This window comes from Anastrepha ludens, chromosome 3, assembly GCF_028408465.1.
Source record: "Anastrepha ludens isolate Willacy chromosome 3, idAnaLude1.1, whole genome shotgun sequence".
Classification (NCBI taxonomy): domain Eukaryota; kingdom Metazoa; phylum Arthropoda; class Insecta; order Diptera; family Tephritidae; genus Anastrepha; species Anastrepha ludens.
The window spans coordinates 58,740,788-59,029,145 of NC_071499.1; the positions used below are offsets into that span (position 1 = coordinate 58,740,788).

A 288,358-nucleotide genomic window follows, 5' to 3' on the forward strand; every position below is an offset into this window, starting at 1 on the left:
TTATATCCACACACAAGTGTACTTTAAGGAAATAAAATAAGTTTTTGAATAAGAAAAGTTAACCTTGATATACTCGACAAATTTTTTACTGTGAACAGGTCTTGCAATATTCAGTTCATTGTATCCAGACACTACTATACTTTTTAATCGGTCCAGCTCACGTAAGTGTTAATATTTTTCAGATTTATTTTGGCGAAAGTCTTAAAATATAATAAGTTTTATAATGCCGTTGGAAAAGCAGTACCATTTTTTATTGTTTTTAAATGATGAGAGAAGCACCCTAGTATATGTGTATGATAAGGTAAATGTGTGCCAACCAAGCTCACAATTCGTTTGCCTAAATTAAATCTTTTTCGAAAATGTCACTACCAACGACTTAGCTAAAAATAATACTAGATGATAGCTACGCCCATCTTTCATATAACTGTAATTTTACAAAGCAATAAAGATAATATTTCGAGAACTTGTATCGTAACGTTTATAATTTTTAAAAATGGCGTCATACGTCAAGCATATTTGACGCTTGTGCCAGCTGCGGAATATAAAAAGGTCAAATTCAAGATTTCCATCGCTTGAAAAAAAACATGTATCATATTTAGTAAAATAGTTAATTAAAAACCAAATTAGATGTTTCATTTTACGCACATTGTACGACAAAGTTTTTTCATTCATTTAAAAATTGTTTCTTCATACAGGGTTGACCATATTCGACGGACCCATCTGACAACCCTGTATCTTTTAACAGGTACGTCAGATCGCTTAATTACATACCGCGTTGGAGCCGTCAGTCCAAGCAGATTTTTACCATGGAACAGTACACGCCACGCAAGCGCTCCCAAATTGTTGAAATTTACATTCAACATAAGAAGTCAAAAGAAGAAGAAGAAGAACAAAATCATAATGTCCGATGAAGCTCATTTCTTATTGAATGGGACGGTAAACAAGCAAAATTGCCGTATTTACGCCACTGAAAATCCACACGAAATTCAAGAGGTACCTCTTTACGACGAAAAAGTCACTGTTTGGTGCGGCGTTAGTGCGAAAACGATTATTGGGTCGTTTTTCTTCGAAAATTAAGATGGTCAAGCTATTACCGTCCATCAGGAGCGTTATCGCGATATGATAACCACTTTTGTGCTGCCAATTATTCGTCGAAAGCATATGAAGCAGTTCTGGTTTCAACAAGACGGCGCTCCACCACACACAGCTCGCACCACAATCGATTTTTTGAAGAAATTGTTTCCTCGTCGTTTGAGGTCGAAAAATGGCGATTTTGACTGGCCACCGCGTTCGCCCGATTTAACGCCACCTGACTTCTTCTTGTGGGGATATTTAAAATCAAAGGTTTATATTAATAAGCCAAAGACCATAGAAGAGCTCAAGAACAAAATTTGTGAGGAAATAGCCGCTATTCCAGCCGAAATGTTAGCTAATCCTACGGAAAATGCTGCAAAACGGGCACAATACGCCATACAGGCTCAAAGCGGCCATTTGAGAGATATCATATTCAAAAAGTGATGCCAAAAAAATCTACTTGAACCAAATAAAATGACTGGTACGGTGACTGACGGTACTGGATTTATTTTCATTATATGCTGAGTTAAATTCTACAGAATATTTGCACGAGACGAAGGTTTGTACGTTATTGTCGTGCAAAATGCACGAATTATTTTTTCACGATTCCGATTGTTGTAACAGCATACAAAATTCCCCTTAAAATTTGGAAAACGCTGGTGAGGGGACAGTACTTGAGGGGATATGCATAAATCGGAGTGGTTACAGTAAAATTATTTTTGCTACAGCGCGGACAACTCAAGCCAGCCAACAACTAACAGTCTTTATGAACACAGCGTAAATCGAATTCTGTTACTGAATTCTCAACCTGTAATATGTTAGTGTGTGAATAATGTTAATTTCTTAATATAATGGGTATTTTAAAAGTATATTACATACTTGTATGTGTAATAAAATATTTTAGAGATTTTTGCATGTGCCAAGTATTCCTCTTTATGCAAAGGGTGATGAGTCCATCAACTTTAAGGGGGGAAACCGGTTTAGGAGGCCAAAATTTTGGTGTTTTTCGAGAATTTTTTGAACAAAGAAAGAATAATTAGAAAATATTTAAGTTTAGAGGATATTTTATTCATATTTGTTGAGAATGTATATCAAAATGTAAATTCTAACATCATCCAGTGCTAAATATTTGTATTAAAACTATTGATGTATGTAGTTATCAAATCTAGCAACCTTTCATGTAAAGCGTTTTTCAGTAAGAGCGCTTCAACTTTTTTTTTGAATAAAACACAAACGGTTTAATTTTTTTAACTAATTTTTTTTTTTATTATCGAGTTTGAACATATACATTTAAGTATGAAATTCGATTTCTTTTGCATGACCACCGCGTGCACGTTTTACGAAGTCCAATCGTTGAACCCAATTTTCGACCACTCTTTTGCATAAATCGGCCGAAATTCCAGCAATTTCGCGTTCAATATTGGCTCTGAGCTCACAAATCGTCGCCAACTTGTTACTGTAGACCAATGACTTCACATAACCCCAAAGAAAATAGTCTAGAGGCGTCAAATCACACGAGCGTTGCGGCCATTCGACCGGTCCATTTCTGGAAATAATGCGCTCATCGAACTTACTCTTCAACAAATCAATTGTAGCGTGTGCTGTTTGGCTTGTGGCCCCGTCCTGTTGAAACCACATGTCGTCTAAGTCCATACCATTCAATTGCAACCAAAAATAATCGTTTATCATGTCGCGGTATCGATTTCCATTCACAGTAACGTGGCGATCGTTCTCGTCAACGAAAAAATATGGGTCAATTACGCAGCCGGCATGTAAACCACACCAAACAGTGATTTTTTCGGGATGCAACGGTGCCTCATGAATCACGTGTGGATTGCTTTCTGCCCAGTAACGCTTATTTTGCTTGTTGACAAAGCCATTGAGCCAAAAGTGAGCTTCATCACTGAAGATGATTTTTTGGAAAATTTATAAATTTTCATAAAAAATTTGCACAATTATTTTCTTAAAAAATTTGCACGATTTTCAATCGTTGCTCAAGTGTGTAGCGTTCCATGATAAAATGTATACTAATGAAGTTTACAAATGACAAGCGAAAAATAAAAAATATTGTGTCGTTCGCCCTCCCTATCGCAAAAAAGTTGAAGAGCACCTATTGAAAAACGCCTTACTTGTCAAAACCTGAAAATAAATTTTAGGTCATTCGTTGTAAATCCATCCACGTGCGTTTTTCTTTCTTAAAAATATTTTTATGTACACTTTTAAATTTTTTTGAAGCTATTTCCGCGGGAGATAGTGGCGTTAGAGCGTGCTGTCCATGGACGATCGCCATCCGAGTGTCTTGCTGGTGGGAATTCCTGAAGTTGCAGTTTTTCTCATCAACAGGAATTTTTTTTTTGCCGTGATAACGTCTTATAATTTGATTTAGCCGGGTGCGCGCACGAAAAAATGTGTCGATATCTTGCTCAATCGTCGTCATCTTGCTCAATCGTCGTTATCTTGCTCATGCGTCGTTACCTTTCTTGAACTGCAAGCGAAAGCGCGGAACAAACGACAAAGGGCACAATCGGCCCCCGCATTCGACAACGTTCGACATCTGGCTCTCTCTCTGTATATATGTATATGCGTATTTGTATATAAATTCAAATATTTGTATTTGCTTATACCTTCTTCCTGTGTGCATGGTAATGAACCATTTCTCTGTTGAGAATAGGGCGATGATAGGAAAAGTAGGAAATGAAAGGGAGTGTTTCGAGCGTAATGTGTCTTGAAAAAAGGCAAATCGATGATGTTGCCTCTTAGTGTTGTTGACTTATTAACGTCTGATGCAAAATCGAAATTGGGCATATCTTTCATGAATTTGATAAATGTTTCGTCAATTTTCACGTTTGTGTTAATGTAACTTGATCAATTCCATTGCCATTCCATTTACCTCCTTCTCTATATCCATACAAAATATCTATCAAACAAATAAAATTAAAATTTTCTTTTGAAAAATGCAACCATTCCATCAGTATTTTCTTATGACGTTGTCACGTTAAACTATCGTCAGTAAACCGACTTTACAGACAACCTCTTTTTTATTAACAACATATTTCCTAAGAATATGAACCTAATTGTGGTAAAAAAATATTGAAAATTGCATGCTTTTAAGGTGCTTGAACACAAAGTAGTTTTTTATACCATATTTTTTCATCTATTTTGCTTAAAAAACCATATTTTAAATAATGATATAATCCCAGAATTAGGTTCATACATATATATGTAGATTAGAATTGCATAAAGAAAAAATCCCGAAAGATTTTAGAACGATTGGTCGATAACTTTTTAAGCTAAAATGCCTACCAGTTGAAAAAAAAGTAGTTTCGAGAAAAACGTCGTTCTAACTAACGCGCGCTACGGTGCGAAACCGACCCGCAGTCACTTATGTAAGTGCTCATAGAATCGGGAATAATGCGAATTTCGCTTTACAATTTTTACCACAAATTCTTGAGTAGTTATGCTAACGATTTATGCAATAAAAAAATCGATTTTTTATTCGATCTAAACCGGGTTCCCCCCTTAAAGCGCATTTAATATTGTATTTAATGGAATATTTTTTTAATCTACTAAAATGCTAACTCAATTCGTAATATATCGAAAGAAGAAAAATTAATCGTTCACATACATTCACATTCATACCCGACCACGCGTCTCACACACATTGCCTCTGTTCTTATCGGCACTGATAATGGAGTGATTACTTTTCAGTGTTCCACATACATTCACTTTACTTTCATTGTTCTTTACTAAAAACAAAATCGCTGCTGGGGGCCATGGTGTTCATCAGCTTTGCTCTGTGACGCAAATGCCAGCACTAAGCGTGTATGTGTGTGTGTACATACAAGAACATCTGCATGTATGGCAAGTTTCACTCAAAATGACAAATAACTTCATCGCAACCAGTTATGAATCGCGAAAGAAAAATAGTATTAGTTTATACATTTCAAACATTTTTGTACAAATGCGGAATCGTATATTTGAGTGCAATTTATTTAATTGCTTTTATATATGTATGTATAAGTACATACATATTTAATTAAGTCTATGGTGAAATAACTTTACAGACTAGAAGTATTTTTTTAAAAATAAGTCTAACTAAGTTCTTACAAAAAAAAATTGTATTTCATAAGTCCAAATGGATCAATAAAGATTTCAATTTTTTCTTGAATGAAGCGGATTTGGCGCTCAATGATTAATATGTTCGCTGATACATGTATTAAATTGAAAAAAAAAAAACGCAGGAAACGCAGCTTCCAATTGGACGAATAGCAAATTTTACAGTCAACCACGTGATCACGTCGCTGACACTAGAAAAAGTATTTGATAACCTCAAATTCAAATTAAATATTTAATTTATACAGAGCCGATATAAGAAATTGATAATGCCGCCAATTTACGTGTAATAATCGCTTTTGTGGAATTTCATTAAATAAATGAAGAATCAAAAATTAAATGGAAAAGTGACAAAAGTAGAACAGTAAATTATAAAATTTGAATGTCCTTCAATTATGCTCTCTCAAAATTTACCTATTCCCCTTATTAATCTAACCTATTAACCTGACAGACGGCGGCATTAATCCAATTAATAAATTGAAGATTTATTCACTAGTAACAATTTTGATAAAGTTTTTTTAAGGTCAAATATCTTTCTAATTTTTTAGGATTAAACTAAAAAAAAAAAAAATTTTTTTGAGTACAAAATACATTTTATTGGTAAAAATGTTTGGGAAAAATTGTTTAGTTTTGAAAAACAGATTTCAGATTTTTTATCAATAACCTGGACTATGCACAGCAAGTACTGCAAGTTTCAAATACGCGCAGCTGACCAGTACAAAATAGTACGCGGTGGCTTTAATAATAGAGTTAAATATTTTACATATGTACGAGGTGTGTTCAAAAAGTATCGCGAATTTTGTGTTTTTTTTTTAATTATTTATTTATTCATTAATATCTAATTTGCCCCCTTCAAAGTAATCCCCATAAGATATTATGCACTTGTGCCAACGTTTTTCCCAATCTTCGAAGCAAAAAATCATTTTTTTACCTTGTTCAGCTCCTCCTCCGATGCCGTCTTTATCTCGTCAATCGTAGCGTAGCGTCGTCCTTTCATGGGCCTCTTCAGTTGCGGGAACAAGAAAAAGTCACAGGAGGCCAGATCTGGGGAATACGGTGGCTGTGGCATCATTAGTGTGTGGTTTTTGGCCAAAAAATCGCACACAAGCAACGATGTATGAGCAGGGGCGTTATCGTGATGCAAGAGCCACAAATCCGGGCGTTTCTGGCGGATTACTTCGCGCATATTGCGCATAACTTGCAGGTAATATTCCTTATTGACCGTTTTACCCTGTGGCAAGAACTCCGCAATCGAAGGAAACGGTAAGCAAAACTTTTACACTCGACCGAACTTGGCGCCCTTTTTTCGGTCTCGGTTGAGCTTTGGTTTCCACGACACAACCAAAAATCCACGATTCGTCACCAGTTATGACCCTCTGCAGCAAATTCGGGTCGTCGCGGACACAGTCCAACATCTCATTAGCAATGTTCATGCGATGCTGCTTTTGGTCGAAATTGAGCCACCGATAAACGTTGCTTTGGTCCAAAGTAGCTTCTCCGTATGACACAGTCAACATTCGGAATGCATCCGCGCACTTAATTTCGTTTTGCACACAAAATTTGATACAGGTTCTTTGATCCATCTTTTTGAATAGGTAAAAATCGAAGACGAGCCGAAACACGTGCAAGCAAAGCAGCTGTCAACAATTAACTGAACATTCAAAATGGCCGAACTCGTCGGCATGAGTGAGAGACATGAGTACCAACATACCGCCACAAAAAATCGAAATTCGAATATATGTAACCTACGAAAATTCAAAACTCGCGATACGTTTCGAACACACCTCGTATATGCCTATACATACAGTTATGGTTAGAAAAATAGCTCACTTATAGTGTCCTTTATACGAAATGTAGGACTAAAGAACTCATTGAAAACGTCAATAGCTTCGCCTATCTAGGAAGCCCAATGACACTGGATGGTGAGCAAAGGACGATTTTGATCGCAGAACCAAAAAAGCTAAGGCAGCCTTTGCAAACCTAAAAACGATGTGGTTGTTGTTGTTGTTTTAACAGTAATAGAAGCCCCGTCAGTGTAGGGTATATCACCGGTCGTCTTCTCTGGCTCATCTAAAGGTAGGCCCAGGAAATATGCTGGTTCGACGGGTTGGGTCCAGAGCGAGAGGGGTGTTAGATGAGTAGGTTTTAGAGGACATATGTTTGGTATGTCTGGGTCAATTCTGGATGAGTGGGAGTTTAACCGCCTGAAACCTACGGTAGCACCCCAGCAGGAACTGCTTGCTAAGCAGGTTATTGTGCTCCATTATAGGCAGCATCGTTGTGAAGGTGTTGAATAGGGGACGTCAGGAGGCAGCCGGTCGCTGTCCGAATTGCAGTATTTTGGTATGTCTGTAGCTTTATCCACTTCGTGTCACTAGTTCCAGGCGACCAGACAGGCGCAGCATAGTTTAGAACCGGCCGACCAATTGCCTTAAATGTCGATAGCAACAGTTCTTTGTCTTTGCCCCAAGTGCTGCCGGCAAGCGACTTGAGGACCTTGTTGCGATTTTGGACCTTAGTGGCAATTGCGGTTGTATGCGTTGAGAAGGAGAGCAAACTGTCAAAGGTCACACCCAAAATTTTTGGATTGTTTACCATCGGAATTGGTGTGTCATCGACTTTTACCCTGAGGGACAGTTTGACCTCCTTTATCCAGATGGTAAAGAGGGTCGCCGTGGATTTACCAGGGGAAAGTTGGAGGCTCCTCGCAGTGAAAAAGCGAAAAAGGTTGGTGAGGTAGCTGTTCACGTTGGAGCACAGACCATCGATGCCATTGCCCGACGCCATTATCGTGCAGTCGTCAGCGTATGAGACCAGGGAGACTCCCTCTGGCGGTTGGGGGAGTTTCGAGATGTAGAAATTGAACAGCAAGGGTGAAAGGATACCACCCTGCGGCACACCTTGCTTAATCTTCCTCTGCTTTGATATTTGGGCTCCAAAAATCACTGACGAGTGGCGACCGCTTAGGTAGCTTGCGGACCACCTCTTCAGCCCTGGCGGGAGTGTAGACTGATAAATATCATCTAGTAGCGTGGAATGGCTGACTGTATCGAAAGCTTTCTTCAAGTCCAACGCTACTAGGACCGTCCTCTCGCAGGGGCAGTTTATCTGGGCGTTTATGGCGGTGAGTGCAGTGGTAGTGGTGGTGCTATGCACTCGTCAGAAACCGTGCTGATGTGGGGCTGGAGCCAGGTGTTTCGTGAAGAGTGGGAGTAGGAGGGCGTCAAGTGTCTTCATTACTGGGGAAAGAAGAGGTATAGAACGATAAAATTCCCCTTGGTTGGCGGGTTTCACAGGTTTCAGTAGTGGGACCACTCTCGTGATGTGGTCTTCCAAGCCGCTGACAACGCGCATTTTATTTATTTTTTTTTTAATTCGAATGTTAAATTCATCCTAAAAGCAATTGAATCAATATATGTATATTAAAACTATTAATAATTAAAGCATTTAATACCGTATAAAATTTCATCAAAGAGTTTGAGCTTAGTTAAACTCTTTTCTGTTTTTGCCCTGGAAAGTTAAATAATACAATATTACAAGTTCGTCAGCCAGTACTTATTTGAAAACCTCGTTGATGATTTCGTTTCCATCTTTAAAATGATACAAGTACGTTTTTTTTTTTGTAAAAGTGTGAGTCTTTCTTCTTTTATAGCGTTTGCGGGGTGCGTCAAAGCTTCCTTCAAAATGCTCCTCCAAAGCGGTCTATCTTGAGCTGTTGCTTCTTAGTTACATATTCTCAGCTTCTTAAGATCGTGTCCCACTGCGTCTATCCCACGGTTCCTCGGTCTGCCTTTGGCCTTCAGGCCCATTACCTTTCCTGCCAAGGCTTTCTTCACGGTACAGTCAACAGGCATACGGATCACATAACCTAGCCGTATTATGCGCTGCGCTTTAACAAAACGCACAGCTGTCTCGTTCTGAGTTAGATCGTTCAGTTCAGAGTTCAATCGGATTATATAGGTACCGTCATCCATTCTTATTGGGCCAAAGATCTTTCTTAAAATTTTTGTTTCCATGCGAGCAATCTAAGCACAATCATCAACCTTAAGAGTCCATACCTCACAACCATATGTTAGGATTGGTCGAATAAGAGTCTTGTAACTACATAGTGAACTTTGTAGCTTTAGACAAAAGTCGGGGCTTGAACAAGTTAAGGTGGGTGTAATACGATTTGTTGGCGGCGTTGATGCGATCCCTGACGGCGGAAGTTGAATCACCACTACATGCGAACATAATTCCTAGGTACTTAAAATGCGGCACTGCTTCAAAAGTATAGACTCCCACATGGAAACTTGGCATCTGTGCAGGTTGCCTCGATTTTAACAGATATTTGGTTTTGCCCTCGTTTACAATAAGGCCAATATCGTTCGCAATTTTGTTAATTTGCAAGAAAATTTCTTTTAAGTCATTCCTATTTCTTGAAAGAATAGCGATGTCATCTGCATAGGCACTTATTTGGGTTGTTTTAGTTATCAAGGTACCACCTTTGTTGACTTCCCTTACGACAAAGTGCAGCATCAAATTGAATATGACTGTTGATAAGGCATCACCTTGTTTTACACCTGTTTTAATAGGGAACGACTCTGTGACCTTCCCTTGAATGATCACTTTTGCTTGTGTATTTGTGAGCGTTGCGCTAACGAGCCTTATTAGTTTAGCAGGTATTCCAAGAATAAGCAATATGTGCAAGATCCTATCTCTTTTAACACTGTCGAAGGCTTGTTTGAAATCAATGAACAGGCGTGAACATCTAGCCCATATTCATAGTGTTTTTCAAACATTTGGCTGAGAACAAGTGTGAGTACAGCAAATTATATTTTAACTTTGTAATATTTTTCCATATCACTTGTTTTCCAGTTTTTCTTCTACGTCTCTGGTAGCACGTGTGGTGGTCAAATGCAGTTCATCTTCAAGCTCTCCAGTCAAACGAGCCATAGTGCGGTAAAGTTTATGAAACAAAGCTTTACATTCCCTGATAGTTTCATTTTGGGCCATTTGTGTTGACGTGCCCAACTCCTTCAGAAATATGGAAATTAAAAAAAAGAAGTTAAATAGTTAATTAATTACTAATAAGTGATACATATAAGCCTTTTCCAAATTTTTCAAACGAACATCCAATGTCGGCTGATTGGAAGTAATAATTTTTTGATTTTTCAAAATCAAGCGTCGGATTTGTTTGGCTCACTTTCATTGTGCGGACTTGTATGGCTCACTTTCCTGTCTTTATATTTTTTTTCAAATTTTTTGAAGAATGCAACTTATCACTACTCAAAGCATTTCTAATACTTTTAGATAATATATTTTATTAATATTTATTTATTTATTTAATCATTTCTTACAGATTAAAGAGATTAATGCTAAATTATTCAATAAAAAAAATTTTGCTTATGATTTACAATACTTGTTTCATTGTAACAAATGAAAGAAAGTGTAACATATCTTAAAATTAAAGAGAAAGAATATTAGATAATACTTAAAATTAGTTCAACAATTCATTTAGTAAAAATTTAAGCGGTATTTTGTTGAAGAAAAATCTATGCCAATATCTTTTGAAAGCGAATTAAATTCTCCCAAAGTTCTAGAAATCGGAGCAGTGGAAGCATAATTAGTTCTAACTTATTCAGAAATATCATGATTTCTTTAATATCTGACCATAACTTTTTCCTTTCAAATAAGTCTAATAAGTCTATCGGTACTGAACCACTTATGACTTGAACAGCTGGCCCTGATACTGTGCGGTAGGCGAACACAACTCTCAGGGCTGCTTTCGTTGTACCGATGCTAGGAGCTTACACCGGTAATTTTCCCACAGTTCAGCTCCGTATGAGAGAAGTGGGAGCGTGGTAGCCATCAACAGTCTACTGAGTAAGGATGCTCTCTTAACGGTTTTCTCCGTTCGCACGTGCAATGCAGGCATAGTGTCAGCATAATTATTCTTAGCGAGTCGCTTGTAGCGTATGCCACTGTAGCGTTTCGAATCACCAGAGTAGGGTACAAACAATATTCACTGCATAAACTCAATGCAATAGAAAATTTAAAATTATTTTAATACAAGAAACGAAGTGACATACTGACAGATGTAAGCACCTACAAAACAAACTATGGCATTGAACTAATAAATCTAAACACAAATAGCAAAAATGTATTCGCACATTGAGAATGCCAACAAGCCCCCAATGTTAAATTCAGGGGAAAGCAACAAAATGCACCTAGGTAAATAATTCGTATAGTAACACACATACATATGTGTATATACACTCCGACATACACCCATGGAATTGCGGCAGCGAAGTAAATATAAATATTGTATGAAGACTTAGTAAAAAGTAATAAACAAATGAATCATATTAGCAAAAAGAGAGGCCGCGCCAAAGCAATAACAACGAAGTACTCGTAAACATGTGATCGCATACGTATGTTGTTGTGTATTGCACATATACATATATATTTCTATGTACTTATGTATGTATACACGTATAAATATTATTTGTTTACTAATTTATCAAAAGGGGCTCGTTGCTGCTTGAAGGTATGTTGAAGAGCTGCGAAGAGCCGTTTTGAGTGCACGTTGAAAACAACAACTAATCAATTCAACTGAGAAAAACAAGAAAATTCAACGGAATTATGAATGTAAATGCGGCATGTGATGCATAGAAAAAAACAAAAACAAATGACGAAAACTAAAGTTTCCGACGGAATGGAAATCTTAATATTTAAATTACAAAAATGCATTCAGATACATGTTAGCCCCGATTAATTGACGAGACCTTTTTGTCTTTTTGATTTCAGACACCTGTTAGTCCCGGAATCCGTGTCGCCAGTGACATACCTTTTTTGGAAGACCGTTTTTTGAAGGCTGACAATTTTTTGAACGAACCTCGTATGGCCAAAACAAAAAATTTATTTTTTAACAATAGATCAGTAAATAAAATATTGAAAACAAAAATAAATAACCTTTTTTTGTTTCCGTTTTACATGATTTTAAAGGGACAGATACCTGTAAAATTTCGTAAAAAAAATTTTTTTTTCATAAAATGTTAATATAATCCTTTAAGAATATTTTAAGGAATGTTTATGCTGCTACAACAACAACGACAACAGTAAACCAAAACAAAATTAACTAACGTTGACCATTATCATCGTCATCGTATCCTGTATCTTCCATTGGAGCACAGGGTATCATATCCGGATCGCGAATGCAGAGCTGTAAGACAGGAAGGATAACAGGTTACGGATAGTGAAAGGATTTTAGATATGAAAATTGGCTGTGAATAACAATGCAGCAGCCACGAACAGCGTTCAGTGGCTAGGCGGGGAGAGTCTCAAAGAAGTTGTTGTTGTTGTAGCTTACTAAACCCTATGAGTGCGATGTAGCCACCGATTGTTTTCGTCTTAGTCATCTAACGACAGACCCAGAAAACGTGCTGTTTCGTGTTTTTTTTTAAGCATTTTATTCAGCGAATTTTTATTTCCATTTTTGTTTAATTCATATATAAATTATGACATTAATAAACATCAAAACTATTTTTTATTGATAATTTATAATTTTGAGTGATGGAAATTTTCATTATGATCTTTACGCGCTTCATTGCATGTATATTTCTATACTGCAGCTGTTTAATTTACAAGTGTCAAATATGACTCACGACGCCATTTCCAAAAACCATAAATTTCCCGATAGAGTGTTTAATTTTGCGCCACTTTCAATAAACAACTCGAGAAAGCAAAAAACAGTCGCTAATGACAAATTTTATAACACCGAAAAAGCCGTTAATAGTTTCAATAAAATTCGGCAGATGGACCCACTGATGATAGCATTTTTGGTCCAGTCCGCAATAGAGGTGCACGCTTGGTATCAAGAAGAAGACGAGGTGAATAGTTGAAAATGTTTTTTTTTTCCTAATTTAAATTTAAATCTTTATATGTTTTGTACTTATGGATTGAATTTTCACTGCATAGTAATTTAATTTTTTTTTAACAAACATAATTTCTCTTTTATAAATATTTAGTAGAAAGAATTTCATTACTATTTTTTTGCACGGTTTATTTGGGAAAATATTTAGAATTTTTTCATCTTACACGATTTTTTTAAAGTTTTACCAAATGTCGCAGGTGTTTTTTACCTACCTTTTTAACTACCGTATAAAAAAAATATTGTTGGGAGTATTTGATACTTTATCGTACTAGACCTCGTTTATCCAATTTAATGAGCAGAAATATAGCGGTGCACACTTCACACGATATTAACGTGCTAAACTCTTTCATTATCCCAAGTTTTTGCAAAGTGCGACCTGAATTTTCTTCAACCAAATATAGCCTAATTTTTATCATTAGGCACGCGGGACTCCTCTCATTCATAGCTGTTAAGAGATTCATATGTACACATACATACATACACATATGCATATCCAAATACAGAGGGTATTAAAATGAACAGGTGCATAATTATTACATGGTCACTCATTGAAAAGTGATACTTTATGCCACAAAAAGGGGTAATATATTGCTTATTTCTTTACTTTTTACCTCGTTGCTGACGTACCACAACTTGTTTGCGATTGGTTACAATTTCGGGCTTGTCGTAATGGTAATTGTTAGTGTAACATTTTGCAAAATAACGAATGCTAAATTTGCGATCGTCGCCAAACGAGAATGATAGAGCGCTAATCGCTCCACTTGAAGACGTGCGCTCTTTACGCTACTTGAATGTGCATTTTTATGTATGGACATATGTATCTACATATGTGTGCTCCAAAATGTATCGCACACTCGCAAGCAAATATTTCTCCAATTTTCGTGAGGAGTCGCTTGGGCTCACTTATATTTCTACTCTCGAACTGTTTTCTACACGTGTCAATTTCGTTTCTTCTTGATGGTAAGCTGAGTTATATTTTTGAAAAATATTTCATAATAAACTATATGGAATTTTTTTTTGTAATTTATGTGCAGTATGTATGTACACACACATTTGAAAATGCGCATTTTTGAAATGGTTTTTAGTAAAGAAGCATTTACATTCGCTATGGTACTCCATCAATGAACTATGTATGGGTGTGTATGTATATACATATGTACACACATCTATGGCAGAGTAGTATGAACGTTTTTTTGCTCATTTTGGCTCCATAATAGAAAAACGAAAAAATACTGAACCACATTTTTTGTAGCACTCGTATATGCACTTGTATAAATGAGTATATGAAATGAAACTCGTTTTCTTCATTTCTTCTATAAATACACTTCGATAAAATTGTACATTTAAATGCGCAGTAGACATCAGAGCAAATATTTATTATCATTATTAGCACTCATACATTGATACAATTTTTATCCATGACCTATTCCCATATCAAGTGATCCTCATGATGCAAAGAATAATGAGATGACACCTATTGTGGTACCGTTACTTTGCTCTCAGCGAATTTGATACTGAGTTACGTCATATAAGCACCAGTATGGCCAGATTACCATTTTCGTAACTTGATTCAGCATTTTTTTGTATTATTTAGTCTCTGAGTTTTAGTTCGTTCTTCATGCCATTTTCTTTTCCAGCAGGACAAGGCACCATGTCACAAGAGCATTTTGAATATGGCGAAAATCCATGAATTAAAGTTCGAATTGTTGGAGCATCCAACGTATTCACTAGATTTTGCCCCTAGCGACTTCCATCGGTTTCCGGAACTAAAAAATGCATGCGTGGAAACCGTTTTTCATCAAAGGATGAGGTCATAACAGCTGTGGAAGCGTATTTTGCAGCCGCTTCAGATTTTCACTTCAGAGATGTAATTCATTAATTAGAATTTCTTTGGAATAAATGTATTGGTGCTCAGAGGGACTATACTGAAAAATAAAGTTCATTTCAAACCGCAAAATTGTGTTTTCCTTATCGAACCGCAAAACTTATTGAGCAATCAGTACATAATGTTTATCAGATAAAGAGTTTGCCATGGTTGCCTTCGTAGATATAGAAGGTGCCTTCAACAATATAAAAGCGAGCGCTATAGTAGATGCTTTAGAAGACTTTGGAGTTGAACCACACGTTGTTGCCCTGGTAGAAGCAATACTCGGTAGGAAGGTAACGGCAAATTTAGGCAGCACTACCCTAAGCAGACAGGTCTGCAGAGGTACTCTTCATGGTGGTGTCCTCTCCCCTCTCCTCTGGATTTTGGCAGTAAACTCACTATTGCTGACCCTGGAGAGAGGGGGTTGCCATGTCACTGCATACGCAGATGACCTAGCAATTGCTGTTAAAGGCAGATATCCTAACACCTCTCATGGACTTTCTACGCCCTAACATAGCCACGCTTGGGAGCTGGACTAAGAGTAGGGGACTCACTATAAATCCCGCAAAAAATGAAATAATTCTCTTCACAAGGAAACATAGGCTTCCTATAATCTCCCCGCAGGTTTTCAAGGGTGTAGAGATTCCTTAGATAGGAAACTCACATGGAAACCTAATATTGAGGAAAGAGTAAAAAAGGCCAACTTTGCATTATATACTTGCAAAAGAGCGGTCGGTATTAAATGGGGGCTAACACCTCGCGTTACTCATTGGCTATATACTTCAGTAGTTAAACCAATCTTAATATATGGAATACTTGTATGGTGGTCATCTACTCTAAAGGCGAGTTACGCTAAAATCATGAGTAAGGTCCAAAGAACAGCTCTTTTATGCCTCTCTGGTGCTTTAAGGACTACCCCAAACAAAGCGCTAGAAGTGCTAATCAATTTGCCTGCACTAAATCTCATAGGGAAAAACGTGGCCGCTGCCTCGGCGCTTAGACTCAAAAGTATGGCGCTATGGAAAGAACGGCGGTTTGGCCACGCCTGTATTTTGCACACTCTGAACAGTCACAAACAAGAAATAGACTATTCTACTCCTAGACTTACCTTCGACAAGCTCTTCAAGACAAGTATACCGTCAAGAAGGGAGTGGCAAACACCAAAGCCATGGAGAAGGGGGGAATTAAATTTTTGTACAGATGGTTCCAAGCTAGACGATAAAGTTGGCTATGGAGTATTTTCGAAAGAATTAAAACTGGAACTATCCGTTCGACTATCAGACTACTGCAGCGTCTATCAAGCAGAGGTTCTAACCCTAAAAGAAGTGGCTACATACCTAAATATGCATGCCGTAACAAAAACGATTATAAATATATTCTCGGATAGCCAAGCGGCCATTAAATCAATGAATACGATTATACTAAGATCAAAGGTTGCACAGGAATGCCGAGCAGCCCTAAATGATATTAGCGTCGTATTCAAGGTCAGCCTTATTTGGGTTCCGGGACACAGAGATATTGAGGGAAACTGTAAAGCTGATGAGCTAGCCAGGAAAGGTACTGCTCTTCAACTGTTCTGTGATAAAAGTACCATTGGAATACCTTTGGCCACGAGTAAATTAATAATAAAAAACAACATTACCCAAGAGGCCAATAGGTCATGGGAAGAAGAAGATACATGCGTAACAGCCAGGCTAGTATGACCACAAATAAACAAGAAAAGCACAAAGGAATTACTTAGCCTCTCAAGAGAAGATATCTCAATGGTCGTGGCTTGTGTCACCGGCCACTGGCTATTTGGAAGGCATTCCTTGAGACTAACAGTATTCTCCCATGAATATTGTAGAAGCTGTAGAGATGAGGAGCAGGAAGAAACAGTAGAGCACTTCCTTTGCAATTGTCCAGCCTTAGCTAAAATCAGAGCAGGTTGTTTAGGTAAACACTTTTTCAATTCTCTTTATTCAATACTGCGCTTCATAAGAGCCTCAAAATGGTTTCATGAAAGTAAATAAACAAGGTTCCCGTGTCGCACAGTGGTATCACAACGGACATGTGAGGTCTAAGTGAGTTGTGAGACGGTTGGTGAGACTACCACCATAACCTAACCCAACCTATCAGTACATACCGCTACGGTTACGGCTATGACGCTATGATGCGGCTCGTATAATCGTTTATACAGGGTGGGCCATATAGCGATTGCTTTTTGAACCACCTATTTTTTTGAGAATGGTAACACAAATGACATGTCAAATGTGTTCATAATTTACTTAAAGGCTTGACATTTACGAAATGGGACGCTATACGCTTGAACAAAATTGGGAAATATTGAAAACCTATATTTCCAAAGTGGTGAGTCTTTTTCTTCTTTTCTTATTTTCACATCGGTGGCTACGTCAATAAGCAAACTTGTCGGATTTGGGGTTCGGAAAATCCACACGTTACTGTAGAGAAGCAAATGCATCCACAACGAGTCACTGTTTGGTGCGGTTTTTGGTCTGGCGGCATCATCGGGCCATTTTTGTTTTTCGAAAATGAGCGAGGAGCCGCGGTTACAGTAAATGGCGAGCGTTACCGTGACATGCTCAACGAGTTGTTTCCAAAAATTGAAGAGGATGACATAGACGACATTTGGTTTCAACAGGACGGTGCAACTTCTCACACTGCCAAAGTTACACTCGAACTTTTGGCTACCGTTTTTGAAAACCGAATAATCAGTCGAAATTCTGATATCAATTGGCCGCCTCGGAGCTGTGATTTAAGCCCGTTGGACTATTTTTTGTGGAGAGCCGTTAAGGACAAATGCTATGCGAACCATCCAGAGGCGATTGAAACAATCGAAAATGTGCTTAAACATTGGGTTGATCGAATGGCCTACTGTAAAGCCAGTCGAGGCAGTCATTTGAACGATATTATTTTTTATTCATAAATGACAATGTTCAATCTTCAAAATAAAAAAAAAGTTTGAAAAAATATTGATTAGTTTTTTTTTTATAGCCGATTCAAAAAGCAAATTTTACATGACCCACCCTGTAGTACACCCCATATGTTTTGTCAGAACAGCAGATTGCTATGGTTACGGTTATGGCTAAGGCATGGCCCCACTAATGGCAGCGTCTTAAAAAAGACTGAGTCTTACAGATACAACCTCCTTTATCAAAAATAAATAAAATCAGATAAATGAATATGCATAAATATATAATGTTAAATTGAATTTTAAAACAATTCCACGCTAATATGAATTCTCTGCACGCGCACTATTCTACTAGATTTAATCGTAAGGCCAGGGCTTGAGGAAAGCAATTCGGTAGTATACGATAAAATTATTTTTGTGCAATCAAAAATTTCTTCAATATGCGCAAATGCAATTTAAAATTGGTAACTTTCTATAAATAATTTAATTTAAAATAATAATGCGCTTTATATTCAGGCATTTAAGTATATGAACTGATGAGATTATAAATTAATTGATTAGCATCGTTATGAAATTATCATTATCAAATTATTAAACACAAACATGCAAACATCAACAAAACGCGCTCAGCAGGCCAAGTTGAATGTCAATGTTAGGGCCAAACGCGCCGCAGAACCAACAAAATGCACTCAATTGCGAAATGTACACACAGCGCGGCCTTTTTTGTTTATAAAGCTCTAAACAATGCCAACTTTTTTAGGTAATCATAGATTTATGTGGGCGTGTGTCAGCAGGTCTGCATACATATATACAAACATATTTGTGTATGTTTATTATCTTTTCACTTTTTATATCACTTTTAGTATAGCAGATACGGCTACATGTTTCGCCCGGAGAGGGTATATAACTGCATACCATACAAATATAATTTTATATAGCGACGTATGTGTGTGTGTACACATAGTAATACGCGTGGGAAATTAATATAAATTATCAACAACCTTGAGCAGTCAGCAAAATTAAAAAAAAATCTGCAAATCAAGAAGTGGCAGGATTGTGATTACTGACAAACAAACGCAAATGCGTGGGCTATACATATAAGATAAAGCGATGCTTCTGATCTTGGAATACATACAAACATACATATGAGTGTACTTATATACATATGTATATAAATGCCACTGTTTTTCTTTTATTTGAAATTGTGTAGGCAATAAAAGTTTGAAAAGAACAACATCAACATGGCTAAAAGTGCCACATAAACAATGACACAACACAAGCGCTATAAATACAGGGTGCATTCTAGATAGATTCTTGATAGATTTGCTTTCTCCCCTCTTTCCAATCTTGCCTGCTCGAAAAGATAGCCCTAGCACAACCCTCAAAGTACAGTTTGCGGATGGAGAGGTTAGTGGGAATAAAAGAGAAGGAAGGGGACTTGCTTCAAGATGCTACTATGTGCTACAGGAAATTGTCTCCAAAGGCCAATCTCCTTCAACCTAATAGCATTCTGAGCAGCAATGGATTTAACCTGCAGATCCACAGGAAGTAAGTGCAGAATAACGTTGAGCGCAGCAGTGGGACATGTTCTACAAGCACCAGTGATTCCCACACATGCAGTTCTCTGCACTCTCTCTAGTTTAGTGGTGTTGTAGCTCTTCTGAAGAGCTACCCACCAAACTAGGCAACCGTATGTCAAAATTGGCAGAACCACTAAGTTGTACATCCAAAGTATTCCTTTAGGAATATGTCAAACAATTTTTAGAACGTAAATTTAAGTATTTCTTATATTACAGATCGCCAACCGTGACGACTCTATTCTTTGCGTTCGAGGTATAGTTACGTTGCCGATTTTAGACGCGTTTTTCTCAAAACTATATTTTCCGAATTGGCGTACACGATAACTCGAAAAGTTATTGAGCGATCTCCCTGAAATTTTGCACGCATCTTTTTTATGATATTACTTTCGGGAGAGGTACTAAATTCTGCTTTTCAAAATTCTTTTGGATGAAAATTCTGTAAAAATAAAAAAAAAAATTCTGTCCAGCCTAAATTCTTTTGTTTCAATATTCTGTATTTAAAATTCTGTATGATCAAAATGATGGAGAACTGAAATTCTGTATATTAAAATTCTGGAATCAAAATTATTTTCGATCAAAATGCTGTAAAAATATAACCAAATAAGCAGATAACCTGATAAGTATGCTTACCTGAATAGCACATTTATTTTATGAATAATGGAATTCTGATTTTATAGAAACAATGGTATATATGTATACATACGTCAATAGAAGAAAAATTCAAAAATTCATTCAAAACAAAAGTTATTACATTATAATGGCGAAACAATTATTATATTATTAAATTTATAGCAATTCGCTTTAGAAAAGAAACATGTCTTAATATAAGCCTTTTTTGTTATTCTTTTAATTCTGTTGTTTGCTTTTACAGCCTTCTTCGTTTGACTAATTTTGTGACCATTTTGAATTTTAGCTAGTTGTGCTTTCTTTAAATTTGTAATTTCCCCAAACTTGATTTATGCACGTTGGCCAGCCACTATCAATAGAACTAATCGAAACTCTCTTTGTAAACTTATTTGACCTGCTGTAAACGAGAAGCAAAAACAAAAGACCGCTGGGTTTGGTTCTGTCGTTGTCGTATTGTGTTTCTATAAATTTTACAAAAAACAAACGTACAATGAAAGAGTGGGAATTGATTAAAACAGTTAGGTATTTGAACGAAGTATACAGAAAGTATTGCAATTATTCTACAATATTTTTTAGCGCGGTTGATCGAATTTCATTCACATTGTTTCTGAAGCTATAAATACATACAAACATATGTGCATTTGCTTTATGTAAATCTGTTTTGATAATATAGGAAACCATATGGGTCAAGACAAGTCCTGTATTGTCAAAATTCTGCATTGCAAAATTCTATATTGAAAAATCGGAAGAGCATATGGAAAAATAAAGAAAGTGCGCACTTTTTTTATTTATCCATATGCTCTTCCGATTTTTCAATACAGAATTTTGCAATGCAGAATTTCGACAATACATAATTTTGATTTACAAAATTTTAAATTACAGTGTTCCGCAATACAGAATTTTAACATTACAGAATTTTGCATTACAGATTTTTGAATACAGAATATTGAATACAGAATTTTAAATACAGAATTTTGAACCAAAATCATATTGTACCCAACCCATTACTTTCTATGTGTTTGAAGTTTTCGAAAAAATAATTATTTCGAAGCAAAAATAGTAGGAAAATTCGCCCCAAAATTAATTTATTTTTTGAAGCATTTTATTCCGCGATTTTTTGTTTCCAATTTGGTTTAGTTTATATAGAAGTTATGACATTAATAAACAACCAAATTTTTGGTTTTTTGTATTCAGGTCACTGACGCCGATGCTACAATGCCCGCCGATTGAAAAGCCCCGCTGCGACCTTCCTGGAAGAATTGAGTGTACATCCGCCATTTTAAATGATTTAAATAATATAAAAAAAAAAAATTATATCATTTTAATGTATAAATAAACTGTATGCCAATTTTGAAAGAAATTCATTAACTTTTTCATTTTAAATAACACTGTGGAACAAATTCAGGTTAGCAAAAATTAGGTCCATTCTGAGAGTGGCGGGTGAAAATAGAGGCGAAATTAGAAGACCCGTATCGCGCCGTTTTTTTATGTTAGTTCGAATTTTTTTTTTAATCGGCCTTCGAAGTTTGCAGTCAAATGCCGATTTTCAGTATATTGTTTCATAAGTACCACAAAAATTTTCGAAATCAATTTTGTCAAAAATTGTATATTAATTGTTGCACAGGTCTCTAGCAATAATTTTCCTTTTACAGATTGAAAAAATATCAATTAGTCGACGAGTTATAGCCAAAAAACCATATAAACAATTTTGCTCCTATTTCGAACTTCGAAGGCCGATTAAAAAAAAATTCGAACTAACATAAAAAAACGGCGCGATACGGGTCTTCTAATTTCGCCTCTATTTTCACCCGCCACTCTCAGAATGGACCTAATTTTTGCTAACCTGAATTTGTTCCACAGTGTAATACTTCGTACTGGATTTGTGCCCAGTATGTCAGCTTGTTCTCGAGTTTGATGCCCAGATATTTCACCACTTTTGAGGTTGTTTTGTTCTCTGTGTAGACTGGCATTGTCACTTTTACAGATATGCCCGCTCTCGTGAATAGTATCAGTTCTGTTTTTTCCGGAGCTAAGCTAAGGTCTTGCGAATCGAGCCATGTCTTGATTCTTGTCATCGTTTGTGTAAGTTTCCGCCTTACTGCGTCTACATCCCGTAATTACTGCTGCAACATCGTCCGCGTATCCTACTAGGTAGCAATCGTCGGGCATGTCCATGGTGAGGATACCGTCATAACTGACGTTCCAGAGATCGGGGCCTAGTATAGACCCTTGGGCCGCGCCAGAGGTTATCATTTCTGTCCGTTGTCCTCTTCTTGTACCATAAATGAGTACGCGGTCTTTGAGGTAGCTGTGGAACATCTTCATCAGGTGTTGGGGTATTTTGAACCGCTTCTTACGTCTATCATATTTTTCCACTTTGCGCTGTTGAAAGCGTTCTTTACATCGATTGTAGTGAGGAGCACGATTGGTCGGGAAAAATGATTTATGCTCCGTGCTTTTACTACATCCTCAATTGCTCCAATTGTGGACCTTCGCGGTCTAAAGCCGTGTTACCTATCCGAGAGGCCTCCCGATTCGCTTATCGCTGCTGCCATTCGTGGTTTCAGCATTTTTTCTAGCAGCTTCCCTGCCGTGTCGAGCATGCACAGAGGGCGATACGCTGATGGGGTTTCCGGGTCTCCTTTCCCTTTGCTTATGAAGACTAACTTTTGTCTCTTCCATATCTGTCCCCTTAAAGTGAAAACTAATCGCAATAATGCCAGATGTCCGACTTCTTTTTTGACACCAATTTTGCGAATGCTGCATGATAAATTTTTCATAACAAGCAGGTAATGGATTTGTAAATTATTATTACTATTTTTAAAATCCTATTTGAATACCCAATAGAAAAATATATAGAAATAAAAATATTTAGCTTGCACTGCTCTTTATTGAGCCACTGTATATCAAATAATTTCGTTAATATTTTTTATATATAAATACTATGGAGCCACGAGCAATAGAAATTGGAAATATAAACAAACCAAAAATAAATTTTATTCCCCAAAGCTACGTGGGTTCGTGTGCTTCATTTTTTCTTCCCTTTTTAAACTTGACGTCAATGCGAATGTGCATAGTGGGATGGATAAATAAAATTGTATTATTATTCTATGGCTAAACAAACTTAGTCAGCTATTTTTTATTTATTTATTTTTTTTTTTTGTTTTGTTTTTTATTTTTTTTACTTTTTTTATATTTACCTGTGCCGCTAACGCTTGAAAATTACCATTGAATTCCTATATTCAGTTGTTCGTAAAATGCGTATAAAATATTTACGGCTCGATATTATTCTATCTGGATGCAAGGAAGGAACACTTTGAAGCCACTAGCAACATTGCTCTTAGCAGTATTCCTAGCTTTGAAGTGGGCAGCACAACAACCAGCAATAAAATAACAACATCCTGCCCCTGCCTAGCGGCGATTAAGGTTGCAATTAAGAAGCTGAAGCTCAACAAAGCTGCGGGCGAAGATGGCACACAGCCTGAACTAATGACTGCCAACCCACAAATATCAGCGGAAATTCTTCATTCCCACATCACCGCCGACTGGAGCAATGAAAAGCTGCCTCCGTTCTAGACAAAAGGCATCAAAAGTGAAGAATGGCAACTTGCGTAACTGCGGCAACTGGCGAGGAATAACCCTATTTAACACCATCTACAAAATTGTAGCCGCGACCATACAAAGCAGGCTCAAAGATATCGAACGCTTCTTAAGAGACGAACAGGCTGGTTTTTGCCCTCACCGAAGCTGTGTTGACCAAGCTAACACACTTCGAATTATAGTAGAACAATCAGTTGAGTGGCGCTCCCCGCTCTACATGCTATTAGTACATTACTAATGCATAATGTAAAGGGTGGTTAAATTTTACGGGCCGATTTTGAATGTAAACCACACCTAAACGTCAAGTTTTTTCTGCATTTTATTTGGCATTTTTCAATTTCAGACTAATTCAATTTGAATCATGGAAAGATAAACAATCGAGCAACGCGTTAAAGTTATTCAGGTTTATTATGAAAACGGGCGTTGGAAAAAAATCATCTTCAGTGATGAGGCACATTTTCACCTCAGTGGGTTCGTCAATAAGCAGAATTGCCGCATTTGGACGAATGATAATCCAAGAGTGATTGTCGAAAAACCAATGCACCCACAAAGAGGGATTGATTGGTGCGGCTTATGGGCCGGCGGCATCATTGGGCCGTATTTTTTCCAAAATGAGGCCGGTCAGGCAGTTACTGTGAATAGTGTTCGCTATCGTGAGATGATAACGAACTTTTCATGGCCCAAATTGGAAAATATGGATGTGGACGATATATGGACGGTGCCACTTGTCACACAGCTAACGAAACAATGGCTCTTTTGCGCAAAAAAATTTGTTGGCCGATTAATCTCACGTCGCGGCGATGTCAATTGGCCGCCAAGATCAGGTGATTTGGCACCGTTGGACTTCTTTCTTTGGGGTTATTAGAAGGAAAAGGTGTACGTCGATAAGCCAGCAACAATTCAAGAGGTAAAGGATGAGATAATTCGGCACATTAACGGCATAGAACCTCAATTATACCTCAGCGTCATCGAAAATTTGGACCATCGGATGGAGGGGTGCTGCCGAGGACGCGGCGGCCATTTGGCCAATATTTTGTTCCATACGTAATTCAGCCATACCAATATTATCATAAAAAAGAGAAATGACAATAATTTCCTAAAAGAATTGTATTTTTTTCAAAATCAGCACCGGCCCTTGAAACTTAACCACCCTTTACAACGGCAGTAATTTTTGCTACTATACAGCAAGTAATTAAAACATCGCCATGCGAACATTTTTGTGTTTGAATATTAAGCGTCGCTTATACGCAGTCAGCTTTGCGTAATAGACTTGATTAGAATTTTCACTTTTATTCGTGGTCTAGCCACTTTTACATTGCAATGAATAATTGATTAGTGGAGAAAATTAATTATTGGTAAATTTTATGTAACAAGAGTGGAATTTTCCATTTATTTGAACCGAAGCATGCAAAATCATCCTGAGTATATTTGTGAGGCATTAGCAAAATCTTTCTTACTCATTTCAGAAAAGACAGAAATTAGCAAAGGGACAGCAAAGTTATCAATTTGCAGCTGCTACTATTCGCAGTTTCGGTTACATTATTTTCCTTACTCAAATAACGCTAACAATAATAACAGTTGCCGATCTATAGGATTTGATATTCATTTGTCTCCTCAACACAGAAAGACTGTAAATATTTCTATTGCGAAAGCTGGTAATATTTTTTATGAAAAGATTTCCTATTACAGCTGGACAATCGCTGAAGTTTGAGTGATTGGCATCAAAAAGTGACGGCATTACAGCCTAGAATACATACGAGGGGGATTCAATAAGTACTCTTATTAGAAATGAAGAAAAATAGGGTTTGTCGAACTCTCCAAAATACGCCTCGGTCTTGGCGAAGACTTCCTCGTTTGAACTAAATTGTTTTCCCGCGAGCCATTTCTCCATGCTAGGGAACAAGAAAAAGTCGCAGCCTGATCGGGTGAATATGGCGGGTGCAGCCACAATTCATAACGCAATTCGCGCAGTTTCGTGGCGATAACTCCGGAAGAAGTCTCCGATGAAAATGTTGAGAAAGTGAAGAAAATTGTTATGGAGAATCGTCGAATCACAATTAGAGAAGCTGCTGAGGATGCCGGCATATCAGTTGGCTCATGCCATGCAATGTTTTCGAAAATTTGGGCATGAAGCGTGTGGCAACGAAGTTCGTTCCAAAATTGCTGAATTTTGACCAAAAACTACGTCGAATGAGCAACGCTCAAGAATTGTTGAATGACGTCAACGATAATCCAGATTTGCTTAAAAGAATCATAACTGGCGACGAATCATGGGTATATGGCATATATGACATCGAAACCAAAGCCCAATCGTTCCAATGGAAGAGTCCAGGAGAGCCAAGACCAAAACAAGCACGCCAAGTTCGATCAAATGTCAAGGTTTTGCTCACTGTTTTCTTCGATTACCACGGCGCAGTGCATCAGGAGTTCTTACCACAAGGTCTTGCCCCAAATAAGGAGTATTACCTTGAAGTTTTGCGACGTTTGCGTCCGGAATTGTATTGCGCCTGCTCACGCATCTTTGCTTGTGACAGATTATTTGGCCAAAAAGAACACCGTTATCATGCCTCAGCCATCGTGTTCACCAGATTTGGTCCCCTGCGACTTTTTCCTGTTCCCAAGATTGAAGAGAGCAATGAAAGGACGGCGTTTTGCGACGATTGAGGAGATGAAAACCGAATCGCTGAGAGAGCTCAAGGGCATATCAAAAAGTGCATATCAGAACTGCTTCGAGGATTAGAAAAAACGCTGGCACAAGTGTACTATATCTGAGGAGGACTATTTTGAAGGGGAACTACTTGAAATTGATAAATAAATAAATATTTTTTGAGAAAAATGAAAAATCACCTTATTTTTTTAACACACCTCGTATGTGTACTTGAGGATCGAAAAATTGCAATGACCCGCTGCGGCGATTCCCTTGCATCAACTAATTCCAGGGGTATGACGTATTTTATAACTGTATTTGCTTCGTATATGCCCCGATTGAAAAAAACCCAGTAATATTTTGAGGCAAATATTTTCTATTAATCACTATATATGATCTCTGCGTCGATACACAATTTGACACGTTTTCCCCATTCAATGAGGTTATCGGCATGAATCGTTTTAATCGGGGCATGATTTCAGAAATTAATAATAGTCACAGGCTGGCATATCTGGTGGACACGCCGAATGGTGCAATGAAATAATTTGCTTTTTTGTTACAAACTCTCTCATAACTCCCGAACGATCGCGCAATTTTTTAGACACTTTTTTTTCTAGACTTGCGCTAAAAATTAGAGCGAATAGGGAAAGATTCTGCAACCTAGCAATATTTTGCTGGTAAAATTCAAATGATATACTTATGTATGTATATGTATGTAATAGCACAAAACCCCAAAAATGATTACAAAAACCCGCCTTTAAATTAAAATAATATCAATACTATTCCGCATGTTCGCAGAAATAAACGACACTCATTTTTAACACTATTTCCAGACACTATTCACATTAATCATTATCATCGAATTATTCATTGATAATGGCGCTATTGTAGTTCTCATACGCACATATGTATGTATGTATATGTATATGTGTGTGGCAAGCAAACTGTATGGCAATTTATGAATGAACAGCATAAGACGAGTACTCACATACATACACAAGTGCATATATTACATTAGTGTTAGGGTCAATATTAAAACAAATCTCTTTTACAGCGACTTACAGCGATCAATCAACCCACACCTTCCACATTTACAATAAATACTTGTACTCACACATACAAGTTCCCATTTCACTCACACGAATTCTCATTCCGAAGCAACCATGTAAATGTACTCGGCGTCGAGCAGATGAGTCTCTGAATTTCGTATTTAACATTAGCATACGCATTAAAGTGTTTGTTGTATTAAAAATAGGCATGTAAGCTTTTGTAAATGAGGAGACTGCTCTGAGAACTGTTATAATGACCTCAATATTGTTGTATTCACAACCAGACGCTGTGTGTCTCCGTCTCGGAAGGAAGATTTTAATTTCGCAAATGAATACGTAATTTAAAAACACTACGTGACGTAGATAACGAAAAATATGATGCAAAACTATGATGAGCTGTATACATTTGGAGGGGAGCACTTGTTAGGGAAAAACAATAATATTTACTTGTATAAGTAGCAAGCAGATAAAATGAAATTTTCGCATAAATTAAGTAGTATGGTTCTCAAAAATATAACAGTCGCAATTACTTTAAGATAAGAAAATATGTATTAAAAATATATAGTGAGTCACAGTGAAAATCATACAATTCAATTATGTATGTGTATGTATGCAGTATTGAACAAAAACAAAAATGTTCAAGGCAAACAATTTTTTCTGGTATTTTTTATTAATTAATATAGTAAACAAACTCTATGGAGACGAATGGGAAAAATATTCAAGTCAAAACAAGCTGCAAACTGCGAAAATGAATAATGCAAAAACGATAGGCACCAAAATTGAATTTTCCAAATTTATCAGCGGTGTAGGCTTTTGCCTGTGAGCTTTCTATTTACTAATATTTGAATTTAATATTATTTCTCTTTACTCCATAGGGCACTACTGACTTATTAATCAATAAAAAACCTCAAGAAAAAATTTGTGAGAATGTTTTGTATGGCAAAATTTTAGGTGCATGATTTTCACTGTGATTAACTGTATTATTTTCCTAGGCATAAATAGCCTTACTTAAATATTAAATTTAGCTTTAAGCTTTTTATCTTCTTTATTATCTAATCCTGTTATCCCCAGACGGCCGCCGTAGCCGTAGCTTTACTACTATTCGGAAGAGCGTAGGAGCGAATCTCCGTGCATCAAACACCCAAATGATAGAAAATTTGTTTCTAATAGCGGTCGGTCCTCGGCGCGCAATGGCAAACCTACGAGCGTATTTCTGCTCCTCATAAAAATATTATGTTGTATCTACCATTCAGAGTCGGCTCAAAACTTTAGGTCCCTCTATTTGTGGAACAAATAGGAATAGGAACTCGGCCAAACACTCAAAATTGGTATAAGCACACCAATTAAGCTTCCCAAGTATGTCGATTTGGCAACATATTCTGTTTTTAGGTTGGCATAGACGTCTGTGTAAAATTGCATGCCATTACTCTGTCCTAAAATAGTTGATGTAAAAATGTTTATCATATAGACAGTATTTAGCTAACCCCGCACAGTGTTTCGAATTTATGTAGGTGGAAAAGTAAAAGTCAATCGAGCATAATTTTACTTTTCCTCTAATAGCGAATACTACGTAAAATTAGAACTCTTCATTGTTAATCTGCCTACTAATACGCAAAATTCAATACCATCCGCTGGTTGACCACCAACCTTCATTCACTCGCCATCTTTGTAAAGGTGTTTTCATATGCACAAATTTTATCGGAGCTTAGCATAGTAATTTATTAGTTTATTTTGGAATGAATTTAAAGATGGAAGCTTGGGCCTAAGAATGGCCATTTGGTACACTGTAGTGCTCAAGAAGCAGCCAGAAGCTAAGATCCCATAAGAGCTCATTTAATAAATCTGGTTGTTTAGCGGAATAAATCTGGTTGTCGAGCCATCGGTAAAGATGGCAGTAGCTGCAGGATCTACATACCTCCGTAAAGTTCTCCTATTCGCTCTTCTCAGATATTCTTGTTATCAAAGCCCAAATTTTAATTTTAATGCGCCCATATTTTAGGCCTCTCCAACGTTTAAATGCATTCAATCTAGTTGCACTGTAGTTTAGCATAAAATAAAACGACTAGAATGAGATTTAGTAGAAGATATATAGCCTTTCCGGAGGTGGAGACAGGGCATCCACTTTGGAAAATTCTTCAAAGCCAAGCTGCATACTGAATTTGGTGCTTTTTTTTATATACGAAAACAAAGTAGTCAAATAAAATATGTAGGTATTGTCGTACCCGAAGTAAATACGTAATTAAATACCAACCAGTTAAATGAAAGTAGTAAATAAAATTTTTTAATTTTGACGCAATTACTTTGAATTTGAAATACAGTGTTGGTAGAATTAAGCACGTGTATAAAGCACTAGTTTATATAAAACTTTTATTTTTCACTTTTTTTTATTTCAACTATTGTATTTTCTTATACATATGTTTCTGTATGTGCATATTTCCTTGGTACGGTATTTCTACCAAACACATCCCTGTAGGAAAAAGCCAAACTAGTATAGTCGACGGATCAGTGCGTGCCTTCGCTTAGTCCAAGCGGAACTTTCTCCACTCATATTCCATCAAGGGAGGAGTGGACCGGGGGCAACACTTGCGGGCAGGGCCTGATTAACTTGTTCACGGATGGCTCGAAGTTGGACTGTAGAGTTGGAGGAGGAGTATTCAGCGAAGAGCTCCCCATCAAACTCAAATTTACCGGATCACTGCAGTGTGTTCCAAGCAGAGGTGGCCGCAATTAATGAAGCAGCGGACTGGTTACTTACTATACTTGCGTCTTGCGTAATAACTGTTAAGAAGGTAAATATTTACTCCGATAGCCAAGCGGCAATTAGGACCCTAGGCTCTATTATGGTGCATTCGAAACTGGTTAGGGAATACCTGGTCTCTCTGACATTGCTAGAAACTGCGAAGCCGACGAGCTGGCCAGACAAGGGACTTGTGAGGCGGTGTGCCTGCGAAAGGAGAGGATCGGGATCCCCTAGACAACCTTCGCTCTACTCCTGGAAGGATGGACTTTGCACCAACTCAGCGAGCGCTGGTACACGAACGTGTAGGGTCGCGAAGTCCTTCTGGCCACATTTGGATAGGAGGCGATCGAGAGATATTCTGAGGATGACAAAATCCCATCTCTCAAATTTTGTGGGCATCCACATGGGGCACTGCCCGCGGGGTACACATGCCGTGAGACTCGGAATTACTTCGAGTCCTTTCTGCGTCAGCCGTATGGAGGATGAGGTGGAATCATCTCAGCACCTGCTCCTTAGCTGCCCAGCTCTCGCGCGACTAAGATTTAAGCATCTTGGTTCTCACTTCTTCTTTTCTGCGCCTGCTGATATAGCACATCTTGATAACAAAAATCTGATAAACTTCATCAGCAGCATAAAGAGGCTAACACAACCGCAGACTAGTCACCGTTCATAGTCCAGAAACACTCAACCCTCCCCACCCCTTTCCGTTTCGTCCTATCGTCCTTTTCCTTCACCTCTTTTCCCCCTCTTGCAATGGTATCACAAAGGATGATCCAAACTTCTTTCGTCCAAGTGAGCCCACTCTCTGGGCAACCATCACTACCTAATCTATAGCAACATTCTAGTTTAAATACTGATATTTAATAGAACAAATCTTGCTAGTTCAACATTGACTAAATGCTAATGGAATGAACTTTTTTTTATTTTAACTGGTCTAAAATTGGTTATTTTATACACATACTTATTAGACTAGCAAATTTTTACGCTGTTATGAACTGGTATTTTTCTGACATTTCGTAGAACATTGCGGCGCTATAAATACCGCTCGCTAGGATTCAAAAAAAGATAGAGAACACGAACTGTTTGAGCTGAAAAGTGAACTGGTACGAGTAGCATTCAAGTTCAAAACTAGTATTTTTCTCTGCAGGGATGCTGGCGCTTACTACAGAAATGTTTTGATTATTCATGACGGGAATTTCTTAAATACATGAATTTCTTAAATGTATATATACTTTTTGTATTACATACATAAATGAATTTTCCTCATAATATGTTTTCAATCGTTATTGTTGTTTTGAAAAGCTATCTCAACTCACGCAATTGAATTGTTTACCTCACTCGTTGACATAATTGTTGTTTATTTTTGCAGTATTGTAGTTATTTTTTTCTACAAACGTACAAAATAATATTTCTTACCTCTTCTACGACTTGACGGGTTATTGATTATTGTTATTGCAAGCAAGTACTTGAAATATTTACCGCATTCGATTCACCATCCCACTGCTCGTTATTTGTTTTCAGTGATGATTAAGCGACTTTGTTTCTAGCAGTTAGTATACCAGCGATATGCTTGTGGGATAGGGATAATTTTTTATTATTTAAAGTTAAGCCAATGAGTAAAAACCATCAGAACCATTAGAAATTAATTTCTGAATTTCGTCAGAAAAAATTACCTGATCAATTTGAGCTATTATATTAAATGTAACGATTAAAATATTCTATTTACCTACTTCCAACCGGTTTTCATATCCTACATATGTATGCATGTCGAGCCAATAATCGGGGTGAGTTCTTTTAACTTCTGTTAGACAACATTACTAGAAACTGTAAGAGCGCAGTTATCAGTACTTTTTTATTGACATTAACATAACAGCGTCATTAACATTAACATCGCCATTAACAATAACTCCTCTAATGATTTGCTGAGCACCCTTTGCCGAATTGCTTGCGCCATTTATAATGCAGCACGAATCTCTGTTTGTGAAATTTCCCTTATGTCCACCTTTTCTGCGTTGACCATACGAACAGCTTATAAAAGCAGCGAGTAACACCTTCCGAAAGATTAATTTTTCGGAGTATTTCACTGTTATATGAAATTTCTTCATGAAATCCTAATATTTCCACCTTACTTACTTACTTAGGTGGCCATAACAACCATTTACCGAGTTACGGCCGACCTCACTAGCTCTCTCCAGGCGCCTCTGCTCCGCGCGCGCCTTCTCCAATTCTGTACACCAAGCGAGCATAGGGTTTCCTCCACCTGGTCTATTCACCGGAGCAATGGTCTTCCTCTGCGTCGGCTCCCTTGGACTTCGCCTTCGAACACCTTCTTTGCTGGAGCTTCTTCATCCATACGCACGGCATGCCCTAGCCAACGCAGGCGTTCGATGGCGATGCGTTGAACTACGTCAATGTCGGCGTAGAACTCATACAGCTCGTGGTTCATTCTTGAACGGTAGTCTTCGCCAACGCGCACAGGACCGAAGATCTTACGAAGGACTTTTCCCTCGAACACGCCAAGAGCGGCTGCATCGCTTTGTGACACTACCCATGCTTCTGCGCCATAAAGCAACACGGGTATGATGAGCGTCTTGTAAAGTGTCAGTGTGGTCATGCGAGAGAAGGCTCGACTACTCAATTGCTTACTTAGCATATAGTAACACCTATTAGCAAGAGTGATTCTCCGTTTGATCTCCAGGCTGATATCGTTGTTGCTGTTAACGGCGGTGCCAAGATAAATAAATTCTGGCACAACTTCGAAGGTATAGTTGTCCGCAATGGCGTGCGTTCCTACACGCCGTGTGTTCCGCGTTGTAGACAGCATATACTTCGTTTTACCCTCGTTCACCGCCAGACCCACTCGTGATGATTCCCTTTCGATAGCAGAAAACGCAGCGGTGACATCTCGCTTACAGCGGCCGATAATGTCAATGTCATCGGAGTACGTAAGGAGCTGGACACATTTGTAAAAAATAGTGCCTTTACGATGAACACCTGCCTTTCGGAGCACCCCTTCCATCACGAAGTTGAAGAGGCTGCATGACAGTGGATCGCCTTGTCTGAAACCTCGAACGGTATTGAATGGCTCGGAGAGGTTATTTCCTACCTTGACGGAGCTGGTTGTGTTGCTCAACGTCATTCTGCAAAGCCGTATGAGCTTCGCTGGTATACCGAACTCAGACATGGTGGCGTACAGACAATCCCTTATCGGGCTATCGAACGCAGCTTTATAGTCGACAAAGAGATGAAGGGTGTCGACTTGCTTTTCATGGGTCTTTTCAATATTTCCACCTACTCTCAGTAAAATGCTCCTCTTCGGCATTTCAAGGAGATCTTTCAAATAGCCTGAAATCTGTTGAACTGAAATCAGACTTGAATGAGACACATTGGGGTTCATACTCGTATATACATATGTAAATATGTATTAGCCAAAAATTGTCTATTCAAAATTTTTAAATCAAAATCCCAGATTGCGAGGTGTATACAATTCTTATACGGATTTCATATTTTGAAATATTTTATAAATAAAAAAGATGAGTAAATTAATTGAGGACATTTAAAGTCAAATTTCCTGTATGCATCTCAAGTTGTGATATGTTTTGTCATCATTCTTAGAGTCAGTCGGTGTGACTGCCTCGGTCGTATTTCCGAAAAGTTAAAAGTGGCCATTTTGTTATATAAATAATAATAATATTACTGTGTAAAAAGGTTTTTGCCGCGCTTTTTCTCCAGATTATGCAGTCACTCTACACTTTTTTTGTTTTTGTAAATGGTTAGACCTAACCTTTGGGGTCGCCTTCAAACGTCATTCCTGATAAGAATATTTTTCATTACAAAAATGCACTCGGATGTTTGCCATTATCAGCCGAAGGCCGACTGCTGTTTACTGTTTTAGTTGTAACGATTTGACACTCACAGACATGCTGCTCGTACGCAAACGCCAGCACACTTGGTCTACAACATAGAACGTATAGACATACCTAAACTTAGAGTGGGTAAGGTCAGTACTTTAGTGCTGATTTCTTTTTATCATTTCATTCAAATCGTGTATTTATTACTGTGTAGATATCTGCCATTAAAAACAATTTTGCATAAATTTTTACATTTACAGCTCATACATTTTACAGTCAATATACATAAACATGTATATGTGTGTGTATGTGTCTGCATACATTTAATTTGCTGGAATTGGACTGTGACTGTTAGTGAGCATAAGAGAAAGAGAGAGGCAACCATATAGCAAGCGTACTGGTCTTTAATAACTTTACATTTCTGGTGGCTTTTAGTTCTTTAACCTGAAAAAGATTTAGTAGGAGAGAACAAAAATTAGATCTTAAGTGAAAACGGCTTCAAAGTTCTCAATTTACTATGGCTCGCTAAGTAAAAGCAACTTCATATTTTCAACTAATGAAATGCTGTTAATAGGTAGATATCCCTATGAATTTTTTACACAGCATAAAAGAAAGCACTGAGGGCACTTCCGCACATTTATCTGAAAAATTTTTTTTTTCAGTTATGACACTGTTGATATACTATATAAGTAAATGAGCGATATGTACGGAAGACAATTTGATATGTAAAATTTTTATTGACCTTTTTTATATTAAAGCTATTTTTATTCCTTTTAGAAATAACTCAACAGCATATCAAAACTTAGCTATAGTTTTATTTGCTGGCGCGATAGCCGCTTAAGCGATTTGGTTTAACAAAGTGCGCCAGTCGTTTCTTTTTAGTGCTAAGTAATCGTGAGAAAGGCCTGGGGTGGCTACAATTCTTACCCTTCGGGAATATGGGTTTCCGTATTTTTTGCATTTTTCGCTAAGTAGAGGATTTTTCCATTCGTCTGGGCTAGGCTTGGCAATTACTGTTCCCACAAGTCTATACAAGTCTTATTTGAGAATCACTTTACGAAACAAAAGTGACTGGATAGCTGCCACTTCGCTCCCTACTTGGCTTGGCACCCACATCATTTTGATGGCATTGGCCGCCTGCTTGGAGGTATCAAATTGGGAAAGATAGTAAATTATTATCTAATGCATCTTTTATCGCTCGAGTGGTGGACGAGAAGTACATTGTATACACCAGTCTGTATACAATGTACTTCTTCTCGGTACTAAGTGTTTGAAGGAAAGCGTTTACTTCTACACTAAATACTGAACAGAAGAAGTTGGGAAGATGACCGGCAGCAATGGTGTTATGATTCGAGTCTACTAACGCAAAGCAGTGGTAGCTGTCGTTTTTGTCTTCTTGGAGTACTGGAAATTCCATCCATTTGAGTTTCTCGGTAAACTGTTTTTGGAGTGGTACTCTTCTTGTTTGATAGCAGATCTACGATTAAAAGATTATTTGGCTGGGACTATGAAACCGTGCGTTTTCAATCATGCTTCTCTGGCTTCATCGTCAATCCCAGATCATTTGTAACTCTTGTGATAGCTGATGACCGAGACGAAGAACACTTCCTATTGATTAACGAGAGGACCGCAGTATTTCTGCACAGAAGAAGTTTTGGGATTAACTTTAATGTGTTGATAATTTCACTGATAGCCCAGATTGAGTTAGAGCGAAAACGATTGGTGAAGTGTAAGACAAAAGCTTTGGTAGCGTTGATGAGAGCTACTGAATATACAAGGCAGTGCTTTGATGACAAGTATTTTATTATATCTAACCTTTTTTTTGGCCTCAGCGCGCATCAATTCACGTATAATATTAACCCTTTGCTAAAAGCTGATCAAACATACATACATGCAGCGGTTTTTGAAGATCAGTTTCGCATCGAATAAGAGTACAAACCCAGTATCTTTCAAATCTTACAATTCAGTATTTTTACATTATCTTATTGAAAGTTAAATTTAAATACCAATGGTATTCCCACGCAGCTCCGTTAGTATGAAACTACTAAAATTTAAGTCCACGCACGTTAAATTTGGTCTCCTGTTTTTCCTTGTTTTAGCTATTTTGAAAAATCGAATAGTCTCTTCTCCGAAAACTGTTTATTTTTAGGCTATTAATTCGAAAATTAATTTCTGAATCATTTTATGGTATGTGTATATACTTACATACAGACATACATACATACATATATGTCTGGTATGTGTAGTTGTAAGAATTCACTATACTCACTTTGTTGTAGCAGCATTTTCAAAGCCAAAAAGTATGATGCAACACACGTGTTGACGCTGATCATCGACGGCGCTTGGCGTGAAAAATATGATCAGGCTCATCGCAGTCGGCAGTAGTACAGCCTACGGCACAGTCTCCTGCAGTTTTGTCTATGAGCACATTTCGGTTCACATTTTGTGATTGCATAGAAAGGTATTTAGTAAATTGTCAATGAATGGCTGGGCCCAGCTAGGCGTACTTGTGTATGTGCACATGGATATGTAAGTAACCAGTAGTCAAATGCACCATATGTGAACTACCTCATAAGTAGCATGCGTCGCAGACCCAACTAGTCTGGCAACTGTCCTTTTTCCCATAGAAGCAACTGGTATTTTTTACATGGCGATGACCTAGGAGATGTCACTTGTCAGATTTCGATCAAAAATATACCAGTCTCATACTAAATAGTTCAAAATAAAAAAAAACCTGTTCGCGGGCATAGAATTTGCCAAGGCGAATCTACGCAAATGGTGAATGGTGGCATTCGAGCAACAACAATTTTTTTTTAATTAGAAATGTCAAGGGAAAGAGAACAGAAGAATGGAATGAATGACAAATAGATAAAAATAGCTTATCGTGCATTCACGACAAAAACTTTCCATCATTCCTTTTTTACGGGCATTCTAAATTAAAGGCGTATTGAAGAAGAAGAAATCAACTATTCTAATTACATCACCCTTCACATTATACGCCATGGAGTTCGCGTTCCGCGTGTTTTCGCCTCCAGTTTACAGCCTTATTAACGGAACTGCTCATTTTAACAGAATATGAGCGAGAGAGACTCTCAATAACTATGAAACCTTGGCAATAAAAATCAAAACTTACAGGTGGTATTGTTTTTTGTTCTCAAGTTCACATTTGCTTGTAATTAGCCAATTGATTTCTAATTACATACATACATATTTGCTAAGACCGCCAAAAAAGAGGTAAATGTCAACTCATATTCAGTTCAAAGAAACATTCAATTGTATTGGGTGTTTCTCGCGCAGCACCAGTCTTGAGCAATTGGGTAGCTTCAGGTATCGATGTAGAATTCAATCAGAATTTGTTAGCGACAAATCCGTATGTAGCAAATGTGTCAGGCTCAAGGAAGATAGAAACAAGATTGCGCCCACCCACAGAGAGTAGGTGACGTCACATTGGTGCAGTTGCATGAGAGACATTTAAAAATTCGAACAAGAATGCAAGAAGAAGAAGAAGGAATTACACAAACAATATAAGAATAACGACGTCACACACAAACAATTTGGCGTCTGTTAAATTCGCTGAGAGCAAAGTAGCAGTACCACGAACCTGGCTGGTTGGTTCAGGCTACTCAAATTTTGAATTCAGTAAGTGATCTGTTCTGAGAGTGGTGACTCAGTTAAAATTCAACTATTTAACTTTCGGCCCATTCTAAGCGCGAAAAATATATCGAAGACTTAATTTTTATAATGGTAATGCTTCGTAAAGATATTTTTGATCAACGACAATCTTTAAGTTAAATTTTTTGTTATTTATAAGCAAGTTTGGGTATGGCTCCACACACCTTGGCCCACGAACAGCAGTATGTATTAACATAACATAGCAAACCTGATGAGAACATTGCCAGAGGGCAAAAAAAACCGACGTATATGAGCAGTGGTACAACACTGGTTATGGTATTTACCAGAATGTTCTGCACAATCTCAATTATGAAAAAGGCACCAAACGGAGGATGAAGACGAACGGACAGTTAAAACTATGATACATTCGGAAGAACTGAAAAAAGAAAGAAATTATATGAAGCCCTGCGGCTTAAGACTGGTCAATCCCGAAGGCAGAGTCCTCGAAGTGTGCCGTCTTCAAATGGTGAGGTGCCGTCTGCTCTTCACAAAATTTGATTAAAAAGGGGACGTGAAGTATTTGATGCTGTCCATTATACAATAAAAAACCAAACAAGTCTTTCATGACAGCGAGGAGATTGTGGGGGGCAACGGAACCAACTATTCGAGTTTCTTATAACCGCACCATTGTTTAAAGATGCAAAATGGCTATCGCAGTCGGAACTTAATAGTAGGAAGAGTAATAGAGGTAATGGAGGTAAGTACGAGAAATATTTTCGATAGAATTTCACTTGTATATAAGTATGTGTATTTTAACTTACATACTTTTTTCATATTTTTTGTTTTCCCTATTGTATTTGTTTTTCTATTTTCAGGTTTATTTCTCTATTTTCAAGTTTTGTTTGGTCTTCCACAGGTTTCAGATTTTATGGTTACTTTCAGCGCAAGATTATTTGAACACGCTTAAGCCCGTCTAATGAATTGAGTTGAGTTTTAAAGAAATAATGACTTAGTAACATAAAAATAATGACTTAATATTAAGTCGTGAACAAAGAGTTGCAAGCGGAAGACTATTTCAAAACTCGTGTTTATAGAATTTTTTTCTTCATTACTATGTTTTAACTTATTAATAGCACATTCGTGTTTCATTTTCTTTTTATTAGTTAAGTCAAGTATTTTTTTTTTAAATATGAGGGCCGTTTGAGGAGTCCATGCAAAGTCAGATAGATGTCACTACTGGCGGGTATCGAGGTTACGTTTAGTTAGTGGCATTGCTTGGAAGAGCACACATCAAGTTTCAGCCTGACGGATGTTAGGGCATTCGTTTGGGTTGAGGAAGTTGAGTTATTTTTATTTTTCATCACGACAACACGTCTACTCACGCCTCAGCAGCTGTGATCGCAAAATTAATGGAAATAGGGTTTAACATCGTTTCACATCCCCCGTATTCCCAGATTTGGCACTGCCGGATCCCTCGGACTGCTATTAATTCCCCAATTTGAAGAAATTGGAAAAAAGAGGAAAAGATATTATTCAAGCGAGGAGGTGATTGTAGAAACGAATGGCTATCTTTCAAACTTGGACAAATCCTGTTATTCGGAAGGGATTAATAAACTAAATCAAGGATTGGACGAAGTGTATAATCCTAAAAGGAGATTAAGACGAGAAAAAAGGTTTACTCCAAACAATTAAGTAGTTTTTATTGTTACACGGACTTTTCAAACGACCCTCGTAGACATGTATGCATGTACCAGAGAACTGCACCGGCTCAGTGTAAAACATTCATACGCTTCGCTTGAACAAAAAAACAGGCCTTTGCGTTCAAACGATCGAACTTGTTCAAATAAGTTATTGTCATTGTTTATTTCGGCTCAATCAAATCATGTGCTGCGTTTTAGCTCTCCGATGTTATCACCAATCGTCTTCATAGCAGCCGTTTCGGGTATTTGCTCGTTCGGCTGTACATTCATTTTTTTGAGCAAGAATAAAAGGGCTATAGAGCCAAATGAGCCGGTTTGAACACGTATGATCCCGCATGAGTTTTTGCTTGTAACTAACGATAGCAAAGTAAAAGCAAAATTTTAAAGCAAAAACACTATATTTTCATATTTTTTTTTTTCTTAAAACTTATAATAAAACACGAAAGAAAATAATGTAAATAAGGAAACATTGCTGAAACCAACTAATCCTTTCAAATACGAAACGCAATTTACAGCGTGCATTGTACGCCAACGCTCGTTTGCTCGAACATGTGCTATTTACAATAATGACAATTACTTCTTTGAACAAGTTTGATCGTTTGAACGCAAAGGCCGATGCTAATTTCATTCAATGCTGTTTTTTGTTCAATGATTAGATTTGAGCCGAAGATTAGATCATACGTGTTGACTGAGCTGAACTACGCGTTCGCCTGCATGAGCTGACTGCACTTGACCAAATATTTTGGTTCAATTGACTGAATCTGAGCAAGAAATTTAGCGTATGAACAACTCAAGAAAACAGTGAGCCATGCAGGTCTCTGGCATGTACATATGTTTTTGTTGGTATCTATATACTATATGCAGGTATACTTATAAAAATTAATATTGAAATAAAGCCCCTGTTCTTCATTTGTGATCATTTAAATTTTTACATATTTCTTGTAAAAATTTTTGACGGCGCGGCAATGTGAGCGCAAATTAATTTATGTACAAAGGCATGTCAATATGTATGTATGTATGTCAGTGTTTTTAGAAAGAACTTACATATATATTCAAAAACATAAAGTAAATTTAAAAAGCCGTTCGCAATTTTCTTTGGCCAATTGGGATAGCAATATGATATAAGGAAAGTATTCACAATAGATAAGTGTGAGAATTATGTATTGATTTTGAAATAGGAATAGTAAAAGAATAGTTCACACATCGAAATATGTAGCAAATTTGTGAACTTATATTATTTGCAGTTGCACAACTGAAAACCTATGCTAAATGCTAACATCTGAGCCAGAGAAGTTTGCATTTATTATAAAAATAATTCTGCTACTTTTCCTTACTACACTCAGCTCTGTTAACTCACTCTGTTACGCTTCTTCACTGTTAAGCTGGTGACGGCTGGTAACAGTTCGCACTCATCCACATAACTGGATTTTCTCGCATAATCCTCTCGAGTTTTTTACACTCCTTCTCTCTGATATTATCAGCTCGAAAAATAAAGAAACAAAGTAAATATCTTACTTTTACAAAATGCAGAGTCGAAGCACCAAACTGCTACTTACACTGCAGTGAAATGAAAAACTATGTTAGTTAGAACAAATACAAAAATTTCGTGACTGAAATCGAACTAGGCCGAAAAAGACCAGATTTGTACCGATGAGAAACGATTTATTTATGCTTATTTTATTTGACTTGAACCTTTTAATTTACATTTATTTGAGTATGTCGTATACTATTCAAACGAATATGCTCCTATTTTCTATTACATTATTAAGTAAGCAATTGAATGTACAATAGTATATCGTCGCTTCGCCAAAGAAAAACATATTTAACATTATTGGGAAAGATAAAAGAAATCTATATATTAATACGGAGAGCAAAACTTTGTCGTACCTTTTTTTAGTATTTATAGTCAGAGCAAAAAATTGAAACATATATATACCAATGGATAGCATATGTGGAGACACAGAATCACACTATTTTACCTGTATTATAATATATCATGCTATAATATGTATCATGATATTATATATTTGTATCATGATATAAAAGTTGATGAAACAACTGGAAACTTATATATTGTGAATCAATACTATTATAAATTTGATTCAGAAATTATGATGGTCATGCATTAATTAATGATTGTTTTTTATTATGGTTTTTCAAACAAAATAAATTTTTTTTTCCGTAATACATGAAATTAAATTTTTCCAATTCATGAGTTAAGAAAAAATTATGATATTTGAAATACACAAATATAGGGTCCCTTAATACAGGTAAAATGGGATATTTTTCACATTTAATTTTACTACATCTATTCACATATACCGTGTAAAAAGTTTTAACATAAGCTATCCATTTATACAGGGTGACCGATGGGAATCTGACGTTTTTGAAATAGTACACAGTTATTTTAAATGAAATATTTTATTTTAATACACAAAATTCTTTGTCATGACATGCCATTTGAAGATGAATATTATTTGTGAAAAATTACGTCGGGTAAGTGGTGCCCATCCTCTTGAATGCAGTTTTCCAGCCTTCTCCAAAAATTGGTCATCACACGAGTCATCAGTTCCACATCAATTGTAGCCACTTCTTTCCTGATTGCCTCTTTCAGTTCTGCCAATGTGCCTTTCTGTAAAATTGTTCGCAGAGATTCACGGCTCATTCTTAATTCGCGCGCGTGTTTACGTGCAGAGCGCCCAGGGCTACGAGTCAGCGCGGCTCTCACACGCTCGATGTTGTCTGGTGTTCTTGCTGTCTTAGTCGGACCTGGAGGCTTCTTTTTCACAATAGATCCTGTTGTTCGTAGATTATGAACCCAACTGAGAATCGTGTTGCGGCTTGGAACGGATCCACGACGCCCACGATTAAAACGCACACGAAAAAGTCGCTGCACGGTAATAACAGACCCGCCATTCTGCACAAATGCGTCATACGCAAACATGCGATGTTCAACCGTCCACCGCTCCATAGCTACTGAAACGGCATCGAATGGCGAGATTACTGGCTTGCAATTCGCCTCCCTACTCCTCTCACCGGCAGAGTACTAGCCATCCCAAAAACGTCAGATTCCCGTCACCCTGTATATGTTTCAACTTTTTTCTATGACTATACTATAAATACTAAACAAAGGTTTGACTACATTTTGCTGTCCGTATTTATATAACGTCGAATAACGTATGGGCGATCCTAGTATTAATTATTGTTCTTCAAATATTTTATGTACTTTTGATAGCATGTAATGAAAAATACTTTTATTTAATTTTTGGAACGATATCACTTATGATACTCTTATAAGTTAATTTTCCTTTCTATCAATAATTAGAAAATGTACAGCTGCTAAATAACACTGTGTAATATTTTAAATTACGTTTAATAAATAATACCGAATGAAGATAAGATAAGAGTTTATTAAGTAGAAAAACGTTACAATATTTATGTTATCGCACAGTTTACAGAATATGATATAAATCTTAATTCTACATCATTATATTTATATATTTATCACAGGTTTCGGAAATGAATTTATTTTATTTTACAATTAACTTTTCCAATCTCAAATTAGTGTTTTTTTTATTTTGAACTATTTAGTATGAGTCTGGTATATTTTTGATCGAAATCTGACAAGTGACATCTCCTAGGTCATCACCATGTAAAAAATACCAGTTGCTTGTATGGGAAAAAGACAGTTGCCAGACTAGTTGGGTCTGCGACGCATTCTACTTATGAGGTAGTTCACAACTGGTTCATTTGACTACTGGGTACTTACATATCCATGTGCACATACACAAGTACGCCTAGCTGCTCCCAGCCATTCATTGACAATTTACTAAATACCTTTCTATGCAATCACAAAATGTGAACCGAAATGTGCTCATAGACAAAACTGCAGGAGACTGTGCCGTAGGCTGTACTACTGCCGACTGCGATGAGCCTGATCATATTTTTCACGCCAAGCGCCGTCGATGATCAGCGTCAACACGTGTGTTGCATCATACTTTTTGGCTTTGAAAATGCTGCTACAACAAAGTGAGTATAGTGAATTCTTACAACTGTACATACCAGACCTTATATGTATGTATATACACATACCATAAAAATGATTCAGAAATTAATTTTCGATTTAATAGCCTAAAAATAAATAGTTTTCAGAGAAGAGACTATTCGAATTTTCAAAATAGCTAAAACAAGAATAAATAACAGGAAACCAAATTTAACGTGCACGGACTTAAATTTTAGTAGTTTCATACTAACGGAGCTGCGTGGGAATACCATTGGTATTTAAATTTTTTATTATTTATTTTCGTTTATTCAGTCTACAAATAATATTTAACTTTCAATAAAATAATGTAAAAACACCGAATTGTAAGATTTGACCATATTCGATGCGAAACTTACCTTCAAAGACCGCTGCATGTATGTATGTTTGATCAGCTTTAGCAAAGGGTTAATATTATATATGAATTAATGCGCGCTGAGGCCAAAAAAAAAAGTTAGATATAATAAAATACTTGTCATCAAAGCACTGTCTTGTATATTTAGTAGCTCTCATCATCAACGCTACCAAAGCTTTTGTCTTACACTAACTCAATCAGGGCTATCAGTGAAGTTTTCAACACGTTAAAGTTAATCCCAAAACTTCTTCTATACAGAAATTCAATACTATACGATGCGGTCCCCTCGGCAACCAATAGGAAGACTTCTTCGTAGCGACCACCAGCTATCACAAGAGTTACAAGTGATCTGGGATTGTCGATGAAGCCAGATAAACTTGATTGAAAATGCACGGTTTCATAGTTCCAGGCAAATAATCTTTTAATCATTGATCTGCTATCAAACAAGAAAAGTACCACTCCAAAACCAGTTTACCGTGAAACTCAAATGGATGGAATTTCCAGTACACCGAGGAAACAAAACCAACAGCTACCACTGCTGTGTGTTAGTATCATAACACCATCGCTGGCGGTCATCCCAATTTCTGTTCAGTATTTAGTGCCGAAGGAAAAGCTGTCCTTCAAACACTTAGTACCGGGAAGAAATACATTGTACGCACCTATAGTGTCTGTCCACCACTCGGGCGATAAAAGATGCATTAGATAATAATTTACTATCTTTCCCAGCCATCAAAATGATGTGAGCGCCTAGCCATGTAGGGAGCGAAGTGGCAGCTATTCAGTCACTTTAGTTTCGTGAAGTGATTCTCAAATAAGAGTATCATAGATTTCTGGAAACAGTAATTTTCAAGCCTAGCCCAGACGAATGGAAAAATCCACTACTAAGCGAAAAATGCAAAAAATACGGGAACCCATATTCCCTCGATGTGTATAAGTTGTAGCCATTGTAGCCATTCCAGATCTTTCTCACGAATACGAATTGTACATACATTACTGACAGCCAGCCATCTCCTTAAGATCACAAGTCCTCCAGAGTACCCGTTTTGCAATGCCATCAGAGTGTCCGTCGCTCACTTACTACGTCAAAATCTTTGAGCAGTCTTGACTCTGAATCTATCGAAATCAAAAACAAATTCCTTCTGTCTACTGAGCTTAAGAAGTTAATCTAGAGATTATTCTAAAGGGCGATTTTTTAAGAACTATAGGAAAGTTTTTCAAAAAAACACACGTAAGATTCAGAAAAATGCATGAAATTTTTATTTAAATCGATAGTACAGTCCATATAATTTAATGTTTGAAGATTATTTAATGCAAATGTTGACCGCGACTGCGCTTCAAATGGTCCATCCGTTAAAGCGTTATATCGCACGATCTGGATGGCCAATTGACAGGTCTCGCGTCATTGTTACGCGTGCTGTGTGGCATGTGGCACCGTCTTGCTGAAACCACATGTCATGCAAGTCAAGCTCTTGCCTTTTTGGGCAAAAAAAAGTTGGATATCATTTCACGGTAGCGCACACCATTCACAGTTACATTACGATTCGCAGCATCTTTGAAGAAGTACGGTCCAATGATACCTCCAGCAAATAAACCGCACCAAACTGTGACCTTTTCTGGATACATTGGTAGCTCTTGCAATTCTTCTGACTGATCTTCACTCCAAAACCGACAATTCTGCTTATTTACGTACTCATTGATCCAAAAATGAGCTTCGTCGCTGGTGAATCTTTTATTTCGGCCCTTGCTCTTCAAAATGACCCAAAGAGAATAATCCATCGGATTCGCGTCTGATGAATTTGAGAACCATTGTGTGGACGTTATGAAGTTCGAAACGTTGTTTTTTAGCCATTCTTGGTTCACTCGAGCTTTGTGAGACGGTGATGAGTCCTGTTGAAACGTCCATGGTCTGCCCCCAAAATGTTTGTCTACCCACGACTTCAAAGCAACCTCCACACCATTACCTGTGGCGGATGCTGCCTCCTGGGGGCCAATCGATCACTCAAATTCTCGTATGAACGGTCGGTCAAAAAGGGGTTTATTTATTGCGGTAGGAGCTTGCTCAATTTGAAAAATGTTCTCATCACAAAACACAATGTTCGGAAATTGACCGCTTTCGGCCAAGCGATGCAACTCCTTCGCTCTCTCAAGTTTGACTTGTTGCTGCTTTGGTGTGAGATCACGCGCCATTTGGATCTTGTAAGGTTTAACTTTGAGATCATTTTTTAGTATGCGGCGGATGCTACGGTCAGATATTTTCAGTTCTTTCGCCGTTTGATTGGCACTTCGTCAGGGATTTCTCTCAAATCGCTTCTTTACTTTTTGAACCATTTCACGTGACGTTGCAGTCTTTTGATGACCACCTCCATGACGCTTCGCGATGCTACCAGTATTATTGTAACGAGTAATGGTGCGATAAACAAAAACTTTATTTGCTTTAAGGTACTCGAACTCACGAACAGTCACTGGTTGTGATTTTCCAGCCAAATATAATGCAGTCACACTATTACGTTTGCAATCCATTACTGATTATCTTTTTTCGTACATTATGTACAAAAACCCTCAGAACCCCCCTTTATCAGTTTCTGGCTACAGCCCTGAAATATAAGTCATATGTATGCAAATAAAACTCAGACACTCTCTGTCTCACAATTCACAATTTCGCACGTCAGCAAAACGTAAACATGCCAAAAATGATGCAGAGTATTAATACTGAAAATCTAGACGAGAAAAATTTTTTACTAATTTTATATACGCACTAAAATTCATAAATTATGACATATAAGTACATACATATATGTAAAGGGTGATGAGATTGGAGGTACTTTTTCCAATATGGTTTTTTGACAGATCACGCGTGACTGCTGTCAAATTAAACACATACATAATTTTTTCAGTATTCATTGACATTTCATCATGGAAAGACCTACGCCTCAACAACATTTACAAATCGTAAGATTGTATTACGAAAATCTACGCTCTATGAAAAGTGTTTATCGCGCGCTCAGGTCAACTTTTGGTGTATGGCGATGAGGCCCATTTTTGGATGTATGGAAACGAATCGTGAACGAAGATAAAGCTAACCCCGAGCTGTAAAGCTGCACGATGGTGACGATGATGATGACGGTCCTGAAATGTAAGAAACTACTGATTTGTTTCAGAGATATTGTTTGTTGCATTTGGTAGGATGCGCACGTCCAGAGCGTTCGGAACGTTTTAGTCCAGTTCTTGGTTCTAAAAGTCATTGAAATTTTATCGAACTGTGTTATTTTGGAAAAGTATTTGTTTACACCTCGTCAATTAAGATTTTAAATCGGACCATAAAAGCGATTTTTAAAAATATTTCTTACGCTACCGCCATTTGGGAGTAATATTTTCAAGATATAATATAAAATAACCTACAACCTACTATCGCTATTGCTTTAACTATCAGTGAAAGTTCCGTCACATTCGACTTATCTGTTACGCAGATAAGCGTGTTCAAACGAACTAGCAGATAGCCAAAAATTTTAAAGAATATTTTATTACACTCACTGCGTCATCAGCAAACATTTTTTTTTTTTTTCAAAATGACTGTTTTATTAGATTAGATAGCATAGATAGACTTATACATAATATTATAAGTATATTTGTAATTACATACACACATTTGTACACATAAAATCATATAAGAATTTGAACATTAAATATTTGAAATACCCGCATATGTCATATTGATAAAGTAGAGAGGATTTCTACGAAGTTCGAGTTGGCATACGCCGTGATCTGCAGTGCAGAGAATGCCTACATTTTAATAGACTTAGCACAGCTCTCTTGCTACTTTTTTTAGTACACTTTTCTCCATCAATAATTCTTAAGATCCATTGCCAATATCAACGCCTTTTGCTTTGCACAACGCCAATGCCGGTCCTTTTCTTATATTTACACACACTCACCCACATACGTACATGCATTAGAGTATTTAAGTATTCAAGTTCGCGAACATAGCATTAGTACATAGATTTTCAGCAGCGCTCAACAAGTGCTCGAGAGTGCGCAATCAAAATCAACGAACGTAGGGAGCATATTATGAGCGCGAGCTCCACATCACATACCGCCACTGTGGACCAGAGCACTATTTACACATGAATATATGTAGGTGTGCACAAAGCATAAGAGAGTGTGATAGTGATTCCTAGCATTTCTGTCATCCGGTCGGTTAGCGGAGGCGGACGTAAGCGCTGGCACACGCCTATAGATAGAGGTGCTGAGCACTTCACGAACTCAGTTGTTGCAAACACTGCGAAGAGTTAAGATTAAATTTTTTAAATTTTGTGCTAAGAGGAAAATAATAAAAACGCAGCGTAAAATAAAAGTGGAACAAGTGCAAACGATTGAATCACAGGATCAGTACATACTTTTAAAACTGGTTGTGGCAAATTAAATGAAAATATAATTGAATTCAAGGAGTTGTAGAAACAGTGAACTTCATAACGGTATAAGAAAAAACAGTGCTAAATCAATAAATAAACGAAGCTCTCACTACTGACTGTGCCGAGTGGGACAGTGTAAATAAATAAACGTAAACTCGGAGATAACTTGTTGGCGAAAAATAAAATTCAGTTCCTGACAAAATGACTACGAAAATGGCGATTAATGCAAAGGTTTGTATGAAACGACAAGAATTGCATGCTCAGTAATACGATAAGAGCTGAAGAAGGAATGAGGCAAGCAAGTGAAAATGAAAATATTCAAAATTCAATCAAATAAGTAGATATCAAGGAGAAAAAAAAAACTTAGAAGTGCGCATAGGTAATACAAGAAAAAATTAAGTAAATAAAATACCAACAAAAATATTGTGAAATTCATACCAATATGAGCATCGTAAAATGCAATTTAGTGCACTAATGCGATAATCTATTAAATAACTAATAATAAAAATGGTAAATTTTCTAGAAAAGTAGAAAACCTCAATATGAAATATTAATCTAATAATCAAAAGTCTCGTTGAGCAAAATAGTATCCACGTACATGCATTGCAAATATTTACGTACCTTGGTAAAAAATCTGAAATGAATTAATTAATTTTATTTGTGCTAAAAATAAAAGCTCACCCGAAATGTCGTTCGTTTTTTGTGCAGCCTTTATTTCTTTCAGTGAGCGGCAATGTAAGCAAACTGGTCGTCGTTTTGTATAATACGTACATACATGCATATGTGTGTCCACACATACAGATGCATATACATATGTATTTCTCCTTTTTCTCTCGATCATTTCTTTTATTTCTATTTTTTGCCAATTGTTGCTAGCAAGAAACGAGCAATATTATGTCGCTCGTGCGCATAAAATAAATAAAATTATTTACATACATACATGCACATGCATATGTATGTATGGATCTGGTGGCTCTTTTTTATTTCATGTCTTTTGAAGTTTACGGACGCTATTTGAATTATTTTAGCGGTCGCTCAAAGTGTGTGCCTTAAGATTATTGGTTTTTTTTTTGCCCGCATTCATGATAATTTTTATACTTGCCTTCTTGTACATATGCATACACACATACATACATGTGAATGTACGCGCCACTAGTTTCATTTATTCACATACACTCATGAATGGATGCGATAATTAACGTCAACTATCTGATTTGGCTTGAGGCGACTTGCTGTTTTTGATAAAATTTTTGGGAACACGCGACAATGATTTTTACATACATATGTATGTACATACAGCTGTACATACATATGTAAATACTGGCACATGCAGAACTATGATATGTGTGTATGAAGTAACACGCATGCGATAAGTGTTATCAGCGCATATTTTGCGTAAATTAAAATTTAAAATTAAGATTTTTTTTTTTGCTTTTTTTATATAAATTCTTATCTTTATCAATTCCAATGCCCAGCAGCAATTAATTATTTAGAGCTACATATTTACATATATAGGAGCTTAGTCATATGTATAGGGCCTTCCAATGCGGGCGGCTCGAAATGGAATCACACAAGCTGTGTTGGAATATTAACGAAATTCTTTTTTAGTTTCAAGTTCCAAGCATATACATACATATGTATGTATGTATGTATGTATATGTATCATTATATATAGAGCATAAATAAATATCCACCGCGGAGAGGTATAATTTTCATTAACTCTGCTGCAAAGACCCGTCTGAATTTGGGCAATAACTTCGGTTATATGGATTTTGAGAGGCGGCTCATTGGCATAGACCTGTCTAGTCAAGTCGTGGTCAAATCGCACGATCTTTGTAGCCAATTCAAGCATTCTCTGCGAGAAATAAGCGTATATTCAAATCGTTCATAATAAAGTTGCATAATTTGCACGCATGTAAAGAGTGATCAATTTGGAGATATCGGATTTTAAATTGAAATAAAACAACGAAAATTTAAATTGATTGGGAATTTTTATTATTTTTGTGTAGAACCATTCCTCGCTGGAGGAGTTCGATCCGCATCTCGTGAATAACTTTAGCATTGTTGGCTTCCAATGCCTTAGTCGAAGCTGATTTATCCACAAAGCATTTAAACTTTACATACGCCCACAAATAAAAGACCAAAGGAGTGATGTCACACGATTTTGGTGGCCAATCCACTGGTCCGAGACGACAGATAAATGGGTCATCGAGACGACGACGCAATAAATCCAGTGTTTCATGGGCTGTATGGCGAGTAGCGTCGTCTTGTTGAATCAAATTGTTGTGGAGATCACAAACTTCAATTTCCAGCATCAAAAAGTTGTTTATCATGGCACGATAGCGTTCACCATTCACTGTTAAATTGGCGCTAGCCTCGTTTTTGAAGAAATATGGGCCGATGATTCCTCCAGCCCATACGCCGTACCAAGCGGTTGTTTTCAATGGATATAATGGCTGTTCTTGAATGGTTTCGGGTTGCTCTTCAGCTCAAATACGGCAATTTCGCTTATTAGCATAGCCATTAAGACAAAAATGGGCCTCATCGCTGAACACCGTAAGTTGACCTGAGCGCGCAATAAACACTTTTCACAGAACGTCGGTATTCGTAGCACAATCATACGATTTGTAAACGTTGTTGAGGCGTAAGTCTTTGCATGATGAAATTTTAATAAGTATTCAAAAAATTATTTATTTAGTTTGACAGTAGTCAAGCGTGATCTGTCAAAAAATCGCAACTGGAAAAAGTACCTCCAATCTGATCACCCTTTACTACTCAATCCTGTTATTTATCATGGAGAATTGGCACTCCTAAATAACTTGGGGGTTTCCACGACTAAGTTATCAGTTAATTTTCAACCCACAAACATTTTTTTTAACCTCACCCTTTAGTTAATCAACCATCAGCTTTTATAGAATGTTTCCCTCTGTGCGCTAATTTGACAAGCAACTCATTGAGCGAATCAAGAATTTTCAGTTGTTTCCATGTTGTCGGCATCTTGAAAATGAAGACAACAAGCTGATTGCCTATCAAAGTGATTACAGCCTACGTCATAGGCATCACGTGATAAGCAGACAAAATGTAAACTTTTAAATGCACAGTAATAAACAACATGGCCGCCACAACCGCAGTCAACAAGTAAAAGTATGACTATTAGAAAACCCTATCAAAATTACAGTCATCTATCATTTCACTCAGAATCAAGACCCATGAGTCTGGCGTATAGGTAAGATGGTATCGCCAAATTATTTTAGCTATTATAAATAAAACAGTTTTCAATTGTACTATCGGAAGATTTTTTGAAATCAATTAAGTTTTATTACTATGACAATTACTCTGCACATTCGCATTATTAAAAACAAAAAATGTTTTAATATGTAGATTTCATATGTTATCCAAATTTATATGACTCATCTCGGCCACATACCTAGAGTATACCTATGAAACAGCACATGAATGAATTTTCGAACTGCAACAACCACGGCTTTTTTTTTTTTTTTTTGTATTTCATGCCCTAAATTTTTCATGTGCCCAGAAAATACATTATACAGACGATGTTAGTTTTTTTTTTCAATTTTCTAATCTAATAAGAGCTCCTAAAACCAAGTAAAAGTACCTATTAAAAGTCAGCACTAGCGACAAAAATTAATAAAAACTAGCCACCAAAGTAGCCAGGTAGATGAAATGGTTGAAGTAAAACTCTGGCACTCCCCAAGTAGCACCAAAGCGCCGTTTTGCTACCTTTATGAGACCAAAGTAGCCAACACAAATTGATTTTTATTGATGGCAGTGCAGCATAAAATAGTCTTTGCATGGAAGCATTGACCCAAGTAGCGTATTCCCTCGTTTACATTTAAGCAGAAGGGCAGATGGCTTTTTATGAGGATCTTTTTGCTGGCAGAAATATACTCAGAAGTATGCCGGGGACGCCGAAGCACAGCTGGAGAGCAGCCACCGCTATTAGTAAAAACTTTTTCCGACATTTGATGGTTTCATGGCCACTGTTGGTTTCGAATCTGAGACAACCGCTGCTAGCCACGCATAAATCTATTCAACGACGGCGAGCAGCGCAATTAAGAAAAAGCTGGATCCAAAAGAGAATAATTCTTTTGGCTAGGCCTTGAGAAATTATATTAGATACTAAAAAACAAGTGTTTTTAGCAAAGATCTTAGTTCTGGATAAATATTTGGTACTAAAAAATGTGTACATATATCTATACTAATATTATAAAGAGGAAAACTTTGTTTGTTTGTTTGTTTGTTTGGTTGTAATGAATAGGCTCAAAACTACTGGACCGATTTTAAAAATTCTTTCACCATTCGAAAGCTACATTATCCACGAGTAGCATGGATTATATTTTATTTTGAAAATAGGGCTCGAGATATAGGTCAAAACGTGGACCCGGGTAACCTTCGGATGTGTATGTACAATATGGGTATCAAATGGAAGCCGTTGATGAATGCTTTAGTCCAGAGTATTTTTCATGCCGTTCCGTGACTAGGGTCTCGAGATAGAGACCAAAACGTGGACCCTAGAATGTGTTTGTACAATATGGATATCAAATTGAAGCTTTTGGTGAATGCTTTAGTACAGAGTATTTTTCATGCCGCTCCGTGACTGGGGTCTCGAGATATAGGTCAAAACGTGGACCCGGGTAACCTTCGGACGTGTATGTACAATATGGGTATCAAATGAAAGCTGTTGATAAGTGCTTTAATACGGGGTAATTTTCATACCTATTGATGACTAGGGTCTCGAAATATATGCCAAAACGTGGACCCGCCGTGTCTTTGCACCGAATTAAACCAAACTTACGCACATTGTTAAGTAAGTATTGAAAATGGGTTTCGTAAAGTTTGGTTGTAATTCGGAGCACTGGCAACGGGTACAGCGTTCTTTTGAACCAGCCATAATGTCGCTTACTTTTTTAACGCTTGGGGCGGAACTGAATGTCAAATTGACAGTGTGAGTTACAATGTGTCAATATTTCTTTCTGATTTGGATGCCATAAGGAAAAAACGTAAGTGCAACATGTAAAAATTGTTTGTGAATTTTTTTGGAGTGGATTTTGGAACAGTGAATAATTTCTTACGAAGTTTGAGAATTTAATGTGAAATCTGAATGAAATTATGTGTTCGTGGAAAAAAAAATTTTTTTCGTTTTTTTTTTTTTTAAATATAAATGGATAATGATTAAAAAAGCTCGAATGCTTAATAAAACATATAAATTGAAACGAAAAATTCATGGAAGATGGGGAAAAAAGACGATTGTTTATTCATATGCGTTGATTTGAAATTTAAAAACAATCTTCTTTTTTCCTGATTTTCAATTTATATTTTATATTTACTCAAAAACAAATAGAAAAACAAAAAATATTGTTTATGCCAAAGCGCTTGAATAAAGAATAAAGAAATAAATAATATGAAAATCATATATTTTCTGTTCTAAACCATATCTATTCTATTTTAGTGTGACCAGCGAAGGGGGCCAGGTTTGCTAGTTATATAATATTTATTTAAAAATTCCGGTTTCGTAGGTATAAAAATTAAGCAGTTGAATATTAAGAAATCGGTAAGTTCAAGTTCTAATGATACTAATCTTTTTATCCTCAATGCATATATTTACAAGTGTAAAGACCTTCACAAAGTGTTTATTGATGCATTTCTACAAAAATCTTTTTTCGTTTTACATATGTATATATGTATGTACGTATGAACACATTAATATAAATAAGTGGATACATAAGTACACCTGTTTCGAGAAAATTCCAGAAAAAAATTACAAAAAATTTAAAATCAGTGCAATTTAAAAATTTGTGAAACAAAATTCACAAAACTCTCATGCATTTTACATACATACATATGTATGTGTACATGAATATGTTGCTCTTGTAAAAGTAGCAAAATTAATATAAAACTAAAAACAAACACGTACATACATATGTATGTATGTACTGATGTAATCTGACGTCCATACACAACAAAAGAGTTGCGAGATCAACGAACTTGGAATGAATATAACAAAAACAAAACGCCTGTAAAGAAAAAAAAACATTTGTATTTACATAAATATGTATGTATGTTTGTTCATAAGTGACACATTTCACTAGTTTACAATAATAGTTTTATATATGTATGTATGTATGTACATTCATAGTATATATGACTATTTTACCGAAGTAATACGCAGAATACTCGCGAGTACACAACACAACAATTTGATAGAGCTGCTTACTGCGGCAAAGATCATGCATAACGTACTACACACATACATATGTACATATGTGAGAGAAGTATTTAATATCTCAAAAGTTGTAACATTTTTGTTTATCAATTACATACATACAGACATAAATAAACGTAGTAAAAATATTCATTCATAACTTTTTCCATTCTCCTCCACCACCTACCTATCCATTCAGTAAACACTAATGTAAACAAATAGATATGAACATACAGGCACATGGACTCAAACATATACAATACATATTCAATTGCTTAGAAATGGATTTTATACATCCACATGTTCATACATACCTTACCTCGCAATAGATAAACATTTTGAGATAGGTCGTGCCAAATGTAAATGAAAGCAAACGTTTGTTCTCAAATGCAATACAAATACAATGCAATAACAAGTACATATGTAGATAGATACGAGTTTGTATGTTGATTGTGAGAGGAATGTGAGACTGTCGCCTTTAAACCAACAACATAGAAAGTGCATCTCTCCTACCAACTAACTGCATCTCAATGTCAATACAAAAGCATTGCAGTTTCTCACGTGTGCAAAAATGCACACCAACATGCGTACATGCATAAGTGGTGATATTCGTCCCCATTACCAATTATCATTTTCAAATCGGCAAAGCAGGGTTGATTTGCCATGCACTTTTCATGTGCATCTTTTTGAAGTGATGCAAAAAGAAACAATTTGTTGGTTGGTAGGGGTGCGTGTGTGCGTGCGTGTATGTATGTATTTAGGTAGGCATATGCACTCGCATGCTTGTCCTTTTGAATGCATTTACGTATGAATATACGAGCACATGGGTAGAATATTTGGTAATCTATTGGTTTTTTGTGTCTTTCCACTCTTACTGTTTTCTTGTTTTCATTACCGCTGCAAAACTTGTTTTATTTTTCATTGATGTACTCTTAGCCTTTTTGCACTACACTTTACTTCTCAACCATTTCATAAGTTAATAGGATGAAATAGTTATTGGTGGGGAGTGATTATTTAGCTTTGCGCAGAGGCGATATCGTAACCAATGAAGTTCTACTGAGGTGCGATTATTGCTAGTTGAAAACTTTAACCAATACTCCGCCATGGGGACGTGAAATATCGTCCACTACGGCAATTTTTGGAAGCCCGAGAGGGCTCATTATTAAATACATTTCAAATGGTTGATAAAATTTCTTAAGTTTTTTAGGCATAGTAAACTTAAGGTGGCATGTTATTGAGATTTGCATGTAACTGATTAGCAGACGTGGAAGTCTGTTAATCTCTACGCTACGTAAATAGAAGATACTCTCTATCAGTGCGTTCTTCGGTTTTTTTTTTTCAGTTGCCAAATTTGTACTTTTAAGCACTAGATTTAGTACTTTTAATGAATTAAAGTGCCAAGCAAAATTATTTAGTGCCAGTGTCCTTATTTGTGTTTTCTTCTGAACTCAAAGGCGTAGTAAAGGGTACTGTTTAAGGGGTTAGGGGTAGTCAGAGGCCCGAAAAATGATGTTTTTCAATACATATATATTTATTTTTTTTTGCTTGTCAATTACTTTATTTTACAAAAATAAAAACATAGCTTTAATACATCGCTTAAAATTAAAAAAATAATAATAATTATTATAAAAGTTATCGTTGTTTGTGTGGAGCCCAGAAGTCCCTTGCGGTGATCATCACAAGTCCTTGTAGATTCATCTAAAATCAATCGGACAAGAGAAATTAGTTTTATTAATAGATGAGCTTGTGCCTGATCGAAGCTTTTTTTCAAAATTAACAATATGGTAGCCTCAGGAAATATTTATCAGATTTTAGAGAAAAAAACTGGCAATTAATTGGTTAAAAAAATCGAAATTAAAAAAAAATCCTTTGATCAGGCACGAATATTTTATGTTTTTCAAAAGCAGTACAAATTTTATTTAAATCTAACAAGAGGTTTTTAAATTACAGTGATCACCAGTTCAAAAAACATAGTTTTGAGAAAAACGCATTTAAAGTTTTGCTATCGGCTCCGGAGCGGCCGAGCGCCCTTTGTTAATTGTTGAATAACTCGAAAAGTATTTGTCGGATTCACTTCAAATTTTCACACAATATTTTTAAGATTTTATTACTTTAAGAAAATGCAAAAAAAACAAATTACGATTTTTTTGAAAATTCAGACTACCCCTAACCCTTTAAGAGCTGGAGAGCTTAAAATGATAACAAAAATATTGTTGGAATGATTTTTTTGTGTTGTACTCTGGTAGTTAATTTCATGTCATTTATTTTTTGAATATGATATCCGCCACAAAAGGTGATTAACTTAGAGGTATCGGATTTGCAATTGAAATAAAACAACGAAAATTCAAATTGCTAAGGCAATCTTATTATTTTTGTGTTGAACCATTCATGACATTCATTTTTTAAAGATAATCACTTTCAAATGTTGGCCACAACTTCGCCGTAATTCGGTCATCCATAAACACCAATTTTGAATTACTCTCTGGAGGATTTCGGTCGGTATCTCAAGAATAACTTTAGCAATGTTGGCTTCCAATGCCTCAATCGAAGCTGGTTTCTCCACAAAGCACTTAGACCTTACATACATACGTTTTACGTTTATTTCCGCTGAATATGAATATTGAATATCGAGCATCCTTAAAAGAAAGTTGACAACAATTTTTCCTCAATTACAACAATTCATTACAAAATAGCGGCGACTAACATTGCCTTGTGCGAAATTCTTTCGAATCCCATTCCAATTTATGGCTGGAAAACTATTATTGCGTTAAACCGCCCACAGCATATTAATAAAGTATTTTGTTAATCGGAAGCATAAATTTGTATATTAATTATATTAATTATTTTTTTATATATTTTTTAAGTTACCCAGCTAGTTACCGTTTACTGCTATCATTATGGAAATAATATTTACATATGTACATATGCATGTATGTGTGAATATAGTCTGGTGCGTCGATGGCATTGACCGTTGCTTGGCTCTAAGAATACCGAATCATCAAATACTGACCCAATATAAACTCGATCTTACATCAGTTTTTACCAAATAAAAGCTTTCAGAAAACAATATTTTCTGTTGAAGGTTAACAAAACATATACACATACACATAGGTATGCATAAATAACGAACAAAATATATTTATATAAATAGTTAGACAAAGTTTGTTTATTCGCTTGAAAATCGCTCAAAATAGTTGACATGCGAAATCAACAAGTTGCATCAGACTCTAGCGCACAGTTGTGCTTTCTACATACAAACATATTTATAAAAAATGATTGTGCACTAAAAGCGATGATAAGCCATATTAAAAGAAATTTGTTTAATAATACAAATATTCGTTTTAAAATTAATTTCTTTTATTTCCTTTTTAAAATGAGTGCATTTAATGTGAAGTAAAAAATACCTAAACATTGTTTATTTTAGTAAAAAAATGGATATTTTTTATGTTAATTTATAAATAAATTTTAAAATAGCAAAATCTGCTTGTGAATCATAAGGATTTAACAACTTGCTCCGAATAGATTTTTTACTTATACACTCACTTATATGGATGTATGTATGTATGTATATAACACATTCATATATGTATATGCAAGGCATTCCTATCTATCAAAAATTAAAATTGTTATTGTATGTTCTTTGGGTTATCTCTGGGTCGGCGACGTGCACCAATAGGTAGGCGGACAATTGATTAATAGCTGCTCAGCTTCTTGAAATCATTTATGGGAACGACCCATATGCGTACATACATATATATGTACATACAGAGTGGGCCAAATAAGACCTACTAATGACTAAAGACTACTGCCTAGCAGAATGCGCAGTTGCTCCATCTTGTTGAAACCACAAATTAGGACACCGCTCCGGCATTGGCCGCAAAAAGTTTTCAATCAATGTTTTGTAAGAAGCTCCTGAAATCGATTCCCATATAAAACTGGCCTTGAGGACGGTGCTAATATATTTTAGAGCAGCCAGGCATTCCTGAGCAACCTTTGATCTTAATATAACTGCCTCCATTGATTTGATGGCCGCCTGGCTATCGGAAAAGATAATTATCGCAGTTTTTGTTAGGGCGTGTGCGTTACGGTGAACAGCTACATACGTCCTCTATAGCGAAGACCTCTGCCTGGTAGACGCTACGGTAATCCAGAAGTCCGGCAGATAATTGTAACAGAACTTATGGCAGACCTAAATATATGCAAGTCATAACTAAAAAAGTCAAACATTCGTGAAAAACAGCTTCAAGATTTTTAAAAGCATGTCATGCCTCCCTAAGTGAAAGTAATGACACATTTTCAGCTAATGAGATGCTGTTAATAGATCTCGCCAATAATTTTTTAAATAGTATAAAATGTCTGGTCGTGAATCCTGCTTAATTATCTAGAAAAAAAAAACATTTTTTAATGCACGCACACATTTGCAGCAAATGAGTAATTTCCCTGATGCCAGTCCATTTTCACTTCATTTGAATTGTGAATTGCCCCATTACACTATCATTTATTTAAAACGCCATTTCTTAAGTGCCTACACTTTTTAGGTTTGCATCGAAATATTTATTTCCTAAGCTCAAGGTACTCCATTCATTTTGCGTTTCATTGCTGGTTGTGCTTATGCCCGAAAACTTGAAAATTCAACTATTTCACCTTTTAACTACAATTTTTATGCATTTAATTTTTGCACTCGCCGCTTTAACAGTTTTTTGTACCTCACTTCCCTTTTTAAATACATACAAATGTGCATACGTAAGTATGTGCATACAATATAAATAATTATACATACAATAAAGGCATTTCACTCCGCAGGCGCACCTTTGAACTTGAGGCTTCTGCGCTATATTTTAATTTATAAGTAAAAAAAAATGCCTATTTAAACCGGGCAAATGCTTCAATCACATACTCATAAGTATTTAGTGCATTCCCGGCGAATAAATTAATTGCGTAAGGTTTTAAAATTTGTTAACCAACACGCGGACAGTGAAATCCACATTAAGCGCGTAAATGTGGATTTTTAGCTAACAAAGGCAGCCGACGACGACACTTGAAATGAATTAGCTGAACTTAGTTTTACTGCGTAATTTGACTTGTATAATAATTATTAATAATTAATCAACCAATTTTGTTTGTAATAACTACTTTACTAAATATAAAAAAAAATACTTTGAGTGATAGAAATCTATATTTTGATCTTTGTCTCTGTCTACAGGGTGAACGATATGAAGTATTACCTATTCAAAACACCATAACTTTTTTGTGTGAAATTAGTTTTTATTGATTTCAAAGACAAAATTGTTCAAAAATGATTACAATTTTAACATATATTCACTTTAGCTCGATATGACCACCTTTTGCCTTGTCTATAGCCTTCAAACGGTCAAAAAATGAGTTGCATGCTGCACGAATGTGATCTTGAGGTATTTTGGTCCATTCTCGTATAATCGCTTTTTTCAGCGCATCCATACTGGCATATTTTTTAGTCCTCACCTTGCTCTCCAAAATGGACCAGATGGAATAGTCCATCGGATTTGCGTCTGGCGTCTGGCGTCGAAAGCCGTTTTGTGGACGAAATCAAGTGTGGAACATGATTTTTTGACCATTCTTGGCTCACACGAGCTTTATGAGATGGTGGCGAGTCCTGTTGGATCGTCCATGGTCTACGACCGAAATGTTTGCGTGTCCATGACTCTAAAGCAGCTTCTAAAACATTTCCCCGATAGTAAGTGGCATTCACTTTGGCACCAGGCTCGATAAAAACGATTGGAGAGCGTCCATCAGCGGTCACTACGGCCCAAACCATTACTTGCGGTGGGAAATTGCTTCGAGTGGCCATACGTAGGCTGAAATTCTCGTATGAGCGTTCGGTCAAGTAAACACGATCGGTTTGAGTGTTTATGAACTGCTCAATTGGGAAATTTTTTTCATCAGAAAACACAATGTTAGGAAATTCGTCACGTTCGTGCAAGCACAACAACTCCTTTGCTCTTTCGCACCGAATTTTTCTTTGCTGGGGTGAATGACCGTGTGCTTTTTGGAACTTGTAAGCCTTGACCTGGAGCTCATTTTTCAATATGCGTCGAATGCTGTCTTGCGATATTTTCAGTTCTTTGGGCATTTTTCTTCCACTTCGACATGGACTTCGTTCAAGTCGAGCCTTCACTTTCCGAACCATTTCTGGCGTTGTTGCGGTTTTTTTTGGTCCACCTCCACAGCGTTTTGCAATGCTACCAGTATTACTGTAACGTTTTATAGTGCGATACACAAACATTTTATTCACTTTGAGGTGACTGAGCTCACGAACAATGGCTGGTTGTGATTTTCCAGCCAAATATAACGCAATCACACTATTAAGTTTGATTTCCATTACAGAAAAAAAATTCAACAAAACTGAGACGCAAATGCTTTTAATGGCTTATAAACTATATATTGAACTGTCATTAGAACAATTTTGACGTTGATGTCATGAGCTGTTTTACAGATACAAGCAGTGTGAAGTTGGTAACACTGCATATCGTTGACCCTGTAGTTCACAAGTGTGAATTATAAATCTTCCGATAGTATGATTAATTTTGCGCCACCTTGTTTAATACAACTTTTTAATTACTTTGTCATTATTTGTTTCACATTGATTTCTTCTTTTATTTCAGGATATATTCCGCAATCAACATCGACTCATACGTTTCATTGAGCAATCGATTCGTTTGTGTAGCAATCATTCATTAAGAACTGCCCAAAAGCAAGCCAAACAGAAGGCTGAGCCTGACTTTGAGATCACCGCATCGATTTCGGCGGAATACACAGTTGCTCCGGAACCAATCAAGCACGACAAAGATGTTGGCCAACAATTCGCTGCCGCACAATTGGCGGTGCGCTTGGCATCGCCAAAACAATTGCAACCCAAACCGGACAGCGATGAGGCATTAGGCTTTGGCAAAGTATTCACCGATCACATGTTAAAAATCTACTACCACCGGAGTTTGGGTGGCTGGCAACGGCCGGAAATTACGCCGCTCGAAAATCTTGTGGTACATCCCGCGGCAAAAGTATTGCACTATGCTGTTGAGGTGAGTGTTTGTAGAGATTAGATTTATTCTTTTCATATACCAATTTACCATACCATACCCATGTAGACTACTTAAAGGAGGCGTGTTGGCTGTTACTGTTACTGGTATTGTTGTTGTAGCAATAGAAAACAGAAATTTTTTTTGGGAAATTCTGCTGGCATAACAATCCTTGAACGGTTATAAATGGCTTCGACTTGGAGCGGTCCAAAGGCAAGAATTAATTATGTAGTTAGTTTTACAATATCTTTCCAAGTAAAAGGTTCTGAGCGTTCTTTCGCTGTATGGCAGCGTTAAAGTTAACATAGAGTGGATTACTCGATTGAGATTTGAGATGTCGTGTTCAAAGTAATTTCATAACCCCAGTGTGAAGATAAAAAACTTAAACAGCTAATTTTTGGAAAATTGACATTCGTTTGTTATGAGATCTAGACTATAATGTGGATGCCCTCCCGTCAAAGCTCTCGCAGCGTCTTCTTGATGAGCACACAACAGCTTTCCCAATGCTTTCATCTGATCAGTTATGGGTAGTTGAGACCAGAGCAAAACGTTTTGCTCGATGAGAGCAGCTCACGACGAATGATTCCCTTTCAATCACACGAAACTCACAGCATAACTCTTTTGTCCGTTAATGCGTTAATTTGCAAATGGCTATTTAAGGTCTTGAGCAATGGAAAAAGTGCTAGCATGCCGGTCCGGCTCCACAATTTATGTACATGAGTTTATCGTCATTACCGACCATGGCACATCTTCGCCGATGCCAGAGTGGATTATTTAAAATCATAACTTTGAGGCACTATTACAGCAGAGCGATTCCATGTCAAAGGTTTATAAAGAGGGCACATTGTTTGAGTATTGAGGAAAGTGCGCAATTTTCTCGGTTTTAGCTTCGTTTTGGAATGGTGTAACACACAACTGGCTTCTTCAAACGCAAAACTGTCAAATGGGATTTTTTTTAGAGTCTAATATAACCGAGGCACATTTATTAAAGGTGGTGGCACTAGACCAACAACAATATTTTATACGTTTGATTGTCAAAGAAAAGTATAGGCAAATTAGAAAACAAAGAATGAATTCGCCTTATTTCACACTGAGCTGACAGCCAAATGGGCACGGCGAAGGAAAAAAAATAAATCAGCTGATTTACCGATACCACCTTTAATAGATTCGCCTTGGTGTAATATGACCTTTTAATTTTGCCATGGAGTGTGGCCGTAGAGACATTTAGCGGAAAACGCTCAGAACTTTTACTTCACACCTAATATAAATTTTGAATACTGACTGTTATTTAATGCTTTCAAAAAAAATTATATACTTATACATTAGGGTGGGTTAATTTGTATGGAATATAAGATTTTTGAAAAAGTGTATTAAAGCGTAGCTCAAAGCCCAATTTCCTGTCCCACAGATTTTAAAAGGAGGTATCCTTAATTCGGCGGCCGCCGTAGCCGAATGGGTCAGGGTGTGAGTACCAAACGGAAGTGCGCAGGTTCGAATGTTCGTATATGAAATACCAAAATGATAGAAACAAACAGGCGACATTTGCTTTGAGGTGCTTCTTCCGCAAACAATATTTGCTGGATTAAGCTCGTCTTGAAATACCAAAACAACGACGATTGCTGTTTTGTTTCTGGCTCCTATGCATAGATCCGAGATTTATCATCTGTTACCATACGATAAACGTACTTTGACCAACATTTCAAGTATTTCAATATATTTTTTCACCAATCGGCACGAGTCGGTGTCCATTGAGAACAAATGCCCAAGTATGCCTCCATCTTGCGTTATGTCACATGACGATCTTGCTTTGTCAATTGACGCACGGCATCGATAGTTTCTGGTACTACAAGTATAACCACTTTTGGACGATCTTCACGAAATTTATCCTAAAAAACAACGTTGGCCACGTTGGAGCTCGTTGTACCAACATTTCACAGTGACTAAGTGCCAAAAGTCGAAGTAAGTTGTTCAACAGTGTGTGTGGAGTTGCCAGTCTCCCATCGGGCGCGTCCCCGGGTGGTGAATAGGGAAACGCTCGACAGATATGTAGGGTAGGTGAGAAATAAAATACAACCCAAAAACAGGCAAATATCAACTCGGTTGGAGTGTTCGTCATTGAGCTGAAAAACAAAAAATATATCCATTCAGTGTCTGTCTTACAATAAGCGGCTGTTGATCAACGTCTGACTCAGAATGAGCGGCTGTACATTGAAGAAGGAAAACTCTAAACCCTTTAGAAGGGAACGGGAAACCACTAAAGTAAACTCCCACTAAAATCATTTGATAGGGATTTACAAATTTAATGGAATTCAATCTTTCGGGCGAGATTAATTTTTCAACTCACTAAATAAAGAAGAAGTAAAGCTCGCAAGTGAAAACGTTATATGTAATTTTATGCTATAGAAAAGCAAACTTTTCGATGAAAATATCGAATAACAGCGCACCAAACGTAGTGTTGCGAAGGCGTAAAATATAAAAGGCAACCCTGGTACAACTTTTGACGTCTTACGTACGTATAGTAGAAAATAATAAAACAAATTTTCAATAAAAGTTAAATTTCCCGCGATAACCTGTGACAGAGATAGACTTCACCTTTAGACACACAAGTTTACTCATGCAATTAAGGCACTTTATTTTCCAGCATTCGCAATGTTTCCATGCAAAATTTTTTTTTCTTTTTTTTTTTATAAAAATATAGTGCATTGCATAACAAAAACCGTTTCGAGCTTTGTAGAGTATTCAAAAAAAAACAACGAGTTAAAAAATATGTAGTAAAATTTTTAAACTTTTTAATCAGAATTTTGAGAAAACTTATGGCCATGCAGCTTTAATGCCTTTTTAATTTTCGTATCAGAAAGTCTAAGTTTGAAGTCGCTCAAAAATCACGTTGATTATTTTTGTTTTGTCTATTGGGCAGTAAGCGGCTGCTCCGGGTGAAAATGGACCTACATACATATGTAAGTTATGATTTTTGAAACAGCAGAGTTGCCTTTTCGTAGAAGTATTAGGTGGGAAGCAACGTAATCGTATATATGTTTTCCATTGTAATCGTTTCCATCGAGGCTTGAAAACAAAGATCTTTTTATATGTCTGTGTAAACAACTCCGGCCGCCGTAGCCGAATGAATTGGTGCATGGCTACTATTCGGAAGTGCATAGGTGCGAAACCCCGGGCATGAAACACCAATTAATAGAAACCATTTTTTCTAATAGCGATCGCCCCTCGGCAGGCAATGGTAAGCCTACGGGTATATTTCTGCCATGAAAAAGCTTCTAAAGAACTATCTGCGTTCCGAGGGCGGCATAAAACTATAGGTTCCTCCATTTGTGGAACAACATCAAGACGCATACCTCAAAAAAGAGGAGGACCCCGGCCAAACACCCGAAAAGGATCTGAGCGCCAATTATATATATAAAACAGCCCTGAAATATCCAAACGTATGTGTGAAATATGTAATTTGTGAACGGCAATAAATAGTTTTACATTTTTTTTTGTTTTTCATTTAATTCATGATTATCTAACAAATTAAAGCAAAAACTATTTTCTGGTGAATTTCTATTAATTTATATCCCTTGCACTAATTTCAGCTCTTCGAAGGCATGAAAGCGTATCGTGGTGTCGATGGCAAAATCCGTATGTTCCGTCCGAACATGAACATGAATCGCATGAATCACGCCGCCAAACGTTCCGGTCTGCCCACATTCGAAGGCGAGGAGTTCGTCAAATGTCTTTCGCATCTCGTATCCATCGACTCCGAATGGGTGCCACACACCGAAGCTGCCAGTTTATACATCCGCCCAACACTGATCGGTATCGATCCGACGCTCGGTGTTGCTTCCTCAGATTCTGCCCTCCTCTATACAATCCTTAGTCCAGTTGGAAGCTATTTCAAATCCAATAGTGATGGAGCGATCTCACTACTCGCAGATCCTCGCTTCACAAGGTGAATTCGATTAGATCTACAACATTTATTTAGTTATTTTAATTTACGTATTTGCATTTGTAGAGCGTGGCCCGGCGGTGTTGGCAATCGTAAAATGGGCTCCAACTACGCACCCACGATCTATGTACAAAAAGAGGCTGCCGAAAAGGGACTCCAGCAAGTATTGTGGCTGTATGGTGAAGATCATCAACTAACAGAAGTTGGCACAATGAACATTTTCATGTTCTATGCAAATGAAAAAGGAGGTAAGTAGCAAGGATGATAGATACCAGCGTTGCTTGTCAGGTATGGTGAAAGAAAATTTTGTTTTGAGGGGACTTTGGATTCTACGTCATTCGTTTTGGTTTTCACAAAATTTAGCTTTAGCTTAGTGAAGCACAAAACGTATGACGTCGGCATATCTGTCAAATTCGCTCAGAGCCGAATAACGGTCTGCTAGGTAGTACACCTCTAAAAATCTTTTCTCCATGGTATGTAGCACATGGCGAAAATGATAGAGAGAATCCAAGAGAGTATTTTTAGCTGTGACGTAGCAATTGGACAAACGCAAGAGAGAGAGAGAGAGAGAGAGAGAGATAAATTCGTTTACATTGCTTAAGCAAGCTGGTGCAAAATTAATCACCCTATCAGAAGATTTCTAATTTTTGCGAATGGCGTCGTGTGTCAGTCATATTTGACACGTGCGAAGTAGAGAGCTGCAGTATACGAACAGACAAGCAATGGAGCGCGTAAAAATTTCCATCACGCAAAATAATTTTCTTTATTTTGTAACACAAAATTCGATGGTGAACTCTGTGCCACCTTGTATTATGTCAGCAAATCAGGTGACTCGGTAAAATTCACTGAGAACAGGAGAGCGAGAGAGCCTTCGCGGATAGCGCCACCTTCTATATTCCCCCCACTATATGCAGTTTTTTTCTAATTAAATAATATTTTTCTCTTTAAGTTAATGAATGCGCACTTAGAAAGTTAGTATATTCCTACTTAAATATACCCTATGATCGGAAAGTACCGGGAATGTTTAAATAAAACAAAATAGAGTTAAATTTCAGGCAAATTTATTTCATCTCCTTCAAAATATGACCCGTCTGAAGCAACACAAATGTGCTAACGCGTAACCCAGTCCTCCATGCACCTCTGGGATGGGCTTCAGTTCCTTCGTCGCATTCTCTTTGATCTCCCCTATCGACTGAAATCTCCTTCCACGAGGTAGTAACTTCAACTTGGGAAACAAAAAGAAGTCGCACGGGGCCATATCAAGTGAATGCGATGCTTGCACGATGGTATTTAGTTGGTGTTTGGTCAAATAATCCAGCACAATTTGGGATCGGTGCGATGGCGCGTTGTCATCATGCAAAATCCAAGAATGTTTTGCCCACATTTCCGGCTGTTTGCGACGTACAGCATCTAACAAACCCTTCAAAATGGATAAATAGTAGTATTTATTGACTGTCTGGGCCGATAGAAGGTACTCATGGTGCACTACGCCTTGGCAATCGAATAAAACAATCAACATCAATTTCTCGGTACTTTTTGATCATAGGGTATACTTACCCTCCGCCAGACGTCTTTTAAAGTCACTGCTGTATGTTCATTTAACCCTCCGTTGGACACCTTTTTTTAAACCAACGGTTGGGCACCCTGGACTGGCTTTTTTTTGTCCTGCTCGAGGATCCTTTTTAAAAGTTTATATCCATAAATCTACAGAAAATTAAATTTTAGGCAGCTAAATGGCAGCTCAAGTCGTTAGCTATAATAGAAATGTGTAAAATTCACGTCCACAGTCGAAAACCCCCAAGTGCCCAGCGGAGGGTTAAATGAAGTAAAAAGTATTGTAAATAATTTTGTAAGATTTTTGTGAAAAATAAATGCATCCAGTCTAAATCCAAACTAATCTACTTAAATCTGATTATTCATTGCAGAGAAAGTACTCGTCACACCTCCACTCAACGGCCTCATCCTGCCCGGTATCACACGAGACTCAATACTCACGATAGCCAGACAGTGGGGCCAATTTGAGGTGCGTGAAGAAGTGATTACCATGCCAGAAGTCTGCGAACTGCTGAATCAGGGAAGAGTAAGTTTTTCTTTGCATTTATTTGCGCGCGAACCATTCTAATAACGAAGTTGCATTGTTTTTTGCTCTCTTTTTTGTCACAGCTGTTCGAACTGTTTGGCACTGGTACCGCCTGTGTTGTCAGCCCCATCAACCGCATGAACTACATGGGGACGGATCTCTACATTCCTACCATGGAGCAGGAGAAACCCATTTACGAGGCGATACGTGACACGCTAACAGGCATTCAGTATGGTAAAATAGAGCATCCATGGGCGGTGACCATCGATTGAGTACACACACATTCACGCGGTGACGCATCTCCATAGTTTATCAGTCGTAGTTGAGAGATTCTTACCTAAGGAATCTGTATTAATAGTTCTTAGTTTTTGGTCAGAAATAGCTTTACTATGACTATTTACTATTAACTAATTTAAATATTTATGAAGCTTGCGGTATGGATTTCAAGTAGAGATTCAGTTAATGGGTTAATCATATTTTTGGGAGAAGGCAAACCTCGAATTTTATACAAAAATTTTCACACCAAACATTGCATTTGTGTTTTGGACTTTTAGTGCACCAAAGTCAATAGAAAAGTGTTTGTATGTATGCGCTGGACTTTGGTGGGCCATTTACTATTATTTTAAGTGTTTAACGGTAGAAAATGATGTTGGTGAAATCTACAAATGTAGGCAAATCCTTTAATAATTTAAAGACTTAATATTTACCTATTTACTTTATAAGATACTAAAATTATTTATTTAGCGTTTTTAGGTAAGGTAATATAGCTAAACTAACTTATCTAATTATTTTTAAGATATGTTGCAAATCATTTGTGTTTACAAAGAAATTTTACTTTCATTGTGCGCCATTTGATGCACTGAGAAATTGGAAGCCTTGGGAAAATAACACCTCTCAGGCGTGCAACATAGGAACATGTGAATGTATGGAGGCATGAAACTTCCAGCAAACGCAACTGGCAAAAGCATTCATTGCAGTTAATAATTTTACCAAATTATTGGCTAAAAAAACCAACTAAGTACCAGAGTCAAGTGCATTTATTAGTTTAGAAATTGACTTTTTGATGTTAATTCGATATTTTGATTCGAAATTCAAAATTAATGCTTTTCGCCAGCAATCAGAAAGTTTAGGTATGCAAATGTATGCATATAATAATTAATTGAAAATTTTCAAAATGAAAGCAATACCTAAAATCCTCCCTGCAAAGATTCAAGAAGCTGTGAATTTTTTTTTATCAAAATTGTAATTATGTATTCATAGAAGATTTCACTATAGTTTTTTATGTGCTTGTATTGGATTTACTTTATGCTTTATGTACACAAAGAATTGGAAATAAATGAAAAATAGAAATTTTATATTATAAATTTTAAAACACACCACGAAAGAAGAAAAAACTGTATTTTATTTTCGAAAGGCGATTGATTGTAGGATGATGGTTCCATATGTAGAAGTCCACGCAAGTGGAGAAAGTTACTGATCGACATTCACTTGGGAGTGGCCAGGACGATTCTTCTGCATATGGTTCAAGCAGCTCACAACTCCCGGGATTAGCAACCAAGTATCCTCTGGGTAGCTTCCGAACGCCCGTTCGGGAGTGAGCTAAAGTGAGAAGGCGAAACATTCCACGATAGCTGGTTGTGCGCCGGGTTTGGGACCCGCCACTTACTTTCACTCCTGCTCTCAGAGAGTACTGCCCAAGAAACCGGCATGCACGAGCAATGGAGCAACATTTCTCGTACTCTACGTACCGCCGCCGATGAAGAAATCGGATTCCGGCGAGCCCGAAAAAACAGGTACGACGAGGAACGTAATGCTGCTGCCGAAAGAAAAGATGCTGCCTATAGAGACACGCTGCGATCGGGCGCAACACGAGCCATCTGGGATCGCTAAGGAGAGCTAAGAAAGGAAGAGAGACGTATTATCCGAAAGAAGAAACGAGAGGCGCAATACGTGAGTGCGAAGAGTTTGAGATGCTGGTAAATAGGAACAACGCGCGAAAATTCTACCAGAAAGTTCGGCGGCTTACAGAAGGTTTCAAGACCGGAGCGTTTTCCTGTAAGAACAAAGAGGGCGATCTGGTGTCTGACATCCAGAGCAATCTTAAATTATGGAGGGAACACTTCCCGAACCTCTTAAATAGTGTTAGCTGCTCATGTCACAGAGAATGTGAAGATCCCGATGCCCCAATCGTTGACGACGGAATTGTCGTTCCGCTACCCGACCATGACGAGGTGGGAATAGCGATAACACGGCTAAAGAACAACAAAACCGCGGGCGCCGACGGACTGCCGGCTGAGCTATTCAAACATGGCGGCGAGGAGCTGGTAAGGTGCATGCATCAGCTCCTATGCAAAATATGGTCGGGTGAAAGCATGCCTGCCGATTGGAATTTAAGTGCGCTTTGTCCAATCTATAAGAAGGCGATCCTGCAATCTGTGCCAATTACCGCGGGATTAGTCTTCTAAATATCGCCTATAAGGTTCTAGCGAGCGTATTGTGTGAAAGGCTGAAGCCCACCGTCAACCAACTGATTGGACCTTATCAGTGTGGCTTTAGACCTGGGAAGTCTACCATCGACCAAATATTCACATACGCCAAATCTTGGAAAGTCCCATGAGAGGAGAATCGACATACACCATCTTTTCATCGATTTCAAAGCTGCATTCGAGAGTACGAATAGGAGTTCCGCGATGTCTGAATTTGGAATCCACGCAAAACTAATATGGCTATGCAAAATGAAGCTGCTCAATAACAGCAGCGCCGTCAGAATTGGGAAGGACCTGTCCGAGCCGTTTGATGCCGATCCAGATTTCAGACATGTTGACTCTCTGTCGTATGACTTCTTTAACCTGGTGCTAGAAAAGATCTTGCAAGCTGCAAAACTTAATCGCTCCAGCACAGTTTTTTATAAGAGCGTATAATTGTTGGTGTATGGCGATGACATTAACATCATCGGCCGTAACCACCGCGCTGTTAGTTCTGCCTTCTCCAAACTGGATAAAGAGGCAAAGCGAACGGGGCTGGTGGTGAACGAAGACAAAATGAAGACCTCCTGCCATCAAACAAACAGGCGGCGCACTTGAGTATCGGCACCCACGTCACTGTTGACAGTTATGATTTCGTTTATTCAGGAATCAGCATTAACACCGACAACAATGCCAGCCTTGAAATCCAATGGGGAATCTCTCTTTTGCCAACAAGTGCGAGTTTGGACTAAGTAGGCAACTGAGCAGTAAAGTCCTCTCTCGACGAACAAAACTAACACTCTACAAGACTCTCATCATGCCCGTCCTAACGTATGGCGCAGAAGCTGACGATGACAACATCCGATGAAGCGACGCTTGGAGTGTTCGAGAGAAAGATTCTGCGAAAGATTTTTGGACCTTTGCACGTTGGTGACGGCGAGTATCGCAGGCGATGGAATGTTGGGCTGTATGAGCTTTACGAAAACACGGACATAGGGTAGCAAATAAGTCTTACGAAATAAGTGCTACGCTGGCTTAGTCTTGTCTGAATTGAGAAAAACGGTCCGACTCTGAAATTATTCGATGCGATAACTGGTGGTAGCAGGAGCAAAGCAAAAAATATGGTGTAGAAAGAATTGGATTCGCTTTGTGTGTCTAACTGGCGCCGTTAAGACCGAGAGCGCGCTTTGCTAAACTCAGCCAAAAATGCTTAAGCGGTTATTGCGCCAACCAAGCAGCTGAAGAATTAATTTACAAGTTCTGATAAATTTTAAGACAAAATTTTATAGTATTTTCCTATAAAACATATTTTATTTGAAGGATATTTTTTATCTATTTTGTAATTTCATAAAACACTGCCCCCAGCTGCATTTCTGCCATGAGAAAGCTGCTCATAATAACTATCCCTCCCGCCCGAAGCTAAGCCTAGATCAGTTAAAGTTTGTGCATCACTCCTTTATTATAATTATTTGGTATGTGAGGTCTCGACCGCAGTAGTTGATAATCGTTTGAAGCTTAAATATCCATTTTTATCTGAAGTCAAAAATGTCTACGTTCGTCCCGAAACAACAGCATTTGCGGGAAGTCGTGCTTCATTACCACCTTTTAAAGAAAGGTGCAGCTGAAACGTGTCCTATATTGATCAATATTTACGGTAATCACACTCCATCAAATACAACTTGTAAAGAGTGGTTTCGATGCTTCCAATGTGGCAATTTCGACGTGAGTGATAAAGATCGCGAAGGACCATGTAAAAAATTCAAAGATACTCAACTACAGCAAATATTGGATGAAGACGCATGTCGAATCCTTGATGATGTGTCTAAAGAGTTGGATGTTGGGAAATCAACCGTCGATAAACGTTTGGCCGCGACGGGAATGATCCAGAAAGCAGGTAACTGGATGCCACATCAATTGAAGGAGGGGGTTATCGAGAAGCGTTTGGTGACGTGTGAAGTGCTTCTTGAACGATAGAAAATAAAAGGTTTTCTGCATCGCATTGTCACTGGCGATGAAAAATGGATCTATTAAGATAGCCCTAAGCGTCGAAAGAGTTAGAGCCTGCCAGGGGAACCAGGTCCATTAACAGCGAAAAATATATTCATTCTTCAAAGGCTATGTATGCAACTGGTGGGATCAGAAGAGTGTCTTCTCTTATGAACCCCTTGAACCATCTGAAACCATCGTTACCGGCTGCAGCTGCGTTTGCGTTTGAATCGAGCTCTTAAAGAAAAGCGGCCGGAATGGGACGGTAGACATGACAAACTGATATTGCTGCATGACAACCCCTGGCCACATGTAGCTAAATCGGTCCAGAAATATTTAAAGGGCCTGAACTAGGAAATCTTGCTCCACCCCAAACTTTGCGCCTTCGGATTACCATCTGTTCCGATCAATGCAGTCAGACCTTATTCGAGAGCAGTTCACTTCCTACGAGAGCATCGCAAACTCGCTCAATGAATGGATCAAGTTAAAAGAACTCGAATTTTTCGTCAGAGGAATCCGTATGTTGCCTTAAAGATGGATCAAAGTTGTAGCTTCCAATTGAATTGGACCGCAAATTGCGGCCTTTCGATAAATCCTCTGAAGACGGAGCTCGTCTTATTTACGAGGAAATACAAAATACCTAGAGTATTTCTCCCCTCGATAGCGGGCGCTCCATTGGTGCTCTCTGACAAGGTGAAGTACCTAGAACTTAACCTTGACAGAGGTCTTACGTGGAAGCCAAGCTTTGAGGAGAGAGTTAGGAAGGCAACCGTCGCCTTGTATGGTTGCAGGGGCGCTATCGGCAAAAGATGGGGCCTCTCGCCTAAAGTCACTTTTTGGCTTTATAACACGATTATAAAACCAATCTTGCTATACAGAGTCCTTGTCTGGTGGAACTCGCTAGAAAGAATGGTATCTGTTAAGAACCTGGAGAGGGTACAAAGGTCTGCCCTAATTGGAATCAGTGGGGCGCCCCGTACCACTCCTACCATAGCGCTTAACGCTATGCTGAATGTGGCACCCGTGAAAATTGTAGGAAAAAGGGCCAAAAGCTAGACTTAAGTTACGGACACTCTAGCATTCTTCAAAATTTTGATTTCATCCCCATGGTGCTGGATCACTGTACACCCACGCTAGGTCCGAGTGGACCGTTTTCTACTCATATTCCCTCAAGGGATGAGTGAGCGGGGTGCAACATTTGGCGGCAAGGCATGGCAAACATATTCACAGATGGCTCGAAGTAGGACGGAAGGGTAGTATTCTGTAAGGAGCTTCTCATCAAATTTAAATTCAGGCGTCCTGACCACTGTAGTGTTTTCCAAGCTGAGGTATCCGCAATTAAGGATCCAGTGGACTGGTTGCTTACCTCGGTAATTATCGTTAAGGAAGTAAATATTTACTCCGATAGCTAAGCGGCAATTAGGGCCTTGGGCTCGTTGTTTGTGCGCTCGAGATTGGTCGGGGAATGTTTGGCTTCTCTCTTGATTGCATCCGAATACTTCGACATCAGGCTCATTTGGGTTCCCGGTCACAGCGGCATAGGGAGAAAGTGCTGGGCTGTTGAGCTGGCTAGACAGGGAACTTTAGAGACGGTTTCGTCGCAAAATGAGAGGATCGAGGTTCCCTTAAGAACCTGTGGTCTGCTCCTGGGAAGATGGGCCTCGATTCAATTCAGCGAGCACTGGGCTAGTGCGCAAACGTGCAAGGTCGCGAGATCCTTCTGGTCACGGGCAGGTCGGGGACGTTCGAGGGACCTCCTAAGTCTAACGAAGCCCCAGCTCTCGAATTTGGTGAGTACTGGACATTCTCCATTAGGTGTTCATGCGGTGAGACTTGGGATTGCCTCAAGTCCGTTCTGCAGAAGCTGTCTTGAGGACGAGGTGGAATCATCTCAACACCTTCTTCTCAGCTGCCCTGTTCACGTCTGGCAAATATTTAGACATCAGGGCTCTCAATTTTTTCGCTACGCCTGCGGATGTAGCGGGTCTAAATATCATAAATTTGGTAAAGTTCATCAGTAGCTTGTTGCGGCTAATTACGAACGCAAATCAGCCACCGTCAGCGTCATCGGAAAATGCATGGTCATCATCGTCTCTAATCCCAAGGCTCCTTCTTCCTTCCCTTCTCCTTTCTCCTCTTCCATGTACGACATCACAACGGACGAATTTTCAATATTTGTCCAAGTGTGCCCTAAGCTAGGGCAGCCATTTAACCTAACCTGTAGCTTCCAATGGCGCATATATATATATATATATATATATATATATATAATTGGCGTGACACCCTTTTTTGGGTGTTTGGCCGAGCTCCTCCTCCTATTTGGGGTTTGCGTCTTGATGTTGTTCCACAAATGGAGGGACCTACAGTTTCAAGCCGACTCCGAACGGCAGATATTTTTATGAGGAGCTTTTTCATGGCAGAAACACACTCGGAGGTTTGCCATTGCCTGCCGAGGGGCGACCGCTATTAGAAAAATGTTTTTTTTTTTAATTTTGGCGCATACTTCACATAATATCACGTATTATTTAATTGTTGAAATAATTCGTAGCTGTGGCTAAGAAAGGACGCAAACTTATTCCCATACCCAACACTAACATACCTACCAACCATTTTGTATAATAACAATAATAAACAAACATTTAAGTTGTCGAATAAAACAAATATTTTATTAATTTCATTTTAAAACTTTGATTAAATCTCGAATTAAAATGTGCTGTGTGTAGACTTTTCAAAAATGAATTGAACACATTTGTCTTTGGATGCCTTTTGAATAGATTCTAAAACAGTCATATAACAGTAAACTTAATAAATAGTCAATAACAATAATTTGTGGTACATTTCAAACCCTTTTGACAAAGGCAGTTCGGGCGTTTATATTTTCTTTTGAATAAATATTCGCCTGATGATGCATAAAACTCAACAAAAGTGCGGATTTTATTCTGTCACTTTGAAATAAAATGAAAAGTGCCAGAATTACAAAGTTTTTTTTTCTAATAAATGTATCGGATTTGAATGCATTAAAAAACGATTTGTCAATTGTTTAGTTTATACTGCAAATATTTTAATTAACCACTTTTGGTTTATCTTTTAATTTGATCAAGAACAGTTTAGAAAATTTTACTTCTAAATAAAGGGTACTTTTTATCGGGTATGCATATGTAGTTTTCAGATTCTCAGATTGGCTATAACATATTCATTATATTTGTTTTTTTTTAATATATATTTATTAGATTTCATTATATAGATTATATAGTCAAATTTAACATTTCAATGTTTAAAAATTTTTTTATTTTTACTTTCGTTTATTCGTTTTACGTTGTTCTGCATTAGAATTGTGTGTTTAAAAGGTAAAAATGTGTTGCTGCACTCTTGAGCTGGTAATTTGAAGAAAAATCTGTGTGCTTAAAATAAGTATTGTAAATAAATAAAAAAAAATTTCTTATGTATGTAAGTTGGACTAGTCATTTTACACCACACGAAAAATGATAAGACCTACTAGATTTGTTATATTTTTATTATCAGTTTAGGGCTAGCAATTTATGTTTTTAATATTATTGGGTAGTCGAAGAAGTCTTTTTGCATGTCTAATCAAACTTCAACTCATTTTTTTTATATTTGTAATGAACTTTATTAAACCAAATATGTACCATTTTGGTCGACCACCTTTTGCCATTTTTCTTCTAGAGACATTATTCCATCAGTGTAAAACTTTTGTGGTTTCTCGTCGAAAAACTGTAACAAGTAATTTTCACAGGCTTCTCTTGAAGCCAACTTTACTCCATTAAGGGAGTTCTGCATTGACCGAAACAAATGGTAGTCCGATGGTGCAAGGCCAGGGCTATATGGTGGACGCATCAAAACTTCCCAGCCAAGCTCTCCCAGTTTTTGCCGAGTCATCAAAGATGTGTGTGGCCTAGCGTTATCCTGATGGAATACGACGCCCTTTCTGCTGATCAGTTCTGGCCGTTTTTTTTCAATTGCTTGCTTCAATCTTATCAGTTGTTGACAGTAAAGAGTAGAATCAATCGTTCGAGCAGGCTGGAGCAGCTCATAGTGGATGATTCCTTTCCAATCCCACCAAACACAGAGCATAACCTTTCGAGGCCTCAATCCTCGCTTTGCGACCATTTGTTGAGCTTCACCACCCTTGCACCATGATCTTTTTCGCACATTATAGTTGTATTTGATCCACTTTTCGTCTCCTGTTACCATTCGCTTCAGAAATAGTTCGATTTCATTTCGTTTCAGCAAAGAGTCGCAGATGTTAATTCGGTCCATTAAATTTTTCACAGACAATTCATGTGGTACCCAAACATCGAGCTTCTTTTTGTAACCAGCCTTTTCTAAATGGTTAAAAACCGTTTGATGATGAATGTTTAGTGTCTCGGCGATGTCATGGCAGTTTATGTGATGGTCCTGGTCAATCTTTTTCATAATTTCATCGACTTTTTCAAATCGAAATTTTCAGAACGGAAGCGAGCGAACTGATACAGCATCGTCTCCGTAAACTTCACAAATTTCATTGGTGGCTTGCGTGGCATTCTTCCCTTTTTTATTATATACAAAAATTTCAAAATAAAGCGAATTTCTTCATTATTTTCACTCATTTTTGAACAGCTATAACTTTTTTTTAAACTTCTCCGAATTAAATTTTTTTTTGGTTAAATGAAGCTTAAAATGTCACCTTTCTAACACCATATGATATGACACAATGTGATTGGTAGCGCTAGAGGTATGTAGATGACTCCTTGATTTTGACTTTTTCGACTACCCAATATTTAATGGCAAATGTTTTAAAAACATTCAGCAATAAGCACACATTTCACAAAACTTAAATTAATTATTAAGGAAAGAAACATCTTTAAAACGAAAAGAGTATAAGAGCAAGACCTAGATCTAATCTCTTCTGCAAATACTCAGCGGCCTTCTCCGCTTTAAGGGGGTATTCTGGTCTAGAAATTTGAAAAAAATCGATTTTTGTTTTGCATATTTTCAAAGTTTAGAAGGTAATATTGAAGGGCATATTTTTCCAAATTCGATTTATTTTCGGAGATACAGCGGATTTTGTGACATGGCATCTAAGCCGGCCGAGTGGAGCGAAACGCGCAATGAACGGCAGATGTTACCGGACGACTTGAGGACTCGTTCTTTCCACAAAATCTTTTGTATACCACACAACCTTTATTTATTCTATACATAAAGGTTGTCAAAAAAGTCTTGCGGTATTTTTATTGAATTTTCAATTGTTCATAAAATTGGTTATAATAATGCGATTTAAGTCAAATATGCGCCGTTTTGTTCGATGACGAGTTCCCAACGAGATGCCAACTTCATAATGCCCCTCTTATAGAAGCTCGCTTCCCTATTGTCAAAAAACTCGGAGAGCCATTTTTCACAGGACTCTCTTGTGGACAACTTCCGACTACCAAGCTCGTTCGCCATGAACAGAAATAGGTCGTAATCACTTGGTGCGAGATCCGGACTATACGGTGGATGCAAAAGAACCTTCCATTCGAGCTCCCGGAGCTTCTGGCGTGTCACCAAAGATGTGTGTGGCCTGGCGTTGTTCTGATGGAAGACAATTCGGCCTCTGTTGATCAAAGATGGCCTCTTCTGCATGAGTGCTGCATTCAAGCGGTCCAGTTGTTAGTAGTACAGGTCCGAATTGAGCGTTTGGCCATAGGGGAGCAGCTCATAGTGGATGATTCCCTGCCAATCCCACCAAACACACAGAAGAACCTTCCTGGCCGTCAATCCAGGCTTGGCCACCGTCTGGGCAGCTTCACCGCTTTTCGACCACGACCGTTTGCGCTTCACGTTGTCGTAAGTGACCCACTTTTCATCGCCAGTCACCATCCGCTTCGTGTGGCACCCATACATCGAGCTTCTTTTTGAATCCAAGCTTCTTCAAATGGTTTATAACGGTTTGATGACTCATGCCCAGCTCTTGGCCGATGCTACGGCTGCTACTATGCCGGTCTCTTTCGATCAATTCAGCGATTTTATCGCAGTTTTCGACGACAGACCTTCCGGACCGTGGCGCATCTTCGATCACCTCTGCACCAGAACGAAAACGTTGAAACCATCGTTGTGCGGTGGAAATGGAAACTGTATCGGGTCCATAAACTGCACAAATTTTATTGGCAGCATGAGATGCATTTTTACCTTTATCGTAGTAGTACTGTAAAATATGCCGTATTTTCTCTTTATTTTGCTCCATGTTTGCGACGCTATAACTCACGAACGACTAAGAGCTTTCCAAAAAGCTCTAGCGTGAACCGATGCGACGAATACAACTAGAACTACGCGCTTGCAAAGACAAGCTTGCGGAAATACCGCAAGACTTTTTTGACAACCTTATATATAACGGTGTAGAACTAATTAATTTCGTATTTGTTACAAACCTCATATATTATGTAGTCAATATTTTGACAGTGGCAGCTATTTTATGTTAAAGCACGCCAAAAAATCAAGTAAATTTGATATGTCACAGTGAATATTAGTAAACACACAATTTTTTTTTTTGTATTACAGTCAAAATGTCAAATTACGTTCCAACAAAACAGCATTTGCGGGGAGGTTTGCTTTTTTTCTTCAATTTTAAGCAAAGTGCAACAGAAGCACATCGTTTACTCTCAGAAGTTTATCCTGAATAAACTCCAGAGGTTAGAGCATGTCAGCCGTGGTTTGCACGATTTAAAAGTGGTGATTTTGACACAGAAGACAAAGAGCGACCAGGTCCATCAAAAAAGTTTGACAAAAAGAAAGACGAACAATTGGAGGCATTACTCGATCAAGATCCATGTAAAACTCAAAAAGAACTTGGAAAAACATTGGAAGTCACTCAACAAGCCATTTCTAAGCGTTTAAAAGCAGCCGGATACATGCACAAAACAAGGAATTGAAGCCGGAAGAGGCGTTGAGAGACGATTTTGCATGTCTGAAATGCTGTTTAATCGCCACAAAAAGAAATCGTTTTTGCATCGTATTGTCACTGGCGATGAAAAGTGGATTCACTACGACAACCCAAAGCGTAAAAGATCATATGTGCCCAGCCAAATCGACAGCAAAGCCGAATATTCATGGTTTGAAGGTATTGTGCTCTGTATTTGGTGGGATCAGAAGGGTGTGCTGTACTATGAGCTATTTAAATCGGGCCAGACGATCACGGGAGAGCTATACAGGCAACAATTGATACGTTTGAAGCAAGCAATAGCCGAAAAACGGCCAAAATAGGCGACCAGACACGAGAAATTGATTTCCCATCATGACAATGATCGGCCACATGTTGCAGTATCGGTCAAAAATTATTTGGAAAATGCCGGATGGGAAATTCTACCTCACCCGCCTTATAGCCCAGACATAGCTCCTTCTGATTACCACTTGTTTCGGTCGATGCAGAATCACCTTTCTGGAATACGGTTCACCAATGTTGAAGGTATTAAAAAAATGGCTTGATGACTTTCTCGGCGCAAAAGATGAGAAATTTTTTTGGGATGGAATCCATAAATTGCCTGAAAGATGGGAAAAAGTTAAATAAATGGTACTTTTAACAAAAAAAATACGTTGTACAGCATTCGATTCGATCGAGATAACATAGACATGATATAGTCGATTACTAATTTTCTTTAATTAAGTCTTATTTGAGTCTTATTTCTCTTAAAATTCAAGAAATATCAAGAAAGATATGTGACTAAACTCACTGTCTCCAGGGTTAAGTGGGTTAGCCTGCTTGCGGTATGGTAGGGGTGGTTTCTAGGGGTTAGGGCTGTGTGTGACTCGGTACCCGTGGGTTAGATAGTGTAGGGGTTTGGTGAGTTAGCACACTTATGGTGTGAGACAAAATTTTAAGAAAAATAAGACTCAATTCAAGAAAATTAGTAATCGACTATATCATGTCTATGTTATCTTAATCGATTTTCAGGTGTAGGAAAATTTCGAAACATGAAAATTTCAAAATGCGATATCTCTGCGAAAAAAAATGATATTTGAGCAAACAAAACGCCATTTGAAAGAAGAAGACTTGTACTTAAAGATGCCAGCCTATTTTTTTGGTGAAAGAAAACATCTGCAAGGCTATATAACCTCAAATATGGGCAAAAACGGTGTTTTGGCACTTTTAGGTTAGGATATCTCGAAAACCAGAGTTGATAGAGCAATTCTGAGGCCAGATTTGGATTCAGCGCATCATAAACCTTCGGAAATATATAGTCTGGTTTCTGGGTCTGAGATGCTGTCGGCCTGTGTTATTTATTCTACATCTGTCTATCGCGCCTGCCTCGGATTTTGAAAAATTTAAGTTTGAAGTATTTTTAAAAAATTTGAAAAGGTAAAAACAAGAGGCTAAAAAAAAATTTTTTTTTTCAAGTTGACGCCATTTTGTGAATTCTTTTTCTTTGATTTGGCGTAATCCGATAGCAACATCCTAACTAATGAACAGTTTTTTTAATTTGTTTGTTTTAGATCACTTCAAGAATTGGAATCATGGCAACCATGGAGCACCGTTTTTTATGTAGCCCCCACTCCGCCGGCCTGTAATTCCACGATTTTTTTATTTTTATTTTTTTATTATTATTTTTTTATACTTTTCCAATATTAATAAAAACCATAAAAACAAATGAATAGTAAAAATGTGTTTCTTTTTTTATCTTAGTTTTAAAAATGCCTTAAATTAAGGCGTCTCACAGTGCGGCCGATTCCCGAAAAGCTGGCCAAAGCTCAAAAAATTAAGTAATTGATTCAAAATTGTTTACTCGGGGGTTGTCGGGGTCGCTGATTACGAATTTGATCTTAAAATTTTGAAAATCCACCCCCATCCACCCCTATTGGTCACCCCCTCACGTGAAATAGCGTATTTTCAAGAACATTATCAAGATGCATGTTAATTTATATGTTTTCGGGGTCGTAAGGTAGCAAGTGGTAGCAGCTGAATCTTGTTTTATTCAGTAACCATTACTTTTTTGAGTAACCTTTAATAGGTTTCAAAGCAGCATATGACGGCATTGTATTACTATACAGTTTGAAAACTCAAATTTTATAAAAAAAATTGCAAAAAATGTATCTACGTATTGCTGCAGCTAAAAATTTTGTGTCGCTGTATTGATATGTACTAAAGATTTCTCGTATTTTACTAACCTTCCAAAGATGATTCCATTTGGTTTTGTTCAATTTACTCCATTACAAAATCTTTCAAATGTGTACAACTTTCACTATTCATCGACAGTAATACGATGCTCAAACGAAGACCACGTTGCGACTGAAAATACAGAGGATACTTAAGGTACAGAACGTTGCTATGAACGGTTTTCACTACTCAAGGCATTACTGTAGCCAACCCAAAGACAAAAAAAAACTCTATCTAGAAACTTTTTTTTCGACTTTTGGCCAGCTTTTTGGGAATCGGCCGCACTTTGCGTCTAGACCAGAATACCCCCTTAAGGCTGAGAGCGAGCTCACAATGGAAGCCTGTGATTGTGACTATCACCCTCCCATTCTCTGCTTCGAAAGGAATTTCTTAATCAAAATCCCTTCTAGACAGGAATGGCTTGAAGAAGATCCATCACCCAACACACCCGTTAAGATCCACATGGACGGATCTAAAATGGACACCGGTTAGGATCAGGGCACCGCAATATAACGCGAAGAGCTTTCTATCAGTGAATCCTTTAAACTAACGGATCACTGCGGTGTTTTTCAAGCTGAAATAAGCGCTATTCATGAAGCCTTAAAATGGTTAGAGATAAACAGAATATCATCAACAGATATCTGCGTTCTATCAGACAGCCAAGCTGCCCTGCGGGCCCTGGATGCATTCCAAATAACATCAAGGAGTGTCTTACGTTGCCGCCAATCTCTAAAGGAGATGGCCAAGCAATATCGTATAATCTTATGCTGGGTTCCAGGCCACAGGCAAGAGAAGGTACCTGTATGCCAAACATTAGTATTTTTATGGGGGTACCTCTCGCAACTTGTAATCTTCTTATTAAGGACGCACTAATCAGTTCTGTAAAGCAAAGATGGATCAGTGTTTATACCTGTGAAATTGCTAGGCAAACAGGGCCAAGACTAAATCTACGTCTGTCCAAGAATATTATAAAATTGTGTAGACTTCAAATTAGGACCTTAGTAGGGGCCCTCGAAGACATTGTCTCATAGGAAATCATGCAAGGAGAATGCATGATTTCTGTCGTAGCTCCAGGAATGAAAAGGAGTTGGAAACAATGCAACACCTTTTTTGCACATGTCCGGCTCTAGCCAGAAGCAGGAACCGATATTTAAGATCCTCCTTAATGAATATAGATAATCTATAGATAATCTAATAATCAGGATGGTTCAATATGGAAAGGGAAATGTGGCCCAGCCCCTGCCGCGCACAACGGACCCATTTCGTGGTCTAAGTTGCATCACTGTCTCTATGTGCTAAGGTTGAAATTGAAATTTGAAAAGATCGAGCCAAGGAGCACCAGGAGATTTGGTGGCTCCTAAAACACTCAAGCTAAAAAGTCCATTGTATTTAAAGCTCTGGAAAGGGGGTAGATAGTTAAGGAGCGAAGGAGAAAAGTATCAGAGAAAGAGATAGGAAAGAATAGAGGCACAGATAGGGTATATTCAGAAACGCATTATAAATGCGCAGTAATTGCAGCGCTGGCAGCACTGCCAATGTGACAAGTGTTGCAATTGATAGATTGGCAGTATTAAAATTTTTCCTGCAAATAATGCGCGATGTTTGATACAAAAATGGCGTTTTGGAACGCGATGCATTTGCAGTACTGCCATATTTGCATTTCTGAACGCATTGCCAACACTGCAAAAGTACGTTGCGCATTATAATGCGTTATTGAATATACCCATAGAGATAGTTAGTCCAGTGAGAATTTTCCAGATTCTTTGGTGATCACTGTAACTTAAAGTCCGCTTGGTAAATTTCAATAAAAAAATCTGCCTCTAAAAAACATAAAAAACTCGTGCCTGATCGAAAGATTTTTTTTTTTTAATTTCGATTTTTTTTTAAACAATTAATTGTTGGTTCTTTCTCGAAAATCTGAAAAATATTTCCTGAGGCCGCCCTATTGTTAATTTTGAAAACCAAAAAGCGTCGATCAGACACAAGATATCGATCTATTAATAAAACCAATTTCACCACAAGGGACTTCTGGAGAAATGGGCTTCACACAAACAGCGATAACTTTTACAATTATAAATTTTTTGTTTTTTGAAATTTTTCTAAAGTCAAGTCGAAACATGATGTATTAATGCTATGTTTTTATTTTTGTAAAATAAAGCAATTGACTAGCAAAAAAAAAATTATTGAAAATCATCATTTTTTCGGGCCTCTGACTACCCCTAACCCCTTTAACTAAACGATATTGGGGCATTTTTCTTTTGTCGCTTTAGTAGATATCATCAAAATCACTTGGTCTCATAATTTTTTCGTGTAGTGTAGTTATTGTTATATAAACTAAGAAACTGATAAAAAAATAATAATGCATTAAAAAATTTTGAAAATTATGTTTAAAGTGCGCTTTCAAAAAGTAAAGCTCGTAACACTTCATATCAATTGTAAACTTAAACATAAACCGGATTGCTCGAGAGCAATTCGCATTCTTTCAAACATGTCTGTATACATATAAGTATTTTGATTATAAACAAAACCCTTTGAGTTCTTTAGTGCATTTGCACTCTGTGCTCATTTTTCTGGAACAACCATTTTACCTTCCGACTGAGTGCGTGCTTACACTAATGTTTTATAAATATTAAATATTCTCACATTTTCTAATGTTTCAGGTATAATTTCCAATATTGCAAACACTTTCAATATTTCCTTTATACTAATTACTTAATGTCATATTTGTTAAGTTGTTCCATTGCATGCACATACACATGAGTGTATGTGTTAATGGCATAACTGTTGAATACAGAAGCGCATCTTTCATTTCCATTTAGACCATTTTTTTATGTACTTAAAATTCTAAATTAAAGTCTAAATATACAACTACATCTATATACATACATACATATATATATGTATATATAAATGTATAACTTAAAATATGCTTCACTAAAATGAGTAATTTTTGGTATTTTATTATTATTAATATTAAATGTAAATTAAAGCAAAATGACCCAAAATAAATACAAAAGATATGCAATTGATAAATGCGCACAGGATGATTAATATCTGCATTGAATTTTGCCATCACAAATTAACAAACAAACAAAAATATATACCTATAAAAACAAAAACAAAAAATATTTACGAGTAAAGAAATTACTGCGATACTTGAAATTTACTACTATTATTTGCTCAGTCATCAAATCGCATCTCTTCTCTACCTCACATAAATGCTATTTAAGCCTTGAATAACTGCGGAAATTCGTTGGCAATCTCACGCACCAACTGCTGATCCGATGCGCTACATTCGGTCTCCTCACAAAAGATGCGTGTAAATATTTTCATAAAATCTTGCTTGCGGTGCTGATGTTCAGGATAATTGGTATTTCGTAGTATGCGACGGCATAATTCTAAATAGCAACGACGCATCTGAAATGTGAAATGAAATAGGAAATGAGATATAAAAATTCAGCATATAGAATATACAATTTTTATTTTTAATATTCGTTTGGCGAAAAAGAAATACAATATTTTCTCGGCAGATGGCTGTAATGAGCGGCATCTTGTGAAGTATCAATCAAACAATTTAAAGTTAATCCTCCTTGCTGTTTCTGGTTTGTTCCATTCAGTTGTGAGTTGCAGGGTGTTAACAAGGGAACTTAAGGGGTTATATACAGTTAGAAGACCGAAAAAAAGTGAATTTTTCATAATTTTTTCTGAGAAAACTTTTAAATTTATTGATCCAAAAATTTGTACACAGCTGTATTTAGCTGTATTTTTAGCCTTAGTATTAGTAAGACAATGGCAAATCTCTAAGTGTTTTTCTGCTATGAAAAAGCTCCTCATAAAAAATATCTACCGTTCGGAGCCGGCTTGAAGCTGTAGGTCCCTTCATTTGAGGAACAACATTAAGACGCACACCACAAATAGGAGGAGGAGCTCGGCCAAACACCCAGAAAGGGTGTACTCGTCAATTATATATGTACAGGGGGATCGATATGAAGTGTTATCTATTCAAAACACCATAACTTTTTTGTGTGAAATTAGCTTTTTTTTGATTTCAAGTACAAAATTGTTCAAAAATGATTACAATTTTAACATATATTTACTTTAGCTCGATATGACCCCCTTTTGCCTTGAATATAGCCTTCAAACGGTCAAAAAATGAGTTGCATGCTGCACGAATGTGATCTTGAGGTATTTTGGCCCATTCTCGTATAATCGCTTTTTTCAGCGCATCCATACTGGCATATTTTTTAGTCCTCACCTTGCTCTCCAAAATGGACCAGATGGAATAGTCCATCGGATTTGCGTCTGGCGAATTCGAAAGCCATTGTGTGGACGAAATCAAGTGTGGAACATGACTTTTTAACCATTCTTGGTTCACAGGAGCTTTATGAGACGGTGCCGAGTCCTGTTGGAACGTCCATGGTCTACGACCGAAATGTTTGCGTGTCCACGGCTCTAAAGCAGCTTCTAAAACATTTTCCCGATAATAAGTCGCATCCACTTTGACACCAGGCTCGAGAAAAACGATTGGAGAGCGTCCATCAGCGGTCACTACGGCCCAAACCAATACTTACGATGGGAAATTGCTTCGAGTAGCCATACGTAGGCTCAAATTCTCGTATGAGCGTTCGGTCAAGTAAACACGATCGCTTTGAGTGTTTATGAACTGCTCAATTGGGAATTTTTTCATCAGAAAACACAATGTTAGGAAATTCGTCACTTTCGTGCAAGCGCAACAACTCCTTTGCTCTTTCGCACCGAACTTTTTTTTCCGGGGATGAAAGATCGTGTGCATTTGGAACTTGTAACCCTTGAGCTCATTTTTCAATATGCGTCGAATGCTGTGTTGCGATATTTTCAGTTCTTTGGCCATTTTTCTACCACTTCGACGTGGATTTCGTTCAAGTCGAGCTTTAACTTTCCGAACCATTTCTGGCGTTGTTGCGGTTTTTTTTTATCCATCTCCATAGCGTTTTGCAATGCTTCCAGTATCATTGTAACGTTTTATAATGCGATACACAAACATTTTAATCACTTTGAGGTGACTGAGCTCACGAACAATGGCTGGTTGTGATTTTCCAGCCAAATATAACGCAATCACACTAATACGTTTGAATTCCATCACAGAAAAAAAAATTCAACAAAACTGAGACGCAAATGCTTTTGATGGCTTATAAAAAATATATTGAACTGTCATTAGAACAATTTTGACGTTGATGTCATGAGCTGTTTTACAGATACAGGCAGTGTGAAGTTGGTAACACTTCATATCGTTCACCCTGTATATTAATAAAAATATTTATTTGGAAAGGAGCTACAGCTGGTCTCCGGGAGCTCCTCTCAAAAAAGACTTTTTGCGGTGACGACTATATCTCTGAACTGGATCCTCTGAAATTCAAAAACCAAAACGACTCCGTTAAAGCAATGTTAAATCTAGTAACTAATCGAAGTAATAAGCGAAATATGCAAATTCAAGGAAAATTCTTACTGTATATGACCCCTTAACAAAGAGAAAATTCGATACAATTTACAGTTTTTCTTTGATAAAAACGAAATTGCAAGCCTGGTCGCTGAAATTGTGAATGGTGTTTATTGTGCCGATACCGTCTTCTTCTTCTTCAGGTCCTTAATCCCTCGAGGGGCATAGGGCCGATACTGTAACAGCCAATTACGTGCAATTTTGGTTTCGTCGATCTCATTCAGGCATTTTTGATGTTAAAGAAAATGTCGAAAAAATCATCGAAATAATCGAAGTTGACCGGCAAGTTAGTAGACGCAGCATCGCCCAGGAGCTAAAGATCGACCATAAAACAGTTTTAAACAGTTTCCACCAAAATTTTACTCAAAAATAAAGGATTTCTTTTTCGCCAAACTAATATGCATAAGAGCTTACCGGATTACCCGCGCACAAATCGGACAATTGCCGCACTAGGATATCAATGAGCACTTTGTTGTCGTTTGTATAAAACATGCCAGCGGTATCTGGATTGCTAAAGATATCAATGAACATTTTGAGTACTGAATTCATAGTTTCAGTTGAATGCTTCAACACACGAATTGGATCCTCTGTAGTGAACGAGTGGACATTAGTGAAATATGAAAATATGCCAGGGAATTCAAACTCACCTTCTCTATTTAATAGCAATAGAATTTTCTCTGTGAAAATTTTCGCACTCGGCAAGCTTTGCATGGCTTCGACCACAACATTTTGCGAGAAGTCAGTAAATTGCAGGTTAAATGCCAGTATTAATGATATAACCATATCGACTAGGCTCTCAGGATTATTACCCTCGACGATTTCCAAAAGAAAACTCGCAAAATGTACGCCAAGATAGTCTGAAAGGAAAAAGTTAAAACAAAAATATTTAATTAAAGGCAATTTTGTTTTTGAATAACTTTTTTACTAAATGATTACAAAAAATGATTTGGAGTAGAGGAAATCTTCATGTTGACCTTTACACTCTCTATTGATTGTCTGTAACTGCAGCTGTCTAGTTCACGAGTGTCAAATAGAATTGGCGTACAGCGCCATTTGCAATAGTATAAATTTTTCTATAGGATGATTAATTTTGCACCACCTTGTATTTACTAGGTTGTTCAACAAGTTGATGTTCGATAAATGGTTTGACACAATTTTATGGTTTCAAGTACACTTTATTATTCAATATAGTCTCTTGAACATCAATACACTTGTTCCAACGAAATTCCAATTAAGAATCTGAAAGGGCTGCAAAATACACAGCTGTTATGACACCTTTTGTTAAAAAAAGCTTTTCACGCATGAATTGTTTTAGGTCTGGAAACAGATGGAAGTCGCTAGGGGCAAAATCTAGTGAATATAGTGGATGCTCCAACAATTCGACCTTTACTTCATGGATTTTCGCCATTGTCAAAATGCTCTTATGACACGGTAGACTGGCCCTGATGAAAAAGAGTTTATTCTTTTGCAAACTGGGTCTTTTTTCACGAATTTTTTCCTTCAGCTTGTCAAAAAAGATTACAATAAAATTTTTTCTTTGACAATCTGAGCTCTTTTGCACGAATTTTTTTCCTTCAGCTAGTCTAAAGGTTACAATAATATTCAGAATTTACTGCTTTACCAGTTTACAAGTAATCCACAAGTGAAATTCCTTTCGTATCCCAAAAAACTGATGCTAGCACCTTCTTGGCCGATTTTTGGACAAAAACTCATTTCGGAGCCGAAGAACCCGGTTCACACCACTCTTTAGCCTCTTGTTTTGATTTGGGATCATGATAATAGACCCCAGACTCACCCATAGTGATGAATCGACGCACAAAATACAGTTTATCTTTTTGAAAACGCTCTAAATGTTTCTGAGATAGTCGCATTCGAATGAGCTTTTGTTCCATTGTTAGCGAAAGCGGCACCCGTCGTACACACAGCTCTCTGAAGTTCAATACTTCAGTCAAAATATTACTTACACTGCCCAATGAGCCCACTGAGATGTCTAGGGTTTCTACTAAATCTCTTTCAGTCACTCAACGATTTTCCAATACGACATCCTGCATTTTTTCTGAAATTGTTGGCGTTGTTGCTGTTATTGGGCGTCCTTGACGTGAATCATTTTGAAGGATTGTACGACCACCTTTAAATTCAGCATCTTTCCACTGTACTGATTGATGGCGAAAAGTTCTTATACACTTTTAACATTCGATCATAAATTTCCTTTGCTTTTAGTGGGTGTTCTTAATTTCGATAAATTTATGCGTTTATTAATCCTACTCGCTAACTCAGGGATTCGTTTTTGTTGTAACAGCTTAATTAATTTCCCACAAAATTTTTGGAGAATGCTAATGAAATGACTGTCCGTGGCCGGATATAAGTCAAGGTCATTCCGACAACGTAGAACCGACCGTCTGGCGCCCAGGTATCAGTAATCGATTTTAATTAGAAGTTATCGAAAACTAAACCTGATTATTTAAGCAACAACAAGTTTTTTTTAATAGCAGCCGACCTTCGGCAGGCAATGGCAAACCTCCGAGTGTATTTCTGCCATGAAAAAGCTCCTCATAAAAACCATTTGCCGTTCGGAGTTGCATTAAAACTGTAGGTCCCTCCATTTGTGGAACAACATCAAGACGCACACCACAAATAGGAGGAGGAGCTCGGCCAACGACCTAACAGAAGTGTATGCGCCAATTATTTATTTTATTTAATGTTCTTTTCCAACTCACGTACAAAAGAATACGTCCAGTATTAACTAGTATCTTAGGTCTTTTCGACATTATCGCGATTTATTCAACTGCCGGTTTCAAGTAAATTCGTTAGTGGTACTACATTTGGAGGACAACAAAGGTACAAAAACTGAAGTTCAATAGAATAGGCGCGCAACGAATGGCTAAGTTTTAACCCTTTTTTTTATATTTATTTTTCTTTTTATCTTCTTATAAAAGTAAAGCGCATTCTACAACAATCAAAGCTCCAAGCTTTGCACAAAATTAACAAAAATTGATCATAATATTTGAATGGAATAAATTTACTCACCTTGATGATTAACTGGCATTGGCTGGCCTAATGAAAATATAATTGTTAACATTTTGACAAGTTTCTTAAATTTATCTAGGTTGGCAAAATTGGTTTTCATATCTTCTACCTGTAATGTAATTAACAATAACAGTTAGCAAAAGTAATTATTGTACAAAAAAAAAGAACAAATTGCTTAATGGGGGAACCTGGTTTATGAGGTCTAAAAATTGCATCTCTTTGCGATTTTTTGTTTTTTTTAAGGAAAAAATTAATTTAGCACTGCAAAGTTTTTTCTGTCTTTTAATGAACATTTAAAAAGTATAAAAAATGTTTGTACTGGTTAAAATAAGTTGAAAAAAATGTTTAACATAGAAATTAGTAGAGCGCTGCAACGCTGGAGTTTCCAATTGGCGTACAAGATACAGCTCGTAATTATTATCTAAAGCAAACAATTCAAATGGATTTCTAATTATCATGATTTTTTATTCTAGATGAACTAAGAAAACTGAGAGAAACTCCAAAATTTCAACTTTTTGGAGGTTTTAAAGAAAAAAATGCCTTTCTATAAAAAAAAATCCACTTCAAATTGGTATAAAAATCTTGAAAAAAATTTTTTATATCTATTTTGTTAGTTCAAATAGAAGAGAATTTAATACTGAAGGGAACAAGCTATGATTCATTTCAAAAGGTTCATTAGTTTTTTTCATTCATGTACGCCAATTCAAAGAAATCATAAAAATGAAAAGTCGAGAAAAGAAGATAAAGTTTGTACTATAGCTGTCCGGTCACAGCGTAACTATCTAACACTCGCCTACCTTTGGCTTTGTATCTACGGAAATATTGAGAATTAGGCTCTGTAACTTTGTGTGAATATTCTGAAATATATTAGGAATCGCTTAAAACGAAAAACAAAAATTGATTTTTTTGACCTTATAAACCAGGCTCCCCCCCTTAAGGGGTTACGGGTAGTCAGAATTTTCAAAAGATTGGATTTTTGTTTTTTTTTTGCATTTTCTTTAAGTATAATATCTTAAAAATATTGTGTGAAAATTTGAGGTGAGTCCGACAAATACTTTTCGAGTTATTCAACAATTAACAAAGGGAGTTCGGGCGTTCTCGAGCGTTCGCAAAACTTTAAATGCGTTTTTCTCAAAACTATGTTTTTTGAACTGGTGATCACTGCAACTTAAAAACCGCTTGTTAGATTTCAGTAAAATTTATACTACTTTTGAAAAACATAAAAAACTCGTGCCTGATCGCAGGATTTTTTTTTCAAAATTTCGATTTTTTTCAACAACACAGTCCTGCGAGGGTGAGTTTCTAGAATGGCTGTACTTGTTTCTTGTAGGTTTTTATGCGCTGAAAACGAATCTGACCTTCAAAATGCTCCATCACGTCAGGATTTTTGGTAAATGAAGCCTAAAAGGTCAAAAAATGGCCATTTTAGCCATTTATGATAATTTTTTTTGGGATAGAAAATTTTTTTTTCCAATTTTCGACGAAAAGGCCGCATAGTACAACTCTTTAGCTTTAAAACCCATTTTTTTAAATTATTGTACGATTTAAAAAAAAAAAGTTATGACATTTTGAAATTAACAGTTTCAGTTCAGAATCGTTGGGTATAACGTCTATTGGTGTTTTCGTCGAAAATTGAAAAAAAAAAAATTTCTATCCCAAAAAAAATTATCAAAAATGGCTAAAATGGCCATTTTTTTACCTTTTAGGCTTCATTTACCAAAAATCCTGACGTGATGGAGCATTTTGAAGGTCAGATTCGTTTTCAGCGCATAAAAAACTACAAGAAACAAGTACAGCCATTCTAGAAACTGAAAAAAGTTAAATTTCGCAGGCCTGTGCAATTAATTGTCGGTTTTTTTCTCGAAAATCTGATAAATATTTCCTGAGGCCGCCATATTGTTAATTTTGAAAAAAAAACTCCGATCAGGCACAAGATCATCTATTCATAAAACTAATTTATCTTGTCCGATTGATTTTAGATGAATCTACAAGGTCATCGCACGGGATCCTGGAGAAACGGTCTCCATACAAACAGCGATAACTTTTACAATTATTAATTTTTTTTTTTAATTTTCCTACAGTCAAGTCGAAACATGATGTATTAATGCTATGTTTTCATTTTTATAAAATAAAGCAATTGACTAGCAAAACAAAATTATTGAAAATCATCATTTTTTCGGGCCTCTGACTACCCCTAAACATTTAAGGGCCACATTTGAATTTCTCTTAAAAACTTACAATTTCTAATGGCAATACAGATGTGAGTAAAATATCGACTATGATGTGATCTAAATGGCAAGCAGCGGTAAAAGTCTTCAGCAAAAGCTGTTTAATTGGCCAGCGTGTTTCCATTTGATAATACTGAACTAGATTTATAAGCACCTGGTATTGATCACAGGACATTTCATAACAACTAATATTTTCATCAGCATTGTTCTAGAAGTGAATATTTCAATACACATTAATAAATAACTATACAAAATGGGTATCCCATCGTTTCGCGAGTTTTCTTTTATTACCAGTATTTCCACTAGCTCCTCCAGGAATTGCATAATATCATCCTCATCTTCATACAACATCCATGAACGTTGTTCAGTGTCGTTTTTGCAATCCGCCAGCTGCGAAAATATATACTGCAAGCGTTTCGAATCATGCGTCATACCCAGCAACGCTTTGGGTGTCTCCACCTTATCGGTCACATGTATCGCCACCGCCTCTAGGTATGGATTTATGGCACCGTTGTACAATTGCTCTAGACTAGTTAAGACGACACGTAATGCCTCGCATGACAAATCAAAACTTAGATTCGTATTGCGTCGTATTATATCAACAATTTGATAAACATCAGAGGATTCAACTTTCAAATTTGCGCGAGTCACTCCATACATGGCAGCATTCACAGTAGATGTAGGAGTGGCAATGTCACCTGTTTGCAGTCCCTGCTGCACAGCGCTATCCTCACTATCCAGCGCTTGACTATTTTCAACGCTGTTAGTAAAATCACCACGACCATCGTTAGCCAACGTGGTGCCATCGCGGTCATCACTTATCGGTTCGCTACCTTCAGATTTTTCGGCCACCTTTTCATCATTGAAATGTTCACTAGCATCTGTTAAAGTATTGGTCCCGCCGCCAGTTGCACCGTTTCCACCTAAAACACCACTACCATTAAAGCTGTTGTTGCCACCACCGCCACCACCAACATCCTCTGCCTCGCACTGTCGGTCATTACCATTGTGCTTTGAATAGTTCTGTAGCGAAGACTCACGTTGACTTGACTCTTTGAATGTGGTCACTACATCTTCGCTGGTTGTCGTTGTAGTTGTAGTGGTTTCTGAAGGCTCCGATGTGATACTGTTGTCCTGTGTGATATCACTGCCTTTATTATTAGACTGTGATTGTTGCGATTGCTGCTGTTGTTGTTGTTGCTGTTGCTGCTGTAGTTGTGATTGCTGTGTCTGTATCTGCACAGTGCCCATGCTAGTGGATTCTTGCATAATTTGAGGCATTACAACACCTACAGCGGGGCTAGACATTGATTTTTTATTACTATCCAAGCGATTGGAACGTGGAGGACTTTGTGGGCTGTGTGGGGTTTGTTGAGCTGATGCGGATGTGGCGCGATTGCTGTGTGATTTGGAGTAGTTTTTCTCGCTAATGCTTTGAGAGAAAGACAACGAAGAGTCGCAATCACGTTCTGAGTAGTCCTGGGAAATATGCGTACAAATGAAATGAGAGATTTTAGGTAACTAATTTCATGTCTGTGAAATATTAGACTTACCAAGTAAAGTTTTTCCATGGACATTTTTTTCTCACGCAACCGTTCGAGCAATTCCTCTTTTGGCATAATTCCATTGATTTCTGTTTCTTTGGACTTCTCTAGAGACTCAATTGAGGAGTTGAGAAAACTAATGAGAAAATCCGGCTCCACCTTGAAATCGCAAATAAGAAAATATTTCCTTTGAATTTTTATCTTAAATTTTAATTCAAATTTTTATTATAATAATATAATTAGAAAAACAAAAACAATTTAATTTAAAAATGTTACTGCTTAAATATAGTATATGGGTATTTCCAAACTGGCGTGACGTGACATTTGTATGACTAAATGTCAAAAAAAAAAATGCTTTATTTAACAATTTGAAACATTTTATATGAATAGTTGCATTGTAATAAAGGGGACTTTATTTTAGTAAAGAAGTTACCGAAATTTATTAACAACACTAAATAATATAAGCTAATATATAGGCTGGCGTGACGTTACAAAAAACGGAAGTCCCCCTTATCTTGAATTTTGAAAAAGCATAATTCTTCGAATTTTGTAGAACTATTCGAGTGAAACTTTTTGTCAGGATATTTAAATATTTAAGGTTCACATTCCAATTTCCTATGTTAAAAAAATGGTTTCGGTTTTTTTTTTTTACCACACAAAGTCTCTGGCGTGACGTTACCTGGCGTTATGTTACTGAAATTTATATAAATTATTTTTTTTGTTGATATACCAATTTTTACATTTTTTGTAGAAATTTCAAATAGAGGGGGTGTATGTAGATATTCAATTCGGGTTAGCGCTGTGATTTTGATGTTTTGAGAAAATAAACGAAATAAATAGGCACATAACTTTTGACGTTTAAAAATAAAACATGAATTTTATTTCAAAAATACGATTTTGTTTATTTAAATATTCCAACTTAATTTTATTATTATACAACACTTTTATGTGAAAACGCAGTCTCGGCTGCTTTTATTTGCCGGTCTTCGCTGCTTGATAAATGATGAATTTTATGTATTCCAGAAATTTTCGGCAACTCATTCCACTTTTCTATTAGCAAAACAGAAAACTCTTCTATTTGCTGTGTGGGAATGTAAACTAAGTTAACTCCAAATATATGATTTCGAGCACATTGGTAAAAAGAAACTGCAGTATCCAAAATTATATTTTTCGTTTTTGTTACCTGCCAAACTTTTCGTTTTATCGTTGCTCCTACGCCATCGACCGCATCTTTACCATGAGAAGTTGCAAAATAATTCCACTCTAAAACTTAGCAACCAAATTCAAAAACAAAATCTGGCAGGCTTCGCGCAATATACTTATTTTTAAACTGAGAGCTACTTCCATCCGAAAAAATATAAATATTTTGAAATTGCCCATGCTCTTTTTTGATTATGTCTACAAGTTTTGTTAAAAAACAGCACACATCGAATTTATTGTGAGTGAGTTTGTCACTGATTATAGAGTACGATTTTACTTCGCCAACCAGCCAAGCAACGCAAGTGAAAATGGTAACTTGACGGTAGCTAAAATGTGCGCTTTGCACCTCATTTTGACAAATTAACCTAATATATAATTCTCTGCGAAGTCAATTTGAAGAATTAGATCGTCGGAGCTAATGTCATTTTTTTTGCTTTCGAAATAGTTTTGTTGGGAACGTTTAATAAAAAAGTGGCGTTTAAACAAAGGTAACTGGGCATCTAGTTCGTACAAAAGATCAGACAAAGATCCTTCGGTGTATGTCAAAGCAATGCGGTCTTCAACTTTGCGCCAATGTTTCCATTTAACAGATTCATCCATCAATGGCCAATATTTTAAGGGCACTAATTCATTTCTTACATCCTGAACACCATGTTTGCACTTGTTCATCATACACTTTTCGTTTTTAATGTTGCAACAAGCAGATTCGAGAAATTTTTCAAAGTTGGATGAAAAAGATTTTATAAAATCTGCACTGCTTTCCAAAACAAGTGCAAAATTGGCGTGATGCTTACAAACACACATATTATGTGGTATCTTGCACGATAGTTGCACATGTTTTGGTCGCAATTCGTAAAATGCAGACTTGCTAACGAAGTTAGTAGTTTTCTCCAATTTGTAGAGTTCGTACGACTCAGCAACAGACAGCACCATAAAACGCTTGGCCACTACTTCCCCATCGACAATCAATGTGTCCTTTCTACCTGCGGCTTGGACACTAATATCATCTCTTGAGTAAAAGTCTACGACAAACTGTTTTTTTTTCTTGTATTGCCGATATAGATTCTTTCTTCAATGATAATGTACAATATTTTTTGTATAACAAATCAAATTCGTTTCTGTGGGTCGGCCGGCAAAGCAGTTTTGGCTTTTTTTAATGCCTTTCCTATTGTTTGCCTGCATTTAAAGGGCTGATTGGCTTCTGGGCTATATTCTTTGGCACATTCATTTTTCTTTCTCAGGCGAAATGCTTGTTGTCTTTTACAATTTTGTTTTCTTATTGCATCACTTTTATGCTCGCTGGATTCTAACCTTTTTCTGTACTTTGATGCCCTCTCTTTTGCTTTTAAACGGCTTCTCTCCAGCCTCAGTGGGTCAGTTTTTAGTTTTTCCCTATAGCACTTTGAGTAGTTTTTACAGTTACTCGAAGAATCCATCTACATAAGACATGATTGAATTATAATTCAGAAAAAGCCATCACGTATCGAGAAAATTACTTACAATATGGCGTGACGTTACGAAACTTTGAAGCTCAATACGACAGAAATTCCTTGCTTAAATGGCGTAATTTTTAATTTAATTTGTAAATTTTATCAACTTTTATTAAAATACCAAATTATTTGCATCTACAATCGCCAGCGCAGTTATAATAAGACTAAATAGCATTTGTATGGCGTGACGTTATTGATGAATATCTTTTAAAAGTAAATGCAAAATTTACCGTTAATTGAAGCGTCACTGCTCTTTTACATTGGTTTTACGCCTAGTTGTTGTTATTGCCAAATTGTAGCTATTAGAGTTGAATTGTAGAGTTACTCTTAGAAATTTAAACAGCAAAGAGAAAACGCTCTTGTAAATAAAAAAACTGATCACCAAGTGAACATGAAATTTGTGTTCCGATAACTCAAGAACGCATTTAAGGAAAATTTTGAAAATATTACTTTTATGATATTTGAATAGTTTTCTTTAATAAATCAAGCAATTTTTTTTGTTTAACCATAGTCTAGGTTTTCGGTTAAGGTAAACTTTTCTGTGGAAGTTCCCATATCGGCCTGTATAGAAGGTGGCGCAAAATTTATTAATATTATGTAAGCGTAACTTTTTTACTAAATAAAAATGTTTTGAGCGATGGAACTCTATATCTTGACCTTTCTAGTTGACGAGTATCAAATACGATTGAAACACGACGCCATTTGCAAAAATTATAAATCTTCCGATGGGATGATTAATTGTGCGCCACCTTGTAAAGGGTTTTCCAAAAACATGAGTTATTTTGAATAGCCCGCTATTTCGGTAAATGTCACTTTTGAAGCTGTCATTTTTTGATATTTGACTAGTGAAACTACGCCATTAATAAAAATGGAACGATACACGCTTAAACAACGCATTGAAATTATTAAAATTCACTATAAAAATGGTGAAAATTTGGCAGAGACGCTTCGTAAAACTCGAACATTTCAGGGTCATCGTGAAGCACCTAGTCAGACCGCAATACAGAAATTGGTGAAAAAATTCGCGCTGTCCCGTGCACGTCGCTCAAGAACAGCCGAAATCATTGCTGTTGTAGCCGAGAGTGTTGAAGAAAGCCCAGGTTTGTCCATTCCTCGTCGTTCTTTGGAATTAGGCATCCCACAAACGTCATTACACCGTATTTTCCATAAAGATTTGGGTCTTAAGGCTTATAAAGTCCAGTTAATACAAGAACTCAGGCCGACAACGTCGTGTCTTTGAGGATTGGGTCGTTGAAATGCATGAAAATGATCCGGAATTCCATCGAAAAATCATCTTGAGTGATGAGGCCCATTTCCAACTCGGTGGCTTCGTCAACAAGCAAAAATGTCAGATCTGAGGCCCAGAAAATCCAAGAGTTATTGTTGAAAGGCCTCTCTATCCTCAACGTGTAACTGTTTGGTGCGGTTTATGGTTCGGCGGAGTCATTGCATCTTACTTTTTCGAAAATGAAGCTGGAGCAACAGTTACGGTGAATGGATTGCGCTATCGAGAGATGATTAACGATTTTTTATGGCCGGAATTGGATGGTATTGATCTGGACAACGTTTATTTTCCACAAGACAGCGCTACGTGCCACACAAGCAACGAAACCATTGATCTTTTACGGGAAAAGATCTCCAATAACACCTCCTATTGGAAAATACTTTTTTATAACAGTCTTTATAAGAGAAGCTTATTTCATGTGCAATGATTAAACTCGTTTAAAATTTTCTTTCTTTCAAATCAAAATAATAAGGGCTACTCCCTTTAAGGCATAAAAAACATTTTGAACTATGGCTTATCTTAAGATGATTGCCTATCGTCTCATTTTAATCAAATTCCGCAATAAAAGCTAGTAATGAGCGTACACCTCACCATATGGATTCCCATAGGCAGTGCTCCATTTGAGCTCCTATCTCTATTTAAGGAGGTGATTTTTATTATTGAGCGCACTGAAGTGGCCAAAAACCATATAAATCCACATTACAGACTTTGTGGAATTAAAAACAAAAAAATTCAACAAATTTTCCCCAAAATTTCAAACCTTTTAAACAGAGTTTTTAGAAAAATTTCGAATATGCAGTTTTGTGGCCCATTGAATTTCGGCATAATAAAGTCAAAGTTTGGGGTAGCTCAAAACACGAAGTATATGGCGCAAAAAAAAAAATCAAATGCGTGAGTGCCCAAACGCCTATTGGAAGTTGGGTAAAATAATCATAAATCAAGGACATCAGTCACTAGTCATCCACCATCATTTGTATGCACTCAATAGGAGAATCGGCTATTATATTAAACTGATGACCCTCTAGGAAATATTTACATATATGTAATACTAAAAGTACATGAAAGCAGCAAAATATATAGACCTTTACAAATTTACTAGGTTGTTCAATCATTTTTGCGGTTCGATAAGAGAAACAATTTTAAGGTTTGAAATACACTTTATTATTCAGCAGAAATACTTCAAAATCAATAAACTTGTTTCAACGAGATTTTAATTTATGAATTCCATCCCTGAGTTACGACCTCATATTTAATGAAAGACGCATTCATTTTTTTTTAATATCTGGAAAGATATGGAAGTCAATAGAGCTCAAATCTGGTGGATACGGTGGATGCTCCAACAATTCGACCTTAATTCATGGATTTTAGCAATCGTCAAAATGCTCTTGCGAACGGTGCTTTGTCCTGATGGAAAATAATTTTTTTCTTTTGAAATCTGAGTCTTTTTGCACGATTTTTTTCCTTCAGCTGGTCTAAAAAGTTACACTCATTTTTATTCTTTTCCAAACTGGGTCTTTTTTCACGAATTTTTTTTTTCAGCTAATCTAAAAGATTACAATAATATTCAGAATTTACTGCTTTACCAGTTTGCAATAACCGAAATTCTTTTCGCATCCCAAAAAACTGATGCTAGCACCTTCTTGGCAGATATCTGGACACGAAGTCGTTTCGGAGCCGAAGAACCAGGGTCACACCACTCTTTAGCTTCTTCTTTTGATTTAGGATCCTATTGATTAGGCCCAAGTCTCATCCATAGTGATGAATCGACGCACGAAATCCCCTTTATCCTTTCGAAAACACTCAAAAAGTCGCATTGTAATGTTTTTTTGTTTCACTGTTAGCAAATGCAGCTTTCTGAAACCCAATACTTCAGTCAAAATATTGCTTACAGTGCCCAATAAGATATTCTGTATTTTTTCTACGATTTCTGGAGTTATTGCTGTTTTTGGACGTCCTTGACGTGGATCGTCCTCAAGGCTTGCACGTTCACGTTTAAATTCAGCAGACCATCTTTTTACTGTACGAAAAGTTTTGTATACTTTCATCATTCATAAATTCCTTTGGTCTTAAATCTCCCAACAATGAGAATTCAATCACTGCCCGATACTTGATTTTTTCCGCTGCAGTAAATACTGTGACGCGTGGATACTAAATGGCTTGTAAACAAAGAACTAATTGACAGATTGAAATGAAACTTCACATACGTTCACATGAAGAGTATACCAACAAAAAAAAATTAGGCTAGTAGCAACGCCCTCTCTTATCGAACCGCAATACTTATCATAAGGAGTCTTAATTATTCCCCGTTGCAAGTTTTCGGTTATTTATTTATTTACTTCATAAAAAATAACTTACATATATATATTTTAGGAAAAATAATAGATTATAGTTAAAAAAGAGTTAATTATGTAATTTAATCCCATTAAGAGCTTTTTTCAGCTGATGATCTAGTCGCAAACGCCTAATTTTCAAAAATAACATTACAAGACATGCGAATATTCTATTCTTCGAACCAGCGCTGGAGGAGTTTTTTTGTTAGCTTCAGAAGCTGCAAGTACTGAGCTCACCAGTGGCACAAGCTGCACGTGCGTTGACAACTTCAACAGCCTCCATTCGTGTTCATAGGTTTCAACTTACATTACACTTAGCACTTTTCTGAGGAAACAAAACAACATCTTTAATTTGAATAAAAGCCATGGCCAAGAATGATAGAAACAAGATTGCGCCCATCGAAGAGTACGTGACGTCGCATTAGCTGAGTTGTCTCGTTACTACATAGCCACACCTCGTACTTACGGATGAACTGAAATTGTTTCTTATTAGTTAAGAGTTTTCCTGCAGAGGTAAGTATTCTGTGCGCGTTGATTACAAATTATATTTTTATTGAACAGAGTCTATGTGTATGTTGCATAAAAGAACTATTATTCAATAAGGCCACCCAAGCAACAACGCCAGTGAGAATATTATGAAAACAACAAATCATAAGTGTATTACTCGAAATATGTCAGCAACGGAGAATAGCAGATAATCAAAGCACCCTTCCACTTGATAGGCTGCAAAAATAGCGGAAAATGCAGCTGCTTCCATCAATTTGACGCCCAGCAGTACTGTAAACAACAACAAACTAATATTTGTGCTTGTATCAAAAACGTAGGCCAAAGCATAAACAGCTGAAAGCACAGGCGTATACAGTGACTCGAGCAATTAATCGTAATCACTCTTCAATGTTGAAATAGAATTTCGGAACTGCAAATTCATTTTGTTTGGAAGAAAGCATGTTTTTCTTTTAATTATTAGTGTACTCAATCCAATCAAAGCTTCCTTCAGCTCGTTTATGTTATGAAAAACAATTTTTGTTTATTTTCTGGACGATTCCTTCCAAGAGTCACTTGTATATCTTCTACTATAGTTATATATTATACGGTAGAATGAGTTCTGTTTATTAAACTGCAGATTTCTCTAAAGTTTTCCTCCTTCATGCAATTGAACTATCAGCCGATTCAATTCTCTTGAGATCAGACCAACATTCCGAAATTCATAACGTCCACACAATAGTTCTTAAATTTATCAGACGCGAATCCGATGGATTATTCTCTGTGGGCCATTTTGGAGTACAAGGTCCGAACTAAGAGATTCACCAATCTCGAGGCGCTGAAAAAAGCCATTGACGGCGAGTGGGCCAAAATACCTGCAAGTCACATTCGTGCAGCTTGCGATTCGTTTCTGGTCCGTCTCAAGGCTATATTCAAGGCAAAAGGTGGTCATATCGAGCAAAACTAAATTGATTCTTAATTTTGCATTATTTTCACACAGTTTTTACTTTGAATTGAATAAAAGTAATTTTCCAAACTATTTTTTTTTAATTGGTTACGCTTCGAGTTATATATTCAGTGGCAAATTTCATGCGAGCTCTCTTGTTTTTCGAACTGACAAATGGCTTCATTCGCGCAGTACGCCCGTGGTAGTAATGTTTTTCCAACACATTTGGAACTGTTTCGTCATAAGTCAACTTTATTAGTATTTTCCCTAAACAATTTATGAAGTTCTGCGGCTGATTTTTTTAACTTCGTTTAAACGATGCGTTCTTCGCGATAATTAAGTTTCTTCCCGTGGCCTAAGCGGCTTTTATTTGCAATTGAAGATTCAGTTTTGTATCTTCTAAATATGAATTGCACTGCAGAAAGGAGCTTTATTCATTAAATTGCAGATTTCTCTAATAATTTTTCCCTCTTCATGCAATTTAACAATCCTCTTTAGTTGTCTGTTTGGCTGATGGAGCCATATTGCTAAGCTATGAAACTTGAAGCAAACTAAAAACTGTGGCGCTTTTTATGAATTTAATGCGCATATTGAGCGCGCTTGAAATATAAAGGATTCCTGTCGCATTCTATTTATGTACGAGGTGTGTTCAAAAAGTATCGCGAATTTTGTGTTTTTTTCAAAAATTATTTATTTATTCATTAATATCTATTTTGTCCCCTCAACGTTTTTTCCAATCCTAGAAGCTCTTTAAAAAATTATTTTTTTATCTGTTCAGCTCCTCCTTGGATGCCGTCTTTATTTCGTCAATCGCAGCGTAGTGTCGTCCTTTCTTGAGCCTCTTCAGTTTCGGGAGCAAAAAGTCACAGGGGGCCAGAATCCGCATGCTGTGGCATCATTAGTGTATTATTTTGGCCAAAAAGTCGCGCACAAGCAACGATGTGTGAGCAGGGGCGTTATCGTGATGCAAGAGCCAATTTTTGTTCTTCCACAAATCCGGGCAGTTCTTCGCGCAAATCGCGCATAACTTTCAGGTAATATTCCTTATTGACCGTTTTACTCTGTGGCAAGAACTCATGATACAGAACGTCCCTGCAATCGAAGGAAACGGTAAGCAAAACTTTTACACTCGACCGAACTTGGGGCCCTTTTTTCGGTCTTGGTTCGAGCGGCAGCTTCCATTGAGGTGATTGTGCTTTGATTTCCACGTCATAATCATAAACACACGATTCGTCACCAGTTATGACTCTTTGGTGCAAATCGGGGTCGTCGCGGACAGAGTCCAACATCTCATTAGCAATGTTCATGCGATGCTGCTTTTGGTCGAAATTGAGCAGTTTTGGTACGAATTTTGCGGCGACCCGTCTCATGCCCAAATCATTGAAAAAAATCGAATGGCACGAACCAACCGATATGTCTAGGTCCTCATCAACTTCTCCAACGGTGATTCGACGATTGGCCATTACCATTTTGTTCACTTCATCAATTTGTTCGTCTGTTGTTGAAGTGCTCGGGCCGATAAACGTTGCTTTGGTCCTAAGTAGCTTCTCCGTATGACACAGTCAACATTCGGAATGCATCCCCGCACTTAATTTCGTTTTTCACACTAAATTTGATACAGGTTCTTTGATCCATGTTTTTGAACAACAATTAACTGAACATTCAAAATGGCCGAACTCGTCGGCATGAGTGAGAGACATGAGTACCAACATATCGCCACAAAAAAATCGAAATTCGAATATATGTACGTAACCGGTGAAAATTCAAAATTCGATTCACACCTCGTACGATTATGCATTTTGACATGGATTCTCCAACTTTGTTTATTTTTATTTTCCGGTACAAAAATATTGAACGCAAATAATATGTTTTATATGGAATTAAATTGAGTAGACTGTAAATAAATGAAAAACATGCTTTTTCAAAATAAATTTAAATTACCCTTTCGAAAATATGTTTCAAAAATGAGAAAGTCAGATTAGACGTTTGATTCACTGTATACATATACGTGGATGTATTTGTATTTTATTTTGTGTATTTTCTTAAAAGATTAGGTGCTGACACCTTGCTGCGAAAAATATAAAAATGCGTATAGTGAGTGCATACCTACATTAAGGGGGAGCTGATAAGTTTGGAAAAATCATGTTATTAAATTTTTTTTGTTTGCGAAACAGTTAGTGTTAGTTTATTCAGTCAATCATATTATAAATAATGCAATGTAATTTAAACGATTTTTTCCTAAATTTGCATTACAAACATTGCAATATATTGAGAATCGAGCGAGTGACAGTCAATCTCCGGATGGTATTCGCAACAGAATCCTCTAAAACAAAAGAATCAAAATGCACTTTTTAAAGGTGAGGTTTCTCGAGGTACTCCTTGAAGAATTTTTTAATTTTTCTTAGTAACTGGGAGGCAAAAAACCGATTTCCGCTAAAATCGAAAATGCTATTTTTGTTATTGTAACATTAATAATTATAAAAAAAAGAACAAAAAAGCACCCAGACATACCTGATGATTTATTTGAAGATGTGATGTACAAAATTTCGAAACAACTGGTTCAGTCATTTTTGTGCTATGAGGTATGTTTTAAAGTAGAGCTGGTAAAGAATAACCAGCCTAGAGCAACGGATGCTCAAATACTAAATTTTGCTCCGATAGACTTGAAATTTTGACACAATATTCTTGAGATCTATGCATTCATTTACCTCACTCGGCTAATTTCGTTCGTTGTAAATTGATAGCTTTATGCTAATACTGGCTTCTAAGTGCTTACGGAGCTTTTATAGCACTTTCAGACAAATTTTAGCTAAATAGAAGTAACTCAGCAAAAAGTGAGATTAAATTTTAAACGACACGCAAATTCCATTCAAAAAATTGTCTCCACTATCAGTTGTGAAAAATGGCAAGATAACATTTTTTGAATAAAATATTTTTTAAATTTGGATGAGGTATACATTTTCTAAAGCTGGATTCAGGTCATTCATTCTAAATCTGATTAATTGTTTTTATTGATATAGTTCAAATTTTCAAGACTAATTCTATGAGCCTACTTTTCATTGAAGAGAATTCAAAATCATATTTCCTAACGTAGCGCATTTTGATCTCGATAGCTATGTGAACAAGCATCTGGAGATCGGAAACCCGCACGTAATCGTCGTGAAGCCAATGCTTGCGCAGGGAGTGACAGTTTTGTGTGGTGGCAACATTGGCTCGTTTTTCTTTGAAAATGTTGCTAGAAACGCCATTTCGGTCAACGGTGAGCACTACTGAGCCAAGATAAATGATTTTTTCTGGACGAAAATTGAAGACACGGACTTAGACGATCTTTGGTGTCAATATAATGGACACCATGTCACCCAGCCCATGCAATGTTTGGTAATCGAGTAATCAGGCGTCTCGGCGATGTAAATTGGCTTTGATTAGACGCCGCTATTTCTTTTTTTATGGGATACAGTGAAAGGCCGTTTTTTATGCGAAGAATCCATTGACGATTCAGTACCTTAAGCGAATATCAAGCAAACCATTTGTGAGATTGAGCTAGAAGCCGTCAACAAGGAAAAAAAAATTCAAAACTGTGTTAACAGGATGCGCTTATGCGAAATCAGATGGGGAGTATTTGATCTTTCGAAGCAACCGAAAAAAATTTGCTTTACACGATTTTTATTTTTTTGAATTATTATAAAGAAACCATTATATGGGCCACCCCGTTTACATTATTTTTTATGAGAATATTCAACAAACAAAAAATAGAGAAATACTTCATTATGTAGCACTAATGTTATCACAAAACACCTCAAAGAAAGCTGGACGAAAGCATATGCAATTTAAAGATAAAATATGAAAAATATAACTGCCGAAGACCTTGTAGCCAGTGTTGTGTCAACTTCACAAGTAATAAAAAAAAAAATAATAAAAAAATTGATTACCATTTGATGGCAAAACCAGGACTGCCTATTGTGTGATCGACTTAATTAAAAGTTGTACCTCTTTTGTAGTTTACTGAGAAAAAAAAAATTATAAAAAATATAAACATTTTTTTTCATACGTCATGTCCAACTTCGGTCATGGCCTTTTGCGCTTCCTCAGCCCTCTTCCTTCATGGGCGATATTTGACAATTTGCAATCAAGTTTTTCATCAAGTTCTCAATGGTTTTTTTTTTTTAAGATAAACGCAGAAATAAGCTTTGCGCACAAGAAACGTGGAAAGCGTAGTCGGAGTTGAACTCATAGGATAATTTTTTTTTTCCGCAATCCGCCGGAATGAAGCTTCACGGTTATTATACAAATTGTTTTCCTTTTTTTGGTATTTGGTGTTATTGCTTTTTTATTTACTATACTTTTTTACTGTAACTTTGTTTGACAATCTATAAAATTACTGAGGTCCTGTAAAAAATAATTGCAACGCGCTTAAGTTTTACAGCACAATTATCCTATTCATCCTCAACTCAGTACATAATGGACATCTTTTATGAGTTAAAAACTTTAAAATCCTAATAAAATAACAAGGCCACCCTGATGTGGAATGAAAACAAGAAGATGCATACATATCTACATCGATAAGAAATAAATACAACAAAATTGGAGAATATGCTCGATCTATAAACACCTCTCAAGGATGTACGCGCAGGCATACATACGTACACTAGCGCTCATATAATTAAGTCACTTCACGCGTACACTTCTGTAAGTGTTTGGCCGAGCTCCTCCTCCTATTTGTGGTGTGCGTCTTGATGTTGTTCCTCAGATGAAGGAACCTAAAGTTATAAACCGACTCCGAATGGCAGACGCATATTTTTTATGAGGAGCTTTTTCATGGCAGAAATACACTCGGAGGTTTGCCATTGCCTGCCGATGGGCGACCGCTATTAGAAAAAACTTTGTCTATCATTTTGCTGTCTCATGCACGGAGATTCGAACCTACACACTTCTGAATGACCGTCCCGCATCACCGCATTCCGCTACGGCGGTCGTTTATTTAAGTTTAAAAGCCAGACGTCACAATTTTCAGTACCTTGAAACTTAATGGGTTATAAAACTCCATCCACAGAATTTCCTTAAAATTCTGAATTAAAAATTAGCAATTTTTTTTATTTTATATTCAGAAGTCAAAAATTTGAGTCCCTTGAAATTTAAGGATTTTAAAACACATTTCCAGAGTTTTTCTTAAAATTGTGAATACAAAATTGGGCAAATTTTAATGCTTTTTTTTAATTCGGAAGTTCAGAAGTCAGAATTTGGAGCCCCTTCAAACTTAAGAACTATAAAACTACATCCCCAGGATTTTCATAAAATTCTGAATAAAAGGTAGGCAAATTTTGATGTATTTTTTTTTTTGTTTTAAAATTCGGAAATTTTAAAAGTCAAAAATTTGAGTCCCTTGAAACTTAAGGATTATAAAACTACATCCCCCGAATTAAAATTGAAATTTTCTTAAAATTCTGAATAAAAATGCCCCTTAATGGATTAATAAAACTACATTTCCAGAATTTTTTTAAAAATTCTGGAATAAAAGTAGGCAAATTTTGGAGTATTTTTTTTTTTTTTGAAATTCGGAAGTTCAAATTTCAGAATATGAAATCAGAATGGATTATAAAACTACATTTGCAGAAAATTTTTTAAAATTCTGAATAAAAAGGTAGGCAAATTTTGATGCATTTTTTTGTTTTGTTTTTTGAAATTTGGAAGTTTAGAAGACAGAATTTCAGAATTATAAAATTACATTTCTTAAAATTCTGAGTAAAAGGTTGGAAAATGTAGATGCATTTTTTTCTTTTTAATTTGTTCTTATTAAACTATGGTAAAACGATAAAGTGACTTAATTATATGAACACTACTGTAAGTATAAATGTGCGCACATCCTTGAAAGGTGTTTACAGACCGAGCCGCATTTCTAATTTTTGCTCTACGCTTTGCTGTTTGGCTAAAAATGAAGGTCTCTCGCTCCTCCAAATAACAAATAATTTCTATAGTACGCACACAAATACAATATGTACATAAAAGCCCTAAGGAATTATTAGCTCAGTCAGATCAATTCTATACGAATAATTTCATAACTCTTTTCCAATAAGGTGACTCGAATCTAGATGAGTTCTCTAGTGCTAGCTAATGCGAGTCTCTGAAACAAAATAATCCAACTAAACAAATTTAACAAATCCCACTCAAGTCTATTTTTATAAGTTCGTGTGTATTTTCTGTTGATTTGGCGAAAAAAGTACGAAAATTATTTGAGTAGGAACTAGACCCTGCTTGTCAATTATGAAGTAAGCAAATGCTACGTATTTAACGGGTATAAGAAAAAACCCAAACTAGTCATAGTTCCAAATACAATAGATCCACACAAGTTCAGTGCAAATGGAGAGTATGTATTGTAAATATATGTATGTATGTATGCATAAACGTGTGCATGCTTGAATGAATGCACACAGTAGCGCATTTGCAATGTTTTTCGAAAGATTTTCGCCCGAAAATTGGGTCAATAACCCTCAAGTTGCATTTTATCCACTTACTTTGCTGATGCTATCGCCGGCAGTTGCAGCTCGGGGAGACAAGCAAATCCGTAAAATAGGCAATCTTCATGGGTAATTATAGGTTGAGTACACACACAGATACCACTGAAGCATTGAAGTGCAAACGGAAGTCTCAAATGGGGCGAAGTGGAAAATGAAGAGTAAGTATGTAATCATGTACTTATATAATTAAAGAATTAATCAATATATGATGCATCAACAGGGTGGCAGCAGAGAAGGATGGGTGTTAGGATTAAGTATGCATATCAGGAGGTGTCGCATCATGCGAACAGATATTGACTATGTGTGGCTCAATTTTGGATTTTTTTAGGTAGAGTTCAAAATGCTTTCGCACTTACAGCGACCGACTTCAACTGCGTCGAATGGTGAGGCCACTAAAACAATCACTCCTCCTGTTCTGGAGAGACGCCCTTCCCGGAACCACTTTATGCCTTACTTTGGGAGGACCCAGAATGGCGTCCATGAAATGGACCAATACTATTCACCCACGTCTGGGCCCACCATATTTGTTGCCAGTTTCATGATATCTATAGGCTCGTCATCTAAGATCTCTGTCTGTTATTTGGGTAAATCCAATCCAGAGTATTGCTTACAAGCGCGCGGAAGCATTTTTCCGAGAGTAAACGAGAAAAAGAAAATCAGTAATGGATTTCAAACGTAATAGTGTGATTGCAATATATTTGGCTGGAAAATCACAACCAGAGATTGTTGGTGGGCTCGAGCACCTTAAAGTAAATAAAGTTTTTGTTTATCGCACCATTACTCGTTATAATGATACTGGTAGCATCGCGAAACGTCATGGAGGTGGTCATCAAAAGACTGCAACTTCACGTGAAATGGTTCAAAAAATAAAGATTCAACTTGAGCGAAATCCCCGACGAAACGCCAATGAAATGGCGAAAGAACTGAAAAATTATCTAAAAGTCAAGCCTTATAAGATCCAAAAGGCGCATGATCTCACACCAAAGCAGCAAAAGGTCAAACATGAGAGAGCGAAGGAGTTTCTTCGCTTGGCCGAAATCGGTCAATTTTCGAACATTGTGTTTTCTGACGATGCTCAAACTGAGCAATTCGTAATCTCTCTCCGTATTTGACCGACCGTTCATACGAGAATTTGAGTAATCTCTTTGCCACCAGGAGGCAGCACACGCCACAGGTAATGGTTTGACCGCTGAGCCCACAGATAGGCGCTCTCCAATCGTGTTCATCGAGCCTGACGTCAAGGTATGGCTAAAAAACAACAATCTTCATAACGTCCACACAATGGCTCTCAAATTCATCAGACGCGAATCAGATGGATTATTGTCTTTGGGCCAAGGTCCGAACTAAAAGATTCACCAACTCGAGACGCTGAAAAAAAAGCCATTATCCGCGAGTGGGCCAAAATACCTCCAAGTAACATTCGGCAGCTTGCGATTCGTTTCTGGACCGTCTCAAGGCTATAGTCAAGGCAAAAGGTGGCCATATCGAGAAAAAGTAAATTGATTCTTAATTTTGTATTATTTTTAACTTTTAATGGAATAAAAGTAACGAACCCTGTATATGTTGTGAGTTCCAATAGGTGTTGCATGTATGTACGGATCTCGTCAGTTAGATGATGGAGATGCCTCCTAGCATGCCTAAGAGGTGGCGCAGCCTGCAGCAAGGTAGTTTCTACGATACCACTCCAGCAGTATCTGCTTACTGAGCTTAGTGTTATGTTTTCTGACAGGAAGCTTACATAACTTGTTGTGAAGATGTTTTACATGGAGCATCGGAAGGTATCCCATTTTGGGATTTGATCTTAAAATATCACTGACGATTATCGACTACACAAATAATTTACGGCCTACCTCTTCAGCTCCTATGTGAGAGTGGATTGTTCAATGTCAATTAGTAGCGTTGTATGGCTAACTGTGTCGAAAGCCTTAAACAAATCTAACGATACCATGGTTATTCTTTCGCATGGACGATTTCGGTTAAGTTGACGGTTTATTTGCGCGTCTATGGCATTAGGGAGGAGGAAGAGCTCGGCTAAACACCTAACAGAAATGTACGCTCCAATTATTTATTTATTTTATGGCATTAAGTGCTGTGGCGGTATTGTGCACTTTACGGAAACCTTATTGGTGTGTAGCTAAAGGCAGATGTTTCGCAAGTCCGGGAGCAGAAGGGTTTCAAGTATCTCCTCAACTGAGGAAAGGAGAGACATCGGACGATAAGACTCTGCTACTGCTCGTTCCCACGACAGTCGGTTCTACGTAACCGGAACGACCCGGATTTATTTCGGGCCAAGGACTGTCACTTCAGCGGCCATTCCTCTGTTTATGATGCTACAACAACAACAACAACAAAAACAACTCTGCTAGTGCTACAACAACAACTCTCCTTGGTTGGCGAGTCTCCTAGGTTTCAGTAGTAAAACAACTCTTCCTGCTTTCCACTTGCCAGGGATTATAAGAGGGGCAATACACAAAATGGAGACCTTTGCACGATATGGTATTCCCGTTGGACCTATGTTTGTTTGTCAGCCTCAACATATTAAATCCTTCGGGTCCAATGGTTTTGGAAGCTTTTACCTCCTTTATGACCACCTGAACTTCATAGCTGGTGAAAACTAGTGGCGGACTCTTTTTTGGTCCGTTGTTGTTGTTATAGGTAATCGTCGCATATCTCATGTAACTTTGGTTTGGCAGTCTGCATGACGTCTGGGTCTTTCCACCAGAGGATGCAGTCGACATGAGCTGTCGTCTAAAAAGGCTCGCGTATCTTTTCGAGTCTGACGAAACGCAATCAACGAACGTATTTGGCACTTGCCTTGTGCTTCGGCGGGTTGGACAGGAATCTAACGATGAACCAAAGGTAAAGTTGCAGCTGAGAGAAAGGAGAAGAGATGCTGCTCTGGTGAGATTCGGAGTAAATTGAAGACGTGATGGGTGAGGACGCTTATTGCCAAGAGCAGCATGGCATCCTGAACAGATCGTACACCAATTGAACCTAACCGAAGTTCAGTTTGGATGGAGCTTCCTGCACAAAGATGCTCCAGTGACGATAGACGAGAGGCGGAATAGGGAAATATGGTTGAGAGAATCACGAGTCATTTCGGTACGTAGAACCAGTTGCCTTGGCAATGAGCTGCTCCAACAATTGACATAGCAATTGCGTCTATGAATATCCCCTTTGGGTAAAATTCCATAGTTTATTGTCGTTCTTCTCGCATCCATCAAAATACGGAACCGCGAACAAGTCCCCAAACCGCCAGTGCGCATTTATAAGCAAAGGACCTCTTGGCACAAACAACTTATAGCCCCTCTCCTTTGATTTGATATCATTGTCGGTATAAACAAACGCTCCAAGATTTAATAAGCTGCTAACATACATATTTAGTCGATGACATCTAATGGTAGCACTAGGAAACGAGCTGTTCTAACGGCCCTATAGTATATCAACAGGTCTTAAACAACATTCATCGAGAATCTATCACACGTTCCCACGACAGTCTGTTCTACGTTACCGGAACGACCCGGATTTATATCCATCCTAGGACTGTCACTTCAGCAGAATTCCCCATATATGTATGGGAAATGTTTATGCTGCTACAACAACAACAACAACAACAAGAGTCCATCACTACCTTCACCTTTCACTGATTTGGGTTCCAGCACATAGGATCAAGGAGGGAAATGAGATTGCTGATGACCTTGCCAAGAAGGGAACTGAATTGGTCTCAGAGACCTCCTACCCGGTCATCGGCACCCCCCTGACTGTTGTTAAACGCTAATTGCACAACTCTTTTCTCAGGAAAGCGCAGAAAAGATGAAGCCCTATTTTTTCAGCTATGGAGCTATTTCGAAAGCCCTTTGGCCCCAGTATAATATAAGGAGAACTCAGAAAGTCCTGGAAGCTCCACGCCATTCAATTTCCTGACAGTCTTAGCTGTCATTGGATGATCGGCACCCGCGTGAAAAAGCTAAGGTTACCATTTAATCCCCATTGTAGAAGCTGTGAGGACCTTTCAGAGAAGGAGACAGCTGAACACTTTCGCTGTAAATGTCCAAATTTAGCAGCTAGACGATTAAGGTCACTGGGAACTCTTTTCTTTGGCAGCTTGGGGCAGTGCGCCCACCTAAATCCCATCAATCTTCTACATTACCTTAACAGCTCTGGCTGACTGTAGATTTTTGCCTGTTACAGGTCTCATAATGGTATCAAAACGGTGCTATTGGGGGAGTGCCAGAGTGCTACTTCAACAATTTCCAGGTCCCTTCTCCCAAGCACACTCATCTAACACCCCTTTCCCTCTGGACCCAACCTGTCGAAACAGCAAGTTTCCTGGGTCTACCGTTACATGAGCTAGGTAAAGATGACCGGTGATTTATACTACACTGACAGGGCAAAGTTAACTGCAACAACAATAACAACAACAACCTGCCTCCCTTTACCAACTCTCGTACTACGAACGTCCTTATCTGAGGCCAATTACCGAAGAGCTTCACCTGCAGGTAAAATTGATGACTATCCAAAATTGACCGTGACTGATTCAACGACCCACGACAACCGACAGGCTTATTGTCCTAGGCAGCATTTTTGATAAGCTGCAATGCCACCATATCAACCTTCTGTTCTTCAAGATTTCATATCAATTCATTATATTTTTACTGCTGAGTTATTTATATTTATAGTCTCTTTTTCCGCTTTCTTAAAAAGTTAGTAAATCAAATCTTATACAGCCAGAAACTGTAAATCTAAATAGTCACCCTCTTGCGCATTTCCAATTGTTTGCACTATGAACTAAAAAACAAAAATAAATGAATAACAAATTTTTATTCAAAGAACACAAAAACAAAAAGCTGATTGGTTCTTATTGATAAATCGAGTAGAGCTAAAATTTATATATCAAATCATGCAATATCTTAATCTTATCCTCATCTTATCAACTTATTTCTGTTTTTAAATAAACGACAAATTTCAAATGTACTTAAAATTATGAATTTTATTTTCCCCGACCTACGTCACTAAGAACAGTGTTAGTTGTGCAATTTTTATAAAAAAAAAACGTTACGCATTTTGTTGACCGCACCCCTTTTCCGTTACAAAAATCACACTACTAAACGATTTTTAGAAACAACAATCAATGGTCACGGCAGTGGATCTTAGATAAACATTTCATTTTGTGCCGTGTTCAAAATCCCAACAAATTTGTCATGGACAACATTGAAATAATCAAAATATTTTTGTGCTTACCTTGATTTTCATTACGTAATTAGATGGCACAAAACCAATATTGCCTTTCATGCTAACTACTTGCCACCAGTTTCGTTGACGAGCTGAAGTCTGGTACAATATAAAGTATTCGCCTTCATCGAAACTTATCGTTTTGGGGTAGACCGCCTGGAAGTCGTAAAGTGCTTTCAGCATTTCGATGTTTTCTGCATAGTTCAACACGCGAATTGCCAAGAAACGGAAGCAACGGAAAAAGAAAAACAGGATCACATTAAATTGAGTAAGTAAACTAATTATTTAGGTTAATATTTATGAACACACAAAAGGCAAAGGTATGTAGCAGGCGATGTGAATATGAAAACAACGCAATCGAAATAACAAAAGCACGTCTGCAGCAGAAGCTGCGCCCCAAGGCACTAAACTCAATTGTCCCAAATTGAAGCTTCAAATATTTGTATGCGAGCTGCAAGCAGGAAGAGTGGAGAGTGCATCCACCCAGGCAACGGAAAGTGTGAAACTGCCAAAAATTCGGATAATACAATTGTCACCATCACAATCACATTCACTGTCAGCGCACTTTTCCGACCCTTGGTTCGGTACTTATACGTTTCCTTCACCAATATTATTAGCTGCGCTTTCATGCATTTTGTCGTTTCCTTATTTATTTATCACTTACCCATTTTCTAGCCAAGGACGTTAATTGGATTTTTTGTTTTTATTTCTCTTTTACATTGACGCTGTGTGTACTCTTTAAGGAGCGATGTAGGGATTGCTAGGCGTCAACTCATGCGAACACAAAATAGAAAAAAAAAAGTTTTCCAAATCAGGAATAAATGCGAGCTTTTTCTAAAATGTTTCCAATTTTGTTTACAACTAATACGAATTTGACTGCTGCGCCGAAAGTATTTAACAGACGTTTTTCACTCAGTTTGAAAATAATCCTTTTTCTAGATTTTCGAACAAACTAACTTTTCCAAATAGCACACATAAACTTATACGAAGGCAAACACAGAATGCAATAAAATTTACCCACCCATTTCCTATAGGTTCTGGATAAAAAGGATACTCAAATGAAAGCTGGGAATCAAAATAGAGAAATACAAAACAAAATAAAATGTCAAACTCGAATCTGTTCAGCCGGAGTGGCAGTGTAGAATTTTTAAAGTACTGGAAATACATATAATACTACGTTTATATAGGTATCCTAAAACCTCCAACTCAAAAAGAAATTAAAAGTACGTTCACATATGTATAAATTACCAATAAATCCAAAAAATTAATCTACCCGTTCACATATGGCAGATTATCTGCAAAATTGACAATCAGCTGTCAATACTGTTGTGTGTTTCTTTATAGAAATTATTTTGGTGGAATTTTGGTTGATTATTACTAACAATAGCTAATTTAGAAGTCGACCGTCGTAGCCGAATGAGTTGGTGCGTCAGTACCATTCGCAATTCAGAGAGAACGTAGGTTCGAATCTCGGGGAAAACCCAAATATGAAGAAAACGTTTTTTCTAATAGCGTTCGCCTTTCGGCAGGCACTAGTAAACCTCCGAGTGTATTTCTGCCATGAAAACGCTCCTCATAAAAAACATCTGCGTTCGGAGTCGGCTTGAAACCGTAGGTCCCTCCATTTGTGAAACAACATCAAGACGCACACCATAAATAGGAGGAGGCGCTCGGCCAAACACCCAAAAAGGATGTACGCGCCAATTAGATATACATATATATATATAATTTGGAAGGTGGAGGATTAGCTAATTTAATTGCGACATTGACTGGTAATAATAAACAGTTGGAGGCACTCCGTAAACGACGTTTACTAAGGTATCAAAAAATTATGGCAGCAATACGCATTCGAAATTCGATACTAGATTTTATAATAAGTAATATGAGGACACACGTTTATGGGCAAACGCTATTTCTGTTATATGAATGCATAGTTAATAATACCTAACAAACATTAGAATTAAGTCTACAAACCTGTTTTGTTTGCCGGCATCCATTTTATTCAGTTTTACTTTGACGTTTTTCTTTGCACGCGTAAAAACAATGATCTATTACCCAGAAAACACAGAATTGCATGTCAAAAAGTATGGTTATTTTTTAATCTCAGATTTAAGGAGAGAAATTTTGTATGAGAAATCTCGCTTTTTAATTACTAATTGGGAGTTATAATACGTTCACATATAAGTACATAGATCTATTTTTTCGTGCTTATAATTATAGCTAGTGGTAAAGAAGTTGAAGTTGGAGAAGGTATTAAAAGAAGAAGAAAGATAAAAATAGTAGAAGTAGGGCTTGAATGGAATTGATTGAAATTATGAGAAATCATTTGAATACAATCAGCAATATTCGGCAAGATAACAATGCAATTTATGCTTGAGGCAGACATTTAATTTTTCGGGGTAAGTTATTCCAAATACGGACAGAGAACACAAAGTATTGACATTCAGTCACCAAACAATTGTTTTTCATTGGAACTAAGCTTAACGAACGGCAAGATTTTGAAAATATAAGTTGATCTTTGATGTACCTCGGTTCCTGAATATTTATGATCTGCTGGAGTAACATTAAACATTTAAACTTCAGCAATTCGTCAAAAAATACAAACCAATTTGCGCAAATGGCTTAAAACTGTTTTATGGTCGACCTTTGGCTCCAGGGCGTTGCTGCGATTACTAGCGTGCCGATCAACTTTGTTTATTTCTGTGATTTTATCTACATTTTTGGCATTATAGCCATTTTCTTTAACATCAAAAATGCCTGAACGGAATCAACGAAACCAAAATTGCATATTTTTCGCCTACGTACTCTCTTAGGTATATAGTTTTATTCTGCATCCGAACATTGATGGATTTGAAGAAAAATACTTGTTTGTCTACCTAGAAGCAACCTATAGTAACAAAGAAAACTTTTTGTACAATATAATATTTCATGTTAGCAGCTGACTTTGAAGTCGGGACAGCCAAATGTTACGTAATAAATTATATTTTCATGATAATTTAAAGCCATTCAAAATATATTTTCAAAAAACAACAAAAAATAATTGTTTTGACATATACCTTTCTGATAATTGCATACTGGAGCGAGCGAGGGCGGAAGCCTAACCGTGTGTCTTGCCATTAACGCCAAGAACCATTAATAAAAGTTAATTATGGAGCAATCAAAACTTGTAGGTAAATTGAAGCAGATGGAAAATGTTGAATTTTCGACTTATATATAATGCATAAAGAAGCCTTAAGGCATACTCTTTAACAGCAATTGGCTATACCATACTCATTATGTTTCAAACTGTGTGATGTTAGCATTTTAGTATATTTTTATCAACCAAAAGAAAATCATTTTGAACCAATCATGATGAAAAATTGCGAAGATGTGCTAAACAGAAGGAACTGTGTTTCGATTGCAGTTTCAATAAAATGCATGTTTTTAATGTCAATTACAAGAATAAAGATAAATTATGAGAGTTCTCCTCATAGCAGTTTAAATTTACAGAATGTGTGAAAATAAATACTTAATTACAAATACGTAACACATTCTTTAAACTTACGTTTTCTCTCAATACTAACAAGAATAAATATAACCCGACTAAACACAGCTTGCACATGAGAACTTTTGTTTACTAAACGTCAGAGATAAAGAAGATCAAGAAATACATTCCTTGTCGTTTGTGGAAGGAAGCAGATTATTTAAAATTAGTTGTTATTCGTGGATTTGTAAGTTAATTATTATAGAATGCCGAAAATTGTGGAGTTGCGTTCAGACCGTAGTCTTTTACAAAACAATTTCGATGGTTATAAATTGTCTTTAGATCCAGTGCCTTTATTGCGTGAGGAATTGCCATCGGCCCCATATAAAGCGGAACCAAATGAGGAGCAGTATGTAGAAGCTTTATTACACTGTATAAGTATTTTAATTTAATGTTTTTTAAGATACTCTTTACTGCATGCAGAACTATTCTCCATGCAAAATTTGCTTCAAGTGGATCCATGGGCTCGCACGAGTTCTTACTACGTGACATGTCTTGGTGAAGTTATGCGAACCGCTTACAATGAAACTTCTGGGCGCGCAGAATCAATACGAGTTGTATATCGAGTAAAACAACACTCACCACGTGTCAAAGGAGATTACAATTATTCCATGCGCTTTATATCTGAAAAATATTGCGTGCTATGCGATGGTATTCAACATATTTATTTGCTAGATACAAACGATCGTCTTAAGGCTGCAGAATGGAAACTGATTGCAGAAACCCGCATATGTGAGGATGCTTCTGACGCGACATCTCCTGAGCGTAATTTCTGTTTGTATGACTGTCGATTGGATATTGTACAGGAAGAAAAGCAAATTAGTTTGGCTTTAGGTAGGGTTAAAAGAATTGACGCTGACTGTGTCAGTGGCTCTTGCCACTTTATGCAATTACATTGGGCCAAATGGGTACAAAATAAAGAATGGCTGTTCTCGATAATTGACACGCTCGAAAGTAAAGGCTCGCTATATTACTGTGCATTTGAGCCGCGTGCCGATTCTCTGATTATTTGCTCAAACCATGAATACGTTTTTCGTTCTCAAAAAACCGCGGCAACTAATGAAGTAAATGGTGAAAAAACACAATTACACGATGAAAGCTCGAAAGTTGGAGATTTTACGTGGACGCAAACAGACGACGATATAACCATAAAATTTAATGTGAAAGAAGGAAAGGAAAGGACAGATTACAATATAAAGTACGTAGCTGATAAACTGACAGTGAAATGTTGTGAGGAAGTGCTTCTAGAGACTGAGCTCTTCGCAAAGGTTGATCCAGATTTGACAACATGGACAATTGTGAGTAAATTAACACAATCTAATAATAATAAAATATTTATGTGTGTGCTTATTAGGAAAATAATTACTTGCAAATAACGCTTGTTAAACGCACCTCATCTTTGTATTGGCCATCACTACTCTCTAACAACGCGGGCCCTAAAGAAACTTTAGACAACGACCGACAATCAGATTTTCCAGCTGATCAAAGACCTATTGCCAACTTGGAAGCACCTATTGAGGACTGCGACTTTCCTATAGGCGGTATTGAAGAAGAAATACAAATTGGTAAATATATTAAAATTTCAATGTCATTTGAAGAATGTCAATATTGAAAATAATTTTAGGTCGTTATCATTTGCCCACTAAATCAGTTACACACGTTGTACTACTGGGTTCATCGCCACCTCTTTTTTCCACTAATTTACGCCCGGGTTTTCCTAACGCTTTGGCTATACGTCAAGATGTTGATGCAGGGCTTTGGTTACAACAATACAATCCAAACAAACCTGAAGATTGGTCGCTGCGACATGAAGGCAATTTAAACGCCTTCGGCTATGTTCAAGCTTCTAAGCAACAACGAAAATTCGTTGATTGTTCACCAGATTTTAATTATGCGCTCATCTGTGAATCCCATCGCCACATTTTTCTTTACAAATCAAATTACGATGGTGCAGGTGGTTTGCGAAATCGTAACGGACCGCAAGTTAGAATAGGAAAGCAACACTTAATAACCCTGGAAGATACTGGAGAAGTGCTAGGCTTGGCGACAGCTGAAAATGTAGTGACTATATTGTCCGAACGCTGTGTTCTTCATTTGCAATTAAGTTAACTAAAATATTTGTATCGTTTGCAAATAACGCCAAATAAATTCATATTCAATCATGAATAGAAAATATTAATTTTTATCAATATCAACAGCATATTTTGAAAACAGAATTAAATAAAATAGCCGAACCTCTTCTAACTGATTTTTAAAGTTATTCGAAAGTGAATGATTAACTGGTTCAGATTAGAGCAAGTGTAAATAAGATGGAGTTCTAAGTTACAGGAACGATTTACATTCAGCAAAGGACTGGCAGTCTAGGAACATTCCCCAAATATTTAAGGGGGATCTTTATGTTAATACAACAACAAAGTGAAATTTTAAACTCAGTTTAACTCTGAAAGTTTGGATATGTGGAATTCTTTTCGCTCTGTAACATTGGCTCTAAGTGTAAAATAAAATCTATAAAATATCATAAAGATAACATATATTTAATTTAACTTTAATCTATAGTAACTTATATTTTATTTAACATTTAGCTCAAAGCTTTGTTGGAACATTAAAACGAGTAGTAAAGATCTTCTCAAAAATATTTGCTTGTTGTCTACTTTTAATTAAAATAAAATAGCCTTAATTTATTCCCCAACGTGGCAGCACTATGAGAATGTCAATAACAAAACAAAATGCCAGAAAATTTATTATTTCGGCAGCGGCTGCAGTCGGCGGAAGTTTCAACGACGACTTGCATGCGGTGAAATTAAAAATATATAAAACCTTTGCAGTGGGCATCGCACAATTGCATAAATAGAGAAGCAATCGAACAACGTGCTTCATAAACTTGAGAATTTGAAAGAATTGTGAAGTGCGGAAATCGGATAGTGTAAAATCATACACGCGATAAATGAGAATCTAAGGCGAAAAAAGCAATCCAAATAAAATAGGGAGTGGAAAAATTGCAGTGGGAATGTAATACTTATACGTAATTATAAAATCTATTTGAAAAAGGGCATCAGAGACTACTAGCGCCGTCATTCAGTCAAATCACTGTGTTCATGTGTATTTGAATAATTCTTTTGGATTTGTTGTGGACAATCGGCTATTCTAGTTGTCACGAACCATCCCCTTCTGTGGAGCCGACAACAAAAGTTTCGGTTGATAAATTTCTGTACAGTGATAGCCACCCAAGAGAAATACTCCTGTCTACGTACTGAAGAGTGAATGAGGTCATACAGTGGATATCTATAAACGTATGATTCCTGCATAGAAAATTAATGCGAGTATTGAAATAGCACTAATGATAATATAATTACAAATCTATAGTCGCGTATATAAATAAGAAAAACGTATTAAAAGGCAATCATTCATTTACGATCTTGAAAGATTTTTTGGAGAAACATAGAAAACGAAACGGAAGCACGTATCTAGTGAAAACAAACACGGGTAGATTCACTAAAGTTCCCTAAGAATTAAAAAGAGGCGAATTGTTTATACATTACAAGAGTCGACCACATATAGAAGTAAAGCACGAAAACTGCCTTCCAGTCTGTCAAATCGGGAAAACAATTAATTACACAATAAGCGCTTGCTGCTTCGAGTTGGCCTGCAGTTGAGAGTTTTGTGACAATAAAATTTACAAGTACTACACACACGTGCGTGATAACTGGATATATCATATATCAGATCACTGGATATATCATAATTTGTTACAAGTGTACAGCAGTGGGTGAAAATATTGCGGCCTAAGTAATTTGAACAGAAATTATCGGCACTTACAAATTGAAAGGTATGTGAAAATATTTGTATTGGAAGGATGAGGTGATGGATAACACATTCATACATACATATACATGTGCCTTTAATAATTCAGTTATATGTGTAGATACATTCATGTAAATATGAATATTTAAAGTTGCAAAGCCAAACGTTATTGCTTAGATATGTCTGTGTGTACGTGCATATGCACTTTGCATGTCAACATTTCAAATGGTATAGAAAAATCAATACTAGGTACTTAGACTTATTAAAAAGCTTATTTTTACTAGTGCGTTAAATTATTAAAATCGTGCCCCGTTTTCAGTGCCTATTTACTTAAAAGTACATACATATCCACATATATCAACTATGTAATTGGTATGAAATACGTAATTATTGCCTACATGCCGGTATTCCCATGAAAAGTGACTATAAATACGTTTGCGGCATTCGTCATCTGGCGTTGGTCAAGTATTGAATGTACCAGCGTCGAATCGAGTAAATCAGCTTAACCTTGACATTCGTTTTGATTTCAATTTCTTCTTATTTTGTTGTGTGCATGCTACTGAAAATTTCTATGTGCACATACATACATACATGCATACGTATGTATGCATATACATATGTATATTTGTAGACATTTGGCAAAACAACTTAAGTCGGCTGAGCGCATTCTACTTGTAAATGCAATACATATTTAATGATTTATAGTCTGAGCTTAAGCATACGTTTTAATAATGTTGAAAAAAAAAAACAAATTGGGTGACTGTGTTGAAATCTACCATACAGGTATAGGCCAACCCCCCACGAAGTACTTTCGTTCACTCCAAGTACATCGAGCACCTTACCACGATCCGCATCAGAACGAGATTCTCCAACACCTCTCTCATTTATGAAAGTGATGGAAGACGCGATTAAAATATGTTGTTGTTATTGTAGCAACATAAATATTCCACTACATACATATACGGGGAATGCTGTTGAGGTGACATCCTTGTTCGGTTATAAATCCGGTTACGTAGAACCGACTGTCGTGGGAACGCTACTGAGTTTGATGGTCACACATATGGTACATATAGAAGTCAAAATCAAGTCAAATCCTTGATCTCCTAGTGTTTGTGACTTGATTTTTAAGTTATTAAATATAACCCCTTATTTAATTCGCATTTTATTCAAACATATTGTTCACCTCTTAAATTTTTCTAAATTTGTTTTTCTGAATTTGTTTGAAAACCTTCATAGCTTAAGTTCTTTTTTCCGACCAGTTTTCCAGGTTTTGTTGTTACATATCACCCAAAGCCTAATTTTTTTTTCACCAGTTTTTCGGATTGTGTTGCTGTTTTGTAGCTTTCACCTGAGGGAAATTATTTGTAGGTGTGTGGTCATGTTGTTGGTAGTTTATTGGTGGTGTCAGTAATATATTGTATGTATTAACTTATAATTCAGCAACTTACATTTAGCGTGATTTGGTTTGGGAAAAATTTCGAAAATGAAAAGTAAAATGGAGAAAACCCATTTATTTAAAAACGTATTTTATTATCTTCAATCAATTAATCTTTTTTTGAAGGTTAGTTGCAGCTGTGTTCTTCCGCAGCCCAATGTGCTTCTCCGCTCGCTCTTCCAAAAAGTCGGGTCCAACGACTTCATCCCCGACTTCACTTGCCATCAGAGTCTCTTCCTGTTGGGATTTGGTGCTATAGAGAGTTTCATTTTCAAACGAAACTGATTATTTTATTTTTATTTTATTTTATAAACGTTTACATAACAAAAAAATTATTATACAAACTGAAAGTAGTGCAGCGCTAGCATCGGAGGCTTTCGGCTGGCAGGCTGATTATGGCTCGATTAGATCCGACGAAGTAGATCAGTATCTTTGAAATAGTTATATAATATAATATAGATATATTGGCTTCGGTTGGATTTTTTAATATTTCAAGAGGGTCAATGTTGCGAAAGTAATGATGTTTAGTCGATGCAAGGTTGGGGCATGAAGACAGGATGTGATTTATACTCAGAGTGGAGTTGTAAAACGGGCATAGATTGATTATTAAAACATCATTGAAAATTCATTGCTTTATATATTCTCTATTTGGTTTTAATACCATTTCGTTTTTTTTTTGTTCTTTATTTATTTTGTTCTTTTCTAATGCTTTGTTTCGTTCACACGGGCATATAGAATCTGACAAAAATTTAATGCCAATAAATATTGAATTTGTGTACGGTAAATTGAATAAAAATTAAGGCGTTAATTGCTGAAATCTTCTGAACGCTCCGTTGGGCACCCGGGTCTGGCCAGACTTTTCGACTTTGGACGTGCTTTTAACATATTTCTATTTCATATTCTAACGAGTTAAGCGCCAAGGTAGCTTCCTAAAATTTAATTTTCTTTTGAAAAGGAACTTCGAATTTAAAGCATCTGATTCCAAACGAAGTTTGAAATATGACGATCCCGTAAAGCACATGTTCGAATAAATGGGATGTTTTATATAGAACAAAATGTTCAAAACCTCAGCGAAAAAAAAAGTTAAAAATCAACTGTAATCAACCACTTAAAATTTGCACTTTTTATACTAAAATTAGATAGGCTATAAAACTGCATACTCAGAATTTTTCTGAAAATTTATGTTTGTAATTTGTCTGAATTGTGTACAAAGTTTGCAGCTTTGAGTTTTATAGTTTTTGTTGTAGGTTTTATATAAAAGCTTAAAAAAATAAATTAAATATAAAAAAATAGTTTAAATTAAAAAAAAGGAAATATAAAAAATAGTTAAAATTAAAAAAAAAGTTAAATATAAAAAAATATATTAAATAAATATAAAACAAAAAAAAAAGTTAAATATAAAAAAATAGTTAAATATTATATAAAACAATTCATAAATATAAAAAAATAGTTAAAATTAAAAAAAGTTAAATTAGAAAAAATAGTTAAAATTAAAAAAAAAGTTAAAATTAAAAAAAAAAAAAATTTTAAATAGTAATTCGCCACTCTCCTATTATGTATGTTGAACACTGGTGGACATCCATACATATAAAATATAGGAATAACTTTTACCCTACGAAAAAAGTGATAATGCAAATCAAATAAGAAATGCGTTTTATATTTTTATTAAATATTCCTACATTTTATTTTCAGCTTTAAATATTTTCGAAGGTATAAACACAACCTTTCTCCTTTTTTTTGATTATCACATATTTGATAAGTTTTAAAATATAAATTAAAATTAACCTGATCTTTCTGGAGAGATACTTATATAATCTTTTTACACGAATTTAATTTAACTCGAGTTAAAAATAAAAAAAAATCTTTTTTTTACACGAATTGTTTTGTTTTAAAAAAAAATTATTTTTTTTTACACGAATTGTTTTGTTTTAACACGATTTTCAATATTTTATGAGCAAAATGAGTAAGATTTTACGAGGCACGTACGAAGCGTTTAAATTAGAAACAAATTCTTTAGTGAATTATAAATAACTCTTTTTATACGATTTCGTTTTTTTACAAGAATACGCTAGTTTCATACTCGAGTACGCGTTAAAATAAAAATTTATTTCCACATATAGGAGAAGCCCGATAAGTACAATTGGAAAATTTCAGCAATGATTGCACTTAGCGAAAAATTGCACTTTTGCGAATTTCTCCTGTGGATCGAGGAATACCTAGGGAAAAATATTTTAACTCTATTCAATGCAATTAATGATCTCAAAAGGTCGATATTCAAGAAAAATGAACATATATTTATTGAAATTAATACAAAGAGATCAATGCGGATGGACATATGAGTGTGTGCTCCAAAGTTCTATTATTTTTTTTTTGATAAACTTTGTTATTTTCGATTGCGTTTTCTCGTAACACTTTTCAAGTGCTTTTGATCGGCTGTCATGCAAACAAGCGATCTGATTGAATGACAGTACATCGTTCTGTTCCCCCCATTTCAAAATTGTATTGACACAACCAAAAATTGATTCATGCTGGACTTTTTCGGTTGTTTCTTCTTGAGTAGTATCTTCGGGTTCATTTGCTTCACTATCACCTTCATCTATTCCTAATTCCAAAACCCAATTGCGGATTTCATCTGTGTCTGCTTCACCCACATAGTTTTCGCCCATCTCATTTAACCGTTCTAATCCTCCAACAAGAAGGGGGTCGTCAATTTCGATATCCAAAGGCATATCGTCTGGATTAGATTCAATAATCGCGACAACTGTTGGGCTTGTACCCAATACGCCTTTCCAGCATTTAGCGATCGTTTCAGGGAGCAATTTCCCCCATGCTTGGCTCAACATGAACCCGGCGGTTTTCAAATCAATTTTCTTCAATAGTTCATGTAATGAAGAATCTTTTTCACTAATTATGGTTTCCATTAGCAATGTTTTGTATTGAATTTTTGTCAAGTTAATAACACCTTGATTCATTGGCTGTAAAATCGCTGTGCAATTGGCCGGAAAATACATCACTTCGATCTCACCACAAACTAATTCTTCTTCGGGCGGATGAGATGGGGCTTGATCCAGCAAGAGTAATGCTTTGGGTGGAACATCATTTTCTTTGGCGAATTTTTTCACTTCTGCGACAAAATTATCAAAGAGCCACTTTTTGAAAATATCTCGCGTCATCCAAGCAGTCTTGTTGCTAGCATAATTCACCGGTAGACGAAAATTTTTAAAACAACGCGGATTCATAGATTTGAAGATCGTTAATGGTTTTATTTTGTGACTGCCATCACCATTTGCATACAAAAGAACACTGATTCGATCTTTTGAAACTTTGTTGCCTGGAGCACTCTTTTCATCTTTCGAAACGTAGGTTTTATTTGGCAAAAGTTTCCAAAAGAGCCCCGTTTCATCAGCATTATATATTTGTGATGTTACATATCCTTTTTCAGCGATTTTCGCCGTAAATTTTTCCTTAAATGACTCAATGGCTTCTGGATCACAAGATAATGATTCACCAGTCACAGTCAAATAGCGAAGTCCGAAGCGTTTCTTGAATCGCGAAAACCATCCATCACTTGCATTGAATTGTTCTCCATCCTTTTTTATTCCATCAAATATTTTGAATGCTTTGCTTTTCAATATCAAGCTAGAAACAGGAGCATTTCGTCGCCGCTAATTCATGAAAAACTGGTGCAAACGCTTCTCGAGCTCTGGATGATTGCCAAACCGCAAAGTTTTCCGTTTATTTCCAAGTGAAAATGAATTGTATGCATTTTCTTTTAATGAACGGGATTGTTTTTTTATTCGGCAAATCGTTGCGCAATCAACTTTGTATTCGAATGCACGATCTCTTTGTTTAACGCCTTTTTCAATTTTTTTCGAGAATCTCATCTCTTTCTTTCAATGTAAGAAAATGTAGATTCTTTTTCACTTTTCCCATGATTTTATTTGATGAAAGCAAAAAAAAAAAATGATTCAAACTCCGAACGATTGTTTGTGTTCAAGAACCAGCTTGAAACTAACGCGTGTTGAATGTCACAAACGATTCGATGCCATATTTTATGATATCAGCGCTACAATTTTACAGTTATTTGTAAAAATCAAAAATCACAAAGCTTGAGAACAGTGTTTTTGGTCGCAATAATTCGGAGAACCATAACTGTGCATTGCCATATTAAGTAAAAAATTTCTTCGAACAAGAATTCTTTTGCGCCCGAAAATTGCAATTTTTTATTGCTCTTTTCGAGTTTTCTATGGACTCAAAATCGAATTGTACTTTCCGCGAAATTGCAGTTATCGGTATTGCACTTATCGGGCTTCTACTGTATTGAATCGTGGCATTGCATGTAATTTTTTGCAGATATTTTCTTATTCTGTCTCTTATTACTTTCGCGTTATAATTTTTCAAAGAAGCAAATATGAACGTACAGATGTGTTGCGCATAAAAACTGGTTTCACTGCCAAAAGCATGATTTGTAGACACCGGACCTTTGTTAAGCGATTTATTAATGCTTTGGTAAGAGGTTAGAAGGTCATACCTAGACTCTAAATAAGATGCTTGTAGGAACAGAAACGAAGTACCGATTTAATGTCAAGGTAATGCGTAATTGTATGATGGCCATATTTTACCCCCAAAACTTATAATAACAACATGTTTTTGCCATTTGTTGCAGCAGCTCTAAAATCAAGGAAAATATTTGTTTTGAAAACGTTTACCGCAGACGTCAATATGATATTTGATTTATTTCTTTGCCAAGACATTTACTTCAAACATTAACATTAACTTTGATTGACGTATTTTGTTACAATCAAAACAGCTGGTTTAACAAAAGTTATTAGGGCGTAATTAAATTGAGATATGTTGAGAATTTTGAGTTCGATAACAAAAATGAAGTGACTAATCGTAGGCAAACGAGCCGTTCACTAAACGCGGCATCCGAGCACGGTTTGTTTTTTAATTTAAAAAGGTGTTAATGCTGATTACCGACTTTAAGTTTCATATAACAACGTAGATATATGTATGTGTAGATACATATTTATGGGTATGTACACTTGCGGTTATTAAACTTTCATATGAATGTACGTTTGTATTTCGACTTATTCTAAACATAAGTACATACATATATACGTATTTATATATAAAAACATTTATACGACGATGAAAATTTACGTACTTCTTATACCACTTTTGAGTTTACCGTTTTTCACCTGTATAACCTCTGGAAAATTCGCTTTTTTCGGCCTTCTAACTGTAGATAACCCCTTAAATCAACTTTCTTGCCTATTACTTCTATAGGCAAAACCTTGCCAACCACCGTAATTGAGCAAAATCGAATTGAGTTGAATTATAATTTCGCAATGTGAAAATAATTTTTTGTTTTTTTTAATTTGAAAGCTACAAATATGTACATACAGCCATAGTCAGAAGTATTTACTCAAAAGTATTCACAATGTTTACTAGAAAGCCTCTGCTTGTTGTTGTTAAACAACTGTATTGAAAAATGTTGTTGTTGAAATATTATATTTAATCATAGAGTAGGCAAAGATAACTACATGATGGAAAGAATAATGAGATGACGCCTATCGTGGTACCGTTACTTTGTTCTCAGCGAATTTGACAATGAATTACATCGTTTTAGCACCATTATGGCCAGATTACCATTTTCGTAACTTGATTTAGGATTTTTTTTGTTATTTAGTTTTGGAGTCTTAGTTCCTTCTTCATAACATTTTTCTAGCCTGTTCTAATTAAAAGTAATGTTTATAATTTTGTAAAATATAAATTTTTTTTAAATAGTTCAATAATTCACTCAGTTTTCTATCCTGTTCTAATTAAAAGTAATGTTTATAATTTTGTAAAATATACATTTTTTTAAATATGTAGTTCAATAATTCACTCAGTTTTATTTAGCTTTACTTTTTTTAAACATCTGGTCGCATTGCCCGCGATTGCAGTTGTTGTTGGTGTTCTTCTGCTTTCAGCAGTCGAATCTCTGTCTCGCCACTGCAGTGTTGCCTAGCTTTGGATATAAAAACGCACTAAAATGCCAATTTAAAGAAAATAAAACATCAAATTTTTATTGAATTACTTAAAGAACTTTGTATGCGTGACAAATTGTCTTTAAAATGTGCGTTTTTTTAAATAATTGTGTTATAGTTATGTACAATTTTATTTATGAAGTTTTTGTTATATTTGAGGTTATGTAACAAGATAAGGTACTCTTTTTGTAAAAATGTCGTTATGGTTTCTTCAGTATTTTCTGGTATTTTGTTGCTTACCAACAAATTTTCATTAACACAAAAATCTTCTCAGAGTGACCTTTTTTAACATTCCTTTGTTTAATAATAAAGTTTTTTTTTAACTTATAGTTTCGGTAGCTTTAAATTAAAAATAGTAAACAAACACCAACTTAACAATTTTCGCATTTTGATATATAAAAAACCTCTAAATTTATTGCGAAGAGCAAATGGTTGGCAACACTGCACAACATGGCAAAAGTGACGTCACGCACTCTCTCTTGTTTCTATCATTCTTGAGATAACTAGTGCAAATTCAAAGACAACAACGGCATATTTCACATTAAAGCAAGCTCTTGAATTTATGCGAAATTTCAGCTTTGTGCGAATACTTTTGACTATGGCTGTATGTACATATTTTTTCATAGCAAATTTTTTAGCACAAGCTACAATTACCACCATATTAACATTTTCCTTTCTCTCGGTGGGATGGCCGCATACCATTTTTCCAACATCTGACAGCTGCAAATATTTTCTATCTACAAAAAAAAAAAATGCAATTAAGTGTAATATCGTGGTTAGTTCACCTTATTTAAAAAAATGCAGTGCAATCGCTGCTGAATGGCACTTTAATGCTCAGAAGCACTCCAGAGAAATTCAAAACACAGAGCTTACCCAGATCGTCTCAATCGTCGTGCTGCGGGAGCGCAAGTTGCTTACTTGCAAAATAAATGTACGAGCAAATATTTCAAATTTTTAAGACGTTTAATGCAACCCAGACCTGCATGTCATTTCTTATTGATATACAAGGTAAAGTCCAAAATAAACAAGACTGGCGTCATAAAAATGTTTTTGATGGCGCCATCTTTTTAATGAGTTAGTGCGTTGGAAGTTACTTACATCCCTGCTGTCTTCCAGTGAAAGCTTGGTGGCACTCGGTGCAGTGGAAGCGAAGTTATTGTGTCTAAAGTGTCAATATGTTTGTATCATCGGTACAAATTTTACAAAAAAAATCATGGCTGTAATTGTCTATCTCGTGCCAGAGTTCATGAGTGGTTTACACGTTTCAGAGATGGTTGTGAGGCATAAATGGCAATGAACATACGGGCCGCCTAAAATCAGGTATCACCGAAAACTCCATCGAAATTGTTTGTAAATTTATCAAAAATGAACCAAAACCATCGTTGAAATTCATGGAATCGGAGTTGAACATCTCCAAAACATCGATTTATCGTATTTTAACTGATCATTTGGGTCTGCGCACGTTCCATTCCGCACAAGTTAACTGAGGACCAAAAATTGCTCAAAATTCAACATTCGAAATACCTTATTAAAGAGGCAAGAAAAGACGATAACTCCCTTTACAACATTTTAACTGTTGATGAAACGTTGTGTTTCCAACATCAACCTGAAACTAAGCGTCAAAGTGCCGAATGGATGGCCCCAGACGAGCCACCACCCAAAAAATCGCGTTTGGAGAAATCAAAAATCACTTCGATGCTCATTTGTTTTTACGATTCCAAGAAACTTTTTAAACAGAATTTTTAGAAAAATTTCGGGTATGCAGTTTTATAGCCAATTTGCAAAAAGTCTGTTTTTTCTTTGCCTTGCACACACATTTCTCAATTTTTATGTTTTAACTAGTCAATTTTCAAGGCTACCAGCTCCCCTAAGAAAGCTTCTCAAGGCAGCAAATTTGTCTCCTTTGCCTTCGTGAACTGAAATGTGGTATTTTTACAATCGAGTACAATACAGAATTTGCCGGATTAAACTTATTTTAGATTCGAATAAAAAATACGAGAGAGCACATAAAAGGCAATAAATATCTTTTGGGAGAAACGAAATCGCCCTAAGATTTGGATAAGAATCTATGTAAGTTGTCTGTGCATGCATACTCGATTTTGGGATATTTATTTTTAGGTTTTTATTTTGCATTAAGTTTTTTTTTTTTGTTTTTGCATACATTTTTTTTTTTTGGAAAATTTTTTTTTTTAATTTTTACGTGTTAGTCCCGATTTACACATGGAGACATCTGGAAGAGCGACACTGTAAATTCTCTTTTAATGTTTCCTTCGCGATCACACGGACAAATTTGTTTTCGGCAACATTCGTTACTTTTGACGTTTACTTCTTTAAGTTGGGCGATATGAATAAGAAAGACAAAGCGTGTCGCCAGTACGGCACACAATAACCCCTTTCTCTTCGCCGTCCGTCCTTCTGCCAGGAACAAAATGTTTCCCTTCTAAATGTTTTCTGTGTAAATCGGGACTTATGTTACTATTAAATGGAATTCATTAAAAATATTTAGTTCTGCCTATCAAAGTTTTAAATTTCTTGTGGTGTACGCCCAATTTTATGAGCAATTGTATATCCCATATACACTATGGAATCTTTGGTTTAATTGCTGATGACCTCTGCTGCTGTTGTTGTTGTTGTTGTTGTAGCAACATAAATATTCCACAAAAGTGCCGGAGTGGCAATCCTAGGCTGGAATAAATCCGAGTCGTCCCTGTTACGGAGAACCGACTGTCGCGGAAACGAGATGATTAGCTGATCATGGACGATTCCCAAGCCGGGAAAGAATCAGATGATCTGTGAAATGTAACTGAAACTAAAACTGTAAAAAAAAAATTTAAATACGATTTTTCCTACACACTTGCTTTCCTATTTTATTCTGTGTTTCTTTGACCTCCACTTTGTTACAATTTTTTCAAGCCGAATCTGTTCAAGGTGGTAGCATTCGAGCAACAACAACTTTATTTAAATTAGAACTTTCAAGGGAAAAAGAATAGAGGAATGGAATGAATGAAAATAGATTAGTTTGTCGCACATTCACAACACCACAACAACTTTCCGTCATTCCATTTTATTATTATTTCTGAATTAAAGGCGAATGGAAGAAGAGGAAATCAACTTCTCTAATCACACCATCTCTATAGATACACCTTGATTTTTTGTTTGAGTATATTTCTCACATTTCTCCTTGTTTGACATTATGCATTTTTATATGTCTTTCTTGACCTTTTAAGGGTACCCGGTGGTCTAGAGCACGAAAATTTCACCTATTTTAACGATTTTTTTTTTGCCATTAAAAATTTAAAAAACGATGTTTCAACTTTTCGGGCTTATTAGTACGTTTATTGAGCATACAAAAAAATTTTTTTTTTACTTTTGAAACAATATTTATTATTATAAAAATGCCGCTGAATATGACCCTCTCGAAAAATCGAACCCGGACGGCGTAGATGATTTCGAGACTTCTACTCATCTGAAACACAAAATTCAAGAAGATTCTTAAGGGGTTATATACCTTGTGGTCCGGTGAAATTAGCGAAAGTTGGGTTTTTTTTTAAAGAGATGTAGCAATAATTTTATTGTATAAAAGTTTTTATTATTGGATATTACAATGTTTAAAGAAAAAAAAAAGGCTTTGTTTGTGTAAAAATATTTAAAAATGGCGGAGTTATGGCGTTTTCCCCCAAGACCCTTTTTTTGGAAGAGGCTTGCGGTGGACACGATTCAAGTCCACCAAGTCAACTGAAATCAAAAAATCGAAAAGATTTCATTAGTATAGGGTTATATCTTCTTAGTGAACGATCAATATATTAAATATTTTGATTTTTGTGAAAATAGGAACATGTTTTTAAAAAACTCCACTTCTACAGTCCTAAAATTGGCATTAAAAAATTCATATCTGCAAAATAAAAATTTATACATAAAAAGTTGATCGTTCACTAAGAGGCGACATCAATTACGAACAATTTAAAAAAAAAATTATAAAAATCGGTTGAATACTTTTTTTGCAATCGCGTCCACCGCAAAAGCATTTTTGGAAAAACACGTTTTTGAGATAATCGCGTTTAAAGTTTCAAGCGCCGCATGAGGCCGTACGCTCAGGACGTGACGACGCACAATTTAAAACGCTGTAACTTTCGATCTATTGCTCAGATCTCTATGAAATTTTTGGAAAATGTTCTCAAGGGATTGTACTTTACGATAAAGAAATAAAATTTATTTTGATTTTTTTGAAAAACACAAGGTATATAACCCCTTAATCAGAAAGAGTGCAGTTATGGTCGGAACTAGAACAAATCAAAAAAATGAAAAATTGACAAAATGACGCACTTTTGAAAAAAAAAGTTCGTAAAACCGGGTTTTTTCACTAGTTTTTTAGTTTAAAAAATTGGAAATTATTTAAATAAAATTATGATTCTAGTTCCGACGATAGCGATACATGTTGTGAACAACATATCCAAATTTCAAGTGATTCGGTTGAATAGTTTTTTTGTTTTCATCCCCGTCGTGCCGAAAAAAGTCGTTTCGCGATAAATGAGTTTATAGTTTGAGGTACAGAAGCGCGCGGACCGCTCTCTACCTAGTTAATGGGCTGTAGAAGCTATAATATTAGGAGCTTCCGCATGAAAATTTCACAGTATATTCTAAAGATACTATACTTTCGAAATATCGAAAAACCAAAAAATCGATTTTTTGAAATTTCTAGACCACCTGGTCCCCTTAATATTTTCTGTTGTTGCTGCAGTTGAAATGTTACTTTATTATTTTAACTGTCTTTATTTTTCGGATGTATTCACAACTTCCACTTTATTACAAGTCTATTAGTAAATGTTTCATATTTCTCCTTGCTGGACATTCTGCATTCTTATATTTCATTCTTGACCGTTCAATACTCTAGTTGCTACAAATGAAATGATTATTGCGTATTTTAATGATTTTTTATTTTTCGAATGCATTCACAAGAACTTGCGTTTTGCAATACTGCATTATTTAAAGATTTACCCAGTTTTAGATTTTCTCAAAAATGAAACAAATTCACACATCAGCAACTAATTTCCCATAGTAAACATTTTAATGCTCTTATTTTTTCTCTCATGCCATCTTTCTTTTTAAGAATCGAGTTGCCAGCAGAAATATCGATAATTATTAGCAGAGATACAAACTTATTGCATTGTATGTATTATATTTCAGGGTCTATAAATTGGAAATATAAATGTTACAATCAGCTTTTCACCAAAAACCTGCGCCAGGTGCATTTACAAAATTCTGTTCCGCCCAGACTCGTTCCACTTATTTTTAATTTTATGTGTGACGTATAGTATTTATGTAGACATTGAGAAAGCGTCTCTAAGAAGTAAATACGAAAAATTAGATACTCAAAGATCTGTAGTCACTCATTTATCTTCATGAACATGTAACATACATATGTACGTACACATCCACACATACATATCTAGTCTTTATTAAATTTTTATTTACAAATTTTGGCCGTGCATTGGAGGTTGTCATATGAAATAATTTTAACTATTGGCGCCAAATATTGAAAGCAAACACATTGCAAATGTATACTTTTCACTGCAATTTTTAATCAATTTTAGATATTATTATAAATTTACCGGCAAGCATACTAAATATCTGTGGATTTTTGATAAACAACTTAAATAAGCTTAGGTCTTTCTACCTTTTAAATACGGCACCTAATTCACACATCACCCTGTTTCCACGGCTCGTTCGTAATTCACTTTGACAGCTATACCTCTTGTTCTTGCTCTTTGCTTATTATTATTATTTGTTGTGACTATCTGTGATAGAGAAGAAAGGAATTTAAACCTAAGATCTTACATAATTTATTCCTTCCATTTTCGAGCAATAAGAAGAAGTGCCAGCAAATTGCAGCAGCCTAGCGAAAGGACCCTAATAGAAACATGCATGTGTCATGAAGATAAATGAGTTGCGTGGCTGCCGGAAAAACAGCCACAAACTATTAGAAATAGTAGAGCAGTTGAAGAGACAAAAATAGAATTTGGATTCCTCCACAATTCTTGAGATGTTCAGCAACATCAACAAATGATTTTCTTCACAATATATTTTTTTTGCTCCCATTATTCAAATTTAACTACATATTTTTGCTTCTTATTCAAAGTTTCCGCTATAGTGGAACTCGTTACCTGAATTTTACACCTCCAAAATCCGGAGTGCAAGCTGCAGTGGGATTTTTCGATACACAATTACGCCTTGGAGACTTTCCAATCTTGACGTTTTGGGCCATATTCAAATTAACACTTATCCAAGTTGATATATTTCGCGCGATAGTTATGAACACAAAGCGCTCTTTAATGGCTACACACATATTGGCAGTAGACTTCTCAGAAAACACAGATTATTAGCATCACTGGTTAGTGAGTGGCGCCAATACGCTCGTTATGAAGCTAGCAGAAATATAGGCATTCTGGTTTTATAAGGAGTTCGGTGCAATACAAAATCTCACTGAGGTTGCGCAATTGATACTCGCAAAAATGCTTGCCGGCAGTACTTGGGGCAAAGACAAAGAAATGTTACTGGCGACATTTAAAGCAATTGGTCGGCCGATTCTGAATTATGCTGCGCCTGTTTGGTGGCCTGGCACCAGTGATTCGCTGTGGATTATGCTACAAACATGTCAAAATACTGCAATAAGGACAGCTACGGGATGCCTCCTGATGTCTCCCCTACAACACCTACACAAAGAGCCATCAATGCTCCTAGTTAAGGTATCACCGCTGCAGACATTTGCTAGAATCTGAGCTACCACCCAGGCACGTCAGGAGGCATCTCTTCGACTACACTAACGAGATCCAGGACAAAACACAATTACAACTACTGGACCGGACAGTATACAGGCAAACATTAAACGACATTCATCGGAAGACCCTTACCATCTTCTTAAACTTCCGACTCTCGGATGCGGTTATCGGAGTTCAACCACCACCTATTGCAGACAAAGAGCTTCAGCTGACTCGCGAGACCCGCATAACTTTGGCCCAACCGTCTATTTACGTGTCCTAATCACCTAACACTCGTCTCCCACTGGACTCAACCTGTCGAAACAGCACGTTTTCTGGGCCTACAGTTAGATGAGTTGGGCGAAGACGACCACCTCTTGGAGACCCTCCCCTCCTAGAGCTGAACGCTGTTGCTCGGGACTGCTGCGTCGTTATTAACAGCTTACCTTTATATCTAAATCCTTTCATTATCCGTAACCTGTTATCCTTCCTGTCTTACAGCTCTGCATTCGCGACCCAGATCTGAGGCCCTGTGCTCCAATGGAAGATACAGGAAACGATGACGATGATAATGGTCAACGTTAGCTAATTTTGTTTTAGTTTACTGTTGTCAATTGTTGTTGTAACAGCATAAACATTCCTCATACTTACACAGGGAATGCTGGTAGAGTGTCAGTCCTTGGCCGGTTATAAATCCGGTTCGTCCGGTAACGTAGAACCGACTACCGTAGAAGCGTTTTTGGTTTACTCTTTCGTGTTGATTTGACAGCTAATTTCGATAAACTTCTGATAAAAATTAGGGAATAAGACTAAATTATTTACAAATGAGCTCTCAAAATTTTTGTATAACGAATTACGCATGGAAGAACAAATTAGGTGCCCTGGTGGGACCAAAGCGTGAGTTTCTGCTTTCAAATGCAATATTTAGGCCATTACTCATTACAGAGTCTTTGCTTAGGAATCCATTTTAATGAAACTTAATTAAAATAAATTATTCATTCATTCATTATTTCAAGTTAAATCAAGATTTATTGATAAAAAGCAAAGCCTTCTAACATCATATAGGGTGTTCCACAGAAAGTTCACATACACATAAATATGTATGTATGTATATTCAAATATATTTGGGTGATAATTTACGCTCACATTTTCAATATTAAATTCGTAAACGCTTTGAAAATGTGGACTTTATATATTTATTTTAGTTCCATGCTTTTCATGCGTAGCAACTGTGCAATATTTTGATACGGCACCGCCTACATTCATGTATGCATATTTATATATAGACCTAAGCACATCCTATGCACACACACATACATACATATACGCCAGAACTATTCAAACTATATTTTCATTCACCTTGCCGCCAATTATTATTTCTTTCTCTGCGAAGCGATAAGACAACGTGATATAATCGTGACCAGAATACAAAAAACATGTCAATTACTTATTTTATTTAAAAAAAAAAAAGTCCGTCATATACATAAAACTGCTACTTTTTTGTGTGCAAAAAAACGAGTAAAATGTGAGTCTGAATGCTTATCAAATCGCTTATTATGTTTTCTTGCAACCACAAACATTTATGCATGTATGTATATGTAGGTATAAATATAGCAGACACTGTAGGTAGAAACTGAAATAATCTTCAAAATTTGAAAATAAAATGTTTCAGGAATAGAGAGTGCTACATTCGGACTATTTATTTTAAGCACATTGAGGCCATGCCGCACGTTTCTATGCGGCACCTAATATTTCTTGGTGACGCGAAAGCGTGCGACAGGGGGAGTTGTTTCACCTGCGATACTACCTGGATTTTTTTAATTTTATTGGAGTAAACTGAATAAAACCGAATGGGTTGGTGCGAGACTACCATTCTAACAGCGGTCGCCTCTCGATAGGCAATAGCAAACCTCCGAGTGCATTTCTGCAATGAAAAAGATCTTCATAAAAACCATTTGCCGTTCGAAATCGGCTAAAAATTATTTGGAACAACATCAGAAAGCGTACCACGAATAGGAAAAGGAGCTTGGCCAAACACTTAAGGGGGGCCTCTCATCAGTGGCTTCAAAAAAAGGTGTTTTTTCTCAATTTTTTTTCGAGGCGAAAAAAGTGACACACAGGAATAATCTTTTGCATTTATTTGAAGCCATGATTGAAGAGTAATAAACAATTTTTAACATAAATAAAAAAAAAAAAAAAATGGCGGTCATATGAGGGATCTCGCACAGCTTCTCGTTGCGCGCTAGTAAAACAGCGTGTAAGATTGCGGTCGTAGTTTTGACCTGAAACACGAAAGAAAAATATTGTCTTATTCAGAAGGCTTTCCCGCATGTAATAGACTACTCTTGTATAAAAATATGAAAAAAGGGAACACACAATCATTATTGATAAAAAGTGTTTTTTTCGCTTTTTTTTCAAAAAAGGTGTTAAATAACATTAAAAAATGAAATTTTGTCAGTTAATTAGTTGCGTATTTGAATTATCTTTATATAGATTATCGGTTTGAAACGATAACGTTTGTCGTTTTTTTTAATCTTATACGCCATTTTCAAAAACATGATTTTGAGAAAACGTGTTTCAAAGTTTTCAGAAGGTAGACAGTATACTCACACGAGGGACGGTACACATTCCTGTAACTCCGAAATCACTTTGAATTCCGCTATAAAATTTTGAAGGCATATTCTCCTATAAATATATCTATCGCTTGTAGTAAAAAAAAAAATGATTTTTTGAAGCCGACTGATAAGAGGTCCCCCTTAACCGAAGTGTACTCGCCAATGATTAATTATTTTTTTAAACTGATATTTGCAAAAAGTCTTGGTCCAATTTCCATAACGATATAAAGATTTTTACGATTCCAGTCACGTCATAAAGGGTAATTTCGTGCAAAATCATGCGACCTGTAGAAGTCACACATTTAAAAAATAAATAAAAAAACAAAAGCAAAGCAGATCTGGGAGCGCTCCGAAATCAATATGCTGTTTTCACACCGCTTTCTAACAAAAATTTGCTTTGGCTGCGGTGTAGATTTTTGTCAAATCCACTTGGCACTCAATGGGTTAACATGTGAAAAAGCTTTTCTATTTTTATTCTTTTGTATTGCAATACATTTGCAATGGATTTCTTTTACGCCCAACTAATATTACAATACAAAATTTTAAGCTTTGTAGCCAGAATTTTTAGAATTATGTGTTCGAATTTTTTTTTAATAGGGGTATGGGAGAGAAATTAACAAAACTCAAAGTATTTTCATCACTTATCGACACTTGAAACTTGCAGTTTGTTTTACAAATATTGAACGGACTAAAAAACTGCATATCCAGAATTTTTTTCGCTTAAACCTTGAATAAAAAGTTGAAAATTTTAATTTTTTTTTTCTATTTACTTATTTTATTTTTCTTATTTATTATTACTATTTATTGTTTCTTTTTATATATTTTTTTCGCTTAAACTCTGAATAAAAAGTAGAAAATTTTCATTATTTTTTTATTTACATACTATACTTATTTTTTTTAAATTTTTTTTTTCTTATTTATTTATTATTTTTGTGTGTCTTTTTATATATTTTTTTTTTCGCTTAAATTCTGTATAAAAAGTTGAAAATTTTCATTATTTTTTTATTTACTTAATTTGTTTTTATTTGTTTATTTGTTTATTTTTTTTTTATTTTTTTATTTTTTTTTATTTGTTCTGTCTGCTGTCGACATACACCCCCACCACCATGTTTCACTGTACTTACTGTATCCTTTTTTTCGAATTCAGTATTGAGTTTTCTCAAAGTTTTCTTTCGAATCCTTCCATCCGAACGAAAAATGTGCAATTCACTTTCGTCGCTAAAAATAAAGTCGCCCCAGAAGTCAAGTAAGTGGATTTTTTTATATTAATTACGAACTGTTTTCTCTTCACGAACTTCTACTAGGACTTGCGTTGATGTAATTTTTGGTTTCTTTTTTATTTTTCTTATTATATGGCGTTCATCACTGAGTTCGGCGTTTAAGATTTGTTTCCTATTTAAAACGTTTCATTATGCTATAAATAGTAAAACGACTTTGATTCACCATGTGACCACTTTCTGCGCTTGATTTACCCTCATTATGCAGATACGAAAATATTTTTATATAAAGAATCGTGTTTAGTTTGTTAATTTTTTATTCATCGAGTAAAGTTATGTTAGTTTTAAATATGTAGACTTTTCTTAGAATAACATTTTTAATTATATTCATTTATGTATTCTCAAGATACAGCTTATTGAATGAAATTTTAAGAAAATTAGTTGTTGTGTGAATAATATTGTCCGTGTGTGTAGATGTAAATGTGAACTATAGTATATCCATTCTTAAAATTAATTTCGACATGGGTGCAGAAATACAATACAAATTGTGTTGATTTTGGAGGGTCCGCAATTGAGTGTACGCTTCTTTACACACATACATACATACATATATACCCGCATTTGCAGGTTGCTTATATTTATTTTTTCGTCAAAAAAGTTGCTTCTTTATGACATTAAACTTGTATGCTAATCAACGTTTAATCAGACAAAAATTTGCATTTAACAAATTGGAGCTAAAAAAAGAAGGCATTGCTTGGCACTTTTTTCACTCAAATGCATTAGTCATTCTGACATAGTGCCAAATGGTTATCACTTATCTTTAGGTTACAAATGAATGCATGTAAGTATGTATGTTTATGTAGTTCGTTTATACAAACACACAACAAATATGTAATGAAATCAACAATTATGTAAAATACGCAATCTTGTGAAATTCAGATTTTATTTGCACCGTCATGTACAAGGTGGCGCAAAATTAAACACCCTTACGAAAGATTTATAATTTTTGCAAATGACGTCGTACGTTAACCATATTTAACACTTGTGACATAGACCGCTGCAGTATACAGTATGCAAAGTTCGTATTAGTACACCCTTTTACAAATAAAAATACCACGTATATTTTCAAATTTACTTTAAAGCAATTGATTTCAATCGTAGTGCGGTATTGTATAACACGGTGTGACAAAAAAAAAAAATTAAATATACTTTTATGGAGACCTAGCACAACTTGTAGGTATAGTAAAACTAAGAAACATGGTATAGAAGAAATTTCCAATACACCCCCAAAATCTCATTTTATGGCCATAAAACCGTTTTTCAGTAGGTTGATGTGAACAATCACTCCTAACTTCGCCAATTTCCATCCGATTTCGAATTTGTTTTTTTAGTTCGAAAGAACAAAAACAAGCCTTTTTGACAGTGTGTTGACATTTTTTCTGAAATGACAACTGACGAGACTGTAGACGGAAGTATTTGGAATTTTTTTATTTTTTCTCTATTTTTTCAACTTTGACATAATTTTTACGATATTATCCGATATTGAGGATTTTTTTTTAGTACACTGCCGTTATAGTAAATTTAATTTTGCGTCAAATGAGCTATATTTGACTGTAATTGAATTAAAATTAAAAGAGTTGTGTGAGTTACAAGATTTTATTTTTTTTTTACTAATTTGGTATGTAGGTATAGCTTACGCTAAATGGGAATAAGGACGTGTTTTGATGCGTTATTATAGATACGTAATATTTATTGGAGTGTATATGTATACATAAGAGTACACTGCACTGCATACAACAGAATTGGTTAGAACTTACGAAAATATCTGACATATTATAGCACATTTTTTTTCAATAGAAATATGAAAAAGCTCCCAAGTGTACCAAAGTTCACACTGTACATTGATTAACAAAAGAAGTTTGTTATTATAATTTAACCTTATTAAAACGTCAAAGTTTTATTGTTTGTTTCATTGAAATTCAAGAGATATAAGTCAAAACGTTGCCAGAAAAGTCGAATTTCTCAATATTCTCCGATGATGTGGTATCATCAGCCTTATCATAAACCAGATGATTGTTATTTTTGTAAAGCGGACGTAAACGGTCATCATTATAAAACTCGAAAGCACATAAAGTATGCTGATGTTGCAACTGTTAAGAACCCCGTAGTCTTGAACGATATGATTGACTCAACTGCAGGTCATGAACTGAAAGAAGTTCAACTCATTGCTGATGATGATCAAACTGATAACAATAAACCTGATGATGAAGAGTACTTTCCGTCTGCTTCTAAGTCTTCAGAACGACACATTGTATCAAATTCAGATTTTCAGGATCTTTCTCGTGATTTACTTCTATCGGGAAAACAATCTGAAACGCTCGCTTCTCGATTAAAACAATGGAATTTAGTTGATGACGACTTAAAATTAATGATGATGATCGAATTTCTTACAGAGAAGTATTCAAAACTGATGAAGAGAATGACAAATGTACCGTACCATACTAAACTCCAAAGGGCCGTTTCCAATGCATTTTTAAGTTTGGAACCAGTTCCGTTGTGTACTGCACCGTACCGTACCGTACCATACCGTACAGTGCTGCACTGCACAATACTCCAGTAAATAGTATGTGTTTATAATGACACTTGTTATCATTTTCATGCTTCGAAACGCATACCAAATCTCGTAGTAAAAAAAAAGAAAAAATCTTAAAACCCATACAACTCTATTAATTTTAATTCAATTACAGTCAAATATAGCTCATTCGACGCAAAATTAAATTTACTATAACAGCAGTGTACTAAAAAAAATCCTCAATATCGGATAATATCGTAAAAATTATGTCAAAGTTGAAAAAATAGAGAAAAAATAAAAAAATTCCAAATACTTCCGTCTACAGTCTCTTCAGTTGTCATTTCAGAAAAATTGTCAACACACTGTCAAAAAGGCTTGTTTTTGTTCTTTCGAACTAAAAAAACAAATTCGAAATCGGATGGAAATTGGCGAAGTTAGGAGTGATTGTTCACATCAACCTACTGAAAAACGGTTTTATGGCCATAAAATGAGATTTTGGGGGTGTATTGGAAATTTCTTCTATACCATGTTTCTTAGTTTTACTATACCTACAAGTTGTGCTAGGTCTCTATAAAAGTATATTTTCACTGTCGCACAGTGTAATTCATAAAAAAATAGAATAATAACAAAAACTCCGAAACATTTGCATAGAATTGAAAAAAATAGCTTTAGTAGCAGTGCAGCTATTTCTACTGAAGGCAAAATTCGTATTAGTACACTTAGTATGTGTTGAATTTGTAAACTATTTGTTGGTATTTACCGTTATTTTCGAAACGATTGAGTTAAACATTCAATGTTTAACCTTGGGCAGTTGCGTTTTAGTAGCCATTTGTTGAAGTTCGCGGAGTTAGTTTGCAATGTCGCCTAAAGTAAGTGAATTATCAAACGAAACGATTAATAATAAATATGAACAAAAACGGAAAGTCTTTACGCGAAATTGCGAGAACATTGCAGACAAGTGTGACTACAATACAAAACGTAGTCAAAATTTATAGATACATTGGAAGGATTGACAAAAAGCTTCGAAATGTGAACAGGGCAAAGCTTGGACAGAGGCACAAGACTTATTTGAAACGCCTTATCAGGAAAGATCCCACCGTCAGTGGAGTTTCACTAGCTGCAGAACTAGAAAAATACTTTTCTATCAAAGTTACACCTCAAACAGTGCGCAATTATGTAAAAAAATTGGGATTTAGAAGCAGAACTGAGGTTAGAAAACCGTATGTAAGCTCGGTCAATAGAAGAAAGCGTGTTATATTCGCCAGGCAATATTTAAACAGAAATATGCGGTTTTGGAAAAGGGTAATTTTTTCGGACGAGTGTAAATTTAATATAAAAATGTCCGATGGACGCATAAAAATTTGGAGAGAGTGTAATACTAGCCTTCAAAAACGAAATCTGCAACCTTCTTTCAAGCACGGTGGTGGTTCTCTGATTGTATGGGGATGTTTCGGGGCAAACGGAGTAGGAAAGTTGCATTTTACTGATGGAATTATGACTGCGAGGCAATATCTACGAATATAAATAAATATATAAGAATCTACGAAAAAGTGCCAAAAAATTGGGTTGCAAAAAAAAATGTATATTCCAACAAGACAACGACCCTAAGCACACGGCGTTGGATACAAGGTTATGGCTCCTTTATAACTGTCCAAATTATCTCAAAACACCACCACAAAGCCCGGATATTAATCCCATAGAAAATTTATGGTCGATTTTCAAAAAGCAACTGAAACATCATCAAATACGGAACCGAGAACATTTAAAAAAAGTCCTCAAATCAGATTGGAAGAAGATTTCTCCAAATCTCACAAAAAAATTGGTGGAATCTATGCCGAAGAGATTGTCTGCTGTTCTAAGGCAACGAGGGTATCCTACAAAATATTAATTTTCTGAACTATCTTTTATTTACTCTTTAAATCATTAAAAATACATGTGTACTAATACGCATTTTGCTTCTGTGAAAAGTGTTAATTTTTTTCTTTCTTATTTTTTTTTTTTTGCAATTCAATACACTTTGTGAGCGGTTTTGTTATTTGGCCTTATTTTAGTTAATTATCTATAAAATAAAACGGTTTCAAGCATTTGTTTTAAAATTAATTTGAAATTATACGTGGTTTTTTTTATTTATAAGGAGGTGTACTAATACGAATTTTGCATACTGTATGTATTTACAAACAGGCAAGCAATGGAGCGCGCAAAAGCCAAAATAAAGATTTACATCACTCAAAATATTTGTTTTTATTTAATAAAAAAGTTATTCAAAACCAAAACTTTTTTTTTTTATTTTGTGCCACCTTTTATGTATGTAAACACATGACAAGGTATGCGTTCACTTTCTATTTCACAATATTGCTTTATGTTAATATGTAAATTATAGTTAATTTCGCTATATTTATTTTCAACCAAATATTTAGGAAATTTTAGCAAATTTATTAATTAAACCTTATTACACAACATAAAAATGAAAATAATCAAAATTAAAGAAAATTAAAAATTATTGAAAAAAGTGTAAAATTCATGAAATGAAGTTTAGCTTTTTTTCTAGTTGGCATAAGTGCACATATGTAAATACATACATATATATGTACATGTAACTATGTGTGTATTTTTTCAGTGTGTCATTGCAGAAAATAATCGTTTTCCAGTTAGGCTGTACTTCTGCATATAGCACTAAACGTGATTTCACATAGAGCTCTCGATTTTCTTCACCCATTTACTGACAGCCACGGCGTATGAGTAACCAGTGCCCGCACACCTTTTCGATACTCATTACTCGAAAATTTTCGGGCATGAGCTCTTGAGTATAACACATTTTTTGGGTAGTTGGAGCCATGCTTGTTTTGATTATTTCGAATTTTTCGTGAGCACTCTTTTAATTTTAACAAATTATTCATACATACGAGTATATTAGTGCTAACTCCTTTGGAAATCTAAGTAGATGCTGACTAGAAAAATTGAAATTTTTTTATTTAGCCCCCAAACTTATTCAAAAGTTCGAAAATTGTGAACTAATATTTGAGCAGCTGGCGACCGCCATAGTCGAGTGGGTTGGTGCGTGACTACCATTCGGAATTCAGAAAACGTAGGTTCGAGTCTCGGTGAAACACCAAAATGAAGAAAAAGTTTTTTCTAACAGCGGTCGCCCCCCGGCAGGCAATGGCAAACCTCCGAGTTAATTTCTGCCATGAAAAAGCTCCTCATAAAAATAAAAATAAATTTATATCTGCCGTTCGGAGTCGGCAATGAGCAATTCGAAATTTGAGCTAAAAACAATTAACTATTGTAATTTTCTGATAGATTTTTTGTTTTTTATTTTGTATTAACTTTATTTTTTTTACTGCTTTTCGCTTGGTGTTTAGGAAATAAACATTATTATATTAGTTAATGTTTAAATGTTTGTGTAAAATTAAAAAAAATCAAATCAAACCAAATATAAATAAACCGAACCCATTTATAGTAATGAAGATTAGAAGCAAAAATTTGTCGTTATCTATTGGGAATGATGGCATACCTGTAGTCTGTCAAAGTGGTTGACATATCTACTTACATACATACGTGCATACGCTATAATTAATGAATACGCGAATGCGTGCATATGTTCCTAGATACATGCATACATACATACATGCAAATATGAACTCGGAACTAAAATGCAATCGCACGATGAGTCGGCAAATTTTGCACTCAACAAACCTATTTTTTTGCAAGTCATCATTTAAGTTCAAATGTTTCGGCTTGGTGTCTACATGCCTACATGTGTACATACATACATACATAATTATTTATTTACTCATTCTTGGTAAATCTAGAAATACAAGAGAATGTTAAATTAATAAAAGAAGAGGGCAGTCAATTACTGGGAAAGAATCAGATCAGCAAAATTACGCGATCTGAGTACATACATACATACATACATAAATATGGTACATAAAGCGGGCCACAAGCACGTTGAAATTCGTTTTGCCACACACTTGCTGATCGGTTGACGATTTTCATTTCACGTTGTTCGCCGCTGGGTAAACATAGAACCTGGAAAGAAAATAATTGCCAAGCATAGTGTTTATTATGAATTTTGCCAATTTCCCGCTCATCTGTACTCTTCTTCGAGATCTCAAAAAAATTAACAATTCGTCAACTTGGCCACATACACGCAAGCCATTGCAAGAAAAACAAAAAATTCTGTCAATCAATCTTTCAATCTGTTGCAATCCACTCCACACACTCACATGTCGAGCTGTTTTGTTTCGATTGCTATTATTTGTTGCGTGCTTATGGCCCGCCCTAGTAAATACGTCATTGGTTGGATGACATCACCTCGTTTTTTTTGTGTAAATTAACTCAGCTCATTTGAAAAGTAGCAATTTTTTATAACATATCTCACATGATTCAGCATTTTTTCGTTTTGTTTTTGTAGCTTAACAAACGTACACAATTAACTGCCCAAAGGGTAATTTACATATTTGATAGAAATTCTGCGTTTGGAGCTTTAATTACGCGCTTTATGGGCAATTAAAAGCAGTGGATTTTATGCCAGAACTCATTTAAAGCATATTATTCATTATAAATGTATGTATGTATGCATGTATACTCCTAGTTTATATTTAGGCAACTGTAGGCAATTAATATTACAAAAAAACTAAAGCAAATAAATCCAATTTATAAGAAAAAGCTAATTATAATTTAATTTAATTTAAAGATTGAATGATTACTAAAACCTTCACTATTTTCTTCTAAACTGTCGCTATCACTTTGGTAAAATATATTCACTATTTCTGCCATTATGGAGCTGTGTACCCCAAATAAGGGGTATTTGTTCTGTTGCAACTGATACGAGTTACTCTCAAATAAACCAGAATGGGCATGTTAAATATTGTCTCCATTTCAATGACGTATCAGAACGTCATGCATTTATTCGCACATGACGTTCTGATGCGTTAAATGTACCCAAAGGGTTGAATACGGTTTTTCTGTTTTATGCCCTGAGTACTGCATATGCATGTACAAGTGTGTGTTAGAGCTAATTGATTGTGGTGAAATTGGCAAATGCGAGCATACATACATACATACATATGCATGCAAGTAGGATTCGTCATTAGCAATTTTTGAACATGTCGGGTTTTTCTAAGCAATATTTATCACACACACATGCACGCATGCATTGCAAATGGCTAAACATGTGGGAGATGGCAGGGGCACTCTCATCGTTCGATGAACAAGTGCTTTTTCTCTGAAGTGTTTTGATTTGCACACTGTTCCGAAGAAATGTACAACTTGATATGAAAGTAGGTATACATAAATATGCATATGTACAGTGTTCCACAAAACTTTTAGTACAGTTAATTGCTATTATTCATTTCTGCATCCTAACACATGGGCTGAAAAGTATCGGACCTAACAAAGCAAACACGTTTTCTTTTTTTTGTTCAAATTTATTCATCAACATAATTTCCATCAAGAACAACGCAATCAAGAACGCAACCGCTCTAACATTCCAGTACCACTTTTTTAGAACGATTTATCTTTTGCCTCAAAATAGGCCTCAGTTTCAGCGACAACCTCTTCATTCGAGCGAAATTTCTTACCGGCGAGCAATTTTTTAGGTTTGCGAACAGCCAGTAGCCACTGGGAGCCAAATCTGGTGAATAGGATGGTTGTGGGAGCAATTCGAAGTTCAATTCATGCAGTTTCGCCATTGACTTGAGACAGGGTGCGTTGTCTTGAAGAAGCAAAATTTTTTTGTTTGCCAAATGCAGGTGTTGTTTTTGCAATTTCGGCCTTCAAACGCTCCAATAACGCTAATATACATAAGTGAATATTAGTTGATGGTATTTCCCTTCTCAAGATAGTCTATGAATAGTGCACCAAGCACATCCGAAAATACCGCGCCATAACCTTTCCAGCCGATTGTTGCGCTTTCAGGCGCTTTGGACGAGGCTCACCAGTTGCTGCCCACTCAGATTACGATCGTTTTGATTCCGGGGTGAAGTAATGGATCCATGTTTCATCCATTGTCACATATCGATGCAAAAATTCCGATTTATTACGTATAAGCATTACGTACGTTATTCTGCACTTACTTCCTGTGGATCTGCAAGTTAAATCCATTGCTGCTCAGAGCGCTATTAGGTTGAAGGAGTTTGGCCTCTGGAGACAATTTCCTGTAGCACATAGTAGCATCTTGAAGCAGATCTCCCCTTCCTTCTCTGTTCTTCGCACTGATTTCTGCATCTGCAAACTGGGATTTGAGGGTTGTGCTAGGGCTATCTTTCCGAGCAGGCAAGACTGGAAGGAGGGGAGAGTCGGCACGGATATAAATCAGAAAGCATTTCGGTCTCCTGCCGTAAACGAGCAGCGTTTTTCAAGCAGAGGCCTTTGCGATCCTGCAGGCATGCAAAATGCTTCGGGATCGCTGTTGGGAGGGAGACATTAATATTTTTCCGATAGCCAAGCTGCTATCAAGGCCCTGTCGTCGCCGTATTGCAGCTCTTTTCTGGTAAACTCCTGTAAGGAGGAACTCAAAAGTCTCGAACGTCCAGGAAACATTTCCCTTATTTGGGTTCCTGGGCACAGGAGGAAATGAAATTGCCGATGAGCTTGGCAGGAAGGAGTCGGCAGAACCGGTTCCAGTTGTCCCCTTCTCAGACATCGGTGCCCCCTTGGCCGTCGTTAAAGGAAAACACACAATTTCTTTCTAAGAAAAGCGCAAGACAGATGGAGGTCTGTCTCATCGTGTGCTATTTCGAAAACACTATGGCCCCAATACGATAGAAACAGAACGCTTAAGGTGATGGGAATACCCCACCAATTTCCAAACTCATTGCGGTGTTCACTGGTCACTGGGTCATCGGTACTCATGCGGAGAAGCTTGGAAGTCCATACAACCCCTATTGCAGAAGCTGTGGGAATCCTGCAGAGAAAGATACTGTTTGTCTGAGACACTTTCTCTGAAAATGTCCGACTTTAGCGGCTAGGCGCTTGAGATTCCTTAGCGCGCCCTTTGGGGATGATGTAAAGAAATTCTCCAGCCTAGATCCCTTTTCTCTCCTGCACTACATCAACATCACTTGATGGCTGTAGATGGTTTTCTCTTCCCAAAATTTTTTTCTTTGCACAGGTAGTGGTTCACATTACGGTATCAAAACCGCACGTAAGTGCTACTTGAAGTGTGCCTGTGGCACTCTTGCCAATTTACATACCTACCTACCTACGTTCAAACATGACCAAACACTGCTCAGAATCATCCAAACGTTGTTGTGTTTGGTCAACAGTGAGCAAACATGGCAACCACTTTGAACAGATCTATCTCATAGTCAAATGCTCACGCAATATGAAGCCCAAACGTTCTTTTGATGTGTCTACGATGTCGGCTAACTCATGCAAATGCACTTTCTGATCATTCAAAACAATTTTGTGGATTTTTTTTTATGTTTTCTGGTGTTACCACGTGTCTCTACGACCACGTTTGAAATCAGTAAACCAGCCTTTTATTGTGGTTTCTAATGGAGCAGAACCCCATAACACTTTTCAAGCCATTGCTTCGCTTGACCGGTATTTTCCCCCACCAAGAAGCCGTGTAAAATTAAAACACGAAATTCTTTTTGATCCATTGTTTTGAAAATAACAAAAGTAGCTTCACTCTTAGCGCAATAACTCACGAGCTGATGAATAGAATATCAAGAAATTTTAACAGCTGTCTTTTTAAGGTTAGTACTAACGGAAAAAGAGGGGAATGCAATAAAACCCATCTATGCGTTAAGTCCGGGACTTTACAGCCCATGTGTTAAATATTGAATAGAAAAAGTTTTCAATTTGCATCGAAAATGTAGTTACTATTATATAACCTTAAATTTTTTGGAATACTGTATGCCTATTTTTATATACTCTTACATACATACATGTATTCATTCTATATTTATACCTGCACTAAGGTGATGTGACTTTGTTCACGCAATCGCATGATGAAATTAGAAAATGGTCTGAATAAAATTAGGAGGTGGATACATCTCAGCATCTACTCCTGAGCTGGCCTTTGTGTTTAGTGATCTGCCGTGCCGGCTATTTTTGGTACTCGAGTATTTTAGTGTTCATTGAAAAAAAGCAATCGAGTCAAATCGAGTATTCGAGTGTAGAGGTCGGTATTCGAATACTTTATAGATTCGAAAGCTGAAGTTGTGTCTCGCTTTTGGCTTGGCTTTTTAATTAAATACGAAGTAGGGACTTACTAACATATTCACACTCTTATTTTATTATTTTCCCAATTGTACATCCGATTTATGAAGATATTGTAATTATGCGCTATTTACGATTTGCAGCATAGAAATGCTATTCTTGAAGAATTTACTTCAATCACTTGTCATATAAAATTAAGAATACCTACTTTTGTCATATTCACAAAATTAAAAAAAAATACAATATATAAAATCAAAAAAGTCTAGACGTATGTATACTCGAACAACTTTGAGGACTGATGTCGACGCTCGGTGATGATGTTGACGCACGCTTGTCGAGATTGGCTATTTCGGTTTGTTGTCATTTGGCGCTAATTTTTTACTTCACAGTAAATTTTCTGGGAGTTGCAAAGAAAAATAGGGGTTTCTTTCATAATTTGTATTTCAAAGATTCTCTATTCGTTATTTGGATTCTATAAGTACACGAAACCTGCACTCGAGTCTATGTATCGGAGCACACGATTTTGCTTACTCGTGTGCTTGAGTGCTTCTAAAGCATCTCACTAGCCTTCGTGCGCAAGGCTAAGATTCGGGTATCGCGCGCAAACAGCCGAGACACTTCTTATCATAAGTATTATTTAAATTTTGCACATTGTTTTTTTTTTTCAATTTCTTCGCAAAATTATCTGCGCGTCACATGTTAATGTCTGGTAAACACGCGAACGAAAAAAGCGGGCAAGCGGATTAATATAAAATATGTATGTATGTATATAAAATTTTCTTCTGTATACACAGTGGAACACAAAAGTCATACGCTGGATAGAATGTACATATATTTAATAAATTCAAACCGCAATGCAATTTTATGAAAATTTTAGTAATAAAATGAATAACACATAAACTTTTTTTAACATAATTTTATTTTTATTTATGTCAATTTGGTACACCGCGTTTATTCCTGTTGCAAAAGATACTATTGTATAAAAACACAAGACACATTTTTAACAAAAAAAAAAACAACATTAATTTTTCCTCAAAATTTTTTTTATAAATTACATTCTAAAGAAAATAATTTATAAAAATGTTAAAAATAATCGAAAACATTTTACTTTAAAAAACTCTACCAAAATGTTCAACATTGAATAAATTTCAAAACTATTAAATAATATCCAAAATTTTGTCAGCAGCTTAGGTACTCTTTATTTTAATCAAACATTCAAATAAACAAATTTTTGAAAGAATTGACGACATTTTCCAAAATACTATTCTATCTTCATCCAAATTTTAAGCCATACATACCTATGTATGTACACATGGAGCCACTTTTCTCAGAGCAAGCCAATGAGTCGGAATCTTGTTTCAGCGACTGTATGCGTGCATATTTATTAATACTATATTTAATTTTTGTGTCGTATTTGAGTCAAATTGTTTGCTTAACGCCGGCAGTGGTTGTTTTCTTTTTTTTCACTTACTGACACTTCGTATGTTGTTTTGTCATTTGCTCACATGCGCTTTTGCGCGTTTAAAAATACAACAGGTAAAAAATACCAGCATTTCTTCCTATCGCGGAATCCCTGATTGTGTGCGCGCAATAGAAATTCTTATACATACATACATATCCGTATTAAATAAAGTATTAAATTTTGTCGTAAAAATGAGTGATAAGGAAATACTTGCTATCTATTTAACAATTTGTCGACCCTCCGTAAATTTCCATTACCCGCTTCTCTACAGGAGTAGTGATTATGAATATAATTAGTTTTTATACCCACTTTTTCAGTGCGAATTTTAACTTTATTTCTCGTTAATTCGTTTCTTCGGACAGCCTTAAATACCTACTGTCAAAGCTTTCAAGATTGAAAGTTAAGGAAAATTAACTGAATTTATGAGTTTAGCATAGAAAGGAATAGTTCTCAATGTCGCTACTCACGTTGTTTTCCTCACAGAGATTACATGTATGTATGTGCCCACTTGAATTAAAATTGCTTAGTTATGAAATAATAATAATAACTAGACCACACATTTTTGGTATTGGATCATTCCTTTCTACCGAACGACCGTGATTTTGGGTTGATAGAAATGAAATTAAAAAAAAACCGAATGACTTATACAACCTGAGCATTATTATTAATTGAAAGAAAAGTGTAGAAGGAGAAATAAATACGTTTTCTATAAAACGAATGTCGCAGCCGGATTTTATTTCGACGAAGTCACTAGAAGAATCAATAACAAAAATAAGAAAAAATACCGCGAGCGAATCTGTCTCTTGACTGAAAATTCAATGGATGCGTTTCTTGAAAAATGAACCTTACAAAATGTTCTTTAGATTATTTTAAATTCCACGTTTTGGATGTTTCACCTAAAAGAGGAAGACCAAAAATATACGAAAATATCAAATTACTTCCATTATACACCAGCCCTAGACCAGTAACGGAAGAAAAGCATAATGAACATTTTAAGAATCTTAAAAACTAGAAAAAATGATAAAAATGGATTACCTTTTGAAAATAATTAACAAATGTTCATGAATTATTTCATTAAAGTTATTGTTTCAAATAAAACTCATAGTTCATTTATGGGGCATTCAATTAATTTTAAAAACGGTCTAAGTCAATTAGAGCTATAAAAACAATATTTTTGTATGAGATTCATAAAAAATTTCATATTGATAATAGATTTCCATTAATCAAGACTAAGAAAATTATAAATTACAATGTCGCATAATATTATATAAAAATATTTTTTAAATCGTTCAAACGCAATTTATTAAATATCTCGAAACGAGAAATATATGACTTAGACCACTTTCATAATTATGAGCACATATATGATTCCTTTTTTATGCTTTCTAAATGTTTCTATTTGCTTTCGCTAATTCTAACTAAAAATTGTTGAAAAATCACCGCTTCACATTGACATTTTTTGTTAATTTTTTAAGCGTTTTTATTTGCGGCAGAAAAATGCGCCAAATGATGGTGTTAATAAACATCAGCTGATTTTTGTTTTTAAAAACATAGAGGAGAGAAAAATGTCTGTGTTGCTCTTCAAAAAAAAAAAAAAAAAAAAAAAAAAACTAGTGCTCAACCTTACCCTACTTACGGTACGATGCAAGGTACCATCATTCGAGGTCTTAGCGGCCAGATCCTGCCACTTCCGCTTTTTCAACAGAATCAATTGTCAGTTCGGAATCTAAAAACATATCTAAGACGCATACCTAAAATATAGGTGAACAATCTACAACTACGTAAAATTGCCGCTTAATTCACCAGATTTGTTTGATAAAGTAAATAATGCTATTATTTCTTTTATTTATTTCAATCACGGATTCCATCTTATGTAGAATAAAAATATAAATACAATTTTATTTATGCAGAGCTTGTTAGTTTGACAGTTATTGGCATTTTGGCAAATAGCTTTTTTATCTACCACACCTATTTCCACTCAAACTGCCTTGCCTGAATCTGCTCATTTCAGAGATATCAGCCGATTATCTGTAAAATCGGTTTTGCCTTCTCCAAAATTTTTGTTTTATTCACGTCAAATTAATCCCAATAGTTATCAATACTCATATCACACCCAGTTCTTCAACTCCAAGACTCGAAATTCAGGCAACATGAAGCATAGAACCAGACAAAAGTCAAGCAAGACTATGAAAGCTATCGTAAAGATACTAAAGTTTTTTTGTCAAATAATCAGGTACATTCGATTTAATCATCAACAAAAGTTTAGCATATTTTTATTTGTTTTTAAGTATAATTAAATAAAAGTCCTTTTGCCCTTTTGTCATTAGTTAAATTTAAAAAATAATAATTAAAAAAAAATACTTTTGCAAGGAAAATTTTTTTGTTATCAGGTGTAAAAAGTAAATAAACCCATAAATAAAAAAAATGTCGCCATACAAAGTTCATTAAAAACAAAACAAAACAAAATAAATTTAAAAAATATAAAACGCTTAAAAAATAATAAATTTTTCATTTTAAGGGCAGTTGTTGCAGACCTCAACTTTGTGCTCTCCACATGCATACATACATATTTATTTTATTTATTGTACTGCGTACATGTAGACTATTCCGCGCTTTGCTTTTATAAATTCACCTGTTTACTGTTTTTGAAATTCATTTCCCCATTCTGGAATAGCAAAAGCACAAAAAACATAAACTCTTTACCTCTAACTTGTGAACAAAATGTCGCTAAAATGAAGGCTGAAAACTATGTAAATGTTGAATTACTAACACGCGCTTCATAACTACAAAACAACAAAACTTTCTGCAATGATATTACGGCGTACAACAAGATAACATCGGCAACTGAGATTACACGATATTTGAAAGCGATCGGGAAAGTGAGAGAAAAACAGTACTACGAAATATAAACTATGTTAGTCGAATCGGCTAACATTAGTACTCCTCTAGGGTTAATAAAATTTTAATGAAAATATGAAATTGTGCAGTGAAAAATCACGATTTATTAATTTAAATGTAAAACCTGTTAAACTCATATATGTAATTCGATTTATCAAAAGTGAGCATCGTTATTAGTTATTATTTATTTGTTTCGTAACACAGAGGTTTTTTTATGTGTAATTTTTTTGTTTTTGTGAATGATCCGCTACTTTATAGCAATTAGGAGCTTCGTATTTTCTTTATTCTTATAAGATATCAAATATTATACTTTCAGAGATTACAGAATATTTACAGAAATTATAAATTAAATTAAAAATAGCGCCCGCCCTCCGGCACGAGGTTTTGTAATTCTAATAAAGATTATTATCAAGATATGATCGCTTATCAAATTGTGCAGTTTCGTTTTTGATTCCTTAGCTTTTAAGCTAACAATTGCTTCGAGGAGTGTATGTTTGTATGTATATATGTATAAAGCAACTCTTAGATAGGTACATAGGTATACTACAAGTAGCACTTACGTGCCGTTTTGATACCATAATGTGGATGTGTATGTTTGTATGTATATATGTATAAAGCAACTCTTAGATAGGTACATAGGTATACTACAAGTAGCACTTACGTGCCGTTTTGATACCATAATGTGGATCACTACCTGCGAAAAAATTTAGTGAAGAGAAAACCGTCTACAGCCATCCAGTGCTGTTGATGTAGTGCAGGAGAGAAAAGGGATCTAGGCTGAACAATTTCTTCAAGCCATCCCCAAAGGGCACGCTAAGGAATCTCAAGCGCCTAGCCGCCCGAGCCGGCTCTTAACATTTGTCAAAATTTATTTAACCATAATTAGTGGTCAGTAAAAACTTCTCAGATAAGCCAACTGTACAGCTATTTAGTGATTTTTGGTTAGGTGACTATGCTAATATGAAAGAGTCTCACATTGAGATCGTTAGGCTTAAGGACTTGCACTTTTGGAATTTTTAAGGGGTGAAGTCTTAGATTCTTCTTCAATATTTCATGCCCAGTAGATTTTGGAAGTCACAGAGCACCTGCTATCTGGCGCACGGACTAACGCGGATTATCGTGCAAAATTGTAGCGACGGGCTAAATATTTTTATTTGTTCTCGATGTCCGGCTGGGCCTGGGCCTTGGCCATGGGCTGTTTGCCACCCAACCTTCGCACCTATGAACGAATCAAATCTTCACTTGGAACATCACGTAAATGTCAAATATTGTAACGTGAACAAAATCTACAACGAGCAGTTGCACACGAATCATTGGCCTTGAAATATGCTGCAATTAGGAACTCACGTTGTTCAACCGGACATTGCGACATCTTGAGTAAATAACCCGCATGAATAACAAAGCTAACGCGATCCCCTTCCCGCTCATACGTTCAGCCGTTAAGGAGAAACTTCAAATTTAAAACCTAATTCTGTCAACGGACACCCTGTAGCTAAGATTGACGACTTGGAGGCCAAAATTTGGCATACTATCAGCAAGACTGGTTTTGCTAGAGAAAAATGGCACCACATTTCTTTACCTACGACTCAGTTGGTATTTCATTGACATTTATATGATTTATTTAAAAAAAAAAGAAAAAGATCACCCATTACGTTCACAATTGACTTCACACAGATTGCTTACGTTTTGTTATTTGTAACTCGAAACAGTTACAGAAATGTTTATAAATAAATTAATTTACAAGTGGAAGGCGCACGAAAATGCTGGGGAGTGACGGACTCATAATGACAAATGAGCTCTGTTTTGATTGCGCCTTGAAGTGGAAATGCGAATAGAGGCGGCTATTGTTATTGTAAAATGCGCTGAGTATATTAAATGCATTTTTCTATTGAGTTATGAATAAATAAATATTAAGTTGCAACTTTGTTGAATAGTTTTTGTGTACACAGGCACAAACCTCTATTTTCATCTCTGCCTCTCCTTACTTGGTGCCTCTGGCAGCAATATTTGCAAGCAAGCTGCAAAGAATGCATTAAAAAAACGAAATAGTAAAAAATGAATATTTGCAAAATTAGCTGATCTTTCATATTAACTATTTTCAAAACTTGTACAATAATTTGCATTGAGAAGTAGATCTTCACATAATTGCACAAGGACTTCATCTAATTCAAAGTAAAATAGGAATGCCGCAAGTTTTGTGATTATTTATTTTTTTATTAATTGATTTATTAAGACGAAGGCATCCTTTGAAGCGCCTGATCCAAGAATTCTCATATTGCACATCTGTATACATACTTACATACATACATACATACACATATATATTTCAACAACTCCTTCGTATTGCACAATGACAGTTCCAATGACGTTCCATGATAAAATTATTGAGAGCTGAGACATTGTTTTACTTACGTAATAGTGAATTATAAAATCAGATAAGTATCGAGTACCTTTACACTCCAAAACACTCGTGATTAAGACTGCTTATTTACATTTAAGTCAGAGTGTGTGTGAATCGGTTTAAAAATAAATCGCCATTACCAGTTTTTAAGTAGCCTTATCGGCATGGAATTTTGTGGCACATTTAACTTTTCGTAAAAGTTGGATACAAAATTTAAAATACCAGGGTTTTTTTTTTACATTTCTGGCCTTGGGTACTTCTGGTGTTATCAGGCGTCATCTGACGTGTTCATTAGAAATTTTAAGATATTTTACCATAAATGTGATCAAAACGTTTTGATATATATATATATACATATATATATATATATAATTGGCGCGTACACCCTTTTTGGGTGTTTGGCCGAGCTACTCCTCCTATTTGTGGTGTGCGTCTTGCTGTTGTTCCACAAATGGAGGGACCTACAATTTTAAGCCTTCTCCGAAGGGCAGATATTTTTTATGAGGAGCTTTTTTCATGGCAGAAATGCACTCGGAGGTTTTCCATTGCCTGCCGAGGGGCGACCGCTATTAGAAAAAACGTTTTCTTAATTTGGATGTTTCACCGAGATTCGAGCCTGAATTCCTGAAAATTCGTTCTCTCTGAATTCCGAATGGTAGTCACGCACCAACCCATTCGGATACGGCGGCTGTTTTGATATATGAGCCAATATTAATGTTGTTTATAGTGGCTTTAAAAATCGATCTTGGCGAAAAAGTGATCTCGTGTGATTATTTTTCACAATTGTCGTCGTAGATTAACAAGAATGCATCGATAAACTAAAATCATCGCGAGTAAACTCCATCCTTTAGCACTGAAAAAACTGTTCTAATTTATAAAAATGTTATAAACATTTCTCGTGCTCTCTGTTCGCTCATCGACGAATTCTGGGAAAGTCATCCAATATCAGTTATACCAGAAAATATCGATGATTATGTCACACACCATGAGATTCAGGTATCCTTGGGCATTAGTATGTCGAAAATGAAAAAGATGCACGATCTTCTTCTTCTTCTTGATTGGCGCGATAACCACTTACGTGATTTTGGCAGAGTTTAAAAAACGACGCATTTGTTTCTCGTTCTAACCGGCGCTAGTTGGACACACCAAGTGAAGCCAAGTTCTTTTCCACCTAATATTTCCACCTCTTCCTCTGCTACCACCAGCTGGTACCGCATCGAATGATTTTAGAGCCGGAACGTTTGTATCCATTCGGACGACATGGCCCAGCCAACGTAGCCGCTGAATCTTTATTCGCTGTGCTATGTCTATGTCGTCGTAAAGCTCATCGTTCCATCGCCTGCTATATTCGCCGTCACCAACGCGGAAAGGTCCAAAAATAGTCCGCGACCACCTTGTAAAAAGGTGTGATCGCTTTGGATACCATACAATGTAAAAAACGCACTGGACAAAAGGCTTCGAAAATTGATTCCAGCGAATGCAAAAGTGTATTGATCCTCATGAAGAATATTTTGAAAAACAATTGCTGGAACAGAAATATAAATAGTATAAATAGCAATAAAATAATAATATATAATAGGGGCTTTCAAAGTAGGTAGTAGATGATGTGGTAAAAATGCCAAATAACAGTGTGCTAGTACTTAGGAGACTGGATTAATTGGGCTTTACAAACATACAAACATACGTATTTATTTATTTATTTATACATTAGTTACATGAAAATTCGTAGTAGCCAAAGGTGTCTTGCCATTTCGTTTTTAAACCTTCCGATAAAATATGGAATATAACATCATTCGAATGTATACCGCAGCTGGTTCTACAGTGGCATAATTTGTTGGTGTGTTGGGTTGAGTTTTGGCTCGTATTTGGTGAATACACTCGCACGATGACTAATTCAATGGATTGACTCTTTGCATTTTTTCCCCCTTGTTCACTCCTTTCGGGAGCATAAGGCCTCGACAAGACTCTTCCATCGTACACGGCTCTGTGCTGTTGTTTTTGCACCGTCCCAAGAGATGTCGACATTCGCTAGTTCGCGCAGCATCGACCTTCTCCAAGTGTTTTTTGGTCGACCGCGACCTCTGCTCCCTTGCGGGTTCCAATCCAGAGCCATTCTCGTGATGCTATCTGGTGGTTCTCTCAATGTGTGATCTATCCATCGTTTGATTTGCCTAAGGATAGGTTCCTCGTTCATTAATCTCCACAGTGCATCGTTACTGATGGTGTTCGGCCAGAAAATTCTGCAGATGATGCGAGGACATTTGTTGATGAAGGATTGTAGCCTCTGTGTGATGGGGTTATATACCAGCCATGTTTCGTTTCCGTACAACAATACTGCCTTTGCGCATGAGCCGAATATTCGTAGTTTAGTGCGCCTGAAGATTCGCGAACTCTCCCATACTTTATGCATTCGCCCGAATGCCGCCCTTTGCTTAGCCTGTAGTTGACATCTTCATCTCGTCCACCATTTGCCGTAATGATGCAGTCGAGGTAGCTGAAGCTTTCGACGAATTCCACCGGGCATCCGTCAATAAATATATCTGCCTTGCACTAATGTGGTTAACTCTCATGGCCTTGGTCTTGGCGATGTTGAACTCCAGTCCGACAGTGCGTGCCAGCGCGACTAGTTTGTCCGCCTTCGCTTGCATGTCACTTTGCATTACTTCGGCTGTATTTCTCATGCTGGCCAAGTTTTTGTTTTACCTTCAGACAAATATTAGAAATTATCAGGGCGTTCGAATGCTATGTTCCCATAGCACGTAATTCGCTTTCGCATTCGTAATTCACTTCTCAATTACCTTTCGAATTACGTACCATTATTCGCCATACTAAATTTTGAGAGGGAATTTCCTTTTTTGTAAATACGAGTATTTTAGTCTCTACTACATTGCGAATCACGAACGAATCGTTGTATTTCCTTATTTTTATCGGAAACTTGTCGAATTCAGCTGTCAAACCAAAACGAAAAAGTAAAAAAGAAAAACGAAGAAAAAAGGTAAACAAATGTTAAATAATATCCAGAAAAGGTTATTTTATCATAATGGGAGCAAGAAAAAGAAATTGTTAAAAAAATAATATTATATCGAAGAGGTCACTGAACACTTTCAGAATGGTGGAGGAAACCTAATTGTCTTCAGAGGTAAACGCGCAAAGTTGTGCATTTTCGTTTCCACCTTGTGCGACTCCTGGCTAACGATGCCACATTACTGGTTAGTCAACGCTCTTCTTGCTGAGAGTATTCTGCCATTTGCTGCCACTTTTTTTATTGCTGAAAAATGGAAGAAATAAATGAATACAATTTTCGCTGTACAATAAAGTAAAACCTTTGTATTAACTTTCTTCTTCATCGCCGTTATTCACAGCAAATAACATTAATAAAAGCCAAGAAAAAGAATAAGAAGGAGAGCTGGCAAGCAGTGAAATTAGCGAATTACATGTCGTAGGAACAGAGCTTAAGGCATCTTTAAATTTTTTCGACACCATGCAAATACAATAAGCAAATGTGTGTTTAAAAAGTCAACAAGCAAGTGCTTCGCTGACTTGAGCGAAAGACCTTTCATCAACGCGGTTAAAGAGTAAGTTGCGTACCTGCTTCTTTTCAGTTCGTCTGATTTGCCTGGCAAATACATATATATATACGCATATACATACATACATACACATGAGCATAGGTTAGAGATTATATTGTAGCAGATACATGGAGTGTATTTGTTATTGAGGTATTTGTATTATACTATACGAAACTTTGTACGTTTTTTGGACTGTTGTGCTCTTGGCGATTTCGACAAATGAAATTTAGCTGGGTTTGAAAATGGAGGCTTTTTAGGCTGCAGGCAAGTACAGGGTGACGCAGATTAATGATACAATTTTGTTTTTGAAAAACTTTATTAAATAAATAAATGATTTTAAGGGGTTATATACCTATAAAAAAATTATGACAATCGTCCATTTTTTCGGGCTCACAAGGTATATAACCCCTTAAGTGACGAAAGTCTTTATTTTGTGATTTACGCACTTGTCTGCTTGCTTGTCTGTTTGTATAATATATTTCAGCTCTATAGTTCACAAGTGTCAAATATGATTGACATACTCGTACAACACCATTTGCAAAAATTATAAATCGTCCGTATTTTCATTTTTAATTTCCATCAGTCAAAATATTATTTTTTATTTAATACAATAAATAATTTTTTATTTAGTGAAATAAATATTTTGTTTTATTTAGTAAAATAAATATTTTATTTTTATTTAGTAAAATAAATATATATTTTTTTTAATAAAATAAATATTTTTTTATTTACGATAGAATTTTGTTTTTAAAAAACTTGTATTAAATAAAAAAAAATGATTTTAAGTGATGGAGTCTTCATTTTCATCTTCTCACGCTTATCTGTTTGTATGCAGCAGCTGTCTAGTTCACCATTATCAAATATAATTTAGGTACGACGCCATTTTCAAAAATTATAAATCTTCCGTAGTTTGATTTTTAATTTCCATCACTTAAAATATTTTTTTTTTATTTAGTAAAATAAATAATTTTTTTTTTATTTAGTAAAATAAATATTTTTTTTTTATTTAGTAAAATAAATAATTTTTTTTTATTTAGTAGATAAAATCAATATTTTTTTTATTTAGTGGATAAAATCAATATTTTTTTTATTTAGTAAACAAAATAAATATGTTTTTTATTTAGTAAAATAAATATATTTTTTATTATTTAGTAAAATAAATATTTTTTTTATTTAGTAAAAAACGTTCTTCAAAAACGAAATTCAATAATTAATTTGTATAAATTCCTTATACCGATTTGCAGGTCCAACTTACATACATATACACACACATATTTTGTTTTAAGCTCAACAAAAATTGTGATACGGTGGGCACATACGTGCATACATACATATATATGAGTACATTGCACACACACACACACACACATGAGCAGCATTCTCATTGCTGCTGAAAGGTACAAAATATACTGTACATATATGGAAAAAATGTTCAATTAAAAGTTCTTTTTTTAGATTTGCTAAGAGATGAAAAATGTTTCATTAATCAAATAATTGAGTAAACAACCGTTCACTTCGGCATAATTTGAAATTGTGCAAAGTTCGTTTAATTGTAACTGCGCAAAAAATAAAATGATGGAGTGTAAAAGACCCATGATTAGTTTTATATACCCATACACTGTACATGACTTTACTCGTATGTATGTGTATACATATGTATGTGCATACTTATGTATATATGTATGTTGGCATACAATTTGTAATTAAGAGTATTTTGTTACAGCTGTGATAAGTAAAATTGTATGTGCGGAAAAATATTAAAGGAAATATGTTCCCGAATAAGTGTAAATTAGTAACATCATTATTGCAAATAACGGGATGTCGGTTTATTCTAAGTCTAGTTCCGAAATTTTGTGATTGGTGATTTATTTAATATATTTTATATACATACATACATATATAAGTAGGAGCATTATTTGCAAAAAATGAAGTCAGTTGGTAGAAAGTTTTTTCTAATAGCATCCGCTCTTCGGCAAGTAATGACAAACCACAAAGTGCATTTTTTTCTATGAATCAGCTTCCGAAGAAAACCATCTACCATTCGAAAGCGACACAAAACTGTAGATCACTGCAATTGTATAGACCAGCATTGATAGGCGTGACATAAATTTGAGAAGAAACTCCATCAAAACATCTAAATTCTGTAATTTGTATATTCTGTGCCTTCAATTGCGTTTGCAAAACCTTCCTTGATCCACTTTTCCTTGACAAATCTTGGTTGGTTTGCTATTGCAAGTAGCCATTTTGCTTCGGTCGTAATTAACCTGAAAATATGAGACTTAAAACTGTACTGCTACACGAAGCAATATGATAATTCAGTAAAGTATATAAGTGCGTGTATTTACATACATATATAACTTTGTTATACTTCGTTGCTTCACAGATGAACATTTTATTTTTATTTTTTCTCTTTAAACTATATTTTTTTTACATTTCTTTCTGTACACAAATAATAGCAGGCGCAAGTGTTCTCTGAAGTCTGCTATTTTGGCAATTATTGCACATGTACATATGTATGTGTGTATAGGTATGTTTCGCGTATTTGCAAATTCAAGTGCAATATTGCAAAAGTTGTACAAACAGAAAAATATTGTGAATTGATCAACTTTTTGGATAAAAATGTAAATGACTCATATAACCTATACTTTTATACATAGGTATATACATACAGTGTGATTCAATAAGACCGCCGATTTTCTTTTATAAGTGAAACACAGCCAAACTTGTCGCAATGATTTTTTTATTTTTTTTATTTAATTATGTTTTTTAGTCTATGGCATTTATGTATGTATGAAACACAATTCCCGCTGAATGCTTACCACGTTTCCTTCGAGAACACAGGATGCGCATATTATAATTTTCCATGGCTTCTTAGCGTAGTTCGGACTGTATATCATTTATAATATGCGTAATTTCGTTCTTCAGCTCCGGAATCGTCTCGGACTTATTGGCATAGATCATATTTTTAACATAGCGCCAGAGAAAGAAGTGTAAAGTGGTTTAAAATCGGAAGATCTTGACGGCCATTTGACCTCTATGTTTCGTGAGATATGCGTCTTTAGGAGCCCCGTTCGCATTTATTTCTTGCGTTCTGTGCGCATATGGCACCGTCCTGCTAGAACAACATATCGTCCAAGTCTTCTTCTTTCTTAACTTCACAATCCTGGATGGATCACTGCTTGGGCAACTATTTTCCTCCAAAATTCTCGATCCGCTACTGAGCTCCACCAGTTTCGCACGTTCATCTCTTTGAGGTCGTCAATAACTGCACTTACCCTTTTTTTCTTTGGCGCTCCATGCCAAAGTCAGTAGTACCAATAGTTTGAACGTAAAATAAAAAATTTAAATTAATTAAATAAAACACAAATAATTGCTATCAAAACTTTGCATCACCTTTGAATCACCCTGTAGCTGTGGTTAGCACTTGCCTGCAGTCAAAATTTGTGGTATGCCTCTTCATGTTGCTCAATAAATTTAGAAAACTTACGTTTTACACCGCCTCCAACCATCAAGAGACGGTTTATTTTTAGTGAGAGAAAAACTCACTTTGAGTATTTTTGTGTGTAAATTAACAAAGAAACTTTTAACTAAAATATTTATCTACTTCTTGCTAATTTAATTTGTTTCTTTTAATTCCCCATATTTCAAACTTTAAAGTTATATTGACAATTTGCTTTATTTGCTTAAATTAGAATCAGTCCTAAGTAGCTGTGTTGATAAGAAATATTCGGCTTCCTCTCATAATGAATTCTCTCCTTAGTCTCTCAATTTCCCATTCCTTGCAATTGTTTTTGTTTTCTCACGCCAAAAGCTGATAAGTTAAGTGCTAATTATCAAAAAATTATCAGGTACGCCAATGCAGCTTTGTTATTATTTTGTAACTTGACGCTGGATATCACTTTTAGCATACTTACAATTGTCTTATTCTTATTTCTGTACGTTGCCAGATTCAGTCCGAAAACGCACCATTTTGTATTCAATGCTAAAAGCGAAAGATGGCAAAATGACGTAAATTTCACACTGGATGTGGGAGTATCGCATATGTTTGTGGTAATGCTCTCTTCCAACACAACACTGTACTTGTGTTCTTACTTACATACATACCTGCATGCTTACATTTGTACACAGACAGCCGCTCTTAAAATTATCGCAAATTATTTCATACAAATTTAGACATTTCAATTCTCGCTCTTGTTCATTCCTTACCTCTCTTCGTCATTAGCAAATAATTAAACTACACAATTTGTAATTGTTGTATTTACTTTGATGGTATGTAATGAGTCTGTTTGTAAGGCCACATTGTGTGAATTCGAGGCACTGGTTATTGAGGAAGTAGTGTTTGCATTGTGGCAGGAAATATGCACAATATATGTATGTACACAAGACAAGTTTTAAAAGATTTTTTTTTTTTTTTATTTATTTGAAAAAAAAGTACTTAGTAGTGATGAAGTTAATTGCTATAGGGCCTTGTAATATTTACGTGAAAGATAACATAAAATACAGATAATTTTACAAATATCGGCACAATACTCGTACACGAACTTTTAACTGGACTAACTTAAGGGGGGGAAGCTGGTCTAGAATTTTGAAAAAATCGAAAAATTTTTTTTTGTCTTAAAAGGTGCTTTAGGGTCTTAGAAATAATATACCAAATGAGGGATGCCAGCAAAAATGTCTAAATGCCCAAATTTTTCATTCAACGGCAGTGCCTCGCAGGTATGCCCCGAACGCTACTTACAACTTTAAACGCGTTTTTCTCGAAATCACTTTTTTTAAACTGGCCGAAGACATAACTCGAACAAATCTTTACCGATTCTTACGAAATTTTGACAATACATTCGAAATACCTTTCTCCGGAGACGTACGTAGGATTTTTTATTTATATTACATAGTTTTTTTTTTAATCAACAATTTTATGTCGTTCTTTAAAGTGAAAATTGTAACTTTTTGTTCAAACGTGCACCATTTCGCGAAAAAACAAAATATCGAAAAAATCCTACGTACGTCTCTTTCTGTTGTTATATAGAAACTAAAAAAATTTTATTTTTTGATCCAGGACAAAAATTAAGGAGTTTACGTCTTCGGCAATGGACCCACTAGAAAAAAAGGCGCCTTAGGAGAACTGCTGGACAGCGGCCATTTTGAAATTAATTCAGACGAAAAATTTTGTATTTGTAGCTATATTATTAAACCTATTTCACAGATTTTCGATTGATTCCTTTGTTGAGTCAAAATAAATTCATAAAATATGCCCATTTTTTGCGCTCTAGACCAGCTTTCCCCCTTAAGCTCAAGTGGAATTCGGGCGCAGAGACATGTGAACTGGGAAATCCGCCAGTAATCAGACATGCTCGAAATTAATCAATAGTAGCAATATTTTTTTCGTGTAAAGGTATTTGAATAGATTTGTACGTGAATTTCTCAGCCATTCAGCTTTGTTAATTCACTTAAAGAAAGCAAAGTTTTCTCCTTCGATCCGTTACTGCTCATTCAGTGTTAACCAAAGCGTATTTTTTAGGAAGTGTAGCCAAATCAAAAATAGTTCAAGTGAGTCAAATTATATAATTTAAGTCTATGGAACCTTTGACGGAGTTCCAATAATCTTATATGCTGAAAAGGACTCCTGATCATTTTTTTGAGCGGAATGTGGCACGCCGTTTTTCAAGACTGGAAAAATCCGCATATATTTTATGTATATTTTCCAAGGTCACATGGCTTTCTAATTTGAAAAAAAAAAAAATTTACTTGAATAGTTACAGAAACTGTTTTTTTTTTGGTATTTTTGAAAAGAAACGTTATATATATTAGAAGATGGCCGTATTATTGACTGCTTTCGCCCTTTTAAAATACACAACCTGCCTTTTGATCGAGAGTATACCGAGTACTCCAATTCTGCCTTGTTATAACCAAATGCAATGTGTGTACAAAACTTTATAAGATTTTTAGAGATAGTTTAGACTGGATGGATGCCTTGAATGGGCGCTCAGTTGAACGTGAATTTATAATTTGTCCGTTGAGATACCGCATCGAAGCGAAGAAAGGAAAACAAGAAACAGAGACAGGTGAGGGGGGAGATAGATACATCCTGTAACATACATTTTGGCATACATCGAAACAGTCGTAGATGATACATCTACCTTTTCTGTGAGATGTGTCTGTCAGTTAGCCGGCCAGATCGGCTGATCGTCTTTATTTAACTCTCTACCTCTTCTTTTAACTATCTATTCTCCCTTTATGGACATTTTCTCGACTACCTGTTAATGTAAGGATCCTAAAATATGCAGCTAAATTTTTTGACATAATTTCGATTTCATTTTCTCAAGTAAATATTCATTTAACACTAGAAAATAGATGGCAGCACTAAAGCAGGATATAAATGTCAAAATCAGCTGATTAGTTAAGCAAATGGTACTTATTGGGGTTTGAGGAAGAAAAAAGTTGCAAGTGTTTTTTTATGGTGAAGTGATTTTAAAGACCTTAACAGAGGATAACAGACCGTTATTCGGCTCTGAGCAAATTTGACAGAATCAGATGATGGGGATGTGTTAACAAAAAAGCTGAGATTGTGTTAGTCTTACACGAAAAAAAATCAACCAATAACACTTCGTTACCATCTGAACAACGACTAATTGGACGAGTATGCGAATATATGTATGTGAAATGATCGTACAGACTTCGGCTGGCGAATCTTCCAACCAAAGTGCTCCTCATACTTTTCTTTTTTACCATAGCTAAATAGCAAACCTGGTCAAGGATGATAGATACCAGGTTTGCTCGTTAGGTATGATGAAAAAAAACTTTTGAGGCGAAATTTGGATTCTACATCATTCGTTTTGTGTTTCACTAAGCTAAAGCTAAATTTTTTCATTTTAAAAATCTTTTCACCATGAAACTTGGTAATCTAATATAGCATCCTTGGTGCATCATTAAGATCCGAAATGGATATCTACGTAACAAAAGTAAAGAAGAGGTGATCCTTCTATATAGATTTGGTGAAGGAATACAGAGAATGATTGGGAATAAGCAGCTCGATGCACATATTCGTAACTATTTATTAAGCCTAGTTTGGCACTACATATTTTGGTACGCTTAGACCCATCTTTGCCAGTTCGACGACACCTATTTTAATTTGTTGAGCAGCGCTTCCGATGTAAAATAAAATCGGATTTTCTGGGCGTTTAATTAAGTGCTTAATTTTGTATGTGTAACTATTGAATTTTTCAGTCTTTTTATATTATTTTTTAATCTAAAGGCTAAATAAACAGGTAAACTATTTCTCGTTTCCAAAAAATCCTCTCAGCTATATTGCGCTCCGAGGTTTATTCAGCGGTGCATTTCCCTGCTTAGTGAGGAACTTCATAACAGCACAAATCTCATTCTCATCCATAGTTAATTTTTTCTTCTCGATTCTTCTCTATTTGATACAAATCTTAATACATTCCGTATCATTTATATGATACTTCCCTGCATCACTGTATTAACTGAGCAGCAGTTATTGGTGGGTAATCGGTTTTAGTTTGTTCAAGGTTGTTGACAAGTTTTACGTTCCATTTAAATTTTTCGGGGCTAAAGCTATAAGTTTCTAACGCGAAAATCAACAAAAACAAAATTAGAAAATATGACTATCAATATTTCTCTCTTTTTAATAGACCAAGGTCTCTTGTGCATAAGTAGATGCTTATGTGTGTGTGCATTTAAAAAATTCGTTTCACAAAAATATGCACAAATGCTAAAGTTCCTGTTAAAAAGTAATTGTTATTTTTTTATTTGCATATGTATTAATTTTTTGAACTCATCAAGCTTCTCTAATGCTTATCTACATACATGCATACATATACATATGCGTGTGTGTGTAAATACGTAGTGCATATGCATTTCATGCTCCAGCAGCAACGATTCGCATTGACTTTGCAGCGGTTTTGTTGCCGGTCATAGACATGTAAAAGGCGTATAACCGCAATAGCCTTCAACAGCGCCGCTTGACTAATGCAACAATCGAATTGCAAACAGCTCGCGTGCATTTTCTGCAATTAAATCAATTGTAAATGTTTATTTTATTTTGTTTGAATTAAAAAAAAATTTCAGTGAATATGTGCATTTTGTTAGTACATATATGTAAACATACAGTGTCAGTCACTGAAAGTCGTACAACTTTTAAACCAATGAATATAATAAATTCTTATAGGCAAATTCGATATTTTTTAAGATTAGAGGCATTAAAAAATAAATTACTGCTAAACTATTCACAATAAATATTCAAAGAATTCAATAGGTGATCTTTTGAACATGAAAATCTATCTCAACAAATTTAGAGATTTTATTAAACTCAATTAGAGCTTTGGTAAAAGGCCATAAACAGATTTCGAGAGACCAACATACATTCTTTTTCAAATTACATTCTTTTTGCAAAGTTTATTATTTTGCTCTTAATTTACTATAAAAATGTAGTTCATATTCTAACATAAAAAAAAGAAATCATGTACCCAAACCTTTTAAAAAACTTTCCGAAAATGTAAAAAAAAAATTTATTTTAATTTAGATTTAATTAAATTTAAAAAAAAATTTTTTTGGGCATGCAGTTTGTAGCTTGCCAAATGTTAATCCTCCGTTGGGCACCCGGGTTTGGCCAGACCTTTTTGGACTTTGTACGTGAATTTAACATATTTAGCTAACGAATTCTGCTGCTAGTTAGCTTCCTTAAATTTAGTTTTCTATCGATTTATGAGTATAACCTTTTAAAAACGATCCTCAAACAGGCCGAAAAAAAGGATTTCAAAAAGTTGTGCATCCGGTTCTGGCCAGACCCCTATGAATTTACATGCATTTGTATGCGAATATGTGGCAAATGCGCCACATTTATAATTCATAATTAAATATCGCAGGGATATTTTTAATTTCTTGCATTTTTCATTAGTTTTGGTATGCATTGAGCTACCTGAAAAAAATGATGTTTTGTTTGGTTCTTTATTTTGACTCATTTCAAAGAAGGTTGAAGAAACAAAAAGTTGATTACAATGTAATTTATGGTAAAATATGAAATGATATTTATTTATGGATTCGGTGGAAGGCAAGCAAAACATGTACAAGAGATTTTTGAGTGCTGTTGACATACTGGATTCTTGCCTAAATGCAATAGAAACGAGTTTTTCGACGAAGCTTTTCGCCTCCTTGTGGACAAAGGCGACAATCTCTCTTCGTTGTGGGTGTACCGGCTCGATAGCCATACGAAGTAAAAAAAATCATCATTCATTATTTATTATAATGTACACAAACTGGCTTAACCAGGGTTAGTCTGAAATAGTGCACGCCAGAAGTGAGTTACTATTAAAAGTGTAAAAGTTATGCGATTTATCTCCATGAGTCTTGCATATTTCCTTAGATCATTGGTTTTTTATTTATTTTTTTTTTTTTGCTAAAATGCTATCTATATATTACTTATATAGGGTTAGGTTAGGTTATGGTGGTAGTCGGTCTGCACGACCAACTCACTTAGACCTTACAGGTCCGTTGTGATACCACTGTGCTACACGGGAACCTCATTTATCTTCCTTCGTGGAACCATTTCGTGGCTCTTATGAAGCGTAGTATTGATGCCAACCCCACGCCAGACAGTTCTGTAAGAGATTTAAAAAAGTATTTACCTAGACAACCTGCTCTGATTTTAGCTAGGGCTGGACAATTGCAAAGGAAGTGCTCAACTGTTTCTTCCTCTTCCTCATCTCTGCAACTTCTGCAATATTCATGGGAGAAAACTCCTAGTCTCGAGGAATGCCTGCCAAATAGCCAGTGACCGGTTAAACAAGCCACGACCTTCGAGATATTGTCTCTTGAGAGACTAAGCAATTCCTTTGTTCTTTTCTTGTTTATTTGCGGCCATAGTAGCCTAGCTGTTAGACACGTATCTTCATTTCTCCATGACCTATTGGCCTCTTGGATAAAGATAAAGTGGTTTTTTATTATTAGTTTACTCGTGGCCATGGGTATTCCAATGGTACTTTTATCACTCAGCAGTTGGAGAACGGTACCCTTTCTGGCTAGCTCATCTGCTTTACAGTTTCCCTCAATATCTCTATGTCCCGGAACCCAAATAAGGCTGACCTTGAATACGTCACTAATATCATTTAGAGCTGCCCGGCATTCCTATGCAACCTTCGATCTTAGTAAAGCCGCATTCATTGATTTGACGGCCGCCTGGCTATCCGAGAATATATTTATAATCGTTTTTGTTACGGCGTGCGTATTTAGGTATGTAGCCACTTCTTTTATAGCTAGTACCTCTGCCTGATAGACCTACTTATATAATAAATGCACAAAAATTAACAAAAAACATATTTAAGTATTAAAAAGTTTTGTGCGTTTTTCGTTGGCAGTCACTGTGCATATGTATGTACGTACATACATACATATATTCCATATCGTGCAAATTACTTTTTTCCATTGTTTGCCCCTAAACATAGTAAATATAAGCACTTAGTATGTATGTATGTATGTACATATGTATGTGTAAAATATCCGTACGGAAACTTGTTTCTAATTTTCTTACTACTTAAAAAAGTCGAATGCCCATAAACGAGTACATGATCGCAATTTTTTCGTAGTAAAGTAGATATCGCGTTTCTTTTTTCTTTGATTTCCGCGAATTTCCGCTTGTGTGGAATCTATAAATGCACACACATATGTTTATAATATATGTATGTATGTATGCATGCATTCACGAACACTAATCTATCATTGATTGCGCATTTTCCTATATCCGTCAAATATCATATATGCATAACTGCACTACTTAACATTCTATAATTTTCTTGCAGTTATTCACACTTAAAATGGGTCTACTTACCGAAGGCAGTCCACTCTCTTGGGAAGAAACCAAAAAATTGGCCAATCACGTGCGCGAGCATGGCATTGCTCAGTTCATAAATCTCTATCACAGGCTGAAAGATCGCACTGGTGACATACTCAAGTGGGGCGATGAAGTTGAGTACATAATTGTGAAGTTTGACGATGCCAATCAAGTTGCGCGTGTCTCACTGAAGGCGCAAGAACTTCTAAGTGAACTCAACGGAAAGGAATTGGCCGATCCGAATGGCGTCAAATCGTTATGGCGTCCCGAATATGGTGCATACATGATCGAAGGTACGCCAGGCAAACCTTTTGGTGGCCTAATGGCACACTTCAATTTGGTTGAGGCAAATATGCGTTATCGACGCGAAGAAGTCACAGAATTACTGGACAAAAATGAGTGCGTCATGTCCATTACGAATTTCCCACGCTTAGGCGCTCCTGAATTCACACATCCCATCTACTATCCAAATCCGGACGATCCAAATAGCTCGGCTAAATCATTATATTTCCCAGACGAAGCCATATACCCGGGTCATCCGCGCTTCAAGACGCTCACACGTAATATACGCAGACGCCGTGGCGAGAAAGTAGCCATCAAACTAAAAGGTATGTGTATCAGGCAATAATAGACTCTTTGGATAAGCAATTCAATTTCATTTCATTTATGTTATTTATGCCTTTGCAGTTTTCAAAGATGTAAACACGCAGCTTCCCGTTGAGGGCGCACCAAATGACGAACCCGATGTTGTCTTGCTGGACGCCATGGGTTTCGGTATGGGCTGTTGTTGCCTGCAACTCACATTCCAAGCCTGTAACATAAATGAAGCACGCAAATTATATGACCAGCTTGCGCCATTGTGCCCCATTATGCTGGCACTTACTGCAGCATCGCCCGTATATCGTGGTTACTTAACAGAATCGGACTGTCGTTGGAATGTGATCAGTTCCTCGGTGGATTGTCGCACCGAGGAGGAACGTGGCCTACGGCCATTGCGTGAAAATAAATTCCGTATCGCTAAATCCAGGTATGATTCGATCGATTCATATCTCTCGCCAGAGGGCGCCAAGTATAACGACGTGCCACTCACTTACGACGAAGCAGATTATAAACGATTACGCGATGGTGGCATTGATCCGCTACTGGCACAGCATGTGGCACATCTATTCATACGCGATACAGTATCCTTGTTTAGTGAGAAAGTCGATCAAAACGACGAGGAAGACACAGACCACTTTGAGAATATCCAGTCGACCAATTGGCAAACGATGCGCTTCAAACCGCCACCACCAAATTCATCGATTGGTTGGCGCGTAGAGTTCCGACCATGTGAGGCACAGATCAGTGACTTCGAGAATGCTGCCCTAGTATGCTTTGTCGTGCTGCTGACACGCGTAATACTGTCGTATCAGTTGAACTTCCTAATGCCCATTAGCAAGGTAAATGCGTGTAAACAATGAATGCAAAATATGAAATAATATAAAAACAAAATATGTATGGCTAAATGTATTTTGTTTATTACAGGTTGATGAAAACATGCAAACTGCTCAAAAACGTGACGCTTGTCGCAAGGAGAAGTTCTGGTTCCGCAAATCTTCACGAAAGACTTGCTATATGAATGGTAATGGTGTTAATGGTGTACATAACGGTACTAAAGAGAATGGCCAAACTAATCACGAGGAATATGAATTGATGACAGTGGGTGAAATTTTCAATGGAAAGGTAAACAGAAAAATTTCTAATCAAACTATGCGCAGATGTGTAAAATAATACAAATTTATACATCTCCAGGCTGACTCATTCCCTGGTCTAGTGCCGCTCATTCGCAGCTATTTGCAATCCATGGAAGTGGACACTGACACTCATTGCACCATTGAGCAGTATTTGCGTTTTATAGAAAAGCGCGCTTCTGGTGAATTGGTGACTACAGCCACTTGGATACGCGAACAAGTGCTAAATCATCCAGATTACAAGTGAGTAAATTCATAAATGTCAATTTCTTTCAACATACACGCGGACATTAGGTTTGTTCATGTAAAAATTATCTAGTAATTTGTCAGTAACTTAATTTACGAGAATTCTCTCTCATAGAGAAAAATATCAAAAAAAGTTCCAGCGACAATTTGCAAGTTTTACGAACAGCTGATTAAATTGTTGGCGGAATAAACGCAAAACGTAAAAATTTTTTCAGTTCAGCTACCTCGTATTAAATTAAAAAAAAAATTTTATTCAAAATAACGAGCTTAGCATACATGATTTTATTTTGTCCACAATAATTTGTTCCATTCAATTAGCAATTGTATTTTTGTGGCAACCACAGCTTTCTTCATATTTTCTTGCTTCCGTCTATGCATGTAAAGTGCATTTCATAATCATAAGACACCCCTAATTTTTCAAAATATTTTAGAATAATATATAGATTTCAGAGGAAAATAAAAATTTTACACATCGATTGAAGTAACAAAAGTTTTCTGTTTCATTACAAAATTTAGAACTTTTTTTAATACACAAAGAAAAATTTTAGCAAAAACGTATTTCCAGGCGTTCCAAAATGATAAGATACTGTTTAATTTAAGTGATCGTTTAACTAATCGTTTAAGTATACTTTTTTCGAATTTTTTTTTCTGCCGTCTAGAATATTTTAGTATTTTATGGAAGCACTAATTGCTTTAGCGACACAAAATAAACCTTTCTTCATCGTTTCTGCTAACTTTTTAAGTAAATTTACAGCTAGAGAAGCCCATTCTGCCTTAATTGCCGCTTTAAACTCGTTGATGTTGTCAAATTGGCGATTGTTGGTGTAAACTCTTCTGACTAATATACCCCAAATGTTTTCTATTGGGATTCGATCCGGAGAACACGCCGACCAGTCCATAGTTTCTATGGAACAATCGGTCAAATACTGTCTTGTTTCCCTGCTTACGTGGATTTGGGCGTTGTCTTGCTGAAAAACGAAGGGCACTTCCCGATTATCCTGAATAAAAGGAAGGAGACTAGTTTTCAACACATTTTTGTAGTCCCCACTATTCATTTGCGATGATGTAAGCTGTATATCAAGAGTTGCTTTCGATGTAAATGCACCCCAAACCATAACAGAACCTCCACCGAAGTTGCGCTTGGAAAATAAGAGGGGGCTCTTGCGCAAATCTCTTCAATAATTTGAAAAACCATCGGGTACGTCAAGGTTCCATTTTTTTTGTTCATCCGAAAATATTATATACAATATATATATATAATTGGCGCGTACACCCTTTTTGGGTGTTTCGCCGAGCTCCTCCTCCTATTTGTGGTGTGCGTCTTGATGTCGTTCCACAAATGGGGGGACCGACTCCGAACGCCAGATATTTTTATGAGGAGCTTTTTCATGGCAGAAATAAACTCGGAGGTTTGCCATTGCCTGCCGAGGGGCGACCGCTATTAGAAAAATGTTTTTCTTAATTTTGGTATCTCACCGAGATTCGAACCAACGTTCTCTCTGTGAATTCCGAATGGTAATCACGCACCAACCTATTCGGCTACGGCGGCCGCGGAAAATATTACCTTTTTAAAAAATAATATGAAATTGGGCAACATTAAAAATTTTCCAAATATCTTACTGTGCCCCAGTTGGTGTCTAGCTGTTTTTCTGCAAACTGAAGAAGCGCCAGCTCGTGCCAAGGCAAAAGATGGGGTACTTTTCTTATTTTTGATAATTTTAAATGATTGCACCTCTTTAATGTGCGCCAAACTGTTGTTTTACCTTATTTTAAACAACAGCGTCCAAGTTAGCGCAAGACTTAGTCGGAGCTTTTCTTATGATTGCTCGCTATTCTCGACTTGATAGTGATCATTTTCTTCCAACTTCAAGATGTTGTAGTTCTCAGGACTTCGCAAAAAATTCCGGATAACACAACGAACTGTGCCTGTTTTTTGTTTTTTTTTACAATTAATTTGATTTGATTTTTGTATACCAATGGTATCTTATGATTATGAAACACCCTTATATTGTCAAATTAGTTAATAACCAAGAAGTAAAAGCATAAAACACTAAATATGGCTTAAATGCTTTCGATTTGTATTTCGAAAACTTCGGTGGCTGGAGGCTGTGGTTCAGAAGTGCATGCATACCTGTATATCTTTGGCCGATTCCTACATATTTAATACAGTAGATTCTATTTTTATGCGGTATATACGTTCCGCAAGAAACAGCATAAAAAAAGCTACCAGTTCTATAGTAAAACTATAGATACGTTTCAAAAGTGCTAAGAACCGCATAAATCTGAAATAATGTAATAAAATCGCATAAGAAAAGGGTACTAGTCCCATATTACCGCATGAATCTGAAATAATTAAATCGCATAAACAAAAAATTGTATTTTTGAAAATTATATCTTTATTTAAGAAACGTCAGAGACGAAAAATAAATTTACATCGTCAGAAATAGAATCAGACAATACCCGCATGTTGCGCATTCGTTTAGGATATGGCGTAAAATAACTTTCGTCACTTGAGGAAATGTACACGTCTGAACTAGATGGTTATGCAGGCGGTTCCATACTTGTAGGGTTAGCATTTCTGATGCAATCTGTGATGAGTTTTTGCTTAGCTGGTTTAGAATCTTGTTTATACAATTCCCGATAGGTCGACATGCATTTTTTTAATTTTTTTAAAAACCGTACTATTTCAAAACCGCATAAAAACAGAATCTACTGTATATGACTTACATTTTTTATCTTAAACATTTTTACTTACATTCTGCATTTTATCATCACCATTTTTATTGAAATTGAGAACTTTGCCATAATTCAGAAATTTTAATTTGTGTTTATTTTTACTTTGCGATCAGCTGTTTTACTCACTTGCAAATTCTTACAAGTAGAAATTTATCCAGTAAGAACTTGGAACTTCCCCTCAAAATGAAATGTCATTTTGCTCTCTCACTTTCCCCTACTTTGCAAGTTTTTTTGATATATGAACACGACAACAATTATTACAAATTATTTGCTTCACGAACAGACCTATTGTGTACCTGCTTTTTCAAGAGATTTTTGAAAAGTAATACCTTTTTATTTGGTATAAAAGCGGCGCTTTAGTTCTACTTGAGGAGTGCCAGACAGGCACTTCAACCATTTCATCTACCTACATATCTTTGGTTTTTTTTTTTTAATTTTTCGTTAAGAAATCTCGAAACCGAACTTACAATTCATTGATCTAACGAACATTTTAGTCACTTTCTCTTTAACAAATTTCTTTTGTGCAATATTATAATAAATTGTTTTTTGTTTTTGTTTTTCTGTCACTTTACAGAAAGGACTCTATTGTGAGTGATCGCATCAACTATGATCTATTGAAGCGAATTAAGGAAATTCAAGAAGGCAAAGTGATCGAGCCCACGCTACTGGGTAAAGGCAACCATTCCAAGACGAAAGATTCGCTGCCGCCCGCACTCCAAAAACAGTTGGCATTGAACGGCTGTTGCGAGAACAAATGACCACCCAATGCGCAGGAGCAAACTATAATTGGGCAATGTTGTGATGAGCAGTAAATTTTATGTGTAATGCGTAGAAGTAAAAGAAATGTGATGCTATAGGTTTACGATGATGACGACCTTTTTCCCCCATCGTCAAAGCTGCAAATTGAGTGCTTTTTTTTTGTTATTAATAAAAAAAACACTATCAATGAGGAGAGAAAAAACATATAAACACTAGTTGATAAAATTTTGATGGTAATTGAATGGAAATGCAACTGAAAGGCAAATAAAAAAAGGCAAAAAGCTTAAATCAATTGAAATTGATATCGAACTAAAAATTATATACAACCATAATAAAATTTACTATTTACTATTTTTGAAATTGTTGATTGAACTCCTTAATTATTTTGTAGCAATCAGGGCGGACTTATGTTAATGAGTTGTTTGTTTCTCCCTTTATTGAGGAACGTTGTGAAATAAAAACTGAAACTAATTGTGAAGTATTCTATGAGCACTAGAAACTATTACAAATTATAATTCATAAAGCCAATAAAGAAACGAGTATCTAATATATTGTATTTACAAATTTCTCTATTATAAGCTATTTAATTACATTATTATCTTTGCATTTAAGCTTTACGTATTTGATTATTATTGAGATAACACGAATACACGGATTATAATTTCTACAACAATCCAATAAATAACTAAAAACGATTAATATTCAAACAGGTGTTAAAATCACATCGTGCTTTAGTTCTTTTGAAGAAAAATAAAACAGATGTAATGAAAACTTTGTAATCAAATCAAAATCAGTAATAAAATCATCAAAAGTATAATACTTATTAAACGTTATCACAAACAACGCGAAAACAAAACATACAATTGCACATTTTTTTACTATTTTGAGAGAATGTCAAAAAAGCTTTACATCGGTGATTATACCCACCTTTTTTCAGAACTAAATTACATAAAACCGTAACCGGAACGACCCGGATTCATATTCGGCCAAGGACTGTCACCTCAGCAGCATTTGCCGTGTATGTATAGAGAATGTTTATGCCGTTACAACAACAACAATATAAAATTTGTCGTTTCCACGACAGTCGGTTCTACGTTACCGAAACGACCCGGATTTATATCCGGCCAAGGACTGTCACTCCAGTAGCAATCCCCGTATGTAAATATGGGGCATGTTTATGCTGCTACTACAACAACAACAACAACAACAACAAAATTTGAGAATAATAGCCATAACAAGAGCTCTGACTCCAACGCCTTGTACCAGCTTTTCTTCTCGAACTAATGTCCTTTACACCCCGCGCACCAGTTAGTCTAATGTACAGTGCCGGTCTATATAATAGCACCAGTTGCAATACTCTGATTCGAAAGATGTAAATATTATTATATTTGGAGTGTAAAAAACAGTTACATTTTGTATGCTATCTCACAGTGTGTGCATTTCGTAACCGTTAAGCAGTTATAAAAGATCTTTTGTCAACACTTATCATTTTGTGCAGTCAATAAAATAGCACCAGTAGCCTTTTTTAATTTTGTTTTGCAAAATTTTGTGAAAAAAAGTGAAAACGGAAGGTAATAAATTTTTTTTAAATACTTTCTATAAAATCGTGTAATAATATTATAAAAAATTGTATAGTTATGGGTCGCGGAAAGGATTGTTCCCCTGAAATACGTGGACTAATAAAAAAATTTGTGTCCGAGGGTAAATCGTATTCCCAAGTAAGGGAATTGCTGGGCTGTTCCAATAAAATGATAATAAATGCTCAAAGATATGAGCAAAAAGTTGAATCCCGTGGTAGGAACCGAATTTTGTCACCCTTAATAGTAAAACGGTTAGTGCGGACGACTAAAACAAATCACTTTATGACAGCTACAGAGCTCAAAAAAACATTGGATGTGCAGGCAAGCGTGGAAACTATTCGCCGCAGACTTCGAGACAACAGCCTCAATGCCTGTAGTCCTCGAAAAGTGCCGCTCCTTTCCTCTCAGCATGTTGCTAAACGGATATCTTTTGCTAAAGCACATCTAAATTGGCCAAAGGAAAAGTGGAGAAATGTGCTATGGACTGACGAATCCAAAATTGTCCTTTTTGGCGGAAAGCGTTCCGGATGTTTTGTCCGTAGGCCACCTAACAGCGGATACAAGCCACAATTCACAGCAAAAACTATCAAACTGGAGGTCATAGTATTATGGTATGGTGTTGCTTCTCGTTTCAAGGTGTGGGTCCAATATATTGCACCAAAACCGTTATGGATTCATCGGCTTATGTAAAAATCCTCGATGAAATTATGATGCCGTATGCTTCCTACGAGATGTCGCTGGTGTGGGTCTTCTAGCAAGACAATGACACACACAAACACACCAGCAAAATGGCAAAAAAATGGTTCTACGATAACTTTATCAATGTTATGGAGTGGCCTGCACAGTCCCCAGATTTGAACCCTATCGAAAATCTGTGGATGGACATAAAGAAGGGTGTATCTACATTAAAACCAACAAGCGTTGAAGGGTTTTAGGAGGCTGGCGCTACGTGCCACACAAGCAACGAAACCATTGATCTTTTACGGAAAAATTTTCCGAACCGTGTTATCTCTCGAAGAGGTGATCACAATTGGCCACCGAGGTCTTGTGATTTAACACCTTGCGACTTTTTTCTTTGGAACCACGTGAAAGAGAAGGTCTATGCCAACAGCCCAGGGTCGATTCAAGACCTCAATGGTGGAATTCGTGAGGCTATCGAGAACATAGGGCAGCCACTTTGCAATTCGGTTATGGAAAATTTCATGAATAGGATATTATCGTGCAAGCGTGGGCGTGGTGGTCATTTGCCTGATGTTATTTTCCACTATTAACGGCATACCTTCCTCTTTATAATGAAATAAACATCCGATTATTTATATTAAAAAATAGCATTTTTCTTTGAATATCAAAATAATCACCTCTTATTGGGAAACCCTATACATATACATACATATGAACACGTGTGGTCACATCCAGCCCTTTCATGGGATCCACCCTAGAAAACCTTCGAATACGAAGAAATCGTTCCATGTAAATTCAAAAAAATTGCTCCCAAATTCAAATGCCACATTTTGATATTTCTACAACTGGTTCACTGTAAACAAAAAAGTTTAGCAAGGAGTTTTTAAGTTTTTTATCAAATCAAACAACACTCGGAGGTTTGCCATTGCCTGCCGAGGAGCGACTGCTATTAGAAAAAAATGTGTATGGCTTGGCTGTTTCATGCACGGACATTCGCAACTCCGTACTTCCGAATGGTAGTCACGCACCAACCCGCTACTTCGGCCTGGTAGTAGAGGCATAAAATGGATATATACTATATGTGTGTAGAACTTATCACTTCAATCATAAGATCTATTGTGTCCTCTATTTTTCCCACTTCTTACCGATCCTTACCTCTTCTTTTCGAATTGGCATCGCAATCGAGAAGCAAGTGGGATGTAGTTTCTTAGGACCGGTCGCAAAATCGACCTGTCCTTATGCAGATGAGTTCACAGTCTGTAATCATTATAAGAACACCTGTGTCAAATCTAAGCTTGTTCTCAGGGAGCTTCATAAAAAGTTTAAATCGCTTCTGATTGCACCGCCCCGGTAAGAACTTTGCCGTAAAATTTGAATAAATAAATATAAAAAAATGTATATGTAAGCTGCTTCTGTGTTTAATTATTTGTTATTTATTAAAAACCTATAACTAAGTGTATACGTTACTTGCTTCACTTATACGTTAATGAAGTTGCCATTATAAAACGGCACTAAGAACAGCTTTAAGGTGTGCAACTAAATTGAATCCGGACGATAAGCGCGATACATATTCATTTCATTGGGAAATGTTTTGAATAATTCCAGCAACATGTTTGCCTTAAATTTACGGTAAGCATCTATTTTGCCTTTGACTTCTTCATTTTTAGCCAATGCCTTCTCTACACAATCTTTTGTATATAATTGTGGGTTTTTGTCTTGGTCAATGTAATCGAACACTTCAAACGGCACAAAAACATCCTGCACTTGGTTTTTAAGTTTATCGATCTCCTGCAGACCCGTCACCAAACCTTGACTATGAGAATAAAAACACTACCTTAGAGAAAACTCGAAAATCTCAATCAATAATACTTACATCTTTTGATTCAGCACATTTTGACCCTGTATAGGAATAAATAGTTGATATTATTTAGCTCATATATTAATGTGTTGGCAACAAACCTGAGGTTGGAAATCGCTCACTATAATCCGAATCTGGCGCACATTTTCTATGAACATCTCTAGCTGTGTTTCTAGATTTTCCAGCGGGGCAGACATTTTATAATATTTTTAGATTTTTGCGACTTTACCAAACAAAAAAATATATAATGCAGATTGAAAGATTGTAAAATATGACAACTGATGGCAATCTGTGCGAAAATGCGAGTAAAGCAAACAACCTAAAATTTGACATAAAGTACAGTGGTTGCCGTATTTTTTTAAAGAGCTGGAACATAGACAAATATTTCGTAGCGTTCTCACGACAGCCTGCAGGTTCTACGTTACCGGAATGGCCGGATTTATATCCGCCCAGGGACTGTCACTCTAGCAGCATTCCTAGTACTTGTATAGGAAATGTATAGCGTTGGGTTCAGTATAATGTCGCATGGGCAATTTTAGGCAAAGTATAATGATTTATTTAATGAATTTTGCTGGAGATGTTAGGGAGTAGTTCCAGAACAAGTTTTCCTAATAGCGGTCGCCCCTCGACAGGCAATGGCAATCCTCTGACTGTACTTCTGCTATGAAAAAGCTCTTCATAAAAACCATACGGTTCAGAGTTAGCTTTTACGCTAAAATGGTGTGGCTAACGTGTTGTTGTTGTAGCTGTAACTTTGCCCTGCCAGTGTTCTGTAATCACCGGTCGTCTTCATCCAGCTCATCTAACGGTAGACCAAGGAAACTTGCTGTTTCGACAGGTGTTAGATGAGTGGGTTTGATGGGGCATGTGAAAAGGTGGTTAGTGTCATTCGGGGTGCCTTCACATGCCGGACATATGTTTATTATGTCCGGGTCGATTCTGGATAAGTAGGTGTTTGCCTGCTACAGTATCCAGAAGGTCGTTGAGTGGCTCGGGCTCAGCCAGGTGTCTGGTAACACTGAACTTTTGTAATATTACACTGTTTTAACAATACATTTCTTAAAAACTACAGGCTAAATTTATTTGAGTGACAAACTTTATTTTATTCGTGTTAAATTACTATTCTTTAGCTGCTTCCTAGGATCCCCATAACTTTGGCTCGATTACGCTCTGGATATTGTAACAGGTTCAACTCCTACTTATCCAGAATCGACCCCAATATACTCAATATACATATGTCCAACATGTTAAGGTTCCCTGTGGGATACTAATCACCTATTATCATGCCCACTCAGCTAAAACCCCACTTCTTCTGCAACCAACTCGTCGAAAAAGCTTGTTTTCTGGGCCGACCGTTAGATAAGCCACACGAGGACAGTCGGTGTCTATACCGCACTGGCAAGTCTTTAAGAACTGTGACAACAACAAACGCGTTCGTAAATTACACCTTTTGTTGCTTGTGTAAGCGGAGAAGACGCGGAAAGGAGGGATACACCGAGTTATTCGTATTCAATCAATACGTTTTTATTCTATTTGTTAATTATAAATTAAAACTAAAACAATTGCAAGCAACGGATTATCAAAAGCAGTACCAAAACAGAATTAGCAAAGTTGAAGCCACAAAAGTTTCCCTGTATGAACACGGTCTAACGAACTGCGGATCTGGCAACGAGTTGCACTCGTTGCAATTCTTTCCTTTGTTTTGCTCAGATCTTTCTCTTACCTCACACAAATTTTCATTTTATAGCGATACATCGGAGTCTTTACGTAAAATATTTTCCCTAGATTTTACAGATTATGTCGCGACACGCATTAATTGGTTTGTAGTTTAAAAAATTAATGAATATTATTTTTGAAACTATGTTTGCCAGCTTTCTGTAGGAGGCGGCACAGGATTCATAGGCAGTGGATTGAGCAACTATATGATTAAAAATGGTTACGATGTCACTGTTATATCCCGTATGCCGGGGTTGAAGCGTATCACTTGGTTGGAACTGGAGAGAAATGGGATACCCAATGGCATAACGGCGGTGGTAAATTTGGCCGGACAAAATGTATTAGATCCTAGTCGTCGTTGGACAGATGGCTTCAGACAAAACGTATGGACTTCACGTGTGAACACAAGTGCGGCGTTGGTGAAGGCTATTACAGCGGCACCTCAAGTTAAAGCCTTTGTTAATGTGTCGGGCGTTAGTCATTATAAACCGAATGACAATCAGATCTACAGTGAGACTGATTTGGTGCAAGGATTTGATTATATGTCGAAATTGTGCCTTGAGTGGGAGAAAGCTGCAACACTACCTACCGATGTTACACATTGTAGGGGCGTGAGTAAAACTAATAGATAACGACCCAATTGTAATACAAATTGTGTGAAAAATGGTATCTCTATATTGCAGATCAAAATACGTACGGGAGTGGTAATAGGTCGAACAGGTGGTATGATCCAGAATATATGGCTTCCCTTTCAGTTAGGTCTTGGGGGACCGCTAGGAAGTGGCAAACAAATTCTGCCTTGGATTCACCTTCATGACTTATGTCAGTTGATTGTGCATGCGATCGAAAATGATAAGATTGAAGGAGTGTTGAATGGCGTTGCACCACAAATTGTAACAAATGGCGAGTTTTCAAAGGTGAGTTTATAGCCCTTGAATAAAAAATTATTAAAATTTCATGGCACAATATTGAATGAAACTTTAAAAAAACTAAAACGCACCGATTAACACGAATGCATTACACAACAATAAAAAATCGTAGACTGATATGGTCCAAATTGTTGAAATTGTTAAAATCACAATGATTTTAATTTTTGCTCTTGATTTACAATTATGCGCAAATAATTGTGCTTGCTAAATTGTTTACGGCTTACTCATCCTTAAACTATATGCCACTAAGTCGAATATGATATATTTTTTATCAGTCTTTTTTTTTCCTTGTTCACTCCACTTCGGGAGCATAGCGCCTCGACAAGACTCATTCTTGCGTTGGTTTCATTAGTCTATTTGCTTTCTGACAGTGTAGGTGATTAGCCTGCCTGCTTATCAGTCTTAAGTTGTGTAATTTTATTTAGTTTTCGGGTTTTTACATTTGTTTCACATGAATTTTAACTATTTTCAATCGATTACATTTTTATTATATTAACTAATTAATTTAACAATCGTTTACATTTTTAATTTTATGTTTCTTACTTCACAGGCCTTTGCTTCTGCTTTGCGCCGCCCTTGCCTCTTCGCAGTTCCAGAATTTGTGGTAGATGCTATTTTTGGCAGAGATCGTTCTGCATTACTTCTAACTGGTGCTAAAATACAACCGAAAAGGACATTGGAAAGTGGTTTTCAATTCAAATATCCAACTGCCAAAGAGGCTTGCATAGAAGTAGTGCAAAAAACTTAGATTTCTCTAATGATTATAATAATATTTTTAAATTTGATTTGTTTTGCATGCATAAACGAGCATAATTGAATACAGTTAAAATTCATACTGTGGTCCATAGCTAAGTGCCGCCATGGGCAATAGTTTTAAATGTGAAGGTATGGCAACGCGCGTACCATTCTGACACGTCAGTTGTCAACTGTCAATTTAAGTAGAATTTTATTTTTACTTATAGAAGAAGCAGAAAAGTTAGACGTACAAGCAAACAAGTCAAGTATTTCGATATTTGTATTTTAAAACCAAAGATACTGCTTATATTGTCGATAATCCACAATATTTATTAAAGTGAGCACTCTGTCTGCACTCGTCAATTACAATTTTGTCTATACTTGTATAAATTTATTCCAGTTTACTTAGGTGCACTCCCTACCTCTAAGACATTGCGTGGCACCACACGAAAATCTTCATATCTGCGATTTTAAAACAATATATAAAAGTTTGAAAAGTAGCGTTGCGCTTTCACATATTATCCAAGAGAAAACTACCATGCAATCATCCACACTTCGATGGTGTTTAATAAGCGCGTTATTAACGCTACTGTTTACTATAGCCTATCACCCTGTTTCTGCTGTGGAATTTACATTTGATTTGGCGGACAATACGGAAGATTGCTTCTTTGAAGAAGTGAGGCGTAACACAACATGCTATCTAGAGTTTCAAGTATCAGCCGGTGGTCAACTGGACGTGGACGTGACGTTGACAAACCCACATGGCAAATTGGTATACGAACAACAGCGAGCTACATTTGACAGTCATCAATTTACGGCTGAGGCGACGGGTGTTTACAAAGTTTGCTTTAGCAATCAATTTTCTTCATTCTCTCACAAAATTGTCTACGTTGACTTCCAAGTCGGCGAGGAGCCAGCATTGCCTGGAATCGACGAACATGCCACCGTACTGACGCAAATGGAAACGTCCTCGCAATCGATTCACAAAAGTCTCAATGATATACTTGATGCACAAACACACCATCGTCTGCGCGAGGCACAAGGTCGCAAACGTGCAGAAGAATTGAATGAGGCCGTACTGGTGTGGTCAGCTCTTGAGACGTTTATAATAATAGTTATCGGCTTTGGGCAGATTTTAATTTTACGAGGCCTTTTCTCAAATCGGAAGCCTAGTGATACACGATATAGTCAATTGCGGTAGAAAATTCAATAATATAATAAAATCGAAAACGAAAACAAGTGATTGGAAAAAGGAGGAATCGACGATATGTATGGACGATGTAAAAAAGAAATAAAGGATGTACAATTCAGGGCCAAGAGGTTGCATCTTAATTTTTGCTTACGCTTATAATTTTGATAAACTGTTTCCAAAATATAAACAAAGATAGTATACCATTCGAATTATGTTTGAAACCTTTAAGATTTGGTTATTTCAAAACAAATTGTAATAAACAGTTTCTACAAATTGCTGCTAGTATTCAATCAATCCCTCCTCAACAAGCTTCTTGAAATTTTGTCATTTAAATACGAATTATCAATGCACTTAAAAAAACACGAATAATAAAATAGTACGTAAGCTTAGTGTCATAAATATTAAAAGCTTTCAGAGCTCGAATGCAATTTGGTCAATGAGTTTTGATTGTTTTTGTAATATAAATTAGTGGCATTACAAAACAAGGCTAGTATATCACATTTACAAATGCCGATTTAGTTCAGTTCTACAAGAAAAAGTAAAATTTATTAAAGTTCTGGAAAATAGGAAGCCAGAAAATACTATTTTATTGGTGTGAGTCAAGTTATTTCTTAATAAATCAGCAGTGTCCAATCATTTTAAAGAATGTTCTACGCTGTGAGAACAGCAACGAAGACTCAAAATTCAAATTTATTGGTATGTTTGTATATACATAGGCACTTACGCTACTTCATATATAATATTGGTAACACTTCCGTTCACTTACTAATAACAAATTAGGGCAAGAACAAAGAGAGCTCATGTTATCCCACGTTTGAAAACTTTTGGAATAAGTCTAAGTTGAAACAATAAATTTTCATAGATTTGTTTTTTACACAACCCATTAGATCGTTGGTTTCCAATAAGCCGGTTTGCAACCATGCGCCTTTTATCGAATTAATGCAATGCAAATATGAGGAGCTGGCAGCACTGCTCAATCGTACTACAGCTGATTCGGCTGTCAAACGAACCAAATTTACTTGCCTTGAACGAATAACACGTGCATTTTTGACCGCTGCATCTCGCGAATCTATTTTTTGCAACTCGTACCATTTCCGTTTGGCTGCAATAGTAAGTTTTTCAAAATCCCAATTAACTAAAGAAGCGAAGGAAACAGTAATAAATCCCTTCCACACCATTGCTAAGCCTTTGTGAATACCAAAATTACTGCATAGCACGGCTGATGCCGGCTGGTGCATGCATGTTGATTGATTCGTTTTTTCTGCAATAAGCCAATTGCAAAAGCTAAAGTTTAACAAGTGCATTCCCAAAGCGTATAATTCGTTTCAGAGTGCAAGTGAAATTTGTGAAATAGTTTACAAAATCAAGAAAATTTTAAGTAATTGAGAAATTTAAATTTCTGTGTAAAAGTTTGTAAAAAGTAATTTGTTATATATCACACACCTTCCTACCCCTCCCTTTTGTAGCGCAACAAACTCCAATAAAAGCAGAGTATTTATTATCCAAATTAATTGATTGTGTGCGCGACAAAAAGTGAGTTGTGAATAAAAATATTGAAATTAATGTGATTTTTAAGCAATAAATTGATCAAATTTGCATGTGAAAAGATATCCAGTCAAAGTTTATTTAAAAGAAAATGATGGAGAATCGGGTGTTGCGCTACACTTTTTATAGCCTGACAACGGGCATATCGGTAGTGTTGTTGTCGGAAATTTTATATCGTGGCTATTTGTACGTGCGCGAACGAATGTGGCGACGCGATTCATCTGACGATGAAGTGAACGAAGTCATCTGGACGAATGAGTTGACACAAAGTTGTGCTGGTGGGCACATATTAAAGTCCCCGTCCGAACGCAAGAGTCCTACGCAGGAGAATCCATCGAAAGGCATGGTCGAGAATGGACATATTACAAAACTACCAGTCCCCAGTACGAGTCCTACATGTCAAAATCGGTTTTGTGCTTCTAAAAATGTCGGCCGTTTAATATCGTTAATTGATAAATCAAAACATACAATAGATCTAGCCATGTATACGTTCACATCCTACGATCTGTCGCAGGCCTTCATGCGAGCCATTCGTAGAGGAGTGTCTGTGCGTATAATAAGTGACAAAGAAATGGTATACTCCAGTGGATCACAAATTATAACACTGACAAAAGCAGGTGAGCGAAGAGTAAACTTTATTTATGTATTTTACCTAGAAAAACCTATGCACCTTTTAGGTTATTACGTACCGATTTGTCGCTCACCAGCTGATGATGTCATACGCTACTGCAACAGTAATTGCAATAAGAGATATGAACTTATTTCGACCTTCAAACAACGAAATAATTGCGAATTCAAATAATATTTACAATTTAAAAGTATTTTCTTTGAACGGAATTCTTAAACTAATAGGATTTTCTAAGTCCATACAGATGCATGTAGATATTTTAATGTACATATGTACTACATATATGCCAAATGTGCATATTATTAATCATACTGTTAAGTCACCAGTGCAGTCAGCTGATTTGTTTGAGTTGTAGCTCAACCTGATATAGGCAAAACGTTAGCAGCATAATGAAAATTATAATATTCTAAAAGGACTTTAAAGACTCAAGTTATACATATAGAAAATCTGAAATTACATGTATCTATGCAACTATTAGAGTTATCTTCTAATACAATAATTATGTTTCAACTGCAACTCATACGGAAAACGAGAAGAATCCAATAGCAAAAACAATAGCTGCCTGACTTTAGTTTTGATGTTCTTTCAGGCATCACATTCGGTTTTGAAGTTGTATAGCGGTTTCCGCAGTCCAATGCATTGTTTTTAATAAAAGCGATGGCAGCGCGTGCAACGCGTTCAAAGCTCGTCTTCCGGTCACATTTTACGTTCGGAAACGAAAAGTTACTACTAGCAAATCAATGAAAAGTAACATCTCGGAGAAGAGTATTTTCCTTTTATTGCAGTTAGTGTTAAAGCCTTGGCATATGCTTGTTTGTACAATATGTGTACATATTTTTGATTATATGCTGTCATATATGCAAGCTACGCTGCACAACTTGCCGCTTCCGCAAATACCCGATACAAAAGAGTGATTTTCTTGCCTATTGAGTGTACTCAAAGTTTAATCATTTGTAGAACTAGTAATATATTTTATGTTGCTTAGTTAGTGAAAGGCTAATAACAATTTTTTAAGAAAAAATATTTTTTAATTTTGGCACATTTCAGGGTGAAACACAAAATTGTCTGGCAGCTTCGTTTTTGGCACTGCTTTGCCAGTAGTGGTTTTGTATTGTATTATAACACTGTTGCATACTTTTAGGCACTTAGTTGCTTTCTATGTCGATAACAAAATGTACCTACGATATTTTCAATAACTTTCTAAAACCAGGGAATGTTAATGCAGGGTAAGTTAACGAAATGCGAAGGCGCAAAGTGAAATAGCAGTTTTTCGAGTTGCAAATTGAAGATTCTGCTAATAAGGCAGTCTGACCTATTCACCACGCTGACAAGGGATTCACCATGCTAGTGAGGGATACAACATGTTCATGTGATAAAGTAATTGTAAGAGACCTTCATTGCTTTTGGATATAGTAAAAAGCGTAAACATTAAACGCAAAAACAATTTTGTGCCGGGAAGGAGTCACAAATAAGTCATATTACTATTCCATTATATAAAAAAAATCATAGTTAATTAAAATAAACAAAAGCGAATTGCATATTTTTCACATATCACCGCTTCTAGTCTGGGCGAAAAAAGAGGCCTATACATATGTATGTAAATATGTGCAAAAGCTTTCAGTTGCGATCATAATTCACCATTTGTTCATTGCACCACTTGCAACAGCAATTCATGGTGCCAATCATTTTGTTTTATTCTATTACATTTTTAAAATTTTATTTTATTTATTTAAGAGGTAGTCAGAACTTTCAAACAAATTATTTTTTTTTTTGCATTTTTTTAAGTACTATATAATATCTTAAAAATATTGTGTGAAAATTTGAAGTGAATCCGACAAATACTTTTCGAGTTATTCAACAATTATCAAAGGACGCTCGGGCGCTTCGGAACAGATATCAAAACTTTAAATGCGTTTTTCTCAAAACTATGTGTTTTGAACTGGTGATCACTGTAACTTAAAAGCGCTTGGCAGATTTCAATAAAATTATACTGCTTTTGAAAAACATTAAAAACTCGTGCCTGATCAAACAATTTTTTTTTTCCAAATTTCGTTTTTTTTTTTTAACAGCTAATTGTCGGTTTCTTCTCGAAAATCTGAAAAACATTTCCTGAGGCCGCCATATTGTTCATTTAAAAAACAATCCGATCAGGCACAAGATTATCTATTAATAAAATTAATTTCTCTTGTCCGATTGATTTTAGATGAATCTCCAAGGACTTGTGAAGACCACCGCAAGGGACTTCTAGAGAAATGGGCTCCACAGAAACAGCGATAACTTTTACAATTATTAATTTTTTTTCTGAAATTTTGCTAAAGTCCAGTCGAAACATAATGCAATGATGCTATATTTTTATTTTTGTAAAATAAAGCAATTGACTAGCAAAAAAAACAAAAATTTTTGAAAATCATCATTTTTTCGGGCCTCTGACTACAAAAAAAAAATTGTATAATAAATTTAAGGCAATTTAAGGCAAATTTAGACAACGAGTTTTTCAATAATCTTTTGCGAAAAACTGGGAGTATTAATTATCTTAAAATAAATTACATATTAATATTCTTTCCTAAATGAATATAAATTTTTTTAATAAAAAAATGATCAAAACAATATTTTTAGTGATAATTAATATAAAATTTGAGATACATGCGAAGACCAATATGTTAAGGGGTAACACCACTCTACACGCGTAAAATAAACACGATTTTTAAAGCATTTTTTTGTGTAGAAAGAAAAGGAAAACAATCACTCTGATTTGGGAAGTTATTACTTATATACTAAAATACAAAACTACAAAGTTTGATCGAAAAATTTTACAAAATGGCGGCATTGGAGACATTTTTGTAATGTGGTTTCTCTTGAAGGAGCTCCGCGGCACGCAGCACAGAGGGTGCAAATTTTAATCTGGAACAAGGAAATTTTTTTTTTCTTAATCTAGATAAGAATAGCTAGAGAAACACGTAGGGGATTTAAAAAATATTTATTTTTGTGGAATTAGCAAGCATTTGAAGGAAAAAACTCTATTTTGGACTAAAAAAACGGCACTTAAATAATTATAACAATCGTTTAAATTAATCTATCGAAAATCCCCTACGCTCTTCTCTTAAGAAGGTTATTATACAGACGTAGTGAAAAACCTGATTAAAAATATTTAAAATTGTTTGAGTTATGCTGCGTGCCAATTTCAGAAAACGTGTTTTGAGAAAAACGCGTTTAAAGTTTGGAAATTTGGAGAAATCGTTAGGTAGCAGTCACTAACGCTTTGTTAAAAGCTTAAAATATTTATAAAATAAACTTCGGTAACGTATAAAACTTTTTGTTCTGTATTTTAAAAGGTTCAAAGAATGTTTTAAGCTTATAAAAAAAAAATCAATTTTTTGAAATTTCTACAGTGGTGTTACCCCTTAAAGAGAATCCTTGTAAAATTTTAAGTTGAAAAAAAAAGCATTTCGAGAAAAACGCGATTAAAGTTTTCATTCTCATTCATCTTTCGTTCGACGCTCATCACTTCACTGATTTTATAGGGGCTTTTTAGACTTTCTACTAAGTTAAAAACATCGAAAATAAATTCCTTAGATTGTAAATGAAATTTGAAAGCAAAAAAAAAAAATGGAAAATTTTAAAATACTGGAGGAGCTGGCCCCCTTAACAAACAAAATATCCAATAGAAATAATTTAGATGGCGGAATAACGTTTAACGGGTTCGCCATTAATAAACATAATTATATGTGGACGTATTTTTCACGAAATCGAACACGACAGCATTGAAAATGATAAATTGATAGAAGAGGAAGGTCCTGTAAATGGTACACGTTTTCCAGAGTACGAAATTTTAACTGAAAACCGGGATAAGAGCTAATCAATTCAAGTATTATCAATTTGTCCTTGTTGTTGTTGTTGTTGGATCAGTATAAACATTGCCGCATAAATGTTTTTTTGAAATGCTGCTGGAATGACAGTCCTTAGCGGGATTTAAATGCGGGTCGTTCGGATTGCCTAATGGCGTAGCACTAAAATCTTTGTTTTGGGTCATTATCTTGTTGAAATTACCAAGTTGTCCCATTAAGGCCCAGTTTTTCGACACTTTGACTTAAATTTTCTTTACGAATGTCGCGATACACATGCTTGTCCGTTGTCTTATCTATGAACACGAGCTTTCCGGCACCAGATACCGCGAAATATCCCCAAACCACCACTTTTCCTCCACCGCACTTTATTTGGCTTTCGCCAAATCTTTTGTGCTCCATCTGACCCAAATAAATTGAATTTTGATTCATCACTAAATATGGTGGTGTTCTAAAAGCGTCGGGCTTATTTAAATGCTGTTTAGCAAATTCTAGCCTCTTTTTCTTATTTACCTTCGAAATGAAGGGTTTGCGTCGAGGTATCCGGCCATGATACCCAGCCTTATATGGGGTATTCCGAACAGTTCGGGGGTTGAAATTGATTTCAAATGAATTTTGCAGGGTCTCGCACAATTTAACAGCCGAAGTTTTTGAATTTTGTGCCACCGTGGATACGATAATTCGCTCCTGTCGTTCGGTTAATTTTTTTTCAGCGGCCAGATCTGCTCTCGGGAGCTATTTTGCCAGCATTGCAATAATGCGTAACGATGTTTCGAACGCTGGACCATAATTTATCGACAAGTTTGTCAATTTCGCGGTAGGATTCTCTTTTCCAAAATATAGTTTTATCTTTCATTGACGTAGTTCTACGGAAATTTCAGCACCACGGCCCATTTTGGTCTATACCCGTTGAAATCGCGATCAAAAGTGATTGCGACCGTATGCAATTCCTAAAACGTTATTAATTTTTTTTGTTCAGATACCTAAGAAAGAAATACATCTAGAAAATACCGTTTTCTATTTTTTGTATACTTTTATTAGAAGAAAAGTTATAGCACTGAGAACTGTAGAACGAGTGTGCCAATACTTTTTTGACTCACTGTTGTATATATTAAATTGTCAGTGCTGCCAATTTAACGGCGAAAAACAAAACACGAACAGAACGCATATTAAATTGAACCAGGGGGTCGATTCTCGTTCTGTGTAAATGTGAAATGAGAAGTTGTTTCCCGTTTCGATTACGTTTTCGATTCGCGTTCCGTGAAAAAACGAAAAGAACCGTCAAAATATTTTCATATGAAAATTTTCTTTTCACTGAAAATTTGTGTGTGAAAAAGTGGAGAAGGATGCACGTCCATCAGCTATCTGTTAGTTGACTAAATGACAGTCCAGAGTATTGTTTACAAGCGCGCGGAAGCATTTTGCAGAAAGTAAACGCGAAAAAAAGAAAATCAGTAATGGATTTGAAACGTAATAGTACTACAATTGCATTAAATTTGGCTGGAAAATCACAACCAGCGATTGTTCGTGAGTTCGAGCACCTTAAAGTAAATAAAGTTTTTGTTTATCGCACCATTACTCTTTACAATGATACTGGTAGCATCGCGAAACGTCATGGAAATGCCAATCAAATGGCGAAAGAACTGAAAATATCTGACCGTAGCATCCACCGCATATTAAAAAATGATCTTAAATTCAAGCCTGACAAGATCCAAAAGGATCATGCGCCAAGCAGCAGCTAATCAGATTTGAGAGAACGAAGGAGTTGCTTCGTTTGATCGAAAGTGGTCAATTTCCGAACATTGTGTTTTCTGATCAGAAAATTTTTCAAATTGAGCAATTCGTAAACTCCCAAAACGATAGGGTTTATTTGACTGAGAATTTGAGTCATCGATTGGCCACCAGGAGGCAGTACCCGCCACAGGTAATGGTTTGGGCCGCTATAACCGCAGATGGGCGCTCTCCAATCGCTTTCATCTAGCCTGGCGTCAAGGTAAATGCGAAAAATTATCGAGAAAGGAGGTTACTTTGAAGCCGTGGGAAGAAAAACATTTCGGTGGTAGACCATGGACGTTTCAACAGGACTCGGCACCTTCTCACAAAGCTCGAGTGCACCAATAATGGTTAAGAAACAACGTTCCGAACTTCATAACGCCCATACAATAGGTCTCAAATTCACCAGACGCGAATCCGATGGATTATTCTCTTTGGGCCATTTTGGAGAGCAAAGTCCGAACTGAAAAAAGCCATTGTCCACGAGTGGGTCAAAATACCTATAAGTCACATTCGGGCAGCTTCCGATTGGTTTCTGGACCGTTTCAAGGCCATAGTCAAGGCAAAAGGTGGTCATATCGAGCAAAAATTAATTCATTCTTAATTTTGTATTATTTTCACACATTTTTTACTTTGAATTGAATAAAAGTAATTTTCAAAACTAAATTTTTGGCTTTTTACTTGGTTACACTTTGAGTGCGAACCCTGTAGTTTTAAACAAATGTAGCTTACAAATGTTTTTGTTAAAAACTAATGGAAAAAAAATAATGAATATGAATAAGTTTTATAATTGAATGTTGTTGGTAAAAGCATCTTCCACTATTTGCAAAACATGTTTTTTTGCAATGTTCAAAATATCACGATTTGAAATATTTGTAGGGGAACAAACACGAACTTCGGGTTCCTCAAAGTCCTCTAGATAAACCTCATCGTTGGTGGGATTTATCCATTTATCTTTGCACTATAAATTAAATTTACAAAAAAACCTCATCCTAAGATTCCTCATCATGAACTCTCTGCTCTAAATCAAGCAAAATAATTATTTGCGGCATATTTTCTTCAAATTTAAATAGTTCACCTTCTAAACAAATATCATTTGAAATTTGATATCACACATGCAAAAGTTTCATGGCTACAGTGGAAATTAAACACTTTTATCATGGCACAAACGAAAATCGCAAAATCGTTGGTGAAAAGTCAGGGTGAAAAGTGTCTGTGAAAACGAAAATGAAAACTTTTTTTCACTTAACGTTTACTTATAACGAGAATTGACCCCCAGATCTCTATCAGCATCACATCGTTGCTGTTGCAAATTGTTTTTCTAAAGCCCGATCATTGACCAATGGAGCACAGCAATCGATAATTATCCGTGTGCAATATTAGGACTGTTACTGTGATGCTACTTGATGGCGTCTACCGGTCTACCGTATAAGGCCACACGCGTACCAAACATCTGACTATTCCTAAGCACAGCTCATTTTTTTTCCTTTTTCTATACTCTATTTTTTTATGTTTTCTCTTCAGGCGTTGCGGTTCGTTGTCCCATGACTACAATGCTAATGCACCATAAATTTTGTTTGTTGGATGGTCCAAGGCGCGCGCGTACGGTTTTGGCCAATGTTGGAAAAACGTATGATTCAAAAACTTCCAAGGGTATCGTCATGTCTGGCTCACTAAACTGGACGATGCAGGTGAGCATAAATTTAATATTATAAAAAAAACTAAACGTGATTCAAATTACAAATATCTATACATATTTCGTTTCCAATTACTTATAGGGTTTTGGCGGTAACTGGGAAAATATTGTAATCAGCTCGAATAAAGTGTTATTGGAACAATTTGAGGATGAATTTGAACGTATGTGGCTAACGTTCGCACCAAAAATGAGTACTTAAACATGTAAAACCAAAGGTGGGTTAAATACGAAAATGGTTCCCACGATTATTTTGTGGTATTGAAAAATCTTACACACGCATTGTGATCGGCATTTGCGAATGCCATTAAATGTGCGATTTATTATAAAATGAACTCGTTTCACTGACCTTTCACCTTACACACAAACGTTATTGTTTTGCTGTTTCGGCTTTTTCTTTACTCAAAATTGCAGTATGTAATTATGACTTTCAGAAAAACCGATTATTGCATTTTTGTAATGTACATATATTCAAAAGTATACGCACGAAATTTGAAGTAGATCTAAACAATATACTTTCGGAGTAATACCTAAATATGTAGAGATGCCTCGGCACGTTTTAAGGTAGGTATTGAAACTTTAAACGTGTTTTTTTCAAAACGGCATTTTTCAAGTCGGTGTACACGATATCTCGAAAACGGCTTGTTTGATCGGTCAACCGTTTTAACTCAATCTTTAAAGATACATTTTCTAGTAATTAATCGTACCTTTTGTAAATTTGATACTTATTTTCCATTTTATAATCAATTTACGGCCAAATTTTAACGTAAAAATCGAAATCATTTCTTTTAAAAGCTGCCATTTTGTGAAAATTCACTATTTTGATTAGCCGAACGATTAATTACTAGATAATCTAATATATTAACAAAATTTGTTTGGGTTTTTGATTTCAGATAATCCAATCCTGAGTTACGATGTACACCGTAAATCGTCTTTTTTTAAAGGAGGTTCCAGAAATCGCCTGCAGCGCGCTCTATAATCAACATTTTCATAAATAAAAAATTTTGTTACGTTCTTGAAGGATGCTTTTATAACCGCCAAAAATTTTCAAATTAAAATATTCTGAAGTTTCTTCAGGATAAATCCTTGACAACCCGTCTTTTATTTGCTTCATAACTGCGTATAACCCCTTAATAGTTCTTAATGAAATTTATTTTCTTTTTTTCTACATTCTGATTTGGTCTATTGGAAAAGAATTTTGAAGTATGAATACAACGAAGCGTTCTCAACTGCAGTCGCTTCTACTTTACTGGAACGACACGGACTTATTTAATATGCCACTAAGGACCTGACACTTCTGACAGTATTCCCCAGACATTTATGGAAATTTTTATGTTGTTATGCAACAAGGAGAAGAAAAGGTGCGATTTTAAATTTTTCATCAACACCAGCGAGGCGAAACCGGATTTAAATATAGAAAAACTGAAAAATATGACGAATTGATAACCTAGCATTTTTTTAAGTCGATTGAGGAAACGGTTGTTCCTAACGGCACGCTTGCTATGTACTTGCATATGATATACTATCGTTGTTGTAAGGCTTTTTTTTCTCAAATTATCCCATGTTGACACTTTTTCCTTAGCCTTGCTTGTTCACATCTTCTGTAAATCTCTCATCAGTAGGGGGTCATTCTTTTTGTATTTTTGGTTATGCTCATCCAAAAACAAAAAAATGTATTTACAGCATTCTAATTAACAAGGTCGAGTTGTTAAGATAGTTGAGCCCATATTTATCATGTGAGTGAAGCAGTTGAAATGAAAGGCATTGACAGGATCCGACAACCCGAGAGCTCATTAAGTTTGTCACAATATGCCTGTAGCTGTTGCGTCCAACCCTTTTGCTATATTATGTGCTCTTAGGGAAGTTGTAATGTGGCGGAATGTAAAAATTCAAAAACAAAAATCATCTTAGCTCGAAATCGCTATAACAATTTGTATGAATAAAATATTAAATCCGGGATGTACTGTGAGCGTCAAAATAAAGTGTACAAAGCATTTTGTTATATATTAATATGGGTTTTATTTCAGTCTTTTATAACGATATAATATATTTTAATTTCATGTTTTTTAAATACATAAGTATTTGATTCTCTACTCAATACTAGAAAACAACAAAAAATAAATTACAACAACAAAAGTTTTAAAACGAAAACAAAATTTAGTGCATATTTTACGCGTCAAAATAAAGTGTACAGCCTACATCTGTAGCATTTTAGCAATGTTTACCGTAAAAAATACCGTTATATTTGGTGGTGTACTTCCTTTTTCGTTGCATTGAAAGTTTTTTTTTTATTGTATTTTAATTGGTTGCGATCGGTAGAGCGAAAAGTTTTTGTCTACAGTAAATTAAATTCTATTATTTATTATTTATTTCAATAATGGGTAAACAAACTTCGACTGATGTTAGAGAACTGGTACTAAAGTTTCGGAATGAAGGTAAGACCTTTCGTGAATTTGGCTCTATTGCCAACAGAAGCCGTAATACTGTGAAAAAAATAGTTGACAAATACAAAAAGCTCGGCAAAGTAGAAAATCGCCCAGGTGCAGGCCGTCCAAAAGTTTTAAATGATACTGAAGTAAGGTCTATAGTGCGTGATGTGAAGAAAAATCCCTTTAAAAGTGAGGTCAAAATTTCACAAGAAGTTTCAACTGCATCAGATACTAGCGTAAATGCCAGCACAATACGTCGAGCGTTGCACGCAAATGGGTTACATGGAAGAAAAACCCGGTTAAAGTCTAGAGAACCAAAAATAGTGAGTATGCCAACCAAAATTTGATAACCACAGTTAAACACGGTGGTGATTCGGTGATGGTGTGGGGATGTAGTATGGCGGCAAGCGGATTTGGCAATTTGCTTTTTATTGAAAGTATCATGAACAAAACAGATTATCTGAATATTTTACAAAATAATTTGCTAACCAGTGTGCAGAAATTAGACTTGCAGGGTTCTTGGATCTTTCAACGAGATAATGATCCCAAGACAACAGCAAAAATAGTAAAAGAATGGCTGATTTATCGAGCCCCTAAGACATTAGATCATCCTCCACAGTCACCGGACTTAATTCCTATTGAACATTTGTGGGAGCATTTAGTCCGCCAAATCCGGAAAAGGACAATCACCAATATGGACATGCTGAAATTCGTTATAAATGAGGAGTGGGATAAAATTTCATCTGACGTGACAAAAAAACTAGTTGAGTCGATGCCCCGAAGACTGTCTTCTGTTATCAAAACAAAAGGGGAAATCAACAAAATACTAAATCGATATCATTTTTGTAAAATATATCTCTGTACACTTTATTTTGACGCGTAAAATATGCACTAAATTTTGTTTTTGTTTTAAAATTGTTGTTGTTGTAATATATTTTTTGTTGTTTTCTAGTATTAATTAGGAATCAAATACTAGTTTAAAAACATGAAGTGAAAATATATTGTTTTGTTATAAAAGACTGAAATAAAATCCATATTATAACAAAATGCTTTGTACACTTTATTTTGGCGCTCACAGTAGTTGATCAATGTTTTCATATGATTCCACTTAATTGCGGTTTTACCTCCACCCAGCTTCTGTAATTTGAACCTACTAAAGAGTGTTCAATTTAGAGGTATTGGATTTTAGATTGAAATTAAACAAAGGAAATTCAAATTGATTGGGAATTTTTATAATTTTTGTGTAGAACTGTTCATGACATTTTTTTTTTTTAATGAATCCCTTTCGAATGCTCGCCACAACTGCGCCGTAATTCGGATATCTGTAAACACCAATTTCGAACGGCTCGCTGGAAGTTTTCAGTCGGTATCTCGTGAAAAATTTTAGTAATGTTGGCTTCCAATGGCTCAATCGAAGCTGGTTTATCCGCAAACTATTTAGATTTTACGTACGCCCAAAAATAAAAGTCAAAAGGTGTGATATTAAACGATAATGGTGACCAAACTACTGCTGCGAGACGAGAGATAAATTGCTCAGCGCAAAAGCGACGCAGTAAATCCATTGTTTCACGGGTTGTATGGCAAGTAGCGCTGTCTTATTGCAACCAAGTGTCGTGGAGATCACGGGCTTCAATTTTCGCCTTCAAAAAGTCGTTTATCATGGCACGATAGTGTGCACCGTTCACTGTTACATTGGCGCCAGCTTCGTCTTTGAAGAAATATGGGCTAATAATTCCTCCAGCCCATAAGGCGCACCAAACGGTTGTTTTCAATAGATGTAATGGCTGTTCTTGAATGGCTTCGGGTTGCTCTTCAGCCCAAATATGACAGTTTCGCATATTGACGTAGTCATTAAGCCAAAAATGGGCCTCCTACATATGTACGGGCGATAAGTCGGCTTGAACGCGGCATAAACACTTCTCACAGAGCGTCGATTTAAGTAATACAATTTTACGATTTGTGAACATTGTTGAGGCGTGTCTTTCCATGATGAAATGTCAGTGAATACTAAAAAAAGGTATGTATTTAGTTTGACAGTAGTCACGCGTCATGAAGCTATGGTCCACCACGGACTATGAAGCTAAGAAGAAGAAGAATGAAAATTCGAAAAAAAGTAAAAATTGGCTAAAATGTGTATGTAAATAACTTAGGTTCGCCTACCCGGTTCTGAAAAAGTGCTAAAGGCAAAAATTGTGTATGTTGTGAGTCCGTAAATACTCGTATTTCGAAGAGAGCCTATGCGCTTAAAAAAAAGTGATAAGATTTAACTAAGTTTAAGATTTTTTTTGCAAGCTCACCTAAAAGAGGATGAAAAAATAAAGGAAGCATCACCCAAAAGTCCTCAAAGCCTTATGAATGCAAAATATTTAAAGAGAGTTTAAGATGAGAACGGTTTTAAAAGGCGTTTTCTCAATTTTATGCTAATAAATCTGATATATTTTTTAATAAATTCAGCCTCATCAATGTATGCGAATCAACGCCCTAATAGGAAGCCCTGGGTGAGTGAATCAATATGGTGCCTGACTGAGGAAGGGAGACGGGCAAAGAAAATGCGAGATCAAGCACTCTGATCACCCTTTTCTATTATAGTCACTGACCACGTAGCCTAGCAACAAATCTTAAATTCATCTCCATTTAAATATTTCTAATACATCTTGAAACTCATTAGTAGTGACACGTTTACAACACAACAAAATAAGAAAAAAAAATAAATAAATAAAAAAAAAACATTCCTTTTCTATGAACGCCACCTATCCATAGTGCACAGTTTGTGGTCCTTTGTCGATGCGAGTTCAACTCGAAACAGTTATGCTTCATTTAGCAGGGACATATGTCTGTATTTTAATAAGGCATTTGGCAGTTCAAAACGATTTTTTATTTCATAAATTTTCTCATATTTTGTACGCACACATGTATGGTATGTACTACATATGTATATATTAACAGATTTCTTTGCGGGAATAAGTTGTCTTAATTTGTTCTTTGTTGTTTTTTTTTTGCTCTGACATTTTTCGATAATTTAGAATCTTGGTATTACGCGCCTCAGGGTGGCATATCTACATACATAATATGTACATTTGTATATATGCTTACATATAAATTGATATATGTATTTGTTACATACATACATACATATACCTTCGATAGCAGCAAATTATCCAACCTCAAATTCGAAATTGTTTTATGCCTTCCTTTGTTGGTTAGTAATGAATTTGATTGCGGTTTGATGGCATTAGAAATTCGCCCTTCACTCTTTGTTGCTTCCCCCTATTTATATGTACGAGTATGTAAATACTTGTGGTCTGCTTTGATTTTGGAATTTTATACAGTTTGCATGTTTTTACGATGTGCCTTCTTTTGTTTGCCCCTGTCGTTAGTTCTGGCACTACAATTATTGCATTAATTGTTCTATTTTTTTGCTCCCTTTTTATAACAGTTTGCTTTGGCATTATCTCTTGTAACAGTGCGATTAGCTGATTGTTGCTGCTTGCTGCTTGCGTGTTTGTCTTGCTCCTAATCCATTTAATTGCAATAGAGTGATGCTCTGAATATATGGAATCATACTGAGCTGTATTTATTCTACAGCGGTAAGTAAGTGCAATTGGTAGGGGAGCAGATTTTTTATTTTTTTTCTGGTTTCAATGGTATATCCAAGTTAATGCAATAACTTCTCTACACCCCGGGGTTGAATTACCTCACTAAGATTAATAATCTGTCGCTGGCCACTCTAAGCCACCAACCGAGTCCACTACCGAGTCCTGAGAAACTCGGCAACCCAGAAAAGTCACTTAAGTGGCTTTCCAAGCCACTAGTAAAAATTTCCTCGCACTTATATGTTTACAGCTCGATTATGACTTCTTGAAGTATCCTTAATGGTTTGAGTTCCAAAGTAACGCTTGTCTCTCTGAGCTTTCTTCCTAAATAAATCTTTTCTCTCTCTTAATTCTTTTATCGGTGTGTGTCCTACTTATTCAAATAATCGCGTAAAGTGTTTCGGTGAGAAAGTTTTAGATCTACTTAAGGTGTCCAATATCTTAAGGGGTCCCGGTGGTCTAGAGCTCAAAAATTTAGGGTATTTTCACGATTTTTTTTACAATAAAAAAAATGAAAACGATATTTAAATTTTTTAGGCTTTTTATTTAACTTCTTTTACATACAAAAAAGAAAACACCCACCTTCATGGACAATAGATCTACTGCGGAGGATTTTGGATACGATCTGACGCGATGCAAATCAGGAACAAAGTTGAAAATGAAGAATTATTAATAATTAATAATATTTTAAAAAATATTTATGTCAACCAATTCTTATTCATTAAACTGATCTCTTTATTAATGAATTCAGGTTTTTTTTTAATCAAAGCTTATTTGTATGTGATTTTACTTCTAAGGTAATAAAAGTCAAGCTTTCTTTTCGCTAATAAATGGGCGATTGAGGTGAGTGATGGATCAGAATCTACAATATCTAAAATTTCTCTTGTTCTTTCTTATACAAGGTCGCGCAAAATTAATCACCCAATTTGATTTTGGACAAATTTTTACTAAATAAAACAATTATTTTGAGTGCTGGAATATTTATTATGACCTTTACTGCAGCTGTCTACTTCACAAGTGTGGGTGATGGGTTATACATTTTGCACCACCTTGTATGCTATTACTGATAAATGTGCCAAGTTATAACTCTGTAATTACAATTATCTGATTTATGCCAGAATTTTTCCCATTCCCATCAGTATTCAAATCCCTAAAAAAATGTTGCTATATCACAAGACCTCACTAAATGTACTTCGGATTTACCTCGACGGACTTTTATAGGGGTTTTTAACAAGAGGTGTTATTTTGATATTTCCCAATAAGAGGTGATTATTTTGATATTCAAAGAAAAATGGTATTTTTTAATATAAATGATCGGATGTTTATTTCATTATAAAAAGGAAGGTATGCCGTTAATAGTGGAAAATAACATCAGGTAAATGACCACCACGTCCACGCTTACAGGACAATATCCTTTTCACGAAACTTTCCATAACCGAATTGCAAAGTGGCTGCCCTATGTCCTCGATAGCCTCACGAATTCCGAATTCCATCTCTGAGGTCTTTGATCGACTCTGTGCTGTTGGTGTAGACCTTCTCTTTCACGTGGCCCCAAAGAAAAAAGTCATAAGGTGTTAAATCACAAGATCTCGGTGGCCCATTGAGATCACCTCTTCGAGAGATAACACGGTCCGGAAACTTTGCCCGTAAAAGATCAATGGTTTCGTTGCTTGTGTGGCACGTAGCGCCGTCTTGTTGAAAATAAACGTTGTCCAGATCAATACCATCCAATTCCGGCAATAAAAAATCGTTAATCATCTCTCGCTAGCGCAATCCATTCACCTGTAACACCTGTTATTGGAAAACCTTTTAATACGTTTTTTAGACAAGAACTTGCCACAAGTGTGTGTGTGTTTACTTTGTTCGCGTTTCTTGCTATTTTTACTATTTTACTACCACGCACAAAGGACGAACTGTTTGTAAAAAAGGAGCAGGGGAAGGCATATTGCAAGAGGCGCTGCAGTCATCCAAATTAAGTGATTTTTTACAAAATATTAGCATAGAAACGTATTTGTTTCCATCAATAATATAGAAGGGGTTTTAGTTTTGTCCATTGATTTTTTGACTAAAATGAACTCTTTTATGCTAAACTTTTGATATAAAAATTTGGCTCACAATTATGCTGTTTAATTTTTTTATTTTTGAATGTTTTCTTTCTCACTGAAGAGCTACATGTTTCAATATTTGGTAATACTCATTTGAATTCGTCCACAAGTTGCCTCTTTTTCACTCAACACAATGCACAATATTTCGATTTTTCTGGATATTCTGTGAGAAATATTTTTTTCCTGATTTTTTTTTTCTAAATTTTTTGGTTATTTACTTGTTTAGAAAAATTCAAATTTTTGCTTGTAAATCGCTCTGAGCCACGCATGCACAAATTTAGAGTAAAAAATACTTTTTCCGTGCATGAAGATAATCTCGGCAAAGTAGATTGTGGAAGAACTTTTCGATTCGCTTGTATGCAGGAAAAAGGTCTTTACTAAATAAATCAAAAATTCGGAAAAACGGCTTGAGTTATCGCTCGTGTGCTGGGAAAACGTGTTTACTCAAAAAATCAAAAATTTGAGAAAAACAGTTTGAATGCTTTCAATTTACTATGCCTTCGTAAATGACGCATAAAGACACATTTTGATCTAATTAGATATCGTTAACAGACATCGTCATGCATTCTTATAGACCTTAAAAAAGAGTTGATGGTATTTCTGTGTATTTATCGAAATCGTGCGATTTGTACGCCCGAAATTTGTATGCCTTGTGTCTGATTGTAAATTTGAAATTTCGAAATGAAAATTTGTGTCTCCCTAGCAATAGGGGCACACATACATTATCGTACATCTTAATAGTCCTATTTACGTTGCCTCAGCGATCCTTATGTTCATATTTCATTATACGCTATAAAGATCCTTTTCGATCCCCGTCAAACTATTTATACCTAATATCCATGCCAATAAGTGTCTACACTCTCCTTCCTGTGCTACCGCCGGCTCCACGTTCATTTCTATATGGCAGCGCATGCAACACGTGGCAAAAGCGCAATATTAATTTTCAAACAATCGTTTTTTGATTGCGACAGTGAACAGTTAACCAGTTACAGAACAAACGCCATTTAATATATACACACATACATACATACGTGCATACATACAAACAATATTGTATTGGAGTTTTAATGGACAGTCAATGGAACACACGTGATACCAATACGTGATTGTCTGTATATGTGTAGGCATATCTGTATATATGAAGCAATACACAATGTGATCACCAGGGAGGCAGACGGGGGCTGAACGCATCGCAAAGCCTTACACAATCGCCTTTGGGTATTTTGCTACCGATCTCGGCGTGGTGGTCCTGCTGGTAGTAAAGTGGAGGTTTAGTGTGCAAACTGGCAAACTGGCAAACGTGTTTCAACACGCCACACTCATAGCCAAATAGGCGCAGCTGTAGTAAGAAACTGTTGCACAAAAGAAGCTGTTGCTTACAAATTCTTTTACAAAACAACCACAACCACAGACGAAGAGAAGACAACGCCAGACAAGATGTGGTGAGGCCAGTAACAGTTGAAGTCACACAGCGGCTGCCACTTAATGCGACAGATGTTCACCGAAATACGGTCACTGCCATGCTATGAGTATTTTATGAAAATGGAGTAAATTGTAATGAGGCAGGCTATGGGTAGGACGAGTTAGACGCAACAAAGGAAAAGTGCTAGCAACAGTACCCTGCAGGGAAATCCACTAGAACCTAGCTGGTGCACTTATAGTTGCTTGAGAACCAGTAATAATTCGCGTTGTTTCACTTTTCTCAACTCGAGTTAAGTTTTTACTACCTATGTATATCCGAAACTGTAGGCAACTAACGAGGCCCCCATCTCGTAATGTGTGAAAAGGACAATTTTTATTATTCTAGGTTCAAGTAACAAAGCCACAGAGGCGAGGTAGATATTGCAATTAGCATGAGGAAATGCTCAAAATGAGGAGCAGTGCAACCGATTGTCCACTGTCACACTGCCCGTCCAACCGACCTGAAGAGTGTACAAAGGGCTACCCACATTGAAGTTGATGGTACATTTCAGAGAAATCTATTGCTATCCATGCGCGGTTAGGTTAAGAAGAGTGGAAAAGAGGTTCTAACTAAGAACCCTTAAAAATTCTTAGAAAATTCAAATTCATTCCGCTGTACTGGCCAGTGTACACCTACATATGTTGGGCCCTTTCCCACTCACAACCGCACCTGTTCACTGATGGCAAAAAAGTGGGTGAATAAATCTTTTCCTCATTAAGCCAAGTTCAAGCTACCGACCTATCAGAATTACAGTGTACAGTGCCCAAATGTATGTAGCTATCACAGTATGTGACTACTCACTAAAGTAATACCCTTTGAAACTTATTCAGATACGCCGCACACCGGTTCTACAAACAGGTGATTTCTCAGTGCAAAAGGAAGATAGAGTTTATCACGGCTTCCTGTGTTCTGCCCTTGCATTTTGGTGGACTTTGAGTCAGCTCAGCAACAGCTGGACGAGAGTACATATAAACAAGGTCAAGATTTCGGTCTGACCTGGGCTCGAGGGTACGTTTAAGGCAAAAAAAAGCCACAACTTTCGGTAGTGGGGGTATTTTAGTGATCATGCGACGATACTTAACTTAATTTCGAATCCGTTTTGCCATAATTGTCTGGAGGATGTTGAAGTGTAATCATCTCAAAAGTGTGCTTTACATCGGATCGGGATTGGAGTCAAAAAATGTATCGATTATAACATACATATGTATATAAACACAGGAGAGTAATGAAACCATCTATGGGGATCGTTACAGGCAGCAACTCATACATTTAGAACGAGTTGCCTATCAATGTATTTTCCATGAGCAACCCATTAAAACCTACTGTGAAAATAGTGAATGCCAAGTCTTGCCACAGCTGCTAGGTTTGGCCAATCTGCTATGGTGAAAAACGGAATTGAGTGAGCAACTTTGGCTGCCACGTCACAGGGTACTCGACGTCCGAAATGTGACCTTGAAAGTGTAATTTGAAAATAACGAGCCAAGGAGCACCGAGAGATTGGTAACTCCTGAACGAGTCAGGCTAGAAAGCCCATTGTATTCAAAGCTCTGGAAAGCAAAAGGGTAGATAGTCTAGCTTTGACAGCGCTAAAGAGATAGGATCTAACAGAGACAGAGACAGAGAAAGGGGTAACTAGTTCTGTGAGAGTTTTATATTATTTGGTGAATCGGAAAATATCCTCCAGTTTGAGTGAACGAATATTACTCATTCTCATGACATCGGAACCCAAAATTCGTAGCCTTGCTTTAGAAAAGGCAGGACACTCGCAGAGAAAATGCTCAGTGCTAATCCCGACCATCAACCGAACGTCTTTCCTTCCAAATTCTAGTAGAAAGTTCGACACTTTTCTGTTTGGGCTTGTCACAACAAACTATGCAGCTCTGCAGTGTTCTAGACTGGATCATCGCTCTTTGTGTAAATTGCATACATCATCGCTGATCTAATTCATGATTCCTGTAGAACTGAATCCGTTTATTGGCTCTGATCCCTGTGAGAGAGAAAATGAGAAATTTTAAATCGCAAAAATATCTTTCACTGGTTTCGGGTTTCCTCCTGGGTAATTGGACGATTTTTTTCCATATTCATATATACATACATATATTCATGCATTAATATGTGTTAGTGGTAGTAAAGAACCAGTAAGATTCCTGAATTTGCCAATCATCTGCATTCATGCTAAATACATTCGCTTGCTCAAAATTTGCGAAATGAGAAGCAGACACTTATGTATGTATGTGCATACATACGTATGTATGTGTGTGTACTTATAATTCGTTGTTTTTAGTTTCGAGAATGCCGTCACCGTAATCTTCTTACTGTTTTACCAAATGCCGAGTAGCCCTAAGTTATTGTTTTCTTCAGAAGTAATGACTACGCGCTTGCAGCCTTCATTTTTCCCTCTTCCAACAACACTATCGACTATCCCGTCGTCAAGTACAAAATGCCTACATTTGTATATACATATGTATGTATTTATATGGTATAGCTTGTACTCTTGTCTGTAATTTTTGCACATGTCTACTTCGTGTCTGATTGCATTTTGATCCTTTCAATTCCAGACCTTTTTGTTTTGCTGACTTGTTTTGCTTTTAAACACGCACAGACATACATATGTACATATCCCTAAATAAATATGCACATAGTATGTGTATATGTATGTATGTATGTATGAATCAGTCAGTACTTTCTGTTGTCGCTCCTTCAAAGTCAGCGTCGATATTTGCATCCTGCTACTCATTATTATTTCGGCAATTTTTGTTTTCGTTTCTTACTGATTATCGTTATGAATACTTCTCTTTCTTACGTTGTTTTTAACTGTTCTTCAAAACGAAAATACATCTACGTTGTGTTAAAGCGGCCTAAATTTTGTGAGTTTTCAAACCAAATCCTATGCCTGCGCCGCACAATGGAGCAGCAGACGAAAAAAGCTGACAAAAATTAAATGTTTTTAAAATCTCCGGTAACAATTTTTGTTTATTGTTTCGAATATGTGAATGTAAATAAATATAAATAAAATAATAATAAGCTAAACTTTGTGTGGAAATATATCAAAAAATTTCAACAAATTTTCATCAATATTTCTCACTTTTTAAACACAATTTTTAAGAATATATATACATATATATGACTTGAGCTTCCAGGTAGCTTCCTAAAATTTTACTTTCTATCGATTTATATGTAAAACCTTTTAAAAAGTTTCCTAGAATACGACGAAAAAAGGTCAGCCCCGGGTGTTCAACCGAAGATTTTAATACAGATGTCCAATGGAGGGTTAATGTGCCATCATTTGTCGTGGGCCGTGCGCTATACGTAGTTTAGTAGTGGGTGTTCATTGGTAGCACAGGCTATATGCAGTTCATACACGGTGGCACAAAAGAAGTCATCCAATTTTGTTTTTGAATAATTTTTTTTACTAAATTTAAAAAAATATTTTTAGTGATGCAAATCTTTATTTCGACCTTTACGCGGTCCATTGCTTATTTGTTTGTATACTCCAGCTGTCAAATTAACAAATAAAAAATATTTTGAGTAATGGAAATCTTTATTTTGTATACTTCTTGGATGCTTCCTATCTAGTTCACAAGTGTCAAAAATGATTGACGTGCGCCGACATTTACAAAAATTATAAATCTTCTGATAGGAGGGTGATTAATTTTGCCCCACCTTGTATAAGTAAGCGTTTCATGGCAAAGAAGTTTCTGATTCTGCTGCCAGCATTTGGCCTATTCGCGTTGTGTTGGATGAAAAAGGTGCTGCATCTTCTACGCGCTATTGCAGGCCCTTGAAAATTGAATTTATCAAGAAATCAGACTAGTAGAGTAGAGTAGACTAGACAAAGTAGAGTTACTAAAGAAATTGGAAACGATATATAATATTATATAATGAAAAATATCAGCACACTTTAATGCTTACTATAATTGATCGAAAAGTTTATAATGCTTTCACTCAGACAACATCCCCTCAAAAGTTGCGCCATATTTTGAGATTTGAAAAATATTGAAGAAATGGTAAAACGACAAACACAAACAGATGACAGCTTTGTACTATCAATATTACCTTTCGCATCTCTATTATAAACGATGAGTACAAAAGTAGTGAAAGAGAAAATTATTGAGAATAAAAAATGAATTAAAAAGTGATGCGATCTGATTTCTGATGTTCCTAAACCAGGCTTTGGAAATTCTAATGAGGACAGAACTCTGGGACAGCTCTTTAGAGAGATAGAGGTTTCGGCCGATTCCCAAATCACTGCTAGACACTTTATGGCCAAATAGGCTTTGTATAATAGGTCTTCAACAATGTAAATTCTGACAAAAGTCAATAACTTCGGTTGTAAGCGTAATATTAAAAGAATAGATGTACCACTTCCTAGCTTAGCCGTTTGCTTGGTACCAACTTTTAGTTGATTCCGCCCCACTGTGGGCCCTCACTGACTCCAATTTGCACACAAAATGCATATACTCGTATGCACATACATATGTATATGTACAGCAAATATTTTTTCTTTTGTATTTTTAGGCATTTTAATTTTTGTTTTTTTATTCCTGTTTTTCCTTTTTTTTTGCATTTCTCATTTTTTTCTTTTATGTGCGTATTTCCTTTTGAATCTGTTTTTTTTCCTCATACAAATGCTTAAGCAGTTACCGCCTTGCGATTGTCCGTCGACTCTTGGACAAAGTGATCGTTTCGGCAATGTGGCTTTGCCTAGTGGCCTATTGCGCCAACTGTACTTATGCTGCGTATGTTTTGTCATCTTTCTTATTTCTTTTTTGGCTCGTCTGCACCATCATTCAGAGTGTTGCAAATAAGAAAGCGAACAGAAATACTCCATTGTGATAACGCAATAATCGTAATAAGCGACAGAACTTCTAAAAATTTGGTAGATGGATGGCACACAGCGGACGTAAGGGTACAGGCCAACAGGCTAAGAAGTCATTTTTTGTTATTGCAGCTTGCAACATAAGCATTTGCCATCATCACTCATTACTTTGTTTTTTTTTTTTTTGATTGTTGTTATTTCAGCTGAAATTGCACTGTACTTTGTTTAATTTTATGTTTTAATATCATGTTTTGGGCAAATGGTCGCTTGGTCGCTGCGCCACAAGAAGATCCACAAAGTGGATAATGTTGTACGCTTTTTGGCTTCAATGGCAATTAGTTGAGAGAGTTGAAAAGATTAGGGATCTTTTTTTCATTGAAAAAAAAGAGCTCCACTCTTCCTAACTTTATAGTGCCCTTTAATTCTTCGTTTACTCAACTGACTGATAAAGATGAATTTGCTGGCTTAGAAATTACGATAAGGCTAGAGTCGATATTCACATTGTTCAACTATTCTCTTGTCTGGTAATGCCGGTGAGCAAAGAGTGTAGATATTTTATGATTTATATTCTTCTTCTTCTTAATTGGCGCTATAACCGCTTACGCGATTTTGGCCGAGTTTAACAAAGCGCGCCAGTCGTTTCTTTCTCGTGCTAACCGGCGCCAGTTGGACACACCAAGTGAAGCCAAGTCCTTCTCCACCTGATCTTTCCAACGCAGAGGAGGCCGCCCTCTTCCTCTGCTACCACCAGCTGGTACCGCATCGAATACTTTCAAAGCCGGAGCGTTTGTATCCATTCGGACGACATGACCCAGCCAACGTAGCCGCTGGATCTTTATTCGCTGCGCTATGTCTATGTCGTCGTAAAGCTCATACAGCTCATCGTTCCATCGTCTGCGATATTCGCTGTTGCCAACGTGCAAAGGTCCAAAAATCTTACGCAGAATCTTTCTCTCGAACACTCCAAGCGTCGCTTCATCGGATGTTGTCATCGTCCAAGCTTCTGCGCCATACGTTAGGACGGGCATGATGAGAGTCTTGTTGAGTGTTAGTTTTGTTCGTCGAGAGAGGACTTTACTACTCAATTGCCTACTTAGTCCAAAGTAGCACTTGTTGGCAAGAGAGATTCTACGTTGGATTTCAAGGCTGACATTGTTATCGGTGTTAATGCTGGTTCCTAAATAGACGAAGTCTTTTACAACCTCAAAATTATAACTGTCAACAGTGACGTGGGTGCCGATACGCGAGTGCGCCGACTGTTTGTTTGAAGACAGGAGGTACTTCGTTTTGTCCTCGTTCACCACCAGACCCATTCGCTTTGCCTCTTTATCCAGTTTGGAGAAGGCAGAACTAACAGCGCGGTTGTTAAGGCCGATGATGTCAATATCATCGGCATACGCCAGCAATTGTACGCTCTTATAAAAAAATTGTGCCTGAGCGATTAAGTTCTGCGGCTCGCACGATGCTCTCCAACATCAGGTTAAAGAAGTCACACGACAGGGAGTCACCCTGTCTGAAACCTCGTTTGGTATCAAACGGCTCGGAGAGGTCCTTTCCAATTCTGACGGCGCTGTTGGTGTTGAGCAACGTCATCTTACATAGCCGTATTAGTTTTGCGGGGATACCAAATTCAGACATCGCGGCATACAGGTAACTCCTTTCCGTACTGTCGAATGCAGCTTTGAAGTCGACGAAAAGATGGTGTGTGTCGATTCTCCTTTCATGGGTATTTTCCAAGATTTGGCGTATTGAGAATATTTGGTCGATGGTGGACTTTCCAGGTCTGAAGCCACACTGATAAGGTCCAATCAGTTGGTTGACGGTGGGCTTCAGCCTTTCACACAAAACGCTCGCTAGAACCTTATAGGCGATATTTAGAAGACTAATCCCACGGTAATTGGCACAAATTGCAGGATCGCCCTTCTTATGGATTGGGCAGAGCACACTTAAATTCCAATCGGCAGGCATGCTTTCATCCGACCATATTTTGCATAGGAGCTGATGCATGCACCTTACCAGCTCCTCGCCGCCATGTTTGAATAGCTCAGCCGGCAGTCCGTCGGCGCCCGCGGCTTTGTTGTTCTTTAGCCGCGTTATCGCTATTCTCACCTCGTCATGATCGGGTAGCGGAACGACAATTCCGTCGTCAATGATTGGGGTATCGGGATCTTCACTTTCTCGGTGACATGCGCAGCTGTCAATGTTTAATAGGTTCGAGAAGTGTTCCCTCCATAATTTAAGATTGCTCTGTACGTCGGTCACCAGTTCGCCGTCTTTGTTCTTACAGGAAAACGCCCCGGTCTTAAAACCTTCTGTAAGCCGCCGAACTTTCTGGTAGAATTTTCGGGCGTTGTTCCTGTTGGCCAGCATCTCAAGCTCTTCGCACTCACGTATTTCGGCCTCTCGTTTCTTCTTTCGGATAATACGTCTCTCTTCCTTTTTCAGCTCTCTGTAGCGATCCCACATGGCTCGCGTTGCGCCCGATCGCAGCGTGGCTCTATAGGCGGCATCCTTTCTCTCTGCGGCAGCATGACATTCCTCGTCGTACCAATTGTTTTTTCGGGCTCGCCGGAATCCGATTTCTTCTTCGGCGGCGGTACGTAGAGAACGAGAAATGTTGCTCCATTGTTCGTGGATGCCGGTTTGTTGGGCAGTACTCTCTGAGAGCAGGAGTGAGAGTCGAGTGGCGAATCTTCTGGCTGTCTGTTTTGATTGCAGCTTTTCGAGGTCGAACATTCTTTGCGTAGGTAGATGCACGTTTTTTGCTGCACAGAGGCGCGTGCGCAGTTTGGCTGCAACAAGGTAGTGATCCGAGTCGATGTTGGGTCCTCGGATCGTACGTACATCTAATACACTAGAAGCGTGTCTTCCATCTATCACAACATGATCGATCTGGTTTCGCGTTTTTCGATCAGGGGACAGCCAGGTAGCTTGGTGTATCTTTTTATGCTGGAATCTGGTGCTGCAGACTACCATGTTTCGGGCCCCGGCGAAGTCGATCAGCCTCTGTCCGTTACCGGATGTTTCGTTGTGTAGGCTGAATTTTCCGACTGTGGGACCAAAAATTCCCTCCTTGCCCACCCTGGCGTTGAAGTCGCCAAGCACGATTTTTATGTCGTGGCGGGGGCAGCGCTCATAGGAACGTTCCAGGCGCTCATAGAAAGAATCTTTGGTCGCATCGTCCTTCTCTTCCGTCGGGGCGTGGGCGCAAATTAGCGATATGTTAAAAAAACGGGCTTTGATGCGGATTGTTGCGAGACGCTCGTCCACCGGAGTGAACGACAGTACTTGGCGACGAAGTCTCTCTCCCACAACAAATCCGACACCGAATTTGCGCTCCTTTACATGGCAGCTGTAGTAGACGTCGCAAGGTCCTATGGTTTTCTTTCCTTGCCCCGTCCATCGCATCTCTTGGATGGCAGTGATGTCAGCCTTTACTCTCACGAGGACATCAACCAGCCGGGCAGAGGCACCCTCCCCATTAAGGGACCGGACATTCCAGGTGCATGCCCTCAAATCATAGTCCTTAGTTCGTTTGCAGGGGTCGTCATCAGTATAGGGAGGTCTCATCCGAGGCTTTTTTAAAGTTTTCATTGGGGGCGATTTTTAAGTGGCGGGTCCCAAACCCAACGCACAACCAGCTATCCTGGAATGTTTCGCCTTCTCACTTTAGCTCACTCCCGAACGGGTGTTCGGAAGCTACCCAGAGGATACGTGGGCTAATCCCGGCCGTTGTGAGCTGCTTGAACCATATGTAGAAGAATCGTCCTGGCCACTCCCAAGTGAATGGCGATCAGTAACTTTCCCCACTTGCGTGGACTTCTACACATGGAACCATCCTCCTGATTTATATTAACTTTATTAAATTCACTTCATTTTACTTCACTTTAAACATAACTGCAAGTTCTAAAGGCCATATTAACTAGCCTTCAAATCAATCCGCTCGAGTATTTAGCAAGTTTTTGAGAAGACGAAAATGTGACAATTGGGCGATGGCATCTTGAAGAGTTGTGGGGATAAATTATTGTTGTTGTAATGCCTATACATTTTTCCCCATAAAAGTTTTGGCAGTGCTGCTGTGGTGATAGTTCTAGGGTTAGTCTGGTAATGTAGAAATGATTGTCGTTAGAACGGCCCAAAATATCTTGCATTTCATCACATGGAGAACGTTGACAGAATTTCGTGAAATTTGGTTTCTAAATTATCACAATTAATTCAGAAATTTATTCCATGCCATAGTGCGCAATGGCAAAAAAAGCGCATTGTTTCTACTGCCTGACAATTTAAAAATTTTTTCAAAATTTCATTAACACTAATAACTTTTTACCACAACTTTTTGAATTTTTTCGGACATGCTATTCTATAGCAGTTTTAGTATACAAAAGTACAAAACTATTTTTTTTTTTCAATACGGAGTACAGGTACCAGTTTTTTTATATCCATGAAAAATACTAGCACCGTTAACAAAAAGAAAATGGTAAAAATCAACTAACAGTGCCATCATACTATCTTCCATAAATCAAATCAATAAATCGTTAGCGATCGGAGTAATTTAAACGTCTCATAAATTCTTTTTATATTTCAATTATATTATATTTATATTTGATTGCAGTGACAAATTAGTTAGATGATAATTTTTAATTAATTTCTAAAATATTTATAATAGAATTTGCTTAAAAACATTATAGACAACTTATCGTTGGCTTGCTGTCAAAACAAAATGAATTATTTTGTAGGTAAAGTTCGAGTTTTGGCAGCAAGCTGAAAATGTGCTAACTCTCTATGCGAATATTGCGTATTAAGAAAGGTCTTCTCGAGCTGTATAATGAAAAATGAGTCGATTCTCTAGCGTTTGATTGGTTTTATCTGAAAACTAGTCGCTTAATACAACCTTAGCGTGCACTTATTCGTATGTGCAGACGACATTGACCGTATCAACGGCGAAGTTAATTGTTTTTTTTCTGAAATGGTTAGATAATAGAAGTAAATAGATACACTCCGCGCCAAAACGATAGCACATCAACATTTTTACCAGTTTTGTTTGTTTTTCATTTTATTTTTGACTGCTCATTATGTTTTTTTATAAAAGTGTAACTCATTTTCTAATAAAACTCATATAAATCTAATCTGCGAATTTTATAAATTAAAATGTTGTTTAATTCCACGAACTTTTTTATACAAATTCCACGCTTTTTAATCAGAATTTCTAGAAAGTTTTTTGGTATGCAGTTCTGTAGCTAATTTAATTTTAGCATAAAATTGCACAAGGCGTATTGCAAAAAGGATGCACCTATTTAGCAGCATTTATATATTTTTTATAATGCGACTCTAAGTTTGAGATTTGCCGGTCAATCCTTGGGCAATCTTAAAGTTCAGAAGGCGAAATTTTCATTCGACGAGTGGTTAGACTTCTGTCTTAACGTTGTGAAACTCACCCTGTTGAGTTCTAGAACCCATTCAAAGACAGTTCAAGTAGCTGCTGTAAACGCCTTTGGAAAATTGAGATTCGTAATTTTTTTCCGCCGATCCGAGTGTATGGAAAATAACACCAATTTTTAAAGCGCCTCTTGAAGTTTTTGGTTTAAAATACTACGTAAAACTTATGAACATTTGCAAAAAGAAACTATGAAATTTCCATCGATTTCGTCACGTTCGTTAGCATAAAGAAAAGCAGATGACTGGCTCGCTTTGTTGAATTCGGCTAAAGTCCTTTAGGCGGGTATAACGCTAATCTAAAGAAAAAGAACAGTAGTAATACAAACAGCCGCCGTGGCCGAATGGGTTGGTGCGTGACTACCATTCGGAATTCAGAGAGAGAACGTCGGTTCGAATCTCGATGAAAGATCAAAAAATTAAAAAAAGTTTTTTCTAATAGCGGTCGCCCCTCGGCAGGCAATGGCAAACCACCGAGTGTATTTCTGCCTTTTTCATGGCATATGCATGGCATTCATAAAAAATATCTTCTGTTCGGAGTCGGCTTGAAATTGTAGGTCCCTCCATTTGTGAAACAACATCAAGACGCACACCGCAAATAGGAGGAGGAGCTCGGCCAAACACCCAAAAAGGAAGTACGCACCAATTATATATATATATATATATAATTAAAACAGGCATGATTAGTAATTTTGGATGTTCGTGACCGAGATCGGGTTAAAAAGGGAGGTTTCCTGTAAATCAGTCACTAGTCGCCTTTTCAACACTCAGCACCTCTTAAAAAGCGTATCTAGTGGGGATCGGCTGCCGTTTTTGTTTATTTTAGGGGCTCCGACAGTGGGTCCTAGTAAATGGGACAAAAAAGTGTAATAAATAAATACTTGTTGAAACACCGAAACAAATTTCTGCTACAACTGGAGCTTTCTTTTATATGATCAGTTGCATTGACCTTTTTACTAAAATAATTTTTTTCATTACACACTAACTGAATTAACCCTTAAACACACTTTCCGTCTTGACTTATTTCTGGCGTTTAAGTTGTTTTTGAGCTTTGATGTATTCAGAAATTCAAAGTAGAATTTTATGACAAATATTTTTGTAGACATTTTAACCCGTTTATATCACTTTGTTGTGTGTATTTTGGCAATTTCCCGCAAAAGTGAAAAAAAGCCTCTTCTACTAAGGATTTAGAAGGTTAAAAAGTTCAACACAAAATATTCGCCGTTATTTTTGATTGTATATGCAAATATTTTTGTCATTTTAACCCGTTATATCAAAAAAGAGATCAAAAATACTCATATAATAAGGAGTTAGAAGGTTAAAATATTCCATAAAAATGTTCCCGTTGTTTTTTTCATAGAACTGCTAAAATGTAAGGATCACTAAGGAGTTAGTGGGTCAAAATGTTCCATAGAGATATTCCCCTTTTCTTACATAAAACGGCTGCTTATTTTGGGAAAAGTTTGACTTTGTCGTACAGTGTTGTTAGATACTATTATTATTAATTATCGGTTCATAAACTCTAAACATCAACGGTGAAGTATCTACATTGGTGACACTAAAATAAATGATAGTGTAGATATGTATGGAGAAGGCGTTAGCAGTGAATAATCGTTAAACAGTTTTCAAACCAAACTTAAGAATTATTATGGTAATACAATTGAAATTCTGAATGATTGCGATAGTCGAGCAGTTATCATTATTTACATTGTGACCATTGAAAGCAGGAAGACTTTGAGACGACTTAGAAAACAAGCATTTCCGTCTCTCTAATAGGTAGCTAACTAACAAGCGAGTGACTTTAAAATATTACATACGCACCATAAACAATTTCACTGTGAAATTTCCTTTTGCACGATGTTCGTTTTACAAATTGCTGTCATTTCTAATCAACTATGAAAAATGCTACCCCATTTAAATCCTCTCTTACCACCATATTACCTAGGTAAATTTGTGTAGGCTTGTTTGTCTTGCCACCTATGGCGCGCGTGCGCACATTTTCATTGCGCCAAACAAAAATTTCACGGCTTAAAATGGAAAGAAATTTCACATCTTTACCTTCTTTGCCTTTCACAACGTATTAATGCTTTGTGCGTACATTTGTTTTGTTCATCTTTCAACCGCTGAGCATATCCTTCTGTCCCAGCATATCCCATTTATTTTTTGTAGCGTTTGTTATCACTATTTGCCATAAAGTCGGCCAGCTAGTTAATCTGATTTGCTTGTATTTGTTTCTTGGACGAAGTGAGCGATTGCATGTCCTGTTACCACAACCCAGCAGGGAAAATTTTCAACTAATAGGAAAATAAATTCTAATTGAGGACTAGTAAGATTTCGGCTAGTTGCGAACTACTTCGTAGGCATGTATGAAGACAAATCTTGAACACGACGAGTGTGTGAGGACTACAGGCTTCTAACGCAATAAATTTCTGGTTTGTGTTGGGCCTAGAAGATTATCAGTCTTCTTCCAATTTAGTAACCGAATAAATAATAATTAGAATAATTTTTAAATCTATTGAGTACAAAATAAGACGCGTTTCCTTCTAAGTAAGAATTTAATCAGCAGCTACGCTTAAACTGTAACTGATTGCGTTTTTGGGAGATGAAGTTAGCGATGGTCAAATGTTGCAGGATTTGGTGCAATGCTTTTCTTCTGTTAAAGTCGTGAAAGTGCCAAATGGTCAACTGTTTCACATTGGCGTTACTGTTACTGGTAATAATCAAACTTAATACAGAAAATATATAAATTTATTTGACATATTTTTGATGGTTTTAGTACACCTGCAGAGGCATTCAGCGGGGATACAGTGTGCTTTAAAGAACGGAGAATGTGTATGGTAGCTTACATATAGTGAAATTTGGCCAGAACAGTTTTTTCAATACACACAATCGAATTAACTCTTACACACGTTTTGACTTGTTTTTGGTGTTTAAGTTGAATTTTGAGCTTTGGCATATTAAGTGTTATATTAGAATTTTATGAAAAATATATTTGTGTATTTTTGCAAAAGAGACAAAAAAGACTCATCTTCTAAGGAAAGAGAGGGTTAAAATGCTACACAAAATATTTTGAACTTTGGCAAATTAAGAGTTTTATAGTAGAATTTGATGGCAACTATTTTTGTGGTACATTTTGACCCGTTATATCCCTCTGCGCTGTATATTTTTTTGGCCCTTTCTCGCAAAATGGACAACAAAGATCCATCTACTAACGAGAGAGAAGATTAAAATGTTATGCAACAATTTTTCGCGTTGTTTCTTAGTGCAAATACAGGTATTTTTCTGGCACATTTACACCCGTTATAACTCTTTTTTATGAGTATTTTCGGCCCGTTCTCACAAAATAGACAAAAAAACTCATATAATAATTTGTTTTCTATTATCTTTTCATACAACGCTAAAATGTAAGGGTCCCATTATTTCCTATGCCGATTTACCATAGCAAAGCAAAAGGGTGTACAACTTAATCAGCCCTAAAAAAAATTCACACATAAACTTTCAAATCGCCGATTCCTTAAAAAAAGGCGCTTACATCATTTTTGGGTGTTTGGCTGAGCTCCTCCTGTTATTTGTGGCGCGCATCTTGATGTTATTCCACAAGTGGAGGGACCTAAAGTTTTAAGCCAACTCCGAACGGCAGAAGTTCTTTTATGATGTCGCTTCTTGGCAGGCAAACCTCCGAGTGTATTTCTGTCATGAAAAAGCGCCTCATAAAAATTAAAAAATCGCCGTAACACGCATGTTTTTTTTTGTGCTGTTTAGCAAAATCCACTGTCGAAAGCCTGTTATTTTTTACAGTGTAATTTGCCTAACTTAGCACTGGTTTGTAATTAGTATCAGTAGAGGGAATATAGAGCGTACTACACCTTATTATCGCTCGAATGTAGTCAAGAACTAACGCCAATTGACACATGGAAATAAGCAGGTACGCCATCTTGTCTTGGCAGGATATCATTCCATATTGTTAGCAGTCAATATAAAAATAAAACAAAAAACAAAAAAAGATTTTAAAACATTGTAAATCCATATGAAAGTGACTATCCAGTGGTGCAACACCAACACACCCACAGAGCTAACTTTCCAAAAATCATTTACACACATCTTTTGCAATTTGCCGACCGCTGTTCTTTGCTTAAGAATTTCTCCGCATCTTCGGTGCCAGCAGCAGCAAACATAATCCATAAGACTGTACTAATTATTTGGCTATTTATTTTGCAGTTGGCTGTACGTTGTGAAATTGCACCTTTTTGCTGCAAGCTGTGTTGCGTCTATAGCATGAAAGCAGTAATATCGGCATATAAATTCTATTTTGAACACATTTGTTAAGGAACTAGAGCAGGCTGTGGTATTTGTTGTGTTGTGCCCATGTATTCTATTCCTAAATGCAGGCAAAAAATGCCTCAGATAAAGGTATTTTTCCTACAATTGGAGGTAGATTTATTTTGAACATTTCTACAAACATATACATATGTAGGGATAATAGTGTTTTCTTATTTCGGTTTACTTTCTTGTTCAGCTGCAGTTGCGATATTTCATGCTTCGATGTGAAAAGATTGTCCGTCTACTTTCTTCCGCCACCTTTTGTAGCGTGCCAGTTGCATTGCATAAATTTTGCTGATTGATCTACTGGCGGCCATTTTAAATGGCACACGAGTCTTAATCACTAAGCCAGCTCGTGAGCGGCAACAGCATTCGACAAAGACAAATAGAGTTTGTTTGTGTGGTTTTTCACCTTTATTTGCAGTTTGTTATAATACCCAAAATGCGCAGACTCGATTAAAATATTACCGATCATTGCATTTTTATTTAAAAAAAAAATATTTATATTTACATTTCTTACACACGGAAATTACTTTTTGCTAGTGGGATTGTGTATTTTCTCCAAATAACGAATACTCGTATTTTTTTATGGAAGATGACACCCAAAACCATCAACGAAAAATTTTTTAAAAATCAATGCACGTTATTGTACGGAAATTCCATGAGATATAAAACTGCATACCAGAAATTTTTCTAAAAATTCTGATTACAAAAATTAAAAATTTGCTGATTTTTTTTTTTTTAATTTGCACAGGGTTTGAAATTTGATTTTTAATGGTTTTTATGGGGTAAGATGAACTGAGAAAAATCAAAAAAAAAAATTTAATAAAATATCAGAAATATTAATGCCACACAAATATGAATTGTTTGTAATTTTGTGGTAAACAATTTACATAAATTTTTTTTAAAGTTTACCTACATACATCACATTACCTAAATACATAGCTGCTCCCTACGTAATGCCATTCATTATTACATACTTACAAACGTACGTAAATTGTTAATTCTTCTCGTTCGAATTTCACGCAATCCACCCATTTATTTATTTCCTCCTACATAAAAGTCCCCACGATTGTCAGAAGATAAATGTCTAAAACGATATTTTTTGTATTATTTATCAAAAGAAACAAAAAACGATTTGCTTGTAGTATTCAGACCAACAACAAAATAGTATGGAGAAATCAATTTACAATATGGAATTAATAGAAGCGGGACATACATATGTATGCACATCCATGCCTACACACACATACTCGTGCATGGTTGTGAGTAAAAGAGTTCGTAGAATGTCTGGTAAGCAGGTGAAATTTAGGTAAACAACAAGTATACTTATGCACATAGATATATTAAGTTCAATCCTAACTATCTGCGTTATTTAACGCCCAAGATCAAAAACCCAATCTTCTGCGCCTTTGTAATGATTTTACAGTTGTGGGCATAAAATATAGACATCATTATTTTTTTTACAAGCGAATGATTTACCAATTTTTTTTCTTTATTGAATTGTTATGAGAAATGGCTTATTAGAATGAAGGTTTGAAATAAAGGGTATTTAAAAAGTATCAGTGGATGTCAGTAGTGAATAATTTCTAGACGATGCCTTTTGTTTTGCCATCTTTATAATTATTGCAACTTATTATGAAAACAGTTGATCTTTAAGAACAATATTTTTTTCTTTTATATGGAGTCAAGAACATTTGTGGGATACCTGCAGCGATCGGGGTTAAATTTCCCAATCTGAAGTACCTGTAATTGAGATGGCAATTTTTTTCCAATTTATACAGTAAACCGGGGTGCCATACTTTATCGAATGCCTGTGAAACATAGACGAAGCCGCAGTACAAAATTGATTTTTTTGGAAAGCTTTGCGTATGCTATTATAGACTCGGTGAACTTGTTTCCATTAGAACATGCTTTGGAACATAACTGATCCGAAGAAGAGCTGCGTGATGTATTTTAAGCCTGCGTACGGGAGTTCTCTTTGTCAGTTTGAAGGTCGTATTCTGGAGCCTTGTTTGCTTTGATGACCATAAAGATTTTTTTGATATCTGATATTGTTGTAGGCGCAGTTGGAAGATAAATTTGGTGAGGTGCGTCAAGATGCTCAGAGATGTCGATTTCGTCTGTTGGCGATGTGGATAGATGTGGTGTAAATACTGATGGAAAATGTTTTGCGAGCGCCGTAGCTTTGTGCTTGCCTGTTTTCAGCCAGCCGCTCAAATTACCTCTTAGTGGAAAAACTGTTGTTATCGAATAGGCGAAGTTTTTCATTGCCTTCCATAGGGAATAATTAGTATTTTTGTTTATAGGCAGTCCAGACGGGTATTTTGAAAATTTGCTATTATTCTTTTCCCGAAGTATGTTTTTGAGATTACGTGCTGTAATACTGAATTTTTGTTTGTCTCTAGGCTGTCGAGTTTCTTTAAATAGTTTGCGGAAAATATTTCAAAGTTTTGGGTCAACAATGAAAAATTTGGTGAAAACTGGTTCTGTCGAGGATAAGAAAAGGACTGGCAGACCAAAAACTGGACGTTCTGTTGAGAATATTGCTGCTGTAGCGCAGAGTATTGCTGAACAACCTTCAGCTTTGATATTTCGACGTTCTCAACAATTAAGCATTTACTAATAATCGCCTGTTTGACCGATTTTATCTGCAGAAACGTGCACAAATGTGGACATTTAAATTATGCAATAATTGCTAAGCGCCGTATTTTGAATAAAAAGAGTGAAACCTGGAAGAATCTAAATTTTTAAATTTTTTTATTTTAAAACAACATCTAGGCGCATCCTTTGAAAGATACTTTATATGTTCTGTACATTTTTAGTCGGAGATAGAGTTTAATAATTTTTTATAAATTTGTTCTTAAATTAATTAGTTCTTAAATTAATCATCCAAGTTTGTTTTTGAACCACTTTTTTACTAAATGAAAAAAAACAAATTTTGAGTGATGGGAATATTTATTTTCATTTTCAGGCGCTCCATTGGTTGTCTGTTTGTTCTATTGTATACTGCAGCTGCCTAGCTCAGAAGTGTCAAAAATGATTGTCGTACGACACCGTTTGCGAAAACTACAAATCTTTCGATAGGGTGATTAATTTTGCGCCAACTTCAGAAGCTCATATGCAAACTTATAAAAATAATTGGTATTAAATAGGACTATGAATAAGTTCGTGCGGTTTTTTTTCGAAATTTGAAACTTTATTGACGTAAAATGGTTACAAATTTAATATTCAAAATATTGTCCATCGCTTACTACTACTTTTTCCCATCTTTCTGGCAATTCACGGATTCCCTTTGTGAAAAATTCGGTCGGTTTTGCCGCAATCCACGAATCGATCCATTTTTTGACTTCATCGTAATTACGGAAGTGCTGGTCAGCCAGGCCATGTTGCATCGATCGGAAGAGATAGAAATCGGATGGCGTAAGGTCTGGACTATACGGCGGGTGGGGTAGGACATCCCATTTGAGCGTTTCTAAGTATGTTTTGACCACTTGTGCAACATGTGGCCGAGCATTGTCATGTTGCAAAATAACTTTGTCGTGTCTATCGGCGTATTGCGGCCGTTTTTCTCGCAGTGCTCGGCTCAAACGCATCAATTGTCGTCGGTAGACATCCCCCGTAATCGTTTCATTCGGTTTCAGTAGCTCATAATACACAACACCCAGCTGGTCCCACCAGATACACAGCATAACCTTCAGGCCATGAATATTCTGCGCCGACGTCGATGTTGAAGCATGGCCAGGGTATCCATACGTTGCCCGACGTTTTGGATTGTCGTAATGGACCCACTTTTCATCGCCAGTCACAATTCGATGCAAAAAGCCCTTTCTTTTGTGCCGTTGAAGCAGTTGTTCGCATGCCATAAAACGGCGTTCAACGTCTCTTGGCTTCAATTCATACGGCACCCAATGGCCTACCTTTCGGATCATTCCCATGGCTTTTAAACGTTTGGAAATGGTTGATTGATCAACTCCCAAAGTTTTTGCAACCTCTTCTTGCGTTTGAGCCGGATCTTGATCGAGCAATTCCTCCAATTCGGTATCCATGAACTTTGGCGGCGCACCCTCGCGTTCTTCGTCTTCCAAGCCAAAATCACCACTTTTAAAGCGTGCAAACCACTTCTGGCACGTTCGCTCAGATAGAGCATGCTCACCATAAACTTCCACCAAGATACGATGACTTTCGGCTGCTTTTTTCTTCATATTAAAATAATGAAGAAGAATTCCCCGCAAAAACACATTATTTGGCACGAAATTCGACATTTTCAAGTGTGGTAAAAATATTGTTGTTTACGCTTCAAATAAAAAACTTATACTGACGTTTGTGCCTTACGACAGTAGCTCTCCAATGAATGTTTGGAAATGTGGATCGATGGAATAATAATCAAGTTACGCCATCTGTTGTAAAACCGTCATAGTCCTATTAAATAAATTTTGGCCTCAATCGCGCCAATTAAGAAGAAGAAGAATACCCTCACAAGGTGGCATATTATTGTAAATAGTTCTAAGTGCCGTTAAAGCTTAAAAAATACATGGATGAAGCAGACTTAAAAGCTGGAATATCTTTAAGAAACTGAACTATCTAAATATTGCTTCTAGTTTCCACATCTCATTAGCCTTGGCCTGGTTGTGGTCAGCTATACAGTTTTTATTAGTCTCAAGTGATGCTCAGGAGCGTAATTTTCGCTTGCTTCATCTGTAGTCCGCTTGTCAATCCCCAGCGTATATACGTACATATGTATGCATGTAATATTTGCATACATATAAAAGAATATTAACGGCCCAGCAGAATAATTACTTAAAAATTTTCTCATGCAGTATAAGGTGAAGTAAAATTAATTTAAAATCAATTAAAATTGACTATTCTAATTTTTCTCATTCGTGTTCTACGTTCTTGCGCTTTTGTATTTATTTTTATCTCACTTTTCTAGAAATAAAATGCCGGCCAAAAACTGTTGCCGCGGCCCAAACATTTACCCAATCACCCCGCTCTCTGTCTCTCTCTCCTATCGCTTTCTATTACAGGCACATAGCTGTGTGGCAAAATTAGAAAATTGGCACGAGTCATTTAGCAACAAACCTTTATTCATTTCAAGTGAAAGTAAACGTAAATGTAAGTTGGTTTGAACATTCCTTATTTCGTATTCGAAAAAGTTAGTGAACTCGAGAAAATATTTAAAAAAATTGAAATTAAAATGCTTTCATAGTTCTCAACAAGCAACAAACCATATGCTTTCCTTCCATTGTTGTTGCTTAGAGATAGTATTGTAGAAATAATACAATTTACAATTTTTTCCTTGCTACATTCTATGGACTGTGGATGTGTTGACGAGTTCATTGACTTCTTCGCGATGTGGCGAAAGCGAACGACCAATCAGCCCCCACCTTAGAAGAACATTCAAAGAACATTTACCCTTGCACCGACAAGAAAAGTGAAAAAAGTGTCATACGTCGATTTCAATCAGCGTACGCAGACATATCTACACACCCATACGTACATATTAACATACTATATGTAGACGCACAGCAACACCCCACGTCTGAATCAGCTGCTTTGCTTAGGTCTCTTGTACATTTTGCTAGCCGGGCGACAGTTTTGGGTTGATGATAAGTAATTAGAAAAATGGAGATAACCTGACAAGTAGTGGAGAAAACTCGCGTATGTACATATATATTTATACACGTAGTATACATGCCTATGCACTTATGTAGAGGGAGAGCTTCGAATTAAGTGCTTCGACCACATAGTAAAGTTTAGGGAGCTGCTTTTGACGCCAACGCTAAGTTTGATTATGAAGATTCCATACATAAATAATCATGCATAAATAAAATTTTATGAAAATTCCTAGAAAACGATTAATTGGAATTTTCGACGCAGACATCCGTTGGTTGAAATATTATGCAAGTAATGTAATATTAAAAGCGGCCGCCGTAGCCGAATGGATTTGTGCGTGACTATCATGGAGTAGTGCCCGGGTTGATTTTTGAAATTTTTTTTTTGCTGACGCTGGTATGCTTTTTCTTCCATTTAAAAAATTCGAGCAACTACTTTGTATAGAAGAAGAGGCGTGGCACCTCAGAGAAAAAAATTTCAAAAATCAACGATGTTTTATAGTCATTTAAAACTTGCACTAAAAATTCAATGGGTTATGAAACTGCATACCCAGAAAAATTCTAAAAATTTTAGTTAAAAAGTTGATAAAATTTAAAAATTAAAAAAAAATCCTGCAATTATTTTGTGTAGGAATTTTTTTTTTTTTTCAAAATCAACAATATTTTGCAGTAATTTAAATTTTGCACTTTTTTGCATTAAAATTCAATGAATAATAAAACTGCATACCCCGAAAAATTCCAAAAATGTTGTACAAAGCTTAAAACTTTGCGTTGGGCGGTTTTTGTTTTGATGAGGTGCTAAAAAAATGCCATTCAAATTGATTTTACTGCTTTCCAAATTTTTTTTCGTCATAACATTTTTTCTACTCCGATTCATTTACGATATGTACAGAGCGTTAAATAAAATTATTGAAAATAAAACATTAATTTAAAAAGGCCTGCAATTTGATTTTTGATGTTTCTAAACCAAGTTTCGAAAATTCGAATGATGACAGCACTATAGGACAAATCTTTAGGGAGGCAGATGTTTCAGTCGAAATTACAAAATTTGATTTAACTTTGATTAAAAGAATGCTCTATATACAAGGTGGCGCCAAATTAATCACCTCATCGAAAAATTTATAGGTTTTTTAAATGGCGTCGTACCTCAGTCAAATTTGAGACTTGGTAACTAGACAGCTGCAGTATACAAATAAACAATTTATTATTCATTCTCCTGCAAAAACTATTGTATATAAACCCAAGTTTCCAACTTTGTACAAATTAGAAAAAAATCAAAATTTTTTTTACCAAAATCGCACACACTTTTATCAGATTTTTTAGAAAAATTTTGTGTAAGCAATTTTATAGCCCATTAAATTTTGAAGTTATAATAAAGAGCTTATAAAAAGGGCTTTCTTTGTGCTGACGCTGTTGTGTGTCTTCTTCCATATAAAAGGATTTTGGAGCATTCGATCGACTGGACCTAATAAGCGGCTCCATCTTCTCGACTTTTATTCTAATTGCCTTAAAACTTTGGGAAATATTCTATTTAATAAATTAATATATTATTATTTTAAACGATTGATTTTGCAAGGCAATTGAAAACACCCGTTATGATAACGAATTTATTTAAATTATTTTATTTTACATAGAGCGCACGGGTATTATAATATTAAATGTTTTTAATAATAAGAACAAAGAGACAACTAGAAAAAAAAATCAGCTACCTTCAACAAAGCTCTGAAGAAATTCTGATTTTCAAACAATATCAGCTCGTTTTACGATGAAACATCAGTTCAGGAGGTTGACCCACATTTACGTAATTGGCTCTGAGTGAAAGAAAACTGTCTCTGCAAAGTGAAAACTGAAGTTGCACTTTAAGGTTACCAGAGTAAGTACTGATGAATATTAAAGAAAACCGCAAAAAGAAACAGTAAAATAAAATTAATTATAAGAAAGAGGAATTTTAAAATAAAATAAAAACGAAAAATAGTAAATACGCTTTCTTAAGGAAATTCATCTTTGACCCGAGTGACGAAAGCAACCCGCCGTTGCTTCTCTAGCTTACTTAGGTTGGTTTAGTTTATCGTCGATGATCTTTTGTGCGTTTGACGCTTACAGTACAGCTAATTAAGCCAAGATTTATGCTCTTAAAGTGACTTAGAGTGGCGCGCTTAAATTTAATTTTTTTTTTAGAAAATTGGTTTCTCTTTAACACTGCAGATAAAAGAGAGCACACAGGCGCGACTTTCGACTGGCAAAAAACGCAAAACGAGTATAATTCATCACCTATTTCATTATTTTTATTATTATTTTTTTTGTGGTGAAAGTTTCCAAATATTATGGCGTCGTTACCGTTAAGTGCATTTCCGCGTAATAAACACAACTGCCTGTGCAATGTATTTGCGAATGCTACTTGACTTGCGCTGGAAGTAAGACCAGAAAAATAATTGAAATTAGCGGTTATTTAAATGCAAAACCATCCGATTGCTGAAATACCTCCACATACGTTACTCTCACATACAGGTCACGTCAAAAAGACTAAGAATAATGATAACCCGAATCCCTTTTGGTATTTCAGCTGCGATACGATTCGTGACTTTGACAGGAAATCTCAATGCAGGATAGCAAGTTAAATTTACATATTTTTGTTTATAGCTTCTTGCATATAGTACAGCTAAATTTGCATGACTTTTTGTTGTTGTTGTTGTAGAGAACACATTAGCTATTCAAATCGCGTCATCTGTGACGCCGTCGCTAAGGCTGGAAGTCATTAATAATTGCATTTTATCTATTCGCATTGATCAAGCTACCAAGAAGAAACATACTGGAGTGGTGGACTATGGGCTTGGAATCTGTTGATATGTATTTATTTGCTCATATATGCACATGCACATATGTTTGTGGGCATACACAGTAAGGGTGAAAATAATACAAGCGCGCTGTGTTGGCTATTATTTTATTTTTATATTATGTTTTTTATAAATTTTTTTTTTAATATTTTCAATTTGACCTTTTCATTTTTTTTAATAGTATTTGATTTTTAAAACTTAAAATTTTTTTTTTATATAATATATATTTTTTTTTTATATTTCATTTTTATATATTTTTTAATATATTTTTTATGCTTTTATATCTTTTACTTTTTTTTTAATTTTTTGCTTTCGAATTTTCAATTTAAATTTTGTTGGCATTTGTTTTTATATAATTTTATAAAAATATAGTTCAGAAAACCATTTACTCAAAGTTTCATACTTCAAACTTTTTAGTCAAAGTTTTTAGAAAAATTCAATTAGTCAAAGTTTTTAGAAAAATTCTTGGAATACAGTTTTTGAGACTAATTATGTTTGTTGTAGTGTTTAAAGTGGTTCAAAATTCGCTTTGATTTTTTAATTTTTTAGTCTTAAATTAAAAAAAAAATGTTTGTTGTAGTTCTTCCAATATTCTTTAATAAATATGTAGTTCAAAAAACTATTAACTCAAAGTCTTAAACTTTGTTCAATATTTTAAAAAGTGCCACAAAATCTCTAACGTTTTAGTCAGAATATTTCTGAGAATACAGTTTTGTCACTTTAGTTTTGACTGTGCTGCGCATTTTCTTCTACATAAAAATATTTCGAGCGTTCGTTTTATCATAATTTCCATTATTTCCCATTGAAGCATAGGGCTTCAATAAGACATTTCCACCTGGTTCTGTTTTTCGCTAGAAATTTTAGTGCGGTCCCTCGACATCTTTTTGTAGCGATCTTCTCCATGTAAACTTTCTTGCGGCTTTCTTGGGGGTAGCAATCAAAAGCTTGTCGACAGACTTTCTTTTCATCGCAGTGTGTGGCCTATCGACCTTCGAAATTTTATATGGTTGGCCATTGGCTGCAAGTTGCACTTTCTATATAACTCATCATTTTGATGACGTTTGGCCACCACATCTTGAAAATACGCCGCAGACATCTATTTACAAAACTTTGAATTTTTCCAGTTACATAGATAGTCGGTTAAAAGTCAGGTCTCGAAACCATTTCGTTTTATACCAAAATTAAATGAGCTATAAAACGGCATGCCGATAATTTGTTAAAAAATCTTGACTAAAAGAATTTAAATTTAAATGCAAATTTAGTAAAAATTTTTATGATTTATACAAAGCTTGAATTAAATTTTTATAGGTACACTATAGGTACTCCTCCACTAGTTCTTGCTTGGGTATTTACCCAACAATCTTCCAGACATGAATACATGCCATCGAGGTATGTGTAAGGGAATGTCTCTGTACGAAAATGTGAGCAACCCACATTTACATACTTTCAGATAGCGAACTGCCCTTGAAAAGCCCTCTATCAACTGCAATCACCTCAAAAATGGTAAATGACTCCACACGTTAGGGAACTTCAACACAGTATTATTAGGTTGAATTCCTGGACATGAGGGTTATGAATGAAATGAAATGGCTGATCATCTAGCTAAAAAGCCACATTAACGAATTTCCCAGAAAGTGGAAGGAGAAGGAATTCGTTGTACACTGGACAGAGGAATTTCTGATAAGCTACTGTTTACTTTACATGCCACTGTAGCCGGAGATATCACTTAAACAAAATTGATCTCTCTGAGACCATCATCTGTTGATTCTGTACAATGGATACTGAAAATTCAGAACACTTTGTAAATGTCCTGCGTTAGCCAGAAAAAACCGGCGCCACATTGGTAGTATTGCCAATAGATCTCGTTTGGTCGCGTTGTGCAGTAGCCTAATAAAAATTACATATAATATTATTATTTTCACTGCCACTGTAGGTACTCCTTCACTAGTTGTTGTATGTAATTTTAACACCCGCTATGAAAGTGAGGAGCTTCAACAAAATTTATCAACATAAGGGTTGGCCATTTGGATTTCTTCTTTCACGGCATTTGTGTTGCAGTCTCATATATACATATGTATGTACATATATAAATATTATAGGGTTCTGAAATTGCCGCTTGCTGTCGTGTAAATGTGACCTTTTAAAAATTGTAATTACTTTTTAAGTCAGGGTTGTAATGAACTTCTCATCGTTCCTAATTGAAGCTTCAAACAAAAATTTAATAAATTTCAACTAAGATGGATTAAATGTGAGATGTCGGATCGAGTGAAATATGTGCATCCGTATTTATCAATATGCGCCAATTGATATCACTTAAATTTACTGGTTGTCCTTTTACACTAATAAATTTATTGTTGAACTCGTAAAAAAATGAAAACTAATATATAAATTATTTTCTGCAGCTAAAATTGATATACTCGCGGAGGTAAAAAAATTCGCAGAATGAAGAGTTTGCAGAGAAGAGGGGAAAACTTTCCCTTGTAAATACCTCTTTTCGCCAAGATAGTGACACAAAAACTTCGTGCGATAAAAGCTTATCGAGGGTTCGACTGGTTTGCCCGGATGGCCCGGACTTCAATGCCATAGAACACTTAAGGCCTGAGCTAAACTGATTTTTCGCAGCAACTGAGAAATTTTCCCGCGCCCTCAAATAATTATGGCAACAAATAGAAGCAACATGGTTTCAAATTACAGCAGGTATTTGCCAAAAATTGATCAACAGTATACGACCCAAAATATACATATGCACTTCTGAAAGTGAAAAGTGACTACCTAAAGTATTGACATTTAGACTAAAAACAAAAAACAATTATGAAATTTGTAGATATATATATTCCAATTAAATTTATAAAAATGAATTTATTTTTGACTCCTAAAAATTTGATTTTTTACCTTTGAGAACTAAATCGGTCTAATTATAACTTGATTATATTTTTTGATATCACCATCCTACGATCAATACTTTGAACAACTGTTAATACCCCTCCAATCATATATGTAATTTTATTCCATAGTTTTATGTACGATAATGAAAAAAATAAGTGTAATATAGGTGTTGTGTTTGTGTATTATTACATGGCACAGGTTGGTTAAAAATTATTGAAAGCAAAAATAAAAGAATGTGAAATTTGAAGTGAAATGAGTTTTTGTATTCAATATAATGTCCCTAAACTGGCGACTGTCGTTGCAAATTTTTGCGCGCATATGGTAGAGTATGGACTCGAGGCCTACTGTGGGTATAAATCACTAAATGTTAGAAAGGAAAAAGTTTTGTTTTCGAACAACAGTCGCTCCTCGGGTGTATTTGTCCAAGAAAATTTTTTTCAAAAAAACCCATCAGCTATTCGGCGGCGGTATAAAACTGTAGAGGCCCCTTCATTTCTACAACAACATCAAGCCGCACACTACAAATTGGAAGAAGAGCTCGGCCATACATCAAACAAATTATATTTATAATCTCTAGAGACCGGCTGAGCATCGTTTTTTGAAGCCGAATTTGTTGTAAAACTAATAAAAAAGGTATTTGGATGACGCGATAACTGCTTACGCGATTTTGTCAGAGTTTAACAAAGCGCGCCAGTCGTTTGTGCTAACCGGCGTCAGTTGGACAAAACAGGTTCTCCTGGTCCAGTTGATCTTTCCTTCTCCACCTGATCTTTCCAACGCAAGGTCTTCTCGCTATTGCTCTGCTACCACCAGCTGGTACCGCTTCGAATACTTTCAGAGCCGGAGCGTTTGTATCCATTCGTATGACATGACCCAGTCAACAAGGCCGCTAGATCTTTATTCGCTGCGCTTTATCTATGTTGCCCTAAAACTTATATAGCTCACTGTTCCACCGCATAAGATACTCGCTGTCACCAAGGAGAAATGTCCAAAAATCTTCCACAGAACCTCTCTTAAACTCATTCACTCCAAGGAAACAAATTTGGAAAAACTAATTTTAAGAAGTGTTCGGCTAAATTCGGCTATTTTTTAGTCGAAGCCGAACCGAAGCCAAACTGAAATTTTGAGTTCGAGGCCAAAGCCAAAGTTGGGTAATTTTCTAATGATCTCCCTCAAATTTAATACTCTTGTAAAACGGATGAGCCTAATGCTAATACCTTCTCTGTAATGATTTTCTCGAAGATCTGTAAAATACTGCTCGCAGCTCTTTGTTGAATTGTTATCTAATGCGACAATAACTTCACGAAATCTTTTTCCTTATGTAGGTATTATAATGGTGTACTAATTCATTTGAGATGCCTATACTATTAGTAATTTCACGCTTAGTCAAACTTGGATCTTCCCGAACGATTCCCTTTTACGTCTGCCTATTAGCTGATTCTGTCGGTGACGCTTTCAGTATTTTTTAACCAACCTGTATATACTCGTACACTAATAATAAGTGCTATACGGAATACAATAAAAGATTTTACTATGAAAAATATATTTGCCGTAGAACGTCGAGATCCAGTCGCGTATTATCGTAATTATAAAACCACAAGCATTGAAACATTATCGTTGGCTGCATATATGTAGGATTTATTGACAGCTGTCTGTTAATAAATTACTTTAGAGATAAATTATAATGAAACTCAATATTGATTCTCATAAAATTTTCAAAGAACTACTAAGTAAATAAATGAGATAATGATAAATGTAATTATAATCAGACTTGGAGCTCCAACTATGATAATACATACATTCCCATGTAAGTTCATAAAAATATCTTGTCATGGCATTCCAACTGTATAACAGTTCTTCTATTTAAAATTAAATCCACTTCATAATACTCGTAGTGATACTTATCCACTCAGAAATCAAAGTAGCTTCTACAAAAAAATGTCTAAATAAAGGAAATTGAGGAACTTCTAAATTAAAAATAAAAAAATAAAAATTTACAGTACGAACAACATAAGAACCAAATTGTCCAATTGAAATAGAAAATTAAATTCAAATAGTAAATGAAATTAAAATATTAAATATAATTGATGTAGTAATTTTAGTAGCATGGATAAGTATTTTTACTTAATGATTTAGTAGAAGAGAAATAGACTCTATCGAAAAACTGAACTTAATTTGAAATGATACACATTAATTTATTGTATAAAACATACCGTTTGTTCTGAGTATAAGTTAAACTCCTTTTTGTTTTTTTCTTTTAGCCTTAGCTCAGTGTTAATATAGAAGAGATACTATTTGATTTAAAGAAAACATTTTTCTTTGGAAATAATTTTATATGATTGACTATAATCAAGTGGCAGACAACGATGTATAAAACCAATATACAAAAGTCTAAGTCAGTTAGGGTATTCACACAGCGAGCGGTGCCATGTTAATGATCCAAGTAAAGTATATTGAACATTGTGGTAAATTCTTATCAAAATTGGTTGAGTGTAATAAGAAGTAAAGTGAGAATATTTTTTGAACACATATAGAACTTTGCCATTTATTGCATGTTGAAAACTTTGGTATCGAGTTTTTTAAAGTGAAATATCTTTGGTTCTTGTTAACATCTTCATAATTTTTATGTTTTTTAGGAAAAAATTTACTAACAAAAATTTTGACAAAAAATTTTCAAAAACAAAAAAAATTTTTTTTGGCAAATTTAAAAAGTTAAATAAAGAAATTTTCATAAAAACAAAACATAAAAAAATAAGAAAATCTGTATTTTTTTCAACAAATTTTAAAATGTAAAAATTTAGTTTTTCATAAAAACAAAAAATATAATAATAATAAAAATCTGAGAACGGTGTTTTTTTTTTAAATTAGAAAGCAAAAATATATTTTTTTTTTTATAAAAACTGTTTGCTTTGTAATTTAAAAAAACACCGTCTTCAATTTTTTCTTCTTATAATATTATTATTAAAAGCTGACGTTATGCTCAGTAATCCCAGCAAGTTTCAAAATGGAACACATAATTTTTCGAGCCATATTCAAATATATTAGTTACAACGAACCAGTGAAAAATCAGTAAAAAATACTGTAACTAATAAATAAAAGAACTAATTGACTTAAAATTGATAACATTCCATGCCTTGTATGCAAATTAAAGCGTTTTTCAGTAAGAGCGCTTCAACTCTTTTTTCGAATAAAACACAAACGGTTTGACTTTTTTAACTAATTTTTTTTTTATTATCGAGTTTGAACATATACATTTAAGTATGAAATTCGATTTCTTTTGCATGACCACCGCGTGCACGTTTTACGAAGTCCAATCGTTGAACCCAATTTTGGACCACTCTTTTGCATAAATCGGCCGAAATTCCAGCAATTTCGCGTTAAATATTGGCTCTGAGCTCACAAATCGTCGCCGGCTTGTTACTGTAGACCAATGACTTCACATAACCCCAAAGAAAATAGTCTAGAGGCGTCAAATCACACGAGCGCGGCGGCCATTCGACCGGTCCATTTCTGGAAATAATGCGCTCATCGAACTTACTCTTCAACAAATCAATTGTAGCGTGTGCTGTGTGGCTTGTGGCCCCGTCCTGTTGAAACCACATGTCGTCTAAGTCCATACCATTCAATTGCGGCCAAAAATAATCGTTTATCATGTCGCGGTATCGATTTCCATTCACAGTAACGTGGCGATCGTTCTCGTCAACGAAGAAATATGGGCCAATTACGCCGCCGGCATGTAAACCGCACCAAACAGTGATTTTTTCGGGATGCAACGGTGCCTCATGAATCACGTGTGGATTGCTTTCTGCCCAGTAACGCATATTTTGCTTGTTGACAAAGCCATTGAGCCAAAAGTAAGCTTCATCACTGAAGATGATTTTTTGGAACAGAACGATATTTTCATAAAAACAACAGAACGATTATTTTCATAAAAAATTTGCACGATTTGCAATCGTTGCTCAAGTGTGTAGCGTTTCATGATGAAATGTGTACTAATGAAGTTTACAAATGACAAGCGAAAAATAAAAAAATATTGCGTCGTTCGCCCTCCCTATCGAAAAAAAGTTGAAGCGCACCTATTGAAAAACGCTATATAAAAAAAAAAAAATTTGAAAAGTATGAAAAGGAAATGAAAGAAAAAAATGTAATATTAAATAATTAGAAGAAATGAAAAAATATAAAAAAATAAAACAAAAAAATGAAAGGAAATAATAATTCAAACAAAAAAGAGAATATATAGATAATAAAAAATAACAAAATAAAAACATTATGTAAAACAAAAAAATTAAGTAAAAGAAAACAAATGAAAAAAACTAAAGAAAAACAAAAATAAAATGAAAAAACTAAAAAAAAAAAAAAAATAATAAAAAACTAAAGAAAACAAAAATAAAAAACTAAAGAAAAAAAAAATTTAAATCAAAAAATAAAAAACTAAAGAAAATAAAAATGAAAAATAAATCAAAATTAAATAAAAAAATATTAAAAAAATTCAAAATATAAAGCAAGACTTTAAATTAATAATATCAACTCATTTAAATTTCAAAATTTAAACAAATTTGTTTACCAGTTACTGAAGCATGGCATTTTTTACATATTTGGGAATAACCGTTATTGGTACCCGTTCTGTAAGTGCCGGATATTATAAAATATATTACAAATTAAAAAAAAATCTATAAAATAAAAGAAGGGTTTTTATTATTATTTTTTAATAATTAATAATGAAAAATATTGAAAAAATAAAAAAAGGAATTGAAAGAAAAAATGTAATGTCAAATTATTAAAAAAAAAAAGGTAATGGAAAAAACAAGAAATAATGAGAAAAACATAAAAGAAGAAAATGTATAGAAAATAAAAAATAAAAATATTAAGTAACAAAAATAAAAAATTAACAAAATAAAAATTTAGTAAAAAAATAAAAAATTTAGTAAAAAAATAAAAAATTTAGTAAAAAAATAAAAAATTTAAAAATAGAAAAATGAGTTAAAAAACAAAGAAACTGAAAAAAAACGAAGAAAATGAAAAAAACGAAAAAAAATAAAAAAATTAAAAAATAATAAAAAAATTAAAAAAATGTAAAAAAATGCTTTAATTTTTTCTATCACAAAATTGTAAAAAATTCTTTAATTTTTTCCATTTTTGAGAATTACCGTTATTGGCACCCATACTTTTAAGTTTTTTAAGTGTGCGATATAGGTATGTAACGAACAAGACACGAATTCAATTAGTGAAACAATTAGTACAGTAAAAAAAAACATTACACTTCACCTAAGTTTCTGTTATATTTTCTTTACTAATTACGGTAATATCGTATTATTTACATTTATATAAGTTACCGTTATGTGGAAGGTGAGAATGGTTAATTTTTAATACCTATCTACCTTGGGTGAAATATTTAACGAGTTTCGTTATTTTTACAATTTTAGTATAAAAAATTCAGAAGGTGTGGCCAACATCAGACCGTTAACCGGTTTTAAAGAAATTAGCTCATTTGCTAATGTACCCAGCAAATGGTGAAAAAAATTCAAAAGGTGTGGCCAATATCAGACAGTTAATCGGCTCTAACCGAATATGAAAAAATCAGCTGAATCGCTGATGTAACCGCTATTACAGTTTGACGGCAGTTTGTGTTAGTGACATAAGAAAAAAATCAGCGCAGTCAATGCTCACGTTATATAGTTCCCGTATCCCCAACGATTGATTGGAGGAGCGTAAAATTAGGTGCGAAATAAGCGGGCGGAATTCTGCTACCAAATCCCCTATGACGTGGCCGAAGTTACTCTCACAATTGCGCTTCGCATGGCCAAAAATTGTAATCTATCATCCTTGGCCTATATCTATTTGGTGAAGTAAAAAGTTTTGGGCGTGTTGCGCTAGATGTCTTTAGAGGGCCTCATCTGATGTTGTACACAGAACTTATTTTATGTACTTGAGTGAAGTGCTACTTAAAAAATGTTTTGTTGCTTGGGGATGCCAGTTGTGTTTTACATTTGGGTTGTTTATTGACCCAATACAGTATCGGAAGCAATAGCAAAGTGGTGCTTCGAACGATTCCATTATGGTAATTTGCATCAGATCTGATAAATGAACCGTCAATGCCAATAAAATTGCGGAATTCGTAGAGTCGGATCGGCATGTCAGAACACAAGACTAGCCCCAAAGAATCTGTCTTAATCTTACTACGATTTGTGCTAATTTTATAATAGAAAAAAGTGAAATGAAGTGAAAAAGCGAAAACTTTTCATATATTTTTCACAGTACCTTAAAGATAGCAGTCTTTAATGTAAAGATTTACGAATAAAAAAATTCCAAAATATTTAATAGCCTGTCCAGAAATTCCTGTAACCCAGACTTTAATTATTTCAAGCTGGTTTCGAAAATCTTGACTACCTTAGGAATGTATAATAGGTTTTTATGTATACATATGTGTAAAGAATAGTACGAGGTGTGTTCAAAAAGAATCGCGAATTTGGAATTTTCGCAGGTTACGTATATTCGAATTACGATTTTTTTGTGGCGATATGTTGGTACTCATCCCGACGAGTTCGGCCATTTTGAGTGTTCAGTTAATTGTTGACAGTTGCTTTGCTTGCACGTGTTTCAGCTCGTCCTCGATTTTTACCTATTCAAAAAGATGGATCAAAGAACATGTATCAAACGAAATTAATTGCGCGGATGCATTCCACATGTTGACTGTGTCATACGGAGAAGCTACTTTGGACCAAAGCAACGTTTATCGGTGGTACAAAATGTTCTCAGAAGACCGAGAAGATGTGAACGACGAAATGCGTGCCGGACGCCCGAGCACTTCAACAACAGACGAAGAAATTTATGAAGTGTAGAAAATGTTATTGGCCAATCGTCAAATCACCGTTAGAGAAGTTGTTGAGGACCTAGACATATCGATTGGTTCGTGCCATTCGATATTTTAAAAGATTTGTGCATGAGACGGGTCGCCGCAAAATTCGTACCAAAACTACTCAATTTCGACCAAAAGCAGCATCGCATGAACAATTCTAATGAGATGTTGAACTCTGTCCGCGACGACCTAGACTTGCTCCAGAGGGCAATAATTGGCGACGAACCGTGCGCTTATGGTTATAACGTAGAAACTAAAGCTCAATCATCTCAATGGAAGCTGTCGCAGGAACCAAGACCGAAAAAAGCGCGCCAAGTGCGGTCGAATGTAAAAGTTTTGCTTACCGTTCTTCGTTGTTGAGTTGGCGTTGTGCATCATGAGTTCTTGCCACTGCGTAAAACAGTCAGTAAGGAATATTATCTGCAGGTTATGCGCAATTTGCGCGAAGCAATCCGCCAGAAACGCCTGGATTTGTGGAAGAACAAAAATTGGCTCCTGCATCACGATAATGCCGCTGCTCACACATCGTTGCTTGTGCGCGACTTTTTGGCCAAAAACATCACACTAATGATGCCACAGCCACCGTATTCCCCAGATCTGGCCCTCTGTGACTTTTTCTTGTTCCCGAAACTGAAGAGGCCCATGAAAGGACGCCGCTACACTACGATTGGCGAGATAAAGACGGCATCGAAGGAGGAGCTGAACAAGATAAAAAAAAAAATGATTTTTTGAAGTGCTTCGAAGATTGGAGTTTTCATGGGGATTACTTTGAAGGGGACAAAATAGATTTTAATGAATAAATAAATAATTTTTGAAAAAACACAAAATTTGCTATACTTTTTGAACACACCTCGTATGTGTTAGTATAATAAAAACATAAATAAAATGATTAAAAGTAGTGAGATTTTGTTGTCAAATAAAAGAAATAACTATTTATTTTTATAAGGCCCACTTGAGGCAATGGATTCACTGAAAGTTGTGACATATTTGAAACTATAGTAAGTGTAAAAATATTTTATTATTGTTTATGGTATTTGTTTGTAATCAAGAGTTCATTTATACCAAAAAAGCATTCACTTATACCAAAAAACGTTCTTTTACTCATACTTTTGAAGCTGGTATCTAAGTTCATACACTTACTCACGTAAATACATACATACAAACATTCACTACATATGTACATATATACAACTCACTTACATTTTCATGATATGATAAGAGCATTTTATCAACTAGTTTTAGTGCTTCATATCTGTGAGTATTTGATGTTCATCTACTTGTAAATAGTAACAGAATGCGATATTTTTAGGTCTATGTGCGTTCTTAAGGTGAAATCGTAGAAGTATGGTTAATTTATGTCCCTTGATACAATAAGCTTACGCTCACAACCATGCCATAGATTATCTCAATAATTTTTTAGGGAAAGAAAAAAGAGAAGAAACTACATGAACTCACGTAAGTTGTATACCAATGAGGCTTCGCGCCTTAGTGTGTTTATCCGAAACCCATAAACTAAATTACCTGTTAAAAAATATGAAATAAATCGAACCGTACACCAATTAAAAACAAAAAAATAATTGTTATAGCTAAAACTTTCGTCATTCGCATTAAATTCGATATCGCTCTTATCACCACCGTAACCTCATTTTGCAGCGATCGATTATTTTAAGCTATTTTCTCATCACTTTTCAACACATACAAAAGTTGCTATTTATGGCCCTTATTATGAGCGGTGTTTGATCATCAACTATGATCGAAAGGGCTAATCGAATGAATTGTCATTTTGTGGTCCGCCAAATTTAAATAAAAGAATAAGTGATTCCATCAAAATAAGTGTGTTTAAAAATATTTAAAGATAAAGAGAAAGTGAGCTGTGGACAATTTTGTGATGGAGTTGTGTAACGACGATGAGAGGTTAGTGGACATCTGTCTCCACCTTATTTGTAGCCAGCATCATGCTATAGGCACGTTTTCTAATCTCTCTGTGCCATCATACTAGTTGTATGTGGGGCATGCTCCCAGGCCCCACCCATATGGGCAACAAAACAGAAACATCGGAAGGTGTTGCAATAATATTATACCGTTGTGAGCCTTTGGCTTGAGCGTCTGTGCTTTGTCGTCAGTTCGTAGATAGTCCACCTCCTGTCGAGGGCTGATTTCTTCTCTGCATTCTGCGCTGCTACACCGCGCGTTGCAGGTGCAGCATTATCATCTTTGCAAAACTTTTAACAGTCATTTGATGCACAGATGTTATTGATTACAGCTGTTTACCCTAGAATAACTCAAGTGTTCGGCGTTCTTCGTAAACCATCGCAGAAGAAGAACGCGTGCTCCGCGCTTTCTGATGTATAGTTGCAGCTTGGACGGAACGGAGTGTCCTCCATATTAAATCAATGGTGGTACTCCAAGAAACAACCGTGACCGCTTAATATTTGGGTTAAATAGTGGTCAACGTTTCCGTGTCTTCTGATCACCCATTGGCTAATTTTGGGGGTAAGTCTATAGGTCCAACGTCCGTTAACAGACGATTCCCATCTACTTTGCCATTTTTCTAACGAATGCAGACGTTCTGCAACTTTCAGTTGCCGACTCTACTCCTTTCCTGTCATAAGGGTGTCACATTTCATGCACAAGTGTATCTATTGGGAGATTTCCAGCGATGACGCAAATCACGTCGTCTGATAAGGTCTGATTTGGTCCTTTCAACTCCTTCGAAATCGTATCTATCCAATAGGTGTAGTCTTTCTAAAATATTAGTTTGGGAAAAAGATATCCATTATTTTTCCGTAAAATTTTCGCGCAAATGGTTTAAAACTGGTCGATCTTTAACTCCTGGGCAATGCTACGACTACTAACTTGCCGGCCAACTTCAATTATTTCTATGATTTTATCAACATATTCTTTAACATCAAAATTGCCTGAACGGAATCGACGAATCCAAAATTGCACGTAATTAGCTGTTTACCATAACAGCACCACTATACTATCGGCGGCACCATAAGCACCATTCACAAAATCAGCGGCCTGGTGACCTGTCTTGCATTTTCGCCTTTCTCAAAGAAAAACTGTAAAATGTACCGAGTTTTCTCTTTGTTGCCTTTCGATACTCCGAATTGAGCATTGACAACGAAATTTGGCGGAAATATGCAGACTCCTCTCTCTCTCTGCTTTGCTATCAGAAATTCTGCAAAGTACTATCAGTCAAAAGTGGATAAAATATATAAATTTTTCAATTTATCATATTTCTGTTTGATTTTAGACTTCATGTCGGCCCTCACCTGAAAAGCCAAGAACTGGAATTTATTTATGCAGAAATCAAAAAACACTATACTTCACTCTCATCCAATTGAGTTCCTGCTCAAGTTCATCCCTTTTTTTGCCGACTGAACCTTAGAACTCCTTTTCCAAATTCGGGATTTTCGTGCATTAGCGACACGGGCCTCTGCACTTGTGGTTTGGTATTAACTACTTTAGAACTGCATACATTTCATAAAAATTATTTACAATTAATGCTAAGTCGCCAAAAAGTTAAAAACAAATGCAAATTATAATTCTTAATTTTCAGCAATTTACCCACACTACGCTACAGCATCAAGCAGTATTCTGTTCAACAAAAAATTCTGTACTTAACGAAAATTTCGACAGGCAACCCCTTACTAACAATATGAAATTAAAATTCGATCTTTGATTATAAATGTCGCTGACTAGCAAAAATCAATCATAATAATAGCCTTTATTTTTAGCTTCTCAATGGAAAAATGAATATTGCTCGTTGAAAACAGTTTTAAGATTTTACATGATCAGCTTCTGGTAAAAATTTGTGTTCGGGTCAAGAACCACAAAACTTAAAGAATGCCCTGGAAATGTAACCGGATAAAGTGCTTCGAAAATTAGTTCAAACGAAGGCAAAAGTGTCTTGATGGAATGGAGAATCGCTAGACCAGAAATAAGCCAAGATATCAGAAAAATTATCCAATCATTATTTAACTAAAATTAAGCAAGTTTTGGATAAAAAAAATTATGAATTTTTACACGAAATTTTTAATTTTAATTTTTTTATTCAAATTTTATTAAAATGTATTCTCAAAGCGTAGTGGATTGGTGCGTGACTACCATTCAGAGTTCAGAGAGACCGTAGATTCGAATCTCGATGAAAGACCAAAATGAAAATAAAAAGTTTTTTTCTAATAGTGGTCGCCCCTCGGCAGGCAACGGCAAACCTTCGAGTGTATTTCTGCCACGAAAAAGCTCCTCAGTAGAACAAAGAAATTTAGTGATAAGAGGAAGACGAAGAATTTTCTTCGAAGTACAATAGTATTGTTTGGAGGTCTTTTACATAGATGAAAATGCACGCCTCAGCAAAACAAAATGTCAAAAATCAACATTGAATTTTAAGCCACTTAAACTTGCACTTTATTATACTAAAATTGAATGGGCAAGGAAACTGCATACCTTGAAATTTTCTAGAAGTTTTTTTTATATTTTTAAATATATTTAAATTTTTTACATAGTTTGAGGTTTTGAGTTATGATAATTTTTGTAGCAGAATAGACTATGCTTTTATGAAGTCACAAAAAAAAATTAAAATTGAAAAAAGTTCAAACTTAGTAATTCGTGTCGCTCCTATTTGATGTTCCAATTTTGGCATTTGTTCATATATCGCATAGAAAACGTTTCTTCAGTACTGACAGATTTCCCATGCACATATGATGACTTCATCCACCTGCATTACATACATACATACATAAGTATGTATAAGAGTATATAAATTTATTATTATTTTTGTTGCATTTCTCTGAACAGCCGCGTGCACATTGCACATACGGAATATTTCCATGGCGGGCATTGCCACTTGACCGTGTTGAAATTAATTTTTAATCAAGCTTACTTTAGCCGTACCCTGCGCAAATAAACCAGGTCTTCGACATGAGCAATGTAGAATTGCAAACCATTTGTTTCTGTATGAATAAGTATTTGCATACATATAGGCTAAAAGACTTACTTACATACAAATCACATAAATGTTTGCACAATATACCATATACATATGTATGTATGTATGTGTGTGTATATATGTGCATTATACTTATACAATTGATGCCTTTGACTCCAAGCATTTACTCAATTGCTTCCTTAACAACACATCTAGCATACATACATACATCTATAAAAATACATACATATGTATTTCCCTTTTGCGATCAAAGTGCCTACCAGTTAATTTCTGTTGTCAAATATGGACGATTAATTAATAAGCCACTGTGGATTGCTGGATTATCATATAAAAATATGTGCATACACACGTACGCACTGAAATACGCCCATGAAAATACGTATGTATGTGCTATCATCAGAAGATTGGCGGCCATAGAGTGAGAGAGAGTCGATGACTATTATATGCCAAAGTTCGTTCGCAATTCAATTCCAATTTGCTGTTGCTAGGCATAATTGAGGCCCTTCGTCCCATTAAAAGGTTTTAATGCTTTTTTCGCAATTCTACGCGACGTTTGTTATTCACGAAGTTTAGTAAAAAGGCGTTTGGCATATATACTACTGTATTGTTTTTTTAATATATTATTTTTTATTATTTTAATTGTTTCCATGATTGCTCACATTGAACGGAAATATTGTGCTTTGAATGACCAACTGAAGAGGAAGTCAGGGTTATGCAAAGGAAGAAGAATTTTGATAGCACGGCGATTAAAGCAGACGTTTTGAGTTATAGATGTGCATTAGGGAGTCTCACCAAAAAAAAAAGAGTAATACATTTTTCTATATTTTAAGACTTGCACCAAAATATATCGGAAAAATATTAAGATTTCCACATGTAAATCTTAAATCTTTCAAAATACCTCAGAAAATCGAGTTTCTATAACTTTTTCGCCGGAAGACCTAAAATATAATAAATTGTTATTGAAAACAGTATCGCTATTTTTTTTTTTGTGTGTATAGTGATACACCCTAATGTTCATACTTAATTTGAATAATAAATACATACGCATACTAGATTTCTAGTTTTTGTGTTGGGAATTACAAGAATACCTCCAAACATCTTTTTCGAAAAAATACTGAGGTGAGCGATGCACCCTTATGTGCATTCTAAATATGAATAATAAATTCATACACATACTAGATTGTATTTTTTTTAGAATCGCAAGAATACCTTCAAAAATCGTGTGGTTTTTGTATTAAAAAAATATAAACAAAAACAATTTATGGAAAATAAATTTTATAAAAAAAATGCTAATACTGAATTTGAACAATAAATACATACGCATACTAAATTCTACTTTGTTCTTTGGGAATCGCAAGAATAACTCCACAAATTAAGTTTTTTATAAAAAAAAATGTATTAAAAAAATTCATTTTTAAAAATTGCATTAAAAAAATTTTTTTTAAATTAAAACAAAAAAAATAATTTTTAAAATTAAAAAAAAAAACAAAAAAAAACATTAATTTTAAAAAATTTTGTTAAAAAAAATTAATTTTTAAATATTTTCCAAAAAATACTGAGGTGAGTGATACACCCTAATGTTCATTCTTAATTTGAATAATAAATGCATACGCATACTAGATTGCACTTTTTTATTTGTTTTGGGGAACCACAAGATTACCTTAAAAAATAAATTTTTTTATAAAACAAACTATGTTTTTAAAAATAATTTTTCCAAAAAAAGTCCTCAGCACTGATTTCTGGTTTTTTTTATGGCGAGTGATACACCCTAAAGCTCATTCAAGAATAGATGTGTGAATTAAAAGTAAAATAACTGCAAAAAGTTACTTTGTGTGAACGCAAGCTAAATTGTATTTGTGTTTGGGAAGCACAAGACATTTTTTATCGTTAAAGTCTATTTGTAATTGCAAGTAAAACCAACATATTAACATATACTTCTTTTTATTCTTTAATTGCTATTTGCGATTAGTCATACCCTTCATTGTGTGCGACGAAAAAAAATTTGTTTAGCATTCATATATTTTGTGCTGTATGAATATGGCAATTTAGTAGTTTAAGAAAAAAAGTAAATCGATGAAAAATGCTCCTGAAGAATTTTTTTTTTGTTTTGTATATATGAGTTTTGTTATTGTACATTTTTGATTAACTTCTTTATGCTACCTTTGAATGACTCCGCTATAGAATAATGGGTCATATCTTGGCAGGCGGTATCAAATGTTTGCGATGGCTTTGGGCGAATTCCAAAACGGTTGAATGCAAAGCATCAGTCGCTTTTATTTGTAAACCACAATAGTCGAAAATTTGCGCAATGACATCCCGCCGTGGTTGCGCTTATTGAACATTAGCCCCTAATATAGCGAAGAAATTAAAACAAACATGATGCTTGGTCTAAATACAATTTGAAAATAATGAAATAACAGTTTTTTCTACCTTTTTCATACCACAATTTTATAAATGAATGTTGTAAATAAAATATACTGAAAATAGACGAGAAAATGTTTAAGCATTGGCCTTTCAAAGAAACAAAAAACCTGATATCTTAGTCCTATAGCAATAACTTATTTGAAAGATAGTAATTTTGGTGACTCGCGGTTTTTTACTTGTTGTGAGCCAGCAAGGAAATGACCATCCATGCACTGGAAGAGCCCTACTTCACTAGGAGCTCGAAAATCTCAAACGCAATCGCCAAAGCAATGGTAATTACTTATTTTCGATAAGTGGGATTGTGATAAGGAAAAATTAACCGATTTTCGAAAGAAAAGTCATGAGATCTTCGTCTCATTCGCCATTGTCTACTAAAAAGTTTTCAGCCAAGTACGCCATCTCAGTATTAAACCATCCGTCTTTTTCGCTGGGTCTTGCATTGTGCGGCTTCTATCTGCTTCCTAAGATGAAATCTGCATTAAAAAGAAGGTTTGAAACCACTGTAGAAATTTAAAATGTTTTTTTTTTTGCTTAAAAGATGCCTTATAAAAGTACAAAATGTATACAAATAAACATTTTCATCTCTTAAATTCTCTTTTTATTTAGTAAAAAAGTTATTCAAAAACAAATTTCATAATTAATTTTGCGCTACTTTGCACGTCAATTTTCCTTGAACATTACAGTAAGGAATCATACATTGTGTAAAATAAGTACCCGGAATTTAAAAAAAAAACACATTTTTTTCATATTATTCATCATTATTTGTTGGATCGCCTTCAAAATAGGCTCCTTTTGAGCCGATACAAATATTCCAACGAACAACCCAGTCATCCATGGCCCGCTGGTAGGCCGGCGCCGGGATGGCCTTCAGCTCCTTTAGCGAATTTTTTTTAATGTCTTCAATCGACTCAAAACGCCTTCCCCGAAGTGGCAATTTTAGTTTTGGGAAGAGAAAAAAGTCACAAGTTTTTGGTCTTGTATTCGCGTACAATCAAGGCTCGGTGCGATGGCGCGTTGTCGTCGTGCAGAATCCACGAATTGTCCTTCCACAATTCGGGCCGTTTACGGCGAATGGCTTCACGTAAACGCCTTAAAACGGATAAATAATATTCCTTATTAACCGTTTGGCCCTCTGGAAGGAACTCAGAGTGCACCACTCCTTGGTAATCAAAGAAAACCGTGAGCATAACCTTCACTTTTGACCGGCTTTGGCGTGGTTTTTTTGGATACGGCTCGTTCTCGAAGCGCCATTCAGACGATTGCTGACTGGTTTGCATATCGTACTCGTAGACCCATGTCTCATCACCAGTTATTATGCGTTTCATGAACGTAGGGTCCGTATTAGCTCGGGAAACCATGTCTTCAGAGACTTCCTTCCGATGCTCTTTTTGCAAAAATCCATAGTAAAATTCGCCAAGTAAACAAAAGATCAACTCACTTTGACTGCAGAATAAAACACACTAAGTAATAGATCCCGTTCTAATAAGGCTTGTGCATTCAAGGACACGTGTACCAACATGAAAAAACCAAATTTGAAGTGTCAGGTATTCCCGGGAGAGTTTAAATTATAAATTCCGGGTACTTATTTTACACAATGTATACGATCTACGTATATATTTATTTTTTAACTCCTATGTGTATTTTCTAACTCCAATGTGTCCAAAAAATGGCACCTAGCACCTTTTTCTTTCAGCGTAGAGAATGTGAGTCTTCGTATTAATGTAAGGGTTGCGCAAGTTGTCATTGCTGATTTTCTAAAGCATTTTAAAATTCTCGGCGTAATAGAATTAAAATCTACTTATCTTCCCCTATACAATTTGCATAAAATTTGCCTATAAATGCTATACTAACCGACAAAAAAATTCTACACATATTCGTATGTTAATATTAATGCCTCCCAAAAACGTTTCAAAAGCCAAAGTAGTTGATCACCAGCCAACGAAGAAAGAAACTAGTTTGTGAGCAAAAACTTCTATACTTATTCATAAGTATGTATGTGTGTTTGTTATATGTATGTAGATTTTTAAGTGCGTATGATTACACTCGTATGCTAAATTTATATTAGGGCGTATGTATGTATGCATCGGGTGTTTCAAAATGACGCGAAATTGCGCAGCATTTATTGGAAAGTTTCACGATTTTTATCTTAAAACGCATTACAAACACAGTGGAGTTGAATAGTTAATATTTGCACTCCTCACAATAGTTAATATTTGCAATCTATAACAAGGGGGCGCAAAATTAATCACCCTATCGGTTGATTTATAACTAGACAGCTGCAGTATGCAAGCAATTACGCTTTGGAGCGCGTAAAGATCAGAATAAAGATTTCCGTCAGGCAAAACCAGTTCGCTCTTTATAGTAAAAAAGTTATGCGAAAATAAAATTTGATGATTAATTTTGCGCCACCTTATATTAAATCCTGATTTTACAAACATAGTATTACGTGGCAGGAAAAATACTTCGACAAAAATACATCTCATGTAGTACTGATTTGGCGTATCAAACGCGTAGCACAGAAATCAACAGTCGTACGGAGTCGGCTTAAAACTGTAGCTCTCTCCATTTGTGGAACAACATCAAGACGCACGCCGCAAAGTGTACGCACCTATTAGATATTTTTATTTTTTTTATTTTAGTTAACACAAAATTTTTGGGTCACTGAGCACGAAAATAAAATTAATTTATTTTTATAAAGAAGCGTTTTCATGAAGTGAGCAAAAAATCGGTTTTCTAATTCTTTTTACAGTTATTGTCAAAAACGAAACTCCAGCCTAGCGAATAAAACTAAACTTTAATGGATATTCGCCTCTTTGCGTTAATATATTTTTTGTGTACATTTTGAGTTAGTTAAGGGTAGTTAGTTAAAATAAGGACTTTTTCAAAATTTTTAATTTTTTTCTCCGAACATTTTCAATTTTAATTCATTATATTTAGCTCAGAAGCTTTGTAAAAAAGAATAAATATAAATGTTAAAATCAAAGACGACTTCATGCCCGAATGCATGCATATTTTTTTATAAGGAAGAAAATGCACAGCATCTCAAATTTCAATAATCAACGCAAATTTGAAGCCATTTAAAACTTGCAATTTGTTATCGTAAAATTCAATGGTGTATAGAACTGCATACCCAGAATTGTGTTTTTAAATTGGCGGAATTATAAATTTTCTTTTTTTAAAGCTTTACATTAAATGTTTCGTTGTAGTATGAACGAAATTATATGTAAATAAAAATGAATGGGCATTTTTAAAAATTTTATTTTTGTTTCCGAACATGTTTTTTTTTAATTCATTATATTTGGTTCTAGAATCTTTGTTAAGAGGCAAAGACGATTTCATGCCCGAACGCCCGACAATTTTTTTATAAGGAAAAAATACGGAACACCTCAGCGAGCCAAAATTTAAAAAAATCAACACAAATTCTGAGCCACTTGAAATTTGCACTTTGTTATACGAAAATTGAATGGCCTATAAAACTGCGTATTCAGAATTAGTTTTAAATTTAAATCTTTGTGTTATGTGCTTTTTGTTGTAGTGTGAACGATATTATTTAAAAAAAAAAAAACAGTAGTATATGAAAATAATAGTCAAAACCTGTCACTTTCTTTTGACGCTAACGGTACCAGCCAGTTTTTGATACCCTTGAAGCAGCTGCCTTTTATAAAAAGCGTTTTCGTGACAGAAATGCGCCCGAAGGTTTGCCTGCCTAAAGGCGCAATAGCGTTCGAAAAACGTTTGTTTTTTCTATCATTTAATGTTCCATATCTACAGTGGGCATTAATAGCGTCATCAACCGCATGACAGTCACGCACAAAATCAATCAGCTTCGACGCACAATTATTCAATTAATTTATTAGACCAATTTGAGGCACCCTTTATTAATAAAAAAATTCTATTACCATGTACTATATGGCATGTTTGAGTATGACATAGCAACAATTGAACTTTACCAACTCCATTCAGCACGAGCTCGATCACATGCGAATCAATAAAAGTACTCGTATTGTAGTTGTCCAAATAAATTTTACACGCATGTGCACATATACAAAATAATTAAATTAGGCCTAAACCAATTTCGATTTCAATTACCATTCAAATTTTAAATCTGATTTCAATTCCTTTGCGCAGCTAATTCAAATGCGTGCCAACGCTTTGACCAACCAGCTCATCGCTTCCACCAGCTAAGTGTCAAGGTATTTGGCGACAGTTCATTGTCTTCGCTCACATTAAAACATAAAATGTTTAAATATATACGCACACATATACATCCATAAGCAGGTATATAAATGGCATACCGAAACATTAAAGCGTTGTCATTGGCTTTTTGGGTGCGCGTTAGATTGTCTTGCCTGCTGCGTGGCGACACTCTGCGTATGGCGTACGACGTACGATAGGCATAGACGATTTTGATAAGAATGCGTAAATTTGCCCAATTGTTCGCACTACTACACGCTGCTGTGCCACCTGCTTCATCACCTAATCAATTTTCTATTGTACCTGCTTTGATTTTAAAAATAAATATTTGCCTAAGCGCAGGGCGTTACAGCGTCAAAAAGTAGAGCCCCAGTAGCGAAAAAGTAGAATAGCAAAAAAACTATAAAAAATACCTAATTAATATTTCTATCTCAGCTGCGTAGCGCCTAATGCTATTGTAAAATGCTGAAATTGTAATGAGCTCAAGTGTGTAAGTATGTGTGTGTATACAGTGGGATAAAAAAGGTATGTAGAGTCTTAAAAGCAAATTCACCAGCGGTATACATACACACATAAATACATACTGCTTGAACAATGATACATTGTTGTTAAGCCTATATAGGGAGCCCATCGATAAAAACCACAGAATTACCAATAAATCTGATATAGAAATAAATACTAAATGTAAAATGTAAAATACATGTTTCTGTGTGAAACATAAAGAATGTACAATTAAAATGAAAGAAAATCGTTACTAAATTAAAAAAAAGCCTTACTAAATTAAAAAAAAAATTTTTTAATTAAATCTAAAAATCTTTACTAAATTTAAAAAATTTCCTTACTAAATTAAAAAACAAATTGTTTAAATATAATAAATTTGAGAAAAATATTAAAATAAAATTTTTTCAAGATATTTTTTTGGAAAATAGATTTTATTAAGTAAAACTTTTATTTACACATAAAGAACATTTTTAAATATTTAGATTTTTTTTTAAATTCTTAAAAACGTTTAGTATTTTTTTTTATTTTTTAGTAATGTTTTTTTTTTTTTGTTTTTAGTTTTAATTGATTTTTTAATGAAATTTCTAGTAAATTTTTTTGTGGAAGATTTTGTTGTACAATAGCTTTTGTTGCGTGGTAATAAAAAAAACTTTTATTTTAATTCTTTCGTAATTTTTTTTATTTTTTAATAATTTTTTTTTAATAATTTGTAGGAGATTGTAGAAGTTTTTTTAAATAGCTTTTATTGCGTCGAAATTTTACTTCACCTATAGACCATTTTTTAAATAGTAACAAATTTAATTTTTTAATTTGTTAGTAGTTTTTTTAATAATATATTTTAATAAATTTGTTTTAAATTTTTAAATATTTTTTTTATTAAAATATTTTTTCTTAGCAAATTTTGCTAAAAATAATTTTTATTGCGTCAAAATTTCACACACGTAAATTCCATTTTTGAAATAGTATAAAATATTTTTAGTACCTTTTTTTAATTCTTTAGTATTTTTTTTTTTTAATTTGTTACTAATTTTTATTTTTAATACTTTTTGTTTTATTTTTTAATAATTTTGTTTTATTTTATTATTAATTTAATATTTTATATTAAATTTTTCTTTGTAGGAGATTTTGTTATACAATAGCTTTCGCTGGGCAGCAATACAAAAAAATTTATTTTAATTCTTTAGTATAATATTTCTTTTTTTCTAATATTTTAATATATATATTTTTAATTTTTTAATATATTAGTTTTTTTAATTTTCAATAAATTTTGTTTTATAAGTTTTTGATAATTTTTGTTTAATGTATTTTGTAATAAATTTTTGTCGTAGGAGATTGTTTTTAAAAAGTTTTTATTGCATCAAAATATTACTTACACCAAAGACCATTTTTTTATAGTAATAAATTTAATTTTTTTAACTTGTAAGTAACATGTTTTTTAATATTTTAAAAAGTTTGTTTTAAATTTTTTGCTTTTTTCGAATAAACATTTTTTTTTTAGCAAATTTTGTTAAAAATATGTTTAATTGCGTAAAAATTTTCTTGCAGGTAAACTCAATTTTTTTTTCTAAAATTTTTTTGTAAAGTTTTTTGTTTTAAATCTTAAGTCTCTTTGTAGGAGTTTTTGTTATACAATAGGATTTTTTGCGTTTTGTAAAAAAATGTTTAGTTTTAATTTTTAGTAATTTTTTAATTTTTGATAGTTTTTTTTAATTATAAAAATTTTTTTTTTAATAATATTTGTTTTTTATTTTTAATAATTTTTGTTTAATGCATTTTGTAATAAATTTTTTTATAGACATGTTTTTTTTAAATAGGTTTTATTGCGTCCAAATTCTACTTACACCTGAAGACCATTTTTTAAATAGTAATCATTTTTTGTTTTAGTAGATATTTTTTTAATACAATATATGTTTTTCAATTCGTTAATATGAGTTTTTTAATTTTAGAATATTTTTGTTTACTAATTTTAACAAAATACTAAAATATTAATTAAAATATTTGTTTATCAAATTTCGTTATGTAATAGTTTTTATTGCGTCAAAATTTTATTTATAGGCAAAGAGCATTTTTCAAATAATATAATAATAAAAGAAAAAAGATTTACTACATATTCAGCATTTTTGTTTGTTTTTATTTTTAGTAGTAAATACTCATTCAAAGAAATTCGGACTCCTTTTTTTTGTTTTTATGAAATTCGTAATAATTGAAATTTTTCCAATAAAAAATAGAAACAGCTTTTGTGCTTGCACACCTACAGCGAAATAGTTATAGATAAATTAATGCTTTCCTTGTAAAATTTGTAAGAAAAATTTTTTCGACGTAATTGATGTTGGGCATATCTGCTTTAGAATTAGATTAAAAAAATATAATTGTTTTTTACCCTTGTCACCTGAGAGTGACAATGGGAACTGAAGCGTTCAAAAGCTCCGAATAAAGAAAGTAAGTAATAATTGAGGTTATGTACGAAATCAATATTCCATAAATGCTCGATTTATAATTTTTGATGTAATTTTGAAAGAAAGAAATATGACAGCAAACGAGCTTTCGCACAAAACAATGGTGCTAAATTTTACCTTTCTAGGATTAAATGCCCAATTTTGCAGGCTCAGTTTTAAAGAATTCACCACAGTTAAAATAGCACTTAAAAACTGGTACTAAAACTAAATAATATGAGTAAAAAATGGCATTATTAATATAATTTACAAATTTACAATTTTATACAAACATAATTTATTAAGAAATTTACGCAGTACCTGCCTTCCATTCTGTACCGCACCATTTTCAAAAGAATTAGTATAGCGCGAACTAAAATATTTAAAATTTCCATTTCGTCAAAGTCTGTTAATCCCCCCACACCATTCTCAAAAGCTGCGACTTAGTTCAGCTTGGAAGCCCTTCCGACTTTTGTCTGCGCTTAACTCTTGGCCTGCGGGGCCAAGGGCCGATGTTGAATGTGAACCGTTGGATTTATTTCTTTTGGGGTTATTTGAAGGTGTACGTCGATAAGCCAGCAACAATTCAAGAGCTAAAGGATAAGATAATTCGGCACATTAACGGCATATAACCTCAATTATGCCTCAGCGGCATCGAAAATTTGGACCATTGGATGGAGGTGTGCCGCTAAGGCCGCGGCGGCTATTTGGCCGATATTTTGTTCCATATGTAATTGAGCCATACCAATATTATCATAGTAAAGAGAAATGACAATAATTTTCTAAAAAAACTATATTTTATTCAAAATCAACACCGACCCTTGAAACTTAACCACCCTTTATTATTGCGTCCTTGTACCCTTATTTTATGCATTTAATAGCAGTAGCTTGCTTTTTAAAACTGTAAGAAGGGGAAATTTGGATTGAAAAATGGATTAAATAAAATAAAATAATAAGATTGGGTAGCTTTAGACAAAAATTAAATTTCTTTTTTTATTTTATCAATTTTTGTAGACACCTTACCTATGGTTGTCTGATAAGAAAGTATTCAGAAGCGATCGAAAATATTGCCGGATATTCCCTAATCCACTTCAAACGTACTGCCAATGAAAGCAGCTCCCTGATTATCGACTGACTCACAAAGTAAATGCTTACATCTTTAAAAGATTTATTACTCAGGCTTATTAATCAATTCTCAACTGTTACAAAATGAGACCAGTTTGAAAGTCTACTTTTTTTAAATGAACTAAATATTTTAAACAATTTATAGTCTTGTTAATCTATTGTAAATATATATACATATATTATGCATTTTTATGCTAATCTCAATTTAGTGGTATCTCTTAAGCGTATCAGTAAAAAAAAATGGCGAATTCTTCGCTTACCGGTTTGAAGCACTAATTAAGAACTTTTTAGTATGCCAAAGCGTGGATAGTTTTATGAATACCATAATAAACAACTATATTTAACATATGCTTGTAAATATGTCATCGCATAAGTATGCAAAAAACGTACATCTACCTGCGCAAAGAATGTTCGACATCGAAAAGCTGCAATCACAACAGACAGCCAGAAGATTCGCTACTCGACTCTCACTCCTGCTCTCGGAGAGCACTGCCCAACAAACCGGCATGCGCGAGCAATGGAGCAACATTTCTCGCTCCCTACGTACCGCCGCCGAAGAAGAAATCGGATTCCGGCGAGCCCGAAAAAGCAATTGGTACGACGAGGAATGTCATGCTGCCGCAGAAAGAAAGGATGCTGCCTATAGAGCCACGCTGCGATCGGGCGCAACGCGAGCCATGTGGGATCGCTACAGAGAGCTGAAAAAGGAAGAGAGACGTATTATCCGACAGAAGAAACGAGAGGCCGAAATACGTGAGTGCGAGGAGCTTGAGATGCTGGCCAATAGGAACAACGCCCGAAAATTCTACCAGAAAGTTCGGCGGCTTACAGAAGGTTTTAAGACCGGGGCGTTTTCCTGTAAGAACAAAGACGGCGATCTGGTGACTGACGTACAGAGCAATCTTAAATTATGGAGGGAACACTTCTCGAACCTGCTAAACGGGGACAGCTGCGCATGTCATAGAGAATGTGAAGATCCCGATACCCCAATCGTTGACGACGGAATTGTCGTTCCGTTACCCGACCATGACGAGGTGAGAATAGCAATATCACGGCTAAAGAACAACAAAGCCGCGGGCGCCGACGGACTGCCGGCTGAGCTATTCAAACATGGCGGCGAGGAGCTGGTAAGGTGCATGCATCAACTCCTATGCAAAATATGGTCGGATGAAAGCATGCCTGCCGATTGGAATTTAAGTGTGCTCTGCCCAATCCATAAGAAGGGCGATCCTGCAATTTGTGCCAATTACCGCGGGATTAGTCTTCTAAATATCGCCTATAAGGTCCTAGCGAGCGTATTGTGTGAAAGGATGAAGCCCACCGTCAACCAACTGATTGGACCTTATCAGTGTGGCTTCAGACCTGGAAAGTCTACCATCGACCAAATATTCACAATACGCCAAATCTTGGAAAAGACCCATCAAAGGAGAATCGACACACACCATCTTTTCGTCGACTTCAAAGCTGCATTCGACAGTACGGAAAGGAGTTACCTGTATGCCGCTATGTCTGAATTTGGTATCCCCGCAAAACTAATACGGCTGTGTAAGATGACGTTGCTCAAACCCAGCAGCACCGTCAGAATTGGGAAGGACCTCTCCGAGCCGTTTGATACCAAACGAGGTTTCAGACAGGGTGACTCGCTGTCGTGTGACTTCTTTAACCTGATGTTGGAGAGCATCGTACGAGCCGCAGAACTTAATCGCTCAGGCACAATATTTTATAAGAGCGTACAATTGTTGGCGTATGCCGATGATATTGACATCATCGGCCTTAACAACCGCGCTTTGAGTTCTGCCTTCTCCAAACTGGATAAAGAGGCAAAGCGAATGGGTTTGGTGGTGAACGAGGACAAAACGAAGTACCTCCTGTCTTCAAACAAACAGTCGGCGCACTCGCGTATCGGCACTCACGTCACTGTTGACAGTTATAATTTTGAGGTTGTAAAAGACTTCGTTTATTTAGGAACCAGCATTAACACCGATAACAATGTCAGCCTTGAAATCCAACGTAGAATCTCTCTTGCCAACAAGTGCTACTTTGGACTAAGTAGGCAACTGAGCAGTAAAGTCCTCTCTCGACGAACAAAACTAACACTCTACAAGACTCTCATCATGCCCGTCCTAACGTATGGCGCAGAAGCTTGGACGATGACAACATCCGATGAAGCGACGCTTGGAGTGTTCGAGAGAAAGATTCTGCGTAAGATTTTTGGACCTTTGCACGTTGGCAACGGCGAATATCGCAGACGATGGAACGATGAGCTGTATGAGCTTTACGACGACATAGACATAGCGCAGCGAATAAAGATCCAGCGGCTTCGTTGGCTGGGTCATGTCGTCCGAATGGATACAAACGCTCCGGCTTTGAAAGTATTCGATGCGGTACCAGCTGGTGGTAGTAGAGGAAGAGGAAGGCCTCCTCTGCGTTGGAAAGATCAGGTGGAGAAGGACTTGGCTTCACTTGGTGTGTCCAATTGGCGCCGGTTAGCACGAGAAAGAAACGACTGGCGCGCTTTGTTAAACTCGGCCAAAATCGCGTAAGCGGTTATCGCGCCAATTAAGAAGAAGATAAGTATGTATGCGTAAGTCTTTAAAATATTGAAAAAGTTGTTTCCAATTGATACAGATCAATGCCCGCTACATTTTTTTTTCTTGAATTTTCCATTCTTCTTTCGGATCCTCAGAATTCGCACACAGTATGCTCCGGATAAATGATGGCAATACGTTGTCCTTAGAAAAGATACTCTAGAAGAGTAAATAATTTCACTTGTATAGCCTAAACTATTTGTTTTAATTTTAGATTTTTAGATAATTTAGATTAGATAAATTTCTACTGTAGTCAGATCTGACAAATATTGCAAGTCAAATAAATGTATCAGGAATTGAATTCGTCTATAGAATTACGGAAAGCCACCCCTGAAGTAATTACTTTTAGAGAATTATTTTCAAATATTTGCAAATCTACTTTGATGGTGTCATTCTAACCAGGGATTGCTTTACTTACATGTATACATATACATAAGTGTGCACATACATACAAGCATTTGTATGCCCATAATTAATATACATACATGTATGTATTATATTCAGATATTTCTTAAAAATCTATTAGGAAACTCATTCATTATTTTTCATGCTCATGCACACACATACAAAAATACATATTTGTAAATATTAATATCCAGCATGCATACCTTTTTATGGCCACGCTCAGTGCTAAGCTGGATATATTTATGTATGTATTTAGCTATTAGCACTTTAGATCTGGTATTATACATACGCACTACTTACCCTGTAGTCAAATGTATTGGTTGTAAACCACCACGCAACTAGTATGAACCGGAGACCCCACTAGTCTGGCAACAGTCTTTTTTCCATACAAGCAACTTGAATACTACCATTGTCAGATTTCGGTCAAAAATATATCAGTCTCAACTAGTTCAAAATATACAAAAAAAAAAAAAAATACTAGTCCAGTTAAGGACTAACACCACTAATTTGAGCTTTAAAAGGTAAATTATAATATATTACCTTTTTATTAGGCGAAGCTGATAGACCTGGTAGCTAGTGCTGTAAATATATTAATTTATAATTTAATAAATAAATAATAATAGTAAAAGGTATAAATTAAAATAATCCGCTTCTTTTCTTTGTAGCGGTGAGTTAGGGTTTAAAATGCCTTCGCACTTACAGCGACCGTCGTCTGCTGCGTCGAGTGGTGCGCTACTAAAACAATACCTCCTTTTCCTTTCCTGGATGTTTTCACTGCCGCGAAACTACTAGTAGCATTTCATCGAAGAAGATTTAAGTAGACATTTTGTAAAGACTGCCTCTTTTACTCTCCCTGCGTCCAGGGTCACGAGTTTTGAAGCCAGCATCATGCTATCGGCTCATCGTTCGATTAGATAGGTCGGTTAAGGTTAACATGTCGGTTAAGCATCTCGGTCTATCTCAAGTTTTTGGCGGGCAAGACTCGTTCTACGTAAAAATATTTATTTGGAAAGGAGCTACAGCTGATCTCCGGAAGATTCTCTCAAAAACGACGTTTTGCGCTGACCACTATATTTCTGAACTGGATCCTCTGAAATTAAAAAAAAAAAAACCAAACAGATTTCGCTAAAGTAATGTTAAATCTAGTAATTAATCGGAGGAATAAGCATAATAATTTTTTTTGACAAAATGGCGGTTTCTCAAAACAAAGTTTTTTGTTTAGATATTTTCGAAGATACCCATGTCCAGATAGCATCTGGGTAATATAGAAGTTCACTTCTCCGAACTGTCTGTCATACCAAACAGCCTCTAACTCCCAACGCTTTTGCCATATTTGCAGCGTGTGTACTCCAATGTATTGTTTTGCGCTATTGGTACGGACGCTTGTGTAGCCCAATATCGTGTTTTTAGTGCCCTTTTTAAGAATCCATAGTTCTCTTTGTCCTCTCACTAAAAGATCTATAGCTCTCGTTCCGATGATGATGAGTACTGCTGCTTCTGATACCGTGTGGTACGCTGGAGCAACACGGAGGACACTATCTGCACGTCTACAGGTTAAATCCGCCAAACAGTAGATGCATGAATGCCTAATTGATAAGAACGTCGATATATCGATGCTGAGGGCTGTTCATATCCGTTTGCATTATTATTATTATTTATTCCTTTAGGAGCTGAATGATCCAACACAAGTTTTCCAAACATTTCTATTTTTAGCCATAGGTGTCAGTTCATTAAAGGATTTTCCAGTTGCATTGCGAATAGTCCTTTGCCAAGCCATCAGTGGTCTGCCTCTTCGTCTCGTTCCTTGTGGGTTCCAAGTCCAGACGGCATGCGGTATTTCATCGTAAGGCCTTCGCAGAGTATACCCTATGGTATCCATCCACATTTTTTCTTCTTTACTTCGTTGTTAATGTTTTTTTAGCGTGTAATTCCAGAGTTTCTTGTTTATTATTACTCTAGGCCACCATATCTTAAGTATATATCCCAGACACCTGTTTATAAACGCTTGCAGTTTTGCGTGCCTGATGCCGCAAACCAAGTTTCGGATCCGTACTGCAACACGGACTTAGCGCACGCATTAAAACTTTTAAGCTTTGTGCAAGTTCTGTTGTTGTTGTTGGAGCGCCATATATTTCGAAGACTAGCAAATAAGTTAATATACGTGCCTTATTTACCCGGTTGTAAATGTATCTTTTTGCGCCACCGTCTCTTTATCTATATAATTGAAATGATATACATGTCCAAATAAATATCAATTGAAAGTTTAAAGTTAAGTAAAATCGGCATGTTTTGTATCGCTTCAAATCTGATCTTTTCAGACTAGTTGGAAACTAGTATCTTTCTGACTAGTTGTAAACTAGTACTTTTCTGCCTAGTTGTAAACTAGTACACTTCTGACTAGTTTGGTGTTACGCCTTAGCCCGTAGACATGCACACATATGTGTACATACTTTCATACGTATATGAACGTATCGTAAGCTTCCAATTGGTCAGCGTCGGCACATTTTGAGGTGATTTATTTTTTATAAACGCGTCTGGTAGTTAAATATTGCGATTGTGATCGCTTTTCGGTGTTTCCATAATGAACATTAACATTAATAGAATATATATACAAATGTGTGTATACAAATATGTATGTGTATGTATGTATATTTCACATTGTTGTTGTATAGGTGTCTTTTAGTGGTCCTCTGTGGTTTTAACAGATCATTTCGATATGTCGTTGGTTTGATGCTGCTGCCAATGGATTCTTATTATAACTGCTGAAAAAGCTGTCTGCTGGCATGCCTGGTGCGCGGCAATAAAATTGTTATATTTTTTCTCCACATTAGTTTTCGGCCTCCACCACTTCTTGGTATCGACGTTATTGACATTGTAACTGGTACCTTTCAGGCTAATTTAAATAAATTTCAGATTAGAGGCATTTAGCAGGTGGAAGTTTACTTGTGTTCAACGAAATCCTCACCTATTATACGATGAAATTAAAACCACTTTTACCGTAGCAGTAATTTTAAAATTTTTCCAACTTTCAATATTTCTTAGGATCATTTCTAATTAGTTCGCTCAACTCAAAAAAAAAAATGAAAACTGGTTAAACCACTAATGAGTTGCGTTGATTTGTTTAGTTTGTTTCATATAAATTTTCCACTTGAATCATACCTAACTTTTGTTGAGAATTATTAAAAATATTTCATTTACTTGAGGATTCTAGGTATATTCATATTTGAGCAGAAGGTACATACATACATAAGTATGTATGTAAATGGGTTCTTTTCTTCTCTTACTGGAAAAGGTTGCTATTGCTTACTCATTGATTATTGCTGTTATTGACCAGTGGAGTAACCTTAGTGTATTTATTTCAAACAATGGCACCTTCTATGTACATGCATACATACATATATATCAGCTCACATGCGTAAGTCAATATTATATAAGCATTGGTCTGCAAATCCTATCATAAATATTCGCAACATCAGGAACTATTGGCGTTTCACTATGATTGCGTAAATATTTACAAAGTAAGCACATAAATCAACCTTCGAGTGATACACATTTGTGCACATACATACTCGTACATGCTTGCATACATTCACATGTGTGTAGATATCTTTTATAGTTTTATTGGCTTATATCTGAAATAGCAATAAATTCATTAGCAGGTTTGCCATTGAAATTGACACATTTTAATAAATACAAATTTTTAAATCTAATAAATGGACTGGTTCCTTTCAGAATGACACTGGTTCACTTTGGTTGGCTTAGCATATAACTGCCAATTTACAGTCAAACCCTTTGTGCAACAAACAGATTTGTAACCAAGCAATAACCAACAATAACAACTTTTGTCAAACCATGCGTTCGTTTCCGACTTGTTTCAGCCTATATATGTACATTGAAGTTAGTCGAGTTGTAATCTTTGAAAAATGCCTTTAGCTTAAGCGAGCCCATCTGACATGATTTGTTTTTGTTTTTCATTTTGTCTTTACTTTTTGTAGTTTGAATGTCATAGTGATCCACGAAATTTGTGGGGTTTGTGGAATTCGTGGAAAGTAATCAGCTGATCTCAATCATTCGAACCATCAAATTACAAACACGAAATACATATAAATATTGTTTTTGTACTACTGCTGCCACCTTTCTTGAATTCGCTTTGATTGCAAATTAGTTCCTATGTGTTTGGGTACATATTTTCCGTTATCTAAAGTAGGTACAGATTTAGAAAGGACCTAAAGCTGTATGCCGTAAAAAATTACTGCCTTGCAATGTACAATAAAGACACAAATAGTTTATTGGCACGACGAAATCTGAATATCAGAAAGTGACTAAAAATTTGAAAAGAAAAATTAATTTATTTCAGTATATTTTTTTCCTTAGAAAATACTCAGTCTCGCCCCCAACTGACTGCAAATTACGCACTCTATGGTTTAGCTTTAACGCAAGCGAAATAGTTAATGTTTTCTATTTTCTATGAAACGTTGAAACATCTATCTATATTTTATTTATTTACACACATATGTACATACATATGTTTGTAGTACTTGAATTGTAGATGGTATTATATCCCATAAGTAAACTAACCTTTCCTTGATCGCTCAACTGTTTACATAGATTTGTTTGCAAAAATTTGCGGCAGTTCTTGTTAGTGTCTATCATAAATATTGATTTGATTAGGTGTGAGTTGCAGAAATTATAAAATCGCATGCGTATTCATATATATGTACTATATATGTAGGTATTAATGCCAAACACCCACACGTACACCCACCCATACAAATGTGTATTCCGCATGTATGTAAATACAGTTTTTAATGCGTCATAGAATTTGTATGATATTTTCCATTGAATTCACAAATAATGAAATAGTAAACATTGATAGCAGATGTAATAAATGTATTCTACATATGTACATACAAATGTACACTGGCGAGTATAACTGGCTGCATGGTGGCTTTTGTTTCATACACGAGAGTTTCCCTTTTATACATATGTATTTTGTGCCCAACACAGAAAACACACTGAAATATCAATGAAAATGGATTTATTGTTTTTCAAAATTGGAAATAAATACACTTCTGCATTCGCTTGAACCGATTCCCAGAGCTCTTTTGGCCATCAAAAGTCTATACTTCCGAAACGAGCTGCTTAACCGTTTGAGTGCTAAGCGATTTTCTTTAATACATACGAAAATTGCGAAGCAAAATTTGGTCTAAGAAAACTGAAATATGATGGCTTTACAAATATAAGCATAGAGAACACAAAAAATTACATATTTCAATAATTTTATTTTTATTTTGTAGACTAAACTATTAGTTATGATTATAAGAAAAACTTATTTACATTTTTTTAATATCATCTTTTTTTTTTTTTTACAACAAGTTCCGGCATTATTATTCAAATTTTGGCACATTTGTGGTTCCCCACACATGTACCATGCACACCTTTTTTGCAAATGTTGCATATTAGCCGGGAACGCTTTGGATTTTTAGATCCTTTTACACTACATACTACACATTTGCGCAATTTATTTTCAAAATATCGATATTGAACGAAAAATAATAATTGTTTTTAACGATCTCAACTAATTTATACTTTTATATGACATACATTTTTTATAAATATCGCAAAATAATATTCAACACGTTCCTAGCCGAACGCCAAATGCACAGTGATGCAATCGTCGCTATAGCAACGCGCCGCAAATTTGGAGTAATTAGTTATCGTCGCTATATCGACGAATCGCACTCAAACGGTTAAAGGCTTGAACAGCTTCTTCAGGTGTTGAAAAATGTTGAACGCACATTTTATTTTTGCTGTTCGGGAATAAAAAGAAATCATTAAGTGCCAAATTAGAGTTGTAAGGTGGATGACCCTTTAATTCAATTTTTGAGTGCTCAAAAACTCTCTTGTTTGAGCCGATACGTCAGAGCACACATTGGCTTCGTTTTCGGCGTTTGGTTTTCCTTAATTCTCTGAAAAGTTCTGGCAAACAAATAGTTGTGTACTACTTAGAATAGACTGTTTTAAGTATCCCTGATGCTACAGTTGAGACATGACTAGCTTTTCCGAAAAAAAACAGGCGGCGATTTGCTTTGAGGTGCTTCTTCCACGAACAACTTTTGTTGGATTAAGATCGTCTTGGGACAGCCATAGTTTCTTTTGCTGTCTAATTTACGGCTCATATGCATAGATCCATATGATTCGTCTGTTATTACAATATCATAGACAGGCTTTTAACCACAGCGGCTGATTTGTTTCTACATTTCTTAACTCCAATCGACAAGAGTAATTTTTTTTGACATTTTTGGGCAATTGTCGAATTATGCAGTATCCAAGGAAAAAAATCTTCTTGACGAGCAAATGCTCATGCAATATTGAATGTATGCTGGCCACACTAATGCTCGAGGATGTCCCTATCTCGCAAATTGACACATGACGATCTTGCTTTGTCAATTGAAGCACAGCATCGATTTTTTATGGCACAATAACGATTTTGGACAGCCTTCAAGAAATTCATTCTGCAAAGAGCGGCGGTCACGTGGGAACTCGTTGTATCAACGTTTTCAAGTGGCTAAGTGTGGTGCTTGAACGCCAAAAGGCAAAGTAAGTTCAGCAATGAACTCTTGTCTCCATGATCTAGGAGGAAAATCGTAATAAATCATCGCACGAAAGTTTCTACTAATATAGTTAATGCTATCTTTTGGGTGGGATGAATTTTTCAACTCATTGAAAAGAGAAGGCATAAAGCTCGTAAGTGAAAAGGTTGTTTGCAAGTTTATGCAAAAAAATACCAAGCTTTTCGATAAAATTATAGTTAGTGAGCTACTACAACAACAACAACAACATAAAAAGAATATCAAATTAGATCTACAAATTTTCATCTACATTTTACATTTTTTTTTTAATTCATAAATTAAATCACTTGCTATTTATATATTTGTGCTTTTTTATTATATATTTGTACTTATACCAAATATGTTTTCTCTCTATTTCAGGTTTGTATACTTCATATTCAAATATTGGAAAGGTTGCACGAGGTAGTTTATCCAATTTATGAAATTGTATAGTTTTCATACTTTTCTGCAAATGGTGAGTAATGAGCTTTTTTCCACATAAAAAATTCGGTATTTTACTTCGTATGGCGGGTATATATGAGAAAAAGTCATGAGGGTACGAATTAAAGTGGTTAGGGCAAGTACAGTCCGATTCACTTGATTAGAGACTATATTTTTTATGGAATAAAATCGTTATTAAAGCAACTGCATTTTATCTAGTAATTCAAGGTTTTCTGATAATTCAAGTGAAGACAGTGCTTTGCAGGAAAATAAGCATACATCAATATATGATTCCATCTAACGGTATTTCACAGCATAAAACTTCAGCAGCTGTAATACTGTGCTTGATTTATTGCTTCACTTGAATAGAGGCACTAACTAAATAAACAAAAATAATAGCAAATATAGGAAAAATATAGAAAATTTTTTTAAATTTTTTATTTACATTTATTATATAAAGTTTTATACATTCTGTCAAAAAACTACCGGAAATTATTCAATAAAACACAAACTAATTATTTAATCATCAAAATTTATTTTGTCGCCTTCAAAAGAGGCTCCATTTGAAGCAATACACATATGCCCAAGATTACTCCAGTCACCAAAGCACCTTTTAAACGCGTTCAGCTCCTTCAACGAATTCTCCTTAATGGCCTCTATCGACCCAAAGCGGCGTCCGCGGAGAGGCAATATATATGGGAAAAGAAAAAAGTCACAGGGGACTAAATACGGTGGTTGTTCGATGTGTTTTTTCGAGTTTTTGGTCAAAAAAGTGTTCACAATATGAGCCTTGTGAGATGGTGCTTTATCATCGTGTAAAATCTATGAGTTTTCTTTCCACAAATTGGGCCGTTTCCTACGCACATTCTCTCTCAAACGTCACATAACTTCCAAATAATATTCTTTATTTAACGTAGACCCATTTGGAACGAATTCCGAGTGCACAATACCATGATAATCAAAGATGACGAGTAGCATGACTTTCACTATTGACCGACTTTGGCGTGCTTTTTTTGGTTTAGGCTCATGTGGATAGCGCCATTCAGCCGCTGTTGACTGGTTTGCATGTTAAACTCAACCATCATATACCCGTATAGTACGATATTGCTCTCCATACGATACTGCTCTCCATTCACGGCTGCTATGCCGTACCTTTTCTGCTTTCTTAAGTCAAGGAACTTCTTTTCGTCAGTAAATTCTACTTTTTTCCATCCACCGAGATCGTTATTTGTAACAGAACTGCAAACCATGTGGTGCCTTGCAAAATCGAGGTGACGTTTGCGAGATTTATTCAAAAGTGATTTTTTTTGTAATTTTTTATTCTTCAGATGAGGCGCTTTTGGAGTAGCTCTTTGAACAGGAGATTTGCTGGCTGTAGCATTTGCCATTTCTTTAATTATTCCTGTTGAAAGGGCGGAATTTTATGCAATCCTAAGTATTTTGTGGGTTTCCTTTGGCGTTAAAGCCATCGCCTTGTAGTTCTTACAATAGGGCGCACCTTATTTCACGTAAAGATTCACAACATTTAGACATCAACCAATTTTTTTCGCAATTTAGCGATTTTAGTCCCTCTAGGGTCAAGATTTCGATTTATCCTTTTTCGTGATCTGTTACACCTTTCTGCGTTCTCATTTTATTAGGATTAGAAGTTTTCGACCAATACAATGAATGTTTAAAAAACGATCCCTTTTCACAGCTTTAATAAGCATTTCTTTCATAAAATTTCCATTAAAATATTGCCACTAATTAATTGAACTGGACTGTATACCTGCTCATCCAGTGGAAATACTGAACATTTTTCAGTTGGATGACATAAAATCAATATCTTAACAGTTGCTGAGATATCACTATTACTCGCAGGAAATTTTTCAAAACTGTTTTATCACGCTTACAAGCAAAAATCTTGAAATTAAGCCCATGTCAGGCACTTGAAATTTCAGTGACAATTAACAAAGCGCAATGTGAATATGTGAAACGCTAAGTCAGTAGCTATAATTAAATGATTACAAGCGTACAAATGCCGAGGTCTCCATAGAAAGTGCAAAAAATCAAGGCTGAAATCACTTCCTTGTCGCCCTTTTCGGTTGAGGTAATCCACAACATTGGCAAAATAGTACATGCATACCTGTACATATTGATGTCGACAAGAAAGTACAAGCAAATTGAAAATACGTTTAAAAGTCGCAAAATTTTAATTTTTTTTATTTCATTTCTTTTTTAGGCGAAACCTACACACCACCGTTATCTTATCGTCCCTAAATGTGTGCGATTGTTTGATGTACATGCCTGTGTGTACAAACATAGGTAGTATGTGATTTGATGTCTGCAGGTGACGAGACATGCTATAATTTTATTAATTTATTTCTGTTTTAATAGCCGCTTTTCACCGGCTTTACCGTTTCAAAAAACTGGCGCCAACAAAGCAACCAAATAAAGAAGTACAGACATACATATGTACACACCAGCCCACTTCAGTCCAAGGTTAAATTTTTTTTAACAATCTATGAATTGTACGCACGAGTGTGTGCAAACAAATCTACATAACTATATGTACTACCAGGTACATATGTATATATCTACATACATGTATGAGTTCGCATAGAAAGACTGTCACAAACTTTGCATTTAAATATTTTATCAGCACTGAGCTGCCGCTTGGGAAACCAACAACCAACTGTAGTCCCATGGTTCAGATTTCTTAGTAGCTCGCCCACTGTTCTCTGGCGGTGCGGTCTACCACTAACGGGTGAAATAGTACCTATGGGAGGGGCAGGCATTTATTTCTTTATTTAATTGATATTAATCTAGAAATACAGTATTTTTTACAGACTATAAAAAACAGATAAATGCTACACAAATATATTTCACTTTAAAATAATTTCAGCTTACATTTTATTTATTTATGAATGCTTAATATCCGCTGTGGCTATCGAATAATCAGCCTAACAGCAGAACGCCTCTTCTATTATTAATTTTTAAGGAAGACTTTAGAGCTTAAACATATGTAGTATATTCAGGCGGTTTCTCAAGGGAGATTTTTCTCTGTTTCCTTTTCTCCCTACCATGAGCAAAAATTCCTAGCGAATTTTAGCCATTTTCCCTTCGTGTAGGGGAAATAGTAAGTAACACAGATATACTCGTATAGAAAAGGGAGAATGCGATGGCATTTTGAAACAAATTTTCGCCAACAAAGTGTGAGGCAGCAGTAAACAAAAATGTAAGAATTCTAACTTTTGAATATGATAAAATGTAAAAAAAAATTTTTAGAACAAAACTACCAACAAGAGCCAATTAGAGTTACTTGTAAACATGATGCGGGGAAGTCCTGAAATTGCGAGCGGATTTTATGAAGGCAGCAATGAGAAGATAAGCAGGCAGCTAAGCAACCAAAAATTGCTTAATCAAAAAAAAAAGGGATATGAGTGTTTTAGCAATAATATTTATTATTATTTTTTTAAGTTTTATTTATTTTATTAGTATTTTTTGCATTAAAAAAAGGTGCATTAATAATAAAAAGGAATAATTTCAGCTGAATAACTTTTTTGTAAATTTTTCATTGACATTATTTGAAGTTCTAGATAATTAGGCTAATACTTTGCAGCTGATTATATAGAGCACTGTCTATCATTATTCTGTTTCTTATACTTTTTGAGTTGCTACTAAGTGTTGGGGTGAGACTAAAAAAAAAATTGTTTTTCTTGGAGCCTCAACAAGACTCTTCCATCGTACACGGTTTTGCGCTGCTATTTTTGCGTCGTATCATGTGATGTCGGCATCTGTTAGTACGCGATAGTACGAGGAGACTAAAAATTACTTCTGCACTATCACTAAAAAGGGTGGCAAGCCCTTTTACTACTTTTTCGCTTAAGATTGAGGAGGCTTTAAAATGAATGCAAATGCTATGTAGCGCTGCAGAGAAATCTCTTTTCTTCTGTTTTACATGCATAAAGGGTGGTTTTTTAAGATCTATAGGAAAGTTTTTCAAAAAAACACACGTATAATTCAGAGAAATGCATACAATTTTTATTTAAATCGATAGTACAGTCCATATAATTTAATGTTTGAAGATTATTTCATGCAAATGTTGATCGCGACTCCGCTTCAATCCAATTTTGGCATACTCTTTCCAATATTTCGGCCTGTATCTCATATATAAATGCTTTAATGTCGTCTTCCAATGCGTTAATTGAAGCAGGCTTGTCTGAATAGACATGAGCTTTAACATAACCCCTCAAAAAATAATCTAAAGGCGTTATATCGCACGATCTGGGTGGCCAATTGACAGGTCCCGACGTGAAATAAATGTTCACCGAACTCGCCTCTCAACAAGCCCATTGTTACGCGTGCTGTGTGGCATGTGGCACTGTCTTGCTGAAACCACATATCGGCCACATCCATATCTTCCAATTCGGGCCATTAAAAGTTCGTTATCATCTCACGATAGCGAACACTATTCACAGTAACTGCCTGACCGGCCTCATTTTGGAAAATATACGTCCCTATGATGCCGCCGGCCCATAAACCGCACCAAACAGTCAGTCTTACCAAATCTGTAAAGGAGGAAAACTAACGGAAACTTGAATAAAAGATATTTTTAGTACCCACGAGATTTGCGACAGTTCAAGTGGATTTTCTTTATTGTGAATATGCCAACTTAAAGCTTTTTGTGTCTGTGTCTGACGTTTTTTATTTATTTTTGCTCACTTTTTTGCCAATTTCATTTGAAATAACTTAGACTTTCAAACAATTCACACCACTTTGAACTGTCAAAGCGGCAGAACTCAGCTGTTTCGAAATTTCCTAGTCCCAAAATGTTGAGGCAAGAAAAATAAATCCCCGGGAATATTTGTAATTGGGCTCCTTGTATTTATAACTAATGCAGGAAATTATTAATTTATTTACCTTTAACTTCGTAAGTAATTTGGTTAGCTCCACTTAAGTGTCCCCCTTTCGTGTGCCTATGAAGAACTATTGCTTGTTGTTGCGGACTTTTCGTAAGCAAAGATTGAAATATGGCAAAACGTTATCAAATTCTTCGGTTTTTGCAGTGAAATTTAAACCACATACTTCCTTGTAAAAATAAGTAAACGGCTGTGTAAATTTGCCGTTCATTTTTATTTTACATTCGTACATACAAGTCAGCACATACATACGTACATATGCAGTACATATTGTGAGAAACGTTAAACGCAACTTTGTACGAATAGCGCCTTATTAATATCACTTATACTACTTTTTCTTAAAGTTAGGCCCATAAATCACAAGTAAAATGCGGTCGGTGTTATCATCTGTATTATTTTGGGCCCGTTTCCCGCCTTACCACTTGTCCCAAAACTGTTTAATATACTAGCCTGTTCAATAAGCTTTGCGATTCGATAAGAAAAACACAATTTTTGGTTTCAAATACAGTTTAATATTCAGTATAGTCTCCCTGAACATTATTAAACTTGTTCCAACCAGATTCCAATTTGTGAATTTCACTCCTGAAGTGAGAATCTGAAAGGACTGCAAAATACGCTCCCACAGCTGTTATGACCTCATCATTTGATGAAAAACACTTTCTACGACTTAGGTCTGGAAACATATGGAAGTTGCTAGAGGCCAAGTCTTGTGAATACGGTGGATACTTCAATAATTCGAACTTTAATTTATGGATGTTTGCCTGATGAAAAAGAAGTTTTTACTCTTGCAAACTGGGTATTTTTTCACCATGCTAACACCAAAAAACTAATGCTAACACCTTCGTATGGACACTAACTCATTTCGGAGCCGAAAAAACTGGTTCACACCACTCTTTAGTCTCTTGTTTTGATTTGAAATCATGGTGATAGACCCAAGTCTCATCCACATTAGTGAATTGACACACAAAATCCAGTTTATCTTTTACGAAAACTTTGAGAAAATGACATTCGAATGTGTTTTTGTTCCATTCTTAGCGAATGCGGCACCCATTGTGCACACAGCCTTGTGAAACCCAATACTTCAGGCAAAATATTGCTTTCACTGTCCAATGGATGTCTAGGCCTTCTACTAAATCTTTTTCAGTCATTCGACGATTTTCCAATACGATTTCCTGTTTTTATTTTTTTACCCTTTCTGGGTGTTTGGCCGAGCTCCTCCTCCTATTTGTGGCGTGCGTCTTGATGTTGTTCCCCAAATGGAGTGACCTACAGTTTCAAGCCGACTCCGAACGGCACATAATTTTATGAGGAGCTTTTTCATGGCAGAAATCCACTCGGAAGTTTGTCATTGCCTGCCAAGGAGCGACCACTATTGAAAAAAACTTTTTCTTCATTTTGGTATTTCACCGAGATTCGACCCTACGTTCTCTTTGAATTCCGAATGGTAGTCATCCGCCAACTCATTCGTTGTGTAAATAATACAGGGCGAAATATATTTATTAACCTAACTTTTGTTTGTTATGTGTTTTTTTTCTTGTTGTTAGGCGCGATAACCGCTTACGCGATTTTGGCCGAGTTTAGCAAAGCGCGCCAGTGGTTTCTTTTTTGTGCTAACCGCCGCCAGTTCGACACACCAAGTGAAGCCAAGTCCTTCTCCACCTAGTCTTTCCAACGTAGAGAAGGCCTTCCGCTTCCTCTGTTACCACCATCTGGTACCCTATTGAATATTTTCAGAGCCGGAGCGTTTATATCCATTCGGACGTCATGACCCAGCCAACGGACTCGTATCTTCATTCGCTGTGCTATGCCTATGACGTCATAAAGCTCACACATCTCATTGTTCCATCGCCAACGGCAACGTGCAAAGGTGTAAAAATCTTCCACATAATCTTTCTCTCAAAAACTCCAAGAGACACCTTATTGGATGCTGTAATCGTCCACACTTCTGCGCCGTACGTAGGGCATGATGAGAGCCTTCCAGAGTGTTAGTTTTGTTCGTCGAGAGAGGACTTTACTACTCAATTGCGTACTTAGTCTAAAGAAGCAATTGTTGGCAAAAGAGATTATCCATTTGAGTTCAAGGCTGACATTGTTATCGTTGTTAATGCTGGTTCCTAGATAAATAAAGTCTCTTACAACCTCGCAATCATAACTGTGAACAGTAACGTGGGTGCCGATACCCAAGTGCGCCGCCTGTTTGTTTGATGACAGTAGGTTCTTTCTTTTGTCCTCGTTCACCACCAGACGCATTCGCTTTGCTTCCTAATGCAGTTAGGAAAAAGCAGTACTAATAGCGCGGTTCTTAATGACGATGATGCCAATATTATCTGCATACGTTCGTTTAAAAAATTTTGCTTGCGCGATTAAGTTCTGCGGCTCGCACTTCTTTTCCAGCATCAGGTTTAGGAAGTCACACAACAAAAACCTTGTTTGATATCAAACGACTCGGAGAGGTCCTTCCCAATTCTGACGTCGCTGCTGATATCGACTCTTTACAAACTGTTAAAATATAAATCGCAGCACTCCAATAAGTTTTACTTCCAAGTCAGCCACTTCTCAGTTTCCTTTTTCACTCAATTATTTTTACTATATTATATTATGTATTATGAGGAGGCTTAGCTCTGCGACCTGTAAGAACTATATTTCCCCCTTCATGGAGTCAGAGTATGTCTCTGAGCCCTACTTCCTCGTTAAATTTTAGTATTTGTCGTATTTTATTGCGTTTTATTATTTTATTAAATATAGAAAATATAAATAAGTACACGCATACTTTCAAATGTCATATAATTCCGTTACTTGCGTGCTTTTATATCAAATTTTTATGAATCACTATTAAAAAAAATTTGAGTTCTCATTCGATGGCAGGTAACAAATATTCTTACTTACTCGCCGTTTATCACCGTAATTCACGCATAATGTATGAAAAGTAAATAGTGCGCGGAGGAATTCGAACAAACCCCCTCTACACTAATTTTTATTAATATACGACCCAGCTTATAAAACGATCGATCAATGTGATGGAAAAGGGGAGTGTACTACATATTTGTAAATTTCTTTCATTACTGTTCACGACTTTTTCCTCTAAGGTGTTATATATGCACCTATTACTTTAAAATTAACAAATTGTGGCAGTTTGCTTTGCAGCAAATGCTTGTTGCTAAGTCCATTGATCCATTAGCAGCTCGTTCGTCAATGAGATAGAAACGTTTTTATCTCTGTCCTAGTAAGTTAAGCCACGCACTCATATACACATTTGTCCATAAGCACGCATGTACGTATGTGTGTATGCACGCACTTATGTATGCGTATACCTTCGCACTTTACATACAAAAACTTTTAAATAAAATATTTGCTTTTCTATTGCAAATAAAAACGGCAAACCGTAAGCTGTTTCATAATCGCTTTTTTATGATTCGTGATAAATAGGAAACACATAGCTGCCTCAGTTGCAACTGTTTTTATACCCAGTATAATATTGGATGTGCAAATAGAAAATCGCAATTTCGCAATATTATGGTATGAGCGGCAAGTGCTTGTTAAGAATGCCAGAACACCAGAACGCCAGAGCGGAAGCGTCCCATGGTCAGCTAAGGCATGTGAAACAGCCCACCGATCATTACACTCGTGAATTTTTATCTGCGTCATATAGTTTTTTCTGTGCGTGGAAATCTCTACTTTTCAACCCAATAAGAATCACTTATGAAAAGTTTTGCTTTTTGTCTTCATTTCGGGAAAAAAAATTGCGGATGAGGCGCGTCGAATCGGCGTGGAAACTTATGGTGAGACTTTTGCTATTGAAGCAACGTGTAGTGAATGCTTCAAGGCCACAAAATTGTGTGATTTCGATGTGCTTGGTAGGCAAAAGTTTAAAGTTTAAACAGTAAGTGTGTGCCCATTTGTTTGAAATGAAGCTTCAAACTGTGTAAGAAGCTGGTTTCTTTCTGTCCATCCAATGTTTTATAACATTTTTTGCATATAACGATTGTTAAAAGCCTGCGATTATTACGTACATATGTATGTATGTATGTACATACATATATAAAAAAATACTATTATGTATTCATATAAAAATATTTATAATATTTCCATTAAATATCAAATATGCATATTAATTCGAAAGAGTATGGCTGAAACACTACTAACCCGATCTTAATATTTTTTACACCGCAGAGTGTTGCCACCTGTTTGTATTAAAAAAGTAGTTTTTAGAAAATACTCATAAAACATGTAAATATTAAAAAAAAACATTTATTTAAAAAACACAATTTTTGGTAGCGTTGCCACCTGGATTACACTGCAAAAATAGTAATATTTATATATTAAATATGCATATTTCTTCGAAAGAGCATGGCTCAAAAACTGCTATCCCGATCTTAATATTTTTTACACCGCAGAGTGTTGCCACCTGTTTGTATTAGAAAAGTAGTTTTTAGAAAATGCTCATAAATATTGGAACATGCCAATATTAAAAAACATATATTTAAAAAACACAATTTTTTTGATAGCGTTGCCACCTGGACAGCACTGCAAAAATAGTAATATTTACATATTAAATATGCATATTTCTTCGAAAGAGCATGGCTTAAAAACTGCCACCCCGATCTTAATATTTTTTACACCGCAGAGTGTTGCCACCTGTTTGTATTAGAAAAGTAGTTTTTAGAAAATGCTCATAAATATTGTAACATGCCAATATTAAAAAAACATTTATTTAAAAAACACAATTTTTTTTGATAGCGTTGCCACCTGGATTGCACTGCAAAAATAGTAATATTTACATATTAAATAGGCATATTTCTTCGAAAGAGTATGGCTCAAAATATGCTATCTCGATCTTAATATTTTTTACACTGCAGAGAGTTGCCACCTGTTTCTATTAGAAAAGTAATTTATTACAAAATATTCATAAGCATCGCAACACACAAATACTAAAAACAATTTATTCCAAACACAATTTTTTTGAAAGCGTTGCCACCTGAATTTCACTGTAAAAATAGTGATTTATAAATTTTAAGATATAAATATCATATAAAAATGCTTAAATAGGTTTTAATAAAAAATATTTTTAAGTGGTGCTGCCACCAATTTTTTTTATATTTTTGTTTTTGAAAAGTAGGAAACAAATAATATTAATTGCAAAAATATATATTGTATACTTGCATACATACATATTTTACGAATTTATTACGTTTTTATCCTAATAAAATGTCTCCTCTCAGTTCGATCACTGAATTGCTTAATCAAAGTCCCAATTAATGGCAACTTGCTTGCTTTAGTGAATCACTTTATTGTTTTACTTTTCATTTAAACTTTGCACGTTTAACTTAGGACTGAATACCCTATGCGCGTGCACCTAGGTTTATATATGTGCCTGTGTGTAATGACTATCGTAATTTCTGGATTTGGCAACTCATATCTACTGGAGTATTCTACCTCGCCTTGTTTTGTCTTGCCATCTAGTGTCAAGGCGAAGTCATGTTTTTGTTTAAGTATCTCATTCGCTCAGTAGTGTTGCCAGTCGGTTCGCAAAGTTTCTCGGTATGCTACAATATATTAATGAAAAGGTTGCCATCTAATCTAAAAAGAAATTGTCATTCATAAAAAACAAATTTAGCGGTTAGGACATGGGTACCGAACAAAATGTGTTCAAAAGAATGAACAAAGCTTCAATAAAAATTATTTGTGTATGGTGTTGCCACCTAATTCTTAAGGGGCAAATGATAAATAATAGTACGGATGGACTAAGTCATGATGTGAGAATCACGAAAATTATGATTGGATACATTTTAATTAAAAAGTATTTCTGAATGGTGTTGCCACTTAATTTTTTAATTCAAACACTGTTAAAATTCGTATATAAAGTATCTACATTGTACGTACTAAGTAATTTCTTTATATGGAAGAAAAGGCGCAACAGCATCAACCAAAAATAGTACAAAAAATTAACTAAAATTTAGTAAAAATAAATCTGCATACATACAATTTTCTAGCAATTCTAATTGGGCACACATTGTGATGAAAATATATGGGAATTTTTAACTTTTTGTTTTAGCTATAAAAATAATAATAAAAAAATTTTTTTCTTAAAAGACTAATCCAAATGAGCGAAGTTTTGAAGTATAATACTTTGGTATTAACGAAATTTATCAACTAAACTTGATTCCTATAACGCACTTCCTATAAAGAAAGTTTAAGTAAATTTAAAATTGGTCATGTAATGTAAGTCACAAAAAATTCAATATTTCATTGGCTATACCAAATTAAACAAATTAAGCGAGTTATGGCACCTCACTAAACCTTGTGCACGCATTGTATTTGGCCATATCTAATCATAATTTGAATTCATCATAAATTCAACTTGCTTGCTATTTACATTAACTTTGGATTCGCACAATTTAAAGACTGGTTTCTTTTACTTATCATATTAGTAAGATCTTCACTAGGGTGGGCCAATTTTTGGACTTGCAAAGCCATATAGTATAACCTAGTTTACAAATCGTGTTTTAGAATAATTCGTAAGAGGCCAAAAGAGGCTAATAAAGGATAAAAAAAAAAGCTTTTTGCTAAAGCTCAACGTAAGAGAAACACCATTTTGCAATACGAAGTTCGTCGAAATTCTTCATTTTGTTTTATTTTCACTAATTTTGTATAAAGTATAGCTCATGCTACAACAAATCCCATATAAATGAATGTTTCAAACTTCGTATAAGATTTAATTCGAAAAGTTTTCATAAAAATTTCAAACCTTTTAATCAGAATTAAAACAAAAAACCGGTATGCAGTTTTGTGCAATTTTAATATAACAAAAGTGCAAGTGTGAAGTGGCTCAATTATACAAAATTTTCGTGCTATCACCATTCTAAAATTTTCTCCATAAGTGTACATACATGTAAATAATCCAAGAGTAGTCGTATTTAAGCTTGAATATCGTCAATTTCTTACCGAACCTTTTAGATTACCCAATATCCAATATTATAGCACAAACTGTGTAAATCTGATTATATCCGCACCAGTTCCACACAGAAGTTGCATTATTTCTATTTACTTCAAACACAAATACGTTTCCTCTTTGCTAAGTGAATGTGTTAGGTTTTGTGAAATCTTTTATAGGGCTTCCCATTAAGACCGCCTATTATGGAATTTGAAAGAAGGAAGGACGCAGTGTTGATTTGAAAGCTTGACTCTTTCGCAGTACAGAGCGTAGGCATGGAAGTTATACAGGGTTGCCAATATTCGACGCATCTGGCAACCCTGTACCTTTTGACAGGGACGTCAGATTGCTTAATGGCATACCGCGTTGGAAGCGTCAGTCCAAGCAGATTTTTACGATGGAACAGTACACGCCACGCGAGCTCTCCCAAATTGTTGAAATTTATTGTACATTCAGCAAAAGAAGTCAATTGTGAAAACTCAACGTGCGTATAAGAAATTAAATAATATAAAATATAAAAATAATTTCGACTGGTGATGCTCTTTCTAATCCAAAGAGGCCAAATCAAAACCGACCAAGGCGTCGCCAAGGACATCCCAAAATCGCCGTTCTCAGCAGTTGGGCATTGCTTGGACCACTTTACAACGAATTATCCGCATTGATTTGCATTTATTCCCGTATAAGATTAAATTGACGTAAAGATTGTTGCTTGCGGACAAGCCTCGTCGATTGGAATGGGCCGAAAGAGTCATCGAAATCCGTCGGTTCCGTCGAATATGGACAACCCTGTGCATAGAAAGGAATAAACGATGAATAGCCGCCTCGTGACGTTGATTGCGATGACATTTTGGCAGAGTGCTAACTAAATTTCAATTCATCAATTACGCGTCGAATCTTATCTTTCGGTTCAGGCAAGGTTCCTGGGTTATTGGCACCTACCCGTTAAAATGCAAAAAATCACAAAACCACAAAAGAAAAAAAAAAAAACAATAACCCCCGAAAAGAAGGAAATGCAATGACGTCGAACTGCTTATTCTGGGTAGCCAATATCCATTTTCGCAGCACTAAACTCTTATCATTTCGGTAGTGTATTTTGAAAATTTGTTTGCTTGGCGCAATCGGCACAAAACAAATATGGTGTTAAATTTCAAAGAGCCAGTCTTAAAAGAACACCCAATACATATGTATGTAGATGCTATGCATTCATTATTAACACGATATTATAAATTTCACGTGCCACTATATACGAGTATATGTATGTATGTACATTTCCAGTTGTTACGAGTCAACTACTTTTAAAATCTATATCTCTACATATACATATTTGAATGTATGTACGCATGTGTTTTATTTGGTTTGAGCAAACATCTTTCAAAGTCATCCATCTGCAATGTGGTCCGCATTTTGCTGAAGATGGCGGATTGTACGTTCATACATACACACATCCACGCATACAAATGTGTTTAAGTGTAACGAATGTCTCTCAATCCCATGAAGGTTTGTGTTCGCAACGCTTGTGAATAAGAGAAAAAAACCGAAAATTAAATGTTTAAATAAAGCAAATAGCCGATATATATTTATACCTTAAATATTTAATCTCCATTTTTTTTTTAACATGGAAATTTAGTTAAGGAACTGGAGCCATCCATGTACTGCATTTTTACAAACACACTTTGCAAGTATCATATTTGAGCACAATAAACGCCGATATCATTTGTGTAGATTTATGTATGTGTACATGCACACTCTCCCATACATATATCCATACAAATGTACATCAAAGTAATGAAGTGAGAGAGGAATAGTAGATAAAATTCAACTAACGAAACCGAAAAGTTATTCGTCACTACGATCTTCGTACGGTAGACTGCACCTGTACTCAACTGTACTGTACTGTACAGCATTATTGTACGTTTGTCTGTATGCTTGTGGAGCAAATAAAAAGTGCCTATGTCGACTTATGGGGTGGCACCACTCAAACGGTCGTTGATTTATTTAAGGAGTGTGAAAAAAATTACGGGAAATTCCCCTCAGAGTTGTTATTTAATACATTTTGATGTATGAAACACACATTTTTTCTACATTGTGTAAAATAAGTACCCGGAATTAAAAAAAAAACACATTTTTTCATATTATTCATCATTATTTGTTGGATCGCCTTCAAAATAGGCTCCTTTTGAGCCGATACAAATATTCCAACGAACAACCCAGTCATCCATGGCCCGCTGGTAGGCCGGCGCCGGGATGGCCTTCAGCTCCTTTAGCGAATTTTTTTTAATGTCTTCAATCGACTCAAAACGCCTTCCCCGAAGACGATTGCTGACTGGTTTGCATATCGTACTCGTAGACCCATGTCTCATCACCAGTTATTATGCGTTTCATGAACGTAGGGTCCGTATTAGCTCGGGAAACCATGTCTTCAGAGACCTCCTTCCGATGCTCTTTTTGCAAAAAATTGAGCTCTTTCGGAACAAGCCGAGCGGCGACGCGGCGCATGCCCAACACACCAGTCAAAATAATCTGAGCGGTCATGTGAGAGATGTTAAGCTCACGACCGATCTCTCTGGTACTCAAACGACGATTTTCAAATATAATTTTCTTAATTTCTTCGACGTTTTCGTCGGTCGTAACGATCGATGGTCGTCCGGAGCGAGGCAAATCTTTTACCACTTCACGGCCCTCTTTGAACGTCTTGTACCACTCGTAGGTTTGTGTTTTGGATAAACACGAGTCACCATAGGCTTCCCGCAACATATTTAATGTATTGGCACACGTAATTTTGTTCGCAACGCAAAATTTAATGCAAACCCCCTGCTCCACAAGTTTATCCATAGTAAAATTCGCCAAGTAAACAAAAGATCAACTCACTTTGACTGCAGAATAAAACACACTAAGTAATAGATCCCGTTCTAATAAGGCTTGTGCATTCAAGGACATGTGTACCAACATGAAAAAACCAAATTTGAAGTGTCAGGTATTCCCGGGAGAGTTTAAATTATAAATTCCGGGTACTTATTTTACACAATGTATATCATTCTGATGTTAGGGGTCAGCGATGTGGCCAATGTTTTAGATAATTTTTTTAGCTCCTACACAAGCGGATGGATTTCTCGTAAAGTGTAAAAGCTGGAGCGTGGTAATAAACCCAATTTTGTATAATCTATATTTTTATTGATTTAAGAAGGGCATACGAAATTTATTATTCTATTTTTTACCAAATAAAATAAATAAATAAAAATAAATGACTGGCGCTTACACTTTTCCTAGGTGTTTGGTCGAGCTCCCTCTTCTATTTGAGGTGTTCTTCTTGATGGTGTTCCAAACAAGCGAAAGGTAAATTATTTATAAAGCAGCATTGCATTACATTCAATAATAAAATCGATTTGCTCTTCGAAAAAACGGTGCTAAGACTTACTTCCTTATAAAAAAATTCGAGCATTTATTTGAACTTTGTATGGAAGACAAGGCGTGACACCTCAGCAAAAAAAAAACCAAATTGTGAAAAATCAACGGTATTTTGTAGTCCCTAGAAACTGGCACTTTGTTAAACTAAAATTCAATGGACTATAAAATTGCATACCCAGAAAAATTCTAAAAAATTCTTCATACAATTTTGATATTGAATTTCGAAAAATTTAAAAAAATGTGTGCAAAGCTTAAAACTTTGCGTGATATGGTTTTGTTGTGGTATGAATTATATTTTTATATACAAAGAGTGCTGGGTTTATAATTTTGCAACGGCAAAAAAAAATATATTGCGGAATTAAAGGTTAAAAACTACGCAAGGCTGGCTGAATTTTGCTACATCAAGAAACTTAAACAATTAGACGATTTTTTACTTTTAGCCTTTTTTTTTAAAGATATTTAAATTATATATAGAATTTGCATTGATTTAAAAAATATATATAAATGACGGGGAATCACCTCAATCATTTGCTTCAAATCAAGCTATTTTCATGGTTTCGCTTTGTAAACTTCCTATTTGCAATAATCCCACTAAAAAATTTGGAGTTTCTTGAAATAATTTTACTGTGAAAATTCTACTGTAACTCTGCCGTAGCTGATCTGGTTACGTACAAATGCATCACTACAGAGCGTGGAATAGAACAAAATTCTGTAATTCTGAAAAAAAAAAAAATCCGTTTAAATTTTTTTAAATAATGATTCTTGTTGTTGCAAAGAGAGAGTTGTAGAAAGTGGGCCAGGCAGACAACCAGAAACCTGGGAAAACAGCATTGAAAACGACATGCGATGCAGAAACGTCAGCGAAAAGACGACTTAGGATCACCTGACCTTGACAAGGAGAGCCGACCCGAATTAGGATAAGACTAAATTAAAGAAGATTGGTGTTGTTGCGTCCTCAAACCCTGCTAGCACGGTATAATCACCGGTCCTCATCGTCTATCTCATCCAACGATAGGCCCAAGAAATATGCTGTATGAACGGGTTGTGTCCAAAGGGTGAGAGGTGTTACGCGAGTGAGTTTAAGAGGGCATGTGAATAGATGGTTGGTGTCGTGCAGTCGATACCTTATCATGACGAGTTTAATAATGGCTTCAGCTGGTTTCATGTACCGAAAAGGACTCGAGTTTTTCCCCGACCAAGGGCTGCCGCCTCATAAAACTAGATCTGTCTAGTGAGCTGCACCTCACCCTTCGTATTTGGTCTGCAATAAGTATTTAAGTGCGAACATTTTCTTCAAAAATATAGGCTTGCTGAAAGCATACTTCCACGCTGTTATTCTAGCTGGAGGATTTATTGGTTAGAGTCCCTATTTATCAGAGAAAAGAAGTGTTTATTTTAATTACCGATTAGATTAAATTGAACCTTACCTAGCGTAAAATTCTCTTCATCTAACATGGAATCCTCTCGGATTCCGAGTAGTTCATTAAATCTACGAGGTTTCATTTGCTGGTAATTTGAACCGTTAAAGGAAAGAAATTGCAATTTTTATAGCATAATTGTAGACTGTTTGCTAATAGATAGAGAAATTCCACACCGCAACGCCTAGAGTGACCTGTATGGCAGCAGCTACAACAGCAATTGTTGTGCGTCTAAACTCTGGGATCTGGTGACTATCTCAAGCATTAGAGTTTGTCAGCCTCACTAAGATCCATCCACTTGTAGCCCCACCCTTAAAAGCGCACCTTTACTCCCTTTGCGATACTTACCGACTATTAAATGTATAAATAAAAAAAGATACACTTTTTTTACTTTTTTTATACCATCCACTTTATTCTAATTAAATGTGCTATGGAAAAATATGTCCGAAGCAGTTTTTTTCGCTCGTTAGGCATTGGTGTTTAAATCTAATTTTGACGATAATAATTTATCCCTTAGAGACGAAGCCTCTATGCCAGAGAATATTTTTCTACTGAAGTAACACTTAAATTTTTAGAAAATACAGTTTCAACTTTTATTTGGCTGTATTGCAAAGCAGCATAATCATACTTAGGCACTTCTTCCTTTTAAGGCAGAGTTGTGAATAAATATTATATTTAAAGCCTCGATTACGATAAGGTACAAGGTAGGCTCCCCATTTGTTTGATAAACAAACAAAGAATAAAAAATTCAACCAAAAATAAACAAAAGTGGAAAAGATCAAATATACTTTATATGAATATATGTGTAAACCTCTCCTGGCTATGTGAATGATGGTTAAAAAGCAGAAATATCGTACACTGTGTGTACACTCAAGTCACTATGTCAGATCAAATTTTAGTTTGATATGTAGAAAGTAAAAAAGTAGAACGCTGCACAGTGGTATTTTGGTGGCAAAATTTCAAGTTCTGGCCACATCTAACGATGCAGCCTTAAATAGAAATTTCTGACTAATAAAATTTAATTATTTTCCCAAAAATGAATATCTTGCCTTATTTACAATACTTTACAAAAGGTCGTCCAGCATTGCAATGGCAAAGGCAAAAACACACACGTAAATTCAGAAAAATGCATGAAATTTTTATTTAAATCGATAGTAAAGTCCATATAATTTAATGTTTGAAGATTATTTCATGCAAAAGTTGACCGCGACTGCGCTTCAAATGGTCCATCCGCTTAGTCCAATTTTGGCATACTCTTTCCAATGTTTCGGCCGGTATCTCACATATAAATGCTTTCATGTTGTCTTCCAACGCGTTAATTGAAGCAGGCTTGTCTGAATAGACATGAGCTTTAACATAGCCCCACAAAAAATAATCTAAAGGCGTTATATCGCACGATCTGGGTGGCCAATTGACAGGTCCCGAACGTGAAATAAAATGTTCACCGAACTCGCCTCTCAACAAGTCCTTTGTTACGCGTGCTGTGTGGCATGTGGCACCGTCTTGCTGAAACCACATGGCATGCAAGTCAAGCTCTTGCATTTTGGGCGAAAAAAAGTTGGATATCATTTCACGGTAGCGCTCACCATTCACAGTTACGTTACGATTCGGAGCATCTTTGAAGAAGTACGGTCCAATGATACCTCCAACCCATAAACCGCCCCAAACTGTGACATTTTCTGGATACATTGGTAGCTCTTGCAATTCTTCTGGCTGATCTTCACTCCAAAATCGACAATTCTGCTTATTTACGTACCCATTGATCCAAAAATGAGCTTCGTCGCTGAACACAATTTTTCGATAAAAAAGTGGATTTTCGGCCAACTTTCCAAGAGCCCATTGACCAAAAATTCTGCATTGCGGTAGGTCGTTCGGCTTCACTTCTTGCAACAGCTGTATTTTGAAAGGCTTCACACCTAAATCCTTTCGCAAAATTTTCCACGTTGTTGAGTAACAGAGGCCCAATTCATCATTAACACTGGCCGATACAGCTGGGATATTTTCTTCAGTTCACACTCTACGTAAGCGTGTTGGTGGTTTGATGTCCAATAATGTAAATTTGGTTCTACATTTAGTCCCAATAGCTCGAATAGCCGCTTCAGTGGGTCGATTAAAATGGCCATAAAATGGAAGAAGCGCGCGATAAACTTTCTTAACAGAACATTCATTTTTATAATAAAATTCAATGATTTGCAAGCGTTGTTCGTTTGTAAGACGATTCATGGTTAAATTACAGACCAAACTGACGATGTTTGCGTCAGCTGTTTAAACCAACTGTTTAAAAAGATAATAGCTAAAAAATCACCCGTTATAAGATATTTTTTTACTAAAACTTTAATGGTATTTTTATAAAAAAATATATAGTTTTTTCTTGACAATTTCAAGAAAATTATCTCGTTTACGTAAGTGGTTCAAAAGATATGCGTGAATCAAAATTACATTATAAAATACAACTTTGGCAATTGTCTTTGGCAAACACAAAAAATTCGCTCGCTGTTTCATCCCTTTTGTTTTTTTTACATATTTGAAAGGCTTCCAGAGATTTGTGTAAAAATTTCAAGCAAATCAGACGAAAATTGAGGGAGTTGTACAAATTTGACTGAGAGGATTCAGACAGGGCAACTAGGTGCTAGGGAGGTTTTGTTCTTGAGGCTGTTCTTATGATGGACGCGAAAAAATTCACTGCCTATCAACGATCGACGACATTTGTTTCGTCCTTTGTTCCAGGATCCTTTTTAAAAGATTATATCCATAAATCGATAGCAATATGTTACATTCAAGTACAAAGTCAACAAACCCAGCCTGGCGAGACCCTGGTGCCCAAGGAAGGGTTAACGTAAGTTTGTATTAAAATACGTTGCATACTTTGGAGCTTCAACTGTTTTTTTTGGATATACAGATATTGAAAAAATTAGACAAATTTTCAAAGACATTTCAAATTTTTTTATCAAACTTTTAATCAGAAATTGGGCAAGGAATTTTTTAGCTCGTTAAGTTTTAGTATAATAAGGTGCAAGTTTTTAGGTGGCAGAAAATTCTGTCGATTTTTTATATTGTAATTTTTTTTTTTTTTTTGCGATGTTGCGCATTTGTTTTCCTATAAGAAATCCTTAAATTTCTTTGCGGTGTAGCGCATTTTTTCCATATTAGAAATCCTCAAATTTTATGGCGATGTTGCTCATTTTCTGCCTATTATAAATCCACGATTTATGTATATGTCAGGGGGAAAAAAATTAAAAATCAAAGAAATTTAAGCCAATTCATATTTGCTCTTTATTATATCAAAATTAAATGGGCTACAAAACTGTGTAGCCAAATTTTCTGTTTTTGTATATCTGATTAATATTTTTTTTTTTAAGTTTTTATGAAAAGTTTAGGAAAAATAGTTTTAGATCTGAATAAATTGGTTTTTACTATAGAATAAAATATATTTTTCTGATGACAAAAAAATTAAAATTTAGTAAATAAATTTAGTAAAAATAAATAAAAAAATAGTCGAACTTATATGAGAAGAAAGCGTAGCTGTTGTCCGATTTCCCCCATTTTCAATATTGCCTGTATCTAACGAAAGTTGGTTTAGGTATCTTCCTTTTTATGTTTTGTTAAATTGTTAAAATTATAATTTTTTTCTTAACTATTTTGAACTAAACCTGCACACAAAATTTCATTACCGTACAAACAGTCATTAAATTTTTTGCCAAAAACTCTTTGAAATTTCAGCACTGTGCGCCAGTGTGATACCAGCAGCGTGATTAACAAGCACATTCAAGCGAAACGAAATCATGAATAGCCTGCTTGCAGTGCGAGATGTGTGCGTTCGATGGGCTCTTGCAAGGAGTTCTGCAGGGTGGTCCAAATACAAGTTTCTTTTTGAATTGCATGCATGTATTTTAACACAATTATCTGGACTGTCAGTCAGCTAATTACTTGGAGAAACAAAATGTATCGCTTTACGCTTGAGCTACGTTGGAAAATATTGCTAACTCAAATTCAAATTGAAAGCTCCAATTAGAGCCTTCAACCAAATTGAATAGATTATACGACCCTTATCGAAAAGGAACTTTTCTCGAAATGCAGCAAAGAAAGCTTCTACTAATTTTTTGAAAGAGTTGATGTTAAATGGTATTTAAGCAGATATGAGTAAGTAGGAATTCTGTGAACTATGCATGCATTTACTGTCAAAACCAGTTTTTGCACAGTTATTGCGTACATCTTTCCATATTAGAGTGCCAACCGTAGACTAGACACGGCTAGAAAGAAATAATAAGAACTAAGGTAACCAACTCCAACGGATACCCGACAATCAGGCTCACATTTGACCTGAATACGAAATCAAATTCAGTAACGTCAGTATTGAAAAAATATATTTAAAAAAATTTCGTTAACACCGCAACACCGGCAAGGTAAAAAATTAAAAAATATCAAAGGCATTTTCAGGAACCTTAAACTTGCACTTTATTGTATCTTTAAAATCTTTCTAGAAATTCTAATTAAAAACTGGGGAATCGGGATGAAAAGTTTGTACAATCATTTCTAAGTACATTTCTAATTTTTTGTAGACATTTTTTTTAAATTGATCTTAGTTAGACTATGACCCATAATTTTATGAAAAAAAAAAATAAAAAATAAATAATGAACAGTAAAACAAAAAATTAAAAAATGTTGATTTTGTAGCGTTTTGTCACGCGTTGTATACTGACAGGCATTTTCTAAAATTTGAGCGTGACCGTAGTCGTGTCGCACTTAAGCCAGCAAATCATGCTAACGTGTTTTTCGACAAAATTGCATCAAATACATTTTTATTTCACACTGAACAGTACAGTTATATTCTCACATTCGAAATTATATTCTAACATGACGAAAATTTTACTCACCCAAGCCAACAAAACTACTTTGAATTCATTTTTGATTCGTTCTATGCGGTACAAAAGGTCTAGATATCGCGTTCCATACAAATCTATCCGCCCTAATACAGGGTTTGATTGAAAAGTAATGAGCCTACCCGCGCGGAGCGTCTGCCAAGCGATCAACCGAATCGGCTGGTAGGGAAAAATTATCGTTGGCCGGGAGCACGTCGAAGACGAACAGCGATCTGGAAGGCCTTCGACGACGCAAACAGACGAAGATGTGAACCGGGTTCGTGAATTTTTGAGCATTGACCGTCGTGCTAGTCTACGTGAGATCAGTGAAGAGTTAAATTTAATTTATTACAATGTGCGTCAACATTTTGGACAACAACAATTGGACCCTTCATCACGACAATGCTCCGGCACACACCGCCTTCCTCTGCATTGGCCAAGATGGGGGTTCCGGTGCTTCCCCACCCTCCCTACAGCCCAGACCTGTCTCCTCCGGACTTCTCCTTGTTCCCGCGCCTGAAAAGAAAGCTGAAGGGGAGGCGTTTCGACTCCATCGAGGCGATCCAAAAAACTGTGACAGCCGAATTGAACGTGATTCCGGCGGATGAGTTTAAAAAATGTTTCCTGCAGTGGAAGGACCGCTACCTGTCTAGGAGATATCCTCTTTAATAATTATTAGCATTTATTCTCATTTGTAAACTTTTTGGACTGTGTTAGTAGGCCATCTCATTCGTAACTGATATTAGGTTAGCTTCTAGTTGATCTGAATGGATCTCACATAGACCACAAGGGTCCGTAGCGTTACCAGAGTTGTTGGAGTACTGTTAAACATAGTTCGTGATACATGTGTTGGCGAGTTTTAATAAACTGTTTCAACTTTTGTCAGCAAAATCTTCCTCGAGATGAAAAGTATACCGATGCTAGGCAGCTGTAACAAGTTCTTCTTAGAGCAGGATAGTGCCAAAGGAGGTGTTCTAACGTATCCTTTTCTTCTTCGCATAAGTTACACGCGTCGCTCTAGACCAGTCCCATTTTAGCGGCGTGATATGCAGTGAGACATTGTCTCGTCAATACTCCAACCAATATTTTACATTCCTTCCTAGAATAAAGTTGGTTGTTTTCATGTTAAGGGTTCGTAGCTTTATTTTCGCAATCCTGTGGGAGGTCGAGGCTTCCCATATAGACTGTGTTTCCAGAGTTAGTTCATCGTCTAGTTCCGTCTTCAAAACTGAGAGTGAGTGTGTTCGTCATACTCATCCTAGGTAAGCCGGTGCCCGCCTTAGCAAGCTCGTCCACTTTCTCATTTCCCTCTATTCCCTTGTACCTGACACCAACTAAATTGTGATTTGTATATTCTCGCAGAGCTCATCTATTTTGTATCTTCAGTGTTACACACATTCCAAGCCAGTTATTACAGCCATTATTGCTTTAATAGCAGCTTGACTATTGGTGAAGTTGTTAGTACGAGTGTCGAGAGGAGTAAATCCCAACGCTCATTCAGCTGCTTGGGTTACAGTATAGATCTCAGCTTGAAATATGCTACAGTCATTCGGAAGTCTAAAAATCTTTTGGAGTTCAAACTTCGGGCAGAAGACAGCAAAAGACTCCTACTTTTTCCGGCATTTTGAACCCACCTGTAACGAAATTGTATGCGTGGCGATCGGATTCTAAACCCTTCTGCCAACGATTTTGTTCTATTACAAAACTAGGCCTCTTGCCATAGTTTACTTGTTGAGCAACATAGTCTGATCCTCAGTTTTTGACCTGTATGTTACTCTGACCAAAACGCCTTTGTGTGAATTGTCCAGTCATCCTCAGTCTTAGTGCAGATGTTTGCCTGAGTTTCTTACTACTAGGTAATGCCAGTCGCGCGGGTTACTCATATTCCTGCAATCCCTTGCAGGTTGGAAACTTTCCAATCTTTTAACGTACGCCATTTTATCATACGCCGACCACCATACTAGCGAACCATAGAGCATTATTGGTCTGATATTACGTGCAATAGAAAAATACAATTAAAAAACTGCTATTTGAAAGCTTAGGCGATCATTTGCTTCTGCCAGTTACCAGTAAACGCTTTTACTGACAGTTTTGCATCTTCATAAGCATTTACTGAATTTTTTTGACAAATATTTTCATAAAACTTTTTAGTCCTCAATTGTCACGTTTAATATTATATTTTCGGAGGCTTAGGCCCGCTACAGAAAAAACTGCTACTTGCTGGACTGTAACTTTGGTCTACTCAGGATCATATAGCCGCTTTACTGTTGTAAAAATGCTGCTCTAAATGTTGAACAGTGAACAGTGAAATAAAAGTCCTTATAAACTCATGAAATGTTTGCCCAAAAGAAGGGTTCAATTAAGTTTATAAAGAAAAAAGTTATAACAATTTAAATTTTTAGCAATTATAATTTTCTTTTAGCTATTGCTCTTAAGTATGATATTTATAATAATAATTTTATTGCTGTTTTTGTTTTTTGGTTCTGATGATAAATAAATAACTATGATATATAAAATTTCTCGCAATATGAAAGTGTTCACATAAAAGTTAATTTTGGCGGTCTAAAAATCTTTTTCGTTGTATATATTTCTTATTCTTTCTGAGTGCGAAATAACCCAATTAGATCAAATAAAAAAATAAAACTCATAAGTGTGTATATTTTCCTTAAAATATTGAAGAAAAAATTTAACGAAAAGGATATATGTATGTATGTGTATGTGCGTATATAAAAAAAAAAATAAATGCGTACAAAAGGGCAAGAGGCAGCTAAATTTGTATTTATGTCCAATAGTTATGCCAGCCTCATTAATTTGGATTATCAGCGAGCTATAAAACTAAATTTTTTGTTCGTAAAATTTCCTGACGCACTTCTCCCACTCCTTTTGATCTTCGCTTCCTATATACGCTTGCACAATTTTAGTTTAGTCTCATAAATTTTATTCTCGAGACAAAAGCCCATTTCGTTAATTATAGTATGGTTTAAATTTATTAAACCACCAGTCACACTTATTGGCATGCCCACATAAAAACGTTCAGACGCGTAGCCAGAAATTTTTTTTAATTAAAAAATTTGTTTCAATCACCACTAATCTAAAAAAAAAATTAAGGCGCCTAGATTTGTGTTCGGAAATTAATTAGTTTCCCTTCAATGTTAAGTTTAAATAAACGGTGCACAATAATTAGGCCTAGGACATTCAGTCTTTCTACGCCATTCGGGTTTTGTTTTTTTACAGTTCTTAGTCGCAAATGGTAACAGATAATCCTGGCTTAGATTTGTATTAAACAAAAAATTTTTGAGAAAAATTTATTGTACACAAACAGTTTGTTTCCTTCTATTAACTTCTTTGCTTTCATTAACCTAACCTAACTTTTAATTTTTGCTAAATCTTCACTTTGTTTACACACTCTTCTTAGTTCCCTCACACACCACATCTAGAATTTCGTCACAGCGAAGTTGTGCACTTTTTTCCTCTCTAAACTGCGGAATTTGATCTTCCATATTTTTGTAGGGATCCTGAAAATTTACGTTTTCTGAATTTTTAGGCTGCAGAAAGGAGTGGCAGAAGGGGCTCCGGGCCATAGAAGTTGGCCTCAGAGCCCATCCCAGATAAGGAGTCAGAGATCTCGTTACTCGTGTGTTCCGGGACCCATGTTAGCATCAGGATATTATGTCTACCGACATAGTTCAGCCTGGATTTACAAGACTCAACTACTCTTGCAGTGGTTGGAGGGCTGTCTAAGGCCACAAGCGCAGGTTTGCTGTCGCTGGAGACACCTGCAAATCTGCCTGCCCACCTGTTTTCCACAACAAAGTTCATCGCTTCTTGAACAGCATACACCTCCACTTGAAACACAGATGCATTCATTCCAAGAGCAAAGTGTAGTTTGTCTCGCTAGATTCCATGTAGACACCAGAGCCGGAACCGCGCTAGGTCCTGGAGCCATTAGTGAAAATGCGAAAACAGTGTTTGCCGGGGTCACTTGTAGTTTTAGTAGTTTTGAGTAGTATATTTGCACAATCGCAAATAAAAATATGATTACTTACAAAAATTATTTTTATTTTCCGAAAAGTTGTGCTTTCGTGTTTTATTTATTTATGTTTTTGTTTTTGCTGCGCACACCGCGATTCTTCACAACTCTTTTCTTTGTTAAGTGTCAACGAAATAGCTCGGTTTGGTCAAAAACTCTACATGTGGATGTGTACATATGTATGTATATATGCACGACAAGCTATTCGTTGTTTTATTCAGAATTCGCTGAGTGGCTGGCGAATTGAAAATGGCTCGTATATAAATAATTTAAATTATTTTTGGATTTATGTTGTTTTTAAAGAAAGTTTACTTTTTGCTTATTTCGCGAAATTTCATGTAAATTTGTAAATTGATTATAAGTACCTATGTATAAATGTGCATACAACGTTTACACTGAAAACTTATGTATGTATGTATCTGTACTTTTCCTTACACCCAAATTTCGCCTTATAAGTAAATATTATGTATTTTTCCATCCAAAATTTGTATTTATTTATTTATTTTAGTTTTTTTTTTATTTGCGCTGTTTTTTTTTTTGGTTTGGCTTTACATTTTTTGCCATTCCCAGGTTTCTTGCTTGGTTCAGGGTAAATTTACTTTGTAGCAACTGCGTAAAAAAATAAATACAAACTCAGCGGATTTGTAATCAAAAAATACCTATTGTTTATTTTACATTTTAGGCACTTAATTTTAGCATTTTTTACTCTGCCCTGTTACTTAACCCACATCCCGTGCACCCTGTTTGCCACCATACATTTTCTGCATGCACATTTTTTTGCACTGAACTAATTTTGCGCTAAAAATTCGCTGAACTCAACTGAAAAATTAAAATTAAATGAAATGAAATAAAATAAAATACAAAACTCGTTCACATAGCTGCCGCTTTGTTCTGACGTGGCTGGTAAATTGCCAATATTTACAATTTTGATTTATTTTCACAATTTTCGCGCCGAAACTTGGTGATTTTGAATACGTATTTTATTATTGCTATTTGTTTTATTTTTTACATTTCACTTTTTGATTTATTTTTACTTTTTATTTCGAATGGCCCAAAGAGACCAAGAAAGAGAGATGGATGTAGATATTTTTAGAGCGAACGAGAGATGGTGCAAGCTTTAAGAAAAACCAGATG

General features: G+C 35.8%; 8 protein-coding genes, 1 long non-coding RNA gene and 1 other non-coding gene across 14 annotated transcripts; 7 read left to right on the forward strand and 3 right to left on the reverse strand.

The window, feature by feature from the left end:
- Positions 1-47,267: 47,267 nt before the first annotated feature.
- Positions 47,268-48,813, reverse strand: LOC128858044 (uncharacterized). The gene is made up of 2 exons (XR_008453977.1): positions 48,771-48,813; positions 47,268-47,956 (listed from the first exon to the last, which is right to left on the reverse strand). It is a non-coding gene; the product is annotated as an uncharacterized LOC128858044 (long non-coding RNA).
- On the forward strand, positions 47,950-68,771 carry LOC128858043 (branched-chain-amino-acid aminotransferase, cytosolic). Its single transcript, XM_054093971.1, has 6 exons — positions 47,950-48,320; positions 60,954-61,370; positions 64,955-65,310; positions 65,374-65,555; positions 67,233-67,387; positions 67,471-68,771. The coding sequence occupies exons 1-6, from the start codon at positions 48,291-48,293 to the stop codon at positions 67,657-67,659; spliced, it is 1,329 nt and encodes a 442-aa protein (XP_053949946.1). The 5' UTR covers positions 47,950-48,290; the 3' UTR covers positions 67,660-68,771.
- On the forward strand, positions 55,329-55,468 carry LOC128859405 (U4 spliceosomal RNA). The gene has a single exon (XR_008454145.1). It is a non-coding gene; the product is annotated as a U4 spliceosomal RNA (small nuclear RNA).
- Positions 68,772-74,476: 5,705 nt separating the features above from the next.
- Positions 74,477-113,800, reverse strand: LOC128858045 (NCK-interacting protein with SH3 domain). 3 transcript variants are annotated; one of them, XM_054093973.1, is made up of 9 exons: positions 113,737-113,800; positions 112,725-112,909; positions 93,247-93,396; positions 91,985-93,172; positions 91,704-91,901; positions 89,466-89,574; positions 87,086-87,295; positions 86,853-87,025; positions 74,477-84,379 (listed from the first exon to the last, which is right to left on the reverse strand). In XM_054093973.1, the coding sequence occupies exons 1-9, from the start codon at positions 113,738-113,740 to the stop codon at positions 84,188-84,190; spliced, it is 2,409 nt and encodes an 802-aa protein (XP_053949948.1). In that variant the 5' UTR covers positions 113,741-113,800; the 3' UTR covers positions 74,477-84,187. The 3 variants fall into 3 exon arrangements, with proteins under 3 accessions (XP_053949948.1, XP_053949947.1, XP_053949949.1); XM_054093972.1 differs by lacking the exon at positions 113,737-113,800 and adding an exon at positions 113,380-113,727; XM_054093974.1 differs by lacking the exon at positions 113,737-113,800 and adding an exon at positions 113,025-113,316.
- Positions 113,801-116,341: 2,541 nt separating this feature from the next.
- On the forward strand, positions 116,342-118,682 carry LOC128856475 (nudC domain-containing protein 1). Its single transcript, XM_054091778.1, has 4 exons — positions 116,342-116,587; positions 116,642-117,536; positions 117,593-117,803; positions 117,863-118,682. The coding sequence occupies exons 1-4, from the start codon at positions 116,445-116,447 to the stop codon at positions 118,345-118,347; spliced, it is 1,734 nt and encodes a 577-aa protein (XP_053947753.1). The 5' UTR covers positions 116,342-116,444; the 3' UTR covers positions 118,348-118,682.
- Positions 118,683-118,986: 304 nt separating this feature from the next.
- LOC128858046 (glutamate--cysteine ligase) lies at positions 118,987-175,808 on the forward strand. Its single transcript, XM_054093975.1, has 6 exons — positions 118,987-120,064; positions 169,979-170,618; positions 170,698-171,449; positions 171,535-171,732; positions 171,802-171,983; positions 175,297-175,808. Exons 2-6 carry the CDS (start codon positions 169,994-169,996, stop codon positions 175,478-175,480), a joined length of 1,941 nt encoding a protein of 646 aa, XP_053949950.1. The 5' UTR covers positions 118,987-120,064; positions 169,979-169,993; the 3' UTR covers positions 175,481-175,808.
- Positions 175,809-179,144: 3,336 nt separating this feature from the next.
- On the reverse strand, positions 179,145-179,917 carry LOC128858053 (mediator of RNA polymerase II transcription subunit 10). Its single transcript, XM_054093984.1, has 3 exons — positions 179,702-179,917; positions 179,616-179,641; positions 179,145-179,555 (listed from the first exon to the last, which is right to left on the reverse strand). Exons 1-3 carry the CDS (start codon positions 179,795-179,797, stop codon positions 179,279-179,281), a joined length of 399 nt encoding a protein of 132 aa, XP_053949959.1. The 5' UTR covers positions 179,798-179,917; the 3' UTR covers positions 179,145-179,278.
- A 1,392-nt stretch (positions 179,918-181,309) lies between these two features.
- Positions 181,310-183,078, forward strand: LOC128858049 (epimerase family protein SDR39U1). The gene is made up of 4 exons (XM_054093978.1): positions 181,310-181,419; positions 181,482-181,927; positions 182,000-182,233; positions 182,796-183,078. Exons 1-4 carry the CDS (start codon positions 181,398-181,400, stop codon positions 182,991-182,993), a joined length of 900 nt encoding a protein of 299 aa, XP_053949953.1. The 5' UTR covers positions 181,310-181,397; the 3' UTR covers positions 182,994-183,078.
- A 104-nt stretch (positions 183,079-183,182) lies between these two features.
- Positions 183,183-184,602, forward strand: LOC128858052 (transmembrane emp24 domain-containing protein 7). The gene is made up of 2 exons (XM_054093983.1): positions 183,183-183,317; positions 183,381-184,602. The coding sequence occupies exon 2, from the start codon at positions 183,519-183,521 to the stop codon at positions 184,179-184,181; it is 663 nt and encodes a 220-aa protein (XP_053949958.1). The 5' UTR covers positions 183,183-183,317; positions 183,381-183,518; the 3' UTR covers positions 184,182-184,602.
- Positions 184,603-185,147: 545 nt separating this feature from the next.
- Positions 185,148-229,078, forward strand: LOC128858050 (mitochondrial cardiolipin hydrolase). 3 transcript variants are annotated; one of them, XM_054093979.1, is made up of 5 exons: positions 185,148-185,550; positions 185,639-186,334; positions 193,485-193,651; positions 193,739-193,871; positions 228,666-229,078. In XM_054093979.1, exons 2-4 carry the CDS (start codon positions 185,809-185,811, stop codon positions 193,853-193,855), a joined length of 810 nt encoding a protein of 269 aa, XP_053949954.1. In that variant the 5' UTR covers positions 185,148-185,550; positions 185,639-185,808; the 3' UTR covers positions 193,856-193,871; positions 228,666-229,078. The 3 variants fall into 3 exon arrangements, with proteins under 3 accessions (XP_053949954.1, XP_053949955.1, XP_053949956.1); XM_054093980.1 differs by having other exon boundaries at positions 185,148-185,282; XM_054093981.1 differs by having other exon boundaries at positions 185,148-185,282; positions 185,749-186,334.
- Positions 229,079-288,358: the final 59,280 nt, after the last annotated feature.

What these genes read in the sequence shown, in the direction of transcription:
- LOC128858043 (XM_054093971.1), top strand. Translation starts at nt 48,291, where the DNA reads ATGACTACGAAAATGGCGATTAATGCAAAG. An exon ending in GCAGATCCTCGCTTCACAAG is followed by an intron (nt 65,311 to 65,373) that starts GTGAATTCGATT and finishes TTGCATTTGTAG; the next exon opens with AGCGTGGCCCGGCGGTGTTG. An exon ending in CTATGCAAATGAAAAAGGAG is followed by an intron (nt 65,556 to 67,232) that starts GTAAGTAGCAAG and finishes TATTCATTGCAG; the next exon opens with AGAAAGTACTCGTCACACCT.
- LOC128858045 (XM_054093973.1), bottom strand. An exon ending in AGGAGCTAGTGGAAATACTG is followed by an intron (nt 91,902 to 91,984) that starts GTAATAAAAGAA and finishes ATTCACTTCTAG; the next exon opens with AACAATGCTGATGAAAATAT. An exon ending in ATTTGTGCGCGGGTAATCCG is followed by an intron (nt 84,380 to 86,852) that starts GTAAGCTCTTAT and finishes TTCACATTTCAG; the next exon opens with ATGCGTCGTTGCTATTTAGA.
- LOC128856475 (XM_054091778.1), top strand. Translation starts at nt 116,445, where the DNA reads ATGCCGAAAATTGTGGAGTTGCGTTCAGACCGTAGTCTTTTACAAAAC. An exon ending in GCGGAACCAAATGAGGAGCA is followed by an intron (nt 116,588 to 116,641) that starts GTATGTAGAAGC and finishes ATGTTTTTTAAG; the next exon opens with ATACTCTTTACTGCATGCAG. An exon ending in ATTTGACAACATGGACAATT is followed by an intron (nt 117,537 to 117,592) that starts GTGAGTAAATTA and finishes TGTGCTTATTAG; the next exon opens with GAAAATAATTACTTGCAAAT.
- LOC128858046 (XM_054093975.1), top strand. Translation starts at nt 169,994, where the DNA reads ATGGGTCTACTTACCGAAGGCAGTCCACTCTCTTGGGAAGAAACCAAA. An exon ending in TCCTAATGCCCATTAGCAAG is followed by an intron (nt 171,450 to 171,534) that starts GTAAATGCGTGT and finishes TGTTTATTACAG; the next exon opens with GTTGATGAAAACATGCAAAC. An exon ending in CTAAATCATCCAGATTACAA is followed by an intron (nt 171,984 to 175,296) that starts GTGAGTAAATTC and finishes GTCACTTTACAG; the next exon opens with AAAGGACTCTATTGTGAGTG.
- LOC128858053 (XM_054093984.1), bottom strand. Translation starts at nt 179,797, where the DNA reads ATGTCTGCCCCGCTGGAAAATCTAGAAACACAGCTAGAGATGTTCATA. An exon ending in TGAGCGATTTCCAACCTCAG is followed by an intron (nt 179,642 to 179,701) that starts GTTTGTTGCCAA and finishes ATTCCTATACAG; the next exon opens with GGTCAAAATGTGCTGAATCA. An exon ending in AATGTGCTGAATCAAAAGAT is followed by an intron (nt 179,556 to 179,615) that starts GTAAGTATTATT and finishes TTATTCTCATAG; the next exon opens with TCAAGGTTTGGTGACGGGTC.
- LOC128858049 (XM_054093978.1), top strand. Translation starts at nt 181,398, where the DNA reads ATGTCGCGACACGCATTAATTG. An exon ending in GTCGCGACACGCATTAATTG is followed by an intron (nt 181,420 to 181,481) that starts GTTTGTAGTTTA and finishes AGCTTTCTGTAG; the next exon opens with GAGGCGGCACAGGATTCATA. An exon ending in CAAATGGCGAGTTTTCAAAG is followed by an intron (nt 182,234 to 182,795) that starts GTGAGTTTATAG and finishes CTTACTTCACAG; the next exon opens with GCCTTTGCTTCTGCTTTGCG.
- LOC128858052 (XM_054093983.1), top strand. Translation starts at nt 183,519, where the DNA reads ATGCAATCATCCACACTTCGATGGTGTTTAATAAGCGCGTTATTAACG.
- LOC128858050 (XM_054093979.1), top strand. Translation starts at nt 185,809, where the DNA reads ATGATGGAGAATCGGGTGTTGCGCTACACTTTTTATAGCCTGACAACG. An exon ending in TATAACACTGACAAAAGCAG is followed by an intron (nt 186,335 to 193,484) that starts GTGAGCGAAGAG and finishes TTTTCTCTTCAG; the next exon opens with GCGTTGCGGTTCGTTGTCCC. An exon ending in CACTAAACTGGACGATGCAG is followed by an intron (nt 193,652 to 193,738) that starts GTGAGCATAAAT and finishes AATTACTTATAG; the next exon opens with GGTTTTGGCGGTAACTGGGA.